The 288,358-nt window shown below is 43.0% G+C and overlaps 3 protein-coding genes across 6 annotated transcripts; 1 reads left to right on the top strand and 2 right to left on the bottom strand.

Moving 5' to 3' along the window:
- Positions 1-55,859: 55,859 nt before the first annotated feature.
- On the bottom strand, positions 55,860-169,196 carry LOC139406743 (KICSTOR complex protein SZT2-like). Its single transcript, XM_071149729.1, has 76 exons — positions 169,004-169,196; positions 168,277-168,402; positions 167,800-167,973; positions 163,657-163,827; positions 163,273-163,416; positions 161,863-162,028; positions 161,507-161,613; positions 155,349-155,559; positions 150,861-151,031; positions 149,993-150,224; positions 149,323-149,452; positions 148,898-149,043; positions 148,484-148,636; positions 148,157-148,271; positions 147,601-147,806; positions 147,179-147,415; positions 146,919-146,997; positions 146,561-146,649; positions 146,107-146,275; positions 138,559-138,781; positions 138,143-138,343; positions 137,820-137,917; positions 137,407-137,545; positions 136,661-136,954; positions 136,267-136,474; positions 135,687-135,734; positions 134,139-134,266; positions 131,446-131,704; positions 130,616-130,790; positions 130,400-130,498; positions 130,171-130,243; positions 129,658-129,978; positions 128,860-128,998; positions 128,418-128,534; positions 128,100-128,169; positions 121,658-121,843; positions 121,176-121,469; positions 120,528-120,960; positions 112,433-112,507; positions 112,060-112,198; positions 111,040-111,172; positions 110,334-110,454; positions 109,266-109,418; positions 108,862-108,964; positions 108,556-108,673; positions 108,210-108,231; positions 108,060-108,167; positions 99,296-99,414; positions 98,834-98,998; positions 98,111-98,195; positions 93,092-93,265; positions 91,758-91,955; positions 91,037-91,275; positions 90,574-90,737; positions 89,502-89,599; positions 89,049-89,181; positions 88,754-88,881; positions 87,718-87,765; positions 86,330-86,451; positions 86,006-86,188; positions 82,775-83,042; positions 82,056-82,135; positions 79,206-79,334; positions 78,579-78,781; positions 77,896-77,989; positions 77,632-77,712; positions 77,274-77,348; positions 74,004-74,072; positions 69,262-69,475; positions 68,781-68,967; positions 68,584-68,706; positions 67,563-67,899; positions 67,066-67,275; positions 60,851-60,961; positions 57,889-57,957; positions 55,860-57,737 (listed from the first exon to the last, which is right to left on the bottom strand). The coding sequence occupies exons 1-76, from the start codon at positions 169,025-169,027 to the stop codon at positions 57,594-57,596; spliced, it is 11,577 nt and encodes a 3,858-aa protein (XP_071005830.1). The 5' UTR covers positions 169,028-169,196; the 3' UTR covers positions 55,860-57,593.
- Positions 169,197-169,223: 27 nt separating this feature from the next.
- Positions 169,224-173,293, top strand: LOC139406744 (mediator of RNA polymerase II transcription subunit 8). The gene is made up of 7 exons (XM_071149730.1): positions 169,224-169,506; positions 169,704-169,825; positions 170,155-170,299; positions 170,484-170,624; positions 171,135-171,222; positions 171,393-171,629; positions 171,896-173,293. The coding sequence occupies exons 1-7, from the start codon at positions 169,501-169,503 to the stop codon at positions 171,961-171,963; spliced, it is 807 nt and encodes a 268-aa protein (XP_071005831.1). The 5' UTR covers positions 169,224-169,500; the 3' UTR covers positions 171,964-173,293.
- Positions 173,294-178,576: 5,283 nt separating this feature from the next.
- Positions 178,577-267,542, bottom strand: LOC139406742 (pre-B-cell leukemia transcription factor 1). Of its 4 annotated transcripts, XM_071149724.1 has the most exons (10): positions 266,878-267,542; positions 265,482-265,555; positions 193,037-193,284; positions 191,275-191,337; positions 189,266-189,456; positions 187,925-188,060; positions 186,585-186,744; positions 185,587-185,699; positions 185,041-185,130; positions 178,577-182,045 (listed from the first exon to the last, which is right to left on the bottom strand). In XM_071149724.1, the coding sequence occupies exons 1-10, from the start codon at positions 267,060-267,062 to the stop codon at positions 181,953-181,955; spliced, it is 1,353 nt and encodes a 450-aa protein (XP_071005825.1). In that variant the 5' UTR covers positions 267,063-267,542; the 3' UTR covers positions 178,577-181,952. The 4 variants fall into 4 exon arrangements, with proteins under 4 accessions (XP_071005825.1, XP_071005827.1, XP_071005826.1 ...); XM_071149726.1 differs by lacking the exon at positions 185,587-185,699; XM_071149725.1 differs by lacking the exon at positions 191,275-191,337 and having other exon boundaries at positions 266,878-267,520.
- Between the last annotated feature and the right edge of the window lie 20,816 nt (positions 267,543-288,358).

The following is a 288,358-nucleotide window of genomic DNA, read 5'->3' as shown; positions in this document are numbered from 1 at the left end:
CATTATATAAGGTAGCATTGTTTAAAGTGGCTAGTGATATATTTACATCATTTCCCATCAATTCCCATTATTAAAGTGGCTGGAGTTGAGTCAGTGTCAGTGTGTTGGCAGCAGCCACTCAATGTTAGTGGTGGCTGTTTAACAGTCTGATGGCCTTGAGATAGAAGCTGTTTTTCAGTCTCTCGGTCCCAGCTTTGATGCACCTGTACTGACCTCGCCTTCTGGATGATAGCGGGGTGAACAGGCAGTGGCTCGGGTGGTTGATGTCCTTGATGATCTTTATGGCCTTCCTGTGACATCGGGTGGTGTAGGTGTCCTGGAGGGCAGGTAATTTGCCCCCGGTGATGCGTTGTGCAGACCTCACTACCCTCTGGAGAGCCTTACGGTTGAGGGCGGAGCAGTTGCCATACCAGGCGGTGATACAGCCCGCCAGGATGCTCTCGATTGTGCATCTGTAGAAGTTTGTGAGTGCTTTTGGTGACAAGCCAAATTTCTTCAGCCTCCTGAGGTTGAAGAGGCGCTGCTGCGCCTTCTTCACAATGCTGTCTGTGTGAGTGGACCAATTCAGTTTGTCTGTGATGTGTATGCCGAGGAACTTAAAACTTGCTACCCTCTCCACTACTGTTCCATCGATGTGGATAGGGGGGTGTTCCCTCTGCTGTTTCCTGAAGTCCACAATCATCTCCTTAGTTTTGTTGACGTTGAGGTTATTTTCCTGACACCACACTCCGAGGGCCCTCACCTCCTCCCTGTAGGCCGTCTCGTCGTTGTTGGTAATCAAGCCTACCACTGTTGTGTCGTCCGCAAACTTGATGATTGAGTTGGAGGCGTGCATGGCCACGCAGTCGTGGGTGAACAGGGAGTACAGGAGAGGGCTCAGAACGCACCCTTGTGGGGCCCCAGTGTTGAGGATCAGCGGGGAGGAGATGTTGTTGCCTACCCTCACCACCTGGGGGCGGCCCGCCAGGAAGTCCAGTACCCAGTTGCACAGGGCGGGGTCGAGACCCAGGGTCTCGAGCTTGATGACGAGCTTGGAGGGTACTATGGTGTTGAATGCCGAGCTGTAGTCAATGAACAGCATTCTCACATAGGTATTCCTCTTGTCCAGATGGGCAGTGTGCAGTGTGGTTGAGATTGCATCGTCTGTGGACCTATTTGGGCGGTAAGCAAATTGGAGTGGGTCTAGGGTGTCAGGTAGGGTGGAGGTGATATGGTCCTTGACTAGTCTCTCAAAGCACTTCATGATGACGGAAGTGAGTGCTACGGGGCGGTAGTCGTTTAGCTCAGTTACCTTAGCTTTCTTGGGAACAGGAACAGTGGTGGCCCTCTTGAAGCATGTGGGAACAGCAGACTGGTATAGGGATTGATTGAATATGTCCGTAAACACACCGGCCAGCTGGTCTGCGCATGCTCTGAGGGCGCGGCTGGGGATGCCGTCTGGGCCTGCAGCCTTGCGAGGGTTAACACGTTTAAATGTCTTACTCACCTCGGCTGCAGTGAAGGAGAGACCGCATGTTTTCGTTGCAGGCCGTGTCAGTGGCACTGTATTGTCCTCAAAGCGGGCAAAAAAGTTATTTAGTCTGCCTGGGAGCAGGACATCCTGGTCCGTGACTGGGCTGGATTTCTTCCTGTAGTCCGTGATTGACTGTAGACCCTGCCACATGCCTCTTGTGTCTGAGCCGTTGAATTGAGATTCTACTTTGTCTCTGTACTGACGCTTAGCTTGTTTGATAGCCTTGCGGAGGGAATAGCTGCACTGTTTGTATTCGGTCATGTTACCAGACACCTTGCCCTGATTAAAAGCAGTGGTTCGCGCTTTCAGTTTCACGCGAATGCTGCCATCAATCCACGGTTTCTGGTTAGGGAATGTTTTAATCGTTGCTATAGGAACGACTTCTTCAACGCACGTTCTAATGAACTCGCACACCGAATCAGCGTATTCGTCAATGTTGTTGTCTGACGCAATACGAAACATGTCCCAGTCCACGTGATGGAGGCAGTCTTGGAGTGTGGAGTCAGCTTGGTCGGACCAGCGTTGGACAGACCTCAGCGTGGGAGCCTCTTGTTTTAGTTTCTGTCTGTAGGCAGGGATCAACAAAATGGAGTCTTGGTCAGCTTTTCCGAGAGGGGGGCGGGGCAGGGCCTTATATGCGTCATGGAAGTTAGAGTAACAATGATCCAAGGTCTTTCCACCCCTGGTTGCGCAATCGATATGCTGATAAAATTTAGGGAGTCTTGTTTTCAGATTAGCCTTGTTAAAATCCCCAGCTACAATGAATGCAGCCTCCGGATAAATGTTTTCCAGTTTGCAAAGAGTTAAATAAAGTTCATTCAGAGCCATCGATGTGTCTGCTTGAGGGGGGATATATACGGCTGTGATTATAATCGAAGAGAATTCTCTTGGTAGATAATGCGGTCTACATTTGATTGTGAGGAATTCTAAATCAGGTGAACAGAAGGATTTGAGTTCCTGTATGTTTCTTTCATCACACCATGTCACGTTAGTCATAAGGCATACGCCTCCGCCCCTCTTCTTACCAGAAAGATGTTTGTTTCTGTCTGCGCGATGCGTGGAGAAACCCGTTGGCTGCACCGCCTCGGATAGCGTCTCTCCAGTGAGCCACGTTTCCGTGAAGCAAAGAACGTTACAGTCTCTGATGTCCCTCTGGAATGCTACCCTTGCTCGGATTTCATCAACCTTGTTGTCAAGAGACTGGACATTGGCAAGAAGAATGCTAGGGAGTGGTGCACGGTGTGCCCGTCTCCGGAGTCTGACCAGAAGACCGCCTCGTTTCCCTCTTTTTCGGAGTCGTTTTTTTGGGTCGCTGCATGGGATCCGCTCCGTTGTCCTGTTTGTAAGGCAGAACACAGGATCCGCGTCGCGAAAAACATATTCTTGGTCGTACTGATGGTGAGTTGACGCTGATCTTATATTCAGTAGTTCTTCTCAACTGTATGTAATGAAACCTAAGATGACCTGGGGTACTAATGTAAGAAATAACACGTAAAAAACAAAAAACTGCATAGTTTCCTAGGAACGCGAAGCGAGGCGGCCATCTCTGTCGGCGCCGGATTTTCATGTGATCACATGTGAAGTTTTCCAAAACTAAATGTATACATGTGAAATACCCCTGCAAGGTAGGATCCGCAGCCCAAAAATCTTCAAGCTCTGTCAGATTGGTTGTTGATAATTGCTACACAACCATTTCCAGGTCTTGCCATTGATTTTCTAGTAGATTGAAGTCATAACTGTAACTTGGTCACTCAGGAACATTCACAGTCTTCTTGGTAAGCAAATCCAGTGTAGATTTGGCCTTGTGTTTTAGGTTATTGTCCTGCTGATGGTTGAATTCATCTCCCAGTGTCTGGTGGAAAGCAGACTGAACCTGGTTTTCATATAGGATTTTGCCTATATTTAGCTCCATTCCGTTTATCTTTTAAAAACTCCTCAGTCCTTAACGATTACAAGCATACCCATAACAAGATGCAGACACCACTATGCTTAAAAATATGGAGAGAGGGCCTCCCGGGTGGCGCAGTGGTTAAGGGTGCTGTACTGCAGCGCCAGCTGTGCCATCAGAGTCCTGGGTTCGCGCCCAGGCTCTGTCGTAACCGGCCGCGACCGGGAGGTCCGTGGGGCGACGCACAATTGGCCTAGCGTCGCCCGGGTTAGGGAGGGCTTGGTCGGTAGGGGTGTCCTTGTCTCATCGCGCACCAGCGACTCCTGTGGCGGGCTGGGCGCAGTGTACGCTAGCCAAGGTGGCCAGGTGCACGGTGTTTCCTCCGGCGCATTGGTGCGGCTGGCTTCCGGGTTGGATGTGCGCTGTGTTAAAGAAGCAGCGGCTTGGTTGGTTGTGTATCGGAGGACGCATGACTTTCAACCTTCGTCTCTCCCGAGCCCGTACGGGAGTTGTAGCGATGAGACAAGATAGTAGCTACTACAACAATTGGATACTACGAAATTGGGGAAAAAAAAGGGGTAAAATTCAAAACAAAAAAAAATAAAATAAAATAAATATGGAGGGTAGTACTCAGTAATGTGTTGTATTAGATTTGCCCCAAACATAAAACGTTTTATTCGGGACAAAAAGTTAATTGCTTGCCACATTTACAGTATTACTTTAGTGCCTTGTTACAAACAGGATGCATGTTTTGGAACATTATTATTCTGTACAAGCTTCCTTCTTTTCACTCTGTCAATTAGGTTAGTATTGTGGAGTAACAACAATGTTGTTGATCCATACTCAGTTTTCTCCTATCACAGCCATTAAACTCTGTAACTATGTTAAAGTTACCATTGGTCTCACAGTGAAGTCCCTTAACGGTTTCCTTCCTCTCTGGCAACTGGGTTACTGGGGATGTATTTATCTTTGTAATGTCTGGGTGTATTGATACACCATCCAAAATGTAATTAATAACTTCACTGTGCTCAAAAGGACATTAAATGTCTGCTTTAATATTTATTTTTACCCATCTACCTATAGGTGCCCTCCTTTGCGAGACATTGGAAAACATCCCTGGTCTTTGTGGTTGTATCTGTTTTTGAAATTCACTGCTCGATTGAGGGACCTTACAGATACTGTAATTGTATGTGTGGGGTACAGTGATGAGATAGTCATTCAAAAATCATGTTAAACACTATTCTAGCACACAGAGTGAGTCCATGCAACTTATTATGTGACATGTTAAGCACATTGTCACTTGATCCTCACCCCTAAAATAGCCTCCCCTCTCTCGCTCCCCTCCCTCCCTTCTCCCTTTACCTCTCAGTATCCAAGAATGGAATGTCTGAGTGGTATAGATAGACTCTTGCCCAAAGAACTATAACAAATGGAGGTTTTGTGATATAAAAATAGTCTTTATTGAACAAAAGGAACATTTATTGTAACTGGGAGTCTCGTGAATTCAAACATCTGAAGATCATCAAAGGTAAGCGATTCATTTTATTGGTTTTCTGACTTTCGTGACCAATCTACGTGGCTGCTAGCTGTTTGTAATGTTTTGTCTACTGAGAGAGATGTCCTTACATAAATGCTTGGCTTGCTTTCGCTGTAAAGCTTTTTTTTAAAATCTGACACACCAGGTGGATTAACAACAAGCTTAGCTGTGTTTTGCTATATTGCACTTGTGATTTCATGAAAATTAAATATTTAATTTGAATTTGGCGCTCTGCAATTCAGCGGATGTTGACAAAAATTATCCCGCTAACGGGATGGGTGCGCCAAGAAGTTAAGAGCTTTCACAATGTATTAGTCAGAATTACATCTAAACGTTGTAAAAATGATATGATTAAATATGGGAAAACTTGTGAAGTTAACTTCTGCCAAGTCAGTAACCACGCCCGCATGAGAAAGACATTAATCGAAACGTGATGGAACCGCCCTCTTAAAAGGACTCGCTGAAGAATTAACATACTAGATCAGAAAGTATGGAGCGGTTAACACAATCGTCAAAATAACATTCGGACCAAGGCGCAGCGCTTTTATTTCGTGAAACACACAAAACAATTTAAAAAAGCAAATGAAACGTGAAGCTATGGAGTGCTCAAAGGCAACTACACATAAACAAGATCCCACAAAAAACTGTGGGGAAATGGCTGCCTAAATATGATCCACAATCAGAGACAACGCTAAACAGCTGCCTCTGATTGGGAACCATACATACATACATACAACATAGAAATAAAACAACCTAGATTACCCAACCTAGTCACACCCCAACCTAGTCACCCCCCCCCCCCGAAGGTGAGGACTCCGGCCGCAAAACCTGACTCTATAGGGGAGGGTCTGGGTGGGCATCTAGCATCGTTGGCAACTCCGGTGCGGGGCGAAGTACGCACTCCGCTCGCGACTCTGGTGCGGGACTTTGCCCCCGCCCAGACCAGGGGTCCGGCCATGGAGCTGGGTAGAACGCCGCACCCGGAATGGGCACCGGCGCCGAAGAAGGCTCTGGCCATGGAGCTGGACTGGACGGCGTGCCTGGAATGGGCACCGGCACATAGGAAGGCTCCTGCAAGGAGCGGGACTGGACGTTGTGCCTGGACTGGGCACCAGGGGTGTGACCATGGTGGGTAATCTCGGTTGTTTCATGTCTATGTTGGCCTGGTATGGTTCCCAATCAGAGGCAGTGGTGCCTAAGCAGTCAGGGGCCAAATCATAAAATGACTTTCTCCTGAGGCCCTCACGCCCCTTTTGGACAAATGCATGGAATGGGTTGTTAATAAGCACCTTACCCTTTCCATAGCAGATCAACTGGAACGTTACAGTTTGCCTATAAGGCACAGAGGGAGACTGAGGATGTTACCCTGACCTTGGTCAACATGGTGTCTAATCACCTTCAACATGAAAAAATCATATGCACACATTTTATTTATTGATTTTAGTTCAGCCTTCAATACAATGCAAATACATACACTGCTGAAATTATTACTGAACCTGAATGTCAACGGCGGCCTCGCAGGTTGGATCAAGGACTTTTTAACTGAGGGTCCTCATAAATGGGGCCCTCTCTGATGAACTGACCCTGAACACAGGGGCGCCCCAGGGGTGTGTCCTTTCACCATTGTTGTTCTCTATTAACACCAATGATATAAAGATGCAAGGAAACATTGTGAGCCTTTTCAAGTACGCGGATGACATGGCTCTGGTAGGACTTTTTTTTAAAGATGTTACGTCAGGTGGGGACAGCTATTTCAAACAGACCAACAACCTTCAAGAATGGTGCCGGTCAAGTTCCCTCCACATCAATGTGGAAGAGACAAAGGAGTGGATCATCAATGGCAACAACTTACCAATGTCCCAACCACTCTCTCTGAACAACCAACCAGTAGAGGTGGGTGAGTGTTTAAAATACCTTAGGACACAAATTGATAACAAGCTGAGTTTTACAGAGAATGCAGACTATATTTTTTTTTAAAGCAAGCCAGCGCCTGATTTTAATCAGGAAATTGAAGGGGTTTGGGGTCAGCCAGGATGTTCTGAAGGGTGTACAGGAGCTTGGTGGAGAGCATCCTCACGTTCAATATGACCGTCTGGTATGGTAATCTTAGCGGGATGACTAGAATAGTAAACACAGCCAGTAAAGCAATTGGTCAACCACAGGCCCATTTGAGCAGTCTGTTCCACAAGGCTACCAAAAAGAAGGCACTGGCTGTCGTTGGCGACCACTCCCACCCTCTGTTTGAGAGGCTTCCCTCTTGCCGGCGCTTCTGAATGCCCATGGTCAAGAAGCACGTGTTCAAACATGAATTTGTTCCTTGTGCTGTTGGACTACTAAATACATAGTGCATTGTATCGGTATACAGTGGCAAGAAAAAGTGTGTGAACCCTTTGGAATTACCTGGATTTCTGCATAAATTGGTAATGAAATTTGATCTGATCTTCATCTAAGTCACAAGAATAGACAAACATAGAGTGCTTAAACTAATAACACACAATTTATTGTATTTTTCTTGTCTATATTGAAAACATGCTTTAAACATTCACAGTGTAGGTTGGAAAACGTATGTGAACCCCTAGACTAATGACTTCTCCAAAAGCTAATTGGAGTCAGGAGTCAACTAACCTGGAGTCCAATCAATGAGACGAGATTGGAGATGTTGGTTAGAGCTGCTTTGCGCTATTAAAAACACTCACAAAATTTGATTTTGCAATTCACAAGAAGCATTGCCTGATGTGAACCATGCCTTGAACAAAAGAGATCTCAGAAGACAAAATATTAAGGATTGTTGACTTGCATGAAGCTGGAAAGGGTTACAAAAGTATCACTAAAAGCCTTGATGTTCATCAGTCCAAGGTAAGACAAATTGTCTATAAATGGAGAAAGTTCAGCATGTTGCTACTCTCCCTAGGCGTGGCCGTCCTGCAAAGATGAATGCAAGAGCACAGCTCAGAATGCTCAGTGAGGTTAAGAAGAATCCTAGAGTCTCAGCTAAAGATTTTCAGAAATCTCTGGAACATGCTAACATGACGAGTCTACGATACGTAAAACACGAAACAAGAATGGTGTTCATGGTAGGACACCACGGAAGAATCCACTGCTGTCCAAAAAAACATTGCAGCACATCTGAAGTTTTCAAAAGTGCACCTGGATGTTCCGCAGCACGACTGGCAAAATATTCTGTGGACAGATGAATCTACAGTTGGGTTGTTTGGAAGGAACACACAACACTATGTGTGGAGAAAAAAAGGCACAGCACACCAACATTAAAACCTCATCCAAACTGTAAAGTATGGTGGAGGGAGCATCATGGTTTGGGGTTGCTTTGCTTCCTCAGGGCCTGGACTGCTTGCTATCATCGACAGAAAAATGAATTCCCAAGTTTACCAAGACATTTTGCAGGAGAATGTTAGGCTATCTGTCCACCAATTGAAGTTCAACAGAAGTTGGGTAATGCAACAGGACAACGACCCAAAACACAGAAGTAAATCAACAACAGAGTGGCTTCAACAGAAGAATATACGCCTTCTAGAGTGGCCCAGTCAGAGTCCTGATCTCAACCCGATTGAGATGCTGTGGCATGACCTCAAGAGAGCAGTTCACACCAGACATCCCAAGAATATTGCTCGACTGAAACAGTTTTGCAAAAAGACCATTGTGCAGGTCTGATCCGCAACTGCAGAAAACGTTTGCCTGAAGTTATTGCTGCCAAAGCAGGGTCAGCCAGTTATTAAATCCAAGGGTTCACATACTTTTTCTTTCCACTGTATGTACTTATCTATCCAGTGCAGTTGGGACAGCAGTCGGTTGTGAGTGAATGTATTAATGTCCTCTATGTTTTTAGTGTATGCAACATGATGGACTGGCTGGTTTAAATGTGTATGATGTGAGAATGTATCTGTATGTGATCCTTTTAATGGAAGGTGATGCCAAAGAAAAGTGTCCATCCTGGATGGACAATAAAGTTTTATTCTATTATATGTTCAGATATCTTGTGGCATTCAAACGTTGCTCCAAATTTATCAAGTGGCCCAGTGTGTGCCATGAAAACACAGCCCACACCACTACCAGCAGCTTGAAATGCTGACATGGGTCATGATGGATGCATGTACTCCTGTGGTTTTCTCCATACCCTAGTTCTCCCATCAGTGTGAAACAGCAGGAACCGGGATTCACCAGGCAATGTAATTTCCAGTGTCCAGGGTTTTCATTCTGTATCCCACTGAAATCCCCGTTTTGGGGTTTTTGCTGAAAGAAGTGGAACTCGGTTAGGTCGTCAGCTGCCATACCCCATTCATGTCAAGGTACATTGAGTCGTGCATTCTTTTATGTGTCTTTGGGCACCAATGTTGTACTAGACTGTCAGTTGACTAACTGTAGTCCATCTGTTGCTCTGCACAATTTGTGTCAGACTCCTTTGTCCTCTTTCATCAATTACCTGTTTTTGACTACTGGCCTGCCGTTGGCTGGATGTCCTTTGGGTGGTGAAACATTCTTGATACACACGGAAAACTGTTGAGTGTGAAAAACGCAGCACCGTTGCAGTTCTTAACACTCCAACCGGTGCACCTGGCACCTATTACCATACCCTGTTCAAAGGCACTGTCGTGTCTTTACTATCATTGAATTGAAGACTTAGTTTTAATCAAAGATTCTCTGTAATTAGTATTACGCGATCAAACTGATTAATCATGTAACTGTAATTAACTAGGAAGTCAGGGCACCAAGGAAAATATTCAGATTACAAAGTTATAATTTCCTAAAATAACTTTTTAGATATTTTATATCTGATCAAATAGTCTTCTGATTAATGAATTATTTACTTTACCTCACGCTAGTCTTATTCCAAACGTTGTAAATTGTTGGTTATCTGCACGAACCCAGTCTTCACTATGAGTCATCCATACATCAATTGTCTTAAATCATTTATTTATTAACTAACTAAACAATCACAGAAATGCATAAACAAACAGTAAAAAGGAATGATAGGAGAATGTGCCCTAGTGGGTTAAACCGGCATCGCGGCTTGGTGGACAAAACGGGGAGTGGGGGTCAGCTGAGAAGTCAATACAGAGTTGATAATTATAACAATTTAAATGGTAATCCTTTGCACATGAACGCTCACTCATTCGGAAACAATTGCAATGAATATATATATTTACGCTCAGTGTGTCATCTTGATTGCTGTTGAAAAGTTTGTTTCTTTTGTAGAATTGTCCATCTCTCTCTCTCTGTCGTGGTTATAGTGGATAGTTCAGAGTGACATTCATTCATGTTGTTGTAGAATGGATGTTTCGGCGGTTGTCGTTCTTCGTGTTCAATGAATTCCTAGCTGCAGACTAGTAATTAATATCAAAGACTTGTTCTTATTCTGTCGGTATCGATAGTGTAAGAGTTTAAGCACGTGGTATGGTTAAACGATTCAGTAGATTCAGTGGTCTGCAACCTTTGTCCCCTCCTAATGGAGAAAAACATGGTCTGGTGATAATTTCTCAAAGTTGTGTTTTATTTGGAATTGCAGAAAGGGGTTGTCCCAGGATGTCTGACTCTAACTGGGCTCAGGGGTAGTCCTCTGATTTAGTTAAACTCAAAGGGGAATTGGAGTTTCCTTCATTAAACAGTCCAAAATCACATCGCACAATTTTACAAACAGTATCATACTCACTCATTCATCTTATACAACAATTAGATGTAAACGTCATATCTGAGGCTATTATATAAACAGCGTTATGGCAATGTGGCCACACCGTCTCCCATGAGCTTCCCCAAAATGTAACAAACGGACCAGTTCGTAGCTGGATTTTTCACCGATCTTTTACACCTTGTCCGGAACATGAAATTTGTTCGGACCTCAAGTTCTGTGAGGTGGAAGAATTTCCTTTTTCCTTTGTTCTCTATGACAATTCACTCTGTCTCTTATACTGTGTGGCCATGAGGCAGGGTGTTCCCAGGAATTTACGACCTCTCTCTGACCACAGCAGCCTAGTTGAAGGAGGCAGGGGGAGGCAGGGAGAGGGGGGTGGGCTTGCTGTACCCAAAGAGGGCAACATCATGACAGCACTTAAATATGCTGTCTTACCCATTCACCCTCTGAATGGCACACTTACACAATCCATGTCTCAGTTGTCTCATGGTTTCTACTGATTGAAGTGGATTTAACAGATGACATCAATAGGGGAGTGTAGCTTTCACCTAGATTCAACTTGTCAGTCTATGGCATGGAAAGAGTAGGTGTTCCTAATGTTTAGTACACTCAGTGTACTGTATGTATAGTCAATCACCAATATGTCCACAGATCTGGTGGCGCAGCAGAAATGTAAGGTACCTAGTGACCAAGAGGCTGTGAGTTCTAATCTGAAGTGAGGTTGGGTCCCAAGTAATCCAGGGGACCATGAAACAATGTCCTGAAAATGTTCTCAACAACAAATGGGTTTTCAAATGTCACGTGTAGTTTCATGGTATCACATGTTGAACTTTTGTGTCACACTAACTTCACATAAAATCACGTGATCTCAGGAGATCCTATGTCAAGGGGCCACGCATTCACAGGGACCGAGAAAGTTGTAACACATATATATGTTTGTCCCAGCTTCACATATGACAGTTTTAATTACATAGGTGTAATGTAGTGTGAGCACATGACAAGCCCAGATGTGGAGCTCCTCGTCCTCATGACTTTTTGCTCTCTCTGGGCTTGCACAGAGAACATGATATATTCCTTTATAAGTGACTGAGCCAGGCTACTTAACAATGACAAAGATGTCAGTTACCTTGCCGACAAAGGGAAAAGGTACAGTATATGCAAGAAAACGTGGAAGCACATTGTGAGAATTCCATTCCATAGAATGCATCTGGTCACAAATGCAATTGATTTAATGTTGTCAATTTTATTTATTGTGGATGATATTATTTTTTTAAACACCTCACTGCTATCCTGTGATACTGGCTGCCACATAACATGCAATACTATACTGTATGAGAGAGACATACAGTGTGTCATTGTTCGCCATTATTTAACTAGGCAAGTCAGTTAAGAACAAATTCTTATTTACAATGACGGCCTACACTGGCCAAACTCAGACGACGCTGGGCCAATTGTGCGCCGCCCTATGGGACTCCCAATCACGGCCGGTTGTGATACAGTCTGGATTCAAACCAGGTTGTCTGTAGTGACGCCTCTAGCTGAGATTCAATGCCTTAGAACACTGCACCACTTGGGAGCGAAACCTTTCACAAGTCTGGTTCCAAACACAAACAACCCATACTAAACTGAAGGAGCATGAGCTCTGGGGTTGTATCTCATCGGCATTCTGTAGTTTTTGTAAGTAGTCTTAGTGTAACAAGCTGTTTTATTAGTAGTGAAAATAGTGCTCAAGTGCATTGGTCTACCCTCTAGGCAAATTATGTAGAACTGCTACCCTCTCCTTACATACACTCACAAATCAAAGTGGTTTGTGATTAAATGCTCTTAGGTATTGGGACAAATGGAGGCTAATTGAAAATAAGTCTTGCCAGGAGCCATGTACTGTAACCACTTTTGAATGATGTCTTTTGTCTGTAAAATGCATGTAAAAGAGCAACTAGGTAGTAATATACACTAGGGTCTGCACACACAAGGATGACAAGGGATGAAGAGAGGACCGCTTCAGAGTTCAAATGCACTTCCTTATTTTCTGCTACTAGTTGGAAAACACAATACAACTCTGTAAGGTCAACCAAGGTCAAATCCATCAAGCACAGTGTTTGTTCTAAGAAAGGCCAAACAATACCCAGGTTTCTCATTCAGCTGCCTGTCTTATCCTTTGCTGTACTGTAACATGTTAGAGAGAGCATCCGTTTATCATTTGACTTTGTATAAAGTGTACTGTCACATGAAAAGAAATCTCCCAGCTCTCACAGTCTCGCATCAGAATTAAATGTCAGGTTTCGAAGTTGTTCCAAACGTCATATTTCAAGGTGTTTAAGGTTAAGTTTAGGCATTAACTCTGAATTTTTAAGGTTAGACCTTAGCTCTGAATGGTTCAGGTAAAGGTTAGGGAAAGGCTTAAAACATAAATATATTTTTAAAAATCTATCTATGGCTGCATTGAAACTTACAACCTTTGGAATCAAATCAAATTGTGTAAAAGTATAAAAGTAAAAGTAACAAATAATTAAAGAACAGCCGTAAATTAACAATAGCGAGGCTATATACAGGGGGTACTGGTACAGAGTCAATGTGGGGAGGCCTTTTAGGGCCTTCCTCTGACACCGCCTGGTATAGAGGTCCTGGATGGCAGGAAGCTTGGCCCGGGTGAAGTACTGGGCCGTATGCACTACCCTCTGTAGTGCCTTGCGGTTGGAGGCCGAGCAGTTGCAATACCAGGCAGTGATACAACCTGTCAGATGCTCTCGATGGTGCAGCAGTAAAACCATTTGAGGACCTGAGGACCCATGTCAAATCTTTTCAGTCTCCTGAGGGGGAAAATGTTTTGTCGTGCCCTCTTCACGACTGTCTTGGTGTGCTTGGACCATGTTAGTTTGTTGGTCATGTGGACGCCAAGGAACATGAAGCTCTCAACCTGCTCCACTACAGGCCCTTCGTTGAGAATGGGGGCGTGCTCGGTCCTCCTTTTCCTGTAGTCCACAGTCATCTCATTTGTCTTGATCACGTTGAGGGAGAAGTTGTTGTCCTTGCACCACACAGTCAGGTCTCTGACCTCCAACCTATAGGCAGTCTCATCGTTGTCAGTGATCAGGCCTACCACTATTGTCTCATCGGCAAACTTAATGATGGTGTTGGAATCATGCCTGGCCATGCAGTCATGAGTGAACAGGGAGTACAGGAGGGCACTGAGCACGCATCCCTGAGGGGCCCCTCTGTGAGGATCAGCGTGGTGGATGTGTTGTTACCTACCCTTACCACCTGGTGGCGGCCCGTCAGGAAGCTCAGGATCCAGTTGCAGAAGGAGGTGTTTAGTCCCAGGGTCCATAGCTAAGTGATGAGCTTTGAGGGCACTTTGGTGTTGAGCTGTGTCCAATGCAAATTGGAGTAAGTATAGGGTTTCTAGGAGAATGGTGTTGATGTGAGCCATGACCAGCCATTCAAAGCACTTCATGGCTACACACGTGAGTGCTACAGGTCAGTGGTAATTTTTTCAGGTTACCTTAGTGTTCATGGGCACAGGAACTATGGCGGTCTGCTTGAAACATGTTGGTATTACAGACTCGGACAGGGAGAGGTTGAAAATGTCAGTGAAGACACTTGCCAGTTGGTCAGCGCATGCTCACAGTACACATCCTGGTAATCAATCTGGCCCGGCGGCCTTGTGAATGTTGACCTGTTTAAAGGTATTACTAACATCGGCTATGGGAGAGCGTGAACACACAGTCTTCCAGAACAGCTGGTGCTCTCATGCATGTTTAGTGATATTTGCCTCGAAGCGAGCATAGAAGTAGTTTAACTATTCTGGTAGGTTTGTGTAACTGGGAGGCTCTCGGCTGTGCTTCCCTTTGTAGTCTGTAATGGTTTGCAAGCCCTGCCACATCCAACAAGCGTCAGAGCCAGTGTAGTACAATTCGATCTGTGTCCTTTATTGATGCTTTGCCTGTTTGATGGTTCGTCGGAGGGCATAGCTGGATTTCTCCCGCTCCTTGAAAGCGGAAGCTCTACCCTTTAGTTCAGTGTGAATGTTGCCTGTAATCCATGGCTTCTGGTTGGGGTAGGTATGTACAGTCACATTTATGAAGCCAGTGACTGATGTGGTTTACTCCTCAATGCCATCGGAAGAATCCCGGAACATATTCCTGTCTATGCTAGCAAAACAGTCCTGTAGTTTAGCATCTGCTTCATCTGACCAATTTTTATAGACCAAGTCACTGGTGCTTCCTGCTTTAATTTTTGCTTGTAAGCAGGAACAAGGAGGATAGAATTATGGTCATATTTGCCAAATGGAGGGCGAGGGAGAGCTTTGTACGCGTCTCTGTGTGTGGAGTAAAGGTGGTCTAGAGTTTTTTTCTCTCTGGTTGCACATTTAACGTGCTGATAGAAATTAGGTTAAACTGATTTAAGTTTCCCGGTATTAAAGTCCCTGGCCACTAGGAGCGCCGCCTCTGGATGAGTGTTTTCCTGTTTGCTTATGGCGGTATACAGTTCATTGAGTGGTCCGTGGTGGTATGTAGACTGCTACAAATAATACAGATGAAAACTCTCTAGGTAAATAGTGTGGTCTACAGCTTGGCATGAGATACTCAACCTCAGGCGAGCAAAACCTCGAGACTTCCTTAGATATCGTGCATCAGCTGTGGTTTACAAATATACATTGGCCGCCACCCCATGTCTCACCAGAGGTTGCTGTTCTGTCCTGCCAATAGAGTATATAACCCTCCAGCTGTATGTTATTAATGTCGTCGTTCAGCCATGACTCGGTGAAACATAAGATACTACAGTTTTTAATGTCCGGTTGGTAGGATATACGCGCTTTTAGTTCGTCCCATTTATTTTCCAGCGATTTAATGTTGGCTAAGACTACGGATGGCGGGCCTCCCAGGTGGCGCAGTGGTTAAGGGCGCTGTACTGCAGCGCCAGCTGTGCCATCAGAGTCCTGGGTTCGCGCCCAGGCTCTGTCGTAACCGGCCGCGACCGGGAGGTCTGTGGGGCGACGCACAATTGGCCTAGCGTCGCCCGGGTTAGGGAGGGCTTGGTCGGTAGGGGTGTCCTTGTCTCATCGCGCACCAGCGACTCCTGTGGCGGGCTGGGCGCAGTGTACGCTAGCCAAGGTGGCCAGGTGCACGGTGTTTCCTCCGGCGCATTGGTGCGGCTGGCTTCCGGGTTGGATGTGCGCTGTGTTAAAGAAGCAGCGGCTTGGTTGGTTGTGTATCGGAGGACGCATGACTTTCAACCTTCGTCTCTCCCGAGCCTGTACGGGAGTTGTAGCGATGAGACAAGATAGTAGCTACTACAACAATTGGATACTACGAAATTGGGGAGAAAAAGGGGTAAAATTAAAAAAAAAAAAAAAAAGACTACGGATGGCAAAGGCAGATTAGTCACTTGTCGCCTGATCCTCACAAGGTATCCTGATCTCCTTCCGCAAAATCTCAGTTTCTTTCTAGTTTTTAATGTCTGGTTGGTAGGATATACACGCCCCTAGTGGTAGGTTTCCACATAATCTCCCAACGTCCTCAGACATACAGTAGAGGGATGTCGAATACTGACTTGCTTCACGTGGCTGGAAGAAATATAGAGCCATAGAGCCATGGGTGGCACACTGCCACACTGACCACCCTCTTCCAATGAGCATAGTGACAGTGACAGTGACCATTTTAATGAGAGTCACATTCACACTGCATGTGAAGTCATGCTAAGTTTCTAATACAGTCTGCCTCCATCCCAAATGGCACTCTATTCCATAATGCACTATTCTGACCTGAGCCCCATTGTCCCTGGTCAAAAGTAGTGCAATATAAAGGGAACAAGGTGTCACTCAGAACAGGGCAGCACAGCTGTCCCTTGGATGTACACAGAAAGCTACCATTAATAATATGCATGTCAATCTCTCCTGGCTCAAAGTGGAAGAGAGATTGACTTCATCACTACTTGTATTTCTGAGAGGTATTGACATGTTGAACACCCATGCATACCCCACAAGACATGCCACCAAAGGTCTCTTCAAATTCCCCAAGTCCTGAACAGACAATGGGACCAGCACAGTACTACATAGGGCCATGACTACATGGAATTCTATTCCACATCAAGTAACTCATGCAAGCAGTAAAAATGTATTTAAAAAAACAGATCAAAAAATACAGCAGGATAGTGAAGCAACACAAACATAGGCACTACACACACATACACATGTATTTTGTGTTGTAGATATGTGGTAGTAGAGTAGAGGCCTGAAGGAACACACTTAATATATAACTGCCCTAATTTTGCTGGACCCTGGCAGCAGCTAATGGGGATCCATAAAAAAAACAAATACAAATCCATCCATCAGTCAACCAATAACTGAATGCCTCATCAGTGAGTAACAGCTTCGACATCAAGCCATTTTCCCCCCAGAAGACAGGCAAAAATGTTTTGTATTGAGGTATAGGACTGAGAGGTGCATGGTAGGAACACCAATTTTAACAGAAAAATATCTAAATTCAGATAGTGAGCAGATGCAACCTTTAATCACAACTGCTCGATGTATCTCTACCTCCCTCCTTTGTTGCTGATGTCAAGTTGCCAACTTCAAACAAAGGTGCTGAACAGAGCTAACTATTGAGTCCTTTGAGATCTATGTGAATGCCCAAACAAAACTTGGTTTTACCTCCCCATTGAATATCTATAGATTACAGTAATGGGTTAATAGAGGAGTTAACTAGTTAACTACACCCTTTGGCTCGAGACCAAACACCAAAGAAATGCTACATGTGTAAAAAAAAAAAAGACCCCAAAACAACTAGATGAGAAAAAAAATCTGCAATGGTCACCGGCACAAACATTTAGAGAGATAGAATATGGTGTAATTTGGGACACACCCAAAGATTTTGGGGGCTTAAAAATTGCACAGTGATGAGAGATTTGTTTAACAGAACACGGCCCTTAATTAAATACAGAATTTAATTTTGTCTAGAATATCATTCAGAATAAAACCTAATCTTCAAGTATTGTGTAACATAAGAACCCATCCAAAACAATGTTGAGAAGTATTCTCCAGCTACAAGGATACTAACACTTCAAAGCCTGTGCATAAGAGCCGCGTCTGATCTTCACTTGTTTCTCAGCCCTGGCTCTGAGTGATCGTTAAAAACTGATAAAACCAACTTCCTCTGCAGACGACTTCAAAGCATCTCTTAGGAAAAAATGTAAACCAATTTACCACATAGGTCAGCAGTCTCGCCTGCATCAAACACGGATGCTCCCTGAGTGACCCTCCCCAGTTTAAAGTCCTCTGACCACTGCTAACCATAATCTTCAAGGCAGGGTGATAGGACTGGCAAGGTACTGGATGTGTACTGTATGTACAGTGTGTACGGGAATGTAGATTCCGATTGTTTCAAAGGAATACTAAGACATGCTAATTCTGTCAACTTTTCTAAATAATACTTATATCTGACATCTAAACAATACAATTCTGGGAACTTTGCCAAAGGGTCAAGTCTACAAAACTTAAGTGCACTCTGTAAATAACAGATTTTAGTTTTGGGAACAGAAATCTGTATTGACATCGAATGTCAATGGTCTACAATGGCTCTGGAGGGGATGGCTGCCGTTTTACGGGCTCCTAACCAACTGTGTAATTTTGTGTGGTTCTTTTGCATTGTTTGTGACTTATTTTGTACATAATGTTGCTGCTACTGTCTCATGACCGAAAAGAGCTTTGGGATATCAGAACATTGATTACTCACCTCGAACTGGGTGAAGATTTTTTCTTTAATGTGTCTGACGCAAAGGATATACTGTTTCTCCGAGAACAGGCCACAATCCCTGTCATTAGTATGTCGAAAGGACAGAGGTACAGGGGGCGGAGATCGGGGTGACTTATGAGAATTAGTCTGCGAGTGGGTACCATCCGTTCAATTGGCTAAATTGCAATCACCAGGGAATAAACTGAATGAGCTCCGTTCGAGACTATCCTACAAACAGGACATTAAAAACTGTAGTATCTTATGTTCCACCCAGGGGCGACCCGCCATTCAGGGCAGGTGCCCCATATTGAGCCCCATATTTTTAGCAACAAAAAAACAGCCTTATTAATAAGTGTCACATATCAGTTTGCAAACAATGTAAAACATTTAGTTAATAAAACCGCATACAAACATGGTCTCTTTTTTTTTCTTGATTAAGGCAGCTCAAGAAAGGCAGTGTTTCAGCGGAGCCGAGTGCTTTCTGTGGTGGTGGGGCAAGCAGCAGAAAATATGGAGTGTTGCGCCGTGATTGGCTCAGTGTTCTGTAACTCATGGGACCACTACGTCACCACCATGTCTAAGGGTAGAGCTAGAAGATTCTAGCCCCTTGGGTGCTGCCATAGAGTTACATTAGAAGTGCCCATCCAAGAAGGTACAAGGTCATTGACCACAGATAAAACGCCAAATCATGATATATCTACAGTAGCTTTGAGTGGACTGATCATGTCAACATCATACATCATCAAAATCTTAGCTAGCAGTCATCATCATGAATCAAGTTGACAACCTACTGGAAAATACATTTTAATCCTTGTCAAATGAAGAGAAATAATGAAGACAAATCATAGATAAAAATGTATCGTGCTATTGGACATAAACATTACGCAACAAGTTGGAAATCGCAAATTCAACAATAAGTGGTTTGGAAGGGATCAGTGACAGTGGCATCAGTGACAATCACAAGCCTGCTAATCTGTGGAGTGTCTGTGTGGTCCCAAATCTTGGATTCAGGGGCTCTTTTCCAAGTTTAAAATGATAAACATTCAACATTGGCCATGCTGTCAATGAAGCATGATTTGTCCCGCACTCAAAACAACTGTTAACTCGGAACTGTGAAAACTTGACTTCGGTGAGTTCAAGACAACTGGGAAGTTGGGATCAAAAACACTCCGACTGGGAAAATATGGTTTGAACGGTCATCCAACTCGGAATTGTAAATCCGAACTCTTTCTGAGCTACGACCTGAAGATCAATGACGTCATCATGACGAGTTCCTACTTGTTCTGAAAGCACAATCAATCCAGAGAATTCCAGACTTTGATGACTAAATTTGCTCACGAAGGACCGCCATGCCACCTTCCTGTTCAAGTGAGCAAAGCACAAGGTGTCCAAAATGTATTGTGCTGCTGCATAAACAATGTAATATGCCAGGGAGATATGTATACTGTAGCTAAGAAAGTAATACTAAGTGTATGCTGTGTAGTAAGATATCAGTAGCCCATGTGCCTTACCCTAATCATTTGGTCTATTTACCCCTCTTAATTTTGCCTACTGTTCTGACTTGGTGGTGCACATGTAGCCTATAATCTCTTACATTTTGTAAGAACTTTCATTGTCTGTTTATATGCCCCCTGACTTGGTGTACAGGGAGAACACTGTAAGAACGTCTCATGTTCTGAATTATGTCGCTGTACATTTCAAAAGTGCTAAACAAATAGTTATATTGACTAAGTTCATCCTAGCTCGCTCTTAACGTCTTAATCAAAATTCCGGATTGCTCACTTAACCCAGAAGCCAGCCACACCAATATGTCAGAGGAAACACCTTACACCTGGTGACCATGTCAGCGTGCATGCGGTCGGCATGTCACAGGAGTCGCTAGAGCGCGATAGGACAAGAACATCCCGGCCGGCCAAACCCTCCCCTAACCCAGACGACGCTGGGCCAGTTGTGCGCCGCCTCATGGGTCTCGTGGTTGTGGCCGGCTGCAACACAGACCGGTATCATACCAGGATCTGTAGTGACGCACTCGGGAGGCCCTGACAAATGTAATTTAAATTTAACGACATCATCAGGTGAGTCTCAATCAATTTCAATGAGGAAATAAATCGCAACAAATTGGACTCGTCCTTGTTGCCAAGCTTCATAAGGTGAATAAGAACATCTGAACTGTGTGTGAGATTTCATGGGGGAAAATATATTAAAACAAAGGCTGTCAGAGTTCATTCGTTAACTCAAGTCGACTTTTTGTAATTTTATAGCAGAAAAAAATAAATATCGTGATTAATCGCATTTGTCTGAATGCGTTCAAAATACACTTAAAACATACACAATACATCATCTAAAAGCAACAACGCAATGTCAAAACAAGTTGACATTGAGGTTAAAGAAAGTGTGCTTTATGAATTGACCTGATTTTGCTGACCATTATTTTGGACCAAATCAAGAAGTGCTTTTTGTATTAAACAAAATCTTAAAATATGTCTCAATTTGAGCAATTTCTTAATTTGCGTTTAATTGTGATTAATCACAGCAAATCCTGCAATTAACTTAATTAAACAATATATATGTTGTTTGACAGCCCTAATAGAAACCCAATGATGTGAAACACAGATTATTCTAGCTCAGTCTCCTGATGACATGAACTCTATCTCCAGGTGGCCTCTGGCAAAAGTAATGCACTATATAAGGGAATAGGGCTTGGGACACAGAGGTAAAGCATACAGATGATGCATGATGTCCCCATTATAAACAGTCTCCTTCTGTACTGCAGCGACAGGAACACTATCTCTCCAGTCTCCACTGACTGAAGATGGGCCAGGAGGATATTTTCATTTAATTTGTCTGCTGCCATTGACTAGACCTTGAGATTTAGCACACAACAATCTTTAATAAAACGTTGAGCCTATTTTAATGACAGGCCTCAGACAGATCTTCCTTCCTTCTGGCTGATAAGGCAGTGATAGAATAGGAGACTGACTTTTTCTCCAGTTTGCACTGACAGGCTCCCAATTAATGTTTTCTCAAGCTCTTCCTGCCATATCTCATGGCAGTGCAGTGCCTTCTATTATAAGAGAGGAGAGCCTGTGAAATAACACAATACCTGCCTAATGTTGCACGGGCACTCTAGCTCCATAACATAGTTGCATCCCAAAATGCCCCCCTATTCCCTAGGGCACTGGTCAAGAGTAGTGCACTATGTAGGGAATAGGGTGCCATTTGGGATGCATCCATGCAGGAGACGATGATGACATTTTAATCCATTGTGCTCATACCCATTAATACTTAGAATTAATTGTTGTGTTCATAAAATAAGTGGACATACAATAACGGCAGGAATGACAATGATGACAGACTTTATCTATAGAACCTTTCATAATAAATATGGTGTCTAGGATTTACGTATAGAATAATATGAAATGCTCTGAGAGCAGGTTGGCATTAGTAACAATAAGAAGCTTCATCTTGAGAGGACACTTAGATGATAACCAGTCGCTTCAGATGAGGCAGGTGAACCTGTAACCACAGCACTTCTACTTAATTTGTCATGAGATCCTCTCTGAGCTTTACAGGAATATGGCTCACATTATATACAGCATTGACATTTGACATTCCTTTATTTAGGGAGAGAGAGAGGAGAGAGAGAGAGAGAAAGATAAAAAAAAATTGTATACGGCCTCCCTTCCTAGGCCGGGCCCCACTACTTTTGACCAGGGCCCATAAAGGCTCTGCATGGTCAAAGAAAGTACACTATGTAGGAAATAGGATTATGACGCAGACCTAACGATCCTCCCTGCTGCAACCTAACCTGAATTATAAAATTGCTATGGAACTCAGCCACCAGCCAAACCAAATAAGTGAATAATAATATTCCAAGCAACAATGAAATTAATCATGGTAGGAAATGGCTTTGGCCTGTAGGGGAGGGAGAGAGGGGGGATGCTAATCCTGGGCCGTATTTTATACATGGCAAATGTCACCAGAAGCTAGAGAACAGGAGAAGCAATAGAATTGTTCCTTATTGCATTCGGTAGGGGAACAATCTGTGCCTTGCCAGTTATGTAAAACACTGTGTTAATATTCATTTTGGTTACTAATGATGATTATTATTGCCCAAGGTCATTCAAGGTGCAGTTTGTTGCATTGTAAGTGTCTGCAAATACCCTATTTTCCTAGGTCACTTGTTCTGCAAAGTGTAGTGCCTTCAGAAACTATTCATACCCCTAGACATATTGCACGTTTTGTTACAGCCTGAAATCAAAATTGATTAAATATATTTTTTCTCTCACCCGTCTACACACAATACTCCATAATGACAAGGTGAAAACATGTTTTTAGAAATGTTAGCAATTTGTTTGAAAATGAAATACAAAAATATCTCATTTACATATACATTCACACCCCTGAGTCAATACTTTGTAATAGCACCTTTGGCAGCAATTACACCTGTAAGTCTTTCTTGGTAAGTCTTTAAGAGCTTTCCAAACCTGGATTGTGCAACATTTTCCATTATTATTTTCAGAATTCTTCAAGCTCTGTCAAATTGATTGTTGATCATTGCTAAACAACCATTTTCAGGTCTTGCCATAGATTTTCAAGCTAATTTAAGTCAAAACTGTAATTCGGCCACTCGGGAACACTCACTGTCTTCTCCCCAGTCCTTAATGATAACAAGCATACACATAACATAATGCAGCATATGGAGAGTGGTTCTCAGTAATGTGTTGTATTGGATTTGTCCCAAACTTAACACTTTGTATTCATGACAAAAAGTATATTTCTTTGCCACATTTTGTTTGCAGTATTATTTTAGTGACTTGTTGCAAACAGGATGCATGGTTAGGAATATTTGTATTCTGTACAGTCTTCATTCTTTTCATTCTGCCAATTAGGGTAGTGTTGTGGAGTAACAACAATGTTGTGGATCCATCCTAAGTTTTCTCCTATCACCGCCATTAAACTCTGTAACTATGTTAAAGTTACCATTGGACTCATGGTGAAATCCCTGAGCAGTTTCCTTCCTCTCTGGCAACTGATTTAGGGGGCGTGCCTGTATCTTTGTAATGACTGGGTGTTTTGATACACCATACAAAGTGTAATTATTAACTTCACCATGCTCGAATTGATATTTTAATGATCTACCAATAGGTGCCCTTCTTTGCGAGACATTGGAAAACCTCCCTGGTCTTTGTGTGTTTGAAATTCACTGCCTGATGAGGGACCTTAAAGATAATTGTGTGTGGGGTACAGAGATGAGGTAGTCATTCAAAAACCATGTTAAACACTATTACTGCACAGTTATTAGTCCATGCAACTTATTATGTGACATGTTAAGCAAATATTTACCCATAAACTTATTTAGGCTTGTCATAACAAAGGGGATGAGTACTTACTGACTCATGACATTTCAGCATTTTTTTAATTAATTTGTAAAAATGTCAAAAAACATAATTCCATTTTGACATTATGGAGTGTTGTGTGTAGGCCAGTGACAAAATAATCTCAATTTAATACATTTTAATTTCAAACTGTAACACAACAAAATGTTTCAAAAGTAATTTACTTTCTGAAGAAACTGTATGTAAGATTACATATATATATTAAAAAAAATACATTTTATACAGCATTATAATACATTTTGTACAATCAGGATTAATTTTGTACAACACAGGCATCTTTTTTTAGTCCTGTTACACGTTACCATCTTTTCACCTTCTCTACCAATTAAAACTTTCTTAACACTGCACTTACCAGATGAAGTAGCCTAAATTATTGATGCTCCACACTGTAAAACCCTCAGATGTAATTGATAGAGTGATGAGGTGACAGAAGGTGGTAATAGCAGGTGAGACACTAGACAAAAGTGCATTAATCAGTGAGTAGCTCGTTTGAAGATCAACCATTTTGGCTCTCATCACAGGCCCCAAAGGGGTTACCGTGAATTTGACAGTAGCTTACAAGCAGCTCGGTGGCAAGTCAAATTCTTTACACCTACTGTAACATAAATACGGTATCAAAGCAAGTACTGTCTAATGCCACATAGTACAATACCGTAAAATGTACTGTATTATATTGTACAAAAGTAAATGCTACCATAATCAGAGTAAATTAATGAATGGATGAATGAATAAAATTAATTGAGGTGAGGGGTTTGTATTTCACAGTATTTTACTGTAATTACAAGGGATTGGTGCAGGCAGAGAGGTCCTACAAAGCAAGGTAGATCTAATCAGAGTTTTCTAAAGCCAACCAGCTTTAGTTGGCTTTACATTCCAACTCAGGCTTCTAGAGGTCAAGGCTTTTAGAAATGCCGTCTTTGTTTTATTACTTATCCTTAATGTCAACTTTGCTGTGCTTTGGTGCACAACCACAATCACCTTTTTCCCCACAATGATTGTAATAAGTCATGCTAAAGTGTTACTGTGTGTGAAGTTTTAAAATGCATTCTGTCATTACTAAATGTGTAATGTAATATATTTAAAGATTTTTTTTTTAAAGTACACAAAAAAACATTTGAATAATACCATTTTTAATCAGTCTCTTCCTCAAATGAAGGGGATGATAACGCAATATTTTCAAGAGGGAGGAAATCTGATTTCATTGGTCCTCAACTTGTGTCTCAGTCATTTCATTCAGGGTTAGTGGAGTTAGCTGTGTGTTAGCCTGCCACAGAGCAGGTATGTTCTGAAGGATTCGTGGCAATAGAATCTTACCTGGGTTAAAAGTGAGACACTTTCGCATGACTGGTTATCCTGAGTTCAACTCAGAGTTGATCAAAGTTACCTGACTCAAACTTGCTTAGTAGGATACCGCCAGGTTGGCTGCTAGGTAACGTGTTTACAAACATTACAACATATTAATGAATATTTGGTGTTTTACATTACATTACTACATTTCTAGAGGTCTCAATTATCAAAGTCTTCCAAACTGGCAGTGATGACAAGGCAAAACAGACTAAAAGGATGTGGCAAAATGCTAAATCATTTAAGGTTTAAGACTTGCAGCCTCATATCCCCTAAACATTTGAGATGAACAGGGCACTATAACCACATATCAGTTAAATTGGTACAGCATTCTCACTCCTGGGTGCAACAAATATGGCCTCACTCCTCAAAACAACAATGCCATGCACTCACTAGAGGTCGAAAGGTTTTTGGTGCTCCAATGATACGGTACATTACTGTGTTCTGTGGGTTGGAATTAAAGTACCATTTGAAATACAGCAATTGTTTCCCCTCCCACAACATCTTCCTACAATGCACCATCATTTACAGTATGCTGAAGCAAAATGTTTGAGTAATTTACTGTTGATAATACAAAAATGTACTTTATAATTTACAGTTTTTACATTATATTGCAGTGGTTCTCAATCCTGGTCCTGGGGACCCAAAGAGGTGCACAATTCTGTTTTGTTGGGTCCCCAGGACCAGGATTGAGAACCACTGTTCTATGCCATAGGGCTCTGTTCAAAATAAGTGTGCTATATACGGAATCACAGTCTCATCTGTGATTCTTCAGTCACAATGACTTGATTCAGAATGGGTAGAGCTGTGGTTGGACCACCACAGGTCCTCCTGGTCTTGTTGGTGTCTCTGAACAACCGGATACGGTAAGGCTGTCTTAGCATAGTGTGTTTCCATTAGTGAGACTAACATAGAAATCCCTGAAGAGAAGGACTGGATGGTTTCACATTATCCAGGATTGTTTATTACAATTTAGAAAGTGAATGGTACAACAATGATTACACTCTAATAACATTACTTGTTTGTTTCTTTAGTATTGAATTAAAACAAGCATAAAAGCGTAGCATAAAACAAAGTACAAACATCATTTGATATTCCTGCCAAAGCATTCTGTTGAAGTAATTTTAGGATTTCACAATGTTAATTCACCATGTTAACAAATGTGAGTTGACAATAGCATGTCTGTCTTCTGTGGCTAGGGTCTTTCTAGGTGACCTATTGTTTAAATTCCAGGAACTGTCAGGTTGGGTAAATGATTGATTCAGGCTGACACTGTTGAATAAGTTGATTGAAGGAAATGTGAGTTTAAAGAGTTAGACTGATGTCAGCAAGGTGACTCATTTCAAGTTTCTTAGAATTCCTGCCCCACCTTTACACACACACACAAACACACACACACACACACAAAACACAAACAAGTATGTTGACGCCACACACACTCACAAACACACAAATCAAATCAAATTTTATTGGTCACACACATGGTTAACAGATGTTAATGTGAGTGTAGCGAAATGCTTGTGCTTCTAGTTCCGACTATGCAGTAATGTCTAGTAAGTGATCGAACAAACTCACAACAACTACCTTATTCACACAAATGTAAAGGGATGAATAAGAATATGTACATTTAAATATATGGATGAGCGATGGCGTTCAGCATAGGCAAGATGCAGTAGATGGTGAGATGAGTAATGTAGGATATGTAAACATTATTAAAGTGCCATTATTTAAAGTGACTAGACATACCTTTATTAAGTTCATTTATTTAAGTGGCCAGAGATTTGAGTCTGTATGTTGGTGTAGCGTGGTTCATTCTGCGTTGTGTACGTTTAATTAGGACGCTGCCACAACTAACGGTCTGCTAGTTGAATAATTTTTATTTGCCCTGCACACGAATAGACAACACACATTATGTTAACCCTTGGCGCGGTCCTAGCTCTCAGGCACCTTGCTAGCCGAAGGTCAGGCAAAAGAGCGCCAAAAGGAAATAACAGGTGCTACGTGCACACATTGAACGCACAACAGCACACCATACAATTACAATTACCATACAATTACCATTCAATTGCAAGTAAAATGATACAGAACACAATTTGGACAAAGTAAAAGACTTACCTGTACACGAAGAGACAACACACATTATGTTTACCCTTGGCTCAGTTCTAGCTCTCAGGCACCTGCGCAAGCACATGGACACTCGCTCAAACACTGTCCCAAGTACTCACAAGTTACAATAGATACCCGAGTTAGCGAGCTTGGTGAAACTTGTTAACATAAATCTTTATCTTATCCACATTGTAACAAACTTATGGTAGCATAACAGCACATTGTGTAACATTATGACGATTTTATATTAAACAATTTCGGAGCCAAGGACAACATACCTTGCTAGCCGAAGGTCAGGCAAAAAAGAACAATAAGGGGGTATGGAAATACAGATAACCTGCGATGGGCCAAACCAAAATCAACAAAACTTTTACAATCACATGTATGTACAATATTGATATGAAAAACATTAGCTATGCAGCTGTAATTAAATTTAAAAAATGCACTGAATTATTATTATTATTATCAAATTATTAACATCCCCTCTTGACCTTCCCTATTTGAATTGGGCCTTGTGTGCAACTTGGGGCATAATCTAGGAGAACAACATCACACTGCTACATTGGCAGCAGCCTCTTTATGTTAGTGATGGCTGTTAAACAGTCTGATGGCCTTGAGATAGAAGCTGTTTTTCAGTCTCTTGGTCCCAGCTTTGATGCACCTGTACTTGCCTGGCCCTCTGGTTGATAGCAGGGTGAACAGGCAGTGGCTCGGGTGGTTGTTGTCCTTGCTGATCTTTTTGACCTTCCTGTGACACCGGGTGCTGTGGGTGCCCTGGAGGGTAGGGAGTTTGCCTCCAGTGATGCGTTGTGCAGACCGCACTACCCTCTGGAGAGCCTTGTGGTTGAGGGCGGTGCAAATGCAGTACCAGGCAGTGATATAGCCCAACAGGATGCTCTCGATTGTGCATCTGTAAAAGTGTGTGAGTGTTTTAGATGACAAATCAAATTTCTTCAGCCTGCTGAGGTTGAAGAGGCGCTGTTGGACCTTCTTCATCATGCTGTGTGGGTGGACCATTTCAGTTTGTCCGTGATGTGTACGCCGAGGAACTTAAAACTTTCCACCTTCTCCACTACTGTCCCGTCGATGTCGATGCTCCCTCTGCTGTTTCCTGAAGTCCACGATCATCATTGTTTTGTTGACGTTGAGTGACAGGTTATTTTGCTGACACCACACTCCAAGGGCCCTCACTTCCTCCCTGTAGGCCGTCTTGTCATTGTTGGTAATCAGGCCTACCACTGTAGTGTCGTCTGCAAACTTGATGATTGAGTTGGAAGCGTGCATGGCCACGCAGTCATGGGTAAACGGGGAATACAGGAGAGGGTTGAGAACGCACCCTTGTGGGGCCCCAGTGTTGAGGACCAGCGGGGTGGAGATGTTGTTTCCTACCCTCACCACCTGGGGGGCGGCCCGTCAGAAAGTCCAGGACCCAGTTGCACAGGATGGGGTCGAGACCCAGGGTCTCGAGCTTAATGACAAGTTTGGAGGGTACTATGGTGTTAAATGCTGAGCTGTAGTCAATGAATAGTCTTCTTACATAGGTATTCCTCTTGTCCAGATGGGATAGGGCAGTGTGCAGTGTGATGGCGATTGCATCGTCTATGGACCTATTGAAGCGGTAAGCAAATTGGAGTGGGTCTAGAGTATCAGGTAGGGTGGAGGTGATATGATCCTTGACTAGTCTCTCAAAGCACTTCATGATGACAGAAGTGAGTGCAATGGGGCGACAGTCACACACACACTTGATAGTCACACACACACTAAATTCCTCCCCCCATCTATACAGGTGCCAATTCAGTCCGATCTCGTGGTCCTTCTGCCTTCGTTATCTCTGAGGAGATGGACAGCTGTGCTGAGGTATTCTAATATATGCTAATACTAACATGGCTAACTCTCTGACAACAGCTGACAATAGCCTTGTCACTGGGTGGTGGCATTTACATGGCAACCTGAACCTGCAGCTGAGGTGGAAATCCCCTGAACTACTTTAGGTATGCCTCTCTCTGCAGACAGACATATAATTGAAGACATCCATATTCTGGACTTGGCCTATATATCTATACATCTTGCATATCCCCTACCTAAGTTAATGTTCTCATTTCTGAACAGTGTATGTAATGTGTGGTAGATTAATGAATGTGTCAAATGGCAGATAGACCCTTTAACCTCTTCTTTGATAGGGCCTGTTTTTCCAACTGTCAAAATCACAGGGAAAAAATATCCATCCTAGGATAAGAGAGGAACCATTCTGCCTGGACTGACACACACACACACACACACACACACACACACACACACACACACACACTTGGATCAGAGGAACCATCCCACCCAGACTGGCTAGGGAGATTAGTATTCTGGCGACACACCAAGTTGTCGTTGTGGCCCCCAAACAACCCCTACATCTCACTCTGTCACCCCCTGGCTTTTACAAGGGAGAGAAATCATATGTGATTCTCAAAGCAAACGTGATCTGAGAAACATGCCTTATCTTACTATCTGATTAGAGAAGTTGTTTCTCGGTTCCAATGCCCATTCTGTTTTTGTGACTATCATGTATTGTATTATATTGCAAAAAAGATCGGAATAAATGAACGAATGGATTAATTAATTCAATTCATTGAGGGAAGGGGTATGTGCTGTATGTATAGGTCCTTGTTAATGTTGAGTGCTTGTAGAAAGTACCGTTTGACTATCTGAGCTGTGGTTCATTGTAGAATCTCTTTATTTTGTTTCTTGTTCGCAAGTATCGAGCATTACTGGGCTCTATTTTATGTTGCTGTTGTTCAAAATCATTATAGCTGTGTTGTTAGCCTATATCAAGGGGCGACAGAAAGGCACGTTAGAAACCATCCAGATCTAATTCCTACCCTTCTGTCTAATTGCAGGTTTATTTGTCCTGAGCAGTCAAGAATGTCTTGAACTATTTATTGTCTCCTATTCAACAACCAAATTCATCATTCATCAAACGATTCACTTCGGAATGTTCATATTACTTTTTGAGCATACAGTGCATTCGGAAAGTATTCAGACCTCTTGACTTTTTCCACATTTTGTTATGTTAGAGCCTTATTCTAAAATTTATTAAATTAAACATTTTCCTCATCAATATACACACAATACCCCCTAATGAAATAGTGAAAACAAGCTTTTAGAATCTGTTAAAAAACAGAGACTCAAAATTGAGCTCAGGTGCATCCTGTTTCCATTGATCATCGTTGAGATGTTTCTACAACTTGATTGGAGGCCACCTCTGGTAAATTAAATTGATTGGACATGATTTGGAAAGGCACACACCTGTCTATATAAGGTCCCAGAGTTGACAGTGCATGTCAGAGCAAAAACCAAGCCATGAGGTCGAAGGAACTGTCCATATAGCTCAGAGACAGGATTGTGTTGAGGCACAGACCTGGATGAAGGGTACCAAAATATTTCTGCAGCATGGAAGGTCCCCAAGAACACAGTGGCCTCCATCCTTCTTAAATGGAAGAAGTTTGGAACCTCCAAGGCTTTTCCCCGAGCTCGCCGCCCAAACAAACTGAGCAATCGAGGGAGAAGGGCCTTGATCAGGAAGGTGACCAAAAACCTGATGGTCATTCTGACAGAGCTCCAGAGTTCCTCTGTGGAGATGGGAGAACCTTCCAGAAGGACAAATATCTCTGCAGCACTCCACCAATCAAGCCTTCATGGTAGAGTTGCCAAACGGAAGCCTCTCCTTAGTAAAAGGCACATGACAGTCCGCTTGGAGTTTGGCAAAAGGCACATAAAGGACTCTCAGACCATTAGAAACAAGATTCTCTGGTCTGATGACACCAAGATTGAACTCTTTGCCCTGAATGCCAAGTGTCACGTGTGGAGGAAACCTGGCACCATTCCTACGTTGAAGCATGGTGGTGGCAGCATCATGCTGTGGGGATGTTTTTCAGTGGCAGGGACTGGGAGACTAGTCAGGATCGAGAAAAGATGAACGGAGCAAAGTACAGAGAGATCCTTGATGAAAACCTGCTCCAGAGCACTCAGGACCTCAGACTGGGGCGAAAGTTCAACTTCCAACAGGATAACGACCCTAAGCACACAGCCAAGACAACGCAGGAATGGCTTCAGGACAAGTCTCTGAATGTCCTTGAGTGGCCCCACCAGAGCCCGGACTTGAACCCGATTGAACATCTCTGTTGAGATCTAAAAATAGCTGTTCAGCGACGCTACCCATGCAACCTGACAGAACTTGAAAAGATCTGGAGAGAAGAATGGGAGAAATTGCCAAGAAGACTCAAAGCTGTAATTGCTGCCAAAGGTGCTTCAACAAAATGTGTTTTAATATACATTTGAAGAAGAAGAAAAAAAAATCTTTGTCATTATGGGGTATTGTGTGGAGATTGATGAGAGAAAGACAACTATTTAATCCATTTTAGAATAAGACTAACTTACAAAATGTGGAAAAAGTCAAGGGGTCTGAATACTTTCTGAGTGCACTGTAGGTGGAAAGAATGGTGTCTTCTGTGTCTGAAAAGAACAGAGTGATGTTTTCATGGGTTGCTTTGAATTTGACTTGATCTTTCAGATCAAGTGTGTGTGTGTGTGTGTGTGTGTGTGTGTGTGTGTGTGTGTGTGTGTGTGTATTGCAGACTGCAGATCAATACTGTAGGTCTAGTGTTAAAGGGAAGCAGCTGCTGTATTCTCATTAGCCACTTAATTTAAGAAACAGTGCACATCTGGCCGGGCGACACACACACACAGACACCCACCCTGGCTGCCAAGACCTCTCTAGTCCAAAGTGAAGGGTAATATGTGTTGTGTTTTCAACAACAAAAAGCAGACTGTCAGACAAAATGTCCAATGTGATTCTGATTTGAGGAGACAACATTACTCTCTTGGTATCGATTATAAGTGCAAAACAAGATGTCGCCTTGTAGCTGATCCCATTTCTATCTGAATCACATCAGATGTGCAGACAGACAGAGGATAGCCTACAAGGAGGGAAACATGTTTACACTGCCACACTTTAGAAGAACACATCCTCTCTTTTACTGAATATAAAATACAGTGCCTTCGGAAAGTATTCAGACCCCTTTACTTTTTGCAAATATTGGTAGACTACAGCCTTATTCTAAAATGTATTAAATAAATAAAACATCCTCATCAATCTACACACAAGACACCATAATGGCAAAGCAAAAACAGGTGTTTTTCAATGTTTGCAAATGTATATTTAAAAAAAACTGATATCACATTTACATAAGTTTTCAGACCCTTTACTCAGTACTTTGTTGAAGCATTTTTGGCAGTGAGTACAACCTTGAGACTTCTTGGGTATGATGCAACAAGCTAAGCACATCTGTATTGGGGGAGTTTCTCCCATTCTTCTCTGCAGATCCTCAAGCTCTGTCTGGTTGGATGGGTAGCGTCGCTGCACAGCTATTTTCAGGTCTCTCCAGAGATGTTCGATCGGGTTCAAGTCCGGGCTCTGGCGGGGCCACTCAAGGACATTCAGAGACTTGTCCTAAAGCCATTCCTGCGTTGTCTTGGCTGTGTGCTTAGGATCATTGTCCTGTTGGAAGGTGAACCTTCACCCCAGTCTGTAACGTAACAAAATGTGGAAAAAGTGAAAGGGTCTGAATACTTTCCAAAGGTACTGTATATAGATACAAATATACAAGTATACACACAGCTACCACCAACACAGAAACCATAGTTAAACACCTCATTCTGTATCTGGCTTGTGTATCAGTAACCTAATCTAACCAGACAGGTATTTGAGATGTTCTGGAGACCAAATCTGTGACAGATCGGCTATTTTCGAGGCTATCTGCAACCTGATAACAATCTGTGTAAATCCACAGAATGATTGGCTTGTGCTGCAGGCCCTTTGGCATGGTGTAATTGTAGTGTATTTAATCAGTTGTGCTGGCCACTGCCCATTGATTACTGAGTTAAAGGTTGTCAAGCAACAAATACGCCCTCTGGTCAATAATGAATTGATTACAACAATTAGTAATGCCATCGATAATGTAAACAGGTTAATGTAAGTTCAAGAAAGATTGTCAGGCTCTTATGAGATGCAAAATATAAAAACAGCCATGAAATATGCATAAAGTATTACGGTGAAACTTACTGGGACCACCTCTGAGAGTAGACGCCCTAACTCTCTCTAGTCCAGGGGTGTCAAACAAATTTTGCACCGGGGGCCGCATTTAGTATTCAACGAGGTCAGAAGGGCCACACTGAAAATGTTATATATTTCCTCGTCAAAATAAAAATATCTATCATTTTTTGAATTTCCAAAGCTCGATGACTGTCTAGCGTTCATTTTGGGGATTATTAGCGAACTGGACACATTCAAGAAACTGTATGAATGTAGGACCATTATTTCTACACAGTTTCAATTTGGTTTTAGTAATTTTAAAGTGTATTGAGTTTGTTTCTACAACCTCAAAGCAAATTCCACCCACACCTGGTATGATGCATTTTGCATTGTACTGAATGGTGCAAACGCAGCATCATATAATGCAAAATGCATCATACCAGCTGTATTTCTATATTTTGAAAGTTATATATCTTGAAAGCTTGAATGCTGACATGCAAAACATTTTGGTAAAAGATCAACAATGGACTAACAAAACAAACACCAAAAGATAGTTTTTGGTGGAGTTTTCCTTTAACTGCCCCAGCATTCTTTTAGACATCCCATAAAACCCCATCCTGTTCCCTTATTTTACACCTGTCATATGACGAGGACACAGTGAAAGGTGAAACTATATAGTCATTCTAACACGGCTTTACTTACACTGTGGCCGTTCCTCTCAGGTTGGGCATCAACAACCCTTCTGTCTGTCCCATGATGGTGTCTAGTGACTGGCGAGGGGGGTGTGGAGCTGGCGAGAAGAGGAGGCCATCTTGACATATCATTTTAATTAAGGCCAGATAACAAGAGCCTCAACAGATACTGTTCTAGTATCATACTAATTTGAGTGTCCCGGATTTACATTTACTATGTTATGTCTAGTCTATGAGACCAGGCTGCTAATGCCTGTAACATGACCAAGGTTATCAGTCAGCCAACTAAAGTGTATACCAATAGCGTTCGATCTGTGACATCCACTTTTATTGATAATATCTTTGCTAATGCTGCAAAGCAATATCAATTCCCATTGGCTGTAGTAACCATAATGGGGCAATAACACAAAATGCTAAAGTACCAAAGGCAGGGCCTAAAGTTATTTATAAGAAATCATTCAAAATGTTTTCTCAGGACTCTTTTTTTTTAGATGTAAAAAATGTATGTTGGTCTGATGTGTATAAGGAGGAGAATCCAGATGCAGATTCAGTAAACATAAATTGATCATGTAATTTCAGATACGTCATGGGTAGCCTATCCATTTGGCATATAGCTAGCTATCTAAGCAAACCACGTGTCTTTTAGCTTCACTAGAGATGAGGCTTTTGGAAATAGCCTGACGTCATTGTCAGTCAGACTATTGTCATCACCACTATAGATGGAAAGAAAATCAATATTTTCTCATATTTGGATTTAGTCATCCAGTTGATCCCCTGTAAGTTAGCGTGTTAACTAGCCATATGGATGTGATCTGTTATTAGCTAGCTAGCCAATTTGGTCCCTCAATCAATGTAGCCTATCATGTCTATGGGGGAAAATTACAAACTTTGTCATGCACATGCACTGTTTGAGCCTTAAACCTGTACATTTCCACTGTCTGTTTCTCTGATGTAAGTAAGAAGTAGCCAGTGTTTTTCCTCTCTTGTTTCTGAGTAACTTAGTTATGCGGCCAAAAACAAAGGGCCATCTGAGAGTGACCAGGTTTTTGGTCCATCCTGTTCTTTTCGTACCGTTAGAGTATACAGCTGTGTGGAGATATGAAGAGAAGAGGCTAGCTTGAGCAGCAGAAACAATTCAGCGACATAAAGGAGTAACAAAACTGCAGTTATCACTTGTTTGAACGCTATGTTCCCATCATGATCTCACACACCTGCTAAACTGCCACGTAGACAAAGGTTATAAAAGCTGAGACCCAACTCTTGTTCATTGGTCTCTTAACTTTGCACCTTTTGAGTGATTGTTAACCAGCTCCAGGTTTGCAAATCTTACAATAAAAAGTTGTTGTTTGAAGAATCTAGTCTCTTCCTTTCTGGTTAGAATTTCCACGACATGTCTGTCGGCAGCAGTTGTGATTAAACACTCTTAATAACAATGTTTAAAAGGGGATGTTAGTTAACTTCGCTAGGTAGGCCTACAGTGGATAGAGAAAAATTTACATTCGGTCTACTTACCAACTGAACAATATTTCTACCGGTAGGATGCAATGTAAACATTACCAGCTAACAGTATAGTATATCGGCAAATACCCCTTCTGGTCCTTAACATGCAAAGCTCATAAAGGATGGGAAATGAACCTAAACCACTCATTCTTGTCATGTATAGTTCTATTTTATTTTTAGCTCACTCAAATATCTAATTAATGGTGACCAATATTGAGATAGCGTAAGTCTACTCTCACATATCTAAAATGACATGATGCTTACTGATCATGAAAAACATGCCGTTACATGCTGTATAACTCTGATGATAGAGCTAAATCTGTGCAATTGTTTTGCATGGAATAATTGGAAATGTGTAGTTCTCTGATCTATGCTCTTCAAGAGGTGATGATATTACAACCAAATAGTTAACATTTATTTAACAAGGGCACGCAGCATTCCACCCTGCTGGCTTGCCTCTGAAGCTAAGCAGGGTTGTTCCTGGATGGGAGACCAGATGCTGCTGGAAGTGGTGTTGGAGGGTGTTACTGTAATTTAATTTTACCAATATGTATTCATTAATTGAATTCCCTTATCTATTTTTCTGAGAATTTGTAAGATTCTTGTTTGCATAAAATAGACGGAGACCAGTCTTTTCAATAATAGGTAACACAATTTATTCTCAGAGCGCGCTCCCACGTTACCACGAGCAACAGTTTATATACAATAACATGATGTCATTTCATTGCTTAACAGAATCCCCTCCTCTCGACCGGGACAAAGTGAGGTTAAAAGTTCATTCTAACTTACTAACACACTCCCAGGTCACACAACATAATTGAATTAACTTTTGACCCCTCAACATTATCGATCACCACTTAGCTGACAGTTCTAATTAACAGAAAACCTAGGAATGCACTCACTTCCTTATCTAAAACACCCCAGAGCTCAGTTTCGTCGGTTCAACCATAGGTTAACTACCTTATCTGTTTACTTAATCCACAAACCATTTCTTTCTTCCTAGTTGGAATGGTGTTCATTAACTTGAATTACTTCTTGTCCGTGTCACACAATCCCTTCTTATGAACTCATATTGTTAATCAGATATAATAAAACAGAGTATAAGTTTACTTAGTTTCAGTTCCATTTAAAATGATTTGTTCAGTCATTTAATCATAATTTTCCTAACAGAGGGCTAGTAGGAGGCTCTTCTTCTTCTGGTCTAAAAAATGATCCCAGGGCAGTGATTGGGGAGAATTTCCCTGTGTAGCATGGGATGTTAAATGGGTGACCTGGCTCTCTGTGGTCACTAAATACCCCATGGCACTTATTGCAAGAGTAGGGGTGTTAACTCAGGTGTCCTGGCTAAATTCCAAATCTGGCCTTCATGGCCACCTACTCCTCCCCAGCTTCCAATTGGCTCATTCATCCCCCTTCCTCTCCCCTGTAACTATTCCACATGTCATTGCTATAAATGAGAATGTGTTCTCAGTCAACTTACCTGGTTAAATAAAAAGTTGTCAATGGTTTTAGCAGAGCTGGGGTCTCCTTGCCCCCCAGCAGCCAAATCGAACACTCTGCACATTATCGTGACGTTTTATTGATAGAGACCTATACCACTACCTAAAAATAGTAAAGCACCATATGCTGGCTCTAACAGCTGACCTATACGTTTGCTGCCTGTTCTTAGTATACTGATGGAGAAAATTGTGTTTGAACAAATACAATGCTATTTTTCAAAGAACAAGTTAACTACTGACTGGTGTGAAGATTTAAATTCCAACAGGACAATGACCCCAAGCATACAGCCAAAGCAATGCTAGAATGGCTTCGGAACAAGAATGAGAAAGCACTTGAGTGGCCCAGCCAAAGCCCAGGTTTCAATCCCATTGAAAATATGTGGAAAGACTTGAAGATTGCTGTTCACCGCCTCTCCCCATCTAACTTCACAGAGCTTGAGAAAATGTGCAGGGAAGAATGGGAGCAAATCCCCAAATCTAGATGTGCAAAGCTGATACAGACATACCCAAGACGACTCAAAAGCTGTGATCGCCGTCAAAGGTGCTTCTACAAAGTATTTGGGGTGTGGGGTGTAAGGGGTGTGAATGTAAATTAGCTATTTCTGTATTTCATTTTTATTTTTTATTTTTTTCAACAGGACAATGACCCACAACACACCTACAGGCTGTGTAACGGCTATTTGACCAAGGAGAGTGATGGAGTGCTGCATCAGATGACCTGGCCTCCACAATCACCAACCCAATTGAGATGGTTTGGGATGAGTTGGAACGCAGAGTGAAGAAAATGCATTTTTTAAAGAACTCCTTCAAGGCTGTTGGAAAAGTATTCCAATTGAAGCTGGTCGAGAGGGTGCAAAGCTGTCATCAAGGCAAAGGGTGGCTACTTTTAAGAATTTCAAATCTAAAATATATTTTGATTTGTTTAATACTCTTTTTTTGGTTATTACATGATTCCATATGAGTTATTTCATAGTTTAATTTAACTGTATGTATAATAAGTAGATAATGTAGAAAATAGTACAAATAAAGAAAAGCCCTTGAATGAGTAGGTATGTCCAAACTTTTGACTGGTACTGTATATCAATGGTGTGTAAATAGTATGTGTATTATAATTTTTTACTTAATGTAATATCTTATTTTTATTTATTTATTTAACTGGGCAAGTCAGTTGAGGACAAATTTACAATGAAGGCGGGATGGCGCTGGGCCAATTGTGCACCGTCCTATGGGACTCGCAATCATGACCGGTTGTGATACAGCCTGGACTCAAACCAGGGTCTGTAGTGACGCCTCTAGCACTGAGATGCAGTGCCTTAGACCGCTGCGGCACAGTCTACAACGGTTCTGTCCTTTGCTGTGTGTTTTATGTGGACCCCAGGAAGAGTAACTGCTGCATGTGGGTTGCCTCATTATGAAATATCAGCTGCTCACTGGGAGCACAATGCACTGTTGCACTACAAACCACAATGCACTGTTGTACTACAAACCACAATGCACTGTTGTACTACAAACCACAGAAGGCGTCCATGGAACAACAATGAATGTGAAACACGAACCCATAACAGGTGTGCTATTGCGAACAGCAGAACCACAGGTGTAATAGCAGTACTATTTTGAATGAAAAAGTCATACAATTCCCTCAACATGTTACAAAGGTTTTATATCTATAAAACCACACATCCATGAATTGACGATGTCTGTGTCGTATCGTAAGATCTTATGGCTAGTAGAAGTACAACTGTAAACTCCTTAAGCATGTGGTGGGCAGGTATATGACCTTGACTTGACATTGATGTAGACACAAAAGAGCCACAAATGTGCAAAAGAAGCTCTGTGGGATTGTCATCCAAGCCGAGGTTGTTTTGAACACTCCCAATAATAACGCAGGTGCATTTAGTCTTACATGTGAACAATAGCCCATGCTGAACATAGGGCCAACGTATAAACGCAAGGGACAAGAGAAGATATTGTGAGCTACATATTGGAACTAAATCAACATGCCACAACTGTACACTCCTCTTTATCTGAACCCTAAAACCTCCCACACTTTCCTCTCTTCCCCCCCTGCAGCAGTAATGTTACATCTGTCACCGTTAGATGGCCCGTCAGTTAACACATCAGCCTGAACAATGAAATCAATAAAAACCCTAGGTTTCTTTTTTGTCACCCCAAAGTAGGCTTGTTAAGTGCTAGGACGTATGAGGTCTGTGTTGTCCGCTTTTCAATTTCCTGCACCAGTGCCCTCCCCTGGGCCCAGGGGCACCGCTAGCCCTCTTCTCTGGGCCTGCATCCCAAATATATACTGCATTACTTTTGACCCGTAGTGCACTACATAGGAAATAGGGTGCCATTTGTACGTAGAAGGAGGTGGTTTCGTTTACACCGTCTTTGGAGGAGGTCTGTCAGTTAGACTACCTACAACTTATGGTGGCAGTGGCCATAGAATGACACTGTCACTGCTGCATATTGGTAAAAAAAATAAAATACTGCTTCAGCTGGTATGTGAGAAATGAATCATATTCTTTAAGGACATGGTATCTGCAAGTCAACAACATCAAATGGTTAGATGGCCTCAAATTTATGAAGTCTTCATTGTACATGCAAAAGGAGAACATTTGCAATGTTCTATCTACCACATTTGACTTGTCATCCAAATGAGCACACACTGGTTGAATCAACATTGTTTCCAAGTAATTTCAATTAAATTAAGTTGAATCAACGTGGAATAGACATCTGTGCCCAGTGGGTAGTAATATGAGCCAGCCAGGACAATAGGAAATGAGTCTACCCTACAAGTTAGACTTCCAGAGCAATCAGGCGGTAGAATACTGCCCAGATTGTCTGCCGGTTAGGCCTGACAGACAATCTGGGGGGGGGAGTATTCATACATAAATATAAAAGTATTCATACCCCTTGATTTATTCCACATTTTGTTGTGTTACAGCCTTAATTCAAAATGTATTAAATATATGTTTTTCTCACCCACGTACACACAATAGCCCATAATGACAAAGTGAAAACATGTTTTTAGAAATGTATGCAAATGTATTAAATTAAATACAGAAATATCTCATTTCCATAAGTATTCACACCCCTGAGTCAATACTTTGTAGATGCACCTTTGACAGCGATTACAGCTGTGAGTCTTTCTGGGTAAGTCTCTAAGAGCTTCCCAAACCTGGATTGTGCAACATTTACCCATTATACTTTTCTAAGATCTGTCAAATTGATTGTTTATCATTGCTAGACAAGCATTTCCAGGTCTTGCCATAGATTTTCAAGTAGATTTAAATCAAAACTGTAATTCGGCCTCAGGAAGATTCACTGTCTTCTTGGTAAGCAACTCCAGTGTATTTTTGTCCTTGTGTTTTAGGTTATTGTTGTGCTGAAAGTTGAATTCATCTCTCAGTGTCTGGTGGAAAGCAGACTGAACCAGGTTTTCCTCCGGATTTTTCCTATGCTTAACTCCATTCTGTTTATTTTTAATCCTGAAAAACAAATTCATACAAATATTATTGGATTTGCCCCAAACATAACACTTTGTATTCAGGAAAAAAAGTAAATAGCTTTGCCACATTTTTTGCAGTATTACTTTAATGCCTTGTTGCAAAAAGGATGCATGTTTTTAAACATGTGTATTCTGTACAGGCTTCCTTTTCATTCTGTCACTTAGGTAGTATTATAGAGTAACTACAATGTTGTTGAGCCATCTTCAGTTCTCTCCCATCACTCTGCAACTGCTTTAAAGTCACCATTGGCCTCATGGTGAAATCCCTGAGCAGTTTCATTCCTCTCTGGCAACTGAGTGAAGAAGGACGGCTGTATCTTTGTAGTGATAGGGTGTATCACACTATCCAAAGTGTAATTAACAACTTCACCATGCTCGAAGGGATTTTCAATGTCTGCTTTTTTGTTATATCCATCTACCAATAGGTGCTGTTTTTTTGCTAGGCATTGGAAAACCTCCCTAGTCTTCGTAGTCGAATCTGTGTTTTAAATTCACTGCTCGACTGAGGGACCTTACAGGAAAATTGAACTGTATGTGTGGGGTACAGTCCATGCAATTTATTTTGTGACTTGTTAAGCGCATATTTACTCCTGAACCTATTTAAGCAAAAATTAACTAAAGACATTTCAGCTCTTCATTTTTTAAATGAATTTGTAAACATTTTGAAAAACATAATTCCACTTTGACGTTATGGGGTAGTGTATGTAGGTGTCACGGGATACTAGGAGTGGTGGGTTGGATTCAGGCGCAGAGAGCAGGGTTCAGTATATCGTGATTTTATTCTCTGGACAAAAAATGGTCACGCCAACATCAAATCAAATCAAATTTTATTTGTCATATACACATGGTTAGCAGATGTTAATGCGAGTGTAGCGAAATGCTAGAACAGACCAGCCCAAAACCAGGAACAAACAGTCCGGAGAATACACACATGAAAACCACAATCCAACAGAGTAACAAAAAAACAATCCCGCACAAAACAAGGGCGGGACAACCTACTACATATAGGGAAGCTAATTAAACTAAACTACACACAGGTGAAACTAATAAGATAAAACTAACAGACAAACGAAAACGGGATCGGTAGCGGCTAGTAGGACTGTGACGACGAACGCCGAGCACGCAGGGGAGCCAACTTCGGCGGAAGTCGTGACAGTAGGCCAGTAACCAAAAAATCTCAATCCATTTTAAATTCAGGCTGTAACACAATTTATTTGGGAAAAAGTGAAGGAGTGTGAATACTTTATGAAGACACTGTATAGTGTCTTCTTTAATTGAGGAAAATAAGAACAATCTGAAATGTATTTTTGAAACTGTCGCATAGCTAACTAAAAAGCAGCATTCCCCAAGAGAGGATGGCTTTCACTTCAGCAGTAATAAATTCATGAGCTTCTTTGAGGAAAAATCATGATCATTAGAAAGCAAATTACGGACTCCTCTTTAAATCTGTGTATTCCTCCAAAGCTCAGTTGTCCTGAGTCTGCACAACTCTGCCAGGACCTAGGATCAAGAGAGACACTCAAGTGGTTTAATACTATATCTCTTGACACAATGATGAAAATAATCATGGCCTCTAAACCTTCAAGCTGCATACTGGACCCTATTCCAACTAAACTACTGAAAGAGCTGCTTCCTGTGCTTGGCCCTCCTATGTTGAACATAATAAACGTCTCTCTATCCACCGGATGTGTACCAAACACACTAAAAGTGGCAGTAATAAAGCCTCTCTTGAAAAAGCCAAACCTTGACCCAGAAAATATAAAAAACTATAGGCCTATATCGAATCTTCCATTCCTCTCAAACATTTTAGAAAAAGCTGTTGCGCAGCAACTCACTGCCTCTCTGAAGACAAACAATGTATACGAAAAGCTTCAGTCTGGTTTTAGACCCCATCATAGCACTGAGACTGCACTTGTGAAGGTGGTAAATTGCCTTTTAATGGTGTCAGACCGAGGCTCTGCATCTGTCCTCGTGCTCCTAGACCTTAGTGCTGCTTTTGATACCATCGATCCCCACATTCTTTTGGAGAGATTGGAAACCCAAATTGGTCGAAGCGGACAAGTTCTGGCCTGGTTTAGATCTTATCTGTCGGAAATATATCAGTTTGTCTCTGTGAATGGTTTGTCCTCTGACACATCAACTGTAAATTTCGGTGTTCCTCAAGGTTCCGTTTTACGACCACTATTGTTTTCACTATAAGTGAAGTGGATGGCTGCAAACGTTCTACTTTTAAACTCGGACAAAACAGAGATGCTTGTTCTAGGTCCCAAGAAACAAAGACATATGCTGTTGAATCTGACAATTCATCTTGATGGTTGTACAGTCGTCTCAAATAAAACTGTGAAGGACCTCGGTGTTATTCTGGACCCTGATCTCTCTTTTGACAAACATATCAAGACTGTTTCAAGGACAGCTTTTTTCCATCTACATAACATTGCAAAAATCTGAAACTTTCTGTCCAAAAATGCTGCAGAAAAATTCATCCATGCTTTTGTTACTTCTAGGTTAGACTACTGCAATGCTCTACTTTCGGCTACCCGAATAAAGCACTAAATAAACTAAACAAATTTGATCATATTACTCCAGTGCTAGCCTCCCTACACTGGCTTCCTGTTAAGGCAAGGGCTGATTTCAAGGTTTTACTGCTAACCTACAAAGCATTACATGGGCATGCTCCTACCTATCTTTCCGTGCAGACATCTCTAGCTTAAAACTCTCTTAAAGAACCATGGATCCAATGAACCATTGTATTTCTGTTCAAAATGTTGTATCAAGACTGCCCAAATGTGCCTAATTTCTTTATTAATAACTTTTCATGTTCAAAATTGTGCACTCTCCTTAAACAATAGCATGGTATTCTTAGCAATAGCATGGCTACAATAGCATGGCGTCTGTAAATTGGACAGTGCAGTTAGATTATCAAGAATTTAAGCTTTCTGCCAATATCAGATATGTCTAATTCCTGGGAAATGTTCTTGTTACTTACAACCTCATGCTAATCGCATTAACCTACATTAGCTCAACCGTCCCGTGGAATTGACACTGATCCAGAAGAAGTTTTAAACTTACGGATTTTGATGGGGATTTTTTAAATGATGTTACTCAGATTGACGCATCAATGAATTGGTGCATCAATGAACTCTTAAGGATTAAACTGTAACTGTTTAAGTTACCATTGGCCTCCTGGTGAAATCTCTGCGCAGTTTCCTTCCTCTCGGGCAACTGAGTTAGGAAGGATGCCTGTATCTTTGTAATGACTGGATATATTGACACGCCATCCTAAGTGTAATTAATAACTTCACCATGCTCAAAGGGATATTCAATGTTTAATTTAAATGATTATTTTCCATGTCAGAAGAAGTCAATTCCAGTAGTGTACCCTTTCGAGAGGAGAAACAAACAAAGGCTCAGTTTATGGAGCACAACAACATCTGCATTTAGGTAAAATATTATTTTGCCTGGCAACACACCCTGCTGCAACTAGAGAGCTAAATAGGATGACAGAGAGAGAATCAAGAACAGTCAGATAGGGACTGACTGATGGAACCACAGGTACCCTGAGAGCAGTGGCGTGTCCAGAACATTTTAAATGGGGTTGCAAAGGTGGGGCACAAACCAAGTTTAGTGGGGCCATAACAATTTGAAACTTAATCGATGCAAGTTTTTATATATATATATATATATATATATATATTCTACATTGTAGAATAATAGTGAAGACATCAAAACTAATAACAGATATGGAATCATGTAGTAACCACAAAAGTGTTAAACAATTCAAAATATATTTTATATTTGAGATTCTTCAAAGTAGCCACCCTTTGCCTTTATGACAGCTTTAAACACTTGGCATTCTCTCAAACAGCTTCATGAGGCAGTCACCTGGAATGCATTTAAATTAATATGTGTGTCTTGTTAAACATTTATTTGTGGAAATTATTTTCTTCTTAAAGCATTTGAGCCAATCAGTGGTGTTGTGACAAGGTAGGGGTGGTATATAGAAGATAGCCCTACTTGGTAAAAGACCAAGTCCATATTATGGTAAGAACAGCTCACATAAGATAAATGACAGTCCATTACTACTTTAAAACAGGAAGGTCAGTCAATCCGAAAAATGTCAAGAACTTTCTTCAAGTGCAGTCAAAAAAACATCAAGCGTTATGATGAAACTGGCTCTCATGAGGACCGCCACGGGAAAGGAAGACCTAGCATTACCTCTGCTGCAGAGGATATGTTCATTAGAGTTACCAGCCTCAGAAATTGCAGCATGTGTGGTTCCCACCATGAAGCATGGAGGAGGATGTGTGATGGTGTGGGGGTGTACTTTGCTGGTGACACTGTCTGTGATTTATTTATAATTCAAGGCACACTTAACCAGCCTGTCTACCACAGAATTCTGCAGCGATACGCCATCCAATCTGGTTTGTGCTTAGTGGGACTATCATTTGTTTTTCAACAGAATGACTCAAAACACACTTCCAGGCTGTGTAAGGGCTATTTGACCAAGAAGGAGAGTGATGGAGTGCTGCATCAGATAACCTGGCCTCCACAATCACCTGACCTCAACCCAATTGAAATGGTTTGTGATTAATTGGACCACAGAGTGAAGGAAAAGCAGCCAACAATTGCTCCGCATATATGGGAGCTCCTTCAAGACTTGGAAAAGCATTTCAGGTGAAGATAGTTGAGAGAATGCCAAGAGTGCGCAAAGCTGTCATCAAGGAAAAGGTTGGCTACTTTGAAGAATCTCAAATATATTTAGATTTGTTTAACCTCACTAGGGTACGTGGGATGCTAGACGCTAACGTCCCACCTGGCCAACATCCAGAGAAATTGCAGAGAGCCAAATTCAAAAACAGAAATACTCATTATAATAATTCATAAAACATACAAGTGTTATACATCGGTTTAAAGGTTAACTTCTTGTTAATCCAACCACAGTGACAGATTTCAAAAAGGCTTTACGGCGAAAGCATACCATGCGATTATCTGAGAACAGCGCCCAGCAGACAAATCATTACAAACAGTAACCAGCCTAGTAGAGGAAATAGTGATACAATTTTAAATAATTGTGATAAAATGAATCACTTACCTTTGATGATCTTCATATGGTTGCACTAACAAGACTCCCATTTACTAATTTACTTAAACGTTAGTTGTGTTCGAAAAAGTCCATGTTTATATCCAAAAACCTCCGTTTTGTTTGCGCGTTTTGTTCAGTAATCCACAGGCTCAAACGCAGTCACAACAGGCAGACGAAAAATTCAAATTATATCCATAAAGTTCGTAGAAACATGTCAAACGATGTTTATAATCAATCCTCAGGTTGTTTTTAGCCTAACTAATCGATAATATTTCAACCGGACAATAACGTTGTCAATATAAAAGGTAAACACAAGGCATGCTCTCAGTCTCGAGCATAAAAAAAGCTCTGGGACACTGTAGGGTCCACTCATTCAGAGTGGTCTTACTCCCTCATTTTTCAATATACAAGCCTGAAACAATTTCTAAAGACTGTTGACATCTAGTGGAAGCCATAGGAACTGCAATTTGAGTCCTAAGTCAATGGATACTGTAATGGCATTCAATAGAAAACTACAAACATAAAAAAATCCCACTTCCTGGATGGATTTTTCTCAGGTTTTTGCCTGCCAAATCAGAAATTTTATAGTGTTTTCTATTATATGCATATCCTAGCTTCTGGGCCTGAGTAGCAGGCAGTTTACTTTGGGCACGCTTTTCATCCGGAAGTGAAAATAGTGCACCCCTACCCTAGTGAAGTTAACACTTTTTTAGTTACTACACAATTCCGAATGTGTTATTTCATAGCTTTCAGGTCTTCACTATTATTCTACAATGTAGAAAATAGTAAGAAAAAAAACTTGAATGAGTAGGTGTGTGTGCAAACGTTTGACTGGTACTGTAATTATGATGGTTCAATGCATTAAATGCTTAAGCTGGTACATTTTCCTGTTCAAATAAATCATAAATCAATTCAAACATTCTTGTTACCGTGTTTGCATTCAAGATCAGGATATTATGTAAGGGTATTAGCATACAGCAGTAAATTCACTTGAAAGTGTCATCCATAGTGCAAATTATACCATGACATTCGAAGGTCGCTACGTTTGTAATGGAACCTCCTATGTGGATTTTTTTTTAATGGGCTTTATAGTAAAGACTTAATTGAACTGCAAAAATGTATTACCTTCTAATGTGTCATGAATAGGGCTGTTACGGTGACCGTATTACCGCCTCACTGGCAGTCACAAGTCATGACCGCAGTCAAATTATATGTGACAGTTGAGTTACGGTAACCAGGCTACTCCAAAAATGCACTCTGACGCCTCTGATGGTCATTAGCAGCCTACCAAACTTGCTAATGGCCATCTCTAATGGCCGGTACTCAGCCCTTTATTGTCCCTCTAAATCACTCTGACATCAGTGCAAGTGTAATAGAAAATCAAATCAAACACTTCATGAGAGCCCTGGTGTTCAGAGTGTGAGCGGAATAGGATCCGCTGTTGCCCAGCAAGAGCCAGCTCCTCATAGCTGGTTGATGCATGGAATTAAATAAATGTTCCTATAAGCCCATGTTGCGGAACATTTCCATAGGCTATGCAATTGTGTAAGAAAACATAGTTTTGATGACACATTAATCTGCTTCACAAACAGTGTAGCCTACATGGTATATTAAAAAGTATCTTCCATTCGCTATTCGAGCACAGGCTACTGATTATGGTTTTCCTGGGCCATTCTAAATAAAAAATGATTCCACATATACAGTATATTATTAGTAGGCTATATGTAAAGGCCAGATGCAATTGAGCATAGTCTGATGGGTGAGAATATTATCAAGGGCTTGTCAAACTGTGAATGAGAGACTGATGAAGTGTGTGTGTGCGCAGCCTGCACAAATCATCACTAGAGTAGCCTCACGCAGCCTTATAACGTATTAGAAATCAAAATATATAGCCTAACGTTTGTATCACAACTAAAGTTGCATAAATAATTAAGTTAAGCATATAGGAGGACCTGTTTCTTTGTTAACCCCTCAACACAGAATAGCCGCATGTGCACACTCCCTCAAATCGTTTGGGGAAAATATCCTGTCTATTTCATTCAGCTATCTTGCCTGCTAAATTAACTAGAGTAGCCCACAGCCATATGGGCCTAGCATAAGGACGACGTGTTACTCACTTTTGCCTACTCCAAAATAAGTCCAGCACCCAATCAGTGCACTGTGCACCCGCCATTTGAAATCTATTACGAACACCGTACCTATAATGACATTCAGCCTACGAGGTGTTGTGTATTCAGGGATGCCAAGGGAAACCAGGCTTCCCCAATCATTAAATCGTGTCTATCCGTTTCATAATTTTCCTTCAATTCGCAAGAGGCTGAATCTATTTCACCATCAGAGAAAGCATCCAAGCGAGGAAACATTGACCCTTTTTCTTAGTATCTGTAGCCTATGTATATGAGGCTGTCTGACCAAAAATAATATGAAATGTCATACTATTTTTTGGCCAAACAGCATCAGATACATGGGCTACATATACTAAGACAGAGGGGCGCTGTTTCACTAGCTCTGGTATTTTCTCCAGTGAGATTGAGTCTTGCTGTCAGTGTGCGTCTTGGTCAAGATTACCAATATATTCAGATCTCCAGAATTTCTTTGGAGACCAATCAGATTAACCCTAACCCATCCCCTGGACATGCCACTGGCTAAGAGGACAATTTGTTACATGACTGAGAAAAGCTGATCAAATATTTTTCCGTCACTGTGTACAGTATAAGAAAAATAATAGGTCAATGCAATGTGTGTTTGAGGCCATATGTATCTTTATTTTTTATTTATTTAACCTTTATTTAATCAGGCAAGTCAGTTAAGAACAAATTCTCATCTACAATGACGGCCAAACCCTAAACCGGACGATGCAGGGACAATTGTGGTCCGCCCGATGGGACTCCCAATCATGGCCAGTTGTGATACAGCCCAGGATCGAACCAGGGTCTGTAGTGACACCTCTAGCACTGAGATGCAGTTCCTTAGACATGGTAATTAACACAAAGCACATCACACAACATAAATTGAAAATAGAGATTTACTCAAGGAACGCTCTACTTCACAGCATCCTTCTAAAAGGCGCTGCATTTTCAATCCGACGTCTGCATTGGCCGTACAGCATTTACGGTGATACGGCCTCTGCAGAAATCAATGCATTCATACTTTGTGCTTCGCTTTGCGGAGCAGAGTAGAGATGTTGGAGTAGAGCTGTTGTGAAGGCACTTGTCAAGGAAGTGAGTCAAGGAAGGCGCATCGCGTTGCGGTGCAGAGCTCGATTTGGCCTCCGCAAGCTTCTGGAGGCTCCGCAATTGCATCACAACCTCCATACGGAGCCTCCGGACAGCATTGCCTGATCAAGCATAAATCTATAAGCATAGCCTACTACAGCATCCCTAGCCACTTCATGAACCACAGTGGATCCCACTATTTGATGAGGAAAAGCGATGCTGATGCAAAATCGATCAAGACTCAAGTACATTTTTGTCACAGTATTTATCATTATACACTATGTAAGTCCTACCTACTTCTTGTTGCAAGACACATACTGTTTTGAATGGGTTTCAGGCTTATATCATCAAATTCATGAAAACCAAGTCATTTACGACAGAGGTTCCCAACCAGGGGTACTAGGAGCCCTGGGTAGTACTGTGGCCCTAAGGGGCAAACCAGCTTTCAAAATAATAGGCTGCAAAGTTTAGTAAAAGGCTTCAAAATTATTTAAAGGCCTAGAAGGTTTGTAATAGGCTGCATAGTTTGGTAAAAGGCTGCATAGTTTGGTAAAAGGCTGCATAATTTGGTAAAAGGCTGCATAGTTTGGTAAAAGGCTGCATAGTTTGGTAAAAGGCTGTGAAATACACTAATCAGTACAAGACAACATACACATGGTAAAGTTCATGTAAAGTGGTGTTGTTTACGTCATTATCTAAGAACGCACTACCACAACTGCTTTTACAACTAATAGTCTCAGCATCTGTAACTCGTCACAATTTTAAAGTTACTTTTGATTTGTTTTATTGACTAACTTTTGAAAATAGTGCCAACAAAAAGGAGAAGGAGATGAAAGAAAGTAAACAAGAAGAAGAACATGTGAACCAGCAACCTGAGCCTAACGTTAACGTTAGACATGACGAAATCAGTAACGTTAGGGCTGCTATTGACGACATAGAAAATGAGAGAAATTAAGAAGCTAGCTACATCAAGACAACCCAACTGGGCAGTGAAGTGCTTTCTGGAATGGCTGCCAGAAAATGGGATAACATAATTCGGGCAACTCATTTGTAATAAAAAAGAACCCAGAACCACAGATATCCAATGGAAAGAGAGAGAGAATCGTCGCGGCTGCATGTATGACAACCTAGGGAACGAGCTCTGCAGTATCATAAATAAATAGCTGTCAATGCTGTGACCATCTGAAAAAAATGTCATTGTGGTTTCTATTCAAATCTGCTGTAGCAATGTCTTTGCTTCAATGTTGAAGCGCTGTTTTTAGATCCATGGACAGCGCCCTTATACAATGTTTCAATCTGGCATTCAATTTTCCGTGCTCTATTTTCAGCACCATGGACAGCGACCCTAGAAACCAAGTTTTCTGGAACTATCAACAAGCGCTTGGGTAGCTTCCATGGCAGCCAATACAAATAGAGCGACCAGAGAATGCCAAAAATGTCACTTAACAACCAGTGTTACAGCATGTAGCATCACATTTAGTTGAAACATGTATGTTTTGGGAAATAATTTTTTTTAATGAGGGTAACCCATTGTATAAAAGCAATAATACACTCCAGTCCATGTGTTATGACATTTTTATCATGACTTTGGTGGTCTATGCCACTCAGCTTCGCCTCATAGCTATGACCACATCACATACATGATAGAAATATCATAACACATGGCCTCATGTTTTATTGCTTAAATAAGACAAATCTGTATTTCTGCTTCAGTCTAGACAGAAGATTATCCGTGCCATACAACTGTGATAAATGCAATGCTGGCTTTGGCTGTTGCCCATTCCACCTGTATGATGTGCCTAGGCTTAGAGCATGCCATTCAGGCTGTGAATTCCCCCTTTAGCTGCATTTATTGTGCTACTCTCGGCCCACGCCCATGTGAAGCATGATTAGCTATGATGGAGACAAATGCTAGAGGCTACGGGGGTGGCCTCAAGCATAAACAGCCCTTCTCAGCAGTGGGCCTGCCCACCAAGCAGTCCAGGAAGAACAGGGGACCTACTCTTCACAGCTCTGCTCTCTCAGCCTGACAGGCTCCATTGAAGACAAGATCGTAATGCCATCTTCCATCTTTGCTGGCAATGACCTAGATGAAGAGACCTCTGAGCCATTTCTGGGTCAGCGAAAGATGGATCAGAGAGGGCTGAGAGGGAAGTGCCCTGTTCATCAGTTGATATGCAGGAGCTCCTCTCTATGGTTCTGAAAACTCTAGATATTGAGCCAGATCTTAACAGCAGCCCGAGCAGAGTGTACATTCCTCAGTGTCCCAAGTTCTCCAATGAACTGTGTCAAACTTGGGCTAAGGTGAACTCAAGGTTCCATGTCTCAAGCCAGTGCAAGCCTTGGACCTTCATGGCTTACCACGAGGAGTTGGGACTGGACCAGTACCCCATCATGGACCCCATTGTTGCGGCCATGGTCTCCCTCTCCCTATAATATGTCATGTGCTAATGGAAAAGCTCTTGTCTACGGTCATCTAGTCACGCAGACAGCCTTGGCTCTCACAGACAAAAGATGTCGCACTCCGTGAAGAGACCCTTTATGGAGCTCCCCATTTCCCCAGGCCCAATTCTTGGTCCTGGTGTGGATGCCATTTTGGTCCAAACAGCAAAGCTGCGGAAGGACAGATAGACCCTGCAGTATTTCATGGGTCCCCCTGCCCTGTATTACCCTACCCAAAGACCATTGCAGTCTAGACTTCAGCTCTCCCCTGTCTTGAAAGGCCACTTGGGCCCTCCCCCCTGAACCAGCTACACCAACAGGCTCCAGGTCAGCAGTGCCACCACCAGAACAGGCAGCGGCATAACAAGCGCCGTCCCCCTGCTGAGGAGGACGGGCCCCTCAGTCATCCTGATGGGTGTTGCCCCGGGGATCGGCCCTCTTCTCTCACGCCCATCGGGTAAAGTGGAAGGAGCTTGTGGAGTCCCTCTGGATGCTGGATACAATACTACAGGGGTACAAACTTCAGTTCCAACGCCGGCCACCACCTTTCAGAAGGGTTTGGTCAACTACAACAGCCGACCCCTTGAAAAGAGAAGCTCTCCAACTGGAGATTGCCTCTCTGCTGGAGAATGCAATCAGACAACTCGAACCATCAGAACAGAACAGTGGGTTCTATGCAGTATATTTACTAGTCCCCAAGAGAGATGGTAGCTTCTGCCCCATCCTGCACTTGAGGCCTCTCAACTGGTTCTTGAAAACCCTCCCCTTCAAGATGTTCTCAGTCAAGCATCCTATAGGCTATCAGCCCAAGCCAGTGATTAACCACTGTCGATCTAAATTATTCTACTTTCATTTACCGATCCACCTGGATCACAGGAAGTTCCCACACTTTGCATTCAACGGCATAGCATACTAGTACCAAGTGTTACCTTTCAACCTCTTGCTGGAACCAAGCGCATTCACAAGATGAATTGGAGCCGCTCTAGCACCACTAACATCACAAGGGATAATAGTACTAAATTACCTAGACAATTGGCTAATCTGTGCTCAGTCAGGAGCTATGCCTCAGGTTGAACATGCAAAAATCGCCCTTGTCTCCACACAAACTGTGATATTCGTCGGCATGCGGATTAACTCGTCTCTAATGAGGGCTCACCTCACATAATAATCTGGCCTCACTAAGACCTGTACACCTCCCAGGGATCCTGAACACTGCAGTGGACAAGCTGTCCAGGGAATTCCCTCCGATCCGCTGATTCCAGCGACTCTGGACAGAATCAGGGAAGCGGGCCAGCAGGTCCTTCGGATTGCCCCAAGATGGCCGAGATGCCACTGGTTCAGCACAATACTGTCACTTCTAGCGGGGACAGCATGGGAACTAGGTCCTGCCCCCAGGTCACGTGAACAGGGAAATGGTGCTCATTATGTTGATGTACGCGTTCTGTGTCCTGTGAGATCCCTAAACGCATACTTGGAGCAGACTCGGGCGATCTGTTGCTTTGATCAGCAGTTTGTGTGCTTTGAAGACGACAGGGTAAGTCCCTCTAAAAATAAGTTGTCATATTGGATTGTAGACACTATGCAAGCGTATAGCCTAGCTGGCCACCCAGCGCCATCCTCTGTGGTAGCGCACTCCACCAGGGGAGTTACCACCTCCTGGGCACTGCTTAAGGGAGTCCCCCTCTCTGACATGCGTGGCTGCCAACTGGGCATCCCACAGTACCTTTGCAAGGTTTTACCCGGTGAATGTGGCTGACCCTCGACTCCCAACAGTAACCTGTGGTTGGGACTAGAACTGCCTCGAACACCTATGGTGATGTGTTGCTCTAGGCTGTGGCCTATGGAAACTTGACTTAAGCAAAATAGAATGAAGGTTACTCACGTAAACACGGTTCTATGAGCTAGGGACTATGCTATTCCAGATGTTGGATCCCTTGTAGCAAGAGTATTGGGGAAGTGAAGCTACGCGCCTATGTATTTATTGGGGGTGGGTGCACGTGCATCACACCTCTGGCACGGAATTACTCTGATATTAATACCTCGACTCATCCTGCCGCCAGGCAGAAAGATACCACATTGAGTGACTAGCATAGTCGCTAGCTCATAGAACCGTCACCTGAGCACGCCAACCTGCTGAGTTGAATACAATGTTGCACTTCACTAGCAATAGCTCAAGCCAAGACAGATAGAAAGTGAGGCATACGGGCCTCCCGAGTGGCGCAGCGGTCTAAGGTACTCCATCACAGTGCTTGAGGCATCCCTACAGACCCGGGTTCGATCCCAGGCTGTGTTACAACCGGCCGTGACCCTAACCCTATAATTCCTCTCGGTTTGAGTCACATTGCTGCTAAGTACGCATTTTTTATTTAGATTTTTAGGATGAACCTTGTGACAATTTTGAGAAATGAAAACGTTATTATTGAAATTAAACTGTTCCATGGAAATCTGCATATAAAATAATCATATGTGGTAGGATAAATTGTAAGCTTCACCCAACGAGCTGCCTATGGTCTTTATTATAACACGCATTACCAAAATTTCTGCACACGCAAGCACATGCACACAGGTGTTCCCATGAAAAAAACTGGCCTGCCTGTAGAAATCAATTGCCCATCCAACTGATTTGTTCTGCCGCTGGCTCTGAGTGGCGGCCTGGCCCGTTCAAGATTAGGGAGGAAAAAACTACAGAGCATGCCTAGTAAGCACATTTGGTTCCTTAGAAGTCGTATGAACGTAAAATGTTGGTTTTCCATTGGTTCTGGGAAAGAAGCCATACATTTCCTGATCTGTAAAACATATATATATATATATTATTTTTTTATTTACATTCTGAGAACGGAAGTGAAAGTTTCGCCGGTTCTTGTAAAGTAAATGTTTAGGTTGCAGGGAGATTCTGAGAAGGTTTTACTGTGGTTCCCTGAACCTTTTTTAATAACACCGCTACCTTAGTTTGAGTTAACTGTTTTGATCTCCAAGCACAGATAGGACACATGGAAATGCATTTGCTGATGCATTAATCTTGCAAAAGGTGATCAGTTAGAGTCGAGCCTATGATGTTCTGTTTGTTATCCATGGAATTAGTCCACCAGCAGGATGGAGCTAGCAAGCCATGTTTTTTTTAACATACAAAGCTGTTTATTTTAGTCTATTCAAACATACGCCATTTCAAAGGAAACAAGCACTCAACATCAGGTGTGGCCAATTAGTAGGAGCGGCCAACACACCTGAACACACTTAACAGGATAGAGGATAGAGTTTTGTGGAGGCTGAGAACATAAAACATTCTTTGAATGTTATTAAGGGTTTCTTTGTCCCCATCCATCCTCTTTCTCCCAAACCGGAAACCATGCCTCCCACCCTGCCTTGCCTTTTTTAAGGGAAGGTATTTTAAGGGAGTATGCGAACACAAATATTCATTTCCCCTAGCCGAGTTCTGCTAGGAGCAAACCGAACCCATGTTTTCGGATGCCTTTAGCCAGGTCGCAAACATGAATATAATTTCTCTCGGTTTGAGTCACATTGTTGCAAAGTACGTGAAAAGTAAAAAATATACAACAAAATAGCTAGCTCTTTTTCTCTGTCCTCCGGCTACACCATGGTGCTACTCTAGAGGGTACTGTAGAGCATTACTAAACAGTGTGTTTTAATCAGATATTTGGTGACATGAATATATTTAGTATAGTTTTATCTAAAAAGGGTAACTTTTTTAATGTTTCACTATTCTAATATTTTTTTTGCTTTGGAGACTTGTAGGCGGAGTGCTGATGACGTCGCCCACCGTATGCTCTTTCGGTAGCCTGATTGCGTCCAGACTAAGGAAAAATCTGTAAACATTGTGTCCCTGACCATCTCTGGACCAGTCTTTTCAATGCGATATTTGTATTCAGATAGCAGAAGTCGCATGTAAGTGTCAAGTGTAGACGTGGCCCCAGACAGTGCAGAAGAGCTGAAATTCCCATACATGTACCTCTTCAGTCTACTGGAGTAGCTGGGTTACCAGGGATAAATTGGCTATGAATACAAACTACTAGGTGAGAACTGAGCTGCATTCCAAATGACAAACTATTCCTCATATAGTGCATTACTTTTAGCCAGAGGCCTCACATTTAATGGGTTTAATGGTGAACTAATAGATGTCTTAACTAAAGTACCTTTAATTGCACTGGACTACAGTTCAACTCACTTATGACATTGTGGATTTAAACGGTTTCCTCACTTCAATCATCATATTTACAATGTTGAGTGTAGTAGTAAGGCTATGATAATGTTAGTGTGTATACTGTATAAAGTAAAACTGTCAACTTTGAATCAAGGTTCTACAAATGAAGGTCTGGGTTGGATGAAAGATTACTGGAAGAGCAGCTACAAGTGATGGACCAAGAGACCGGAATATTATACTTGGTAGAATAGGCAAAATCATGAACTAACAATGTGAAATGTGGGTTTGACGTATGCATGCTGACATGGTTGCCAGGTGTACAGTGTTTCCTCCGACACATTGGTGTGGCTGGCTTCCAGGTTGAGCGGTCATTGTCGCAAGAAGCAGTGCGGCTCCTACAGTATGTCCACCCAACACTCGCTCTTCACTCCACTCTCAGTCCCTAACAGTGCACAACGCACACATGTATACAGTAGGACCATACTTACATCTGTCAAGTTACTGTTAAAACACACTTGAATATACCATAAGGTTTATTGTAGCATATCATACAAATCCATCTGTATATACATAATGTACATGTACAAGGTTCAGATTATAGTACAGTTTCAGAATGCATATACTGTTGCTATAGCTTGCCTCACTGTTAACATCATCTTGAATTATTCAAAATCCAGTGTTCTTACCTTCGAAACATCTCTAAAGACACAATTCACCTTACTCGGAAATCAATTATTATTAACATTCCAATTTCATTCATTCCTTTTTAATAAGGAACTTTAAACAATATTGAAACATTTGGTCTCCTTCCATTGAAACGTGTACAAACGTTAAGGCCATCTTGAAGTCATAAGGTATTGCAATGACATCTCTGAACTGATGTGTGGGTGTGTGGTGTGTGTGTGTGATATTACAATGTTGTACACAAGCTGGCTCCTACAGTATGTCCACCCAACACTCCATATCTTTGTAAACAGAGACCAGCTATACCCTCAAGCCTGTCCGAATGTAGCTAGTTAGCAGTCCAATTGCATTTCCCAGAAATTCCACTTGCACGATTGATGCAATAACAATAAAGCTGCTCTGCTAGCATTGTTAAGAAATAAAACAAAAACTAAGGCACTTCTAGGATGAAAATATGGCAGTAGGGCAAATTGGATAGCAGGTTTGACAGGTAGGATACAATGGGAAGAGGGAAAAAAAATATATTACCCAATATTTCAGACTGAAATGGCAGAAGACTCAAGACTGTGCATTCACTGGATTGTGTGCAGTGGCGATCTTGAGCATCTCGTCCTGTACCTTCGCAAGGCACAGTATCCGAGAGAAATAACTTCATATATTCGTGTTCATAGGATTTGAACACCTACAATGATAAATGGGTTACGAGTTGGAGAATAGAATCTAATTTCCCAACACTTGGTTGCACAATAGTGACTTGTTTACAGTCCAATTCAGTTGGTTGGGGAGTGAGATCCACTTCAGGTTAACTGCACATGTATTGTAGATGATCTCTCATTAGAAGTATAAGTTGAATGGGAACATGACTGAGATTACATACAGAAGTTCGGCTTTAGATCAAACTAGACTGAAAGTCTCACCCCCCTTTCATTCTACCCTACCACCACTGACCTCCAAGTCAATGAGGAATGGGCCCAGAAAGTTGGCATTGAAATGGGGGCAAATTGCATAACTTCCCTGCTTTGATCTGGTGCACTGTTCAGTGCAAAAAGCTAAACCTTCTTCAATCGGATTCTGTCATTGTGAGGTAGTGTTCACCTGAGCCTCAAAGCAAAACGTTTATAAAATGACTTCTGTCTGTGAGGCCCAATGTCCACTGCAGAGGGCATTTCAACACCCACAACTGGCAGAAAAGAGTTCAGCCAAAGCCGGTCTCTGGTTCAACTTACATTTTGTGTTGAGAGGAAAGTAAAAATGTATTTTCAGTCACTATAGGGCACATACACTGTCTGATAAAGAAGAACCTTTGTGTGCAATAGTGTGTATAGTTCCTCCGAATATATTTCCCCCCAGTGGTAGAATTAGTAAACGACTGATTAATTGTACAGGAAGCTTTGACCTGCAAACTATCTCTCCGATTCGCTGGTTCAGCACATTTCAATGATAACATCCTTTATTGGTGTCCCACAAGCCAAGGCGGCCTATAAAGGAAGCCGCCTGTCTGGAACTACACCTCCCAGCAGCTCCGTTTCTCTGAGGCACGCCTGGTCCTGATTGGCCCTCCAGCCCTAGAGCAAACCGGTCCAAAGGTTGTAGCAGGCTGTGTTGATCACAGACTCCAGATGATGGTACATGGACACCAGCTGGGGTGGGGGGCTGCTGCTAGGCTGCGGTTGGGATGGCAACGGCTCCCTAAACACAACCTTGAGGCTCTGGTGGGAGGCAACAAAGATAAATTGAAAATGTCATCTCATGTTATAGCTTATAAGGAATTCATACACAGTATTGGAGAAGCTATATACTAATATAAATGGGATTTTAAGAGTGAGAGCATATCATGGGGCAGGCATCCCAATTACTCACCGTTTTTCCTGCCTTAGTGTCAAGGAAAACCAGAACAAAGCAGTCAGTGAATTTCTGGTTTAGGACAGCCTGAAAGAGAAAATAAGAGAATTGCAGGGCAACTGTTTATTTCAAGCTATAATGACTTACTTAAAATTCCACCCCCTCCCCACAATATAACTTGGAACAAAAATAGGTGACTGCCTACAGTTAATAGATGGATGGGATCTTGTGTTTGCGCTGTTTAAGTCTTTTTCCCTCTGGAACAAAAAAGTTATTGTGTGTGTCGTTTGCTAGGGAGGGAGGGAGAGGTGGAGTTTATGTCACCAACTACAGTACTAGGGCAGAACATCTCCAGAAGAAAAAAAAGTCAGGGGGATGTTCTTTTGATCTCAACTCTCTCAATTACCATATTAAGTAGAGAGTAACCTCTTGACACAGAGGAGGAGATGAAATTTCCCCACAAGACTCCCATAATCCCCCTTGAGAGCCACGCTTCACATTTTTACACAATGTCAAAACCCTTCTTCCAAACTGCAGAGGTCTCACAATTTTACATGTTTGAACAGACCATTTTTTTCTTCTTTCTTCCTTCTTCACACTCAATAGTTATTTTTCTCCCCTGTTACCTATGAGCCTGAGAGAAACAGCTGAGTTTCATTTAGAAAAGTTCAAGGTGACTTGAGGCAGTTCCTTATAACGGATTAGTCCAGTAGAACTGAACAAAAATATAAAACGCAAAAATTTCAACAATTTTACTGAGTTACAGTTCATATAAGGAAATCAGTCCATTGAAATAAATTCATTAGGCCCTAATCTTTGGATTTCACATGACTGTGAATACAGATATGCATCTGTTGGTCACAAATACCCCCCAAAATAAAAAGGTAGGGGCCTGGATCAGAAAACCGGTCAGTTTCTGGTGTGACCACCATTTCCCTCATGTAGCGCGACACATCTCCTTCACATAGAGTTGATCAGGCTGTTGATTTTGGCCTGTGGAATGTTGTCCCACTCCTCTTCGATGGATGTGCGAAGTTGCTGGAAATTGGCGGGAACTGGAACACGCTGTTGTACACCTCAATCCAGAGCATCACAAACATGCTCAATGTCTGGTGAGTATGCAGGGCATGGAAGAACTGGGACATTTTCAGATTCCAGGAATTGTGTACAGATCCTTGCGACATGGAGCCGTGCAGTATTATGCTGAAACATGAGGTGATGGGTGCAGATGAAAGGCACAGCCATGGGCCTTAGGATCTTGCCATCAATAAAATGCAATTGAGTTGGTTGTTCGTAGCTTATGCCTGCCCATACCATAACCCCATCATGAGGCATTCTGTTCACAACATTGACATCAGCAAACCACTCGCCCACACGACGTCATACATGCTGTCTGCCATCGGTACAGTTGAAACCGGGATTCATCAGTGAAGAGCACACTTCTCCAGCATGACAGTGGCCATCGAAGGTGAGCATTTGCCCACTGAAGTCAGTTACAACGCCGAACTGCAGTCAGGTCAAGACCCCAGTGAGGATGACAAGCACGCAGATGAGCTTCCCTGAGACGGGTTCTGGCAGGCTGTGCAGAAATTCTTCATTGTGCAAACCCACAGTTTTATCAGCTGTCCGGGTGGCTGGTCTCAGACGATACCGCAGGTGAAGAATCCAAATGTGGGCTGGCGTGGTTACACGTGGTTGGACGTACTGCCAAATTCTATAAAACGACATTGGAGGCAGCTTATGGTAGAGAAATTAACATTAAATTATCTGGGAAACAGCTCTGGTGGACATTCCTGCAGTCAGCATGCCAAATGCACTCTCCCTTTAAAACTTGAGACATCTGTGGCATTGTGTTGTGTGACAAAACTGCCCATTTTAGAGTGGCCTTTTATTGTCCCCAGCACAAGTTGCACCTGTGTAATGATCATGCTGTTTAATCAGCTTTTTGATATGCCACACCTGTCAAGTGGATGGATTATCTTGGCAAAGGAGAAATGTTCACTAACAGGGATGTAAGCAAATGTGCCCACAAATTTTAAGAGAAGTAAGCTTTTTGTGGAACATGGTATGGAACATTTCTGGGATATTTTATTTCAGCTTATGAAACATGGAACCAACACTTTACATGCTGTGATTATATTTTTGTTCAGTTTAAAAAGTTGACCTTCAAAATCCATTGAAATCAAATAGGGGGAGGGAATTAATGATTGAATATTACACATATAGATTGATATAGTATTTGTCTTGAATGCATTTAATAAACAGTGAAGTCCAATGACTGAGCTATGGGAACTTTGATAGAGGCACCCGGTGGTTTTGATGTTGTTGCATGCAGTGTCACGATACAGTTTGGCTTGAGGCGGATGGAATCATTCGAATGTGGAGTAGAGAACAGGGGATGATTCATTTGCTTAGTGGGGTGCTTTCCCCTGTTAATCTGCATTATATTCTGGGTCACATTTAATCAGCTGGAGGTGCAGTAGCTGGTGGTGCTGTAGTCCAGTGGTTCCCAAACTTTTGGGTGCGGAGAGGTAGGGGGAGATGAACAAATGCAATTGTTTTTGTTCTTTTTGAAAGTCAGGCTTTCAACTTACTCTTGAAAGTTGTAATAGTTGAATGCACAAGGTGCAATTTTGAAATTGGGTATTGCTTCAGTAGGTTTCCTCTTGTCATGTCAGTCATTGCGGAACTTAGAGAGCTATTTATATATGGTCAGAAATAAGGGGAGGCACCTCATAATATACTGGGATGGGATGTGTTCAGTGGGGAGAAAAGTTTTGATACTTTTTCCATTGCAGATTATGCTACGTGTGCCCTACTGAACATGACCCTGATTTAGTGGGGGTTGAGCTCTGAAGGCCACACTCTGGAACCTATTTTGACAAACCATTTGAATTCTACTGCGATTGTGGAGTGGCAGTTTTGACATGTTCTTGTAGTGTTTATATTTTATACGTTATATTAGTTGTTCTGTTCTTACCAGATACTGAATGCCACTGTCATCAAAGTGTCGGCAGCTCTGAGGGAATCGAGTCAGCAGCACTTTGATCAGACTCTGGTACCAGCTGGGACTCATGGTTAGGAAACAGTCCTGGAACCGAGAGAGAGGACACAAAGCTTTAAAAAAAAAGAAGTGTTATTGTTCAACATTTCGACCCGAAAGTATTCATCAGGCTTCTGAACTACAGACAAAGAAATGGCTTGACCCTACATGTTACCACCCACATACAAAACCGCTTCAGCAACATAAGAACTATTGCTAAAACTGGAGGAACAAATAGCCTACACACACGGACAAAAGATGCATTAGGAATTAAGATAAAAAGTTAAGATCTTTCAAAGTCTTCTAGATATTACCTTCCAAATTAAAAATGCAGAAATAGTACACATCCAATTACTAAGCTGGCTTTGAATCTAAAATGTATAAAACATTTCTTGGCTGAGAATCTGTGATTCCCTGGCATACATTATGAATAGCAGCAATTGATGCAGGCAGAGAAGAGGATCGGGAGGGAAGGCGAAGCGGGGGGGGGGGGGGAAGCTGTAGGCAGCTTTTCAACGGCGACCCCTGCAATGCTGTAGAGCCTACTCAGTTCTCAACGTGCATACTTTACTACACACTCTTAATCTGTTCTCTCAGCTCGCTGGCGGTGAAGTTTCCATTCCACTTCTTTTTTCTTTATCACACAGCCATATAAATAGTACGTTTGGGTTTTTAAATTAGGACGTTCCTGTTGATAATTGCTGAGATCCCCGTGGGAAAGACAGAGCGGGTATTATCTTGGAAGAGGGCAGCTCTTTACTGTAGCTATACCTCCACACTAAATTGAAGTGTAGATCTTTTACTACATAATGATATAATAATGTTTTTTATTTTTTTTATTTAAAGGCTGCTCTCCACTGTCCCAAATGGCACCCCATTGCTTATATACTAGGAAATAGGGTTTGGGAAGAATCCCATGCTAACATCCTAGTCAGAATGAATACCTTCTGCACGTCGGGCATCGAGAAGCATCAACCTCATGATGGATTTGATAATAGTTTTAGTTCATCTTTAACGAGACATCATTTAAGTGAAATTTAATTTGTTACTAAAAAAGAGTATCATCAACATTCTATTTTTTTTTTTTTTTTTTTTTTTTGAATTTTTACCCCTTTTTCTCCCCAATTTCGTAGTATCCAATTGTTGTAGTAGCTACTATCTTGTCTCATCGCTACAACTCCCGTACGGGCTCGGGAGAGACGAAGGTTGAAAGTCATGCGTCCTCCGATACACAACCAACCAAGCCGCTGCTTCTTTAACACAGCGCACATCCAACCCGGAAGCCAGCCGCACCAATGCGCCGGAGGAAACACCGTGCACCTGGCCACCTTGGTTAGCGTACACTGCGCCCAGCCCGCCACAGGAGTCGCTGGTGCGCGATGAGACAAGGACACCCCTACCGACCAAGCCCTCCCTAACCCGGGCGACGCTAGGCCAATTGTGCGTCGCCCCACGGACCTCCCGGTCGCGGCCGGTTACGACAGAGCCTGGGCGCGAACCCAGGGACTCTGATGGCACAGTTGGCGCTGCAGTACAGTGCCCTTAACCACTGCGCCACCCGGGAGGCCCTCTCAGACACATTCTATGTGTAGTTCAATTTGGTTTAAAATCTATTTTGAAGCTGGGGATCACATGTAGCCAGAGTAGACCTCTGGTAGCTGAGTGCTATCCCCTAGCTGTGAGCAGCATGTAGACTTCTGACATGCCCAGAGGGGTCAGGGGGTATAAAACAAACACACAGGTTGCATCCCAAATGGTACCCTATTCCCTAAAACGGTGCACTACTGTTGACCAGAGCCCACAGTCCATTGTCAAAAGTAGGTAACTATATAGGGAATAGGGATGTAACTACAGAATAGATCAAATATGACATTGGCACAGTGGAGTAGCTACATGTAATCACAATGCCAATATCTGCGTTCAGCGCATTTACACGTTCTCCAACTGCGCATGACGATACGACGGCAGCACTCTCCTCATGTTGCAGTCACTGTAAAGCTTGTGTGGTTAATATATGGAGGATACGGCCTGGTCTTGGCTCCATTCTCCACCTGCCTCCCCGTCTCAGCTCTGATGGGATGAGCTGCTGCGGTGCACTGTGTGAAGGCTCAAAGACTCGAAGGAACTGTCAGTCACAAAGTGAGGAGCCCAGTAGCCCACAACCACTGGATCAGGAAAAGTATGGGGGCTTTTAGAAGGAGCCTGTGATTATCAGGATTCCTTTCTCCATGGATGTGTTTCTCTCCTGTTTCGACACGCACAAGAAACATGTGTACACACACACACACACACACCTCTCTCTCTGTGTTTATCACTATTCATCCAAGGATGCTGTGGAGTCGTTCCTTGTCATTTCAGCAAGCCATGACACCCACCATCTCAGATTGTTCTGAAATTCTTTCTGTAGTTAGAAACAGCTAAGATTGGCATTTCTGCAATTTAAAAAAAACCATTTTATTTCACCTCAGCAACATTAAACGAATTGATTGCACTCAAATTGGCCACTTTTATTTCTAGGATCCAGATAATATCCAATAAATATAGTACCCAACATCCAATTTGTATCCACCGTTTTTCCTACCAATGAGTAAGACATGAGGAATCCCCTCCCAAAAATGTCAAAAAGCCCCCCACACCCCATACCAATCCTACCCCAACACCCAGTATAAATTCTTTATGTTTGACAATGTAGTATGAAGCTGCGGCAAGGAGCATTGCTTCTCCATACTATGAAATGTATTCCCTGTGAATCTGGTGATGTGTTTTTCCTCTTTTCAGAGAAAATAGTAATTGAAGTCGCTTGCATTATTTACCTTAAAGTACCAGGACGCTTCTGTTCCTATTATACCACCACACTCATCCATTGTGCTGGTCTCTTGTCTTTATTAAATAGGTGACAACATTTCCTTTACAACTTTGGGTAGAAAACCAATTAGGGCTGTCCCCGACTAAAGAAAATCTTGGTCAACCGAGAGTCATCCTGTTCTTTCGACCAATCGATTGGCCCATTTATAGGCAGACACACCCCTATGTGTTTGAATAAAATAAACTGCATATGCAGTGAGCTTGTCTGATGCTTTAACCATACTGTTTGATGACATAATTAAGACACAAAAATGACTCAAGAAAGAGTCCGATGGTCACGCTATGTTAAAAAAAATGACAGCGAGTTCCTGTGTGACTGGCGCACGCCGTCTCGCTCTCCTCCCTACAGCAGCGGAAAGGCACCACAGCACAGCAACTGTTTATTGCGCTGTCCGTGCTGAAGCTTCAACATTATTTCAGCCATTTGGTTTCTTACTTGTTTCTGACTGAAAAATTATGTTACCGAAAACCCAAATTTGTTTAGGAAAAACATTCCCTATTCCCTCAACCCTTGCTCTCTTTACATGAAACATATAAGCATGGCACGCATGTAACCAATAGGGCCTGACCTATAGCCTATCATAATCACATCAATAAATGGGTTATAACAAACTCCAAACACAGTAACACATGACAGCACAATGGATGTGGAAAAATAAACTCGAAACGGGTGAATGTTTACTGGTTGCTCAGAAGGGAAAGGGGAAGTCAGATCTGTGGAAGACATTGAGTTAGTTGTGGAAACTACTGGAGATCAAGAAAAAAGGAGGGTATAGGAGCAAGCGATGCGTGAGTATTGTGTGCCAAACAGTTGATTACAATATATATTTTTTCAAACCCTTTGGAACAGTGTAAACACTAAATAAATAAGTGTACCAGGGAGGCTGTAAAGCCTTTATTACAGCAGACTAAAAACAGTTGCATGCAACTTATTATTACTGCATTGTCGGAACTAGAAGCACAAGCATTTCGCTACACTCGCATTAACATCTGCTAACCATGTGTATGTGACAAATAAAATTTGATTTGATGATTTGATTTGATTTGTGAATTGCGGTTTATTTATTGTTTAGGCAAATTTTTCAAAGCTCCCTTTGTTATTTCATTTTAAAACTAAAATGCTTGATTGAATTTCAAAGCATGAATGTCTCGTGTTCTGTGTGATGGCATGAACGAATGAATGATAGATTGATACAGTAGCCTATATATGGAAATATAGGCCTAAGTAAGTTATGGTATTAACCTCTCTGCGCACGGAACCCGGTAGCGGGATGAAATTCGACAACATACGGTGATCGCTACATAAAAAGTCATATTAAACAAACATTTATGAAAATACAAGTGTCTCACATGTTTCGAAAGCCTAGAATCTTGCTAATCCAACTGCGTTGTCAGATTTAAAAAAGGATTTACTGCGAAATAATACGATGCGACTATCTGAGTATATAGCCCCATAAAAAAACAACTATTTCAACCAGCACAGGCGTAACATAATCACAAACTGCATTAAAATAAATTGTTTACCTTTGACAATCTTCCTCTGTTTGCAATCCCAATGCTCATTGTTACACAATGAATGGTCTATTGTTTGATAAAATAAATTTTTATAGCCTAACACGAAACATTTTGTGAACAGCTTGTGTTGTGAATTCCGTCTCATTCCATTTTCGACGACACACTCGAGGTAAATACACACACAAAACGTGACTTTTCCAGTCATATACAAAGAGCACGAATGATATCGACATTACTTATTATTATAATGATACTTGTAATAACAATAAGAAGGAGATCAAAAAAAGATTATAGCGTTTTGCTATTGTAATGGTATTGGGTTGCATGGGTTTAATGGTAAAATTCCACTAATCACAATACATGCAGTGCTTTCAGAAAGAATTCACACCCCTTGACTTTTTCCACATTTAGTTGTGGGATTAAAATGGATTTGTCATTTTTTTGTCAACAATCTACATAAAATACTCTGTAATGTCAGTGGAAGAAAAAAACATTTTTGATTAGATAACTATTCAATCCCCTGAGTCAATACATGTTAGAATCACCTTTGGCAGTGATTACAGCTGTGAGTCTTTCTAGGTAAGTCTCTAAGAGCTTTGTACACCTGGATTGCACAATATTTGCCCATTATTCTTTAAAAAATTATTCAAGCTGTGTCAAGTTGGTTGATCATTGCTAGACAGCCATTTTCAAGACTTGCCATAGATTTTCAAGCCGATTTAAATCAAAACTGTAACTAGGCCACTCAGGATTACTTCATGTCGTCTTGGTAAGCAACTCAAGTGTGTATTTGGCTTTGTGTTTTAGGTCATTGTCCTGCTGAAAGGTACATTTCTACCTGTCTACCCGTGTCTGTAGTTGCTCAAAACCATTGCCCTAACCATTGTGTAATTGGAGCAGGGTACTTGAAACTCAGGTATAACAAAGAATAATTTGAATTATTGGAGCTCTGAAGAAAGGCCTTTATTTTACAAAGCCAACAGGTGAAGGATGGCTTTATCGCTAACATCAAAAACAAACGTCTGGGTTAAAGTGTTTTTTAAAAAGTTTTTGCAGAAGATAATCTGTTCTCAGTAACTAAATGTATCCATCTAACAAGCACAATAGGCTAACAGGAAACTCTACAACACTGACACAATGCATGCTTATCTAACTCAAGAGGTACATAGCCAAATCAAAATCACCACTGGAACGCAGTGGCCTAATATGGACATGACGTGATACTGGAAATTAGGCTATTGAAAACAATACATATGTACAGCTGACTGGAACCATCCAATCGCTCTGAACGGCTGCACAATCCAATCAGTGACCGGATGCGTTTTAATGATGGGTGTAGATGGCTCTATAATAATTATGCCTCTTGCTGTATGTGTACAGTAGGGTGCTGATGGGCGTTTGAGATGTTTCCTAAACAGGAAGAGCAGCAAACAGATGCTGTCAAATCAACACAGCAGCTACTGCTAAAGCAATAAGCGAATAGAGGCGATACAAACAGGACCTGAGAAAGATACGTTTCATCATACATCAGTGCACATCTGAGTGAGTCAGTGAGGAAGGAGGGTCTGTGTGTAAACAGGAGAGCAAGGTCAGGGTCAATCATTGAAAAGTAAATGAAGAAAATTGAGTATTGGAATTTCAGCTTATTTCCTAAATTGACTGACTAGAAATGGAATGGGCCCCGACCCGGCAGGAAAGACATCAATATGAAGTATGGCGGTGAGGTGAGCTGGTGTGGTCTGTAGTGGAGTGAGGTGCAGTGTGTTCTTTACCAGCTGTGGGTCGATCTCCTCGACAGATCGACTCTGCACGGCGTTGAGGAGCTCCTCCAATTCGCTGAAGGACAGTTTGCTCAGCTTGAGCTTGTCCATGGCCAGGTGATGGTGTTCACCATGGAACAGCCTCCTCCATAGATTATCCCTGCGACAGTGGCCCATGGCCTGCTCCACGCTCGCCTGGATCTGCCTCCGTGCACAGCCCACCTGGATGGATTTATTTGACTCATTTAAAATGCATTCCCTATAAACTCATGTACATGCCACATTGGCAATAACTACGACGTAAATATATCGGTACACTGATTTCTTTAGTTATACTAACATAGTAACCTATTCCTTTTTTTAAAAACAGAAATGAACCTAGTATGAAATAGTAACCTACAGTTTCTTCATCCATGCGAGTACAATGTTACGCATATTAAATAGTTCAAGATTTAAAAACACAATTACACAAAAACACAATTAGTTCTAGCAGTCCTGGAGAACCCTACCTCCTGATTGAGTAGAGGGAACAGAGGAGAGGGGTAGAGGAGTCCCTGGGCCCCAGACCCAGACCTCCGGCGGCCAGTCAGGGGGTAAAACTCGTTCCCATCGCTGGGGGTAGAGATGGCGGTGTCTGGGGCTGAGGTTGCAGGTGGGGTCTCTTCCCAGAGGTCCGGTTCAGGGTCCCGTGCCCCGCCCAGTTCTGTCCCTCTCTCAGGGGGAACCTTTCCTCCCAGGTCGCGGGCCTCTCGGTGTATCTGGGGAAGCTTTTTGAAGCGCCGCATGTCAGCAGTCAGCCGGGGGAACAGCTCTCGCTGACTGGTCATGATCACGTAGTAACGCAGCCTGAACCATTAAACACACACAGATTGAAAAGACAGACAAGTCACTGTCAATGCAGTGCAATAAACCTCTTACATACACAGAGATATTGGTACAATACACTGCTTCATGTTGTATAACCTACTGTACAGAATACTAACCTACTGTTTTCAATAGCAACCTACTGTACGAAATTGTAACCTACAAAATTGTAGCCATTCCCCAATTTTCAAAAGAAACCATTTCCCCACAGCATTTCAGAGGATTGAAGATGGGGAAATGGGATACCTAGTCAGTTGCGCAACTGAATGTTATTCAACCAACACGTCTTCCTCATTTAATTTAAGAGAGGTGCGCGTGGCTGCCTTAAATCGACAACCACGTCATCGGCTCCCATGTTGGGGGTTAACTGCCTTGCTCAAGGACAAAAGAGAGCAACATGGTTTTCACCACATGTATACCCTGGTCTAACCCATCTGACAAGGAGTAATTACTTCCCCCATCCATTGTGTGATATTTATACAACGGGTGGGTCTAATCACGGATGCTGATTGGTTAAAACCGCATTCCAGCCGGTGTCTATTCCACAAGTTAGCACTGGCTAAATCTACAACGTTAAAATGCCCGTTCACTCTGTTCCATCTGACTGCGCAATCCACTGTCTCATCAGCTCAGCCAGGCAATTTATAAACTAGATCTACACTGGACCTCAGCAGATGTCTCTCTCCCTCCGACTGCTCCTCAAATGGAGCGGCATTGTGACACACCAGCAGGGACACGTCAAAATCGTCATGGTGACGCAGGCCTTCCAGGTCCTTGTAAGAGCCCGAGCTGGAGGAGAAGAATAGGTCATGAATAATGTATCTTTTAAAGTCGCAGAGGTGTGTGTGTGTCCATAAACCTACCTGTTCCAAAGCGCCACCAGAGCGTACTCATGCAGGTCGGAGCTGGGTGGAGCTCCCTTCTTGCCTTCGCTGGTCATTGCAACCTTGGACATGCGAAGGGGCTTCATGCCATAGGTGCCAGCGTGGTCAGTGATGTAGTTATACAGCTGGTGGGCTGTGATCATCCCCGTAGAGATAGAGAAACTCCCTGACAGACAGACCGGTAGAGAGCATGAGCTCACTGACAGGACATAGGCCTAGATTCAACCCAACACGGATTAGTAACCTGCGCACAGCGACATACTTTCAAAGGCAATTTCCCAGATGTTCACGGAGACCATGCTCACTGTTTAGGCTCAAGCAGCGATCACATGTGAAAGTGAAATCGCAAAGCACAGGTGGTTTATGTTAAAGCACAGTCTTAACCATGTTCCTACTGCTGGGACTCATCTTCGCAGCAGCATCCGGGTCTACTTGTTTAGGTGGGCTGGCTCAGACTCACCCTGGAAGACGTGATTGCGTCCGAATTTGGGGATGTCAGGGTGATGAGCAATGAAGTCCTCCAGGAAGCCGGTCAGCTGGTATCCCTGCCGCAGGGTCATGTGACAGCCCACCAGGTACTGGTGCACCACCCGCAGGTGGAAGTCATAGCTGAACGAGTGCACGTGCATCAGGTCACGCACCTTATCACACTCCTCTGTGAACAGCATGGAGAGCTGGAGATGAGAGAGAGGGGGGGCGACACAGTGTAGACACTCACTACCGAGTTCATTAAGGGTTGCGGGGATGGGATTGAATGGGATACACCACACAAACACACAGACAGTCAAACGCACACACACGCACGCACACAATGGAACCTAGCAATCACCTAGTCCTGAGGAAGAAGATCCCCATGACCTACCCTACCCAGCATCCTTCGCATCCTCAGATCATGACCTTAAACCCCAAACCCCTTTTTTCAAGTCGATACATTCACAAAATCATCTGAAATCTCTTGGATTAAAATCGAGCCAGCATCGGCAGTATCATATGCACAATTCAATGTTTTATAATAGCGTTTCTAAAGTTAGGCCCAGCGCCTCTCTCGCTCTCTGCATTGCTATCTGTCTAGTGTCTAATAGTTATAGCAGCCCCATTAAACTGTTGTCTACAGCCATTGTCTGTCTGTGTTGTATCCATCCAATCTGTGGCAGCATGCACTTAAAGTGCTTATACTGCAACGCTACTCCCAACCCTCCTTTGTGAGAGCCGTTCGTAAGCAACTGTGATATCAATCAACTTCACAATTGTATATCTTATTTAATTAAATCCAACATCAAAGCGGAGGCTTACAAAAGCATTAAATGGCAAAATGCAAATGATTGCGGTGAGAGGCTGGAGCATGCTGTAATTACGACACAATAACAGGAGCTAGGGTTCCGGGAGGGGTGTTCGGAAGGGGAAGGGGAAGGGGGGGGTAAATGCTATTACTGCTGCTTTCATCTTGACCCTTTGCCCGGAACAGGTCTTGTCAAATCCAAAGTCAGGGGGAAAAATAACAACACTCCGTTTTCATTTAATGCCAGCACTAGTCGTCTAGATGCATATAGTACATTACACATCAAGATAAAGTGATTTTTCTCTCCTTTTTAAGTCAAAGTTAACAGTTGAACATTTCACCAGCTCTCTGATAAAGTGAACACGTTGAACCTGACTTTGCCATGTTATTTTGTGTTCGGGCAGACACCTTCAATAATAATAATAAAAAAAAAAACATTTCTGTACAGACGGTGTAAGAGATTGAAGGGTAGAAGTAGTAGAGTAATGTCAGAAGTTCGGAACGGGACGGTACAGAGCAGTTTAGTAGTTCAATGGTTCTGTTGGTCAGTGTTCCCCAATTGTAGCTGGAGAGATCTGGAGCCTAATTAACTGGAACCTCTGACCCCCGAGTCCACAGGGCAGCGGAAGCTATTAGGAGTGCAAACGTCCCTTTAGCAGTGCAACCACAGGGACACAATATAACACTGTTTAATTCTGTGAGTGGAGCAACACGTTTATTAGGGACCTTTTAACATCAACACCGTGGATTCATTTCTCAGGCATTTCATGCATTAATTGCTCAGCCAATCATATCTAAAAAGTAATTTTGGGTAGATTTTTGAAACTTGCTTGTATCTTTAACTTGCGACACACCTTTCAAACTGTTCAAATGTGCTAGCAAAGAGGTGAAAGTAATATAACTTAGTTGAAAAGTCAATTTTCGGTATATACACTGCTCAAAAACACACTAAAACACTTAAATAACACATCCTAGATCTGAATGAATGAAATATTCTTATTAAATACTTTTTTCTTTACATAGTTGAATGTGCTGACAACAAAATCACACAAAAATTATCAATGAAAATCAAATTTATCAACCAACCCATGGAGGTCTGGATTTGGAGTCACACTCAAAATTAAAGTGGAAAACCACACTACAGTCTGATCCAACTTTGATGTAATGTCCTTAAAACAAGTCAAAATGAGGCTCAGTAGTGTGTGGCCTCCACGTGCCTGTATGACCTCCCTACAACGCCTGGGCATCCTCCTGATGAGGTGGCGGATGGTGTCCTGAGGGATCTCCTCCCAGACCTGGACTAAAGCATCCGCCAACTCCTGGACAGTCTGTGGTGCAACGTGGCGTTGGTGGATGGAGCGAGACATGATGTCCCAATGTGCTCAATTGGATTCAGGTTTGGGGAACCGGCGGGCCAGTCCATAGCATCAATGCCTTCCTCTTGCAGGAACTGCTGACACACTCCAGTCACATGAGGTCTAGCATTGTCTTGCATTAGGAGGAACCCAGGGCCGACCGCACCAGCATATGGTCTCACAAGGGGTCTGAGGATCTCATCTCGGTACCTAATGGCAGTCAGGCTACCTCGGGCAAGCACATGGAGGGCTGTGCGGCCCCCCAAAGAAATGCCACCCCACACCATGACTGACCCACCGCCAAACCGGTCATGCTGGAGGATGTTGCAGGCAGCAGAACGTTCTCCACGGCGTCTCCAGACTCTGTCACGTGCTCAGTGTGAACCTGCTTTCATCTGTGAAGAGCACAGGGCGCCAGTGGCGAATTTGCCAATCTTGGTGTTCTCTGGCAAATGCAAAACTTCCTGCATGGTGTTGGGCTGTAAGCACAACCCCCACCTGTGGATGTCGGGCCCTCATACCACCCTCATGGAGTCTGTTTCTGACCGTTTGAGCAGACACATGCACATTTGTGGCCTGCTGGAGGTCATTTTGCAGGGCTCTGGCAGTGCTCCTCCTTGCACAAAGGCGGAGGTAGCGGTCCTGCTGCTGGGTTGTTGCCCTCCTAAGGCCTCCTCCACCTCTCCTGATGTACTGGCCTGTCTCCTGGTAGTGCCTCCATGCTCTGGACACTACGCTGACAGACACAACAAACCTTCTTGCCACAGCTCGCATTGATGCACCATCCTGGATGAGCTGCACTACCTGAGCCACTTGTGTGGGTTGTAGACTCTGTCTCATGCTACCACTAGAGTGAAAGCACTGCCAGCATTCAAAGTGACCAAAACATCAGCCAGGAAGCATAGGAACTGAGAAGTGGTCTGTGGTTACCACCTGCAGAACCACTCCTTTATTGGGGGTGTCTTGCTAATTGCCTCTAATTACCACCTGTTGTCTATTCCATTTGCACAACAGCATGTGAAATGTATTGTCAATCAGTGTTGCTTCCTAAGTGGACAGTTTGATTTCACAGAAGTGTGATTGACTTGGAGTTACATTGTGTTGTTTAAGTGTTCCCTTTATTTTTTTGAGCAGTGTATATCAAAGCTCTTTTCTAATAGAAAGAGACACTTTACATTACAACGACAGAGGATGACAGTGGATTAGTGATGCAAAAAAAACAGATACCGAGAGGATTCTTAATTATCGGGGCCATCCAGGAAGCAGAGAAATCACATAAGAGTTGATTGGAGCATAGAAAGAGCTAAATGGAAGGCAGGGCCAGACAGGGACATGATTCGAGCCCATCAGAAGGCTGGAAGAAGAAGATCACAGATCCTTGGACCGATGGGTCACCAACCCGCAAGACCCCACACCAGGTGACATGAAGTTTCAACTACTAAATGTGCTAAAAGAAATCACAAACAGATGCTTGAAGACTTCATGGAAGTCAGAAGATTGCTCAGTCCAGATTTCAGCTGCACAAAAAAAGACACAAGGACAGACAGTAACAGTAGGCATTCTGCAGAACAAGCAGCATTTAGGCTAGTTTATTCACCAGCTGCATGACAAACACAGACTGATACAGAAGTAACTCGGAGGGAGGGGCAAAATGACCCACAGAGACAGTGAATCACAGCACAGCATCGCCCAGGCCTGTTTGCCCCAGCAGTGAGATGTAGATTGAGACAGGAGTCAGGCAACCCCAAAGACAACAGGGTCTAGAGGACTGAGATAAACCCAAGAGTCACAACTGAACAGACACGTAGGGAAGTCGAAAGCTCCACCAGGCTGCATTGATGATTGAATCTATTCTATCAGACAGATGAAGCCATCACAAGAGAGAGAGAGAGAGAGAGAGAGAGTGACAGAGAGAGAGAGAGAGAGAGAGAGAGAGAGAGAGAGAGAGAGAGAGAGAGAGAGAGACAGAGAGAGAGAGACAGAGACACAGAGACACACAGAGACAGAGACACACAGAGAGAGAGAGAGAGAGAGAGAGAGAGAGAGCGAGAGAGAGAGAGCGAGAGAGAGAGAGAGAGCGCGAGAGAGAGAGAGCGCGAGAGACAGAGACACAGAGCGAGAGAGAGAGAGAGCGAGAGAGAGAGAGAGAGAGAGAGAGAGAGAGAGAGAGAGAACGAGAGAGCGAGAGAGAGAGAATGGGAGAGCGAGAGAGACAGAATGGGAGAGAGAGAGAGAGAGAGAGAGAGAGAGAGAGAGAGAGAGACAGAGAGAGAGAGAGCAGAGAGACAGAATGAGAGAGAGAGACAGAGAGACAGAGAGCGAGAGAGAGAGAGAGAGAGAGAGAGAGAGAGAGAGAGAGAGAGAGAGTGTCACGGAGAGAAAAATAGCACAACAGGGAAAGGGAAAGAGAGAGGAAGAAAGGGTTAAAGAAAGAGGGATACTGTAGATTCAGAGAGAGGACAGAGACCAGGGACCATGGCAGGGACCATGGCAGCAAGCAGAGGGAAGAGGAGGGGGTGGAGCCTGATTGGTGGAAGACACCCCGCCCCTAAGGGTTCTGGGACATACCGCAGAGTCAGAGACCGGTGTGGCGTCAGGGAACGGCTTGAGACGAAGAGGTTTGGTGAGGAGGGAGCCCTGATGGAGAGAGGATATGAGATGGGACGAGACAGACACAGAAACATACACACACAAAAGGAAAAGAAATGGACAGAGAACAAGACAGACAGAAACACAAACAGAGCAAAATACACATACAAAAGACAACCGTCACAATACTGAGATGTATTACACATGCAAAGACAAATACAAACAAATGTGCTGCTACACACTCACATGAATAAGATTACAGTGACATGGAAGAGAGAGGTGACAAGAGGTGACACATTAGTGGGTGTGTGTGAGCGCCAAGCACGAGCAGGCCAGACAGGCCACAAATACAACGGTCAACACTGATGGGAACTGAGGGTGACTGGTGACAGCGTCCAATTATAAACCACACAGACACATACAAAAGGCAAACACAGCTGCCCAATGAATCTCTCACTCATCCACTCCAGTGCTGAACTCACACGTCGGCCACCCTGCTATGCACCGAGACTCTGGAACCACGACGGCTCTTCACACACCATTTACCCCCCCCTCTCTCTTTGTTTACTCAGACTAACATGCATCACTTTGAGCCATACAGTAACACTAGTCTGGAGAGAGAACGGCGTGGAGGACATTGACACACCATCCTCTGTCTGTATCACATTAAATAACGGTCAACTCACGACCTGAAAACTGATCAGTCACGAGAAGGATAGACAGAGAGAGGGAAGAGAGAAAAAGAGCTTTTCACAAAAGCCTTACACAGGAGATCCAGTCAGTCTGTACTCGGCATACCGTGCCGAGCTGAGCACAGCCAGTAGTCTCGTACATAAAGTCCAGAACAGACCTACCCCTGCTAAGTCCATCTCCATATCTCCCTAGTCCACAGACACGACAGTCCATTAGCTCTGTTTAGAGTAGGCGGGGTGCTGCAGTCGCGAGACACACACTCCACCCTGCCCATTAGTTTACACGGCAAAGCAATTACCAGTCTGAAATATACTGGTTATATTTGAGCACCGGAATATTTCTGAGATCAGAATACCATACACGGCAGGCAATCACGATGAAGAGTTTAATAAAAGAGCAGAAAATTATATTTTGCGAAGTGAGTTCACTAATTTATTTCAGTTTGACTTAAAAAAGGAAATGGAGGACAGGACTGTTTTAAATCCCCTCTCTTGTTAATATAGTTGTAGGTCATTTCAACAACATAAATGCTTCACCGAGTTTCCCACTGTGGTTTTAGTAATACACCAGTCCATCATTTCATAGCTTCCGGGCTTTGAGCACACACATTTAGAAACAAACAAACAAACGTAAAAAAAAAAAAAAATTCAGATGTCTTAATAGTCGTAGATGGCCAGCTGCTGGAGAGAGGCACCTGTTGGGGCTTTCCCTCACTACCAACAGAGAGACATCTGGAGAGGCTCAGCAAACACACAGCAGTCATTTAAACACCTTTACATTGAATTACACCGAGAGCAAAATCTGGATACACTCCAGCTTTATAAACAGAGGGAGGGAGAGCGGGAAAGAGAGAGAGTGGGAGAGAGAGGAAGGAAGAGAGTGAACCAGAGTCAACTGTGAGTCCTAGGAGATAGATAAAAGGAGGGAGGAACAGAGGGGGGAGGGTTGAGCGAGGGAAGGAGGGAGGGCGAGAAAGAGGGGGAGAAAAAGAGGGAGGGAGAGAGAAAGAGGGAGTGAGGGAGGGAGGGAGAGAGAAAAGGACTCACATGAATCACACCATAGCCTGTAGGGGTATAACTGTCCACCAAACCTACGGTTCGGTAAGTATTGGACTTTTGCGTCATGGTTCGGTTCAGTTTTGGTACACTGGAAAAATGTAATGCCATTCACAATGTTCATTCAGCATTCACATTGTCTGTTGTGACCGGATTGTTATGCTGGGCCTCTCAAGTTTCCACTCTGATGCTGCGTTTGTAACCATGTGGGAGGTGGAATTTACCAGTTCTGAAGTCGTAAATACCAGTTGGATTCATTCATGTGATTTGAACTCATTGAGAAATGGCGATTGGCTAATGGCCAACAAGCTGCAAACTATAAATTAAAAGTACAGCTATCATGCTTGTAAAAAACAAAACAAAAAAACAAACACATTAATACATTGCTTTTTATAAATAATGTTTTGTAGTTGCATTTAACTGATGAAAATGCTGTTATAGAGAAGTGGGTGCTAAAGGATGATAAATGAGTTTCCCACTAGTAATTACCAGTTTGAGGGCCGTTCAATTGGGTTTTTCCCAGTCGTATGCTGTAAATCCCCACTTCCCACTTGGATGCGAACGCACCCCAACACTGCTTCGTTCAGTGCCAGATGCGTACTAAGGGGTGTGTGTCTGTAGCAAGGTACATCTCCCACTCTGGGGTAATCTGATGGGCTCTCACTGTGAAATTCATTAAAAACTTTGGCTTGCTTATATAGCGTGTGTAATACTTGTTTGCTGAAATGGGTGCAAAAATAATGTTTAGTAACGTGTCTCGGGCATTCTCACAAGGCGCTGAAACCCCCTATTCTCAACCACAGAGAATGGGCGCATATCCGCGGCTATAAACCAAAAAACGTCAAAAATATTGCTTTTATAATTGATTTGGCCCAGTCAGAATCAGCTGCCGAGGGCTGCTTGAATGCAGAGGGGAGAAGATGTTTCTTGCTCTGGTATACCGGTGTGATGTCGGCATAAACGTGTCAACATATTTGAGGCGTTTGCAGATGCATAGCCTGTTCTCGTTGAGCGCGGCGACATACGGTTAACGTTTTAGCCACAACTCTGTCCATCGCCGCCGTGATCTACCCGGGAAGCCAAAATGTTGCCAAACTGAAGATTGAAACAGTGATGGAGGAGCCCCCCCCACCACTCGCCATCGTACAGATACAGTAGTTCCCGGTTGCCCCTCACAAAAAGACAGTATGAAATGCGCCAATTAAGATATATATATTTTTTTAAAGAGGCAGCCGTACAACACAGTGCAGGCATAGACTATAGGCCTCCTAATAAGTGTACCATTCAACCCCTAATAGGCAGGGGGGGGGGGTATAAAGTCATGACGATGATTCCAGAGATGTGAAATCAAGCCGTTTACAAGATCTCATCTCGCACTCCCTCCCTCTCTATTCATCCCCTTTTACCCAGCCTCAGGCGGACCTAGAGTCTGGCTAATTTGGCCCTGGCTCTGTGGTCTAACTCACAGCACCAGCGATAAGAGACGCCGTCGCGATGTTACCTGAGAGTTGACGGTCTGTCCCATGGGGATGCGGGAACACTCCAGAGCATACTGCTTCACACAGAAGTAGCAACCCTGAGAGAAAGAGAGAAAGACAAGACAATTATAGAGGGAGAGAGCGAAAGACAAGGGGAGAAGGAGAGAGAGATTTTAAAGTGCATATTGTGTGGTGTGGTTACAATGACGACAACAGTTCTAAACTCATCTCCTGACACTGTGAGAAGGGAGGGGGGTGTAATATGGAGTGACAGAGAAAGGGCTAGAGGGAGAGAGAGAGAGAGAGAGAGGTGGAGAGAGAGAGAGGTGGAGGTTTAATATATAGAGAGGGGGGGAGGAGGTCTGTAGGCAGCAGTCTCACCTGGAAGGCCAGCTCCATCAGTACGATGCCCCCTGGGAGCGCCCTCTGGAGGTGGTACGCGGTGGTGCCTGACCCTGTGCTCTGCAGAGAAATACAACAGTATCTCAAGAGTTGATGAGGGTGATGATGGAGGGAATTTTGTATATGTGTGTGTGTGAGTGAGTGAGTGAGTGAGTATATATCCCGGTATGCCTTTCAGTCACGAAAAGTGTGTGTGAGTGTGTGTGTGTGAATAGCCTCATCTCTTGCATCACCACTACTTACCTTTGGGCTGTCCTCACTCCTGGCCTTGTTATAGGAGAAGGACTGCCTCTCTGACGAGAGTGAGCTGAGCATGGCTGCCCGGGCCCTGGCGATGCTGCAGGGAGGAGCGGAGGGAGAGACAAGCAGGGTTAGGGGTGAGGCAGAGCTGGAGAGACCAACGAGAGAGAGTGTGTGTGTGTGTGTGCATTCTCCTTTAAGCAGGGGTCCCAGAGACTGGCAACACAAAAGAGTGAATCACCCAGTCCTGGGCCAGAGGATGACAGAGACCGAGAGAAGCAGAAACAGCATCTGCCCAGTGGCTGCTACAGTTATATCACATCTGTGGCCAGAGGGATGTGGCTATTGGGGCTAGGACGTGATCACAACACATCTGATGACTAATGGATGAATGAACACTGCTCACAGTTCGGCTCACTGTCACAGAGAGGATCGTGGGAGGGAAACTCAGAGGAAGAGGACATTTGCCCTGAGTTTTATTGCGTTTTTATTGTGAGAGATCGGGTGAGTTAGATATCCAATGTATTCATTACACATGGTAAATAAACTTGAAACTTGAGCTAGTATGGTGCAGAAAGATTGTTTGATTATATATATATATATATATATATATATATATATGTGTATATATGTGTATGTGTGTAGCGATTTGAGGACCACTGGGCTCCCACTGAGACAAGACGTACCTGCGTGCGGGGGACTGTGGCCGGACCTGGACCAGGATGAAGCCCATACTCTGAAGGTACTGGACATACTGCTGGAGGAAGGTGTTAGAGATGTCCTGCAGCCAGGGCTCCTCTCTCAGCCGGCTGGGCAGCATATCAGCTGAGTCCGTACTGTAGCTACGGTCCCTGCCAGACGCCGTGGAGTCACTGGAGCAGTGGCGCTTCTGAAGAGGGGGAGGAGAAGAGAGGGGAGAGGGGGAGGAGAAGAGAGGGGAGAGGGGGAGGAGAAGAGAGGGGAGAGGGGGAGGAGAAGAGAGGGGAGAGGGGGTGGAGAAGAGAGGGGAGAGGGGGTGGAGAAGAAGAGGGGAGAGAAGGGGGGAGGGGGGAGGAGAAGAGAGGGGAGAGGGGGAGGAGAAGAGAGGCGAAAATAGAGGTTTCTGGTTGAAAGATTTCAGTGGTTTCTGGTTGAAAGATTGTTGGATGATTGCTGCTTGTTCCCTCCTGTTCTCAGAAATTCCCCAAGTTTGGGATGGTTTCCAAGATGTTATAACTAAAAGGGCATCTTTCAAAAGTAAGAAAGAAGTGAAAAAACACATGAGGAGTGTGTTGGAGTTAGGCCCCAAGGGAAAGCAGCCATGGTTGCTCTACCTTGACCTGTTGAGGTTGGACAATCTGCTCTTCTTGGATCTGCTTCCTGAACACGGGGTCAAAGAGCAGAGGGGTGGCGCAGTAGTGCACTAGCCTGGACGACTGCTTCAGAGTGTCCAAGTCCACCACCTGTGGAAAGTAAGGAAACATCTCTTTGTGGTCCTTTGAGTCGGATGTGAATTCTTCCTAGTATATATACCAAAAGCCCCAGAATGTTAATACACGCACACACACGACAGATCCTGAGTGGCGCAGCGGTCTAGGGGCGCCACTACAGATCCGGGTTCGATCACAACCGGACGTCATCGGGAGTCCCATAGGGCGGCGCAGCGTGGTCCGGGTCAGGGGAGGGTAAGGCCCGGGGGGTAGACAGTCAATGTAAATAAGAATGGGTTCTTATTTATTTGAATGATTTTTTTTTTTTTACAATACACACACAGCCACCTACCCACCGTCACAACCACTGAGATCAACGTCCGTTTTTTCTAATGACACAATAAATACAGTCTTATAAACGTTACGCCAACTATGCGGCTAGTGGGCGTAGTACAGAGGAATCTGACTGGTTAAACGTTACGGCTCATCTTATTCAGTCATATATTTGTTGCCTTCTTATAAATCACTCCCATTGACACGTCTATCATCTATCTTCCCAGTGCAGCCTGAAGATGGAGATGAAGATAGGACTGTGTGTGTGTGTGTGTGTGTGTGTGTGTGCGCAAGCGCGCAAGCTCCTCCATTGTCTTTAGTAAAAGTCCCTTCTGTCCTGCGTGTGTCCTGATGATGTCAGCAACGGGCCAAATAAACAGGGCCATTAACCCTGCCCCAAGGCATTCTGGGAGCTCTATTGTAGTCTGGCCTGAGCAGGTATCAGGAAGGAGACAGGAAGACAGTCACACACATATAGGAGGGAAGGGGAGACAGACAGAAGACAACACCGTCTGTTGAGCTGATGTGATCTCCTCTCATATCTAATCCATCATGTCAGTGATAGAGCTGGGAATCCACGGGCGGGCCGGCAGGCAGATCTGAGGAGACCTAAAGGGCCAGTGAAGGGAGATGGGTCCCCCACTGTGGATGGACCAAGTCAGGCAGCCAGCCAGCCATCTGACTGGGCAGTAATGGATGAGCCTGCTCTGGTGAGAGGTAACTTACTGAGAGAAGGAGTAGGAGCACACACAGGGAACACAGACAATGTCATCACCAGGAACTAGCTCTATAGACAAGAGTCTAATTGGGACTGACTACTGGTGGTGTTTGTGGTGTTGCTGTTTATACTGTAGCCAACAGTTATTCACACTGTTGTTTTCATCCATCTACCTTTCATGATGAAGGTAGCTGGGGGAAACACCTGCACCACATTGCTTTTTTGTGAAATGAGTGTTTCAGAAACATGAATGAATGTCAACACACACTTTATTTTTTTTCCATTGATACGGTACGCTGCGCCGGTGTGTTCCAGAGACGTGCCGTCCGTGACGATGACGTAATGTTGGGTAACAATTAATTGTCACGCAAAATGACCACGGCATTGTCATAATTGTAATGCGTCTTCGAAGATTCGCTGCGATTTACCTAATGAATACAACTAAGCCTCTCTTCCTAGCCGTGCTGTTCTGCTCTTAAAACTTTACCCTATTCATGTCAAAAAACGTAAGTCTATCTAATTGAATATAAAGCTAAATCCCCCCTTCACCTAAAATGTATTAAGACGATTATCACATATTTTTTTTGTTACAGGTAATTGTCCATCATTGTCGTGATTATATGATTATTGCGCCAGCCCTTAGCCGCCTGTCAAGATCTTGCAGTGCCTCTGATGAAAGCACTGGTGGGCTTGTGCTCGGGAGTCCCAGGACACCTACAATCATGCAACAATAATCCTACAACAATGCTTGCTAGAATATCAACCTGAGAGTTACTCGTCTCTCGTTAAGAGCTGCTCAAATGCTCCAGCTTGCAAACTTTGTAAATGAGTTGCACTATTGAAAATGGGGACTACTTCAAAATAATCTCGTATTTATTTCTCCGTGCCAAAGTCCCAGAATACTAAAACATGGCAATGCCGGTAGTTAAATATACATCAATTAGCTACAGTGCATTAAAAAAAAGTTCAGACAACCATTTGCGCCCACATGCAAATGTGTGTAAATGTATTTGAGATGGAGAGCCGCTGTGTGCGTAACCTGCCAGCACCCGTGAACTCAACGCATTTGCAAGACACACTACATGACCGAGAGTATGAGGACATTTCCATTTCGCAATAACAGCACTTACAGTTGACCCTGGGCAGCTCTAGCAGGGCAGACATTTAACACGCTGACCTGTTGGAAAGGTGGTATCGTATGACGGTGCCACAATGAAAGTCACTGAGCCCTTCAGTAAGACCATTCTACAGCCAATGTTTGTCTATGGAGATTGCATGGCTGTGTGCTCGATTGTATACACCAGTCAGCAACGGATGTTGCTGAAGTAGCAGAATCCACTAATTTGAAGGGGTGTCCACATACTTTGGAATATATAGTGTAGATAGCGCCGATTGTCAGACAGAGGGGAGCTGATATTTCTCCTCAGCAGAGTCGTTTACGGTGCTGCGTGTGCGTGTTTGTGTCCATTGGCGTTTCACGGGGAGGGAAATGGCTAAAATGGAGGGTCCTGCGTGGCTCAGTTGGTAAAAGCATGGCGCTTGAGACGCCAGGGTTGTGTGTGCCGACTCCCACGAGACATGAGTAAGAAAAATGAATGAAAATGTACACCCTCACCGCTCTAAGTTACTCTGGATAAGAGCGTCTGCTAAACGACTCAAGTGTCAAATGTGACGTAAAATGGTTGCGGTAGATCGGTACTTACAGAGATGGGCATGTTGGACTGAGCTGACCTCTGCTGCCAAGTCACAAACAGGTTCTCAATCTTCATCTGCTTCTCCATCTCTGTCAACGTGGAGATAAATCCACACAAAACACTCGTTGGTCACACAGCCCCGCGGCGGGTCCAGAATGGCACCCTAAATCCCTTTAGTGCACTACCCATAGAGCTCTGGTCAAATATAGTGTACTATAAAGGGGAATAGGGTGCCATTACTATAGGCAACAGGGCAGCCTTACAGTTCCCAGGGTCATGTAGCCATCCCTCAGAGCTAAAAGCCATCTGCCTGTCTCTGATAGGGCCAAGAACTAACCATCGCCCTCTCCTCAATCAGCCTAGCTGTCTACTTCATCTTTGCTCCTGTCTGCCTGGCTGCTGGATGGACTGGTGTGGCTCACATTGTATCAAACAAACATAACTAGAGAATCCTGTACTCTAAGCCCCCCCCATTAAACCTTTTACAACACATTAACATCGGTTGTGTTATAAAAAAAAATGCTTTAAATATCCACTTCATTCTCAACCTAAGTAATATTGCATTAGTTAAACTGTAGGAAAGTAGATGGCACAGTGTGTATTAGTTATATGGCGAAGGTGGGTGAGGAGCGGAGTGACCATATCTGACCATTAAATCTTAAATATAAACCTTACATTATCTTAGAACATTTACAGTGTTTATACACATCATTGGGCCCATATCTGACCTCTCCTCTCTGCAGCCTTGACCTCTAGTAGCTGGGCCCCGTGCCGAGCCACCACGTCGGCCCCGTCCTGAGCGCTGGCCAGGGGGCGGCCCATCCCGATGTCCCGGAGGGCTTCATCAAAGGGCACCAGCTCTGAGGGGAAGTGGAGGGGGGCCAGGGAGCGGACGGAGCTAGCCAGCTTGCCCTGGTCCTTGCTGGGTACGGGGGGCACTGGGCTCCTCAGCAGGGCATCAGCCTCCAAGGTTGGGTTCAGGAACGGGTTGGGCTCCTGGAGAGAAGAAGAAGATGAGTCAGAGCGAGAGAGACAGAGAGGAAGAGAGGGAGAGAGAGGAAGCAGGGGATGATGAGAGGGGGAGCAAGAGAGATAAAGGGGAGAGAGAAAGTAGATGATAGGAGGGAGCGAGAGAGATGAATCGAGAGAGGGAACAGAGAAAGAGTCAAATAAGGAGGAGAATAGAGGGGGAGCGAGAGAGAGATGGAGAGAGAGAAAGAAGAAGATGAGAGGCAGAATGAGAGCGATGGAGTGAGTGCGAGGGGGGCGTAGAAGCTGTGAGGCGCTCTCCAAGTTATTGAACTTTCTGGTATATGAACATGCCACGACAATGATTATGCTATTAAATACACATGAACGCGGTGCCTGAAACAAGCCTAAACCATGGGTTGTTATCAAAAAAATAAATAAATGCAACTCATATCTGACAAATCTGAATTCCAACTCCAAATTCCACTGTGTAAAAAACAAATGAACAGGACACAAGTTATACACACACATTTTTAGATTAACCTAAAAAGGTAGAAACCTATCCCTTAAACATCAAAATGTACAGAGCAACTCTGGTAGGGCTGAAACCATGATCTAGTTGATATGCCTAACAGAACTAGGACAGAGCCGGGATTGGTGAAGCTCTAGAGATGGCACAGAGACTCATGGACAGCATGTCCTGACTGACACTGCACAGCTAATATGTCCGTACCCCCCCTCTCCCCTCTGCTCAGGGGAACTTTTGCGCAAGTTAGCGCAACGGAGCAGCTTAACGGCTGCTGGGCAGGACCAAGGCAACGGACGAGGAAGAGGAGGGCCCAGATGCCCCCATGTCCAGTGTCTGTCTTGTGCCCGCAGGGCAAGGGGGGGGGGGGGGTTGAACTGGGCACTGGTGCCCACTGTGCTCCTCATCAGGACAGTGACAGATGACAGTCTGCGGGGGCAAATTTTCCGTCGCTCTGATTCTGCCTTCTGTCAGCATTCGTTAGTGGAGAGGCGATTAAGAGTGAGGGCATCAAGGGAGAAACAGGAGAAAGTTTTAATTTGACATTTTTGCACTCCAATCGGTTGTTGCGCGGTGGAAAAATGTTAGAAGGATGTTTAAATCACATGAGCCCCCCCCCCCCCCCCCCCCCCCCCCCCCCAAAAGTGTTGTAAAACAAAATGCAGTGTGTGTATCCTCTTATGTTCCCAGTAAAAAGTGTTGTAAAACAAAATGCAGTGTGTGTATCCTCTTATGTTCCCAGTAAAAAGAAAAGTGTTGTAAAACAAAATGCAGTGTGTGTATCCTCTTATGTTCCAACTAAAAAGAAGTGTTGTAAAACAAAATGCAGTGTGTGTATCCTCTTATGTTCCCAGTAAAAAGAAAAGTGTTGTAAAACAAAATGCAGTGTGTGTATCCTCTTATGTTCCAACTAAAAAGAAGTGTTGTAAAACAAAATGCAGTGTGTGTATCCTCTTATGTTCCCAGTAAAAAGAAAAGTGTTGTAAAACAAAATGCAGTGTGTGTATCCTCTTAGGTTCCCAGTAAAAAGAAAAGTGTTGTAAAACAAAATGCAGTGTGTGTATCCTCTTATGTTCCCAGTAAAAAGAAAAGCGGCAGAGCAAAACTGTTTCCATGACAGATTAAATACAGAATGTTATTTTTGCAAAATCATCTCAAAGCCCTAAAAATACGTCTCGCCTTTCTTCCGTCTCCTGTGTATCGGCACTCGTGCAGACTGCTCAGAAATGATAGGCATTCTTTGTTTTTGACCCCAGAGCTACGGAACTAAAAACACGGGGCTGTGAAGTCAGAGAGCTGAGTGATTCTCTTCACTGCGGTCCCAAATGGCATCCCATTCCCTACAGAGCACCGTGGGCCCTGGTCAAAAGCAGTGCACTAACAAGGGGAATAGGGTGAGAATTAGCACACAGCCATTCTCTCTGCTCCTCTCCTCGCGCATATCAAAAGGAGTGAGAGATACAAGGACGCTGACGGGAACGTTGACTGAAAAGGAGAAGCAAAAGAAGAGGAACAGGAGGAATGAGGAAGGGAGGCCTCGGTGCCGACATGTCATACCAAGGTAGGGAGGAAGAGGGAGGGATGATCAGAGAGGGGGAAGAAAACTAGGTCATGTTGATGTTCCGTATTAAAAGACCAAGGAGAATCTACTGAGTACACCAAATGGGGGCGTGTGCCAAATGTCGTGCTCTACTCTTGACCAGGGCCCAATAGGGCTCCGATCAAAACAAGCGCAATAGGAATATTAAAACTGCTGCCATTTAAAACTCTGATGGGAAAAGAGACGTGGGAGGGGATTTAGTGACAAGACCCCCCTCCCAGCTTTCGCTAAGAAGAGAAGCAAGAAAGCAGAGGAGAGAGTGGGAAATCAAAGAAAGGCAATAGCAGGTAGCCTACCCACTAGAGGGAAAAAGGGCAGTGTGTCTGTGTGTGTGTGTATATACACAGTACCTGCTAGTGTGAAAGGAATCTCAGTCCCCACCCTCAGGAGTTGACAGCGGTGTGTACCCTACTGTACCACCAGACACTGCCGTTACACTAACCAACAGACTGATTCCACCTGACTGAACCCCCATTTAAACCACCAGGACATTGTTCCCAATCCTAACATTGCACCATCTGTATATTGTGTGTGGGCATATGTTTCATACTTATAGGCCACAGTTATGCTGCACGAAGGAGTGGTAGACCGTGACGAATTCAAGCAGATGGCTGTGCCGTGCGTGAGATTGTGAGCGTTTACCTGATCAGGTCTTGGTGGGCAGGTGTGTCTGATTTAGATACGGTACCTCGCTGATGGCGTTGGTGTGCGCGTGAGCGTTCGACTGTGGTTACTGGAAGTATGCCGGCTCCGTGTGAGATTGGCAGTGTCGTAAGGCGACGGTCAGCGCCACTTCACCAGGTCAAATTCGTGGTACACGTAAATGTACTCGGCGAGTGAAGGTGATTCTGAGAAACGGTTTACCTGTTTGAGGTCTGCATGGGCCGGTGTGTCTGAGAAGCAGTAGTGGTGGAAGAGGCCCATCTTCTGGTTGAGGAGACAGTGGACAACGTGGGACCTGGCATTCTGCCACTGGACCAGCCTGACCAGTCCCCGGTTCAGAGACACACCAAGATCCACCGACCAGTTATAGGTGTACAGGGTCACCTGGAGAGGGAGAGACATAGATCAACACTGAAATTGAGATCAACCCACCTCACATAGCCTACGGGTGGAAATAAATGGGCCAAATTGTGTCATACATACCCCCACCCACCCACAACTCACTCCCCCACCTCCTCTCCTCACCTTCTTTTCCAGGATGTGTATGAGGAGGAACCTCTGTCTTGGGGCCACGCCCCTCGAGGCCTGCCCTGGGCTGAAACAATCAGACTGCTCCAAGGCCTCGAAGCGCTGGAAGCCCTTATGAGCTGGCCCAATAGGGAGAGAGAAGACAGTGAGAGTGGGACGCAGGGGAAGGATGCAGACCAGGTTTGGGGTCAATGCCATTTATTTCAGTCAATACCGAAAGTAAACTGAAATTCCAATTCCATTTTGTCTTTATCGACAAGCAATGAGGCGCATTGGAATTGTAGTTCCTGGATTGACTGAAATGTAATGGAATCGACCCCAACCTGACACAGCAGACAGAGGACAGACAGGAGAGAACCGGAGCTGAACCAGACTCTAGCGCAGTCTCCAAGATAAGGATGGTACGGTAGGATGGACTCAGGCCGACAATCAGTTTAACAAGGGGACCTTAATAATGTCACAGACTGAGAATCTTGCATCTCTTATGATCATCAAGTATATTACCATCTGACCATCAAGTATATGACTAAACGGACAGTAAGACACCCTATGGTGGGAAAGTGATTTCTGAACACGGTGCTATTAAGATGAAATAATAGACGGTTCTCATTACGTCCTATCAGACAGAGAACATCTCAGCAGGGTATTGTAAGGCCCCCCAAGACCAGTTGCATACAATTATTCACAGATCCATTCTTTGAGAGGCATGCAGGGGGCTACTCCGCTGCTGCCTTTAGAGCAGGCAGAGAAGAAGGGGAAAAAAAAACATTTCCTTTCTAAGAAATTGACTATTATTTTGCCAGACAGCCAGAGAGTTAAGCTTGAAGATAAATTGTAGCCCTTTATGAGAGTAGAAATTGTGAGATTTGAGTTGACATTTGGAATTGAAATATAAAAGTTTGGAGGGAGACGAGACAGAAGAAACTGTGCGAACTCTTCATATTCCACAGGTATAAGGTCATCCGTATGAAGCCAGGTAAGCAACATGAGTATATGATGCACAGCTCACAACATGCATTCAGTGAAGCATTCAGTGAAGCATTCAGTACAAATCCTGTTTTTTTTACTGTTCTTTTTTTGGGACACATTCTTTGAGGCTTAAATGGGTAAATAGAACCATCAATAATGTCTTAGAAAATTCTACATGAATTTAAAACATACACATAAAACCAGAATAGCCCAGAGCCAGCGTTGCTTGGTTGGGGCTGGCTGGGGGTGAACTTACGTGTGAACCTACTATGAGGAGGGGGCAGAGTGAGACTTACGTGTGAACCTACTATGAGGAGGGGGAAGAGTGAGACTTACGTGTGAACCTACTATGAGGAGGGGGCAGAGTGAGACTTACGTGTGAACATACTATGAGGAGGGGGCAGAGTGAGACTTACGTGTAAACCTACTAATCTCAGGGATGTTTTCATCATCTGAACTGTCTTCTGTGGGCAAACGGAGATGAGCACAAACAAACAGCATGATATTGGCAGGGTGCAGGCACAGACAACAAGACAGTTCTACAGTAGCTACACAGAGATACTCCGCTAACACTACAGACAGACATGCTTGCAAAAGAAAGAAAGAAGAAATAACAGCAACAGCGGTGATTGTCAGAGAGGGACAGAGGAGAGAGACGAGAATCCAAAGCGCAGTAGCAGACAGAGCATGTCGTGACAGGGTAAGGTTAGAAATAACGCCTTCATGTACATCATGCACTTTGGTCTCCTACACCCATCTCCAGTTGATAATTAGTAATAGCTAATAGTAACATGCCATTGGAGTGTTGTTTTTGAAGTGAGAGAATATATCTAACTGATTTGATGCAATGAGTAATTTAGAAGTAAATTAGCTGCAAAATGTTCCAGGTTGGGTTAGGATAGAGTATTTGGGTTCGGGCCCAGTTCTGCTATGGTGTGCCTGCTTGCTGGGTGGCTGAGCATCGTAATAATATCTCTCAGTATATGCTGATGTAGTATTTCCCACTTTTTCATTTCTCAATTTGCTGCTGCCATAAAGTCAGTTAGTAAAGCATGGTTGACCACAGAATCCCAAAGTTACAGAGGAGAAAAAGGTACCACATCATTTTTTTTTATTTCCCAAAACTAAATAAGGAAATGAGGCATAATTTGAGGTATAAAATAATCATCAAATACTAGCAAAGGGCAATGACTATGTTTAACTCCATGAATCTAAAATGTCAAAAAATCAAGGGTCGAACAAACGGCACCCTTAGCAGAATTGCTAAGAGCCGGATGCATCCGGTTTTCAGGGATACAATTAATTCAGCCGGACTTCCTTTTCCCCTGAAAACCGGATGCGGGACCTCTGCTCAGGCGTCTTTTTACACCTGCTACATTAGCTTAAGCAAACAGTGAACAGTGACTACTTTCAAAAGCACAGGGATAATAGAACTCTGGCTTATGCAGGTACCTTGCTCTGTGCTGCAATGCCATTGGTGGAAGTTCCGTCCAATGAGGATGAAGGTTCTAGAGGTGGTAGGCGGTTGGCTGAGGTGGTGGATCAAAGGCAGGGGAGCAAACATGTCTCCTTGGGGACAACTAGGGGACCAAACAAAAAAACATGATAAAGTAAGTTCATATCGAAACAATATCCGTACAACACTCGCTTGAAAAATGTGTTAATGGTCCTAGAAAAGTGTATATAGATGCTTTCCTGATAATAATGTATACATATTTGTATGCGTGATCATTTCAAAATGACCCACCTTGTCCTCTCAAACACCTTGACTGCGGTGTCACTGGCCAGGGAGCTGACCAGATTGACAATCTCTGTAAGGATGGGCGGGAGTAGAAACTGGGAGGCAATCTCAGCTGTGCACTGCTGAATCGACGGGCATCCTGTTTACACCAGAAGAAAGAACGAGAGAAAAGGAGAAGAAATAAGAGAAAATTAGAGTTAACCTTCAAATTGAACGCCTCTCGCAGAAAATAGATAGGAGACAATGGTATCGTCCCAAATAGCACCATCGTCTCTGTATAGTGCACTACTTTGATCAGAGAGGTTATACAGAGGGAATAGAGTGCAATTTGGGATAAAAAACAATATTTTCTATAACCCCTCCATCCCATCTTCTCCCTCTACACCCCAGCAGAAATAAGGACAGGGGTAAGGGAAGTGCAAAGAGGAGGGCAGAGGAGAGGGCAGAGGAGCCACTCACCAAGTTTAGCCATGAAGGTGATCCAGGGCTGACAGGTGACCTGGTATAGAGGGTGCAGGGTCCCAATGTCACCCTCCTCTAGCTGGGACACATGTCTCCTGTTGGAAAATACACACACCCATTTAACAGTGCAATACTACTGACGGAAACTTCACATTTGTGACTGAATTCAGGAAGGAGCTTATGTCCTCAAAAAACATCTATATCATACACTGCAGTTGGGGGGAAACGTGGAAAGTTATATTTTTTTAATTGTGTAAACGTATCCTTTATCCTAGACAAGTAGGATAAAAAGAAATGCCCTTGAATGATTTCCACACTTTCTAAAGAGCTCTTCTTCGTTTACACCCATTCAGCATCAGTCACAACCCTCTTAAGCCTTAGCCCCACCCATCTCTTTAAGAATGAACACCTAAACGCACGAGTCAGCATGGCATTGTCCTCCAGAAAGTAGTCTATTTTTTATCCCTCTCCATTATCTCAGCCAATCATGGATCCTGCCTTTCTCCATACACTCACCGACCAGTTTATTAGGTACAGGGAGTTCAGTTTACTTGAGTGGCATGCACAGTCCCCAGACCTCAACCCAATAGAGCATATTTGGTATGAGATGGAAAAGGCTGTTCGCAGCATGAATGTACCGGTGTCCAATCTGCAGCAACTGCGTGATGCCATCGAGTCAGCATGGACCAACATCCCTGTGGAACATTTCCGACACTTTGTAGAATGCCCCGAATAACTCAGGTTGTTCTGGAGGCACAGGGGTGTCCGACCAAGGACTAGATGGGTGTGCTTAATAAACTGTCCAGTGAGTGTAGCTCAATGCCTTCTCCTTGGCTTAATGAGATATTGAATCCGGCCACATTAAACAGCGGAGACCAGACCTAGGTTCAAGTGGTATTTTCTCTGTGTACTTCACTGAAAAGTACCTGCTTGAGTTTGCCTGTCACGATGAAACCAATGAAATAGTTCTAACTCCGCCCATCTGTAAATGCAGACAGGAAAAAAAGAGGGGAAAAAAAACAGATAGGGTTTGAACCCAGATCTAAATCCAGCCTGTGTATCTTCTAACCTCTGGGCCTGCTCCAGTTCTACAGCCATGGCCTTCTCCTGGCTCCACTGCTGCTTCACGTTCTCCGTCTTGTGTCTCCTGCGTGTCCGACCCTCCTCCCCCTTCTCCTGCACGATGTCGTCTGTCGTCTTCGGGCTCCCCAGCTCAGAGGAGTCTGGCTTGCTCTGTAGGGAGGATAATCATTTCCTCACTGAATGAAACGGCAACATGGTGGTTCATAATCCAAATGTAGATATAAATGTTGATCTCGGGTGGATGTAGCACTGACAGAACTAAACTCAGAGGAGACCCACAGAAATGTTTTATGAAAAATACTGAAATGGCACTCTACTCCCTAATCAAGTAAACTAGTTTTGGCCACTCTAACTGAAATAGAGTATTGCATTAGGGAAAAGGGTGCCATGTTGGACAAAATCCTCTCTTACAACACATCACAAATCCAATGAAAGAGAACTTCACTCACCAGTATTTCCCAGAAGCTTCGGCGAGTGGTCTTGCCGGTGGGTGTAGTGGACTCAGGGGTGCTTGGTCCGGTGTTGGGGGTGGTCCCAAGGGGGGCAGGAATCAGGGTGATAGGGGAGGGGCTGTTCTTAACCCTCCTAGAGCCACTACGAGGCCGGAAGCTGTCCTTAAATTCCTTCACTTCCCTAACCTCCAGGTCATTCCCCTCCTTTGCTTCCAATGGAGAAGGACTTATAAGACCTATGGAAAAGATGTGGAGATAGACAAGGGATGAACCTGATAACATTAGACAATTTACTTTCCAAGAAGACCAATAAAGCATTTGCATTCGTTGTGCGGGCCAAAGGAAACAATATGTACTAAGCAGTAGAGCTGGGCGATATGGACAAAAATCCGTATCGCGATAAATTGCCTGAATTGATGCGATAACGATAAATAGAATGACACATTTATAACAATCTGCATAATTTCTCTCTTCTTACCCTTTAAACTACTACTGATAGTTTGATGGTTGTAGCCATCAATTGTCCCATTAACAACCACCCATGTTAGCAAAACTTTCATTTCTAACTTCACATTTCTCTAGAGGCTAGTTATTGCAAATTAATGATATCAGCAAAATGCCTGTGATAAGTGATAGGTATGGTCAGTGTCGATCCTTTTTCTGTTGATTGTCCCAGCTTTACCAAGCAGGTACTGTAAAGGTAGTTCTAGTTCCTCACCGTTAGTGGAGTCCTCTCTCTGCCCTCTCCCCGGTGTAGTGCAGAACGTCTCCAGACACAGGGGATTCGGCAGGACCCGGAGTTCCATGATGACGTCACAGAGGGCGTGGCGCAGGGCCCCTCGCAGCTTGTCAGTCAGCTGGAGTGGGGAGACGTTACCTTGCTCCCAGATGTCAAAACGCACCCTCATCTCTGACCCTGTCAGGAAGAAGGAAGGGCAGATTCATGACTAATGAAAATTGCACTGAGCATGAGCAGAACTACTGTAGCCTGGTCCCAGGTCTGTTTGTGCGGTCTTGCCAACTCCTATGGTCATTGAAGTAGCCTGGTCCCAATTCTGTTTGTGCTGTCTTGGCAATGATCACATTGTGACTATGAGCATAGGAGTTGGGGACACACGGACACACACACACACACACACACACACACACACACACACACACGATCAGGCTACTGCAGAGCACACCTGATTAATGATGGTGTTATAGACAGCCCAGTAGAGCAGAGCCCAGCAGAGTTTAAGCAGCTCAGGTAGTAGGCTTCTAATTAATAATCTTACACAAACACATGGCAACGCAGTAGATTACCACATGAGAGGAGGTCATTTTTACTCGCATTTTCTCAAACAAACTAGGAAGCATAAATCATATTTGCCAATTAAAGATGTTAGCTATATGCGAATAATATATATATATATGTTTTTATGCATGTCATTATTTGGATGAGGTTTTGGAGTAAAAAAAATATAATTTTTAAACAAAAACATAAAAGTTCATCCTAATTTTATTCAATTTAACTCAATGTCACATTGACAAATACAATCCCCGTATCTAAGAAAGAGAGAATAAAAACTCATTGTAAAATTATGCAATGACCATCATTATGCAAGCAGCTTTAGCAGTCCTACTCAAGGTGACTTGGCATTTAATTCCAGAGTGAGACCACTATGGACGACTTATTGCTCTGTTTATAAATGAATCTATCTTGTGAAACGGTACTGCAAGGAGATAGAACTTTACGATTCTCAAACACTTCCCCAGTGCAAAAAATGATACATATAATTCAATCACTTAATACAAATAGCCAACGCAGCACATAACAGAAAACATATTTCATGACACTCGTTAAGAAGAAAAAGACACAGCAACACCTCCGCCAACGGTTGTCCTGGCTACTCAGGCTTTGTCATGTTCATCACGCACTAAATGGATGGGTACCATCTGAACCGGTCCAATAAGAATGATTCGTTTTTTGTTTTCCGAAGCCAAAAAGGGCTACTAGGTGCCCTAATAAACAGGACACTGATCTCTAAAAGAAACCCTACCAGGCTTTACCTGAGCTGAGGTTGTTGGAGTCCACCTTGATGACAGTTGTCAGGGTGTCAAACTGGTCTGGCTGTAGGAGGATGGTGGATGCATCCCCTCTGGGTGGTGTGGTGCAGTACTGGGCTGGAACCTGCAAGGGGCAGCCTTGAGCATCAACGAACGACAGGGCGATACAGGCGATACCTGAAGGGAACAGGTGAAATGTGGAGGACAGGGTGACCTAGAGTTACACTGATAGACTAATTAAAGGATGAATAAAGGTGGTGCTCTTTTTAAAAAGTCAAAAAGTCCTTTGAGCCGGATAGTGTTTTTTTGTACATTATTAACAATAGCCTTGACTATTGTGCATGTTGTTCACATCGAAACGCTAACCGTATTTTTCAAGTGAAATGAAGTGCAGTTTGAATGCAATAAACAACGACTTTGTGGGCCATTATAAGCTACAGAGATTCACCATTGATTCGGTCTGACATTCTCCTGCTGTAACATCAGAGGAACAACAGCATCAATGGATAAACCATGACCTTTCTACTACAACACAGTTGATGTTCCATCCCAACACAAACCCAGACAGCGTCGTCTTCGGATTCTCACCCCCATCGCCATGCATCTTCTATCCACCTCATAAAACCCTGCATCATACAGGGATTCCTCACCCATACAGGACACCTGCGCTAAATAACATTACTGCCGATCTGCCCGGGCCCATGTTTGGTTTGATACGACTATGGCTATTAGCTTGCACCGTTAGTGGGTAGAGGCAGGCGTGGAGTAGTGATTGATGGGCTGATGTACCTGGCAGGCTGGCGGGAGACATAGATGCATTACATTCATCACCTGGAATAAAACAGCAACACACACATGGGCTTTACACACGACTGCAGACGGTCATGCTACACCGCGTGCATGTTGTACGTGCGTATCTGCCTATTGCAGCCAGCTAGTCAGCAAAGCAGCCACTTGTCATTCTCAAACCACTAAACCCACTTATCAAGTGAGAAGATTTTACTACTACTACTACTGCTACTACTACTGCTACTACTACTACTACTACTACTACTACTACTACTACTACTACTGCTGCTACTACTACTACTACTACTACTACTACTACTACTACTACTGCTACTACTACTGCTGCTACAACTACTACTACTACTACTGCTGCTACAACTACTACTACTACTACTACATGCCTGCGCATTCTGATGACTGAACAGGTCAGCCGGAGCAAGTGACTTGATTTCTTTTGTACTTTGAGTTTTGCGGGGACTCCGGTCCATTTTTCTTTGGCTACTTTAACAGGGTGGTTTATGAGGTCTGACGGAGTGACCGGGCCGTCACCTGTGAGTCGCAAACGCGCACAGAAACACAATGCAACAGGTGTCCTTTTGTGTTCAGCAGTCCCTCCATAGTGGCTTTAACGTGAGAGGGTTTATCCCAAACAAATGGTACCCTATTCCCTATTTAGTGCACTACTTTTGACCAGGGCCCTTATGGTTCTGGTCAAAAGGAGTGCACTATACAGGGAATAAGGTGCTACAGAATTTGGGATGCAGCCTCTGACAGGCTGTCCGGGTTCTGTGACGGCTGCCCGTGTCAGCCAGGGCAATGAGCCAATGGATTGCTACAGCACATCAGTAATGGTGGCAGCCAGAAAACAGGATTTAGAGCTGATCGGCCTCTATCTATCTACAAGACAAGGCCACGCCGTTATCCTGTAAGGCCCTGAGCCAGACAGTCATTCAGTCAATTACACTACAGTTAGTCTGGACTGCGGATCCTTTCCACAGCCTTTGAAGAAGTCACACTGACATCCACTAGACAGACAAGACAGGACCGGGATGACATTTTCAAACTGTCTCAGCCTTAATTCAATTTCTTTTTTTTAAAGAACACCGAAAAATGCACATTTTAGGCTACATAGCATAGCCTTTCTTGGAATGAAAAGAGCTCTACAGATCCAAAGATAACATTTCTATAGGAAAGACGGTGAATAAAATACTACAACATTGTTTCATTCTGCTCAAAATAATTATTCCAGTATGAATGAGTAGCATTGCAGTGGCCCTGTGTTTAACCAGCCTATATATCTCAATAGCTGTAAATATCATTGCCTAATTGGAAGAAAAAAAAAACATTCAATTTCGTTTAAAAGCTGGATACTATTAAACATAAAAACACACACATATTCCTATGCCTGATTATTTTCCATTCAATTTCTCATTGAGCAGTATCTCTTGATAGACTGCAGAAGCCATTATAACCAAGACCAAAGCCAATCAAGAACACATTGAAGCTTTAAAAAGGTGGCAAAAGTGCCACCCGACTACATTAAAAGAACGAAAGAACAGTCAGGTCACTCTGCATGCCACTTAAAAAGTAATGCAGAGAGCAATGGGCAACTCAAATAAGCAATCCGGTCCACATTAAACACTACTGTTGTTGAAGTGCAGCCAATTTACTTCCAAAGAGCCAATCTCCCTTAAAGAGTAAAACACAGCCAAATAAAGCCATATGGAAAATGAGGCAAGAGCAGGAGCACCCCCAGCCAGCCAGGCCAGTAGAGCCAAGGTAGCTAGGGGTTCATCAAACATGATACCTTGGAACTGAGAGGGTGGGAAGAGGTGTTGAACGAGGTCCGACATGGTACCTGAGTCAACAGACAGACAGACAGACAGACAGGCAGACATACCCTCAATACATTACCTTCTAGTATCATCAGATATGATATGAGAGGTGTCTCTTTTCAGCTCCTGTCTGAAGGCCAGATGGTGCATCAGTTGCTAATGTAACGTATGGTATGTTGCAAACTGTGTACTAAGTAGTGCAAACTGATGAGGAATCGGCGGAGTCAGTGGAACAAGCATCTTCAGATCATCTCTAATTAGGGTCGCCAAGGGTTCCCGCTAACTTTCCCAAAATCCACAGGTTTTCCAGAAATCCTGGTCGGAGAATTACGGATTTCCTGCTTATTCCCTCCTGGTTCTGCGAACTTCCAACCCGGGATTTCTAGAAAATCTGTACATTTGTGGATAGCTTCCGGAATTTAGCAACCCCATCTCTGATTGATCTACCAATTGAATGCAAATGTCCAGGAGACCTGGGCCTGGGCCTCTACTAGCTCTGGTCCAGGGCATCAGTGCAGCTCAAGTCTCAGTGTTAACAAGCCACACTAATGCCCTGGACCAGAGCTAGGCCTCCACTAGCCTGGCACTACACTCTTTCACTTCCTTTATGCACAGACATTGCTACTATTTTATCACACGTACAATAAACAGACATGAATTATTATAGGAGTTATTTGTTGCAGGGCCTTCGTACACAGTTATCAGTAAGAGGAAAATATCTCCGTCTGAATTCTGCAATAAAACGAGGTCTATAAGCTCACTGAGATGGAATCGCTGAAGCAGCGGCCCATGTTAAAATGCCTTCCGTGGTATGCAAGCACAGTAGGCGTGTAGTTTAGGTTGTGACTTTTCTACAAGATTAAATGTGGTAACCATCGGAAAACAGTTTCTTAATAAGCTGGCCGTGGAACACAACAGTGCAAGGCTAAACCTTCCATCTCTGGCAGAGTGGCAGTCTGCACCGGACATATTCTCACGGCAGGCAGGGATCAAGTCAAATCAAATCACTCAAGCACCTTGTTGTGCAATACTTCAAATGAATAAGATGCTGTCAGAGCTTCCCTTCACAGCAAATAAAAAGCAGTGAGACTGCATGGGGAATGAATGCAAAAGCCTGGGTTGTGTGTGCATCTAAAATGGCACCCTATTCCCTTTATAGTGCACTCGGGCCAATAGGGCTCGGGTTAAAACTAGTGTACTATATGAGGAATAGGGTGCCATTTGGGAAGCAACCTGGAGGGAACCCCGTCCCGAATAAACATCACCCTTGCTACTTTGAGTAGGACACTGCAGAGAAGTCAGTTTAAGTGAGATATCAGCCTGTTTTGAAACAATATTTATGACGACAGGCAGTGGGGATAATATAGGAGCCGTGTGTTTAATCATTATAGCTGTCAACACACTATATAATCAACAGGATAGGTGGATAAATGTCTTACTATAGGCTAATCCCAACTGACAGGAGGCCATATCACACACGTGCACGCTCGCACCCGGGCGCACGGCAATAGCATGTGCTGTCCCCAAAGAAAGATGATCTGATCCTCAAACAGGGGAATACACAACAAAACAGGCCATTATTCAGTCTCGTTTCATTTTTTGGCAAGTTATCCACCAAAGCACACTTCACATATGGAAGTTGGCGAGTCTGATGGGCCAGTCACCTTGGGAGAACGAGTGTAACACTAACCAGAGAAACAAACATTCTATACCAGAAGTGCCTAAGCAGAACAAAAGTCAGCTTAGTGCGTATTAGCTATGCAAGGCAGTGCTGTGATAATTTTCCGTGCGATTATTTAATGTGGTGAAAAGTATAAATAGGGAAAGAGGCTGTCAGCACAACCTGTGATATCACTCCCTCGAAGTCAGCAGCTTATAAACACACACACACACACACACACACACACACACACACACACACACACACACACACACACACACACACACACACACACACACACACACACACACACACACACACACACACACACACACACACACACACACACACACACACACACACACACACACACACACACACACACACACGACTCCGCTGAGCAAAAAACGTCAAGTAGAGGAGAGAAAATACAGCCTCCGCTAAATAATTTGAGAAAACAAGTGAAGGCTACCTAATTATAAAGAAACACAATATCAGCTGGTGAATTAGGTGTAGGGTGAGCTATGCCAACTGCAATGGGATACGTGTATGTGCACGCGAGAGAGAGAGAGAGAGGAGAGAGAGAGAGAGAGAGAGAGAAAGAGGGACAGTGCAAGACCGCAAGAAAGCAAGACAGAGAGAGAGACAGACAGAGAGATAGACATTGTGCAGGGACAGAGTGAGAGGACACTGTGTGTACAGGGACAGCTGAGAGAAGAGAGAAAATAACTTCATTACCTTTCCCTCCAGTCCCCTGGCCCCCAGGCTTATTGTAGAGGTAGACATCAGAGTCAGGTAGTTCACTGCTCTGATGGAAGTAGTGCTGAGAGAGAGAGAGAGCGAGAGATAGAGAGAGAGAAGAGATGTGTGATTTAACACACAAAATTCAAACTTGTCAAAATAAATGTAGTCACTACTCTATCCATCAGTGGATTGGTCCTCTTTTTGAATTCATCTAGCCTACACCCCTTCATAGGGAACTGTATACACCACACGTGCATCAATTGAATGGTCCCCTTCTATCATCCTCTCAAACTGACAAATACGTCGCTGAAAAAAACGCTTTGACCAATTAGATCAGCTCTGAAAAAGATCTGATGAGATGGGTCAAAAGAGAGTGGAAAAGAGATCTGAATTGGGCAGCCCTAGTGCTGGGAGTAATGTTACCCGGCATTTTTGACACTTGGGACAAAAATCGCTTATTAAAGCGGCATCACACCAGAAAATGTTGGTGGGACAGAGGTCGGTTAATATATTGGTTTAAATTCTCCCAAAGTTGAGAGGGAGAGAGGTGGGACATGATATACACGCTTTCACTTGCAGAAGCAGATTTTGCCCCTGATGTCGGTATGCAGGATGAGGCTGGGCTGTAGTCTACCTCGAAGTGGTGCTCGCTGTACTGTAGCCGTCTGTGGACTCAGTGTAGTGGTACCAGTGTAGTGTACAAGTAGTGTTGCATACCTTGAAGTGGTGTTCTACGTAGCTGTCTGTGTACTTGGGGATGTGGAGGAAGATGAGCAGGTTCTGCCTGAGGTAGTGGGCCACAGCAGGGGTCCAGGGCATGAAGCACTGCGGCAGAGTAAACTCCATCACCTCAGTGGCTGGAGAGCCTGACGGCTGGATAAACTGAGGGGAGAACATCAACACGTAATCAAGCAACACATCAATGTCTCTCCCATTCCTACTAAATTCTAAGTAATATCTGAAACCCATAACTGAATATTTTGTCTTTTCCACAAGAGATTCAGAAGCAAATCTCAACACTACTTCTGGGGGTGAAAGAAGCTACATTTGAACTGGCGAAAATAGCATATTTAGCCCCTTCCCGCCACAGAACAAACCGAACGGTTCGGCTAAAATCTCTGCCTCCATTAAATCACGATTCATCAAAAGAATGTGACACTAGTGCACCAAATAATTTACCTCCACGTCAGCAGGGGTGAGTTTGCAGTTCCTGCCCAGCATGATGGTGATGATGTCCAGGGTGGTCTCATCCAGACGCTTCCTCAGAACCTTCACCAGCTCATCTGTGATCTCTGGACCTGTGTTGGAGACCAGGCAGAGACAAGGGTCAGGAGAAGACCTCAAACCATAGCTTTTTATTGTAAAAAAAAATAAAATCTGTCATCTCCTCACCTCTCTATCGCTTTGACCAGAAAGAAATGACCAGGTGAAAGCCAGGCTAATGATGAGTGTCCACCATATTGTTTTAAATTATGTATTTTTCTCATCAGTGCATATGAAGGGGAGATGACAGATTAAGCAATTAAAATCGAGACCATGTCAAAATGACCCTTGCCTCAGACCTGACTTGGCTTTGCCTTTCAGTTCTTCAATGAACAAAGACATAAGAAAACATTACTTTGAGAAGGTCCACAGCTCATGGAGGTGGTGCGTTAATCCAAATCAGGAATCTTATCAGATCTCCAAATGTGCACATTTATATACCTACACTACCTTTCAAAAGTTTGGGGTCACTTAGAAATGTCCTTGTTTTTGAAAGAAAAGCACATTTTTTGTCCATTAAAATAACATCAAACTGATCAGAAATACAGTGTAGACATTGTTAATGTTGTAAATGACTATTGTAGCTGGAAACGGCTGATTTTTTTATGGAATATCTACATAGGCGTACAGAGGCCCATTATCAGCAACCATCACTCCTGTATTCCAATGGCACGTTGTGTTAGCTAATCCAAGTTGATAATTTTAAAAGGCTAATTGATCATTAGAAAACATTCTTGCAATTATGTTAGCACAGCTGAAAACTGTTATTCTGATTAAAGAAGCAATAAAACTGGCCTTCTTTAGACTAGTTGAGTATCTCGAGCATCAGCATTTGTGGGTTTGATTACAGGCTCAAAATGGCCAGAAACAAAGAACTTTCTCCTGAAACTCGTCAGTCTATTCTTGTTCTGAGAAATGAAGGCTATTCCTTGCAAGAAATTGCCAAGAAACTGAAGTTCTCGTACAACGCTGTGTACTACTCCCTTCACAGAACAGCGCAAATTGGCTCTAACCAGAATAGAAAGAGGAGTGGGAGGCCCCTGTGCACACCGGACAAGTACATTAGTGTGTCTAGTTAGAGAAACAGACACCTCATAAGTCCTCAACTGGCAGCTTCATTAAATAGTACCTGCATAACACCAGTCTCAACGTCAACAGTGAAGAGGCGACTCCGGGATGCTGGCCTTCTTTGTGTCTGTGTTCTTTTGCCCATCTTAATCTTTTATTTTTGTTGGCCAGTCAGATATGGCTTTTTTTTTTGCAACTCTGCTTAGGAAGGCCAGCATCTCGGAGTTGGCGCTTCACTGTTGACGTTGAAACTGGTGTTTTGCGGGTACTATTTAATGAAGCTGCCAGTTGTACATAGTAGTGTACATCTGTGTGCAGGCCAGGTGGCCTATAGGCCTACTTCTATGCGTAATCAGGTGCCCGTCCTTACTCAACATTGACAGGAGCGCTCTGAACAAAATACAATTACTAAATTGACCAAACTCATAAACGGAATGAAATAAACATAGGTTGTGCTCTCTGCAAATAACATGTCCACTCCGATAATGAGAATGGTAAAAGACTGGAATAATAATACATTGAATCCATTAACAGAAATGACCGTAACCAAACAAACATTATAGATTAGAAATTCTAGGAATGTACTACTGGTGACATATGTAATGGGGAATTCATATACAGTAACTATCAAATGCAAACAATTCACACAATTAAGTTATGAAAAAATGAATGTACATAAATTGGCAGGAGAGATTGTATCCTGGAGAGAGACATGCATTGTGCATTTTAGCCACACTCCCCTTCTTCTTGGACAGTGTCATCCCTGCTGCCTCTGTACTGGATTAGTTCACTGAGATGGGCAGGAATAAGAAGTCTCTTGTGCCATAAAAAAAAAAAATATATATATATATATATATATCTCTTCGCTACTGCTCAAAAAAAAAAAAATCTTGGTCGACCAACATCCTATCGACCAAAGAATCGGACAGTCAACTAATTGGAGTCAGCCCTAATCCAGAGCATCCCAAACATGCTCGATGGGTGACATGTCTGGTGAGTACGCAGGCCATGAAAGACATTTTCAGCTTCCAGGAATTGTGTAGAGATCCTTGCGACATGGGGCCGTGCATTATCATGCTGAAACATGAGGTGATGGCGGCAGATGAATGGCATGACAATGGGCCTCAGGATCTCGTCACGGTATCTCTGTGCATTCAAATTGTCATTGATAAAATACAATTCTGTTCGTTGTCCATAGATTATGCCTGCCGTACCATAACCCCACAGCCACCGTCGGGCACTCTGTTCACAACGTTGACATCAGCAAACTGCTCGCCCACTGAACACCTTACACGCTGTCTGCCATCTGCCTTGGTAAAGCTGAAACTGGGATTCATAAGTGAAAAGCACACTTCTCCAGCATGTCAGTGGGCATCAAAGGTGAGCATTTGCCAACAAGTCAGTTACGACGCCGAACTGCAGTCAGGTCAAGACCCTGATGAGGACAACGAGCACGCAGATGAGCGGAGACTGTTTGAGAGTTTGTGCAGAAATTCTTCAGTTGTGTAAACCCACAGTTTCATCAACTGTCTGGGTGACTGGCGTGGTTACACGTGGTCTGTGGATGTGAGGCCAGTTGGACGTACTGCCAACATCTCTAAAACGACATTGGAGGCGGGCTATGGTAAAAAAAAAATTACATTACATTCTCTGCCAACAGCTCTAGTGGACATTCCTGCAGTCTGCATGCCAATTGCACGCACCCTCAAAACTTCACATATGTGGCATTGTGTTGTGTGACAAAATTGCACATTTTAGAGTAGCCTTTTATTGTCCCCTGCACAAGGTGCAGCTGAGTAATGATCATGCTGTCAGCTTCTTCATATGCCCCACCTGTCAGGTCGATGGATTATCTTGGCAAAAGAGAAAGGCTCACTAACAGGGATGTAAAAAAAAAAGTGTGCACAACATTAGAGATAAGTTTTTGTGCGTATGGAACATTTCTGAGATCTTTCATTTCAGCTCGTGAAACATGGGACCAACACTTTAAATGATGCGTTTATATTTTTGTTACGTGTATAACGGCTGCTTCTCTACTTCAAATGGTGTATTGCTGACTTCCTTTACTGTTGAGAGGATACCTTAGAGGTGTTTCTCTCTGACATATTTATGCAAATCAATGCTCAGTAAGGAGTCTGGAGCAATGACTGTATTTATGAACGGACAAAGCCATCAATCACGTGACACCATTCATTCCTATGTGAAGACTGAACAGCGCATTGAAGCCAAATGAAGTCGGTTAAGATGGCATGACATAACATGCACAGTTTGAGCTACTCCAGGAAATGACATTTCAGGCTAACTCATGCTGCCCTCTCTCATGGATTAACTCAAGTTGAAGGCCGACCAGGGTACTGCAGGCTGCCATTAGCAACTTAATTATCTTTATAACTTCCAAGGTTCTCCCCAGGATTTTTTAACAAGGTGGTGCTCGTCGTCGTGTTGCAACCGTGGACAGACCATTTTTATGCGATACGCTCTTCAGCACTTGGCGGTCCCGTTCTGTGAGCTTGTGTGGCCTACCATTTTGCATCTGAGTGATCGAATCCCTGAGCTGACAAGGTAAAATATCTGCCCATGTGCAAGGCAGTTAACCCACTGTTCCCCGGGCGCTAATGACATGGATGTCGTTTATGGCAGCCTCCCGCATCTCTCTGATTCAGAGGGGTTGGGTTAAATGAGGAAGACACATTTCAGTTGAATGCATTCAGTTGTACAACTGACTAGGTGTCCCCCTTTCCCTTTGTTGCTCCTATATGTTTACACTTCACAATAACAACACTTACAGTTGACCGGGGGAGTTCTAGCAGGGCAGACATTTGACGAACTGACTTGTTGGAAAGGTGGCACCCTATGACAGTGCCACGTTGAAAGTAACTGAGCTTTTCAGTGAGGCCATTCTACTGCCAGCGTTTGTCTATGGAGATTGCATGGCGGTGTGCTTTATACACCTGTCAGCAACGGGTGTGGCTGAAATAGCTGAATCCACAAATTTAAAAAAGGGGTGTTCACACACTTTTGTATATATAGTGTATATACACTGCTCAAAAAAATAAAGGGAACACTAAAATAACACATCCTAGATCTGAATGAATTAAATATTCTTATTAAATACTTTTTTCTTTACATAGTTGAATGTGCTGACAACAAAATCACAAAAAATGATCAATGGAAATCAAATTTATCAACCTATGGAGGTCTGGATTGGGAGTCACACTCAAAATGAAAGTGAAAAACCACACTACAGGCTGATCCAACTTTGATGTAATGTCCTTAAAACAAGTCAAAATGAGGCTCAGTAGTGTGTGTGGCCTCCACGTGCCTGTATGACCTCCCTACAACGCCTGGGCATGCTCCTGATGAGGTGGCGGATGATTTCCTGAGGTATCTCCTCCCAGACCTGGACTAAAGCATCCGCCAACTCCTGGACAGTCTGTGGTGCAACGTGGCGTTGGTGGATGGAGCGAGACATGATGTCCCAGATGTGCTCAATTGGATTCAGGTCTGGGGAACAGGCGGGCCAGTCCATAGCATCAATGCCCTCCTCTTGCAGGAACTGCTGACACACTCCAGTCACATGAGGTCTAGAATTGTCTTGCATTAGGAGGAACCCAGGGCTAACCGCACCAGCATATGGTCTCACAAGGGGTCTGAGGATCTCATCTCGGTACCTAATGGCAGTCAGGCTACCTTTGGCAAGCACATGGAGGGCTGTGCGACCCCCAAAAGAAATGCTACCCCACACCATGACTGACCCACCGCCAAACCGGTCATGATGGAGGATGTTGCAGGCAGCAGAACGTTCTTCACGGCGTCTCCAGACTCTGTCACGTCTGTCACATGTGCTCAGTGTGAAGCTGCTTTCATCTGTGAATAGCACAGGGCGCCAGTGGCGAATTTGCCAATCTTGGTGTTCTCTGGCAAAGGCCAAACGTCCTGCACGGTTTTGGGCTGTAAGCACAACCCCCACCTGTGGACGTCGGGCCCTCATACCACCCTCATGGAGTCTGTTTCTGACCGTTTGAGCAGACACATGCACATTTGTGGCCTGCTGGAGGTCATTTTGCAGGGCTCTGGCAGTGCTCCTCCTGCTCCTCCTTGCACAAAGGCGGAGGTAGCGGTCCTGCTGCTGGGTTGTTGCCCTCCTACGGCCTCCTCCACGTCTCCTGATGTACTGGCCTGTCTCCTGGTAGCGCCTCCATTCTCTGGACACTACGCTGACAGACACAGCAAACCTTCTTGCCACAGCTCGCATTGATGTGCCATCCTGGATGAGCTGCACTACCTGAGCCACTTGTGTGGGTTGTAGTCTCATGCTACCACTAGAGTGAAAGCACCGCCAGCATTCAAACGTGACCAAAACATCAGCCAGGAAGCATAGGAACTGAGAAGTGGTCTGTGGTCACCACCTGCAGAACCACTCCTTTATTGGGGGTGTCTTGCTAATTGCCTATAATTTCCACCTGTTATCTATTCCATTTGCACAACAGCATGTGAAATTTATTGTCAATCAGTGTTGCGTCCTAAGTGGACAGTTTGATTTTACAGAAGTGTGATTGACTTGGAGTTACATTGTGTTGTTTAAGTGTTCCCTTTATTTTTTTGAGCAGTGTATTATGTTTATAAATGAAATATGGTCTAGGCTACTCAAGAAATTTGACATTACAGTATTCAGACGTAGCCTACAAATGTCAATGGAAAAGGTGAACTGTCTGTTCTACCGTTAAACTGTGCTTCGGATCAGATCGCATAGAGCAAAATACCGCTGCTTATCAACAGTATTTACTACTGTGAAGTGGGTCCAATTAAATGAGAGATGGGACAAATGGTAGCCTACAGTGCCTTGCAAAAGTATTCATTCCCCTTGGTGTTTTTCCTGTTTTGTTGCCTTACAATCTGCAATTTAAATTGATTTTATTTTGATTTCATGCAATGGACATACACAAAATAGTCCAAATGGCAAAGAGGTGCGTGCATATGTTTTCACCCCCTTTGCTATGAAGCTCCTAAATAAGATCTGGTGCAACCAAGTACCTTCAGAAATGGAAGAGTGGTCAGAAAAAAGTAATTACTTTAAGAAAAAAATAAGTAAACACGTTTGGTGTTCGCCAAAAGGCATGTGGGAGACTCCCCAAACATATGGAAGAAGGTACTCTGGTCAGATGAGACTAAAATGGATCAAGGAAAACGCTATGTCTGGCGTAAATTGAAAGAAAAATGGATGGTGCTAAATACAGGGAAATTCTTGAGGGAAACCTGTTTCAGTCTTACAGAGATTTGAGACTGCAACGGAGGTTCCCCTTCCAGCAGAACAATGACCCTAAGCATACTGCTAAAGCAACACTTGAGTGGTTTAAGAGGAAACATTTAAATGTCTTGGCCTAGTCAAAGCCCAGACCTCAATCCAATTGAGAATCTGTGGTATGATTTCAAGATTGCAGTACACCAGCGGAACCCATCCAACTTGAAGGAGCTGGAGCAGTTTTTAGTCAAATCCCAGTGGCTAGATTTGCCAAGTTTATAGAGACATACCCCAAGAGACTTGCAGCTGTAATTGCTGCAAAAGGGGGCTCTACAAAGTATTGACTTTGGGGGGTGAATAGTTATACAAGCTCAAGTTCAGTTTTTTTTTGTCTTATTTCTTTTTCTTCTTTTTTTATTGGTAGGCATGTTGTGTAAATCAAATGATACAACCTCCCCCCAAGATACATTTTTATTCCAGGTTGTAAGGCAACAAAATAGGAAAAATGCCAAGGGGGTGAATACTTTCGCAACCCACTGTACCCTACCTTGTTGTAGGCTAATTTGCAAGAATGAAACCATCAGTCAGGAATTTATTTTGCAATGATCATGGAAATGAAATAAATAATCAGATTTCTAATTATTTTACAATGTAACTATCAAATGAATAGATTTTCTTCTCACTAACAGCCAACGATTGCACCTGTTGTTTTCATGAATAAATCATCATACATTCCCTGTGAGAAAGCAAACTCTGTGCCTCCTCACTAGACCCATTTCACAGTATACATAGAGATAGAGCTGCTAGGGCACATTACCTGTGTTTGATCTGTTCTAAAATCATTTCTAAACATTAAATATAAATTACAGAAGACATGAGAAGTAAATCAGAAAGTTTGTTAGTTGTGTTGCTAGTCTAAATCTGTACTATTTGCCAGTCTAAAGCAGTACGAACTAAATGTTTGTGTGAGATTGGTCTTGTGGCATGTGGAGGGGCATTGTGACCATGCATGCAGGCGACAATTAATTAAGGGACTCTATGTTACTAATTGGGGGGAAAGAGTTTCTGCTCTAGTCCAGCTCTTTAAAAGTATTCTGTATCTTTCTGTATCGTACAGGTTACAGTATTGTAGAGTTGTAGAACACTTGTAGAAGTGTTTATAGGCTTAGTTTGACAAAGTGTATTCAAATAGAAGTGCTTCCTGCTTCCTGTCACCTGGTCTCTGCCAGGGTATATATGCTCAGGTGTAGAGCTTTATGGTAGTTGAAGATGGCCGTCTGGCTTGGCAGGGCCATCTGTTCTGAGCCCTAGGGGCTAGTCAGACTGCTCTTCAGTTTTTCTATTCATTTGACTAGTTTTGAAAATAAATTGGTTTATTACACACTGAGCCTGGTCCAGCATCTTGTTGGATGATTTGTATATTTTAGAAATACCTGCTCCAAGAGCCTTATAATAAAAACCACGCACTAGATCTTCTGCATCCTCCCTTTCCTTGCTCACCAACACCAGCCAGATAGCGCCAACCAACCAGGGCAAGTAAGGGGCCTACCAACCACCCTTACATTCCCTATTTGCACAAGGTTACTAGGCTACTTTTGCCTTGTGGCAATGCAATACTTCAACCACTGGAAACTATGCGTACGCATGGTCTAAAGTTTGCAGGAGAATAAGCACATTCACAGGTCAAGGGGCAGTTTTTATGAATGCCAAGCTTTGCGTGAAAACTGGAGCATACATATTTTGTGCAGACACAAGGTTTATAAATGAGGCCCCTGGTCTGGAGCCTTAGAAACAAACGCTGCATTGAAACAAATGCACACACTTCAAGAAAATGTAACCTCTCTGTAAACAAAGGAATTTATCAATAAAGAAGTTGAACAGTTGTGGGGGAGAGAAAAAAACATGTACGAATTTAATATGTCCCTCTTGTTAAAGCTCAGAAAAACTTTGAGAGGAAAGAGCTGACGTCATGGATGAAGCTTGGAAAGAGCTAGATGGAGCCAGAGCAACAGTGCCATCTAGCAGGCCATTAGAAGATACTGCAACACAGACTACAGAATGAATCAGCAGTTTCATGTCTCATCTGTTTGCCAGGAGGACAGTATACAGGGACACATTTAACTCAGAGGAAATGCACCGAGAGGAGACAAACCGGTCGTGTCTTATTCCTAACTCCTGCATCAGCCCTTTACATATGCAGTTAATCTCTCATTAGGATAACTCTTCTCACAACCCATACAATGTAGGATTCTCTGCTATCAGTACCAAAAGTATGCCGTCATAATCACTGTCAATTACAGTCTTTGCTAGAATCATCCACTAGCCATGTGAGCCCCTTTCTTCCCCTTGCTCTTCAAAACCCTGTCTTACCAGCACTTCCCACTCCATGCACCAGCAACAGGATGTGTTTGTCCACCTGTCCCACTGGCCGAGCACCTTCCAGAGACGGCCGAGCACCTTCCAGAGACGGCCGAGCACCTTCCAGAGACGGCCGAGCACCTTCCAGAGACGGCCGAGCACCTTCCAGAGATGACCGGGAGCCCTGGGGATAGGAGTAACACACAGACACACGCACAACATGCAGACACACAAACCCACGTCAGACCACTGTAGATATGTGACATCGCACAATCCTCTCTAACCCAAGAGCAGGATACCACAGTTCTGGGAACAGCAGATCAATCATCTAGCGGTGACACCATCTCAGAGTCCTAATGGTTTCTCAGGGCCAAAGCTGACTGCTCTTCAGAGAGAAATCCACTATGAGTGTGGTATGGGTTTACTATGAGACGACAAGAGTAGAGCGCTAATGGCTTTTCAGGACCAAAGTTGCTTGCTGTTCATATGAGAAAGTGTGCTAATGTACCGTGAGGTCCTCAGAGTAGAGCGGCTCCTGGCTCCGGGCGAGGCCGACGCAGCGAGACATGGGGTGCAGGTTGCCATCCAGGTCAGAGTATTTCCCTGTTTGGGACGTCTCAGAAAGTCTGGGAAGAACACAGATCATGGGAATATTCATGAGCCAGAATTGGCCTGCTCCATTCCATTCCTTCAATAAAAGTATTTGGGTGCAGGGTTGGATGCAGGAGGAGAGGAGAGCCTATGAAGAGGAGGGACTGTTCTACAAAGAGAGGGCAGGCAGCGGAGTTAGAACGAGGGGGGCATCAGGGCTAACCTGAGGTAGAAGACTGATTTAGTGGAGCGCTCCTGATAGACAAACATGCTCTTCCTGTTGACCACACACATGGCGTTGAGCACTGACCGCAGAGCCTGGATAGCTGGAATATGGAGAAGAGAGTCTTTCAACACAAATAAAGATACTGAGAAAATTCTCTCAATTATACCGACACTGATTGTACTGAATCCATCATATTAAAATGTATTTTAAGTAAAGGAAGGAGAGTGACATTCATGATCATTTTCATATGTATATTCATACTGGCATATTCAAAAGTACATTTCAGGATCTAGGGGTTATTGTTAATGAAGATATGAAGTCCTGCTCTGTGGGTGGTCTTTATTTTCCTGCATGCCCAAACACATTGTTGTTCTGTATTTTGCGAGTGTCACCGGACTCACCCCTGGACACCCCCATGTTAGGCCCCATCTTGAGGCGAGGGTGGATGTGGATGACGGTGCTCCACACCACCTCACAGGCAAAGTGACCTGGGATGAACTGCATTGTGGCCGCTAGGTAGTCCCGTGGCTGGTAGCTCTCCTCTGCATTGTAATCTGTTGTGTGTACGTGTGTGTGTGTGTGTGTACGTGTGTGTGTGTGTGTGAGTGAGTGAGCGAGTGAGCAAGGTGAGTGAGCGAGACAAGAAAGAAAGAGAGACACGAGAAGATTAAAAAAATAAAATAAAATAATTTACGAATACATTTACCAACAGTTGCTGAGAGGAAAGAGGAGGGGGGGGGGGGGGGGGGTTGGGGGCATTTCAGCATGACGCCAGCAGAGAAAAGACACACAATTTGCTCTGGGAGCCCCTTCCCTTCCACACTAGCATTATGTTACTGCACTGCAGTCGCAAACAACAAGCCTTCTCTCTGATGCCGATCCCCTCTACAGGATCCAATTCATTTACACACACCGGAACGGGAAAAACCTGCGATATTAGAAAATAACAGTTGGTAATTCTGGCTTAACGGCTGCCATAAAATAGAAAATGAATCTAATGAGCGTTTCACACTGCTCCCGTCTCCGAGCATACTTCACTGGCCTGTCACTAATGCTCCTACCTGTAACCTTGAATACATTAGAGAGAGTGGGTGTGTTTGTGTGCCTTTCCTTCTCCATGGACCTGTATTGGATTGAGCTCTACGATCACTATGACAGTTGGGAGCTTGTGGTGCCAAGAAAGCGCAATGCATTACTACCTTGTGGACTGTACAACAACAAACCTGGTGCCACCAAAGGCGTGCATATGATACTTGCAAAAATATCTTAAAATAGCCTTAGGTATTAGAATAGGGATGTTCCACACAAACTACGACTGTATATCCTTTGACCTTGGCTGTAGTCGATACCCCAAAACCTTTGTTGGATATTTATGTAAGCAGGTTAAGAAAGTCGTTGAGTCTACATAAAAGCATGCATCATGTCTGTTTGTATTAGTGTGTGCTTGTGAGCGTCGCTGACTGACTGACCATCGGAGTTGGCCAGTCTCTGTCTGTACAGGGACTCATTCTTCCAGATGTCCTCTTCGCTCTCTGCCACCAGGAGCGAGTTACACACATGGCTGTCGTGGAGGTCCTGGAGTAGCAGACGCTGTGGAGAGACAGAAGAGGGGAGCGAGACAGAAGAGAGGAGCGAGACAGAAGAGAGGAGCGAGACAGAAGAGAGGAGCGAGACAGAAGAGAGGAGCGAGACAGAAGAGAGGAGCGAGACAGAAGAGAGGAGCGAGACAGAAGAGAGGAGCGAGACAGAAGAGAGGAGCGAGACAGAGGAGAGGAGCGTGACAGAAGAGGAGAGTGACAGAAGAGAGGAGAGTGACAGAAGAGAGGAGAGTGACAGAAGAGAGGAGAGGAGAGTTAGTGCCTGTTCCAATATCCACACTAGCACACTACTTAGAATGCAAGCATAATACGCTGCTTAGTTATAAGAGGTATGCTACTGTGGACATTTGAATGTAGCCTTAAGAGGTTGAACAGCACCAACCAGACCGACAGAGGGAAGGAGGGTTAAAGGCTAGGACTGCACTTTAATGTTGCTACTTGCTATACAAGCAATAAAGTGGCAGATGTGTCTTGAAGAGCGAGAGCGTAACCTACCTTTTACAAACAATTTCTTCAGGGATTTCTTTTTTTTTATTAAGGTCAGAGGATCACAGTCACATAAAGGAGTGTAACCTACCTGATTGACTATACGGCAGATCTCCCCAATCTTCCTCACCACCATCTGATGCAGCCGTAAGTACTCTGGAACCTCCTCTTCTTCTTCCTCCTCCTTCTCCTCTACTCTGCCCTCCTTAGCTTCATTGAAGCTCCTGTACACAATATGCCATGATGGATTTGTATCTTACAGGTCTGTCTTGCTAAATAGATTTTATCTCCGTAGCTAGGTTTCCATCCAATTTGCGACAGATTTCCATGCGAATATTATCAGCATAAATAAAAATGTGCAAGATGTGTGAAGAGGTAGCGCACATAAAAATACAAATAAATTGCGCTAAAGTTCTTAATGTACCGGAAAAATAAATAAATAAGTTCACTGTTTCTCCATGGCATTTTCCACTCTCTCGATGATTTTGTCACATAAACGGTTGCGATAAATGGCAAACTTGCCCAATCTGGTTTTCGCGCATGTTCTCTAGACAACAGTTTGCTCATAAAGTGGACAGGTTAGGTTATATGATGAGATGGATAAGAGCAAGATCATTCTTATTTGTTAATTGGCAGCTTTTTCAAGTCATAATAGGAGGACCACACAACATAGCAGCAGAGAGTGACTGCAAATTGACTTTGACAGACATGGTTATTCTGTCAACAATTGCGCAAGGAATCGTTGGAGCCGCAATTTGTCGCATAATTCATTAAACCGACATAAAAAGATCCCGCCATGTCGAACAAACACATTATCTGTTGACATTTCTGAAAGTTAAACGACACTTCCTGTTTCAGTCAGAGCTGTTGTGATTTTTTTTTTTATATACCATATGACTTTACTCACATAAAAACGGTGGACGGAAACGTGGTTAGTAAAATAATATTGTATTTATGAAATGTATTTCCAAAAGGGGTTCTCAGGAGATAAATAATGGAAACATTATGGAACAATTATGTCATGTCAGATGGCATTCTGAAAAGTTCAAATAGATGAAGATGAGAACCAGTTATGAGCTGGATAAGTGTCCTGCCTAAGCCCCTCCCTCACCTAGACTGAGAGTACACCTCCACTCTGTCCTGGTGGATCTTAACAATGAGCCAGAAGTCAGGCATCAGAGGGGCCTGGGACTCCTGCTCATCCACAGTGGGGCTCTCACACTCAGAGTCACTGCTGCCACCGTCATAACCTGAAAATATACAGGTAGATATGTTTTTTTTTTATGTCCCAGAGATCAGTTATCATTAGAATTGGTATCATAATCATTATTATCATCATGGGCATTACCAGCAGCATTATCATCATCATTATCATCATTGTGATGAAGATCATAATCCTTATCATCATCATCATCATTGTCATTGTGATAATCAACACTTTAATCATCATCTTTGTCATCATCATTATAATGTCCATCTCTTACCCAGCATGTCAGAGTCCAGGCTGCCTTGACTGGAGACCACACTCTGGACTCGACTGGGCCTCAGCTTCCCGCTGCCTGAGGAAAGAAGGAGATGGGTTCTATAGTCTCACGCCACAACACATTCACCGGAGTCAGCACAGCCCAAGGGCATGTTCGCTAGGGCACATATAAAATGAAAAAAAAATATTTTTGAATGTACAGACAGTACCCAGCTGTTTCACGGAAAATTCTTCAGGTTCGTGCCTACTGAACACAACCCAGGCCCAATCTAAACAACCCTCCCTAGCACTGACCAATCTCAAGAGCTCTACTATCCTAGACTCTCCGAGGCATGACTGAGACCCTCAGGGCTTTTTCCTCCTCCCTTATCCTGGCAGAGCCTATGAGTCTCCCCAAATCAGTGTTGGAACAAGTACCCCAGAGAAGAGAGTACGGGGAGGGGTCATCACATGTATTATTCTGTCTGTCTGTCAGCTCTGAGCTGAGCTGTGTGCTGCTCCCTGTTGATTTGGTGAGGAGAGGGAGAAAACAGCCTGGAGGTAGACACTCGGTAAAGCTGCAAGCTAAGCCAAGAGACTTGTGCTGTTAGTGCTGCAGATGATTCACTCACTCACACAACACTCGCTCACTTCTCAATGGTTTATCATCGGTTTGTCAGTATCTGCTACACACAGCTAGCCTTGCAAGAGACACTCCACACAGAGGGTAGACAACGACACATCCACCACACTGGCACCCAAGTCCCCTCCTGTACTTCCAGTTCACCCACAACTCTGTGGCCGTGCACGACTAACACCATCATTCATTTTGCAGGCGACACAACGGTGGTAGGCCTGATCACCGGCGACGATGAGACAGCCTATAGGTAGGAGGTCAGAGACCTGGTAGTGTGGTGTGAGGACAACAAGCTCTCCTCAACGTCAGCAAGACAAAGGAGCTGATCGTGGACTACAGGAAACCCCATTCACTTCCTAGAGCTGTCCGCCTGGCCAAACTAAGCAATTGGGGGAGAAGGGCCTTGGTCAGGGAGGTGAGCAAGAACTCGATGGTCACTCTTGACAGAGCTCTAGAGTTGCTATGTGGAGATGGGAAAACTTTCCAGAAGGAAAACCATCCCTGCAGCACTCCACCAATCAGGCCTTTATGGTGGAGTGGCCGGACGGAAGCCAATAATCAGTAAAAAGCACATGAAAGCCCGCTTGGAGTTTGCCAAAAGGCACCTAGGACTCTCAGACCATGAGAAACAAGATTATTTGGTCTAATGAAACAAAGACTGAACTCTTTGGCCTTAATACCAAGCGTCACGTCTGGAGGAAACCTGGCACCATCCCCACAGTGAAGCATGGTGGTGACAGCATCATGCTGTGGGGATGTTTTTCAGGGACTGGGAGACGAGTTAGGATCGAAGGAAAGATGAACGGAGCAAAGTACAGAGAGATCCTTGATGAAAACCTGCTCCAGAGCGCTCAGGACCTCAGACTGGGGTGAAGGTTCACCTTCCAACAGGACAAGGACCCTAAGCACACGGCCAAGAAAATGCAGAAGTGGCCCAGCCAGAGCCCAGACTTGAACCCGATCTAACATCTCTGGAGAGACCAACCTGACATCCAATCCATACACGCATGTCTACATATACACATACCTATATAGATGTATACTTTTTTAAAGAATATACCTTTATTATTATTCCCCGCAAACCCTACCACCGATCCCACAATTGGAGTAAACTAATAAACACTTCTGCTTTTCCCTTCAATTTATACATCTTATACACATTCTACAGACAGTCTATTTTACAATAGTTATTTTTTGTTTGTTTTTAGTCCTTCCTCTATTTCTGATGTCTATCCAGTTTGATTTCTATTTGTAACTGTGCTATTTCACAAAAGTTCTGAACCTATATACATTTTACAGACCACGTATGTTTTACATGTTTCATCTTGCTATTAGTCCCACCCTTCAGCTCCATTCAACCTCTCCCATCGATCTCTCAACATCATCCATTTTGGATTTCTATTTGCCATATATTTTTCAACTGTGCTGTGATGCTTCACAAACGAATTGAACCTTTCTATTTTCATAGCTTCTACAGATTGTAAATTAAAAATAAACATTTTTGCTAAAAATAATTATTATATTATTGATTGATTGACTATGGCTTTTCAAATCAAACAGTATTGCTATCTACAGCGTTAGTTCTAGGCAAATGTTGCAATTCTTCAGCCATTCCTGGACCTGTGACCAAAAACGAGCTACATATGGACAATATCAAAATAAATGATCTAATGACTCTGCCTCCTCACAACAGAATCTGCAGAGCTGGGAAGATTGTATCCCTCCATATACAGTGAGGGAAAAAGTATTTGATCCCCTGCTGATTTTGTACGTTTGCCCACTGACAAAGAAATGATCCGTCTATAATTTTAATGGTAGGTTTATTAGAATAAGACAGAATAACAAAAAAATCCAGAAAACGCACATCTAAAATGTTATAAATTGATTTGCATTTTAATGAGGGAAATAGGTATTTGATCCCCTCTCAATCAGAAAGATTTCTGGCTCCCAGGTGTCTTTTAAACAGGTAACGAGCTGAGATTAGAAGCACACTCTTAAAGGGAGTGCACCTAATCTCAAAAGACACCTGTCCACAGAAGCAATCAATCAATCAGATTCCAAACTCTCCACCATGGCCAAGACCAAAGAGCTCTCCAAGGATGTCAGGGACAAGATTCTAGACCTACATAAGGCTGGAATGGGCTACAAGACCATCGCCAAGCAGCTTGGTGAGAAGGTGACAACAGTTGGAAGAAACACAAAATAACTGTTAATCTCCCTCGGGCCTGGGGCTCCATGCAAGATCTCACCTCGTGGAGTTGTAATGATCATGAGAACGGTGAGGAATCAGCCCAGAACTACACGGGAGGATCTTGTCAATGATCTCAAGGCAGCTGGGACCATAGTCACCAAGAAAACAATTGGTAACACACTACGCCGTGAAGGACTGAAATCCTGCAGCGCCCGCAAGGTCCCCCTGCTCAAGAAAGCACATATACATGCCTGTCTGAAGTTTGCCGATGAACATCTGAATGATTCTGGGTGAAAGTTTTGTGGTCAGATGAGACCAAAATGGAGCTCTTTGGCATCAACTCAACTCGCCATGTTTGGAGGAGGAGGAATGCTGCCTATGACCCCAAGAACACCATCCCCACCGTCAAACATGGAGGTGGAAACATTATGCTTTTGGGGTGTTTTTCTGCTAAGGGGACAGGACAACTTCACCGCATCAAAGGGACGATGGACGGGGCCATGTACTGTCAAATCTTGGGTGAGAACCTCCTTCCCTCAGCCAGGGCATTGAAAATGGGTCGTGGATGGGTATTCCAGCATGACAATGACCCAAAACACACGGCCAAGGCAACAAAGGAGTGGCCTAGCCTTAAGCACATTAAGGTCCTGGAGTGGCCTAGCCAGTCTCCAGACCTTAATTCCATAGAAAATCTGCGGAGGGAGTTGAAGGTTCGAGTTGCCAAACGTCAACTTTGAAACCTTAATGACTTGGAGAAGATCTGCAAAGAGGAGTGGGACAAAATCCCTCCTGAGATGTGTGGAAACCTGGTGGCCAACTACAAGAAACATCTGACCTCTGTGATTGCCAACAAGTACTAAGTCATGTTTTGCAGAGGGGTCAAATGCTTATTTCCCTCATTAAAATGCAAATCAATTCATAACATTTTTGATGTGCATTTTCAGGATTTTTTTGTTGTTATTCTGTCTCTCACTGTTCAAATAAACCTACCATTAAAATTATAGACTGATCATTTCTTAGTCAGTGAGCAAACATACAAAATCAGCAGGGGATCAAATACTTTTTCCCCTCACTGTATATAACATTCTATTAGTTGCAAGAATTTTGTATAGTAATTTAAATTGAAAAATTCTAAGTTTTGCTTCCGGCGTTGTTTTGCGTATCAATTCATAAACCATGTGCCATGGAATGGGTACATTGAAAATCTCTTCCCAACTATTTTGCAATTTAAAATGGCACAGCTGCCAGTTTTTTGGTCCTTTTTTGGTCCTTAAATGAAATTGGTATATGTTTTTATTTATCACACTTTTATTTAACCATTTATGTTCTTTAATACAGGGCCGACATAAAAGTTCCTTACTTTTTTCCCCTTCTACTTGCCTCTTCCATTGTTGTGGTAATGCTGCAATTTATTGGTTGTTATTTTGGGTAGAGTAGACATTTCCATATGTCTGTGTTAGCTGCATGTGTGACATAACTCCAGTCCTATTTATGATATAATTCACTGAAATTATACCTTTTTAATACATTTATTTAAAAAATACAGGTTTTTATCTTATTTAGTATATTTGAATTTAACCACAATATTTGCTGTATTATTTGTTCTGTCTTTTCAGGTGGATTAAACTGAAATTGCAACTAACTTTCTAAGGCTTGTTTAAGAAATAAAGATATTTTGGAGATTATTTCCTTTTAAAACAATCGAAAGTGGGCCGGTGTAATCTGAATAAAGGGAAAAAGGCCCTTCTTGAACATAGGATGAGACATTCGTACCAATTTACTAGAGAACCAGTTTGGATTTAAGTATAACTTTTGTATGACTGATGCCTTTCGTGAGAGGTCTAAGTCTTTAATATTTAATCATTTCTGCCCTCCGAATTCATATTCTTTATATAAATAGGCCCTTTTAATTTTATCTGGCTTGCCGTTCCAAATAAAATTGAATATTTTATGTTCATATAATTTAAAAAGCAGGTCACTAGGCGTAGGCAAAACCATAAGCAAATAGGTAAACTGTGATATAACTAAGGAGTTAATCAGGGTGAATTTTCCACCAATAGACAGGTATTTTCCTTCCCATGGTAGCAAGATCTTATCTATTTTTGCTAACTTTCTATAAAAAATGTATTGGCGTAAGATCATTTCTTTCTTTTGGGATTTGTATACCGAGTATTTCCACATCTCCGTCAGACCATTTAATTGGTAAACTACATGGTAATGTAAAATGTGCATTTTTTTAGTGATCCAATATGTAATATTGTACACTTATTATAATTTGGTTTTAATCCAGAGAGAATATCAAAAGTATCTAGATCCTCTATGAGGCCGTGGAAAGACTAATTGTGGTTTTAAAATAAAACATTAATCATCAGCGTACAATGACACCTTAGTTTTTAAGCCACGGATTTCTAATCCCTTAATATTGTTTGATCTAATCTTAACAGCTAACATTTCGATGGCAATAATAAATAGATATGCCGATAGTGGACAACCTTGTTTTACTCCTCTAGAGAGAGTTTAAAACTTTCTGAGATGTAGCCATTATTTACTATTTTACACCTAGGGTTACTATACATAACTTTAACCCATTTTATAAGAGATTCCCCAAAATTGAAATATTCTAGGCATGTATATATAAACTCCAGTCGTACTTTATCAAAAGCCTTTTCAAAATCACCTATGAAAACCAGGCCGGGTGTCCCCAATATTTCATAGTATTCTATTGTTTCCAATAATGGTCCTTTGAGTATATCAAAAAAAGTTTTGTATACTTCCACTGGTATGCCATCCAGCCCTGGAGTTTCCCCATTTTTAAAGGTACAAATTGCATCAAGCAGTTCCTCCTCTGTAATTGGGCCTTCACATGAGTCTTTCTGTACACATGTTAATTTTATTATATTATTAGGAAAAAAAATCCATACAATTAGTTTCAGTTAGTGGAGATGGAGGAGCCTGAAATGAAAACATATTCTTAAGGTACTTTACTTCCTCTTTCAAAATATAATTTGGTGAATCATGCGTGACTCCATCATTTGTAACAAGCTTTAATACATTTTTTTGGTAGCATTTCTATATTGAAGATTGCATTTTTCCCCATATTCCATCCAGTTCTTTATTTTTATAATCTATTACACTGGATCTTTCTTGAATACGTTCCTCCATTTATTTTTGTTTTTCCTCTAACTTATTCTGTGTCTCTATGGTACCGTTTTTATTGCTATGTAACTGTACTGTTAGTCCTTCAATTTCCTTTGTTAATATGGACTCTTTTGATCTAAATTGCTTTTGTTTTATTGATGAGTACTGAATTGCATGGCCTCTAAAGGCACACTTAAAAGTGTCCCATACAATAAGGGGATCTGCTGTACCTATGTTATGTCTGAAAAAGTCCTTTATAAATTATTCTGTCCTAGATCTAAACAATTTATCATCTAATGGCATAAGAAGTTTGTACAACTGTGTGAAGTCTGACAGAAACACAAACCAGACATTGGCAGACCTGCTGAGAAACTGCAGCAGACCGTGGTGAACCATGCCAATGAAATGCTGGGAATTGACCTCAATGAACATTTTCCTCCCAGCCGGGGGACCCGGAATGAATTTTTACTGGTGATAGTGGACAACTACACACACTGGGTGGAGTCTTTTCCACTTCGCAAAGCCACTGCATCAGCCATTGCTCTAATTCTGCAAAGGGAGGTCTTTACCAGATTCGGGATTCCAGACCAAATTCTCTCTGACCGAGGTCTGCAGTTCATATCAGAAATCTACAAAAAGCTCTGTACCTAATGGGGTGTAGTTGCCAAGCTGACCACGGCCTACCATCCTCAGACCAATCTCACCGAGAGGGTAAACCGAACCCTGAAGGGGATGATTTCTTAATTTGTGGGGGATCAGCACACAATGTGGGATCAGCATCTTCCTGAGTTTAGCTTTGCACTGAATTCTGCGGTCCAGGAGACTTCTGGTGTCACTCCTGCCGAACTCCACCTGGGAAGACCACTAAAAGGTCAGATGGACAGAGTCTTACAAAGTTCCAATGTTTCACTTGAATGCCCAGCATTTGATGCAGTCCAACACCACCACACCTTACTAGCTAGAGTGGTTGGGCCCAGCAGAAACAAAGCCAACGACAGCTCAGCAACTATGACAAACATAGACGAGACGTGTTTCCCACCCAAGTCTTGTGTCTGAGTACATTCACATCATCTGTCAAAGGCATCTAAGAAGTTCACTGCCAAGCTAGCTTCGAGATGGAAAGGTCCATACCGTGTAGCGCAGCAGCTGGGGCCGGTGAACTACTTGGTCTGTTTTTGAAGACACTGGGGAAGATGTCAGGACGGTGCAGGTTGTTGACCTAAAGCCTGCTAACCTACGGCAAAGAGCTGGATCGCAGGCAAAAGCAACACCTGCAGGACCTCTTCTTGGAGGACTGATGATGAGGACTTCCCTGGTTTTGTGTAGCAGGAACATGAACCTGCCAAAGCCTGCATCCTCTCTGTTTCTACAGGCTTTGTTAATTCATGGCAGGAGGAGTGTGACAAAATCCTGCATGGAGCCTTCACCATGCGCTGCCACTTTAAGAGCACATCAGCAGTCAGAAAGGAAGAAATAAAAGATAGCTCTTCCGAATCTCTGGGAGGGAGCTCTTGGTTGGCGCGACAGTTTGATTGGGGTGTGCAATGCTGCAGAAGTCTTGTTTATTTTCAGCGTGCTTAGTTTGTAAAGTGTTTAACTCGATCGTCGGTTGTACCACTCTAGAACGTGGTTATCTTTTGGGAACGCACCAGTTATTGATCGCATTGATTAGTAGCAACATTGTTGCGAAGCTTTGACATACAAACAAACAAACCACCAGACGGACAGACAGCGGTTGACTTCAGGCTTGCAGTTGCACTAAGACCCTCTCTTTCTTCCCGCTATCGCTCCAGTGCTTTTCACTGCAGCAGACTCTTTTTTTCAATGCGCCTCCCTTTGATGTTCATTGTCGCTGGACTACTATTGCCCTGCTAGACGTATTTGGGTTGACATTTTAGTTAAAGGGAGGTTGCTTGCAAGTTTATAGTGTATTGCCATTTGAACTGTATTGATGTGGGCTGGTACTATTGACATGTGGCCAAGAAGACTTTGGACATTTTAAGGCCTTTGTTTTGTCTATGAACACCCCCGCTGTTGCACTTTGTAAAAAAAAAAAAAAACTGTATCCCTACTTAACACCACCCAACAATGCAGCTGTAACTAAAAGGTACTTGATATAGTCTGGGTCTAGAGAGAGAAAGGGACACTCACTGTGGGTGGTGGACTGCACCGACTCGGCCAGGCTGACTGTGGAGGGGGTCTTGGGGGGCGAGGTGTATTCTGAGGAACGGTCGGTGCTAGTGCTGGGCTGGAGCTGTGGGGTGCTGATCTGGCCGCTGTCCCCTGTAGCAGTAGAGGTAGAGGTGGAGGCGGAGCCCACGGAGCTCAGCCGAGGTCTTATCTCCTCTCCTCCTCTGCCCACAGAGCTCAGTCGGGGTCGACTGGTGGAGGCACCAACAAAACTCAACCGGGGGCTGTCACCCGCAGCAGTGGCGGTAGCACCAACTGAACTCAAGCGGGGTCTAGGGCCCTCCTCTGAGTCAACTCGGGATGGTTTGATTGGGGTGTAGCTGGGCTCCTGGGCTGGGTAACTCGCAGATTCACTAACAGCCCCGACAGTAGACTTCTTCTCTTCTCCCTGAACCTTAAGGTACATAAAATAATTAATTCAGTTTAAATTAATACACATTCCTCCATTTATGAATCCATTCATTTATTCATACATATTTAATTTATTCATAAAAATAAATTAAAATATAAGAGACCTTATTCCGTCTGGAATAACCATGAAAGAGGATGCTTGGAAATAAACGAGTTGGTCAGGTTGAAACTCCCCCTCCCCCCAAAGGTTTGACAAACCTCACTGTCTGGCTCCACCCTCGCCACCTCTGCTTCGTGGTCAGGTCTTCTCCCTGGTGTGCCATGATTGGACGGAGCCCTGGCGCTGTCGTCCACATCAGGACAGTGATTGGTTGGCTGTGAGTTCCGTCCAATCATAGAGTTCCATCCCGCCTCCCCAGGGTTGACAGTGCTCTCAGACAGCCTCTTAGCAGCCTGGATCCTCTGGGGGTGGAGTCTACTCAGAGACATGTAGTAGAAGTTGTCTTGCTCTCCATTCAGAAGATAACCTGAGAATGACATCCTACGGAACTCCTGTGGATGGGAAGAATCAAGGATGAGGGTCAGTACCAATTTTCCTAATTGAAAAGCAAATCGTCAGAGTAGCACTTGGGTATGCAACATGTAAGGTTCCTGACAATGTGAAAAACGAATTGACCCCACTAGAAAAAAGGGCCAAAACTCATCTTTGCTATGAAAGAAAAACAGTTCTCCCACCATACCTCTTTGAACTTCTCCAGGGACTGCTCAGGGCCGAAGACAAACTGCAGAGGAACGACCTCACAGTGGCACCGTGGTCGCCCGCCTGAGCGAAACACGTGATCCGCCACCTTCTGTAGCGTGGACGAGCGGATAACCCGGGAGAGACGCAGCGCTGACACAATCTCGTCCTCCAAGAGCCAACGGATCTACAACGAGAGGCAACAGGGAGAGGAGAGGGAGAGGTGAGTGAAGGGGCCTGAAATCTGTAACGCTATTTAGTGGTCAACTAGCTCAAAGTCAAATCAATATCAATATGAAGTTCAAAGATCGAGATCAAGTTCAAAAGTAATTCACACATGTGAGCGCTCACATTTTTCAACATGTTTTTTACAAAAGGATGGATAAATTTGGATTTTTCGGCAGGTAAATATGCATGATGCTACCCTCCACCGCATGGCCTTCGCTCCAGATCCAAACTTCCAAGCTAAAACCTAATTTTGACAAATTAACCAGAGATTACTTCTAGCAAACAAACAGCAGAAACCAGAGGACACCATTCCAACCTGGAACTGAGTGAGTAGTGTTTGGTATGATGCTATTTTGAAAACCAAGAAGAGGAAAAAAAAGAAATATAAAGCACATTACAAGGATATATTTTACTTTATGGGGACTGAATGCTGAGGCTCCCAAGCTTGGAAGGACAGACCAGATACAAATTCAATTAGCACTACGGTGTGAAGTAAAAGGTGTCGAGGCCTTTGAGTCTTTGAAGCGTCCTCTGAAGCCCCCTCCTGCTGTTCAAAGGCCATTCACTGGCATTTTCTACAAGAAATCTGCCTCCAGAAATAAACAAAAGCGTGTGACATCTACTCCCGTTGCCTGCTGCACTGCTGCTTGGATTCCACCTGGTGATCTGTTCATCATCTGCCCTGGCCCGTATCCCCCTGTCTGGTACAGGTACCTCCACCACACTCTCCCCTCTCTCCCTGGCCCGTATCCCCCTGTCTGGTACAGGTACCCCCACCACACTCCCCCCTCTCTCCCAAGCTTTCGCTCGCCTCCAGCACACATGCACTGTTGGGGCGAGTGACTCTGAACTTACAATGACTAGCTCCAAGTCGTTATATATTACATTTTTTTATTGTGCATTTTGCTATTTGCCTCATGACTACTGCATACTTTGTTGACTAAACATTCTTTACCCAAGCAGGGGACAGACTGTTTGTTCCCACACTCTGGACTCTGACTCTCTATTGGTTACAGACTTTTGGCCTCCCATCCTATTCTAACCACCTCTCACCGACTTTATTTTCATGTTACCTGATGAAATTGCTGTACAATATGATCTTGTTGCCATCTGATGCACATTCAGATTACATAAATCAGCACCTCAAAGCTCTCCCTGTCCTATGCTGTGCCTTGACTGTATTACTGTTGATGATATCTGAAAATGTGCCTGCTCACCCTGGCCCACCTACTGTTGCTAGGCCCAATTCTGACTCTGTCAAAGATGCTTGGACCTTCTTTTTTGATATTTTCAGTGGTATTGTTAACAAACACGCCCCCATAAAGAAAATTATAATTAAAAACAGGTTCAGCCCCTGGTTCGACTGTGATCTTGCAGAGTTACTCCACCTCAAGAATTGTATTTGGTGAAAGGCTTGGCACACACATACTCAGGCTGGCCGGCTATCGCTCAGGCAAATTAGAAATAAGTGCACTCAGGCTATTCGGAAGGCCAAAGTTAGTTACTTTAAGGAGCAGACTCTGTGGGTCTAACCCCAAGAAGTTCTGGAAAATGGTTAAAGACCTGGAGAATAAAACCTTCTCCTCACAGCTGCCCATGTCCCTTAATGTTGATGATGTGGTTGTTACTGACAAGAAGCACATGGCTGAGCTCTTTAAAATCACCACTTCATTAAGTCAGGATTCCTATTCCTATTTGACTCAGCCATGCCTCCTTGCCCGTCCAACATTTCCTCATCTGTGACTATCCCCGATACTTCTCCCTCTTTTTCCCTTGCCCCGCGACAAAGTTTCTCCCTGCAGGCAGTCACTGAGTTCGAGGTGCTAAAGGAGCTCCTTAAACTTGCTCGGAAGGCAGCCAAGGGGAGAAATCAAGCTGATCCTAACTGTTATAGGCCTATTTCTATTTTTGCCCTGCTTATCAAAAGTGTTGGAAAAACTGACTGGCTTTCTTGATGTCTATAGTATTCTCTCTGGCACGCAATCTGGTTTCCACTCAGGTTATGGGTGTGTCACTGCAACCTTAAAGGTCCTCAATGATGTCACCATTGCCCTTGATTCGAAGTAATATTGTACTGCTATTTTTATTGACTTGGCCAAAACTTTTGATACCATTCCATTGATACCATTCCATTCTTGTGGGCCGGCTAAGGAGTATTGGTGTCTTTGAGGTGTCTTTGGCCTGGTTTGCTAACTACCTCTCTCAAAGAGTGCAGTGTATAAAGTCAGAACATCTGCTGTCTCAGCCACTGCCTGTCACCAAGGGAGTACCCAAGGCTCGATCCTAGGCCCCACGCTCTTCTCAATTTACATCAACCGCATAGCTCAGGCAGTAGGAAGCTCTCTCATTCATGTACAGTGCCTTGCGAAAGTATTCGGCCCCCTTGAACTTTGCGACCTTTTGCCACATTTCAGGCTTCAAACATAAAGATATAAAACTGTATTTTTTTGTGAAGAATCAACAACAAGTGGGACACAATCATGAAGTGGAACGACATTTATTGGATATTTCAAACTTTTTTAACAAATCAAAAACTGAAAAAATTGGGCGTGCAAAATTATTCAGCCCCCTTAACTTCTTGCTCCTACTTGAGACGCAGATGTCTCAAGTAGACACCTGGAAATGCAAATGCGCTACGCTAAATGCTAAATGTACTCGTTAAAACTCAAACCTTCATCAAAATTCACATGCAGGGTATTGAATTAAAGCTACACTCGTTGTGAACCTAGCCAACAAGTCAGATTTTTAAAATGCTTTTCGGCGAAAGCATGAGAAGCTATTATCTGATAGCATGCAACACCCCAAAATGCCTGAATGCGATGTAAACAAAGATTTAGCTTAGCCGGCGCTACACAAAACGCAGAAATAAAATAAAAAACATTCATTACCTTTGACGAGCTTCTTTCTTGGCACTCCTATATGCCCCATAAACATCACTATTGGGTCTTTTTTTCGTTTAAATCGGTCCATATATACCCAAAATAGCTTTCTATGGAAGCTGTGTCATTCAGAAAAAAACATTGTTTTTAAACGCTGCGTCATTTTTTAAAATAAAAAAAGTTGACGATCCAACTTTAGGTATTAGTAAACGTTTATAATCTATCAAAATGATTACAGGGCGATGTATATTCAATAGCTCCTAGTCTTCAAATCAATGGCTGCCAATGTGCACATTCAAAACATCCTGGTGGAGACCGGAAGAAATTGAATCCAGTTAGTTGGATTTACCAAGAAAAAAGTCCCTGGAAAATGACGACAATGGCGACATCGTGTGGAATCTGTAGGAATTGCATGCAGGTCGATAATTAAAATTAAACCTATTAATTTTGTGCCCTTTTAACAACCCATGAAAGTGACGCATGGAAATAATTTTTAGCTTTCAGAGAGCAGTTTTTCTTGCGCTTTTCGATGAAACACACAATCTGTTATAGTCACAGCCGTGATTTAACCAGTTTTAGAAACTTCAGAGTGTTTTCTATCCACACATACTAATCATATGCATATACTATATTCCTGGCATGAGTAGCAGGACGCTGAAAAGTTGCGCAATTTTTAGCAGAATGTTCAAAAAAGGAAGGGGTAGACTTAACTTAAGTTAATTTTTGTAGCGCCACCTTTTGCTGCGATTACAGCTGTAAGTCGCTGGGGGAAGTCTCTATCAGTTTTGCACATCGAGAGACTGAATTTTTTTCCCATTCCTCCTTGCAAAACAGCTCGAGCTCAGTGAGGTTGGATGGAGAGCATTTGTGAACAGCAGTTTTCAGTTCTTTCCACAGATTCTCGATTGGATTCAGGTCTGGACTTTGACTTGGCCATTCTAACACCTGGATATGTTTATTTTTGAACCATTCCATTGTAGATTTTGCTTTATGTTTTGGATCATTGTCTTGTTGGAAGACAAATCTCCGTCCCAGTCTCAGGTCTTTTGCAGACTCCATCAGGTTTTCTTCCAGAATGGTCCTGTATTTGGCTCCATCCATCTTCCCATCAATTTTAACCATCTTCCCTGTCCCTGCTGAAGAAAAGCAGGCCCAAACCATGATGCTGCCACCACCATGTTTGACAGTGGGGATGGTGTGTTCAGCTGTGTTGCTTTTACGCCAAACATAACGTTTTGCATTGTTGCCAAAAAGTTCAATTTTGGTTTCATCTGACCAGAGCACCTTCTTCCACATGTTTGGTGTGTCTCCCAGGTGGCTTGTGGCAAACTTTAAACAACACTTTTTATGGATATCTTTAAGAAATGACTTTCTTCTTGCCACTCTTCCATAAAGGCCAGATTTGTGCAATATACGACTGATTGTTGTCCTATGGACAGAGTCTCCCACCTCAGCTGTAGATCTCTGCAGTTCATCCAGAGTGATCATGGGCCTCTTGGCTGCATCTCTGATCAGTCTTCTCCTTGTATGAGCTGAAAGTTTAGAGGGACGGCCAGGTCTTGGTAGATTTGCAGTGGTCTGATACTCCTTCCATTTCAATATTATCGCTTGCACAGTGCTCCTTGGGATGTTTAAAGCTTGGGAAATCTTTTTGTATCCAAATCCGGCTTTAAACTTCTTCACAACAGTATCTCGGACCTGCCTGGTGTGTTCCTTGTTCTTCATGATGCTCTCTGCGCTTTTAACGGACCTCTGAGACTATCACAGTGCAGGTGCATTTATACGGAGACTTGATTACACACAGGTGGATTGTATTTATCATCATTAGTCATTTAGGTCAACATTGGATCATTCAGAGATCCTCACTGAACTTCTGGAGAGAGTTTGCTGCACTGAAAGTAAAGGGGCTGAATAATTTTGCACGCCCAATTTTTCAGTTTTTGATTTGTTAAAAAAGTTTGAAATATCCAATAAATGTCGTTCCACTTAATGATTGTGTCCCACTTGTTGTTGATTCTTCACAAAAAAATACAGTTTTATATCTTTATGTTTGAAGCCTGAAATGTGGCAAAAGGTCGCAAAGTTCAAGGGGGCCGAATACTTTCGCAAGGCACTGTATATGCAGATGATATAGTCTTATACTCAGCTGGCCCCTCCCTGGATGTTGTGTTAAATGCTCTACAACAAAGCTTTCTTAGTGTCTAACAAGCTTTCTCTACCCTTAACCTTGTTCTGAACACCTCCAAAGCAAAGGTCATGTGGTCTGGTAAGAAGAACGCCACTCTTCCTACAGGTGTTATTACTACCTCTGAGGGTTTAGAGCTTGAGGTAGTCACCTCATACAAGTACTTGGAAGTATGGCTAGACGGTACACTGTCCTTCTCTCAGCACATATCAAAGCTGCAGGCTGAAGTTAAATCTAGAATTGGTTTCCTCTATCGAAATCGCTCCTCTTTCACTCCAGCTGCCAAATTTACCCTGATTCAGATGACCATCCTACCCATGCTAGATTACGGAGACATCATTTATAGATCGGCAGGTAAGGGTGCATTCGAGCGGCTAGATGTTCTTCACCATTCGGCCATCAGATATGCCACCAATTCTCCTTATAGGACACATCACTGCACTCTGTACTCCTCTGTAAACTGGTCATCTCTGTATACCCGTCACAAGACCCATTAGTTGGTGCGTATTAATAAAACCCTCTTAGGCCTCACTCCCCCCTATCTGAGATATCTACTGGAGCCCTCATCCTCCACATACAACACCCGTTCTGCCAGTCACATTCTGTTAAAGGTCCCCAAAGCATACACATTCCTGGGTCGCTCCTCTTTTCAGTTTGCTGCAGCTAGCGACTGGAACGAGCTGCAACAAACACTCAAACTGGACAGTTTTATCTCAATTCAAAGAGTCAATCATGGACACTCTTACTGACAGTTGTGGCTGCTTGTGTGATGTATTGTTGTCTTTACCTTCTTGCCCTTTGTGCTGTTGTCTGTGCCCAATAATGTGTGTACCATGTTGTGTTGCTACCATGCTGTGTTGTCATGTGTTGCTGCCTTGCTATGTTGTTGTCTTAGGTCTCTCTTTATGTAGTGTTGTGTTGTCTCTCTTGTTGTGATGTGTGTTTGTCCTATATTTATATATATATATATATATATATATATATATATATATATATTTTTTTTTTTTTTAATCCCAGGCCCCCTTCCCTGCAGGAGGCATTTTGCCTTTTGGTAGGCTGTCATTGTAAATAAGGATTTGTTCTTAATTAACTGACTTGCCTAGTTAAATAAAGGTTAAATATAACTTTTATAAAAAAAAGACTGAACTTACCTCATCCATGGTGGCTAACACAGCTAGTTTGTGGGGAATTGGGAGTTTGGCCAAAGGGTCTCCTCCAACCCTGTTGAAATAAAGAAGTAGTGAACTACTGTAGCCTCCGTGAAATGATCATCCCAGGCAGCGAAGGCCTGCTCAACATGCTTTCCTTAGCCCGATGTATCCCTACCCTTCAGACCACTCACCTGTCAACCGCTACTCCTCTAGCCTGGTCCCAGATGTGTGTGCTGTATAGCCAAAAGACAACGGCTATACAGCACAAACAGACATAGAACCAGGCTACTCTTTTCTCCACCCTTCCTAATGACTCACCCGTCGACCCCTACTCCTCTCAGGCTGTCCAAGTTGCCCATCAGCTCCTCATCAGAGCGGTAGGAGGAGGGCTGACCTGGAGAACGGTTCAGAGACACACTGCTCTCTGACGTGTACCTGGAGAGAGTGCAGCCCGTTAGTTAACATGATCATCGTCTAGTGAAAGATCCTACTGTATGTGGAAATGCAGTTTGACGAAAGTATACAGCACAGGGTTATGCTCTTGCACATTATCATTCCAATGACAATGTATCTGGTAAGAGTGCCTATCCTAATGACTGATATCCTAGTTTAAGCTCCAAGTTCTTTCAATGTTTTTACAAACCTGGTTTACCAAAGGGCACCTTACCATATGAACACTAATGAATCCAAGAACAAACAGATGCATTTTTTTATTTTATTTTGTTCCACATATTTCTCAAGTAGGATCTAAAATTCTCACCTGTTGTGCCTCAAGTCAGACTGCATGCCCTCGATCTCTAGGGGTAAGGTGAGGACAAAGATGTCCAGTGTGACAGAGAGATCATTCAGATCAAGAGCCTGCAGGGCCTCTGCATTCTCCAGACATGTGATCACCTCACCTGTAACAAAACAGTACACGTCAACACAAACAGCAGGGCATTTAATAGCATTGTGAAAATTCACAGCAGAACTGGGGTCAAATAGTATTCGTTGTCGTTCAAATACTTTGACTGTAGGAGTTAGCCTGCTTGGAGTGCCAGATGGGAAAGTTTAGCACTTTTGGAACTAGTCCACTGGTTCCATTGTGCCAGACAAACTCAATAAAGTGAAGCTATCAAATAACATTTTATTGGTCACATACATATATTTAGCGGGTGTAGCGAAATGCTTGTGTTCCTAGCGCCAACAGTGCAGTAGTGTCTAACAATTCACAACAACACACAAATCTAAAAGTAAAAGAATGAAATTAAGAAACGTATACATTTTAGGATGAACTATGTCAGAATGGCATTGACTAAAATACTGTAGAATACAGTAAACACACATATGAAATGAGTAAAGCAGTATGTAAACATGATAAAAGTGACCAGTGATTCCATTTCTATGTACATAGGGCAGCAGCCTCTAAGGTGCAAGGTTGAGTAACCGGGTGGTAGCCGGTTAGTGATGGCTATTTAACAGTCTGATGGCCTTGAGATAGAATACCAGGTCTGAGTCACACACTGTCTATTGGCTTGTGTCTCTTCTGTGACGGTTGTCAGGTACCGCGTGTACTCACCCAGGCAGGTGGGTAGCGTGGTTATGGGCATGGATCCGTGGCAGCTCTTCATGTTAACAGAGCAGGTGAGGTGGACGAACAGTGGAGGCATCTCAGGCTGAGGCCCCTCTGGCTCCAACAGGCTGTCTCCCTCTAGAATGCTGAAGGAGTCCTCATCCTGGTTCACCGTGTTGGAGTCAGACAGGGACTCATCCTCCCCCTCTCCCCCTGCTTCTCCCTCTCCGTCTGCCCCTAGGGATCTCCGGCCCCCGGCCCTCTCCTGGTACTCCACCTCCAGGTCTGTGTCGCTCTCCATCATGATGCAACAGCCCGACATGTTCTCTGAGGTGCACATTAGGATGACATAGTACACAGCATTATGACATAGTACACAGGATTTATGACGTATTCTTAACTACATGTCCTCTGTGGTGCACAGGATGAGTATAGAGTATCTGATGTACTATTATCTAGAAGATCTTAGGCAGGGGTTACACCAAGCAATCCAAGCAACTAAAATACAAGGATCCCCACCGTCCTCTGTAGCAGGCTCAGCCTCGGAGACAACCTCTTCACTAAGTCGTCTCTCCTCTTCCCTATCAGAGTCCTTAGGAGGAGAACAAAAAATTAAAATCATCAAAAGAACGCCATATTATTCAGAGTCCCAGTTAGTTAATATTGAACCAATGTTTTGGAAACAGGGCCTTCTTCAGTGTCCTGGGGGTGGATACCAACCGAGAACAATGGATAGGAAATAACATACACATATCTCTTTCTTAGATGATGGTGGGCAGTAGTAGAAGTAGTGAGGATTGGAAGGCACGGTCTTGAAGAACTGAGCACCAATGTCCATGAATTTGTCCTGTTGAATGCAGGCATTAGCTAGCTTTAAAACGGTTCTTTAACAAGAGCATCAAATTGTAACATAATCCATCTCATTTCTTTCCATTCTACCATTATCTATCCTTCAGTTGTTTACCTGTATGATTTTGTGCAGGTCAGGGTAGACCTCGCACTTCTGCTGAAGGCGGAGGAGGGACAGAGGGAACTCTGGTATTCTGATGGTCCCGGGGGGTTCGTCCAGGCCGAGGGGGGAGTTAGGGGCTGAGGCCTTCCCCCTGTTCTCTGCCTCACTCACGTCCTCCATCTCAATACTTGCAGACACAAGGTTGTCATGTTTACTCATAGAGCACCATTCAGCACCGTCAATCAATAGTCTGAACCAAACAAGTACGAAAACAAACCAAACACATGTACTGTATGTACCACTCTTTGCAAATTAAGTTCTGAACCAAGGTCAGATAACATTCTGAGGGTCATTCTGTAGCCGACCTGGGTCAAATACGTATAGAAAATATGTAATATACTTTAGGTGCCCTTGATTTAGTTTGTCAGGGACATGGGACAGTCGCTAAAGTGCAAACTCCAGATTGCTAGATTGTATTTATTTGATCATTTAAAGTAGAAGGCTGCTCCAGCCAGAGACAACACACCAGTCCAAACACACCAGTCCCAACACACCAGTCCCAACACACCAGTCCCAACACACCAGTCCCAACACACCAGTCCCAACACACCAGTCCCAACACACCAGTCCCAACACACCAGTCCCAACACACCAGTCCAACACACCAGTCCAACACACCAGTCCAACACACCAGTCCAACACACCAGTCCAACACACCAGTCCAACACACCAGTCCAACACACCAGTCCAAAACACCAGTCCAAAACACCAGTCAAAGACACCCTGAGTACTTCAAATCAACAAAAAAAAATGGGTAACTGCTCTGTAGGTCTCAGTAGTACCTGGATGAGGAGGCCATGGGTCCTCTCTTGACCAGCCCGTCTTCCTCTGCCTCTCCGATGGTGAAGGTGGCGGGGGTGATGCTGTGACCCCTGACCCCTCCATCTCCATGGCGCTCTCGGAACACCCGGATGTGTCCACAGAGCGTCTGGAGGAAGGAAGTGATGTCTATCTCCTGGAGAGACTCCTCACAGTAGTCCATGGCTGTCAGCAAGTCCTGGGAACTGATGCTGTGGGACTGCTGCAGGCTGCGGTACACACCTAGGGGGAAAGAACACGATCATGCACACGCACACACTTCAGATCCATGCCTGCTCTGTCTTAATTCATCTTTCCACGATTCCTCAATACGATTTCTCCTCGCGTCCTTCTCAACTGCATTAAAAGGAGAACGTAAAAGTGGACCTTCTCCAATGTCATCTGAAATTGAGGGGAGGAGAGAGGATGCAAGGAATATCTTAGCTACATCAAAAACCTTCCACTATACTCTCAAATACAAATCTGTCCAACTATTCCATGTTAAGTTCAGTCAAGGTCAGCACATAAATCCACAAAAAAACAGTGCCTTCAGAAAGCACTCACACCCCATGAGCATTTTCCAAATGTTGTTGTTACAGCCTGAATTTAAAATGGATTACATTGAGATTTTGTGTCACTGGCCTACAATACCCAATAATGACAAAGTGGAATAATGTTTTTAGAAATGTTTACAAACAATGCTGAAATGTCTTGAGTCAATAAGTATAAAACCTCTGTTATGGCAAGCCTAAATACGTTCAGGAGTAACAATTAGCTTAACAAGTCACATAAAAATGTACATGATTGTTTAATGACTACCACATCTCTGTACACCACACAAACGAGTATCTGTAAGGTCCCTCAGTCGAGCAGTGAATTTCAAAAACAGTTTCAACCACAATGCCTCAAAGAAGCAGACATTGAATATCCCTTTGAGCATGGTGAAGTTATTAATTACACTTTGGGTGGTGTATTAATACACCCAGTCACTAAAAAGATACAGGCGTCGGAGGGAAAGGAAACCGCTCAGGGATTTCACCATGAGGTCAATGGGGACTTAAAACAGTTACAGAGTTTAATTGCTGTGACAGGATGGATCAACATTGTAGTTACTCCACAATACTAACCTAAATGACAAAGTGAAAAGAAGGAAGCCTGTACAGAATAAAAATATTCCAAAACACGCACCCTGTTTGCAATAAAGCACTAAAGTAAAACTGCAAAAGATTTGGCAAAGAAATTCCCTTTATGTCCTGAATACAAAGCATTATGTTTGAGGAAAATCCTCATATGTTATGGGTATGCTTGTCATCGGCAAGGACAAGGACGTTTTGATTGTTCCTGAGTGGCCAAGTTACAGTTTGGACTTAAATGTACTTGAAAATATATGGCAGGACTTGAAAATGTCTTGCAACGATCAACAACCAACTTGAGAGAGCTTGACATTTTTCAAAATAATAATGTGCAAATATTGTACAATCCAGGTGTGCAAAGCTCTTAGAGACTTACCCAGAAAGACTCAGCTGTAATCACTGCCAAAGCTGATTATAACATGTAGTGACTCAGAGGTGTGAATACTTATGCAAATGAGATATGTCTGAGTTTAATTTTCAATACATTGGCAAACAACTCTAAAAGCATTTTTTTCACTTTGTCAGTAAGGGTATTGTGTGTAGATGGGTGAGATTGTTTTTGTTTTTTAAAATCCATTTTCACACGGTAACACAACAAAAGTAAGACTTTCTGAAGCACTGTAATATACCCTAAAAAAAAAAGGTTAATACTTTTATCTGGATGTTGTTTATATCAAATTCATATTGAGAAAACAGCTTTTAAATGTGGCTTTTTTTCAGTACCACAGGGTATACATTTTGTGTTAACCTCTTGACTCAGTGAGCAGGGAGAGAAAAGATGCTGCCATGGTGTGAATATATTTATATTTAAATTGGCATGCCAGACCAATTTAAATCCATCAGGCTTGTCAGAGAGAAGCGGATATTTCGCCTAAGCAGAGTTGTGTCTAGTGTGTGTGAGTGTGCGTGCGTTGTCTAGTCGCTCTCCTCCTGATTGAGGTTTACAGATGCTGCAAAGGAGCATAAAAACAAATCCTGAGATGACAGCTTAAAACACTCTAATAGATTTCTCCGTCACTAGGATGATGCAGGTGACGGCTTTGCCCTGTGCTTGCTTCTGTAGTATTGGAGGCGCTATCTTCGGGTACGTGTGTGTGTGTGTGTGTGTGTGTGTGTGTGTGTGTGTGTGTGTGTGTGTGTGTATGGCGAGTCACAGGCCTAAATTACTATGTTCAACAGTAGTGCACTAAATAGGGAATAGGGTGCAATGCCCAGATTAAAAGTAGTGTACTATATAGGGAATAGGAAGAGAATCAGCTACTAGCCGATACTCTGGTCAATAATAAACTTCTTCTCCCATCTGCTTTCCCCAGCACCAGTAGCCCATCCCCTGTCCCTTTAGTGCCATAAAGCAGGGTACATTACCATTGGGCTCCTCTCTGCGTCAGTCATTTGCGAGTCAGTTTATTTAAGGGGTGTTTTATGACGTCTGGCTGTCGCAGTGGTCAAATGCAAGCTACACAGACAGATTAAACAGTCAGACTGGACTGGTCACCTTGACAGGCCGTTACCGGAAATGTTCACGTCTGTCAGCAGTGTATTACCTGTGACGTAACACTGGTGGTAGTGCTCCTGTAGCAGGCTGCAGTAGTTGGCCAGCTCCTTGTGTTTATGAGGCTGCGACATCAGGTCTGTCCAGGAGGAGGTGCTGCTGCGTTCCTGAGATAGAGACCTGCAGGAGGAAGAGGACAGACAAACACAAACACCCCAAACACCATTAGAGAAGAAGAGGAGGAAGTGCATAATCAGGAAGCCCAATAGTAGATCTGTGGGAGAAACATACAAGCCATAGAAAAGGAGGGAGCATAGCTTCATCATCAGATATATAACACGGTTATTTTACACACCCCTTTTGAAAACACACAATCTCATCTCACCCCCCAATTAACATGCCGCATGTCTCCTTTGCAAACGCACAGTCTCTAATCTCACGCCACAATAACACACAAATCTCTGATGACATTTCATCTCCGTTAGAAAAGAAACACACTGTCCAGCTCCATGTAATGTTGCATTATGCATTGAGGAGGATGCTGTTAAAAGTCTATTAGCTTGAGCGGTCACTGAACAACAGAGCTCCGAAGCGTGCTTTTAAACAAGGGGTGGGGGGGGGGAGGGGGGATAATCACTCCGAAAATGTATCCGATATGTCAATACTATGTGTCGTATGTTAATCTGGAGATCAACACATGGCCAGTCCTGTACCATGATACACAAGTGTATAATTCCCATATTTGACTTGGAACTTGCAGGTGAAAAGGAAAAAGAGTACAAAGGAACTTTACTCATTAAAAAAACATGAATTGTTTAATCACAGGCTTAGAGGAGAGATTTCCAAAGCACCACGCCCATGTCATCAAGTAGGGTCTGTAAAAAGTCACCACACCCCCCAGAGAAGCTTGAAAAAAAAGTACTGCAACTGCATGAACCAAATTAGATTTTCTGTGAACATGCAATAAGTTAGATATTGTCAGTTAACACATCAGACATGTTGATTTTGGACAGTTTCACCCATTAGTATCTGACTGCAGACAGAGAGAGACAGCCTCCTACAAGAAGTTTGAGCTCCAGCAAACATAAGTGGCTTGCGTTGTGAAGTCAAGCCTTCAGTTATGTAAATGAATATAAAGTCAAAATATATAGAGGCAACAGTCTTATCTGGAGGCAGATACCAACCTCCCAATAGCAACACAGGCCTGGAATGAGTGTGAGAGCGATGGCCTCAGCCTCACCCACTTAGAGAGTACCTCTCCCTGGTATGAAAAAGGAGGAGCATATGGCCAGGCGTAAGTCCCTCCTAACCCCATCAATTCATCTTTCCATGATCCGTTGCATCCTTTCTCCTCACCTCCTCAACCGTATTGGAGGAGAAGGTCCAAGGTCCCTTCCTTCAGACCTTCTTCTCCGCTGTCTTTTGAGAAGGATGCAAGGAGATAAGACGCAAGGAATTGAGGAAAGATTCACTGAGACTGATCTCACCACAGCTCTACACCAGGAAGGGACGGAGGGGAGGAGGAAGAGGAGAATGGGGGGGGGGGGGGGGTGCGCGGCAGGATGATGGAAGCAGCAGTAAGCTAGCTGTGCTGTGCTACCTGAACTTCATCTGCTGATGCATCTCCCAGGAGTCAGCGTCTTGAGGTCTATTTATCAACGTAGTACAGGGAAACAATCAGAGGTGCACAACGTTAACATGGGACTCAACCAACAACAATGAGCTTGCTGGCAGCCAATGTTGAGTGAAGGGTAGACTTATGAAGGGTATAATCGGGTATGGCATGGTAGGACTTCTGACTGAGAGCGTTTCAAGTGTCAGTCACATATGATGGGTGGTAAGGTGATTAAACTGATGAAAAGTAAAGTGCTGAATACATGAAGCCTTGGATCTGCTGTATTCCCCTCCCAAGACCTGGGTTCAAATTGAAATTATTTCCTCCTCAATACTCCTCAGTCCCAGACGGCTGGATTTTCCACTTCTGAGAATATTCAAGTGATAACATTGCATCGGGAACGATTCATCCTCAATCAAGTGCAGCTAAAGTATTTGAAAGAAAACAAATCCTATTTGAACCCAGATGTGCTCCCCATCAGTAGCTCCAGTGTGTGTGTGTGTGTGTGTGTGTGTGTGTGTGTGTGTGTGTGTGTGTGTGTGTATGTGAGTGTGTTACTGGGTACCTGAAGAAGATGTCCCTTGGCTGCCTGTTAGAGTGGGGATTGAGTAGCTGATCCTTCAGAGAGTCCAGGGAACAGTTATAGACATATACAGGGCAGCGCGGACGGGACAGATCCCCTGAGCTCTGCTGGGACGCCTGGCGACTGAACGTGATGTGGAAGTCTCTCTTCTGGGGCTCAGCGAACTGCACCCCGTCCCTCTCCTCCACACCTGAGAGAGAGAGAGAGAGAGTAATTTCCAATTTGCTCAGGGAGCTCCATCTCTTCCTTTTCACAACAGTAACATGATGTTATTGCAGAGAGAAATAGGGATAGAAAGAGAGAGGGTTGGGTTAGTGAGAAGGAACAGTATGTTGGTAGCAAAGGACTAATGATGCAATAACCCTACAGTACTTACTGGCACCTTTGGTGCAATTTTCAGGCTCAGAGAAACGGCTATCCCAGTTGTCCTGCTCCAACGTGGAGCTCCCAGATTCAGGGGAGAGCAGGGGTGACCTGGGTCCCACAGGACCACCACCACCAGGGGAGAGCATGGGGGACCTCAACCCGCTACTCAACCCACCATTCAGCCCATTGGTGGAGCCAGAGTGAGAATCAGCCTGTGATTTGTTGCCGGTAGTCAGGGTGTCGTCATCATCTCCGTTATCCTGGGGCTCGGTCTCCAGCCCAGACGACATCAACATCTGGACATCTGCAGAGAAAACACAACAATGTTGAACTCAAACATTTCGCAGAGGGACTTGCATTCGTCTTAAGATAGCTCGGTGCTACAACCACATGTGACAGGCATAGAACAATATTTTTCCTCAAAAAACATAGCTATCAGTGGAATCCGAGCAGGAAGGTTGGGGGGGTGGGTAGGTCAAGTGCTGGTTAATTATTAGACATTTGGGGGGGTTACCAACATCTACGAACACACAGCACTGTTGCTGCACCACTTTATGATGATAAGCATGTCGATTACAATCAGTTAAAACTAGCACGATGCCAGGCTGGTGGCTAGCCCAAATACATAGGATTCCTATAACTAGAGTGGAGCCCCCACTTGAATAATGAGTAGAAAAGATCTGTAGCTCTGTCCTATTCGTACACGCACATCACACAACTACAGCAGAGCACAGGGAACAGTAGCGGGGTGCCTACCTGTGAAGGTGGCGGGGAGGAAGGTCAGTAGGATCTGCTGAGGGCTGATGTACTTGGCGTAACACTTCCACTGAGGGGTAGACCCATCCCTCTCCACTGGGACTGGCTCCTCATCCACCAGGTCTGCATTGCTGAAACTCTGAGAGAAAGAGGGGATAAACTCACCGGGCATAACAGACAGGACAAGTGCTACAAAATAAACTAAACATAATGTTTTGCCCAAGGTGGACAGAGTTCCAATGAGAGGAAGAAGAGGGTAGTGTAAACTATGTCTGGACATCCAAAACGGAACTTCGGGCCCACTGGTGGTTTTCCATTGTTTTTACACTGCATAAAACCGATATCAATGCCAAGGAGGAACCTTCTGGATTTATTTCCCTGAAGAGAGAATGCAGACTGTTTAAAAGGTTTACCTGAAGGGTACTGGTTGATCCTGTCACCTCCTTACTGCTCCCTGTAGTGTGGAAGGACATCATTGTGTCCTGTCTCTCTGGAGGTTTCAGGCACTCTTCTGTCAAGGGAAAGTAACCACATGGCAAGGTCAAAAAAAAAAAAAAAAATGTGTGCAGGAGTATAGGATGTTGTTACATAATGAATACAATCATTAGCAGGATTCTGTTCTTTTCAGTCAGTCAACATGTGTTCATAAAGCCTACATCAACACTTTACATTCACCTAGCCTAGACCCCAAATAGCAAGCAGATGCATAGCAGAGGCACACATTCACAAAGCCTACCTCTGATGACCGGTAGAGAGAAGGGTGCAACATGTCCGTCTCGTTCCCTGTCTAGGATGTGATGCATGAAGGTGATGTTGTCCTGGTCAGCCAATGGGATCTCCCGGTCACTGAGTTCCTGTTGCAAGCTGCTGTGGAACAGGCTCAGCAGGAGCTCGTTGGGAATATAGGGGGTGCTCTGGGACACCTCCTCGTTCTCCACTGCAATACACACAAATAAGCATTCATTAATTTATCCACCATCTTCATATTGCAGCAACACCTAGTGACCATGTCAAGGGGTTTGGACTTTTTTGGGGTAATGGCTAAGGTGTTGGACTAACAGTCGCAGGGAATCCTTGATTTAGCAAAAATGTATAAATTCATGTTTGATAACAATAAGATACTTGAGGACATAATAACATGATAAAATTCACCTCTGCTGAGAGTGAGGAAGAATATTTCTATCTGTTGGCACTTGGGCAGCAGCTCGATGAGGTCAAACTGGAAGGGAACAGTGTGGATGCAGTCCTCAGAGGCAGGGGGTTCTCCTGCAGAGGTCCCAATGGGAGGGTACACCTGCTCCTTGTTCTGGCACAGCTGGCTAAGGTACTCAAACGTCATAATGGTGGACATACAGGTCAGATCCCGGGGGAAGATCTGTGGATAACGTAAATTCACTATTGTTTAAAAAATATATATATATTAGCCCATCCACCACCCACTCTCTTCGGAGGACACACCAGTTTTACAGCTTTTCTGCTACATATTTTACACAGATTGAACTATTATATACAGCAATCACATAACAATAAAACATTACTGAACATAAGCTCTTTAATCCCGCCCCTCAGCCCATCCCACTTATCACCATAGACCACCCTCATTTGGTTTCCATGTGCAATATATTTTTCAATTGTGCTGTGATGTTTACATTAATGGTTTACCTTCCTAATTGCATTTCATCCACAGATTGTGAGCAAAAGATGAAAATCTTTCCTACAAGTAGTATTATATTGCTGATTCATTGACTATGGCTTTCCAAATCGCCCAACACTGCATTTTTGTAAGGTTCATTTTAAGTTAATGTTGAGATTTTTGTAACAATTCCTCATCTTGTGACCAGAAACAAGCTAGATAGGGGCAATATCAGAATAAATTATCTAGTGATTCTGTATCTTTGCAGGCAAAATCTACAGAGTTGAGATTGTTGTGTGCCCCATATACTGTATATAACATTTTGTTGGTGGCAATAATTTTGGATAAAAATGTCAATTGAAATGTGTTGAATCAAGTGTTGCTTTTTTGTATCCATTCATATACTGTACCACGTGCCATGGAATCTGTACATTGAAAATCTCTTCCCATTTATTTTGCAACCTGTATGGCACAGCTGTCAACATGTTTGTCCTCAAATGAAACTGGTATATTATTCAAATTAATTACTTAAAAATCATACAATGTGATTTTCTAGATTTTTGTTTTAGATTCCATCTCTCACGGTTGAAGTGTACCTATGATAAAAATGACAGACCTCTACATGCTTCGTAAGTAGGAAAACCTGCAAAATCGGCAGTGTATTAAATACTTTCTCCCCACTGTAGATAGACAAAATTAAAATGTGCCTGTCTTCGCATTCAAAATAAAGTAAATTTTTTGCCATATGATTTAAAGAACGAGTCATCTAGAGTAGGCAGCACCATTAGTAAGTAAACTTTGATAGGACTTAAGAGTTAAATCAATGTGATTTTTCCATAATATACAAGTATTTCCCTCTCAATGGTTGCAGTATCTAATCTATTTTTACAAACCTTCTTTGGAATTGTTTGTGGTAAGTTTGTGGTAAGTTTTGAGATGTAAATACAAAGTATGTCTACTTCACCATCCACCCATTTTATTAGTAAACTACAAGGTAGTATTAACATTGTGATTTAACAATCCAATACATAATATGGTACACTTGTCATAATTAGCTTTTAGTCCAGAGAAGTTAGAAAAGGGATCAAGATCTTCAATATGACTGTGCAGGGATGCAGATTGCGGACTTAAGTTGTTAGGGATAGGGGGCAGCATTTTCACTTTTGGATGAATAGCGTGCCCAGAGTGAACTGCCTACTACTGAGTCCCAGATGCTAATATATGCATATTATTATTAGTATTAGATAGAAAACACACTAAAGTTTCTAAAACTGTTTGAATTATGTCTGTGAGTATAACAGAACTCATATGGCAGGCAAAAACATGAGAAAAAATCCAAACAGGAAGTGGGAAATCTGAGGTTTGTAGTTTCTGAACTCACCCCTATCGAATACACAGTGGGATATGGGATATTTTGCAATTCCTAAGGCTTCCACTAGATGTCAACCGTCTTTAGAACATTGTTTCAGGCTGCTCATGTGAAGGGGGGCCGGATGGGAGCTGTTTGACTAAGGGGTCTGCCTATAGCCTCGATCTCATGCTTTTCTAAAGACAATGGAATTCTCCGGTTGGAACATTATTGAACTTTTATGATAAAAACAAACTAAAGATTGATTCTATACTTAGTTTGACAAGTTTCTTCGACATGTAATAACCTTTTGAACATTTTGTCCAAATGGACCAGATCGCACTTTTGGATTTGTTTACTAAACGCCCTAACAAAAGAAGCTATTGGACATAAATGGACATAAATGATGGACATTATTGAACAAAACAAGCATTCATTGTGGAACTGCGATTCCTGGGAGTGCATTCTGATGAAGATCAAAGGTAAGTGAATATTTAGAATGCTATTTATGAATAATGTTGACTACCCAACATGGAGAATATTTCTCTGGCTGGTTTGGGTTCTGAGCGCTGTTCTCAGATTATGCTTTTTCCGCAAAGTTTTTTTAAAATCTGACACAGCGGTTGCATTAACTTCTTGGATATAGGGGGCGCTCTTTTAATTATTTTTGGATAAAACAACGTTCCCGTTTTAAACAAGATATTTTGTCACGAAAAGATGCTCGACTGTGCCTATAATTGACAGCTTTGGAAAGAAAACTCTGACGTTTCCAAAACTGCAAAGATATTGTCTGTGAGTGCCACAGAACTGATGCTACAGGCGAAACCAAGATGACATTTCAAACAGGAAGTGCCCCAGATTTGGAAGGCGCTGTGTTCCAATGTCTGCTTATATGGCTGTGAATGGGCCAGGAATGAGCTTACACTTTCTGTCGTTTCCCCAAGGTGTCTGCAGCATTGTGACGTATTTGTAGGCATATCATTGGAAGATTGACCATTTTACACTACATCTACCAGGTGCTCGCTTGGTGTCCTCCGTCGCAATTATTGCGTAATCTCCAGCTGCGTGTATTTTTCCATTTGCTTCCGAGGAGAAACCCAACTGCCACGAATGATTTATCATCGAATAGATATGTGAAAAACACCTTGATGATTGAACAACGTTTGCCATGTTTCTGTCGATATTATGGAGTTAAATTTGGAAAAAAGTTTGGTGTTGTAATGACTGAATAATCTTTTTGGAAAAAATGAACATTTGCTATCTAACTGAGAGTCTCCTCATTGAAAACATCCGAAGTTCTTCAAAGGTAAATGATTTTATTTGAATGCTTTTCTTGTTTTTGTGAAAATGTTGCCTGCTGAATGCTATGCTTAATGCTATGCTAGCTATCAATACTCTTACACAAATGCTTGTGTAGCTATGGTTGAAAAGCAGAGATGACAGTGTTGTTAACAAAAGGCTAAGCTTGTGAGTGAATATATTTCTTTAATTTCATTTGCGATTTTCATGAATAGTTAACGTTGCGTTATGGTAATGAGCTTGAGGCTATGATTACGCTCCCGGATACGGGATTGCTCGACGCAAGAAGTTAAGGAGAAGTGTATCTAAAGCTCCATGTATAATAGTTGTATTTTCATCAACATTTATTATGAGTATTTCTGTGAATTCATGTGGCTCTCTGCAATATTACTGCATGTTTTGGAACTACTGAACGTAACATGCCAATGTAAAATACGATTTTTGGATATAAATATGAACTTTACCAAACAAAACATACATGTATTGTGTAACATGAAGTCCTATGAATGTCATCTGATGAAGATCATCAAAGGTTAATTTAATCTCTATTTGTGCTTTTTGTGACTCCTCTCTTTGGCTGGAAAAATGGCTGGGTTGGTGGTGACCTAACATAATCGTATGTTGAGCTTTCGCTGTAAAGCATTTTTGAAAATCAGACACTGTGGCTGGATTAACGAGACTTTTATCTTTAAAATGGTGCCTAACAGTTGAAATTTTGAGAAATTTGATTTATGATATTTCTGTTGATTTGTATTTGGCGCATATCAATTTCATTGGCTGTTGGCGAGTGGTTCCGCTAGCGCAACGGGGTAAAAACTAGAGAAATCAGCTTACAGTTGACACTTGTTTTTATCCCCGGGATTTCTAACCCCTTGATGTTCTTGTTGGATCTAATTTTAATAGCTAGCATTCAATGGCCATAATAAATAAATAAGGAGACAATGTACAGCCTTGTCATACTCCTGTTAAAAGCTCAATACTTTCTGAGAAGTAACCATTATTTACTATTTTACACCTGGGGTTGCTTACATAACCATAACCCACTGTATAAAAGATTCACCAAAATTAAAGTAGTCAAGGCATTTATATCTAAATTCTAGTCGTACTTTATCAAACGCCTTTTCAAAATCTGCTATGAAGACCAGGCCTGGTATCTTTGACGTTTCATAATGTTCCACTGTTTCAAGTAATTGTTGTATATTATCTCCAATACATCATCCTTGTAAAAAAAAAACTGTCTGATCAGGATGAACAATATCTGGTAAAAACCTTTTTTTATTCTATGTGCTATGCATTTCGCCAGGATTTTTGCATCACAACATTGAAGTGTAAGAGGCCTCCAGTTTTTTTTAAATGGACTGGATAAGGGGATCTGCTGTACCTATGTTGTGCAAAAAAAAGTAAATAATGAATTATCTTCTCTTAGTTAAGAACAAATTGTCATCCAGTAGGCTTTGATAAAATTGCCAATATCCACGTGGAAATTCTGTAAGAGTTATGTGGAGGCCAATTAGATGAAGGTTCAATCGCATTCTGTCACCTATTAATACTTTTTAAACGTTTGATGCCAGCAAGAATGAGACCAGGAAGTAGTCAAGTCAGCTAGCTTGATTAAGCCTCCTCCATGTATATCTCACTAGGTCAGCCTCCATATCTCAACTAGTTCTAATGCATCCATGATATTTGTGATCTCTTTAAGTGGATGAGGGTGATAGTTTGTAGTGTGATTTCCTTTACGATCCATTGAGGTACTTAAAATCCTATTGTAATCTTTCACCATAATAACAGATTCATTCGTTACTTGTGGGCTCAATAGATTATTATATACAGTGCCTTGCGAAAGTATTCGGCCCCCTTGAACTTTGCGACCTTTTGCCACATTTCAGGCTTCAAACATAAAGATATAAAACTGTATTTTTTTGTGAAGAATCAACAACAAGTGGGACACAATCATGAAGTGGAACGACATTTATTGGATATTTCAAACTTTTTTAACAAATCAAAAACTGAAGAATTGGGCGTGTAAAATTATTCAGCCCCCTTAAGTTAATACTTTGTAGCGCCACCTTTTGCTGCGATTACAGCTGTAAGTTGCTTGGGGTATGTCTCTATCAGTTTTGCACATCGAGAGACTGACATTTTTTCCCATTCCTCCTTGCAAAACAGCTCGAGCTCAGTGAGGTTGGATGGAGAGCATTTGTGAACAGCAGTTTTCAGTTCTTTCCACAGATTCTCGATTGGATTCAGGTCTGGACTTTGACTTGGCCATTCTAACACCTGGATATGTTTATTTTTGAACCATTCCATTGTAGATTTTGCTTTATGTTTTGGATCATTGTCTTGTTGGAAGACAAATCTCCGTCCCAGTCTCAGGTCTTTTGCAGACTCCATCAGGTTTTCTTCCAGAATGGTCCTGTATTTGGCTCCATCCATCTTCCCATCAATTTTAACCATCTTCCCTGTCCCTACTGAAGAAAAGCAGGCCCAAACCATGATGCTGCCACCACCATGTTTGACAGTGGGGATGGTGTGTTCAGCTGTGTTGCTTTTACGCCAAACATAACGTTTTGCATTGTTGCCAGAAAGTTCAATTTTGGTTTCATCTGACCAGAGCACCTTCTTCCACATGTTTGGTGTGTCTCCCAGGTGGCTTGTGGCAAACTTTAAACAACACTTTTTATGGATATCTTTAAGAAATGGCTTTCTTCTTGCCACTCTTCCATAAAGGCCAGATTTGTGCAATATACGACTGATTGTTGTCCTATGGACAGAGTCTCCCACCTCAGCTGTAGATCTCTGCAGTTCATCCAGAGTGATCATGGGCCTCTTGGCTGCATCTCTGATCAGTCTTCTCCTTGTATGAGCTGAAAGTTTAGAGGGACGGCCAGGTCTTGGTAGATTTGCAGTGGTCTGATACTCCTTCCATTTCAATATTATCGCTTGCACAGTGCTCCTTGGGATGTTTAAAGCTTGGGAAATCTTTTTGTATCCAAATCCGGCTTTAAACTTCTTCACATCAGTATCTCGGACCTGCCTGGTGTGTTCCTTGTTCTTCATGATGCTCTCTGCGCTTTTAACGGACCTCTGAGACTATCACAGTGCAGGTGCATTTATACGGAGACTTGATTACACACAGGTGGATTGTATTTATCATCATTAGTCATTTAGGTCAACATTGGATCATTCAGAGATCCTCACTGAACTTCTGGAGAGAGTTTGCTGCACTGAAAGTAAAGGGGCTGAATAATTTTGCACGCCCAATTTTTCAGTTTTTGATTTGTTAAAAAAGTTTGAAATATCCAATAAATGTCGTTCCACTTCATGATTGTGTCCCACTTGTTGTTGATTCTTCACAAAAAAAAACTGTTTTATATCTTTATGTTTGAAGCCTGAAATGTGGCAAAAGGTCGCAAAGTTCAAGGGGGCCGAATACTTTCGCAAGGCACTGTATATTTTCGAAGAAGTGTGGATTGTCATTATTTGGTCCATATACAGTGCCTTCAGAAAGTATTCAGACCCATTGACTTTTTCCAAATGAATAAGAGCACAATAATATAGATGCATGCGCATATTAAGAAAGTCATAGAAAGGGATATAAGCATGTCAGCCCAGCACGCTCAGTTCATTGGATCCAGTTGTTAGAAAAAGAAAACGAAAATAAAAATACCTAGAAATATCACAAGACCAGTTCTTTATGCCCATTACATGCACGCAGCCTATCGGCAGAGAGACACATTTCATGTACTCCTTATTATATCCTGTTATATTCCAACAAGAAGGAAGAAAGAAAAATTAACTTTCATTTTAACAGCCGCTAATGACTGTCTGTAAAAATGTGTCTTACGCATCACACTACCCATGAAGGGATACATAAGTTTAACTTACAATCGACTCTGACACAGCCATGGCACGACAGCAAACAAGACATGCAGTACTGACAATCTAGAACGAGTAGACCTGTAAAACCAACCTGCTCTCCACCCACATACATTTGGTTTTTACTCCAGGGCTGTTGCCCCATCACCTCGTCCATTTTACACTTAGGTCTATATCATTAGGATCAAGAATATAAACGGTAGCGTATGTAGCTCACGTAAACATGTAATACACTTCTCACTAAGAGAAGTGCTTCCATAGGCCAGTTATTAAAGTAAACTCACTATTACAAATCAATCCAATGAAAAGAGAGGAATCAGACTTAAAGAAACCAGACTTAGTCCATCCAGACTTAGTCCATCCTCTGGCTACATATGTACACACGCTTCAACTTCATCTCATCTCGATCAGTATTTTAATAATATACAAATTGGTGAATTGGAATTATCAGTGATTGTACTACTGAATAGCTACAGTACCTTTGACAACAGCTGAGAATGTAAGAAGATCCATTTGATTAATCGATTAAGCGATTGATACTGACCGCCTGTGGAATCTCCTGGTAGGTGAGCTCCTGGAAGTGCCTATGCTGGTCTCTAGGGCTCCATACTGTCCCACTCTGAGGCTCTACCCAACACTCTGTCACCAGGTTGAGCTCTGTGTCCACATCAATGGCCTCCACCTCTGTGTCGTTGTCATCGTCTGTGGAGAAACTGGAGACCCATGATGGAAGACAAGGGGTCAGGACAGGAGGAGACAAACAGATACTTATTCAGCAATAGCACCATTTACTGACTAAATAACCAGCAAAATATACCAAAGAGTTCAAAGGGTAAAAAAAAAAAAATGTGTTAAGTTCTTAGAAACGTAACTGTTCTTCTAAATAAAATGATTTGATAATATTTGAAGATACGGTTGGAGAATGTGTAAAATTTGTGGAACTGGTGGACTAAAGCAATAGAAACAATGGCCAAATATTCAATGGAATTCAGTCTCACCTGTCCTTAGTAGAGGTGGAGTGAGGTGGAAACAGGATATACTGGACGATACAGGTGTGACTTTCTCTGTCCACCGCCTCTGGCATCCCCTACGAGCACACCATCACAAGTCATCATTACAATGGGATTTTTATAGGAATTCAATGCAAACACTATACAGCAATAAACTGTCTGGCCTCAATATGTCCAGATTAGAACATAGGTATGTGTATATTGTGTAGCCTAATCTTCCTTTCAGTGTTAATGTAGACAACGCTACATTAGTACTCAAAGGATTAGTGGGAGGGTTTTTCTATTGAGTTCATATGGGTTTAGTAAATATTTGCTGTCCCTAGATGCCCCAGCATGCTCCTCTCACCTTCATTGGCAGTTCAGTCACCATGTTGACTATGCCCTCTCCACTGGCAGCAAAATGAAAGCCCTCAGAGAGGCGAATCCTTGGGAAACATCCAAAAACATTTTCAGGCAACAAGTCAGAAGATGTTAGTACTCCTAAGACCTCCCTAACAACTCTCTGATATGATAAAGACTTTATTTATATTCGTAAGGAGAGTCTTCACAAATATTACATAGATAGTGCACGAGTCAGGTACCATTAGACATGCCAGTGGGACTCACTCAGACAGCATGGACAGTATATGAACCACAGCTTGCAGAGGTACGGTAGCACCCAGGCCGCTCTGCACCGTCCACACCCAGCGCTGATGGAGGAAGTAGCGTGACAGCGACGCCAGCGTGGATGAGGCCGTCCGATTGGCTGCCATGCTAAGGGGCACGGTCATGTTAGTGGGCTGGGTGAAGTTCTCCATGTTCAGAATAAACGGGGTCCGGAAGTCTGACGGGAGCTTCTCGTACCTACAGGAGAAGATTGGACACCATTAGAGTATTCATGTTTATAATTGAGTAAAATGTCTTCAGAATCCAACCTTACGTCTGATACTTTGTGCTATGACCTCAATAATTGTAATCTACAGTAATAAGCCACATAGCTGAAAAGAACGGTCATGTCCAAGGCACAAATCTGACAACATTCCACTGACCTGATGAGTAGTTTCTCCAGAGGTTTGTTGAGGACCACCACACATGGCCGGTCAGACAGCGCAGGTTTGGGAGCAGGGAGAGGAGGAGACTTGGAGGGGGATGCGTGCCCCAGAATCTTCCTCTTGGTCTTGGGCGTAGCCTCCTTGTTCTGGACGCGGTGAGGGAAGCGAAGCCTCAGGATCTGCTCCCGCAGCTCATCCACTATCTGGAAGTGGGGCAGAGAAAAGGTTAAGTTGAAGAATAGGATGTGTTGGTTCCCTCACAAACAGTTCAGTTTAGTTCACTTGCCTTTTTCGGCCTTGTTCAGGATTTTTTGTTTTTGCATCTTCAGCAATGAGTTAAGAATCAACATTTACATAAACGACAACAAAAGGTCACACCAACAGAGGGTTGCAACATTCTGAGGGGAAAAAAAAGTGATGTTTCACCTAGCGACTGACTTCTTTCTGCTTGCTAGATCCATTTAGTGAGGAGAAATAGGCACAGCTCGAGATCCAAAATCTATATTTTTTTCAAAAATTGTTAAGTGTTTTCAGTGTGGACCATGTCCCATACCTTGTTCCTGGTGTGGGCCAGGGTGCCGATAGGAAAGCCCAGCCTCAGCACCATGCAGGGAGCCTTGGAGATCAGACGCACCAGATAGAATGAGTTGGGGGGCTGGTCAGAGGCACTGGGGACAGAACAGGACATTCATTAAAACCTTACTCCAGTCATTTACTGTAGCCAGTCATTTACTGTAGTTTTAGTATATTTTGAGACTATTCCATTGGTTCATTGAATAACAGCTTAAGTATTTGAAAGAAAAAACTAACATTATTTTAACACAGTTCTATCTCACTCCACAATGTGAACAACATTTCCCATGAGTCTCTCTGCCTCTACCTGTATATGAGCTTGACATACGAGTATCCCTCCACCAGTACAAAGCTGCTCCAGTCCCTTAGTAAAGAGGTGAGGGCTGAGTGGGAGATACGACACTGGATGGTGCTGAAACGCCCGTTACTACCAGCAGTGTGGAGGTGCTTGGGCACAGGCCTGCAGAGAAGAGAAGACAGGAGATCACCATTACAATGACTGGGAAAATACTTTTAAAATGAAACCTGCAAACTTGTAGATTATACTTAGATTTGACTAATTATACTAAATGACTGGGAGAGGACTATCAACACTGCTCTCAGTGATGCATCACTTTACATTACATCTAAAAGGAGAAATGAAATCAATATGAATTGACAACATTGTAATTTAAGAAATTGACACCAGAAGTTGGTGTCGTATCTATAAACCATCTCTCACATGTCGTGCTCCAGGATGATAGCAATGCGGTGCATGTGAAGCCATCTCTGCCAGAAGTTGGCGTCCATGGACAGGATGGGCTTCCAGTAGAAGGCAAACTGGGACTGGGAGGAGTCCTTAGAGCCACTGTGCTGGAGGGAGAGAACCTGAAGGAAACAGCAGAGGAACACTGTGACTACCTGTCCTTAGGTCAATAGGACCAATGGCCCATATTCATAGTGTCTCTCAGAACAGTAGAATATATAGGATCAGTTTTGCCTTTGTGATTATAAGATCAGTTTTGTCTAGACCATCATGAATACAACTACAGAAAGTGGGGACCTGATCCTAGATCAGCTTTATGAATATAGGTCAATGTAATAATGAATTTGAAAAATCAGTGTTGGTAAGTGTAAAGGAGTAACCAGAGCAGACAAAGTACATACAGGCGTGGTGGATCCAGGTGGGATGTAGAAGAGAGGAACTCCGTTCTTGGTGCTCTCAGGGATTGTGTAGTTCTCTGGGAGAGAGTTAAAGGACTGCAGGTGGACCAGCATCTGATCTGTCTGGTTTATACTGTGAGGACAAAGAGCATAATAACATGTGTCTTATCAGGAGAAATGCACAGTATACACTTTCAAAATCTTGTACTTCGAATTCAATTCAGTGTTTCCCCTATATTTACTGACGCCACTCCAAATTATTATTATTATTATTGTTATAATTATTTGTTTTAATAATTTCCAGTACAATAAAATGTTTTCAGTGTAAACTTAAATGAATAAAAACAGAGACAAAGTATATACAATTGATAATGTAGCTACAGTATATGTTTAAATAAGATCATCTTTGAGAACTAACAATCACCAAAATAAAAACTAGACAGAGAGAATCTAACATAAAAAATGGTATGGGGACCCCATTGATTTTGATAAGACATGGCAAAATGTGTAAATTGCTTTAAAACAATTTTAAAGTAGGTCCTATGATTACCCATTATAGGAGTAAAACTAAAATATATATTTTTAAAAAGAATAGTATCCTTGACAATGAGCTGTATCAGTGATTCCCTAGCAGTTTCCCTAGCCAGGTAGATACAGGTGAGTCAAAGGTCACCTCTGCAGTGTGTTCCAGAATCGCCTGATGACGGAGGTGCGGTAGGTTGAGGTGATGGGTTTCCTCATGGTACAGCTGATATCATGGAGGATGTCGTAGCTTCCCTCCATGGTGACCTCTACCCAGGTGGTCCTCTTGGCAGGATCCAGGGGCCACTGGGCAACTGCCAGGTACTCTATACGCATGTTGTGTTTCCACAGCAACACCAGCTTCACCTCCAGCTGGGTGCCACCTACGGGAGGGACCAAAACACAAATTGAAACATGTAAAACATGTGTAGTTTGGTTTATTTAATACTGTATACAGTCTGGACAAAAGGAAGAAAGTTGGCCTTGTGGATGCACTTGCAGTAAAACAGATGTTCGATATCGTGGGTCTTCTGTGGATAGTAGAAAGTCACTTTAAAATTTTTGACTTGAGGCTAATCCCACCATCCTGCTCTCTCTCTCTCTCTGTCGAGACGTCTGGTTTCCGAGCGCCTAAACACAGGACTTGAATAGAAGTCTATGGCAGGAGCGGACAAATTGGCTGATCTCTCAGCCAATCACCACCTAGCACAACCCTTAGAACCTCCTCTCTACATTGTGGACTTTCAAAGTGTGAGCAGTGCAACTGGATCGGAACGAATCAGAATCAAGTGAGCATCCCAAAAATAAATATGGTCGCTGTGATAGAACATTTCTTTATTTTTTGTGATTTTCTGCAAGTCCCATCTAACAGAGCTGTAGTAGGCTCTCTTTCTCTCCCATCTCAATTTGAACCCACACCCCTTTCATTGCCACTTTGTTGCAAAGTGTTTCCATGCTCTATCTGTGTTAGCAATTTAGCCAGGGACGAGGTTAGGCTCGAGGCTGGTGTGAGCCGGTACCTTTAGTGAGGTTGATCTCCCTGATGGTGTATCCCTCTCTCAGTCTGACCGACACCACACTGACCAGGTGGGCGTGCACTTCCTTCTCTGTGTGCTTCTTCCTCCTCATCACCAGCGCAGGGTTCCCACTGGCTGACACCAGGTGCTCGTTGAACAGCTTGTGCTGAGACACTGGAAAACAGAATTTGGAACATGCCAACAAAGATGTTCAACGTTTACAACAGCGTATAATTAGGCAATTAGTCTGCCTTTTAACCAAAATCATGTCTCCTGAACTGCCTGGCAGCACTGGGTCATTGCTCTACCTCAACGCATTCTGGGCTGTCACAGAGAGCACTAACGAGTACAATCAAGAACACCATGTTTAAAACCAACTTGTTTCGACCAAAATTGCACTCTGATGGGATCGGGGACACAGCAGCAAAAAGACAACTTTATTTTCAACATATTGATACAGCCTAACTGCTACAACTGTACAGTTTTGATTTGTAAAGTTCAAATAGAGTATAGTCTTTCACATCATGATATTTTGTCTTGCACGTCACATCTCGGGCATCTTGCACCTGTATGGAGCTTCATCAGGAAATGCATCGCTGACGTTGTCCCCACAGTGAAGTTTCGCTGCTTCCCCAATCAAAAGCCCTAGATTAACACTGAGGTATACACTAAAGCAGAGAGATACTGCACACAGGGCTATCGCAGCCAACCCCGAGGCTATGGATGAGGCAACTAATACGTACAAGATGTCCCGCTACGACCGCCCCAGAGCCGTCAAACAGGCAAAATGACAAAATAGGAACCGATGGTCTACGCATGTGGAAGGGGACACAGTCCATTATGGATTAGAAAAAAAGGTAGACAAAGTCTGCATATTGCACCTTTAATTAGAATGTCAATACTAGCTACAGTGGTTAGCTAGCTTGGAAGAAGTATTTAGTGTTGTCTGCATTGCATCTGTGCACTTAGCTAGCTACCATCCCATTGCCTACATTGCATTTTGTTGTCACTCCTGTTGGCTCCCCCACGAACGTGCTCTCCGATTGGCTCCAAGTTGTGGGCTACTGACGATCATTGCAATTCTACAAGTAGAAACGGTAGGTTTGTCGCTACCGGGTCGGCAAGCAGCAGGTACCCCTTTGTTCTAACAAGAGAAGGAACAGCCTCCTACTGTGATAAGCACCGATAGGAAGACTATCGGCAATTAAGATTCTCTGTGCCTTTCATGCTTTAGGCTACAATGACTGCCGCCCCGCAGCACTAACATCTGTAATCATGAAGTACTCTGAAAGGCTGGTCATGGCACACATCACCTCCATCATCCCAGACCCACTCTAATTTGCATACCGCCCCAACAGATCCTCAGGCAATGCACTCCACACTGCCTTCTCCCACCTGGACAAAAGGAATACCTACGTGAGGATGCTGTTCATCGACTACAGCTCAGCATTCAAAACCATAGTGCCCTCCAAACTTGTCACCAAGCAAGGGATCCTGGGACTGAACACCTCCCTCTACAACTGGATCCTGGACTTCCTGACGGGCCGACCCCAGGTGGTGAGAGTAGGCAACAACACCTCTGCCACAGTGACACTCAACAAGGGGACCCCCAGGGGTGTGTGCTCAGCTCCCTCATGTACTCCCTGTTTACCAACACTGTGACACCATCATCAAGTTTGCTAATGACACAACGGTGGAAGGCCTGATCACCAATGGTGATAAGACAGCCTGCAGGTCAGATAACTGGCAGTGTGGTACCAGGACAACAACCTATCCCTCCGCAAGACCAAGAAGCTGATCGTGGGCTACAGGAAACAGGGGGGGTGCACACCCCCATTCACATCAATGAGCACGGTAGAGAGGATCAAGTTCCTCAGTGTCCACATCACCGAGGACTTAGTGTGGTCCTCTCACACCAGAGCTGTTGCGAAGAAGGCCAGACAATGCCTCTTCTCCCTCAGGAGGATGAAATTACTTGGCATGGCCCCTCAGATCCTCAGGAACATTTACTGCTGCATCATTGAGAGCACCCTGACTGGATGCATCCCCGTCTGGTATGGCAACTGCACTGTACGCGACCGGAAGGCTCTACAGAGGGTGGTGAGGATGGCCCAGTGCATCACTGACAAAAATAATCCTAAACAGCTTCTATCCCCTGGCCATAAGACTGTGAATGGCTCACAACCTCTCCCACAGACTATCCACCCACACAGACACAACATATGCTGCTGCTAAAATCATTATTGATTAGATGTATTATTCCATTAATATGCTGTTGATTGATTATTGATTGCCATCTCTGCAGCACCAAATCAGGCCTTTATGGTAGAGTGGCCAGACAGAAGCCACTCTTCAGTAAAAGGCATATGACAGCATGGTTGGAGTTTGCCAAAAGGCACCTAAAGGACTCTCAGACCATGAGAAACAACATTCTATGGTCTGATGAAACCAAGATTGAACTCTTTTGCCTGAATACCAAGCATCACGTCTGGGGGAAACCTGGCAACATCCCTACGGCGAAGCATGGTGGTGGCAGCATCATGCTGTGAGGATTATTTTCAGCGGCAGGGATCCCGATCAAACATCTCTGGAGAGACCTGAAAATAGCTTTGCAGTAACGCTCCCCATCCAACCTGACAGAGGTTGAGAGGATCTGCAGAGAAGAATGGGAGAGACTCCCCAAATACAGGTGTGCAAAGCTTGCAGTGTCATACCCAAGAAGACCCGAGGCTGAAGTCGCAGCCAAAGGTGCTTCAACAAAGTACTGAGTAAAGGGTCTGAATAGGGAGAAGGTCAGAGAACTGAAATTTCTTTCCTTCTTAATGAGTTTGAGTCAATCAGTTGTGTTGTGACAAGGAACTGGTGGTATACAGAAGATAGCCCTATTTGGTAAATGACCAAGTCCATATTATGGCAACAGCAGCTAAAATAAGCAAAGAGAAATGACAGGCCATCATTACATTAAGACATGAAGGTCAGTCAATCTGGAAAACTTCAAGAACTTTGAAGGTTTCTTCAGGTGCAGTCTCAAAAACCATCAAGCGCTATGATGAAACTGTCTCTCATGAGGACCGCCACAGGAAAGGAAGACCCAGAGTTACCTCTGCTGCAGAGAATAAGTTCATTAGAGTTAACAGCACCTCAGATTGCAGCCCAAATAAATGATTCACCGAGTTCAAGTAACAGACACATCTTAACATCAACGGAGAAAAAAAAAAAAAAAAAAAGAAACCACCCACAACTAAAGGACACCACACAACCACACAACACAAGCAATGGACATTAGACCAGTGTCCAAATTTGAGATTTTTGGTTCCAACCGCTGTCTTTGTGAGACGCAGAGTAGGTGAACGGATAATCTCTGCATGTATGGTTCCCACCGTGGAGCATGGAGGAGGTGTGATGGTGTGGAGGTGCTTTGCTGGTGACACTATGTGATTTATTTAGAATTTAAGGAACACTTAACCAGCATGGCTACCACAGCATTCTGCAGCAATACGCAATCCCCTCTGGTTTGTGCTTAGTGGGACTATCATTTGTTTTTCAACAGGACAATGACCCCAAAACAACTCCAGGCTGTGTAAGAAGAGTGATGAAGTGCTGCATCAGATGACCTGGCCTCCACAATCACCCAACCTCAAACCAATGAGTTGAGTTTGGGATGAGTTGGACCACAGAGTGAAGGAAAAACAGCAAATGCCCAGCATATGTGCAAACTCCTTCAAGACTGTTGGAAAAGCATTCCAGATGAAGCTGGTTGAGAGAATGCCAAGAGTGTGCAAAGCTGCCATCAAGGCAAAGGGTGGCTACTTTAAAGAATCTCAAATATAAAATACATGTTGATTTGTTTAACACTTTTTTGCTCTCTACATGATGTGCTATATGTGTTATTTCATAGTTTTGATGTGTTCACCATTATTCTACAATGTAGAAAATAGTACAAATACAGAAAAACCTTGGAATGAGTAGGTGTGTTCAACATTTTGACTGGTACTGTATATTTTGGAGTAAGGTGACTAGGCATCAGGATATATTATAAACCGTTTAGCAGCAGTGTATATATGATGATGGTATGTGAGTGTGTGAAGTCAGTGTAAATGTGTGTGCATATTGTGTGTGCGTAAGCAAATAAAGTGAGTCGGTGACTGAGTGAGTGTTGGAGTGTGTGAGTGTGTGTTGGAGTGTCAGTGTGCGTGAGTGTGTAGAGTCCTGTGAGTGTGATTAGCTATTGTTAGCTATTTAGCCATGTTAGCTATTGTTAGCTATTTAGCCATCTTATGGCTTGGGGATAGAAACTGTTCTATTTTCTATTATTAACTGTTGGAAAGAGCTCTCGAGTTAAGAATTTCACTGTACTGTTTTACACCTGTTGTATCCTAGGCTCGTGGCGAATACACATTAAAACTTGAAATATTGTCAATGTCAAATATCACAATATTCAACTTAATCATATGTCGGCCCAACCCTAACGAATGCCATGCTCTTTCTTACCACAGTAGTACTCAGGGTTCATGGATTCGCTGGTCTTGAGGAAGGAGTATGTGAGGAAGGCCTTGTGGTAGGTGTTCATATCCTGACTGGCCAGATCAGGCTCAGGGCAGCTGGACAGGTAGGAGCCAAAGGTCGCCAGGGAGATAAACTTCATCAACTCAACATTAGGGATGTACCCAAAACTACAATTGTAGGAGTAGGCCCCACCCACCTAAACAGACAGACACAGAGAATAGCAACAAAATATGAAACAAATCACAAATCATAACTACAGACTCTCCACAATATTTAAATTACAGCAGGTATCATAAATATTCACACCACTATTTTTCTCATTTTGTTGCGTTACAAAGTGGGATTGAAATGCATTTACTTGTACATTTGTCATTGATCTACAGAAGATATTCCATATTGTCAAAGCGAAAAGAAAATTCTACAAACGGTTATAAATTAATACAAATTAAATAACTAAAATATAGTTTTTGCATAAGTATTCACCACCCTTTGTTGACGCAAGCCTGACCTAGTTCAGGAGTAATTTAGGCTTGCGTGTGTGTGGACCATGAAAGTTTGTGGGTGATGTAGACATCAAGGAACTTGAAACTAAAATGTAGGTTTACACATGGGAATTAGCCAAATTAGGGCTAAATTGAAATATTTGTGACAGAATAAATATGAAAAGCATAAGCATGGTAGCAATTGAAAGGGAATGGGAAAATTATTAGACCAAAGTTGAGGACACAACAGTTCACCTGATAAAACTGAATCCAAACATTATACTTGATTTTACGTTACATTTACCGTACTTGTTGATAACGAAATCTGAAAATACTCTGGATACATTCAGTAACATAAGAATATTCCAAACAAATGTGGGGTAGGACAGGAATGAGTTAGTCTTGCTAACACTAGCCTCTCTGCATCCCTGCTGTGTAGTCATGTGGGTCGCGTGTCAGCCACGCTAGGTTACGAGCTACCAAATCATGTACGTCCAACAGAAGACATCACTGAGTAAGTGCTTGCTTATTTTCAAGCGTGATGGTAGCTGCATCAAGAAATGAGATGGAGTTAAGCACAGGCAAAATCCAAACGGAAAACCTGCTTCAGTCTGCTTTTAACCAGACACTGGGAGAGGAATTAACCTTTTAGCAGGACAATAAACTAAACTCGGCAAAAAAAGAAACGTCCTCTCACTGTCAACTGCATTTATTTTCAGCAAACTTAACATGTGTAAATATTTGTATGAGCATAACAAGATTCAACAACTGAGACAAACTGAACAAGTTCCACAGACATGTGACTAACAGAAATGGAATAATGTGTCCCTGAACAAAGGGGGGGGGTCAAAAGTAACAGTCAGAAGTAACAGTCAGTATCTGGTGTGGCCACCAGCTGCATTAATACGTACTGCAGTGCATCTCCTCCTCGTGGACTGCACCAGATTTGCCAGTTCTTGCTGTGAGATGTTACCCACTCTTCCACCAAGGCACCTGCAAGTTCCTGGACATTTTGGGGGGGGAATGGCCCTAGCCCTCCGATCCAACAGGTCCCAGACGTGCTCAATGCACAGAACGAGCATTATGGCTAGTGGAATCATCATGCTGGAGGGTCATGTCAGGATGAGCCTGCAGGAAGGGTACCACATGAGGGAAGAGGATGTCTTCCCTGTAACGCACAGCGTTGAGATTGCCTGCAAGGATAACAAGCTCTGTTTGATGATGCTGTGACACACCGCCCCAGACCATGACGGACACTCCACCTCCAAATCGATCCCGCTCCCGATTACAGGCCTCGGTGTAACGCTCATTCCTTCGACGATAAACGCGAATCCGGGGAGACAAAACCAAGACTCGTCAGAGAAGAGCACTTTTTGCCTGTCCTCTCTGGTCCAGCGACTGTGGGTTTGTGCCCATAGGCAACGTTGTTTCTGGTGATGTCTGGTGAGGATCTGCCTTACAACAGGCCTACAAGCCCTCAGTCCAGCCACTCTCAGCCTATTGTGGACAGTCTGAGCACTGATGGAGGGATTGTGCATTCCTGGTGTAACTCGGCAGTTGTTGTTGTTGTCATCCTGTACCTGTCCCGCAGGTGTGATATTCAGATGTACCGATCCTGTGCAGGTGTTGTTACACGTGGTCTGCCACTGCGAGGAGGATCAGCTGTCCATCCTGTCTCACAGTACAGACATGGCAATTTATTGCCCTGGCCACATTTGTAGTCCTCATGAATCCTTGCAGCATGCCTAAGGCACGTTCACGCAGATGAGCAGGGACCCTGGGCATCTTTCTTTTGGTGATTTTCAGAGTCAGTAGAAAGACCTCTTCAGTGTCCTAAGTTTTCATAACTGTGAACTTAATTTCCTACTGTCTGTAAGCTGTTAGTCTTAACAACCGTTCCACAGGTGCGTGTTCATTAATTGTTTATGGTTCATTGAACAAGCATGGGAAACAAATTATCTTTGAAAGACAGGGTCCTGAAAAAAAATGTTTCTTTTTTTGCTTGTTGTTGATTAAGAAAATATTTACTAAATATATATATATATATATATATTTTTTTTTAATAAAAAAAATTACATGAAAATTACATAACAATAAAGAGGTTATATACAAGGGGTACGGGTACCAATATCAATGTGCGTCATCGTACAGGTTAGTCAAGGTAATTTGTAAACGAACTATGCATAGATAATAAAGAGCGAGTAGCAGCAGTGTAAATACAAAGGGGTGGTGGGGTGTCAATGTAAATAGTCCGGGTGGCCATTTGATTAATTGTTTAGTAGTCTTATGGCTTCGGGGTAGCTGTTGTTAAGGAGCCTTTTGGTCCTAGACTTGGCGCTCCGGTACCACTTGCCGTTCGGTAGCAGAGAAAACAGTCTAGGACTGGACTGGAGTCTCAGACAATTTTTTGGGCCTTCCTCCGACACCGCCTAGTATAAAGGTCCTGGATGTCAGGAAGCTTGGCCCCAGTGATGTACTGGGCCATATGCACTACCCTCTGTAACACCTTATGGTCAGATGCCGAGCAGTTGCCATACCAGACATACCACACCAAGACCGTTGCTCTCTTCACAACAGTCTTGGTGTGATTGGACCATGATAGTTCGTTGGTGATGTGGACATCAAGGAACTTGAAACTCTCGACCCGCTCCACTTCAGCATCTTTGATGTTAATGGGAGCCAGCATGGCTCTCCTTTTCCTATAGTCCATGATCAGCTCCTTTGTCTTGCTCACATTGAGGGAGAAGTTGTTGTCTTGTCTCTGACCTCCTCCCTATAGACTGCCTCATCGTTGTCAGTGATCAGACCTACCACCGTGTCGTCAGCAACATGATGATGGTGTTGGAGTCGTGTTTGGCCACGCAGTCATGAGTGAACAGTGAGTACATGAGGGAAATAAGCACACACTCCTGAGGATCCCCAGTGTTGAGGATCAGCAAGGCAGATGTGTTGTTACCTACCCTTACCACCTGGGGCCAGCCTGTCAGGAAGTCCAGGATCCAGTTAGAGGGAGGTGTTTAGTCCCAGGGTCGTTAGCTTAGTGATGAGCTTTGTGGGTACGATGGTGTTGAACGCTAAGCTGTAGTCAATGATCAGCATTCTCACATAGGTGTTCCTTTTGTCCAGGTGGGAAAGGGCAGTGTGGAATGCGATTGAGATTGCGTCATCTGTGCATCTGTTGTTGGCGGTATGCAAATTGGAGTGGGTCTAGGGTTTCCGACATGATGGTGTTGATTAGAGCCATGACCAGCCTTTCAAAGCACTTCATGGCTACCGACGTGAGTGCTACGGGGGAGGTAATCATTTAGCCAGGTTATCTTCGCTTTCTTGGGCACAGGGACTATGGTGGTCTGCTTGAAACATGTGGGTATTACAGACTCGGTCAGGGAGAGGTTGAAAATGTCAGTGAAGACACTTGCCAGTTGTTCCGCGCATGCTTTGAGTACATGTCCTGGTTATCCGTCTGGCCCCGCAGCATGGTGAATGTTGACCTGTTTAAAGTTCTTGCTCACATTGGGCTCCCGAGAGGCGCAGTGGTCTAAATCAAATCAAAGTTTATTTGTCACTTGCCCCGAAAACAACAGTGACTATGCATATATGATAAACAGAGAGTAGCAGCAGCGTAAAAAGAGGGGTTGGGGGGGCACTCAAATAGTCCGGGTAGTCATACCTGTTCAGGAGTCTTATGGATTGGGGATAAAAAAACTGTTGAGAAGCCTTTTTGTCCTAGACTTGGCACTCCGGTACCGCTTGCCATGCGGTAGTAGAGAGAACAGTCTATGACTGGGGTGGCTGTGGTCTTTGACAATTTTTAGGGCCTTCCTCTGACACCGCCTGGTGTAGAGGTCCTCGATGGCAGGCAGCTTAGCCCCAGTGATGTACTGGGCCATACGCACTACCCTCTGTAGTGTCTTGCGGTCAGAGGCCGAGCAACTGCCGTACCAGGCAGTGATGCAACCAGCTCTCGATGTTGGCACAGCATCTCAGTGCAAGAGGCGTCACTACAGTCCCTGGTTCGATTCCAGGCTGTATCACATCCTGCCGTGATTGGGAGTCCCATATGGCGGCGCACAATTGGCCCAGCGTCGTCAGGGTTTGGCCGTCATTGTAAATAAGATTTTTTTTCTTAACTGACTTGCCTAGTTAAATAAAATACAAGTTTTAAAAATCACAGTTGTCCGGAACAGCTGGCTCTCATGCATGCTTCAGTGTTGCTTGCCTCCAAGTGAGCATAAAAGGCATTTAGCTCGTCTGGTAGGCTCGCATCACTGGACAGCTCGTGGCTGGGTTTCCCTTTGTAGTCTATAATAGTTTTCAAGCCCTGTCACATCTGACGAGCATCAGAGCCAGAGTAGTAGGATTCAATCGTAGTCCTGTATTGACACTTTAGCTGTTTGATGGTTCGTCTGAGGGCATAGCCGGATTTCTTATAAGCGTACAGTTTAGTGTCCGGCTCCTTGAAAGCGGCAGTTTTAACCTTTAGCTCAGTGCGGATGTTGCCTGTAATCCACGGCTTCTGGTTGGGATACGTACATGCGGTTATTGTGGGTACGATGTCGTCAATGCACTTATTGATGAAGCGGGTGACTGATGTGGTGTACTCCTCAATGCCATCGGAAGAATCCCAGAACATATTCCAGTCTGTGCTAGTAAAACAGTCCTGTAGCATAGCATCATCTGACCACTTCCGTATTGAGCGAGTCACTGGTACTTCCTGCTTTAGTTGTTGCTTGTAAGCAGGAATCAGGAGGATAGAATTATGGTCAGATTTGCCAAATGGAAGGCGAGGGAGAGCTTTGTATGCATCTCTGTGTGTGGAGTAAATGTGGTCGAATGTTTTTTTCCTCTGGTTGCACATGTGACATGCTGGTAAAAATGAGGTAAAACGGATTTCGGTTCGCCTGCGGTTCCCCGGCCACTAGCTGCGCCGCTTCTGGATGAGCATTTTCAAGTTACCGTTCTGACTTAAATCTGCTTGAATATCTATGGCAAGATATGAAAATTGCTGTGTAGCCATGACCCCCAACTACTTTTTTTTTTAAGAATAATGGGCAAACATTGCACAATCCAGGTGTGCAAAGCTCTTAGAGACTAATCCAAGAAGACTCACAGCTATAATCACTGCCAAAGTTCTTTCTGACATGTATTGACTAAGGTAAATACTTATCTAATCAAGGTATATTCGTGTTTTCATACAGTTGTATTACTTTTTAAGAATTTTTAGAAAGGAAAACCCCTTTGACATTAGAATATTTTGTGAACACCAAAAATTCAATTAAATCCATTTTATTCCCACTTTGTAACACAAAATGGGGGTGAATACTTACGATACCCACATAAAAATATATTCAGAACGAACTTGATTACAAAATGATAGATATTAGACCGTAATTAGTAAATGGACTTTTGTAAAGGGCAGTTGCCTGCTAGTCTGGAATCCAAACTGAATCCATGCTGCGTTTCACTTTGTTTCACTTAGTTAAACAGAGCATGGATTCAGTTTGGATTCCAGGCTAGTTGCCTGCCTTTGCTGAGAAGATACAACAATCTATGCAGTAGATGACAGACAGCAGTTCTCATGGTGTGTCAGCATGTTGTAATGTAGACTGAATACAAATAGCAGTTTGACCCACTGGGCTATGTTGTGGCATGTTTCAGTACCTGGACGAAGGAGCAGGCGATGGTTCCACTCCTGAGCTGGTTCAGAAGGGTCTCACACACAGCCACATCAGGCACACTGGTCACCCCGTCTGTGATGATGATTATACCTGGGAGAGGTGACAGGAACTGTGTCATAGGCCTAAAATAATCAATCATGTATAAATAAATCAGATCTCCCTTCGATGGTGCCTTTAGACAATTACTTTGATAGTGCCCTTTCAGACCAGGCTAGATCCCTCAAAGGGTTGCAGTAAAGGAGGACCTTAACATAAGTCAAACAAGTGTCATTTCTCCCTATGGAACCAGCCTTGAGAAGCTCAACTTTAACAGTGAAGGTATTGACAGACTTAACCAACCTGCGGAGGAGTTGGGGGGCAGCAGCTGTAGAGCTAGGATGCCCTGTCGCACCATGCTGACCAGCCCGACGTCTGCAGTCACCATGGAAACACCATGTTTCCTCACAGGCACCTCCTCCATGGTGATGTCACTGCCAAGCCCGGAGCACGGGATTGGCCCATCAGACTATCAGAGACAAATTGAATAATAATCAACTGAGATCAACCTGGAAATGATATCAAACATCTTCTAACAACATTTTCACAGTCATACTCTACTCCAGAGACATATACTGTACAGTCAGGTACAAAATTATTGGCACCCATGATAAAGATTAGCAAAAACACAATATAAAAGAAATAATGCAAATACTGTACTACTGTATATTTTTGCTCCCAAAAATGGTGTAATTATATTATTTTGTACTAATACAATTCCTCAGAGAAATATATTTTGTTTAACAAGTAATAATAATAAAAAGAAATAAAAGATAAGGTAAAAATTATTGTACCTGTTATCAATACTCCGCAAAACAACCCTTGTGATGATAACGACACTGAGCCTTTTTCTAAAATGTTTTATGTGTTGGAGACCACATTGGGAGGGACCTTACACCATTACTCCATACAGAACCTTCCCAGATGCTTGATATCCTTCGTCTGCACTTAAGGACTGCCCTCTTCAAATTCAAACCACAGGTTTTCAATGGGGTTCTAGTCCGGAGAATAATATGGCCATTGCAAAATGTTGATTTAGTGGTCAATTAAACCATTTCTTTGTGAATTTTGATATGTGCTATGTTTTACAGTAGGCATGACGTCATTTTCTGAAGGTCAACAACCATTTGTCTCTTTTCAATTGTGAGTTCTTTGCCTTTTCCCATGGTGATGACTATCAAAGTGATTTTACATGTATATTACCTCATTTTTATACCCCAGTGAAACAGAAAGACATAATACAGTTCCTTAAAATACGACTATTAAAAATAAAAAAGTAGAATCTTAATGCAGATGTAATTTTGTTTGTTTATATTTATAAGAATCTTTAGGGTTGGCAATCATTTTGACCCCTATCTTTTTGAGATAATTGTTTTTTTAAACCAAATCTCTTTCTCTTAGCATATATATATATATATATATATATATATATATATACACACACACACATATATATACACATATATATATGCTAATATAAAATAATATAATTTCCCCCCTCTTTTTGAGCATACAACATAGCTCTGCATTTGAATAATTTCTTTTATACACTCTTTTTTTCCTCATCTTTATCAAGGGTGCCAATAATTTTGGACCTGACTGTACTATACATATGTAATTATATGGTTCTGTTCTAGAGTAAAAAGATTGACGGATGACCTAAAAGGTATTGTAATAACCATATAGTATTGTTATGACCATGTGTCCTCTTGCCTGGTCGTACTGCTGTTGAAGATGGCGGTGCTGCTGTTGAAGGACCTCTGCAATGTTGTTCTCCACTGATCGCAGCTGCTGGTAGACCTGGTGTAGGAACTGAACCAGGTCTGTACGATTCAGCTGACAACCCTGCACCAACACCTACAGTCAAAGCAGACACAACACAGTTTCTTTATAGGTGTGATGGAGTGGAAAGTGCTTCTAGTTTTCAGTAGTGATACACTTAACAATCACCTACATTAGCTCACATGACTAGAGTGTATTACTATAGTTCCCATCCCCTTTAAAATCCATCTCCATCATGCGTAGCACATCTACCTGCACCTGTCTCTGGTTCAATCACCAAGTAGTATATCATTTTGATATGAATAATATGATCACCTGGTGTGTATTGAGCCCAATAATGGAGGAATAAGCCAGGATAGTGACAAAGATTTCCGGCTGGAAAACAAGATCTGTGCCTGGAACATTGAAGGGTCGGACCAGTCCAGCTAAGCATCGTGACAAGGCATGGAATACCTCATCAAATATCATCTCCCCCGTGCTGTCATCCTGTGAACAGAAGGCAAAACTAACATGATGTACCTAACACACCAAACAACACATCATGAGGAGGATCTGCTCTTGGTAGTCAACTAAAATAGCCATAGCAAAAAAGTGTGATATGTTTCACGATTTTCATAAGGGACTATAAACTTCCTCCTGCCGTCAAAAAGAAAAGCATCCCTTCATAGATTCCCATAGATGCTTGTAAAATAGTCATATTGCACACATTGTCCAACAAACGGGGTTCAAATCCAGGTCTCCTGCATGCCATTGCTTATAACGGCGTGCTTGTTTTCTAATGGAGCTCAGCGGTTCAGAGAACCACCTTCATTATAGGTTTTCCGTTAGGAAATTGTAGCGCCGGACAACAGGACCAAGAATATTTTAATTTACTGGCCATTTGAGAAATTGACCAGAACCATATGCATTAGCTGCGTAACCAATTAGGGCATCCACCTACGACGCTCAGAAATCACATTTAGATTATGGTAATTAAAATTTGCAATGTGGGCAGAGCGCGTGGCCATGGGCCTAGCTGATTATTGGGTTGCGGCTGTCAGTGAAAAGTAATTAAAATATGTGTGAACATAATAACATAACATGTTGAGACAAGAAGAAGGGGAGGGGTGTGGAAAAGATTTTGGCTAGTCTCTCTCCAGAATGGCTCAGCCGTCACCCGCCAATTCATTGTTTATTTGTGTGAACGGTTTGCCCTTTGACTGTTCATTTTGATCAATTCCCCATTACATACAGTACCAGTCAAAAGTTGACACACCTTTTCATTCAAGGGTTTTTATTTTATTTTGACTATTTAATACATTGAAGAATAATAGTGAAGACGTCAAAACTATGAAATAACACATATGGAATCATGTAGTGAGTAAAAAAAGTGTTCAACAAATTTAAATATATTTTATATTTGAGATTCTTCAAAATAGCCACCCTTTGCCTTGATGACAGCTTTTACACAACTCTTTCAACCAGCTTCACCTGGTATGCTTTTCCAACAGTCTTGAAGGAGTTCCCACATATGCTGAGCACTTGTTGGCTTCTTTTCCTTAACTCAATTGAGATGGTTTGGGACGAGTTGGACCATCTCAATTGGGTTGAGGTTGGGTGATTGTAGATGCCAGGTCATCTGATGGAGCACTCAATCACTCTCCGTCATGGTCAAATAGCCCTTACACAGCCTGGAGGTGTGTTTTGGGTCAGATGGGATTGCTTATCGCTGCAGAATGCTGTGGTAGCGATACTGGTTAAGTGTGCCTTGAATTATAAATAAATCACAGACAGTGTCACCAGCAAAGCACCCCCACACCATCACACCTCCTCCTCCATGCTTCACGGTGGGAACCACACATGCAGCGATCATCCGTTCACCTACTCTGGGTCTCACAAAGACACAGCGGTTGGAACCAAAAATCTCAAATTTGGAATCATCAGACCAAAGGACAGATTTCCACCAGTCTAATGTCCATCGCTCAGGTTTCTTGGCCCACGCAAGTCTATTCTTGTTATTGGTGCCCTTTAGTAGTGGGTGATTTCTTTGCAGCAATTCGACCATGTAGGCCTGATTCATACAGTCTCCTCTGAAAAGTTGATGTTGAGATGGGTTTGCTCTTGAACTCGATGACGCATTTATTTGGTCTGAAATCTGAGGTGCAGTTAACTCTAATGAACTTATCCTCTGTAGCAGAGGTAATCCTGGGTCTTCCTTTCCTGTGGTGGTCCTCATGAGAGCCAGTTTCATCATAGCGCTTGATGGTTTTTGAGACTGCACCTGAAGAAACCTTCAAAGTTCTTGAAATTTTCCAGATGGACTGACCTTCATGTCTTAATGTAATGATGGACTGTTGTTTCTCTTTGCTTATTTGAGCTGTTCTTGCCATAATATGGACTTGGTCTTTTACCAAATAGGGCTATCTTCTGTATACCACCACTACCTTGTCACAACACAACTGATTGGCTCAAACTCATAAAGGAAAGAAATTCCACATATTAACAAGGCACACCTGTTAACTGAAATACATTCATGAAGCTGGTTGAGAGAATGCCAAGAGTGTGCAAAGCTGTCGTCAAGGCAAAGGGTGGCTACTTTGAAGAATCTCAAATAAATAAAAAAAATTGATTTGTTTAACACTTTTTTGGTTACTACATAATTCCATTTGTGTTATTTCATAGTTTTACTGTATTAACTATTATTCTACAAATGTAAAAAATAGTAAAAAGACAAACCCTGGAATGAGTAGCTGTGTCCAAACTTTTGACTGGTACTGTATGTCACCAGCAGTACATATGTAATTGGGAATTGATAAATAGAGTAGCTCAACACCTACAGAAAGGGAGGCAGACAGACTGAGTAGAGAAGAATTTTCTACCATTTCTATTTGTCAGCTTTATGTACTTGGACTTAATTGACAATTAAGTTACATGCCTACTGCTGCATTAGCCTATGAGTTCCACGCGCTAATTTCTTTAGCCGCCAATGGATCACGGTGTGTCAGAGGCAGAGGCTGGTGCTCTCGCAATAGTTGAATTTTAACTTTTAGATCTATACCATTTTTATTTTTACGTGACAATGATTTTAAGAAACAAAAAGGTTTTTTTATTTATTTTTACCCCTTTTTCTCCCCAATTTCGTGGTATCCAATTGTTGTAGTAGCTACTATCTTGTCTCATTGCTACAACTCCCGTACGGGCTCGGGAGAGACGAAGGCTGAATGTCATGCGTCCTCCGATACACAACCCAACCAGCCGTACTGCTTCTTAACACAGCGCGCATCCAACCCGGAAGCCAGCCGCACCAATGTGTCGGAGGCTACACCGTGCACCTGGCGCACTGCGCCCGGCCCGCCACAGTAGTCGCTGGTGCGCGATGAGACAAGGAGATCCCTACCGACCAATCCCTCCCTAACCCGGACGACGCTAGGCCAATTGTGCGTCGCCCCACGGACCACCCGGTCGCGGCCGGTTACGACAGAGCCTGGGCGCGAACCCAGGGACTCTGATGGCACAGCTGGCGCTGCAGTACAGCGCCCTTAACCACTGCGCCACCCGGGAGGCCCAACAAAAATGTTTTTATTAAAATGAAAAACTCTTCCATGGAAATGCACATATGAAAATCATTACTGGCACACAGATGGGTACAAATGGTTGGATAAATTGTAAGCTACCACAAACTTGAAACTCACGCACCTATGAAGTCTTTATAAAATAATTGCCTCCACGTTTCCATGGTTGGATTTGTCTGTAGGCTACTTTGAAGCAAGGTAAGACACGCCTCATAATATGATGTAAAACATTCAGGTTGGAAACAATTAAGTAGGTCTATGTTTTCTAAATGCATACTGCCTACAGCTCATATTGTAAAGTGGTTGTGACGCACTGATAGTCTGTTGCCTGTACTTGAATGTGAGTCGCGCTTCAATTAGGCTAAAGATAGTAGGCCTAGCTCTTTTTAATCGTGCACAAACCGATTTTACCACACGATGGCATTTAGAATTGTTGCGCAATGAATGGGCTTACAAAAGCCAGCTGAGGAGCTGCAGGAGAAATCCCGCTCAAAATAGGCTCTGTATGTTGTATGTTTGTGATAGTTGTGTTGGATAATTAAGATGGGCTACATGATGATTAACGAAAATATACACAGCAATTTAATTCCACTATATTATGCAAATTAACCCAGACAGATAAGAATGACGGTATTGATGCATTTCCATCAACTGGTATTTCCAACTATGAACAAAAAGTATTATTTTACAATGGGATGTTTTTTCTCCTGGTCATTTTGGCCAACCACCGTTTTATAAATCTGCTTTTCATTTTTTTTTTTGGGGGGGGGGGTACAAAAGCCGGCAATTGTGGACTAATGGAAAACCTGCTCCATTAGCTCCATTTAGGTATCCGTTTTAACCCAAGTAGCCTAGATTGTGTTTAGTAGCCTAGTTTGTAACTTGTTGAAGAAGCCTCTTTACTCACCACGATCCCAGTGGAGGGGCTGAGGTCCAGCTCGATGATGAAGCGGTACCTGCGGGCCAGGAAGGTGACCCGAGTGGAAGGTACCAGCAGGTAGGGTATGGTGGAGGGGGGAAAGTCTGGCTGCCATCCCTTCGGCAAGATGCTGAGCAGGTCCAGCTCATTCTCAGAGTTCAGCTGCACAGTAGGTGGAACCACAACAATCCTCATCAACAACAACCCAACGGACATATGGTCATTGAGCAGATGCTAAGTTTCATCAAAAGCAACTTGAAGTGACACATTGATTCAGTATATATGGACCATGCGGGAACATTAGTACATCATAACCATAAAAATAGTGATTCAACCATCTCCTCTGGGCTGGTCCCAGATCTATTTATGCTGTTTTTCCAACCCCTATGGTCGTGGTCATTGACGAGACAGCACAACAGATCTAGGAGCAGGCTACATCTCCTCCAGTAGAGCTAATTAACCCACCAGTTCAGACTTTGGGGCTGGCCAGATGACCTGGTTGAGCTTGCCCAGGAACCAGGCCAGACGTACATTCCGTGAGATACGGTACTCCTCCTTCATCAACAGGTACACCTGGTCTGCCTCCTCCACCTGAAGAAAGAGAATATTCAAACATATAGTATTCTCCTGATAGGAATGTCAGAGCCTGATCACCCATGCAGGTTTCTGAAAATATCTTGATTAACTTTTCTAATGGGTACTGAGGTCGCAGACTGCATCTGCAAAGGAAGGACTATCCTGTCACTGTACCTTTTGTTCAATATTGTCTTAGCAAGAAGATACACTTTATTTATGTCCGTAAGCAAGGCTTTACCACAATACATTGACAACATTAAACATTTAGCATATTCTGGGTGTAAAGTATCATATGCCGCCATTACGCTGTGTGACATCATTGCAAAGCTTAATGAGCAGCATTCTGATCCCAATTTGACTCATGGGATAAACGGCATGACACTGGCAAAACAACTTGGCTATAGCTAAATATGGCCTGTATTTTACAGCATATGTAACGTTGCAGTATCTTTGGTATGCTCAGTTCAGACGCGAGCGCTTTGCTACACGCCAACTAAAATTAGCGTTGCTCTGCTAGCTGTTTTACTTGGAGAAGTTAGCTATAGCTAGCATAACAAGCTATAGCTAGCGCTAGTGACAGGTCAGGGCTACAAAACCATGAACCTCAGTAAATTACCTCATTGTCCTGTCTCTCTGCCATGCCTTGTATGGCATAACTAGCAGGTTCTGTGAAAGCTCCGATGATATTTTCAGGCCCTGGCTGACATAAAACGACTTGTTTAGTTCGTTTTCATGCACGATTGCTGGCTAACGTTGTATTTTGTTTATTTGGTTAAGAAGCACGTGACCTGGATGCTCGCACCCTAGTCTTTCCGCCGGAACAACACAGCTAGGCTTCGAAGGTTTTGTAGTTCTATTTTATTTTGATTCCGATATGACCAGCTTTCTGAAAATAATGCGTGCAGATAAGCGTTATAGCATATATTATTGAATATTTCACGGCATGATGACTCAAAGACAGGATTATGTGGCGACTTCAGTATAAAGGTGTGGAACATACAGCAAAATGATTCTCAACGGAACAAGCACTGTTGCGCTCATTGTTTACTTCCGGTTAAGATTATTTCTTTTTTTTAGCTGGCTAGCCAGTTACCATAACGAGAGGCGGATAAAATGCAGGTAAGATGCGTTTTCTGCAAATGTTAAATTCCCAAGCAGTCAGTTGTTTGAAATTAAATCCATTGAATAAAAATCACCATCGCAGGTTAAATATTTCGTTGGATTCAGCTCACATTATCCAAAGTCAGTCTGCTACTTTAGCTAAAAAGCTAACGTTAGTTAGCTAATCAAATGTCTCTTTAATTGTTTATATCAAGCAACGGGAAGAAAAATTACTGGAAGCATCCGTGGAATCCCTTATTTCCCGCGTGGCACATCTCAAAAACGCTCTTCACAGTTTCATCTACAAGTTGGAAAACGAGTATGAACGACTGACATGGTAACTTAAGTGACGAGCTAACTTTAGACAGCATTGCGCATGCAACACTTTCAAATGATGAGTTAGTTAGCCAACTCTCGAGAACCCAAGCCCATACACCCATTGGGTTCTCGTTCAAACAAATTTCCACCGCGTAGCGTGTATAAATGCTGAGTTTGGAGAAAGCGAACTAAGGTCCTAGTGTTGCTTTTGGAATTACATCACTTAAACCAATATGTAAGACTTGGCTAGCTAACGAGCTATTTGGATAAATACATATCATTGAAAGTGAATATACTCTAGCTAATTCATGAAGTTGTGTCTCTGTAATTGAACAACTTGGACAACAGGCCCTCAGTGTTGGACAACTTTGCCCTCCTGTCCGGTCAGTTGAATACCATCAATAAACTGTTGCGGAATGAGAAGACACCATCTTTCCGTCAGCAGGTCATCATCCCCCTTCTGCTGTCTCCAGACAGGGATGAGGAACTAGCTGTGAGTATATTTTCTGTGGATACGGATTAGCCTGATTAAACCAAACTGAATACTGTGAAACAATGGTGAAACAATGGTGAGAATAGCATTGATTCTGGTTTAACCAGGCTAGAGGAGGATGACTTTACAGATACCGTTACCCTAGTCTTTGCTTACATCCATACACACTGCGCCCACTCTCCAGAAACTGACAGAGCAGCGTGTGCCCGTGTTCAGCCATGAGATTGTGCCAGATCACCTGCGCACCAAGCCTGATCCTGAGGTGGAGGAGCAGGAGAAACAGCTGAGTGCAGAAGCTGCCCGGATAGGACCTGAGGTGGCACAGGTAAACAGATATAGTCTTTATCTAAACACACAAGTTCTTTATGGCAGCTGTGTGAGGAGAGTAGGTCCCTGGTTCACATAAGGCAACCTGTATCCTTTTCTTACTACTGAGTGAAGTTGTACCTCCACCATTTGTTGGAAAGGACAATACGACAAGAAAATATTGAGGCCACTTCAAGCAAGCCTCAATATGCTTGCTTAGCAGCTTCACTTCGTCTCGGTACAGTGCCGTACAACAGCTCACACCAGAGTCATCTGCCCGCTTGACAACGCTGTTAGTCAGTTGTACCACTGAAAATTTACCAATTTGGCGAAGCAAGTGGATACATTTCAAGCTGTGGAGTGAGCTTACAGTACAATACATGTATTACATAATGAACATGACCATGGTGTGTGGTGGGAAGACGGTGAAATGGTGCTTGTCATGTAATGCACATTGTAACCTTTTTATCCCACAACTATATTTGGAAGCAATGAGTAACAAAATAATCCCTTGTTTCTCCCACAACAGAAACAAATCCAGACACTGAATAAACTATGCTCAAATCTACTGGAGAAACTGAACAATCCTCGCGATGACAGGGATGCAGAAAGTGCAGGTACACTGATTGAACCAAGTTAACTTTTTTTTACCTGAACATTTAAACAAGCTAACCTAAGAACTGTGTTATGGAGTTGCTATTGATGCTAATGTACTCAATGTACACACTGTCTAACCAAAGATCCATGTTATGGAGTTGATACTTATGCACTCTACTCTCTGTTTCAGCTATACGGCAAAACAAACCATCATTCAACACTGCTGACACCAATGCACTAGTGGCAGCGGTGGGCTTTGGCAAGGGGCTTTCAAAGTGCAGGCCCCCTGGGCCCGTTGCCCCTGGTCACCCAGGACAAGGACCCATGATGAGTGGAGGTCCCACCTTACAGCAAGTTACCATTGGTGGGGGTTCAGGCCAGCAGCAAGGCATGGGGCCTGGTGCTCCTCAGCAACAGGGACAGGCAGGTATGATGCGCCTGAATATCATCATCTGGCTTTGCTATACTTTAAAGTCTTGTATTCATTTGAAGGCCCTTAATCAAGGTTATATAGACTTGTATATTAAAGGCAGTTGGTTGCTCAGACACAGATTATATCTAGTCCTGGACTAAAAATAACTAAATAGAGATCTTGGCTTAACGTGTATCTGGGGACCCGGCCCTAAAGGCATTGATCAAAGGACTGCTCTGTAACTGACCTTTTTATTATTATTAAATTTTTTTGATTTTCAGGGAAAATGCCAAGCAACATCAAGACGAACATCAAGGCTGCCTCCTCAATGCATCCTTACAACCGATAAGATTCTCTCTATCCCATACTGATAAAGTATTCAGGATGATGAGAGAGTGACGTAAAGCAATGACAATTTTCATATTGATATATGCTGTGTTTTATCTTTTGATTAAATAAATCCATTTGAAAAGAAGGCATCATACAGTGTCGGTGAATGTAGTGAAACGGATATATGTGCTTCAATTTGTGAACACTAGATGGCATGGTCTTCCCATTTATATTCGAGGGACAAGACATTTTGAGAACTTGGTAATTGTCGCAGGAGAATCTAAAAGAAGATTTTTATATTAATAATGAATAAAGGGAATATTAGCTCTTTATTTTCCGATTTACCTTTATCCAGAAAACCCACAATGTTAATTTATCAAAAAAAAAAAATGTGTTATCACAGACATGTTGAGCGATGTCTTTCAAAATATATAACACAAGTGTGGAGTTTAGTGTCAGTCAGAGAACAGGCATTATATTTCAGACCTTATATTTGAACTGCTTCACCATGTTGTCTGTCCAGTCTTTTGAACCCTCACACCGCTTCCTATCCCTCCCTACACTCTACCTACATTGTGGCCGTTATGAATAATGTAGGGCCGGTGAGAGTAATGCAGCTGGACATTGCACTGCCTGGCCTGATAACGTCAAAGTCGTTAAGGGAGGAGATGAGAAAGTTGACGCTGACGTGTGGGGGAGGCCTCTGTGCCCCACCGTGGTCTGTCCACTCTAATCCCTATCCCACCTCCCGCTGGGCGGGCGACACCACGGCACAGGCACAATGACCGCTGTGGCTGTCACCAGATACGACACAGGTCGCTGGGTGACCTACATACAAACACACAATGACATACACACACATACACCCTCTGTCCTACACACACATACGCCTTCTGTCCTCTGCCGGGCCGCCGTCTCGCTGTGTCATCCACCATGCCCTGGTATAAGAGGAGCGTCTGCTGAGACAGCTAGAAGCTGCACAGGTTCAGACTGTCTATAGATGTCTTAAAAACAATAGACTTCATAGCCAGTAGAATGTCCATCTGCCTATGTCCTATTGACCTACCTCTGAGAAAGACCTGAACAGGCTTATTTTGCTACTCTATATTAAGGGAAATTAGTGCTGCAATTCTTGATTCAATAAAGAAAATGTTTCTGGTTGACGTGAGGCTATTGTAAAATGACACAGTGCCTTCAGAAAGTATTCACACCCCTTTCTCACAGAATTTGTGTTACAGCTTCAATTGATTAAATTGTAATGTGTCACTGGCCTACCCCATAATGTCAAAGTGGAATTATGTTTTTAGAAATGTTTACAAATTAATAAAAATGAAAAGCTGAAATTTTGAGTCAATAGATATTCAACCCCTTTGTTATGGCAAGCTTACATAAGTTCTTGAGTAACAAAAAAAAATATGTGATTAACAAGTCACATACGTTGCATGGACTCACTCTGTGTTCAATAATCGTGTTTAACATGATTTTTGAATAACTACCTCATCTCGTACACATACAATTATATTTAAGCTTCCTCAGTCAAGCAGTGAATTTCAAACACAGATTCAACCACAAAGAACAGTGAGGTTTTGCAATGCCTCGGAAAGAAGGGCAGCTATTGGTAGATGGGTAAATTTTGAAAAATAACAGACATTGAATATCCCTTTAAGCATGGTGAATTTTTTTGTTTAAATGGTGAAGTTATTAATTACACTTTGGGTGGTGTATCAATACACCAGTCACTACAAATATGTAGGCATCCTTCCTAACTCATGTGCTGGAGAGGAAGGAAACCACTCAGGGATTTCACCATGAGGCCAATGATGACTATGGGTATGCCTGTCATTGGCAAGGACTAGGGAGTCTTTTATCGTAAAAAAAAAGTAACTGAATAAAGCTAAGCACCTGCAAAATCCTAGAGGAAAACATGGTTCAGTCTGCTTTCCAACAGACACTGGGAGACAAATTCACTTTTTAACAGGACAATAACCCAAAACACAAGGCCAAATATACACTAAAGTTGCTTACCAAGGCGACGTTGAATGTTCCTGAGTGGCCTAGTTACCGTTACCGAGTTAAATCAGCTTGAAAATCTATGGCATGACTTAAAAATGGCTTTATAGCATTGTACATCAACCAACTTGACAAAGGTATGAATACTTTCTGAAGGCACTGTAGGTTGCACTTTCTCTTCTTTTCTTTATCCCTCCCCCTTTTTTTAAATCCTTGGGAAGCGTGGTGATAAAGAAGCAGGTTGGGGGTTGGGCTGACCTCTACGCACATTCAATTAGCACTTACTGGAAGATAATATGTGAATAGATTAATTGTCCTACTAAATATTTAGTTAATAATGTGTATAGAACATTTGTCACGAGATGAATTGCAAGGTGTACCAGAAGTGCCTTCCTTTGATAAATAAGCAGTGAACTGGTCTTGTGGTGAATTTAGAGAGAGGCTGCATTGTTCTTATCATTCTCCTATTAATTGGTTGGGGATTCATAATTGTCTTATGTTTCCTCTCATTCACATACTCCATGTGATTCAGAATCATCATCAGAACACGTTTTACAGCTTGATTCTTATCTAAAATGATCAGGTGAGATCTGGAAATTCTGTTTAAGTGTTTTACCTTTTCTAGGATACAATGACCTTCAGGACATCACTGAATGGCACTTAACAGTAGCTTGTTCTCTCTAGTACTGTAGAGCTTATGTTAATCAGTCAGGCCATATCCCTTTGGAGTAGTCTGCCCTAACTGACCATAAGGGGTCAGCAGTGTTTCACAACAGAATCGGGCAACGTTCTACAACCTACAGTAGTTCCTTCAGTCTTTAGAGTGCAAGTTCATGGTCCAGATGTTCACTCTCTGATAGAGATATTTTAGAGTTTGTGTTGCCTTTTCTCTGACAAATATCATGACACTTACATATTTTAATTTGGTGATAATTGCATATTTTTCTCCTTGAGTTTTGTGCATAAATATATACAGACACAAATAGAGCATCTCTCCTACAGACTAAATGAGGAGTAGGAGACATTCTGTGGTATGATACTTGGGACGGCAGGGAAACTCAATGTGACAGCTTCCTACCCATCCAAGTTCCTCTCTAAAAATCACAGTTTCCCCCGAAAACACCTTTGTAGATACGAAGGCATTTTTGTTGCCTTACAACCTGTAATTAAAATGGATTTTGGGGGTTTGTATCATTTGATTTACACAACATGCCTACCACTTTGAAGATGCAAAATATTTTTTATTGTGAAACAAACAAGAAATAAGACAAAAACAAAAAGAACTTGAGTGTGCATAACTTTTCATCCCCCCAAAGTCAATACTTTGTACAGCACCTTTTGCAGCAATTACAGATGCAAGTCTCTTGGGGTATGTCTCTATAAGATTGGTACATCCAGCCACTGGGATTTTTGCCCATTCTTCAAGGCAAAACTGTTCCAGCTCCTTCAAGTTGGATGGGTTCCGCTGGTGTACAGCAATCTTTAAGTAATACCACAGATTCTCAATTGGATTGAGGTCTGGGCTTTGACTAGGCCATTCCAAGACATTTAAATGTTTCCCCTTAAACCACTCAAGTGTTGCTTTAGCAGCAATCTTTAAGTAATACCACAGATTCTCAATTGGATTGAGGTCTGGGCTTTGACTAGGCCATTCCAAGACATTTAAATGTTTCCCCTTAAACCACTCAAGTGTTGCTTTAGCAGTATGCTTAGGGTCATTGTCCTACTGGAAGGTGAACCTCCGTCCTGGTCTCAAATCTCTGAGACTGAAACAGGTTTCCATCAAGAATTTCCCTGTATTTAGCGCCATCCTTCATTCCTTCAATTCTGACCAGTTTCCCAGTCCCTGCCGATGAAAAACATGCCCACTGCATGATGCTGCCACTATCGTGCTTCACTGTGGGGATGGTGTTCTCAGGGTGATGAGAGGTGTTGGGTTTACGCCAGACATAGCATTTTCCTTGATGGTCAAAAAGCTCATTTTAGTCTCATCTGAACCGAGTACCTTCTTCCATATATTTGGGGAGTCTCCCACATGCTTTTTGGCAAACACCAAACATGTTTGCTTATTTTTTTATTTTTTCTGGCCACTCATTTTGTGTATGTCCATTGCATGAAATCCAAATCAAATCAATTTAAACTACAGGTTGTAAAGCTGCAAAATAGGAAAAATGCCAAGGGGGGTGAATACTTTTGCAAGGCACTGTATATAGCCCAGCAAGAGAGTCTTGGTTCTGGATTTGAATGCAAGGTGATTGTAATACCAGTATATATATATATATATATGTCCCGGATCATCTAGAGAGGATCATGTTTAGCATTTCTCAGTTTGTTTTGGATTTATATTCCAAGATGGCTTGTCTTTGGCTTTGAATTCTCTTGAAATAATGTCTTTGGGCACAGTTTGAGGGAAATATAGGCTCTACATTTTTTGGAAGAAGATGATAAGGTCCATATCTGGCTCATTAAGAAAGCTTTAGGCTAACATTATAAAGCAACATTATAGCCTACAACATCAAACTCCCACACTAGGAAATGGACCATATCTCCCAAATGTAAAATTATTACACGGTTTAAGACATGAAAGACCATGATGACACAGTGATTTGTAAAATCGTTTCGAACATGTCTCCTTTATGAAACTTCCAGCACCAGAGGATCAGAATAATTAATTACAGATCTGTGGGTGGCAATGCAAAGGTAAGAAGAAACGCAAGCATTCCTTCCAACAACATTTTGCTCAAGTGACTTTGCCAAACTGAAAACCAATACAAATAGACACACACTTAGACCAGAGTTCCATCCATTTCAGTCCATGAGGGACCTCCATAATCTCCTGCCCCCCAGGACCACAACCCTTCAGCCCCTGCAATCAGACCACAGCCCCTCAGACCCTGCCATGTCTCTGCTTCCATAGCCATTCCCTCAGGCTTGCATTGCAGCCCTTCATACGGTGTATGATGGTTATTGTATTCCTACAGTGTATGTGTAATGTGCTGGCAGGCATTGGTTTTCTTTACGCACACTGTGAATAACACTAAACTTGATATAGGGTACATAGGGTACATTATGCATTGTGTTGCCATTGATACAGTGTGGGCATTGGCAAGGGATTTGTGTGCGACATGCATTAGGTTGAAAGTATAGATATGACATAAGCTATGTATTAGCACTGAGACAGCTTATGCTCAACAAATGTGTGTTATTGGATACTATAGCAGAAAACAAACACAAAATCAAGCACAAATGAAAAATATGGATTGTGAGGGACTACAAACAGTGGCCAGCAATAAACACCACCACTTTGGTTGGCATCGGTCTTCTTCCTAACTTAATTTGTTTCTCAGACACCGGTCCCTTGGCTGCTGACCTTTCAAAAAGACGCATCTAAAACAGCCAATATGGCAAAAACAATTTATGTTTGAGAAGTAATTTATTCATGAAGTGCAGCTGGAAAAAGGAGTGTGTATTGATAGAACTAGAGAAATGCCAGAGCTTTTTAAAATACAAGTCCCTTTAATTTGCCCAAGTACAAGACATAGAACAAGCGGCTTCCCCTTGTAGATCAATATTGACATACTAAATACCACCTAAAAACCAAAGCATGTTAAAGGGATTATGCGTATTGCATATTTATAAGAAAAATATAACCCATTACCACAGAATATATAATATTGCTACATGCACTGTGTAGAGTGCTGTGCATCCCCAATTGCTCTGTGCATTCAGTAGGATAGCTTACAGTACAGTGAATTCACGACAAGTGTTTGAATGGGCAGCAAGGTACAGGTGAAACTCATTAACCAGGTTGTTTTGCTGATGATTAAAGCACTTGAATAGTAAGTGCAACTGATTTTCTACTCAGTATGGGATTTATGCCTTTTCAAGAGAGCAACGTACAGTAATTAAACTCACAATACCTTTTCGGTTTGTAAAGCCATGGTGAATATATTAAAGCATACAGTACACATCCAACAGTTCCTCGCTTTCATCCTCCTAACAGAGCCGACAAGAAACCCTTTGAAAGAAACAAGGAGACATCCCCATGTAATTATATTTGATCATGTTTGCATATGTCACTCCCACAGTCTCCGTCACGCTCTGTGATTTGGCTGCTCTCTGATCGTTTTGGAAACCTTTCCTAGTTCCTTATCCCCCCCTCCTCCCCTCTGCTATGTGTAGGATGTAGGAGGGGGAACCGGGGGCGTCTGTCTGCTTGCTGTAAGCACACAGCTTTCACTCACTTAGAAAACTGAGAAAATGTCCCCTTCACACCCTCTCCAGCTCACCCCAGCTCTGGCGTTATGTCAACAGTGAGAAAATGCCCCCAATGCTTAAGCATGTTTTTGAAGTGTGATGTGCGATCCTATCCAGAGGTGAAGGACTGACAAGTCTGAGACGTGTAAACTTGTGTCCTACAGTAACTTATGACCCTGACCCTGTTACTGAAGTCTTATATGTCTTAAATTCACAATCCTTGATTTGTTTTTCAGTCAGCTGCATCCCACCTACTTGGTTTTGTTATAAAGCTATGGGACGGGGCTGAATAAATTCATTTCATGTATGGAAATCTCCATAGTATGTGTGTGACAAGAAAAACCAATGAGGACAATACAAAAGTATGCAACAAAAGAAACAATTTATTTGGAATATGCATTAACAGTACAAAGAAAGAGACCATAAAACCTACACCTTGTTAGCTATTTATTTCTCCACAGAAAACGGGTTTTAAATCGGAGTAGTTTTGCAGTTTCCAATGTTATACTTTTTTTTTTTTTTACATATGCAGAGAGATCTTAAAATGTCAAACCTGTCAAGAAAAGGATCCATGATTTCACTCTGAAATCTTTATAAAAAATAAGTTCAACATTCAAAAACACTGCAGTACGGTATTTTATTAAAGAACAAAAGACATGCCACAAAGAAAACATTTGATGTTTTACAAATTGTTCAGTTTCTTCTTTCTTTTTTATAGTTATTTTTTTCTCTCCCTTTTATATCCAAAAACTAAAAGCATCATTACATGAAGCTTTCAATAATAATGATGATACTGGAAAGGCAATGTGAAAAGTAGAGTAACTTTTACTTATTTTACGGGCAACGCATCACAAAAGCTACTGTTCTGCTTGCCACATGGCTAAAATCTGTATCGAAAGACCACTCAAACATACTCCACTCATAGTGTCCACTCAACCTATGTGTTGTCCGTCAACTGGACTATCAGATGTGGGAGCAAATTAAGCCATTTGTAGTTATCAAAAAAAGAACAAGATTTTGCTTCACTCATCATAGTACACGTCCACGTCTCCAATAAGTACATCAAATATAAAATGTAGTTTGTGAAGGAAGAGCTAAGTTCTGTGATATGCAGTCTATGGTGGATTCAGCTGTGTGGTACTGTAGTTATCTATACAGATGTTGGTTATGATTTGAAATACTATATAATGTATATAGCTATTACCATGGATTTAGTTGGGCTAAAAACACTGTCACGAGATAGTGTTCACACAAACCTTTCACATCACCTTTAATTAACAAGACAGTACCCATTTTTAGAAGCATGCTTTTGTGTCAATGCTTTAGAAAGTACAAAGTGAACCAGTGAGCGGATTATATCCGTAATGTGAAAGGAACTGTGTCCTACTGTCTGTCTGTCTGTCTCTGTCAAACATTTACTCTAGCTGCTTTGTTTTGAAAATGGATACTGTCCAATTCCCCCCCCAAAACGAAAAACACGAATAAAGGTGCACATCTACATACATAGAGCATTCTTGGGCTAATTCACATTATGCTAGTAAGAAAAGAAAATAGAGCGTACTGTAACTCCTGTAACCAAGCGAAAGAAAAGTAAAACAGTAGCCAAATGTATTTATTCACAACGTGAGAACATATATCCAACCGTCTGTATCTGTCTGTGTGCCATCAGGGTTAGTCTTTTCCATTTAATTTCTATAAACAAACACTACTGTTTTCGGACTGCATTTTGGTGTTCTGAGTACAGAAAGAGTAGCTGAACATTCCCATGAGATGCACGTGGAGTACTTCAGTTAATACACTATTTTACAAATCAAACAAAGTCGAGTTGGTCAAGCTGATCCCAATGTATAGAGCTGAAGCTTTTGTAGTTATTTTTTGGTATCTACGTAATAGTATGGTGGATATGTTAAAATGCCCAAGAAGGCAATATGTATTTGTGTGTAAATAAATACTGTAGCTAAAATCAAATACAACAAAATTAATAAATCTAATTTTTGTATTTTTTATTTGCGTAATTTAGACTGGCGCCATATGCTAGGAGGATGCTGAAACATAAGAGTGAATAGAGACCAACCTTGATAACCAAAATGTAAAAACAGGATGATATGAGTGATGATATTGAATGGAGAAATTCAAACCGGGTGACAATAATAAATGGACAGAAATATACTACTGAGAAATAGGAAATAAAAGGGCTAACTAGCACCAAAAACACCAAACAAAGACGGTAATTTTGAGAGATATTTCATCATGTGTAGTCGTGTCTTCAATTACTACAACATCATACCACAAAATCAGAATTAAAATCTACATTAAAAATGCCTTTTTTTTGTTGCACTTAAACAAGTGATTTTGGTTACCAGCAGTATTTGGCTATTACGATAACACTGATGTACATTGATGGTGATAATGGTAGTGTATGTGTGTGTACAGTGTGTATACACACCATATGTTCCGTATATGTAGACTGTATAGAATAGAGTACAACTATCATTAATGTGTGTTCTCTGTACTGTTTTCTTCTCTTTGACAAATATAAGTGTTACCCATGGTAATCACTGTAAGTGACTGTGCTCAAAGACATATTGGCTTATTATAATTGATGCTAATGTACTCATTGATTAAGTGTTCTGGGTAGATTTTAAACTCTGCAGGTCAATGGTCTCTGGATGCAGTGCACACTACAAACAATATTTCAAGAGCAGTGAATTTATTAGAATTCCAGTAGCTAGAATCACCACGATCCAGTCCCTTCTGACCTTCCAAACAGTCTCTTCCATTTATTCTGGAGCATACTGTTACTCTCATAATGTTTGCTTGGGCATTGTTCATCACTCATGCTATGCTGCATTCAGTATGAGCAGAAAACATAGGCTACCATTCTTGCAGTAAAAAATGTTTAATGTCTTATTGGCCAATGTAGAAGCTCTGAAACGGAATGCTTAGAATGAGTAGGAAAGGTTGAATCTCCTTTTCAAAGCACCCTGTTGATACTCTACTAACATGAAATGTAATTAAATACAGTAATGAACAATTTTTCATATGAAATGTCAGAGGGATGTTTTATTTACAAGCACAATTCATATTACACAAATTCATCTCCTGTGTTGAACTTTGGCACTGGACAATTTTAATAGAATTTGTTTTATGTTGTGAATTAAGTAATTATATAGGGTGAAACTTGTCACAAAGGCAAAACTGTCCTTAAAAACAAGCCTTGAGACAGGACAAGAGGAGATTGAGAGCTACTGTCTATACCAGTAATTACAACAACAAAAAACAAAGCTTATTTAGAAGATGTCCCGTTGTTGTTGTTGTTTTCTTGTTATTTTCAATAGAGGTAGTGTGAAAAGCATTTAAATCTACAAGATACGGGCCATACTGTATACACGTGTTGTAACTGTTTTCCTACTGTGTTTATAAGTCAGATGATCACACAATGAGGCAACATGGATATATGGCGAAGAAAACTGTACAAACAGACAGTGAGGGGATTGTAGATAGGTGGAAGAAAAGAGCCCTACTCAGGCTACTGACTGACTGACTGTGTCATGGTTGGTTGTAAAGAACTGTCTGGTGGTGGTGATGGTGTTTCATTCTGTAGTCCCCACCCATAGAGAGAGGTCTCCTGCCCTGTGACGAGTCTAGTGTGTCACCTCCAGTCCTGATGGGGGGGGGCTGGATGATCGAGGGTGGAGGTTGGGGCTGTCTGGACGGCGGTGGAGGAGAAGGGTGGAGGGATCAGTTGGACGTGTCCGAGTGAACACTTCCGGGTCCTTCTGTGGGGGATGTCACTGATGAGGGGGTGGTAGCATCCTGCCAGCCTACGTTTGCCTGAGAGAGAGACAGGAGAGACAGAATGGAGGGAGGAATTATGAGCCCAGGCATAGGACACTAATTATACCCTATGTCTTTGCTTCTTTTTTTCACTTCTCAATCAGAGTACATATTCATTATACAGTTCAATTCGTTTATAATATCATCTTATCTGCAGTACTGAATGCCATATCTGTGAAGTCCTGGGGACACGTGTAGTAGGTACAGTATGAGCTTTACTAATGCTAGAACAACCCCAACACAACAAAACCAACATTCCACTAAAGCCTCAAGCCAAATCTGTATTGGACGAAGATCTGATTCACTCAATTTACAGTAACCTAGACCTCATATTTCAGAACAGAATTGTCACAAAAATTGTTACTTGTTTAAAGCAACTGAAAATTCTGTAAATCACATATATGTACCTCTCAGATCACATGCAATGTTCTCAAATTTCTATAATGAAGACAATTTTGTCTTCACTTCAAAAACAATACTGCATTCTTGTATCACTGGGGTTGAGATAAATGCAACACACATAATAATAACAGTGACAATGTCTGACAAGGACCTTAAAACAAAAGTCCCCAAACAGTCATAAGAGGAATCAATGGTCGCCAATTGTGACGTTGAATGAAAACACAATGAGGGATGCGTAAGCCATTTCCAATCCCGGAGACAGGCCTGCTAAAGAGCATTGAGATATTAATAGCAAATTTCATGCGATCAGAAAAACTGGAAATGGTCCTTGACAGCCTTTCATTTCAAAGCCTGTTATTTTAGCCAGAAGAAAGTCTGTAATCAAAAATGGAGGAAAAAGAAATGTCTTCAAATGTCTGACTTTGGTGACACTCTCTCTGTCTATTTCCAAACTGTAATTACTGCTCTTGTCTACCACAAAACCCATTATGTAACTGCTCAGTCATTATCAACACAGAGAGAGGGGAGTCTTTTCCTCGTTTCACAGATAGGACGTACTGCCGACCTCTCTCTGTCTCTCTGTCTCTGTCTCTGTCTCTGTCTCTCTCTCTCTCTCTCTCTCTCTCTCTCTCTCTCTCTCTCTCTCTCTCTCTCTCTCTCTCTCTCTCTCTCTCTCTCTCTCTCTCTCTCTCTCTCTCTCTCTCTCTCTCTCTCTCTCTCTCTCTCTCTCTCTCATCCATCTGTAAAGCTGGACGAGCATAAAGGTTGATACACTGTTTCTAAGGTGACAGCTTTCCTGGGCTTTGCTTTGTGAATAGGTTCGACGCTGAGGTAAATGTGTCATTTTCAACTTCATATTCATCTATTCATCTCCAGCACCACCCCAACATCAACATATGTGAAAATGGCGCGTTTCTATGTTTTGTATAGATAGCGGAAGATAAGTGTTTTCAATGACACCATTGGTGTGCATCGTGTGATTTTAGCCAATTATGAGTAGGCATTGCCTACTAATTGCCTACCAATTGGTTGATGATATCATTGGAAACACTTACCTTCCTCTCTCTTTTACTACAAAACATAGAAACGCGTCATTTTCACATACTGTATGTTGACGTTGGGGTGGTGCTGGAGATGATGAACATGAAGTAAGCTAATTGTGAAATTTCCCTTTGACACAAATAGTATTGCAGTAAAATGCTGCAGAGAGGCAAGGAAATAAGCTAGTCAACCCCACTCCAAAATTCTAAAATGTATAAATGATTTCCGTAAGATATGATTACAGTTATTATATCTCCCCAAATCCTACATTAAGAATGGAGAACCATATTGGTATGGAAGGAAAGGATAACAACGTAGGCCTAGTCTGCTGTTGTCTCTCAAAAATCAGATAACACGATATCCTTCTCGTATTACGCAGTAAGAAGGTTCTTAAAAAGCTATGAAAGTGTGTGGAGAAAAAAAGAGAATATTGTGGCATTTTAGGACGTGGTACGGGGTCCAAGGATAACGACTATCCATAAGGTCAGGGTGTTGTCTGAGAACAGGGCTTGAACACGTCCGTAGTGCTCTCTCAGGGTTATCACAGCCTGTTCTGTGGGAGGGAGATGAGCGTAGAGTGGAGAGCAAGCCAGGAAAGGAGGGGGGATTTGAATACACACTGCATACCCCACTTTTGTTTTACAGGAGGCATTTCATCTCATTATCATATGGCCATTGAGGCACGACGGGAGAGGGAGCCAGAAGCCTAGCCGCGTGGCTGTGTGTGCCTGTGACCATCCTCTCTCTCTCTCGTCGTAGCTCTCACCGACCCACACTGCCGCGGCTCGCTGTCAGGGCCATTAGTGTGGCGGGAGCATGATCTGAGCAATGCGCTTGGATTGCTGTCCCAAGTCCACACTCCGCTCTCCTTGTGTCTGTCTTATTGATTTTCCCTTCTACGACACGGCTTGTCGCTGTGAATTTCCCTGCTGTTTGCAGCCGCCAGCTAACCTCCCCCTCCCTCCCCTCCTCTCCTCTGCCCTCACCCAAAACACACACACACTTCCCCCAAATCCAAACCCCCCCATCCTCTAAAAAAGAAGAAAAAAATATAACATGGTGGAAATACGCCCCCATGTTATGCCCCTCAGTGCTCTGTCGAGGGGCTAGCAGTTTGGCTAGTTTTATTTTTAGTGTGACTCTACTCTGGGGTTGTTCTGATAGGGTTTTAACGGGGCCTCTGGATCCGCAGTGATGATTAGGATCAGGTGGTCGGTGAGGGCGTTAGGGGGGCGACCGATCCACGCGTCAAAGGATGTGTCACCTGTTTGTGCCATTCCTGCACGGCCGCGATTGGCTGCAGGTGCTAAGGGAGAGCTGATTGGACGTGACAGGCTCAGGCGGCCGCTCCGTGTGTGTGTGTGTGGCCGGCCCCACGCCGTTCTGGCGTTCTGCCCGTGGCGTGACCGATACAGAAGCAATCAACTAGGTGACTGTGGTGGAGCTGAGACAAGTCCTACTAAGTGGCATTCTGAGCCCTATGGCTTTGAAATAATTGGTTGGGGGAAAAGAAAGCGGGAAGAAACGTGTGTTTTTTTTTTCTCCTTACATTGATGCCCTGCGGACTGTACATCTGGCTGGCTGTGAGGCCCTCACTGTATCCGCCTGTCTGACTGATAACATGGCGAAGGGTATCCACCTGAAACACAACAGAGGAACACAGACAAAGCAAGGTCAGAGCACAGAAGATAAACAAGACTAACACTGTAAGACAACGACAAGAAGGAGCGTGATACAGAGTACAGGCAGAGAAAACACACAGGAAATACATCCAGCCATGGACAATAGGAAGAAAGATAACCAAAACATGTCATTACGTGTTTAGAAGACTGTCGAAAGGATGAAATTAGTGAGAGCTGCAGAGAGCACTGAATTATTTTCATCCTTACACTCGCTGTAATGTTTTAGTATGGTGGAAGACGATACCTTGAAAACCCTATGGTGTGGCGCTATTAGGAGCCCATAGTTATGTAGACACTGGGGGAGTACTGAGATGCCTGTAGTGCGTTTAGGATAGATTACAAGGCCTTTTCTTAGGGAGGTGGATCTGTTCCTATAGTAGTATCTTCTGCACTGCTTAGTTATAGGGCCCTACCTGTGACTGCACGTTGGCTCCCACCTGAGCCCCTTGGTACGAGTCCCCATTGAGAGACTGCACGCTCATGAACAAGTCGCCGGAGTTTGACATGTTAAAAGATCCAGCAGAACCTGGAAGAGGAGAGAGGGAGCACTGGAATCACAGAGCAGCGAGAAAGAGGAGCAAGCAGAGCAGGATTCAGCCACTTGGCCCCGTCCAGGGTTAGACCCGGAGAAGCACCATGCAAAGTGTCAGCAGGCAAACAAATGCAGTTAGCGCTGGACGCAGGGGTGGAAAATTCCAGTCCTCAAGGGCCTGCTTGGTGTCCCAGTTTTGCCCCTAGCCCCAGCTAACACACCTGACTCCAATAATCACCCAATCATGAGCTTCAGTTTCGAATGCAATTTGATTAAATCAGCGGTGTTTGCTAGGGATGGAGGAAAAGTGTGACACCAATCTGGCCCTCGAGGACTGGAGTTGCCCACCCCTGCGAGAGACAAAAGTTAGAAGTAGCGCTAGTGTTAGGGCTAGGGCCAGAGCGAGCGGACAGGTTAGAGAGTGGCAGCATAAAGCTGAGGGAACGGTGAGTCGAGTACAGTCGTCAGATGTGTTGTTGTTGTGACTATTTGTCAACATGAAAGTAGAATGGTAGGATGTCTCTACAGTCAAAGTATCATGAATGATATGTTATTGTGTGATATTATTATGTTATTGTGTTTCTGTAAAACTGTAATTCGTGGTCAACAAGATCAATGAATTCAGTAAATTCAATTGGTACAACAAAATGTAAATGTTCTATCTTGAGATAAAGTACAATAAAAGGTGTGTTAATTGAAAAGAAGACAACAGCGAAGGAAGTATTGGGAGACTTGACATGGGGTCCTGGTATCCTACTCTTGGACAAAGCCATTTTTCCTTTTGTTCTTTTGACTTGAGCATATAAAAATGCCCTTGACTGATATAGAGTGCATTCAGAGCCTTCCAAATAACCCATTGGTATTATTCTTTAGTCTCACCTGCAGAATTTGGAGTGGAGGGCGAGTTAGCCTGGCTCCCATGTGAGGATACGTTGGTCGCGTTCACAGCAGTTTTGGCAGCGTACATGTTGGCTTCTTCCTGGAACTTTCCAATGTTTTTCTTGTATCTGATTCTTTTATTTCCGAACCAGTTGGAAACCTGTACAAACAACGTGCAACTTGTAAATGCTTACACAATGTTAATGTTACACAAATACATTTCCCACTTTTTTACTGAGCAAATGTGTGAAATCAGAATCCGAATGAGCTCTGCATGCATGGCCCTCCACTGTCTGGCATATCCTATCCGACACTGAAGAAAGACTTTGCCTGAGTCCCAAATGGTATCCTACACCCTTTATAGTGCACTACTTTTAACCAGAGGCCAATGGGCCCTGGTCAAAGGTAGTGCAGTATATAGGGAATAGGGTGCCGTTTGGAACAGAGCCCTTTGAGGTAGTAGTGAGTACTACCACTCGCTACGTAGACCAGTCCTGTGAATCAACATTAGTGGCAGAAGGGAATGATTGCCAGTAACAGTCTCATTATGTCAGTATGACTGCAGCTATCATCAGAGCTCACGCTAGCATCAATCAGTCAACATCCACTATCTAACACCCATTACAGCTAATGGACTCCCCGATCAAGCTACCAGGATAAGCCAGGTAGCGCTAATGATAAATAACATTAAAATAAAAAACTAAATCAATCCGGTTGCTGAGTTTGAACGAATGCAGAGAGAAGGTAGGTAAACATATTATTTTATCATAGACCCAGGAACACAGAGGTCGAGTCCCAAATGGAACTCTATTCTCTATGGGACCTGGTCAAAAAGGGCTCTGGTCAAAAATAGTGGACTACATAAGGAAAAGGGTGCCATTTGGGGCACAGACAGATGCTCAACTAATCATTCAGACCCTGAAGCACGTTGTTATCATCAAACAACGCCCAGATGCATCCTCAAAATAATTTTGCATAAACTTAATGAAACCGTTTGAGGAGATGATGGACGAGAAACACATAACATGACAGCTGTTTACCTTGGTATTGTTGGTGCATTCTTAATTACATGATCAATCATCATATTACACTATCAATTTAGTCCCTGTGATGTAGCCTATGAATTAAGAAAATAATGTAATGCTCACATCTTAAAGGCTCAGCGCAGTCAAAAAACAGATTTTCCAGTTTTGTATGTATATTTCCACACAAGGAGGTTGGAATAGTACTGTGAAATTGTGAAAATGATTATAATGGCCTTCCACATTATCCACTACTGCCTCTAGTCCTGTTCTACGTGTACTGTGGCCTTCCAGAAGACAGGTGGCACTGTACTGTACCTGTGAAACTGTGATGGAGCACTTCTTGGCCAGCTCCTCCTTGGCCTCTTCACTAGGGTAGGGGTTAGACAGGTGCGAGTAGAAGTACTCATTCAGGATCTCTGTCGCCTGTTTGTTGAAGTTCCGTCTTTTCCGTCTACAAGGAGAATGATAGAAATTGGTTAGTTAGGACCGGAATAAACACTATGTAAAATAGGAAATGAGAGGAAATGTGTCAAAGCCACTTGTGGTAATACAGGCAAAACTGGGGCACCTCATACAGTAACAACACAACTACCACCCAATTTGATCCAATACCTTCCATACAACTGCCACCCCATTTCAATACAGCTGCCTAAGCTGGTACGAAATATGTTTTCTTTGCGGAGGTTCACTAATAGAAATGAACAACGCCTGCAAATCCTGACAAACAACAGAACACTGGCCTTCCTTATTAAAGGCTAGAAAACGTGCCGTAAGCACGCGCTGATGCTAGTTCAGTTCACTGACCCCTCCATCTCTTCCTCCTTCTCCATCTCCACCCTCTATCAGGTTATGTCTGCATGTGCCACATCTCATGAGAGGGCTTTACATAAGCTAGGTCGGGAACCCTGTAAAATGCTTGCCTCCATGCATCGCATCGATTGACTGGTGAAAGAGATTTGTGCTGAAATCTTCGTCCCGCACTCCAAAAGCCTGCTTGAGAATATGTAAATGTGCACAGCATGGTGCTAGGGCAGGCTGCAGATTAATCAGTAAAGCTGAGACTGGTAGGGAGGCAGTGCCTCTCTCTCTCTCTCTCTCTCTCTCACTCACTCTCTAACTGAAAGCCCGTCCCTTCTTCCCCTGTCTCCCTCCCTGCACCACAGCCACAATCATTTGCAGAAGAATAGGGGGGGGCAGGGGGGGGGGAGCTTTGTAAGAAGAGCCCAAGCCTAATTTAAATGTTATGCTTCCGACTCCGACTCAGAGTGAGATTTATCCTCGGAGAAATGTATGCAAATCCAAAACATGCATCAAAAGGAACAAGGGATTATATTAAAAAAGGGAAATATTTAGCGTTATGGAGCCTGGAGAGAGGAGATAATTGTCAGCGGCCAAGAAGCAAGGCTGTATGTGCTGGTTCAAATGGCACCAATAGATGATCAGCGAAGATCAGTTGTGATGATGTTGTATAGAGTGGTGGTAAGCTGTAGAATAACACGCTGTCAACGTGGCTGTAAAAGCACCTGATGTGAATAATGCAGTTACAGGTATGGAAATACTGTAGCTAGCTGTGCGAGTCAACAAAAACATTGCAGTGGCACAGTGACTTTGCACACGGTCATTTGCACAGCTGTAGGCACACACACAGACACACACCTGGCGTCGAGGAAGCGGGAGCGCAGGATCATGACGGCCTCGCAGGTGCTCTGTTTGAGCTGCATCTGGATGGAGCTGAACTTGCGGTGGATGATCCCCACCATGCGCTCGATCTCCTTGGGAGAGATGGGCCGCGTGCGACTCTGCTCCCTCAGCAGGTTCATCACATGGGTGGTGAACTCGTTACAAGCCTGCAGAGGGGTGGGGGGGGAACAGACAGAGAGAGAGAGAGAGAGAGAGGTGATCAGATAGATAGAGCAATCTGGTTTGTTACATTTACATTTGAGTCATTTAGCAGACACTCTTGTCCCGAGTGACATCAGTTTCTTCTATCTAGACTGTCAAAAGAAATGTTGTTGGTGAGAGTTTTCATAGCAGCCTCACCATGATGATGGTTATATACTATATGTCTATTGACGGGCTGGGAGGTGTCCTCTAGCATTGGATTAATGCAGTGTTTGTATACAGTGCAAAAATATACTGTATGGTATTCTACATCAGTCAAGGTCATGCACAAAGACAGAAAGGAAAAATTTGATGCAAATTAAGAGGTGTTTAATGTATGTAGTTCATGGGAATGCTTCCATGTTGTGAAGTCAAGGGGGAATATAAGTGGTGATATTTTTCATATTAAACAGAAGTGGCAATGGCAACTGTAAGTGTCGTTTTTCAGAAAGGAGACATGGAGAAATGACAGCTGCTAGTCCCTGCTGACGAGCAGCAAACCTTCTCTTCTTACCGCAGTCGAGTCGCAGCTGAGCGGGTTGAGAGATTAACATGCCATGATGATACACTCACCCTCCTGTGTGGCACTAGGCGTGAACCTGACATGATATTACAGTATGCCTCTGTCTCTCTCCCTCTGTCTCTCTCCCTCTGTCTCTCTCCCTGTCTTTTTCTCTTTCTCTAGAACTCTTTATTGTTCTCCCTCTCCCTCTTTCTCTGTCGTGTCTTGTTCTCTTTCTCCTTCTAATTCTCCCCCTCACTTTCTCTCTCTCTCTCTCTCTCTCTCTCTCTCTCCATCACTCTACAATATGTCTGTCATAGTCACACTCATCTCAAAGGGCCCTTATTGACATGAAAGCAATAGTTATCAAAGCAGAAGTATGTGAATGAAGAGAGACAGTAACAAGACAAAGTACAACAATACCAAAATGTCTGTACAACGAATGTAAATGACAGTGAATAGGTGGTGATGATATGAGAGGGAAGGTGCAGAGTAGTCATGCGGTTGGTGTCATACAGTGATGCATGGGGATGACAGTGAAGCCATCTGGCACAGCCCCAGATAGACTATAGACATAATGTCATCGTAACAACACACACACACACACACACACACACACACACACACACACACACACACACAAATGTATATCCTGGATCATGTGTATGTGGGCCTTGTCTGAAACAAAATACATGCAAACATGGTATAGTGCAATGTACTGATTATGATGCTACTGGAAGCATCTAAAGCAAGCAGACATAGCATCGATTACAAATAAACATATAGAAAGAAAGAAATATATAGAAAAATAATAAAGAAAAAAAAAACTGTTAAACCACAAATAAATTGTGGTGATAAATGATAAGTGAGTTATAGTATTTATTTTTCTCCGTAAGCAACACTACGGCTTTAAAAGACTGGGTTGCCATCCAGTTCCTAATCCTGATCCTGACAGTGAAGGTCTGTTCCCTATCACTGAGATTGTAAGGGAGGGAAGCGTGGTATAAAATGCTGGGTTTAGAAAGCTCTGGGTTGTAAATAAAAACACTGGAGCCAAGGTTCACATTTGATTCGCGAATAGATTTAGTTACTAACCCAGTTCATAAAAAACTAGTCAGATGTGGAAAAATGTATTTGATTCAACACCTCCCGAAGGGTGTCTATTTGGTAAACCACCTAACCAAAGTAAAATAATGTTATTAACTAATGATATTATGACTATAAAATACATTATCTCTCTACATAGTGTATGGTTGGGCAGTGGTCTGCAGTGGAGGAGTACCTTGTTTCCGTTGCCATGACTCCCTGTGTAACTGTCCCCCCTCCATCCGCACTGGGATACCATCTTAAATACAGTATATTACAGATATATTACATATTATATATAATTATATAGCACATTGTCAGCATGTAATGGTGGCATAGTCGCAGGACTGTTTTCCACACTACTTCCGACTGCTACAGTTCTGCCTATTGTATGTGGCTCCGGGGTGAAGTTTCCCCTAGGTACAGATCTAGGATCAGCTTCCCCTTCTCCAATCCTCAACTTAACCATTAGCGGGGACAATGCAAAACCGATCCAAGATCAGCGTCTAGAGGCAACTTTACCCTACTCCACTGTGTGCGTGTTTCAGGATGGCAACCCTGTCTACAGACTAGACTAACATCACAACACTGAATCCTGTTTACAGACTAGACTAACATCACAACACTAAACCCTGTCTCTAGACTAGATTAACATCACAACACTGAATCCTGTTTACAGACTAGACTAACATCACAACACTAAACCCTGTCTCTAGACTAGATTAACATCACAACACTGAATCCTGTTTACAGACTAGACTAACATCACAACACTAAACCCTGTCTCTAGACTAGATTAACATCACAACACTGACTTAGCTTTTTTATATAAATGTAAGCAGTGTCTGGGACTATACGGAAAATACATCTGCATTTCATCAAACAGGGCATTCATTCCAGCCAGTCAGGGCCTTAACATTTGACTGTGTGTATATTGGTTAGGAAGTAGACAACGTTATGCAGTAAAATCCACTCTGATTTATTGGCATGGTAGATAATGACATGGAGGAGAAGAGAAGGAAACTGCACATTACATAGGGATGCAATGGAGATGAGAGAAAATCTGTCACATCTTTAGATGGATGCCATAAATGTAGAAAGTCTCCTTAAATTGGGATGTAAATATAAAAAGATGTATGGCACAGTTGGTAGAGCATGATGCTTGCATGCCAGGATTGTGGGTTTGATTCCCGGGACCACCCATATGTAAAATGTATGCATACAGTCGCTTTGGATAAAAACATCTGCTAAATGGCCTATACAGTGAGCTCCAAAACTATTGGGACAGTGACACTTCATTTTAGTTTTTGGCTCTGTATTCCAGCACTTTGCACTTTAACCTCTTAGCCCATTGTATAATTTCAAAACCAGACTGTCAGCTTTAATTTGAGGGTATTTTCATCCATATCGGGTGAACCGTACATAAGCCCCCCCCCCCCCCCCATCAAGCTTGTGACTCTACACATTTGTTGGATGCTTTTGTTGTTTGTCTTGGTTGTTTCAGATTATTTTGAGCCCAATAGAAATGAAATGGTAAATAATGTATTGTGTCATTTTGGAGTCCCTTTTATTGTAAATAAGAATATAACATGTTTCTAAACACTTCTACATGAATGTGGATGCTACCATGATTACAGATCAATTCTGAATAAATCGTGAATAATGATGAGTGAGAAAGTTACAGGGGCACAAACATCATAATGCTGACCTCCCCTGTTATTGTAATTCTCCAAATGCTGAGAGGTTTAACATGTCTTGGTGGTATGATATTTGTGCGTCTGTAACTTTATCACTCATCATTCTTCAGGTAGTCATAGGTTAACAAACAATCACTGTGATGGGAATGGTGATGGGTGGAGCTGGTGCGTTTGGGTTACATGGTTAGAGTATGTGATTATGGTAAAAGACACCTAAGACAGTAGTTCTCTGAGGGGTGAGTGTATCCTGTCCATCCTTACCTGTTCGTATTTCTCCAGCTCTGTGTGGTAGATCTGTCTGATCTGAGAGAGCTTGGCTCTGTAGTCCGAGTGTTCCGCTGAGTTATCCGCTCCTGCCCCGCCTCCTGAGGCTGCAGCTGCAGCCGCAGCCGCTGCAGAACCGCCCCCTTTCTCAGGTCCAGACACGCCCTCCGCCAGCAACATGTTGTCCAATCGCATGAGCTGGGCATCTGGAGGCTCCTCCTCCTGAGCGCCACGGATACTCAGCACTGCAAACGACAGGAAGGGTCAGAGGTCAGTCACACAGGTCACCAATCACAGCGTCGTGACACCATAGGTCACTCACACACAGCGCTGTGACAGCATAACAAGCTGTCGGCTGTAGGCAGCACTCCACACCCTGCCTGACTCCACGCCCTGCCTGACTCCACGCCTGACACACAGAACACACACACCATGCCTGACACATCCTCCTCCTTTGGTCTGGAGAGCAACGGCGTGGCAGAATTGTTTATTTTCTCCGCGGTAACGCTTGGTGGTGCATCCATGTGGACTGTAAAAGCCAGCAGGCTCAGACTGAGACTACTCGAGTACAGTGTGTAGTGTAAATGGCAGTAGAAGTACATAGTGTAGTGTTGCTGGCAGTAGGACATCCCTGTCAAGACAGGGTTCATCCAGTTGATAAATCACCTTCCTCTTTATGGTTCATCTCCGTGCCAGAATAAAGGCTACGGCGCTAGACTCTGGCAAGACTACACTATAACAAAACTCAATTTATATAATTTCATTAACTTAAAATGCAACTTCAATAATAACTACCAGAGCATTGGCCAGGACTGCTTGGTATTCAATACATATGTCATAAAGCAATTTGTGATATTGGAGGAATAAATAAACAAATACTATAAATGGGGTTTACGCTCTGATAATGAATGAGATATCGTCTCTGAGGACTCAGTTTTGGCATCCCAAATGGCACCCTATTCACTTTATAGTGCACTACTTTTGTCTAGGGCCCACAGGGTTTTGGTTGAAAGTAGTGCACTATACAGGGATTAGGGTGCCATGTGGGGACATCACCTCGGTGACATCACTGGTGTCTTAGGTGCCTTATATCAGTATTGGGACACATTGAACTGTGGATAATGGTGGTTTTGTACTTCACTGATTACCAGTTCAGTGTGTAAATGTGACCTCCATGCATTCACACAGAAAACACACTGATTGATGCTCTTACCGTGGTGCTTGTTTACTATTCTTACAATGCCCTAACATTGCTGGTTCTTAAAGCGTAAGGATCTGGGCGACAACTGAAGTCTGTCATTGAGCGATAGTGCACATTGTGAGGCCAAGCACTGGACTTGGCAGTGCGTGTGGAGTGGCAGAGCGAAGGTATTCATGCTGTTCCCTTTCCTGCCTCTAGAGGTCTCCCTCGCTGTTCATTAGGGTAGACAAGGCCGACCTTCCACTTTCTGAAATAACACACACTCACAGATCTATCCATTCCAACTACAAACACCTTCTCCCACTGTCTATGAATTCAAACTGATAACAGGGAAGGCAAGTGCATCAAATGTAGCATACACCATGTCATTACTTTAAAGGCTACAGCCACTTATCCAGGCTGCATCACATCCTGCCGTGATTGGGCCCCGCGTCACTCGGGTTTGGCCGGGGTAGGCCGTCATTGTAAATAAGAATTTGATCTTAGCTGTCTTGCTTAGTTAATTAAAGGTTCAATTTAAAATGTAAAATATGCAGCATGTATATACGGTGCCTTCGGGAAAGTATTCAGACCCCTTGACTTTTTCCACATTTTGTTACGTTACAGCCTTATTCTAAAATGGATTAAATCTGTTTTTTTCTCATCAATCTACACACAATACCCCTTAATGACAAAGAAAAAACACGTTTTTAGAAATGATTGCTAATTTATAAAATAAAATCAACTGAAATATCACATTTACATAAGGATTCAGACCCTTTACTCAGTACTTTGTTGAAGCACCTTTGGCAGCGATTACAGCATAGAGTCTTCTTGGGTGTGATGCCACAAGTTTGGCACACCTGTATTTGGGGAGTTTCTTCCATTCTTCTCTGCAGTTTCTCTCAAGCTCTGTCAGGTTGGATGGGGAGCGTCACTGCACAGCTATTTTCAGGTCTCTCCAGAGATGTTTGATCGGGTTCAAGTCCGGGGTCTGGCTGGGCCACTCAAGGACATTCAGAGACTTGTCCCAAAGCCACTCCTGCGTTGTCTTGGCTGTGTGCTTAGGGTCGTTGTCCTGTTGGAAGGTGAACCTTCGCCCCCAGTCTGAGCGCTCTCGAGCAGGTTTTCATCAAGGATCTCTGTACTTGGTTCCATTCATCTTTCCCTCGATCCTAACTAGTCTCCCAGTCCCTGCATCTGAAAAACATCCCCACAACATGATGCTGCGACCACCATGCTTCAACGTAGGGATGGTGCCAGGTTTCCTCCAGATGTGACGCTTGGCATTCAGGCCAAAGAGTTCAATCTTGGTTTCATCAGACCAGAGAATCTTGTGGTCTGAGAGTCTTCAGGTCCCTTTTGGCAAACTCCAAGCGGGCTGTCATGTGCCTTTTACTGAGGAGTGGCTTCCATCTGGCCACTCTACCATAGAGGCCTGAATAGTGGAGTGCTGCAGAGATGGTAGTCCTTCTAGAAGATTCTCCCATCTCCACAGAGGAACTCTATAGCTCTGTCAGTGACCATCAGGTTCTTGGTCACCTCCCTGACCAAGGCACTTCTCCCCTATTGCTCAGTTTGGCAGGGTGGCCAGCTCTAGAAAGAGTCTTGGTGGTTCCAAACTTCTTCCATTGAAGAATGATGGAGGCCACTGTGTTCTTGGGGACCTTCAATGCTGCAGAAATGTTTTGGTACCCTTTCCCAGATCTGTGCCTCGACACAATCCAGTCTCAGAGATCTACGGACAATTCCTTCAACCTCATGGTTTGGTTTTTGCTCTGACATGCACTGTCAACTGCAGGACCTTATAAAGACAGGTGTGTGCCTTTCCAAATCATGTCAAATAAATGTAATTTACCACAGTTGGCCTCCAATCAAGTTGTAGAAACATCTCAAGGATGATCAATGGAAATAGGATGCACCTGAGCTTAATTTTGAGTCTCATAGCAAAGGGTCTGAATACTTATGTAAATAAGGTATTATACATTTGCAAACATTTCTAAAAACCTGTTTGCGCTTTTTCCTTATGAAGTATTGTGTATTAGATGGCTGAGAATTATATATCTTTTTTTTTTTTTAATCAATTTTAAAATAAGGCTGTAACGTAACAACATGTGGAAAAAGTCAAGGAGTCTGAATGCTTTCCGAAGGCACTGTATGACTTACTGACTTTAAGGCCAATGTTTGAGAATTGCTATTTAAAACATTAACCCTCCTCACATGTCTCATTGTCTCTGAACAAAATGGAACAGGCAGGGAATACTTCATTAATCCAGAAACAATGGGAGTAGTGTGTAGCATTAAACCCAGATTAAATCGCTGCCCCAGCCATAGGATGGGATGGCTGGGGTGGGGTGGTTAGGGTGGGGGTGTCTGGGCTGGGTGGGGGTTTAGCGGGATGAGAAAGGGGCCGGCTGTACAGCCAGAGGGAGGCTACCCCCGCTGCTCTCCCCTGTGTCGTTAGAAAATGTCCTTCATCACACTGAAAAGGTGGGGATAAGGTGGAGAGAGGGGAATCCCCCTGGGTGTGTGCGTGTCTGGAATGACACCCTATTCCCTATATCGTGTACTCCTTGCCCTGGTCAAAAACAGTGCACTATATAGGGAATATGGTACCATTTTGGACGCTGAACTTGTCTTTTACAGCCACTCCGACTCTACAAACTTGTTGGATGCATTTGCAGTTTGTTTTGGATGTGTTTCGGATTATGTCGTGTCCAATAGAAATGAATGGTAAATAATGTATTGTGATGTTTTGGAGTCACTTTTATTGTAAATATGAATAGAATATGTTTCTAGAGACATAAAGTGCTTTAATTTCTAAACAGTACAACATATACAGTGCTGTGAAAATGTATTTGTCCCCTGTCTAATTGTATTTACTTTTGCACATTTTTGATACTAAATGCTATCAGATCTTCAACCAAAACCTAGTATTAGATCAAGGGAACCTGAGTGAACAAGTAACGCAACAGTCCTGCAACACCCAATGCCTCTGTGTGTGAAAAATGCATTGCCCCCCTTTCACTCAATAACTGATTGTGTCACCTTTAGTTGCAAAGACTCCAACGAAATGCTTCACTCACGTCGCCGTGGAGGAATTTTGGCCCACTATTCCATGCAGAGCTGCTTTAACTCAGCGCCATTTGTGGGTTTTCAAGCATGAACTGCTCGTTTCAAGTTCGCAAAAACATCTACATTTGGATTAGGTCTGGACTTTGACGAGGCCATTCCAAAACTTTTCATGTCGACTTGATTGTGTGTTTTTGATCATCATCGTCTGGCTGCATGACCCAGCTGCGCTCCAGCTTCAGCTCACAGACAGATGGCCTGACATTCTCCTGTAGAATTATCTGATACAGAGCAGAATTCATGGTTCCTTCTATTTAGGGAAGTCATTCAGGTCATGAGGCGGCAAAGCATCCCCAAACTATCACACAACCACCACCGTGCTTAACTGTTGGTATGAGGTTCTTAAATGTGAAATGCAGTGTTTGGTTTTTGCCAGGCATATTGGGACCCTTAATGGGACTTACTATATATTGTACTCTAGTCGTGGCTCATACTATATTATGTCTGTATTGTTATTTTATTGCTAGGTCTTACACTGTAATGTTGGAGCTAGAAACACAAGCACTTCGCTGCATCTGCGATAACATCTGCAAATCTGTGTGCCCGACCAATAAACTTTGATTTGAAAGTAGTATAACCCTGTGTAAAAATTTGTTGAACAATATTGTTATCACCTTTAATTCCTCATAGAATAATACCACAGGAATACATTTCTAGAATAGTGGGAATTAAATATTTACTGATACTGTATGCAAGTTAAATTACATTTTGGACTTTGAGTAAACCTAGATGACTAAACCAAGTATATTGTTTACTGCAAGTTCACACGATCTTTCCTGTCCATTGGTTAAAGGGCAGGGATAAAGGCTCCCAACTAAGTCGCACAGTTAACATAATTTTGGGACTCAAAGAGCACACAAAAGCTAGGGAGGATGCTCTTCTCCTCTTCACAGCTGTTTGCAGCTGAAAACTGAGTCTCTCAGATTTCTTCCCAAAGTCATAAAATGTCTAGACTGTCAAATGAAAACGGAACATAAAGGATATGTCCCAAATGGCAGTCTATTCCCTTTACAATGCGGTACTTTTGTAGTGCAAAAGTTGTGTACTAGATACGGACTAGGGCGCCATTTGGGATGCTCCCAAAAACCCCTCCTGCATTCAGGCAATGATTTGATTCTCGTCTGCCAAGTCTTGGAAAAGGAAAAAATAAAAGGAAAAAAATAGCTGGAGTATGTCTTTAACATTCACAAAGTGTTTATTTTACTTGGCCTGAAGTACCTCCCCCATCAGTCTTATAAGAGAGGGACCGTTCTACTGCAGGTCAGAGTTTATAGGATCTTCCTCGTAGACAAAAACAGAGAAGGAAAATATTTGATCCACATTTAAATAGTGAACTAAGAACAAAGTTCAGCAACAAAATGCGCCAGAAAAAAATGAAAGATTTATGTGATACTGTAGTTAGTAGAAAGTCGTTATTTGTGGAAGGCTATAGGCTAGGGACATGAATAATACTATCATTTAGTTAGCATAATCTGAACATTCCCAGCGTTTTCCTGCGTTTTCAAACATGTGATGCAAAGACAGAATTGTTTTCTGAGCAATACAATAGCTACAAGAAACTGTCACTGTTCAATCCCTTCATCCTCCCTGTATCCTGGTTTCACCCTGGAGTTATTTGGGCATTTGGTTTACACAGATGGGACCCCCAGAGGATAATCATCAGGTCTTATGAGAGACAGACAGGACCCCCAGAGGAGAATTATCAGGTCGTATGAGACAGACGAGACCCCAAAGGAGCATTGTCAGGTCGTATGAGAGACAGAACCAAAGAAACTGCTGCAGTGTGTGTTTGCCTCCAAGGATATTGGAGTATATTATTTAGGTATGTATATAGTATAATATAATTGATATGTAAAATATTGGAGTTATTTGGGTATATGGTTTCCGTAGACAGGAACCCCATAGAAACAGTCGGCTGAACCAGGGATCTGGGACCTGTAGTGTGTCTGGCTGCCTCTGCCTGGTCTGGAGGCGATTCTGCCCTGATGGAGGCAAATTATGATTGATTTATTCCGCCCTGAACCTAATGCACATAATTAAAACCACGGAACGGATTATCTTAAACAAATACAATAAATAAAGAAAAGAAAGAAAGGGGGGAACAATGTGCCTCAGTAAAACAGTCTTTGCTGTGGGTCATAATTACACGAGTCATTGAGGGCCACTTTAGTGGCTAATGGCAGGCTAATTGATTCAGCCTAATGTTTCCCAGCCTTGGGTTTGTGCTGTGCTGCTCCAGACCTGGGTTCAAACACTATTTGAAATCATTCCAAATACTTTAGCTGGGCTTGATTGAGCTTGCCTGTCGCAATGGACCAATAGAATAGACACAAAACTCTTCCCATATGGCACTCCAGGCAGGCTAAAGCAAACACTTAAAGTATTTGACAGACTTCAAATAGCGTTTGAACCCAGGTCTGCTCTGCTCTGCTCTCCCTGTCCAATAGTGCTGCTGAACTTACTTAGCCACCCTCAGACAAACATTGAGGGTTCTCCCAGGGATAAACAATTATCCGTGTGGGATCTTAACTCCTTCCCCTCCTATCTCCCCCTTCTCCCATCTCCCTTCCTCCTCCTCCTGTCTCCCCTCCCTCCTCCTCCTGTCTCCTCCTCTTCCTTTTATCTCCCCCGTCTCCTCCTCCTCTCCCCTCACCAGAGAACATCACGTTTGCCATAAGTCTCTAATGGACTCCCTTTCCCTTTCATTGATGGCTTGTTGTCTGTGTGTGTGTGTGTGTGTGTGTGTGTGTGTGTGTGTGTGTGTGTGTGTGTGTGTGTGTGTGTGTGTGTGTGTCTGTCTGTGTCTGTGTGTGTGCGTAATGCCTTATTCTACAACTCCCCAGGCGTCCCTGACATGTTATTCCCACTAGGTATAGGCGCGAAGCCAAACTTTATTCCTGCACAATACTGTATATTATTGTGCCATAGCAGGCTGATACGTTTATTGATACCCCCCAGCATCTCTCTCGCTCTCTTTCTGGAGAGATCGAAAGGTGTCTTTGAAAACAGTGAGGGCATTGTTTAGGCCTAATCGACTCCCTCTTGGCAGGTAGTCTCTTTGTTTGCCTATATAGACAGTGAGCAGGCAGGCATCAGTGTGGATGGATGCATACTGTTCGCAGTGGAGGGTCAATGGATCGAGCAACAAAGGACAGACTGATGACAATCATTGGTCAGTTTCGTCGTCACTGCAAACACACAGTCCAGGCATCCAGGAAAAATGTCAACCACTGAAAATAAATTCTAACTAAACCAATGGGAGACCATGACATTAATTCAACTCTGGCCTTTTACAAATCAAATCTATATTAAATAAAATAAAAACCCTGGGGGCACATGGCTTTTGGATAGCTGAATTTCTGACTGTCTGGTCGTTTATAGGAGAATATTTATTTCCTTTCCAAGAAGCCGCTCAGGAAACAGCCGTGTTCTTTGAGGATAAACTGGGAATATTAGGCATGGTGATGATTTACACCTCTATTTGGAGAGAGCTCTCTCTCTCTCTCTCTCTCTCTCTCTCTCTCTCTCTCTCTCTCTCTCTCTCTCTCTCTCTCTCTCTCTCTCTCTCTCTCTCTCTCTCTCTCTCTCTCTCTCTCTCTCTCTCTCTCTCTCTCTCTCTCTCTCTCTCTCTCTCTCTCTCTCTCTCTCTCTCTCTCTCTCTCTCTCTCTCTCTCGAAGTGTAACATTCTCTCCATCTGTATTTTCCATTTACCAATCACCCAGCTACAGGCTAGGCTCGTGGCTTTCTGTGAGGGGAACATCAATGGATGTTGAAATATGAATTGAACTGCTAGAACCGAGCGGTAGATCATTTCAGCTTAACCCTGAGTTTGGAGCGAGCCTTAATTGAACAAGGTCAAGGGACAAATCTCACTCCTCTCTCTGAGAGAGACTGAAGCATGTCAGAGAGGAGGAGAAGAGGAGAGGAGGGGATCGGCTGTGGGAGACACCTTATGCAGACAGATGCGGGTTATAACCAGCTAATATAGGAAGGGAAATATTCACTTGACTCTATAGACCACGGTAGCAAATTACAAAATAAAGGAATATCCTCCACAGGCACTGGAATACCAGTAGCAAGCTGGTTTGATTGAAAAACATAAACAGTGGGGGAATATAATAAACAATACAACACCATAAGAGGATCTGTCTCCCACCCTCCCAAAATATACAAGCTTTGTGTCTGTATGTCAGTGTTTGGACAGCAGTGACAATATTTGGTAGTATATCAAATCAAATTTTATTTGTCACATGCGCCGAATACAACAGGTGTACATTACCGTGAAATGTTTACTTACAAGCCCTTAACCAATATAATAACAATAACGAGGTTATATACTGGATGTACCGGTACCCGAGTCAATCTGTGGGGGTACAGTTTAGTCGAGGGAATACATTCACATTTAGATGTACATTTACATAGGGGTAAAGTGACTGTGCATAGATAATAAACAGCAAGTAGCAGCAGCGTAAAAAAGACGGCGAGGAGGTAGGGGGAGTTCAATGTAAATTGTCTGGGTAGCCATTTGATTAACTGCTCAGCAGTCTTATGGCTTGTGGTAGAAGTTGTTAAGGAGCCTTTTGGACCTAGACTTCGTGCTCTGGTACCGCTTGCCGTGCAGTAGAAGAGAGAATAGTCTATAACTTGGGTGGCTGGAATCTTTGACAATTTTTAGGGCCTTTCTCTGACACCGCCTGGTATAAAGGCCCTGGATGGCAGGAAGCTTGGCCCCAGTGAAGTACTGGGCTGCAGTACTCTTTGTAGTGCCTTGCGGTCAGATGATGAGCAGTTGCCATACCAGGTGGTGATTCAACTCTCGATGGTGCAGCTGTAGAACTTTTTGAGGATCTGAGGACCCTTGCCAGATCTTTTCAGTCTCCTGAGGGGGAAAAAGCGTTGTCGTGCCCTCTTCACAACAGTCTTGGTGTATTTGGAAAATGATAGTTTCTTGGTGATGTAGACACCAAGGAACTTGAAGCTCTCGACCTGCTCCACTACAGCCCCGTCGATGGGAATAGGGGCGTGCTCGGCCCTCCTTTTCCTGTAGTCCACGATCGTTGAGGGAGAGTTTGTTGTCCTGGCACCACACTGCCAGGTCTCTGACTTCCTCCCTAATTGCTGTCTCATCATAGTCTGTGATCAGGCCTACGAACGTTGTGTCATCGGCAAACTTAATGATAGTGTAGTAGTTGTGCTTGGCCACGCAGTCGTGGATCAAGAGGGAGTAAAGGAGGGGACTAAGCACGCAACCCTATGTGATGTGTTGTTGCCTACCCTTACCACCTGGGGGCGGCATGTCAGGAAGTCCAGGTTCCAATTGCAGATGTAGGTGTTCAGTCCCAGGGTTCTTAGCTTAGTGATGAGCTTTGAGGGCACTGTGGTGTTGAATGATGAGCTGTAGTCAATGAACAGCATTATCATGTAGCTGTTCCTTTTGTCCAGGTCAGAAAGGCCAGTGTGGAGTGCAATAGAGATTGCATCATCTGTGGATCTGTTGGGGCTGTATGAAAATTGGAGTGGGTCTAGGGTTTCTGGGATGATGGTGTTGATGCGAGCCATGAGCAGCCTTTCAAAGCACTTCATAGCTACAGAAGAGAGCGCTATGGGTCAGTAGTCATTTAGGCAGGTTACCTTGCCGCTTTTGGGCACAGGGACTATGGTGGTCTGCTTGGAACATGTAGGTATTACAGACTCAGTCAGGAACAGGTTGAAAATGCCAGTGAAGACATGTGCCAGTTGGTCAGCGCATACTCTGAGTACATGTCCTGGTAATCCATATGGCCCTGGGGCCTTGTGAATGTTGACCTATTTAAAGGTCTTACTCACATCGGCTATGGAGAGCATGATCACACAGTCGTCCGGAACATCTGGTGCTGTCATGCATGCTTCAGTGTTGCTTGCCTCGAAGCGCACATAGAAGTCGTTTAGCTCGCCTGGTAGGCTTATGTCATTGGGCAGCTCGTGGCTGGGTTTCCCTTTGTAGTCCGTAATAGTTTGCAAGCTCTGCCACATCCGACGAGCGTCAGAGCCGGTGTAGTAGGATTCAATCTTAGTCCTGTATTGACACGTTGCCTGTTTGATGGTTCATCGAAGGGATTTCTTATAAGTGTCAGTGTCCCTCTCCTTGAAAGCAGCAGCTCTATCCTTTAGCTCAGTGTGGATGTTGCCTGTAATCCATGACTTCTGGTTGGGGTATGTACGTACGGTCACTGTGGGGGCGATGTCATCGATGCATTTATTGATGAAGCCGATGACTGATATGGTATACTCCTCAATGCCATCAGATGAATCCTAGAACATATTCCAGTCTGTGCTAGCAAAACAGTTCTGTAGCTTAGTATCTGCATCATCTGACCACTTCCGTATTGAGCTAGTCACGGGTTCTTCCTGCATTAGTTTTAGCTTGTAAGCAGGAATGAGGAGGACAGAATTATGGTCAGATTTGCAAAATGAAGGGCGAGGGAGAGCTTTGTACATGTCTCTGTGTGTGGAGTGAAGGTGGTCTAGAGTTGCTTTTTCTCTGGTTGCACATGACATGCTGGTCGACATTTGGTAAAAAAATATTTAAGATTTCCTGCATCAAAGTCCCCAGCCACTAGGAGCGCATTTTCGCATTTTCTTGTTTGCAAATGGCCTTATACAGCTCGTTGAGTTCGGTCTTAGTGCCTGCATCAGTTTGTGGTGGTAAAAAGACAGCTACAATAAAAAACTATCTTGGTATATAGTGTGGTCTACAGTTTATCATGAGGTACTCTACCTCAGGCAAGCAAAACCTTGAGACTTCTTTAAAACCTGTTGCGTCTACCAAACCCGGATCCGGGATTCTATTTACAGACCTAAGCTCATTACCATAACGCAACGTTAACTATTCATGAAAATCGCAAATGAAATGAAATAAATATGCCATCTCTCAAGCTTAGCCTTTTGTAAACAACACTGTCATCTCAGATTTTCAAAATATGCTTCTCAACCATAGGAAAACAATAATTTGTGTAAAAGTGGCTAGCTAGCGTAGCTAGCTAGCGTTAGCATTAGCGTTAGCATCCAGCACGCAAGATTTCAACAAAAACATAAAAGCCTTCAAATAAAATCATTTACCTTTGAAGAACTTCAGATGTTTTCAATGAGGAGACTCTCAGTTAGATAGCAGATGCTCAGTTTTTCCCAAAAAGATTATTTGTGTATTAGAAATAGCTCCGTTTTGCACATCACATTTGGCTACCAAAAAAAAAACGAAAATTCAGTCCTCAAAACGCGAACTTTTTTCCAAATTAACTCCATAATATCGACTGAAAACATGGCAAACGTTGTTTAGAATCAATCCTCAAGGTGTTTTTCACATATCTCTTCAATGATATATCGTTCGTGGAAGCATGGTTTCTCCCCTCAATCAAATGGAAAATTACAAGCAGCTGGCGTTTGCGCACCGAATTCCACGCAGGACACCAGGCGGACACTTGGAAAATGTAGTCTCTTATGGTCAATCTTCCAATGATATGCCTACAAATACGTCACAATGCTGCTAACACCTTGGGGGAACGACAGAAAGTGTAGGCTCATTCCTTGCGCAATCACAGCCATATAAGGAGACAATGGAAAACAGAGCTTCAGAGAAACCACATGTTTGACTCCATTCCAGATATTCCATTCCAGCCATTACAATGAGCCCGTCCTCCTATAGCTCTTTTTATATTTTAGTTATTTTACCTTTATTTAACCAGGTAGGCAAGTTGAGAACAAGTTCTCATTTACAATTGCGACCTGGCCAAGATAAAGCAAAGCAGTTCGACAGATACAACAACACAGAGTTACACATAGAGTAAAACAAACATACAGTCAATAATAAAGTATAAACAAGTCTATATACAATGTGAGCAAATGAGGTGAGAAGGGAGGTAAAGGCAAAAAAGGCCTTGGTGGCAAGGTAAATACAATATAGCAAGTAAAACACTGGAATGATAGTTTTGCAATGGAAGAATGTGCAAAGTAGAAATACAAATAATGGGGTGCAAAGGAGCAAAATAAATAAATAAATTAAATACAGTTGGGAAAGAGGTAGTTGATAGGGCTAAATTATAGGTGGGCTATGTACAGGTGCAGTAATCTGTGAGCTGCTCTGACAGTTGGTGCTTAAAGCTAGTGAGGGAGATAAGTGTTTCCAGTTTCAGAGATTTTTGTAGTTCGTTCCAGTCATTGGCAGCAGAGAACTGGAAAGAGAGGCGGCCAAAGAAATAATTGGTTTTGGGGGTGACTAGAGAGATATACCTGCTGGAGCGTGTGCTACAGGTGGGAGATGCTATGGTGACCAGCGAGCTGAGATAAGGGGGGACTTTACCTAGCAGGGTCTTGTAGATGACATGGAGCCAGTGGGTTTGGCGACGAGTATGAAGCGAGGGCCAGCCAACGAGAGCATACAGGTCGCAATGGTGGGTAGTATATGGGGCTTTGGTGACAAAACGGATTGCACTGTGATAGACTGCATCCAATTTGTTGAGTAGGGTATTGGAGGCTATTTTGTAAATTACATCGCCAAAGTCGAGGATTGGTAGGATGGTCAGTTTTACAAGGGTATGTTTGGCAGCATGAGTGAAGGATGCTTTGTTGCGAAATAGGAAGCCAATTCTAGATTTAACTTTGGATTGGAGATGTTTGATATGGGTCTGGAAGGAGAGTTTACAGTCTAACCAGACACCTAAGTATTTGTAGTTGTCCACGTATTCTAAGTCAGAGCCGTCCAGAGTAGTGATGTTGGACAGGCGGGTAGGTGCAGGTAGCGATCGGTTGAAGAGCATGCATTTAGTTTTACTTGTATTTAAGAGCAATTGGTGGCCACGGAAGGAGAGTTGTATGGCATTGAAGCTTGCCTGGAGGGTTGTTAACACAGTGTCCAAAGAAGGGCCGGAAGTATACAGAATGGTGTCGTCTGCGTAGAGGTGGATCAGAGACTCACCAGCAGCAAGAGCGACCTCATTGATGTATACAGAGAAGAGAGTCGGTCCAAGAATTGAACCCTGTGGCACCCCCATAGAGACTGCCAGAGGTCCGGACAACAGACCCTCCGATTTGACACACTGAACTCTATCAGAGAAGTAGTTGGTGAACCAGGCGAGGCAATCATTTGAGAAACCAAGGCTGTTGAGTCTGCCGATGAGGATGTGGTGATTGACAGAGTCGAAAGCCTTGGCCAGATCAATGAATACGGCTGCACAGTAATGTTTCTTATCGATGGCGGTTAAGATATCGTTTAGGACCTTGAGCGTGGCTGAGGTGCACCCATGACCAGCTCTGAAACCAGATTGCATAGCAGAGAAGGTATGGTGAGATTCAAAATAGTCGGTAATCTGTTTGTTGACTTGGCTTTCGAAGACCTTAGAAAGGCATGGTAGGATAGATATAGGTCTGTAGCAGTTTGGGTCAAGAGTCTTCTTCAAGAGTTTCTCTTCACACCAGCGTACAGTGGTTCCTCTTCTAAAAGTTGTGAGCTTACACCGCGGGACTTCGAGGTACCCAGCGTCACGGCTTGACTGCTCCAGACCCCCGCAAGGGGGAGTTAGAGCACTCGTCATGCATTTGGGTCCCAAGGTTTTTATAGGACCAATCATATCGAGTGGTTCCAATGGCGAATTTGACGCGAGCCACCCGTCTCTGGGGACTTTCTTCAGCAAAGATGGCTGACAAAACATTACGGTGGATGCAAATGTAAATAATTATAACGTCATAACGAGTCAAGCAAAAAATGTACAATCGATAGGAATATGTTAGTTAACGTAGAGACAAACAAAGGTTTTTTTCAGTCATATCCAATACCAGGTGTATCAAACTCCATTCCTTGAATGATGTATTACAATTATAAACTTCAACAGTGTTTACCACTCCTGCTCCTGGGACATCAATGATTACACATTGTAACTATGCAATAGACTAGAAACATGATTTAAGGAAAGACTGATTTGTAATTCATATATACAGAATAAAAAACAGGACATCCTGCCAGCACGCCCACAAGCGAGCCCCTCAGGCAGATAATGACGCGTGGAAGAGAGCGAGGAATGAGACGGGAATAACAATCCAGGCTATTTGCTCTGAGACCTGCATAATAATGTAATGAAACAAGCAGGGAGCAGGTTTCGAACCCTCAACATTCTAGCCTGAAGTCCAGCACGCTATCGACTGTGCCCAAATGTATTAATTGGGGTTGGGGCCGATTGTGGCTAAAAACACTTTATCACGTGGAATCTTTAACGTGGAAAGGGGAAAAAGTAATATTATTAGTTTTTCACAAGCGTAGCAGGATGGGCTATTAGCTGAACAATAGACTATTCAACCTTTACTAAAGAATTGTCTAATAGCCGAGTTAGGTGTGACCCCCCCCCCCCCCTTCGTTTTTCTCTGAATAGAAACACCATAATATTAATAAAATGAATTAAGCCACATTTCTTAAAATCAATCCCATATACTATGTTATTACAAACAAGGTTTTCAATTCTCTGTTAATGCCAATATGGAAGGCTATGAAATGCTTCTCAAAGATGCCCTCTGGTGGTCAAACTAGCTAAACTTGCATTAACAGAAAACATTTCTGACAAAAAAAATGCCACAGAATGCTGCAGCAGCACGCAAGGTGTGCCGCAGTATGACGCAACTTTTAAAGGAGGAACCACTGTACACTGGTGTGTGTGTGTGTGTGTGTGTGTGTGTGTGTGTGTGTGTGTGTGTGTGTGTGTGTGTGTGTGTGTGTGTGTGTGTGTGTGTGCGCGTGTGCATGTGACAGCCCAGGGTGCCTCTGACAGAGATGACGGGTCACTGTGCTGCGTTCTCAAACTGCGTGGGCTGACAGACAGACAACAGACACCTTTGGAGCCTCTCCATTTTGCATAGCGATGCTGTAACGTGATCTGCTGTGTTACGTCAGGGTCAGCAGGGCCGGGCCAGTCACCTACTAGACACCATGCACAGAACACACACACTAGTCTGGTCTGAATATTGATTAGGACTGAGTAGGGCACAGGGTCTGGCATTATAGTTAGCATACTTACTGTAGTGCTAAGAGTAGCATTATGAAAACAGGGTGAAGTTAGTTGTGTTCAACTAGCAGTTAGGGAAAAGTGACGGTGGTCATGCTCACTAGAGTAATACACAATGTGATTGAGTAAATATTTGTTAAAGTGGAAAAAAGAGAAGATGAAAAATATTAAATATCAAATAATAATTCAAATAACTCTATTGAAAGGAATAATGTATATGGTTTCTAATGGTGTTCTCCCACCTGAAGAAAACTCCAACATCAACCCAGCTAACACATAATGTTCTGAGAACCATGTTTCTTAGAGCTTCGGGAAAGCGTAGTTGTCCTATTGTTATTTTGCATACAACCTTCCAACATCTTTCTGGAATGATGCAGGATAGTTTCTTGACTTTGAAACATTCTCAACACAATTAAGGAACTTTATTTCATTACTTTAATAACAGAACGTTTCCTTGAAGTTCGAAGATGGTTACATTTAATTAAAATGTTAATATTTTAGGAATGTTCTCCAAATGGTTTGACATTGGGAATGTTATCAAATAGTTCAGAGAACATTAAGAAACAACATTCGTGTGGAAATTTCAGCACTTCAGCATAACGTTTCCTTACAGGTTTCCATAGTTCTATTGAAATTCATGTTCTCAAATTGTTCTGTGAACGTTAACGTCTTTGATATAGGGGGCGTACTTTTAATTTTTGGATAAAAAAACGTTCCCGTTTTAAACAAGATATTTTGTCACGAAAAGATGCTCGACTATGCATATAATTGACAGCGTTGGAAAGAAAACACTCTGACGTTTCCAAATCTGCAAAGATATTGTCTGTGAGTGCCACAGAACTGATGCTACAGGCGAAACCAAGATTACATTTCAAACAGGAAGTGCCCCCAGATTTTGAAGGCGCTGTGTTTCAATGAGTCCTTATATGGCTGTGTATGGGTCACGAATGAGTTTCCCCATAGTGTCGACAGCATTGTGACGTATTTGTAGGCATATCATTGGAAGACATTTTACACTACATATACCAGGTGGTCGCATGGTGTCCTCCGTCGCAATTATTGCGTAATCTCCAGCTGCATGTATTTTTCTGTTTGCTTCCGAGGAGAAACCCAACTGCCACAAATGATTTATCATCGAATAGATATGTGAAAACCCCTTGAGGATTGATTCTAAACAACGTTTGCCATGTTTCTGTCGATATTATGGAGATTATTTGGAAAAAAGTTTGCCGTTGTAATGACTGAATTTTCGGGGTTTTTTCTTAGCCAAACGTGATGAACAAAACGGAGCGATTTCTCCTACACAAATAATCTTTTTGGAAAAACTGAACATTTGCTATCTAACTGAGAGTCTCCTCATTGAAAACATCCTAAGTTCTTCAAAGGTAAATTATTTTATTTGAATGCTTTTCTTGTTTTTGTGAAAATGTTGCCTGCTGAATGCTAGGCTTAATGCTATGCTAGCTATCAATACTCTTACACAAATGCTTGTGTAGCTATGGTTGAAAAGCACATTTTGAAAATCTGAGATGACAGTGTTGTTAACAAAAGGCTAAGCTTGTGAGTGAATATATTTCTTTCATTTCATTTGCGATTTTCATGAATAGTTAACGTTGCGTTATGGTAATGAGCTTGAGGCTATGATTACGCTCCCGGCTACAGGTTTGCTCGACGCAAGAAAACTTTCCATAAAAACCACTAGAAAACTTTAGTTTTCAGAGAATGTTTCTCCCAAATGTTATTTAAAAAAATACATTACTTTCTCAGAATATTAAGAAAACTTTTCATAAAAACCACAAGAAAACTGTGGTAATGTTCAGAGAACATTCTAAGAATGTTATTTGACAACAAATGCATTCCGTTCTCAGAATCAACAAAACTCTCTAGCCTCCATCTTGTTTGTTAAGTGTGTTCAGGTGTGTTGGCCGTGCCCACTAATTGGCCACACCTGATCTTAATGAGTGCTTGTTTCCTTTGAAATGGGGTCTGTTTTGAATAAACAAAAATGAACAATATGAGCTAAAAAAATCATGGCATGCTAGCTCCATCCTGGTGGTGCAGTGGACTAATTCCATGGAAAGAGAGTCATGCAGTGTGATCGAATCTCACTGATGCCGTACCACAATAAAACAGAATGTTTTTGCATGATTAACGCCGAAGCAAATTCATTTCCATGTGTTCTTATAACAATGTGCGCTGACAGTCGGGAAGCAAGTTCAGTGAATGAGTGTTTTAATAAATAAACGCAACATAATACAAAACAAGAAACACGAACAACGCACAGACATGAAACAGAAACAATGACGCCTGGGGATGGAACCAAAGGGAGTGACATATATAGGGCAGGTAATCAAGGAGGTGATGGAGTCCATGTGAGTCTGATGACGCGCAGGTGCGTGTCATGATGGTGACAGGTGTGGACCATAACGAGCAGCCTGGTGACCTAGAAGCCGGGGAGGGAGCACATGTGACAATACCCCCTCCCCGACAGGCGGCTCCAGACCAAAGGGACGATCCCGGGGATCCGGAGTGGACTGGTCGCCTCTGCTGAGGCACGGGAAACCTGTCAATCCGGCTTAGACGCAGGAGCATGGCAACATAGAGCGCCGGAGAGAGACCATACGTGACGGTAACCCCTCCCCGGTGCGTACGGCTCCAGCCACAGGACGCCAACCAAAGGGACGATCCCGGGGATCCGGAGCAGACCGGTCGCCTCCGCTAAGGCGCAGAAACCTGACGAACGGGCTAAGGCGTGAGAGCCTGATGCACTGGCTTAGACCTCCCCAGTTGCCTCGGTCGAGGCATGGGAACCTGTTCACCAGCTGAGGCATGAGAGCCTATCGAACCCGCTGAGGCATGAAAGTCTATCGATCCCGTTGAGGTATGGAAACCCGTCGATCCAGCTGAGGCAGGGGAACCCGACAAACCGTCTGAGGCCACCCGGACCCATCATCACCTCCAACACAAAAATAAAAATCCCCCCCTGATGCTTCCCTTTGGTGAAACGTCATTCTATAACGATATGCGCTGAGAGTCGGGAAGCAAGTTCAGGGAGTGAGTGTTTTAATAAATAAATGCAACATAATAAGAAACATTTTCAGAGCACCGACATGGAACAGGAATAATGACGACTGGGGAAGAAACCAAAGGGAGTGACATATAGGGCAGGTAATCAAGGAGGTGATGGAGTCCAGGTAAGTGTCATTATGCGCGTAATGCTGGTGACAGGTGTGCGCACTAACGAGCAGACTGGTGACCTAGAGGCCAGAGAGGAAGCACACGTGACATTTCTATCTGTGCTTGGAGTTCAAAACAGTTAACCTAAGCGAGCAGTGTTATTAAGTCTTATTGGATGGACCATGTTCTCAGAACATTATTTAATTACCTTCAAATAACCAACATTTCCGTTCTCAGAACGTTAATAAACCTCCCAAGAAAACATTCAGGGAACCATAGTAAAACGTTCTCAGAACACCCCTGCAACCTTTAAACTAAAGTTCCCAGAACAGGGGAAAGTTCACTTCCGTTCTCAGAACACAAAAGGAAACTTATGGCTTTATTCCCAGAACCGATGGGAAAACAAAAACGTACATTCCCACAACTTCCAAGAAATCCAATGTGCTTGCTGGGAACATTATGGTGTGTGTGTGGCTAAGCCAAAGTCCTTTGCATAATTAACCCTTTCTGGTTGGGGGATTGTGGTGGGCTTGTCTAGATTAATTTACAGTGACAGCACTGGCCCTATTTGTTTGCATTGGTGATTCAGTGGGCACACTTCATTGTGGCTTTAGAAGTTAATAAATCACAGCGGCCCCCTCTCTCCCAACGCCAGTGAGGAGCGTGTGCCGAGGTGGTCCTGTCACAAGGCAGGCAGCAGAGCTGAAGCGACAGCTACATGCTAATTCAACATCGGCATAATTCATTATACAGTCACGAGGGTAGTGGAACGGAAAGGGAACCAACACACACCGGGAGGATAACGACAGGCATCAAATTGTTAAAGCCAGGCCAGGTCAGTCTTTTAGTAGTGTTGTCTGTTCCCGCTCTGTGCCTTTATAAACTCTGAAGCATGTAAACTGAGCCAGTTATCAGAGGTGAAGCTGCAGCTCATGGGTAATATTGAAAATAATTAAGACAGAATATAAATGTACAGACATATAAATCCTTTATGATTGTGGTCAATTATGTTTACAGTCAATAGCATTTTGTTTTTACTGGTCCAATATTTTATTTCCTAAGGATGATTTCAAATTGATAAAGGCCTACCATTTAAAAAAAATGTAAATACTGTAGAATAGGCCAAGTGTAAGTGAGAGAGGGAGCCTACTCATACCATTTAAATGCCCATTAGTCACATCGAGGAAGATACTAGAGCAGACACACGAAAGGCACAATAGATGAAGGCTATTAAGCTAAAGGAGATATAAGCAATAAGATAAAATGTCAATTAAGAGAATAATCCCCCGTGCTCTTCAGAAGGTGACAGGGGGCGGGAGAGGAGCTGACATGCTTTGCATTAAACATTAGCTTGCTTTGGTGGCTTCTTGTCGTTTACGCCGTCCCACGAGTTTGTGACCAGCAGTTCCAAAGTGAGCAGATCGCAGCGAGTGCTAGCTACCCTTTGGGGTGCGTCCCAAATGGTACCAGAGGGCTCTGGACAAAAGTCAGGCACTACATAGGGAATAGGGTGCCATTTGGGACGAAGGCCTACATTTTTGTTTGCTGTGTCCTCTCACCCTCTTTCACTGCAGCCACCTCTAACAATGGCAATTATAATCAGTACAAGCCGTAGCCAGGCCTAGGGGCGGGTAGTTATGATGCTGTCCCTGCTGCAGTGGAGAGACGCCTGTCCCATCACTCCTACGAGCTGGGATCTTAAGTGAACGGTATTCATAAGAAAGATCCTGCTCATTATTCAAGGTAGAGACAATATATTGGGCCTCGGGTCAAATACATTTTCTCAAATACATTTCTTCTGTCAAATTCCTCTGTCTTTTATGAAGAAGCTTTAAATATGTGATTTGAGATGCTTGATCGGATCCCATTTGAGTTCATGGTGTAGGATACCATTAATACAATAAAAAAGAAGCCTGAGGCTTCGTGGAATGTCGTGCTATATTAACATCTATGAAGCAACGTTAAAGAGTGACAATGTTTTCCAGGAAACAACGGAATAGCAACTCTATTCCATCCATCCGAATTGACAGATTTTGAATGAGTAAAAAATCAAGTCTGATCAGTAGACTTTAATAAGGGCTGTTTAAAACATCAAGGAAAATATCTTTCATTAGTCACTCGAGCTGATATCGACTGTTGGTGAGCTGAACTATGACGACGCTGACTGCTGATATGATACAGTTGCTGCAAATCTCTTCTATATGTGAACATAACCCATTGCCAGTCAATAGTTAAATAAAGTTGAAATAAAAACATATATAAAAAAAAATAGAGGAGCCAGTCACTCAACTGTAGTGTTGTCTAAGTTATCCAGGCAGCAGGCACCAGACTGGGGTGCCTGTCCTGATCTAAGTGCCTGAGGGGTTGTGTTGACTGGGACTGGGCCATGTCATCAACGTTGGCCTCCCACTCCTCCCTACCTCCTCCCCTTATTAAAGCCATTCCTTCAGGAGATCAGATGAACATGTCACTGATGCCTCAAACCAGACCAGAGAGCTAAAGGTGACTGTCCACACTGCAATCATGAGCGCCGTGACCAAGCAGAGAGATGAGCACTCACTCAGCCAATGTTTGGTCACGACCAGATCTCTGTGGTTCTCTTGTCAGTGTGAGTTAACGGCGTTCAAGTGGTTCTTTGTCCTCTCTGTCCTTCTGAAGGGTGAGTGGACGGTCAAACAACCGCGCCCACCATGGGCCACCCAGAATGACAGACTGAAGGGCAGAGACAAACATGCCTATGAGATCAGCATATATATTGTTACGTACACCCGATAGGTGCAGTGAAATGTGTTATTCTACAGAGTCAGCCATAGTAGTACTGCACCCCTGGAGAAAACAAGGGTTAAGTGCCTTGCTCAAGGGCATATCGGCAGATTTTTCATCTCGTCAGCTCAGTTATTCAAACCAGCAAACTTTCAGTTACTTGCCCAACGTTCTAACTGCTAGGCTACCTACCTCCCTGAATAGGAAGGACACCATAGATGGATTAAAGGCAAATTCATGCTTCAGAATTAATAACCAATATTTTACAGACGGACAGTGCAACTGCATAAAGTGGAGGGGGGGGGGGGTGTTCTTATGAAGTTTACAATGGTATTGTGTGGTGTTAGAGCGAGTGTAGGGTAGGGTCTTTTAGATGTCACTGGAGTGTGAGAGGAGTGCTCATTGGTCAAGTGGATAGTCGATATCCCAAGCTGACTCTCTGTAAACCCCAGCAGCATGGAGAGCACGGCTGCCTCTGTTCCTCCCTTTCCACTCCATCCCCCAATCTATCTAACTGTTTTAACTTGGGGGTTATCTCTCATTCAGCACAGCTCTCCTACTGCCAACCAGCTTATGTAAAAGTGATTAACAGTAATTAATCCTTAATCACCATGATTAGCCAAGTCGCAGTAAATTAGTCCACATCTGGAGTAGATGAGGGCCTGTGATTGAAGTTGACTGAAAGAGTAGAGGCTGGGATAGTGTCTGAGTTCGGCTAGCCTGCAGCCTTTACTGAACTGAAGCCTACCTGGTACTGGAAGTGTTGCTGTGTTTGGATGAACTACTGTGCATAGTTGTGTGCATATAATGGAGTTTTTACTGTAAATGGGGGGTGTAATGTCTTTACTCACTTAGCCGGAGAAAAGTCCTTTAAGCTATGTGCTCAAACACAAACAGATCACACATTGCTTTGGCGTTAGGTCATCTCCTCGTCTTGCTAGCTATATAAAGGCTGTACATACGTACATCACATGATAAAATGGTATGCTGAGCGAGCATTTCTCTAGAGATTCAAAAGTGAGAACACTCCAGAGATTTCGTCATCTTTTCTCAACCTTACCCAACAAGTTAAACCTTCTTTTAAAGTGGAACTGACAGCATTGTAGCAACATAACATCTTATTAAAATCTGTTAGTATACAGCCCTGAAAGAATGACACCTTTTAACATTTTCTGACAAGCGAGAATCTTTTCACATTTTACGTATACTATACGTATACTATATATGTATACTAATTCTATAGCAATATAGTGGTAACGTGGCCGAGTGTTTGGACAATTAATAGACACTGCAGTAAATAAAACCTAATAAAAACACCTGTCTTGTCCAGTACCAGAGTCTACCCAGACCAGTGAGCCATAGCCAATCAGAGCTACAGTAGGCCTTTATGCAAATAAGCCATTTGCCAAACTGGCCTGCCATCATTCACTTTAAACTGGACTATGTGTTTGTTTACAGACAGTTGCAACAGAGTGACTTTAGATCATTAGAACGCATCGGAAAAAGCCACAAAATACACTTGTATTTTGGATTTCTGCAAATATGTAGCTAAATACCACGGGAGTCTAGCTAACCAAATAACACGTTCATCTCTAGCTGTGTAGCCACCGAAAAACAATATGAGGGGAAATCCAATCTCATCCACTCCTCCAATGACATGACATCCCCCCCCCCCCCCAGCAGCTAGCTAGCTATCTAGTTAACGTTAGGCTCTGTGTTTGTAGCTTGCTACATAAATAGATACGCTAGCATATCATCCACATTATTACTGACGTAATGATCATTGCCCTTGCTAGTTTGATTGTGTTGACATTCCCAGACTTAGTTACATTCGTTAGTTTTGTCCAAAATATTGAGTAAATGAAACTGAAACAGTGCATCCCCAAGGGAAGCTACATATCAATCATGCATTGTACTGCATCCATCTATTCTGCTAATAATGCCTTATTGTACGTCATGGAATGTTAAGTCAAATATAACCTATTTTTAAAACCTCTTATGAAGTTGATTTTGTAGCATAAACTGGGAATTTGATATTTTTGACTGATATGATTTTCTGTTTGTTTCATATCTGCAAAGTAGTAAAATCGCTGTCACTTCCAGGTTAAATCCATATCCACAATAGAAATATTATCCAAGATATACTGACCTCAGCATGTATTACAAACAGACACATCAAAGCATGTTCCCCCACATTCATTATTGAACAAGCACAAGCACACACACACACACACACACACACACACACACACACACACCTGTGCATGCACACGCATGCATTCACACACATAGACTTTCAAACACACCCCTCACCCTCTGCACTCTAGTACACATGCTGCATTCTTGATTTTCTTTGATGCCTGAAGATGTCTCTGTGCATGCCGCACCAAAGTCCCCAAAAGAACACCATGGGAGCTATAGTTATTAATATGCATGTGTGTGTATTTGCCTCTCCCTCTGTTTCTCTCCCTCTGTTTCTCTGTTTCTCACTCACTCAATCACTCACTCACTCACTCACTCACGCACGCACGCACGCACTTACGCACTCACTCACTCTCACACACACGCACACACTATCTCATTCTATCTATCTTCTTCCATTGAGACATTAATGATGCACCAGGCATCCTGTGTTGCTGTGGAGGCTGGCTCCCTCATAGTGGGGGTGTTGTATTGCTCTCCCCCCTTTCCTCTCCTCCTGCTCCCCTTATGGTGCGCCCCAGTCTATCCCTGTTACACACAAGGGGCCAGGGTTCCGGTCTAGAAGCATGGTTTCGACTGCTCCTACAGTTTTGCTTCGGTACTGCAATTTAACTGATGCCCGGCCCAGAAAGACAAGTGCCATAGACGGCCACATAGAGAAGTCAGATTTGAAAATTCCTAATAAGACACTTTACTCATCACATTTGTGCACAAAATGTCCACTGAATTATTCAAATAATTGTCACTGAGGCCAAATTTTGTTTTTCATCACTCACAGCCAAAGATATGAACATTTTATATTCACCCAATGTCTGCCATGTTTTTGGAAGACGTGATGACGTCGACACTGCTCACATTGCTTCCTGTGCGCACTGAGTGCTAAAGCGCATGTGAAGTTGTGCCGTGTAAACCGGAAGCAACCTGGTTATAGATGGTCCATGAATTGGCATATGCGAACGTGAGTAGATAATGTTATTTTATACCATAGTGGTTACACAGCTCCCCCTTCCTCCTCCTGTTCCCCCTCCTCCTCTTCCTCCCTCTCCAGCTCCCCTGGAGAGCACAACTCCAGCTCCCTCCCCAGCCTCCTGTCCCCTGGTGAGCCTCCCTCCTTGTTTCATCCCTGGTGTGCCCCAGTCTCTCCCTGTTTCATCCCTGGTGAGCCTCCCTCCCTGTTTCATCCCTGGTGTGCCCCAGTCTCTCCCTGTTACATGGCCACGGATTAATTACACACTTTAATGAGCTGCATTATTAATGGGGCTCTTACTCTGCAGTTTAAGGAAACGCAGCAGAGAGAGAAGTCAGTGTTGAGCATCACATCGGCACGGCATTAGGGCCTTCCAGACAGCTCTCTCTCTTCTCTCTCTTTCTCCGTCTCTCGTTTAAACATTACAGTGCCGCTGGGAATCCTACCTGTTCTTTAGCCAGAGAAATAATAGGTTTTGTGGTACTTTACATCACAGTGAATATATAGTACAATATATACTGTAAACTGTAATGTATCCAATACAGTCCACTGCAGGGGACTGTTCATGACATGGCCTGCGTCCCAAATGGCAATCTCTTCCTTATATAGGGCACTACTTTTGACCAGAGCCCAGTGCAGTATAGAGGGAATAAGGAGCCATGTGGAATGCAGACAATGTCATTATGATTGCAGGCCTATTCAGTCTGGGAAAATGAAAGCGCATTCAGTATAGCCGCTGGAAAAGGCTCCCCAGGTGATGGTTCATAGCAGATAGGAACATATCGTATGAAATGGAGTGGACTAGAAAATGGATGAATGAAAATAAGCAATCATTTCAAGGAGAATGTGGCAGTGTTAAAAAAAACAATTATTTGCAGTGTTACAGTGTATTATTATTAGTTTAAAGCTTATGATAAAAGTGCAGAAGTTAGCCATATGCAGTGCACAGGTTGTCTGCATTTGTTTAAATGAGAGCGAGAGAGAGAGAGAGAGAGAGAGAGAGAGAGAGAGAGAGAGAGAGAGAGAGAGAGAGAGAAGTATGAGTAGTATGTGTGTGTGAGTGAGTTCACATGTATAATGTTAGCATGTTAGAGTTTAATGATTAAAGTTATAGGGTTTTGTACACTTGGTGACACTAGTACTTTCCAGCTCTAAGACACCAGCCCCACCCTGTATTATAAGATGAAACACAAGTAGTGAAGATTTACTGTGAGTGACTGAGTGGACTGGCTCATTACAGGAGGGTAGAAAAAGGGAGAGGAGGGGAGGGCAGGGAAGGGGTAAGGGAGACGAGGACAGGAGAGCCCTATCTGGGTCACGGAGCAGATGCAAATTTAGGTCTAGACGAACCCCTGTTGTCAATCAAGAGACAAAAAAGAACGGAGTGGAAGAGAGGAGTAGCAGAGGGGTGGGGGGTGGAGGAGAAAGTTAGATAGCGGGGGAGGGAGGGGGGAGGGTTTGTGGCAGGGCGGGAGGGGGGTCAGAGGAGTGAGAAAAGAGAGTGAGAAAGAAAGAAAGAGACTCCCTGGAAAGGGTGAGAGATCAGGCCTGCTGCACATCACAGCCCGTCCCTCCCAGAGGAGAGGTGTACAAAAGAATATTAAATGATGAAGCAGAGTGAGAGGTGGGTTAGGAGGGTAGTGGTGGTACTGATAGGGACGGTTCACCAGGTTGAATGAGGAAGCCTAACACAGCATGTGACTTGTGCTTTGTGGGGCTTTGACTTCCATTACCCTTTAGTGAGTGAAAATATTTGTTTCAATTATTATTATTATTATAGTAAGAGCTAAAACTATGATTTCAAATAATATTTTTATATTTTCAGTAATTATTGGCTAATATTGGGTAAACATGTATAAAACACCCTGATGGGTTTTGAAGAGGAGATATTTTGTTTACTTTCTGTGACCCTAAGCTCTCAGAATCTAACATGGTTCAGAATAATGTCCAGCTAATGCTGGTATTTTGAGATATGCTTTATCATACTGTTTTCACAATCAAGTTTGCTTTTCACTTTTGGTTTGTTGAGTCCTTTCCTCTCCTCGGCATACTGTAGTGTGCTGGCTGGATGATAAAAGCAGTAGTCTGACCTAGATGCTACATACCCTCCTGCCTGCATCCAGATCCTCTCTCTCGGCTCCCTCTCTCTCTGCTCATCTCTATCTGCTCCTCTCTCTCTCTGCTCCTCTCTCTCTGCTCCTCTCTCTCTGCTCCTCTCTCTCTCCGCTCCTCTCTCTCTCCGCTCCTCTCTCTCTCTCGTCTCCTCTCTCTCTCCGCTCCGCTCCTCTCTCTCTCTCCACTCCTCTCTCTCTCTGCTCCTCTCTCTCTCCGCTCCTCTCTCTCATCTCCTCTCTCTCTCCACTCCTCTCTCTCTCCGCTCCTCTCTCTCCGCTCCTCTCTCTCTCCGCTCCTCTCTCTCTCCGCTCCTCTCTCTCTCCGCTCCTCTCTCTCTCCGCTCCTCTCTTTCTCCGCTCCTCTCTCTCTCTCCACTCCTTTCTCTCTCCGCTCCTCTCTCTCCGCTCCTCTCTCTCTCCGCTCCTCTCTTTCTCCGCTCCTCTCTCTCTCTCCACTCCTTTCTCTCTCCGCTCCTCTCTCTCCGCTCCTCTCTCTCTCCGCTCCTCTCTCTCTCTCCGCTCCTCTCTCTCTCCGCTCCTCTCTCTCCGCTCCTCTCTCTCTCCGCTCCTCTCTCTCATCTCCTCTCTCTCGTCTCCTCTCTACTCCTCTTTGTCATCATCTCCTCTATGCTGCACTACACAGGCCTGTCTTGGACACCACATCTAGCTGAGAATGACTTCACCCTGAAAAAGGAGCAGCTGTTGTCATGTGCACTTACCAATAGTTGGAATCATCTTGAATTATTCATATATTTCTGAAGAATGAGGCACCTAATTGTTTATTTCAATTGACTAGATCTAAAAAACATAAATAAATAAATTACAGGCTCATATGTTTAGCAGTTCAGCATTTTTAGACAATTCAAACTCTTCACCAACTTCCCAGTCTTGACTGAAGTCACAGTCTTTATCCCCCTTGTCCCCCCACTCCTGATAACCCTGCTAGCTCACACTGTGCTCTGATGCAGAGGGAACTGCTAAAGGCTTGACACTTACCTGAATAATGGTATGCTAATGCTTCAGGCTACCTGTATTTACCCCTAAGTGCAGAAAAAACTCTGTTGATTGCGGGAAAGCAATTTTCCTGAAAGAGGGAAAGCGGAGAGAGAGAGCAGACAGGAAAGAGCAATTGAACGAGAGCGGAACGAACGAAAGGTCTTCTTTAAGCTACAGGAAAAGTACAGGCAATTTATAGAGGATGACAATTTTCCTTCCCTGCCTCTGAAAGGAGGGCTTTATAATTGTGCTGAGGCAGAGCCGTCATGCCGGGGATGGGGGTAGAGTTGGGTTTTGGGTGGAGGGGACGAGTATACCAGGCAGATACACTTTACCCATAATACCTAGCAGCCTCAGAAGAAGTACAAACACAAAGACTCACATGAAAATGATAGTATGATCAAGTTAACCAAGGGAAATAATCTCTACTCTCTGTTAAAGTTAACGAAGGAAAATAATCTCCACTGCATCTCAATAATTTTATTTTTTATTTTATTTCACCTTTATTTAACCAGGTAAGATAGTTGAGAACAATATCTCATTTACAACTGCGACCTGGCCAAGATAAAGCAAAGCAGTGGGGACACAAACAACAACACAGTTACACATGGAGTAAAACAAACATACAGTCAATGACACAATAGAAAAAAAAGAAAGTCTATATACAGTGTGTGCAAATGGTGTGAGGAGGTAGACAATAAATAGGCCATAGAAGCGAAGTAATTACAATCTAGCAAATGAACACTTGAGTGATAGATGAGCAGATAGTGATGTGCAAGTAGTAATACTGGTGTGCAAAAGAGCAGAACAATAAATAAAAACAATATGGGGATGAGGTAGGTAGATTGGGTGGGCTATTTACAGATGGGCTATGTACAGTTGCAGCGATCAGTTAGCTGCTCAGATAGCTGATGTTTAAAGTTAGTGAGGGAAATATAAGTCTCCAGCTTCAGCGATTTTTGCAATTCGTTCCAGTCATTGGCAGCAGAGAACTGGAAGGAAAGGCGGCCAAAAGAGGTGTTGGCTTTGGGATATGAGATATGCTAACTCAATAGTTTTGTATCGCCCAGTAAGTATTAATAAGTCACATTGCTTAAAAGCATACTTAAAGGCCTAATGCAGATGTTTTTATATCAATATCCCCCAAAAATTGGGGAACAATTAAGTACTGTACTTTTTAATTTCTCAGGCAAGAATTTTGCTAGGGCTGACTGGGAGTGGTCTGAGTGGGGAGGGGGAAACTGAAAACGAGAGTTTGGAACTCTCTTTGTTATTGGTCTATTAACCAATTTGTGATGTCACCATGGGAAGCCGAAACTCCATCCCATGTAAACCTGCTGATTAGAAGGTCCTGTGTAGATCGTATTTTCAAGAAGAAACTATCAGAAAATAACAATGAACACACATTTTCACACGTTTGCAGTGTTAGGTTCATCAGCTGTTGTACAATATGATACAAAACACAGAAACATTTGTATTTTGACTGCACTGGGCCTTTAAATATGGCACAGTAACCATTTAATTGTTCTTCACTGCCGGTCTTATATAACCTCAAACTTCCTAGTCTTTAGTTTCAGACAAACCTGTACTGCTGCACTCCCACCATTCATTATTTACCAACTTGTAAACAAAAGCCCCAATGACGAATGAGGACATGGTCCTTTTAATTTAGTCTGCTGGTCTCCATGTTGCCTCTAAAGGCAGATGTAGAAATTGATTGCTCTTTCCGGCAGTGTATCTAAGGGGGACAGGGCTTCTAAAAATAACCGTGCAGTAGAACCGTGTGTGTATACATGTGTGTGTGTGTGTGTGTGTGTGCATGCATGAGTGTGTGTGCAGTGCCAGATTGGGGCTCTGTGTTGTACTCTGCCCTGCTCGTCTCGCTCTGGCTCTGCCTTTATCTGGCCGTGTGATAAAGCTGCTAACAGGCCTTTATCAGGGAGCTGAGGGGAAATATGCTGCTGCCAGATTAGGCCCCAGACTCTGCCAAGGTTATAAACAGCCTGTTATCTCAGGCCCTAACACAGTAATCCACGCTCTATCAGCAGCCAAACATATGGGCCACACAGAGCACAGATAGCCCTCTGACGGACACACACACACACACACCCACACACACAGCACAGATAGCCCCTGGCGGACACTTCCCTTTAATTGCAACAAGAGCCACCAGAGCAAAGCATCCTGGGTAAAAAATAAAGAAAAACACCCTCCAAAAGAGAGAGGGAATGCAGCCCTGGTTCAAACCATCCCAGGCTCACAATGCTCAACTTTCAGCTGTCCTCCACCTGCTCCTTTTAGATTATCATGACTGAGCAGAGCAGAACCACTTCAACGTTACACCTCCTCCTGGCACCAATTATAGTACCATGGGTTCTTTAGTTCTTGTCTGCATTTCATCTGGTGTCAGTTTCATGTCTGCCTGTTTGTTTTGTTATCTGCATGGTCAATTAGATGGGGAGGCCACTGTGAGTAGGCATGGCTTACATCATGCTGGTGATGATGTGACGGGAGATGTTTGGCTGTTAGCAGGGCTGCGTCTAGACAGATGCCTCTTACTCAGATGCCTCACTTCACCGAAACAACAGCTAGGATTCTCTCTCAGACGCGCTCTCTGTCTCGCTAATCAATACCAACTCTAACATCCGCAGAGCCAGGCTGGGTAAACAACAGTAACTCAGACACACTCCCAGACACACTCTCAAAACAAAAACGACTTTGGGATTCTTAGACAGACGCATTAAAAATCTTGCTGAAGTGAGAGGTAGACAGGTAGAGAGGTACAGGGCTCCCATAAAATGAACAGGTTCAGACTCTTGCATGCATAAACAATGTCTGCGTAGCATAGCAGGTGACTTGACAACACTCCCAAGGGTGAGCATAGCAAAGAGGCACAAAAACTATGTTGTCAAGATGTACAGTATTCATTCATGTAAGGTCTGCAAAATACCAAACATCTGTGAAAGGATTTGGAGAAAATGAATCTGTAATTCACATCTGGGAGATGCATCAGTGAAAAAACACACATACTGCATCTTGTCGGAAACCTATTTCCGAGCCTGTGAAAACACTGTGGAAAACCTTGATCAAAGATGTCTTTGACAGAACCGGAGGTGAGTGTAGCTGTGGTTGCAACTGCCCTGCACTAGATTCATGGCCTGGTGTAGGCAGTGGGCTTCAATAGGATCCTGTAATAAAAGCCTCTCCCCAAAGATTCATGAAAAAAGGCTTTACCTGAGAGCAGCACATTACACACAAGACTAGAGGTCAGCTGCACACAAATGTAATATACTTTGACAGCGAGACAGTCAAGTTTAAGCATTATCATTCTGGTTTCTAAAAACGTAAAATAATGCTAATAAAAAAATTATGAATATGTTATGTGTCATAGTCGGCATAAGTCACGTGTTTAATGAGCCGCCTGATTTATACTTTTTGCGAACCCTCAGAAAGGTATTAAGGAATCATCAGAAATTCACATGGACTCAAGACGAGCTAGGCAGTAGAAAGGGACTGGTACGTTAATGAGTCCTGAGGTAAATCTGAGGTAGATATAGACCCTCACCCAATCTCCTTATATACCTGTAATCAGCCGGCCTCTGTCTCTCTCTCTCTCACCTTATTGACTTCCTCCTACCTTGCTTTCCCCACAGAGCAAAGCCTCAGCCTACCTACCTTATATACCAAGCTCTTTTGAAATTCTCCTCTCGACCGCGGCTGAGGCAGATGCACACATGCCTCACGATCACACAGCCGTCTTAGCAAAGGGATTCTATACCTGATCCTCCCAGCTGCCAACGCAATATGTGCTGAAGAACTAGGGAGCATTCGGGAAGTATTCAGACCACTTTACTTTTTCCACATTTTGTTACCTGACATTCATATTCTAAAATTGACTATAATTGTTTTTCTTCCCATCATCAATCTACACACAATACCCCATTATGACTACGCAAAAACAGGTTTTTTGAAAACCAAGCCATTCCTGCGTTGTCTTGGCTGTGTGCTTAGGGTCGTTGTCCTGTTGGAAGTTGAACCTTCGCCCCAAACTGAGGTCCTGAGCGCTCTGGAGCAGGTGTTTATCAAGGATCTCTCTGTACTTTGCGCCGTTCATCTTTCCCCTGATCCTGACTAGTCTCCCAGAACCTGCCACAGAAAAATATTCCCACAGCATGATGTTGCCACCACCATACTTCACTGTAGGGATGGTGCCAGGTTTCCTCCAGATGTGACGCTTGGCATTCAGGCCAAAGAGTTCAATCTTGGTTTCATCAGACCTGAGAATCTTGTTTTTCATGGTCTGAGAGTCTGGTCTGAGGTGCCTTTTGGCAAACTCCAAGCGGGCTGTCATGTGCCTTTTACTGAGGAGTGGCTTCCGTCTGGCCACTTTGCCATAAAGGCCTGATTGGTGGAGTGCTGCAGAGATGGTTGTCCTTCTGGAAGGTTCTCCCATCTCCACAGAGGAACCCTGGAGCTCTGTCAGAGTGACCATCAGGGTCTTGGTCACCACCCTGACCAAGGCCCTTTTCCCCAGATTGCTCAGTTTTAGGCAGCTCTTGGAAGAGTCTTGGTGGTTCCAAAATTCTTCTATTTAAGAATGATGGAGTCCACAGTGTTGTTGGGGACCTTCAATACTGCAGAATTGTTTTGGTACCCTTCCCCAGATCTGTATCTTGACACAACCCTGTCTCAGAGCTCTATGGACAATTCCTTCAACCTCATGGCTTGGTTTTTGCTCTGACATGTGCTGTCAACTGTAGGATCTTATATACAGAGGTGTGTGCCTTTCCAAATCATGTCTAATCAATTGAATTTACCACAGGTGGACTCCAATCAAGTCCACCTCAAAGATGATCAATGGAAACAGGATGCACCTGAGCTCAATTTAGAGTCTCATAGCAAAGGGTCTGGATACTTATGTAAATAAGGTATTTCAGTTTGTTATTTTTAAGACATTTGCAAACATTTCTAAAAAACACTTTTTGGCTTTGTCATTATGGGGTATTGTGTGTAGATTGATGAGGGATACATTTTTTAAACCTTTATTTAACTAGGCAAGTCAGTTAAGAACACATTCTTATTTACAATGATGGTCTACCCCGGCCAAACCTGGGCCGAGGTAGACGCTGGACCAACTGTGCGCCGCTTTTCCACATTTAGTGCACTACCCTATGGGTCTTGGTCAAAACTAGTGCACTATGTAGGGAATAGGGTACCATTTGGGATGCAAACTGAGTTCAGCTGGTTGCGTCTACAACGCAATGTTTCAATCACCATGCCGTCTACACATACAGGGCACAAAATCAAATAAATTCCTCACTTCATATACTTCCTCCAGATTTCAAAGTATTGTCCAATAAAGTTTTAAATGTCACAGAGGGGTTGTAACATAGACAGTGTAAACCTGCGCCTGGAAAACCACACTGCACACTGTCACCTGTCCCTCCTCCTTTTACCCAATAAAGTTTTATATCTTTGAATCAACTATGAAATTGTTTGAAAACGGTCGACTGAGGAATAATTGGGGCTGTTTTACTGTTATCATTATAGGTCTCAGGAGACTGTTCTCTATGCTCCGATCTGGCTCAGTCTGACATTCTGACATTTACCTTCGAGGAAACCCCGAAAATGTAGTGTCACTATCTAAATAAGATACATTGTGATATATTACTGATCTACACTTTTTCCTCAGAATCTACACTGCAATTCACACTGTGGGAACTGGGAGCACAATTTATCCTTATAACATAGATTTCGGATAAAGCTGATGTTTCTGACATTTACCAAGCAATACCTTAAAGAAAGGTTATTGATTTTTGATCAATGACAAATGGAGACTAGGGTTCAGTCAGGTGCAGTCAAGAAAAGGCTGGTTTAATATGAACAAGGCATGACAAAAAAACGTTCCGCCATGGTTATCCTTGACCCTAAAAAGCAGCACAGTCCCTCTGTCCAGGATTTACATGTTGCGACACTCTGATGGAACAAACAAAAGCAGACCAGCATCTCTAAGGCGCTGCATTTCACACTTGGGTAGAGGCAGAGGACGGCCCTTTAATGACACACTGTCCCCCCAGTCACCTAGAATGAGAAGCAGAGCTGGAAATAGACCAGAAACTCTGCCAGCCTCCTCACTGCCTCCCTCAGCCCAGAAACCAATCCAGCAACAACTACCTCCCTCCCTCCCTCCCTGCCTGCCTGCCTGCCTGCCTGCCTGCCTGCCTGCCTGCCTGCCTGCCTGCCTGCCTGCCTGCCTGCCTGCCTGCCTGCCTCCTCTCAGCCCAGAAACCAATCCAGCAACAACTACCTCCCTCCCTGCCTGCCTGCCTGCCTGCCTGCCTGCCTGCCTGCCTGCCTGCCTGCCTGCCTGCCTGCCTGCCTGCCTGCCTGCCTGCCTGCATCCTCTCAGCCCAGAAACCAATCCAGCAACAACTACCTCCCTCCCTGCCTGCCTCCCTGCCTGCCTGCCTGCCTCCCTGCCTGCCTGCCTGCCTGCCTGCCTCCCTGCCTGCCTGCCTCCCTGCCTGCCTGCCTCCCTGCCTGCCCCTCACAAAGGGATAGTAGAGAGATACTAAGCCAATAGACATCACATGAACAAAATGCTATCATAACATAGTGTATCATACTTATATATTGTAAATATCACCTCATCTACAGTACTATACTTTATTTGTGCATGGTTACATAGAGTGAGATTGTAAGCCAACTACATTAAGCTTAGTGGCCAGCGATGTGAGAGCACAGTACATGGCAAAATGCCCATTCCAGGCTTTTCCACTCAGTAAAATCTATACATTTAGAGAGTTCAGTCTACTCTCACATATGCGACCAGATTACATTGGGGCTCACAGGATTCATAGATATACTGTATGTATAACAAACACTGACTCCTACACATATATATCAACAGTACTGTCACTCACCCATGCCTCCCTCATGTACACACCACCTCATTCCTATAAGTTGTGCGTAGGCAGTGACCTTTCTAGTGCCCTTGGCAAACCAAGACAGGTACCAGGGAGAGAGTCACAGGATTCATACTAACGCAGCAGCTAGCACAGTGGGCGCTATACACAGGGGTAAACACAGACAGGTTGCATGTGGAGTAATAACTACAGACTATTCTCATTGCAAATATTTAATATGACAACTTGGTCACTGGCACAATATACTCTAATCATTTCATGTTTGCATATTGATTACATTTCCCCATGAATGTATAAAACATGTACAGTGCAGATATACTGGTAACTATAATTTGTCTGACGTGAACTACACAACTGTACTTTAATGTACTTATCCGACACAAATTGAAAACACTGACTTCCCATTTTTTCCATCCTAAATCCCATGCCTTATATTCGCCTGCAGTGGCAAAGGAAGCAGTACAGTGAATGTGACCCCTGGAGAAACTGAACCCACAACCTTGGTGTTGCTAGCGCCACACACTTACCAACTGAGCCACAGAGGACCACAGTCATCCCAGTCTATGGCTGTGCGCCAAATGGTACCCTATGCCCTACATAGTGCACTACTTTTGACCAGGGCCCTTAGGGGTATCCGCGGTATCTAATGAGCTCCTCTGTTCCAGTATGTTGCATAAACCCATTACCTCCCTGCACATTACCTCCCTGCACATTACCTCATTCATTTCGTATATGTGGATGGCTCCCCCTCTCCCAGGACAGAGGCTGTTATGGAAGCTTCAAGACACGGCTCATGGTACACACACGCACAAATACACGCAGGTGGGCAGGCACACACACACGCACACACAGATACGCACACACAGAAACACACACACACACACCTCCCCTCCCCCCCAGTTGTTCTATAGATCACAGTTAACACTCTGACAGTAAGAGTCTATAATGTTTCTATTCCACAAAGCCATCGAGTCAACCCTGAAATATCACGCAAAGATAGAGGAAAAAACAACCCTGGCTGCTGGTGGGAGATATATAATTCAGAGAGAGAGAGTGAGAGAGAGAGAACGAGAGAGAGAGAGAGAGAGAGAGAGAGAGAGCGAGAGAGACACACAGAGACAGAGAGAGAGAGAGAGCGAGAGCGAGAGCGAGAGAGAGAGAGACACACAGAGACAGAGAGAGAGAGAGAGCGAGAGAGAGACAGAGAGAGAGAGAGAGAGAGAGAGAGAGAGAGAGAGAGAGAGAGAGAGAGAGAGCGAGCGAGAGAGACACACAGAGACAGAGAGAGAGAGCGAGACAGAGACAGAGACACAGAGAGAGAGAGAGAGAGAGAGAGAGAGAGAGAGACAGAGAGACATAGAGACAGAGAGACACACAGAGACAGAGAGAGAGAGAGAGAGCCAGAGAGAGAGAGAGAGAGAGAGACAGAGAGACACACAGAGACAGAGAGAGAGAGACAGCGAGAGAGAGACAGAGAGAGAGAGAGAGAGAGAGAGAGAGAGAGAGAGAGAGAGAGAGAGAGAGAGAGAGAGAGAGAGAGAGAGAAGGAAAAAAAAATAGACGCCTTTCCTTTTGAGCAAAGAATTTCCTCTGAAATTCCTTCATCTATTTTAGCATGCAGCTACTGACTGTCAATGCTCCATGTGGCAGATGTTCACGCATTCTTGAGGGATCTCACAAGCCGAGGACTATGCAACAACAATACATTGAACAAAGAGAATAGCCATTCTCATAAAACTAATGGAGGCAAGACAGATAAAGAATACTGGACTCACAGACAGCACATAGAATCTTATTGCAGAATTCCAGAACTCTGGAATCAGAATCTAGAACATATTATTTTGGATGACACCCATGTGGACAATGTATGACAATCAAAGACATATGTTTCTTTCAAACAACAAAACCTCTTCAGAGTCCTGTGTTGATTGATTGTGGATGAAGCTGAATAAATCTAACTGTGTCTGTGAATCAATTATCCACTGCTAATCCTGTGTCTGTCTTTTGCCTGAACGAGGGAAATATTATTTATGTCTGTTGGGATGAGGAAATTACTCCCACTTTCACGGCACGGAACAATTGATTCCTATATGCATCTCCAAACATCCACATGCATGTTCGCTCTTACTTATAGAAGGATTCAAATTTATTGACAGCTTGGCGGGACAACGAAGGAACATGAATTTCAATTTGCCGTTTGAACACTTTGGTTTGTCACCGTAAATGACAAGTCAAGAGAAAACTATGGGACTATTATTCAAGCTAATAGCCACCTATTCCTTTCTGACTCCAGCTCAGGATGCATCCTAAATGTAGTCCATTCCCTATAGTGCACTACTTTTGACCAGAACCCTATGGGCTAACCCTGAGCACTGGTCAAAAGTAGTGCCCTATAGGAAATAGGGTGCCATTTGGGAGTGTGATAGCTGTGACTCAGAATGCTGTGGCAGAATATGGGATGTGTGTTTACATGGATATCAATATTTAATTGTAGTTTTGAGACAGCAACAATTCAGACAGACAATGGATGGAGTTTATATAAAATAATATTGTTGCCTAAAGCCAGAAGACTTTTCCATCAGGTCTGCTTCAATGCTTGAATGAAAAAGTAAACGATCACATCAAGGCTCTAACACAGCCAAGAAATAACTGAATCCTCCTCCTATTACAAATGATGACTGGAATAATGTAGAATCCTGTCTCATGTTTTGTTTGTTTACTGTTCATTTTTCTCATTTCTCTCACTACCATAGTCTGTATCCTAAATGACTCATATTCCCTATATAGTGCACTACTTTAACCTGAGCCCCAAGAGGGAATAGGGTGCCGTTTGTACTGAGGATACAATGAGGTCTGTTATTAGTGTTTGTCAGAGAGAAGTCAATAACAAACGTTGTTATCTCGACCATTTGGACTTCATTAGGGTTAAAACCACAGCCCTCACACATCAATCACAGAACCAGTCCTGACCAAATGTGTCCCTGCTATAATTGTTTGCATACAGCCCTTTTGCCATTGACAGTGACACTGCATGCAGTGATGGAAAATTGCAACACAAGCCACAATACATAATTCTGTTTGAAGAGGGAAACGTCTGAAATATGAAATCCCTATGAATGTTGCACTATCCGCTCCAAGTTTCCAACAAAAATAGGATTTCCTAATAGACAGAAACTGAGTGAATGTAAAACTGTCACCATTTCTCTCTTTGTCTTTTCTCTCAGGTTCTGGGGAGAGGGGGATAAAACTGAGGCTTGGCTGGGGATACTATCCTCTGCCTGTGTCTCCTTTCTCCTCTGCCCTCTAATTCAGGGCAAAGTTAAAACAGAGTGTCAGAACCCAGGCTTTCTTTAATAATTGAGGGAGTGACTGCTGCAGAGAGGAGAGCAAGGTTCTCTGCTTAGGCCGTGTTGATGCAATGTGGAGTAAACCTTTAATAGATGCATGGATGTTTCCCTGAGGGGGGGACGTGTGGAGGGCTGCACAACGCTCAGAGCTAAAGGCTCTGCTCTGTACTCTCTAAAGGAAGATGACCTGAAAAAGGCTCTGAGGACCATTATTCCACCACAGAGGACGCTTGAGTTGGCCATGATTGTGATCGTCTACAGATCGTCAATATTACTTTTCCCATCGTCAATTAGATTTACTTCTAATGCACATCATTTGGCTGCACGATGGTCTTATTCAGAGTGATTTCCAAGACTGGCATAGCCTCGCGCAATCTACTGAGTGCAGGCCATAGAAAGAGGATAGGTAAACAAGAACATACACTGACTATACAAAACATTAGGAGCACCTTCATAATATTGAGTTGCGCCCCCTTTTGCCCTCAGGACAGCTTTCAATCGTGGGGGCATGGACTCTACAAGGTGTCGTAAGCGTTCCACAGGGACGCTGGCCCATGTTGACTCCAATTCTTCCCACAGTTGTGTCAAGTTGGCTGGATGTCCTTTGAGTGGTGGACCATTCCTGATACACACGGGAAACTGTTGAGCGTGAAAAACCCAGCAGCATTGCAGTTCTTAACAGTCAAACCGATCATAGCTTTCACCTGGATTCACCTGGTCAGTCTATGTCATGGAAAGAGCAGTGTATATAGATACCGACTCAGCATTTACTGTGATAGGAGTTCCCGCAAACACTAAATGTGCCCGGCACATTTAAGGGAAAACATAGTAAGACGCTTCCCTTTGCAGTTAACTATCCTTTCAGCCTCCTGTTAGTGTTTCACTTGATCTTGGCTGCAAGGCTGTGCCTTTCAAATGTAATCTCTGACTCAGATGTATCGGTTTTCCTCACCCCACCATTAAGGCTCGGGCCTAAATTATTGATTCCGCGCCTTCATCAGCATAGCAGTCACGTCCGAGCGAAGGGGGAGGAGGGAGCACTAGGGATCCAGCTCCACACACACAGACACGCACACAGACACACGCCCACAAACACACGCACGCAACGCACGCACTAATGCCCCGCACACACACAGCCAGGATCGTTCTGGTCAGAGCCTGAGGCCGGGTCTACAGACGACAGGCCTTACAAACCGCAGGAACACACACAGTGTGTTGCACATAAACACACACAGAGCGCTGCTGACACACACACACCACAAACACAGACACAGATACACACACACGTTGGCCATGGACAACCCTGCTATGCACAAATAATACATCCAAACCGAGAGAGGGAGAGACGGAGAGAAAGCGAGAGAGGGAGAGAGAGTAGACGATGCATAAACAAAGATGTAGTTCGGCTCCAGCAGATTAGTAATGAATTGTGAAGGTTGGGATCAATAACATCAGCACATAGCCTTGGAGAGTATTAATATGATGGGAGAAAAGGAGCTCCTACAAATATATCAAAAATAAACATAGCAGCGTGAATTAGAGCGTTCCCTGCTCATCTCCCTTTTACTTCTGCCAGGCAGGCATCTGCATGGGGCCTCATAGTCCCAGGGTGATACCAGTCAGATGCACAATGCTTTGTGGATGTATCAGCTGGATCAGATATATACCTGGAATTCAGAGGTGGGATTGAAGAGGAACATCACTGCAGCACCATGGGAGCTATAGTTATTAATATGCATGTGTGTATTTATGTCTCTCCCTCTGTCTCTCTCTCTCTCTCTCTCGCTACTCTCTTTCTCTGTTTCTCTCACCCTCTTTTTGTCTCTCTCTCTTTCTCCTCCCTCTGTCTCGCTCTCTGACTCTCTCTCTGTCTGACTCTCTCTCTCTGTCTGACCCCTCTCTCTGTCTGACCCTCTCTCGTTGAGAAGACTTTTAACATAGGAGGCCCCAATGCAAGTGTGAGTGAGAGGTGTCAAAACCTATGACTGGATACTTCACAAATGTGTCCTGTATATCCCAAAAACAAATGAGATGTGTGGGGGTACCAACTGAATAATTATACAGTTGTAATGAAGATTTGATGCTTCACGATGCATCTTGTTTGTCACGTTGTGCTTCCTCAGTTCCTCTAGTGTCCTCGCCTCACGCTGTTACGAGACTCCTGAGTTTCCTGACGAGCTTGTGGCTGCTGCTGCCGCTAAAGCCACACCCCTCGTTAGTGGGGAGGGTTCATTATGCAAATGATGCTGCTGGAGCGGTATCAACGAGGCGCACGCTCTGTTATCGCTTTCTGCCGGCGGGGCTCTTCCTCTCCCCGATCGCTCACACGGAATCATGGCCTAATAGCAACCCATTAACATAATTGCCAGCACAACTAGTGTTCCGTGTCTCAGAGCCACTCTGCTGCTCCACCAGGCGAACGAGAATGTGGAGAGTGGGAAGGGGGGGATGAGGAGAGAGGGAGGAGGGAGAGAGAAAATTTAATTAAGCCAAAGCATTGGGAGAGACCCTCCCACCACCCGTAAAACTGTCCCTTTTTTCCCGTTCGGAGTGGGAGAGAGGGACTGGGAGAGCTTTTGTATTTAGGGAGACCTTGAGATGCTCCCCCAGCTCCTGTCAAAGTGAAGCAGCATGCATCAAGCAAAAATCCACGGTGCTCAAAATGTCTCTGATGAGCTCACAGCAGACACTAGGCAGCATCCCATCTCCTGCTCTACACACCCGGCCCAGTACGCCAGCCAGGCAAACTGAAATCCCCATTATTTTTTAATTAATCCTTAATTAAAATGTATTATGCCGCTGATTCCGCAAATCTCTCTTAATGTGCAAATGCAGCTCATTGAAGGATATTTACATATCTTTAATTAAAGCTGCACATTCTTTCAGTCTAACAAGCTGATGGGAGGGCCAAGGTGATCCACCATGGCACCAATGTACTCTGGGTAATATGGGGAGGGGATCGCCGTCAGAGACACTGGACTTTCAGAATCACTCCCACCTATACTGGAGCCTCATTCTGGAAAGCTCAGCAGGTGTGTAGCCAATGGCTTCTGTGGGTCAGTGCTACTGACTGTGCTTCTTGAGTATCAAGTGTTGCAGTGCAGAGGGATACCTCATTGAGGACAGGGGCGGGACCTACTCATATAGGGGGAGAACAATATAATGGTCAGGTCATCTAAGCTCTGTGTTTTATCTTCCCCTCAAAGACATGGCCGACCCATCTTCAGATCAGATGCAACTGGTGAAGTCACAACAGTGATGATCACAGTCACAACACCGCAATGAATCACTCTAAATCTGGGCTCTCCAACCCTGTTCCTGGAGAGCTACCCTCCTGTCGGTTTTCACTCCAACCCTAATCTAGCGCACCTGATTCTAATAATTAGCTGGTTGATAAGCTGAGTCAGGTTAGTTACAACGGAGGTTGGAGCGAAAACCTGCAGGAGGGTGTCTCTCCAGAAACAGGGTTGGATAGCCTTACTCTAAATCATTATCACTTACATGGGAAAACAGTTATTTCCCCAGTCCCCCATTTATCATCAGTCTTAGATAGAGGTCGACCGATTAATCGGAATTGCCGATTAATTAGGGCCGATTTCAAGTTTTCATAACAATCGGAAATCGGTGTTTCTGGGCGCCGATTTTGCCATTTTTTATTTATTATTTATTTTATACCTTTATTTAACTAGGCAAGTCAGTTAAGAACACATTCTTATTTTCAATGACGGCCTAGGAACGGTGGGTTAACTGCCTTGTTCAGGGGCAGAACGACAGATTTTCACCTTGTCAGCTCGGGGGATCCAATCTTGCAACCTTACAGTTAACTCGTCCAACGCTCTAACCACCTGCCTCTCATTGCACTCCATGAGGAGCCTGCCTGTTATGCGAATGCAGTAGAAGCCAAGGTAAGTTGCTAGCTAGCATTAAACTTATCTTATAAAAAACAATCAATCAATCATAATCACTAGTTATAACTACACATGGTTGATGATATTACTCGTTTATCTAGCGTGTCCTGGATTGCATATAATCAATGCAACGCTGGGGGATGATTTAACAAAAGCGCATATGCGAAAAAAGCACAATCGTTGCATGACTGTACCTAACCATAAACACCACTGCCTTTCTTAAAATCAATACACAGAGGTATATATTTTTACATCTGAATATTTAGCTAAAGGAAATCCAGGTTAGCAGGCAATATTAACCATGTGAAATTGTGTCACTTCTCTTGCGTTCATTGCACGCAGAGTCAGGGTATATGCAACAGTTTGGGCAGCCTGGCTCATTGCGAACTAATTTGCCAGAATTTTACGTAATTATGACATAACATTGAAGGTTGTGCAATGTAACAAGAATATTTAGACTTAGGGATGCCATCCGTTAGATAAAATACCGAACGGTTCCGTATTTCACTGAAATAATAAACATTTTTTTCTTCTTCGAAATGATAGTTTCCGGTATCGGTATCGGCGTTGAAAAATCATAATCGGCCGACCTCTAGTCTTCGATGATGGATTGGTCTTTGAGGTGATATTTGGGGTGGACTTTCCCATGTTCTAGTCTGCAGACCAGGCAGTCTCCATCGCCACCTCCTATGACCACCTACACACAGCACAGATACGTTATCCTCACCACACCCCCAGCTCACCTCCCAGTCCCAGTCCCAGTAGAGACAGAGACAGAGACAGAGAGACACGCTGCTATGGTGAATTGATAGACACCATTTTCCATCTGCTGACACTGTCAAAGAGAGAGAAAGACACATAGGGATGCCTCCTCCTCCTCAGATGGCCCAGTAGCGGTCATTTCTGATTTTTACTTAGTCCACTGGGAAATGCACATAAGTGGACGTCACAGAGCTAGCCTCACTTAGCTGCCAGATATGTTTATAGAGTAGCACAAGCCTGGTGCACGCCGAACACTACTGATATCGTGACTAGCAAGCGCTACCTGGTATTGTAACAATAGCTAGCCCTCTCCCAAACAGACTACCCTCATGTACTGCCCAAAAGCACTTGCAACCTTCCAGTATGTAACCCTGTTCTGTAGTCAGTCCCAGTCAGAGAAGCAATGCTACTGCTATGCCTGTCCCAGGCACCTCGCAGCTCAATAGCCCGTCTGCTCTCGTTACCCTTATAACATTGACAACTTAAGCACAATTAGCAGATCACCAAGACGCTCTCGATGCCTCTGACGACAGACTCATGCTTTCATTGATGTAGATGAATTCACTCACGTCGTTCAACTTCTGCTGTGAGGTTTTTTGTCTTGGTCTAAGTACACAGCTATAATCTTTCATTTCAGTTGTCTTCCTGACCACTGTACACATACTGTATATTTGAATCTCTCAGGCTTCAACCATTCATTCATTAGTCCAAATCCTAACCCCTGGACAAGAGTTGGTTCAACAAATGTGGGTGTATACACATGCTAACATTATACATGTGAACTCACTCACACACACATACTACTCATACTCTCTCTCTCTCCCTCTCTCTCTCTCTCCCTCTCTCCCTCTCTCCCTCTCTCCCTCTCTCCCTCTCTCTCTCCCTCTCTCTCTCCCTCTCTCTCTCCCTCTCTCTCTCCCTCTCTCTCTCCCTCTCTCTCTCTCCCTCTCTCTCTCCCTCTCTCCCTCCCTCCCTCTCTCCCTCCCTCCCTCCCTCCCTCCCTCCCTCCCTCCCTCCCTCCCTCCCTATGGTTGAGGGGAGAATTGGAATTCCACAGTGGAATTCATTAGGAGCAGCCACTACAGGGTACATGCTCCTCCTCACTCCCCCTCCCACCGCTCCTCCTCGCTCCCCACGTTAATGACATGGGAGAATATGGAAACGAGACAGCCCAGGAAGACGCAGGATGAAATAAACATGAGGTCTGTCAGTCCCTGACAGCAGCAGCTAAGGGGACAGAGTCATCTGGGCCGAAGACCTTCAGACCTTAGGTCCCAAAGATCAAAGCAAACGGCATTAGGACCGAAACAATACATTCTTGGTCTGTCAGCCCTTAAAAATTTATGACGGGGGAAAAATTTGGGACAATTTTATATGAATTCTTTGACTCCAAGTATCGATTTGTAAAATACATATATCTAGATCGCATTAGCTAGCGCTTGTCAGCAATACCAGCACCAAAATTCCTGCATTTTCCATCCTATAGCTTGTTATATATCTTCTTTTTGAATAGTGAGCCAACATGTTTTCAGCACTTTTATTTCCATGACTGATCAAAACTCATTTTCTCATGGCTCTCTCTTTTCTCTCTACAGCAGACATAGCTGAGCAATATGTTTGGAACATCAAAATCTCAATAAAATCGCAGTATCTAATTGCAATACATATAGAATCCTGAGAATCGCAATACATATCGTATCGGCACCTAAGTATTGTGATAATATCGTATCGTGAGGTACCTAGCAATTCCCAGACCTAAACTTTGAGTGGTTCTGGAACGGCTCCAACCTATATTTCTGTGTAGAGCACGCTCTGTGAACGGCGCAACTGGGAGGTTCACAAATTATTATTTGCACAGAGAGAGACACGTCACATTTTCTGGCCTATCCAGACAAAGGGACGATTTCCTGAGCCTGTGAACCTAGCATATGTGATACATGAGAGTCTAGCGGATGCAACAATAGCAGTTTCATCTCACTGTGATGTTCACAGATGGATTTATAGCTCTCAACAGGAAAAAATACAACATTATTTTGTAGAATTGAAAGAAGACCACTTTCTCTTGGTCACATACGTAGCTTAAAGCTGAAGTTGTGATGAGTCTGCACACATTTGAATGGTGTTTCTGAGTCGCTCAGAGGACACTTGGCAGTGAAGTCTCTGCTGTCAATTATATGAAATGGTGTCAATATCGTACTGTCACTAAGTATGATTGTATTTTACAGTTTTAGGACGGTAAAATCTTACAGTAAGTAATTTATAATTGAATTGTTACTATATTTAGAAAAGCATTTCAATCATTTCAAGCCCCAATGGCCGGGTCATTGTCCATTTGCGACCAAGCAAGTTAATACTTATTTTCCACCATAATTTGCAAATAAATTCATAAAAAATCCTACGATGTGATTTTCTGGATTTTTTTTCTCATTTTGTCTGTCATAGTTGAAGTGTACCTATGATGAACATCACAGGCCTCGCTCATCTTTTTTAGTGGGAGAACTTGCACAATTGGTGGCTGACTAAATACTTTTTTGCCCCACTGTCTATGGAGTGCTTGAAAAATGAGTTTTAATGACTCCAATCTAAGTTTATTTAAACTTCCAACTTCAACTGTAAGTATTCAGACCCTGTGCTGTGAGATCTGAAACTGAGCTCAGGTGCATTCTATTTCCATTGATCCTCCTTGATATGTTTTTACAACTTGATTGGAGTCCACCTGTGGTAAATTAATTTGATTGGACATGATTTGTAAGGCACACACCTGCCTATATAAAGTCCCACAGTTGACAGTGCATGTCAGAGCAAAAACCAAGCAATGGGGTCGAAGGAATTGTCCGTAGAGCTCAGAGACAGGATTGTGACAAGGCACAGATCTGGGGAAGGGTACCAAAAAAGGGAGGTGACCAAGAACCCAATGGTCACTCTGACAGAAATCCAGAGTTCCTCTGGGGAGATGGGAGAACCTTCCAGAAGGACCACCATCTCTGCAGCACTCCACCAATCGGGCCTTTATGGTAGAGTGGCCAGACGGAAGCTACTCCTCAGTAAAAAGCACGACAGCCCGCTTGGAGTTTGCAAAAAGGCACCTAAAGGATTCTGAGACCATGAGAATCAAGATTCTCTGGTCTGATGAAACCAAGATTAAACTTTTTGGCGTGAATGCCAAGTGTCACATCTGGAAGAGAACTGGCACAATCCCTACGGTGAAGCATGGTGGTGGCAAGATCATGCTACAGGGAAGTTTTTCAGAGGCAGGATCTGGGAGACTAGTCAGGATCGAGGGAAAGATGAATGGAGCAAAGTACAGAGAGATCCTTGATGAAAACCTGCTCCAGAGTGCTCAGGACCTCAGACTGGGGCGAAGGTTCACCTTCCAACAGGACCACAACCCATGAGCACACAGCCAAGACAATGCAGGAGTGGCTTCGGGACAAGTCTCTGAACGTTCTTGAGTGGCCCAGCCAGAGATTGAACTTGACCCGATCTAACATCACTGGAGAGACCTGAAAATAGCTTAGCAGCGACACTCCCCATCTAACCTGACAGAGCTAGAGAGAATCTGCAGAGAAGAATGGGAGAAACTCCCAAAATTCAGGTGTGCCAAGCTTGTAGCGTCATACCCAAGAAGACTCGAGGCTGTAATCGCAGCCAAAGGCAGATTGATGCCTTGATGCGAAATTATTCAATTTTGGAAAACGGCTGTAACGTAACAAAACGTGGAAAAAATCAGGGGTCTGAATACTTTCCAAATTCACTAAACTCAGCAAAAAAAGAAACGGCCCCTATAGAGGACCTTGTCTTTCAAAGATAATTCGTAAAAATCCAAATGACTTCACAGATCTTCATTGTAAAGGCTTTAAACACGGTTTCCCATGCTTGTTCAATGAACCATGAACAATTCATGAACATGCACCTGTGGAACGGTCATTAAGACACTAACAGCTTACAGACAGTAGGCAATTACGGTCAAGGTTATGAAAACTTAGGACACTAAAGAGGCCTTTCTACTGATGCTGCAAAGAAGCATGAGGACTACAGATGTGGCCAGGGCAATAAATTGCAATGGCTGTACTGTGAGACACCTAAGACAGCGCTACAGGGAGACAGGGCAGACAGCTGATCATCCTCGCAGTGGCAGACCACGTGTAACAACACCTGCACAGAATCGGTACATCGGAACATCACACCTGCGGGACAGGTACACGATGGCAACAACAACTGCCTGAGTTACACCAGGAATGCACAATCCCTCCATCAGTGCTCAGACTGTCCACAATAGGCTGAGAGAGGCTGGACTGAGGGCTTGTAGGCCTGTTAAAAGGCAGGTCCTCAACAGACATCACCGGCAACAACGTCGCCTAGGGGCACAAACCCAACGTCGCTGGACCAGACGGGACTGGCAAAAAGTGCTCTTCACTGACGAGTCGCGGTGTTGTCGGATTCGCGTTTATGGTCAAAGGAATGAGCGTTACACCGAGTCCTGTACTCTGGAGCAAGATCGATTTGGAGGTGGGGGGTCCGTCATGGTCTGGGGCGGTGTGTCACAGCATCATCGGACTGAGCTTGCTGTGCGTTACAGGGAACACATCCTCCTCCCTCATGTAGTACCCTTCCTGCAGGCTCATCCTGACATGACTCTCCAGCATGACAATGCCACCAATGCCACAGCTCGTTCTGTGCGTGATTTCCTGCAAGACAGGAATGTCATTGTTCTGCCATGGCCAACGAGGAGCCCGGATCGAAATCCCATTGAGCACGTCTGGGACCTGTTGGATCGGAGGGTGAGGGCTAGGGCCATTCCCCCCAGAAATGTCATGGAAATTGCAGGTGCCTTGGTGGAAGAGTGGGGTAACATCTCACAGCAAGAACTGGCAAATCTGGTGCAGTCCATGAGGAGGAGATGCACTGCAGTACTTAATGCATCTGGTGGCCACACCAGAGACTGACTGTTACTTTTGATTTTGACCCCCCCCCCCCCCCCCCCCCTTTTCAGGGACACATTATTCCATTTCATTTAGTCACATGTCTGTGGAACTTGTTCAGTTTATGACTCAGTTTTTGAATCTTGTTATGTTCATACAAATATTTACACATGTTATGTTTGCTGAAAATAAACGCAGTTGACAGTGAGAGGACGTTTCTTTTTTGCTTGAGAGGACGTTTCTATTTTATAGTGTCTATTTGTTTGTGTGTGTGTGCGTGCGTGCGTGCGTGCGTGTGTGTTTGTGTTGACACGCCGTCGTTGATCCACCTAGCCTTCACTCTTCATTAACATCATAAAAAAAATATCACTTTGAACTCCACACTATAAAAATAGAAAGACTCAAAACACCACGTTGTGTAATGAAACCATGAAAAGTAGTGCACCTAGCCTGAGATCTGGAGGGTGTTTGACTGTAAACCCAATATAAACCCAGTGTTCTGATACATAGAACGTGTTTTAAACCAGAATAGAAGTACTCTGAAACACCCGAAGTGGTTCTTCCATCTGAATATTGGTGTTTTTTAAGAGAGTGTTGTGAAAACACTTTTGGGGCTTTCAGTGCATGTAAAAGGCAGCATCAAAACACACGTACAAAAAAACTATATGTTTTTGTATCTCTCATGCAATCAGTGGTTTAGAAATGGAAATGGTTTATAGCCTAAATATTGATTGATGATAAGGGCCTATGGAGAATATTTTTTGTGGAATCTCACTTATTTCAGTTATTTATTTATACAGATTAGAAAAACAAAAGGGGACAATTGAGGGTAAGTTGAAACTGATTAAAAAATATAAATGAATGCAAGTCATTTCAATTATCATTATTTCATTTTACCAAAACATTTAAGAAAAATCTAATTTATTATGTTTCTCAAAATGTAAGTATCTTTTATGAGGATAACCAAAGATAGAGAAGATTGAGTGATTGAACTCATTGGACAACTGGCTTTAATCTCCTTGCATTTCCTATTTTGCCACATGGCTCTGTTTTCAGAGGATTGTGGGTATTCAAAGATTTTTGACTTCCTTATACACAATGTTGTATGCATGTTTAAAGAAAGAAAATTATATTTCTTTATTAGTATTAATCAGCTTGTTGTGACATGAGGTGTAATGGATCATGACGAACGGATATCAAAACTTTAGACAAAATTACGTTCAATGATGTACATTTCCAAGTACAGTATCCTGCACTGCTTGCTGTAAAATCTCTAGTTACTGCTGGTGGATTGAGCCCTGTGCTCAACAATGTCTGCCAAAATGCGTTAAACTGGCAAATGATCATACAGATAAATCTATGTTAAACATCAAAATACTCCAGAAGAAGTGATCTAATTCTGCAATAGACAGGATTTGAAACACCATAATAGTGTTTTGACGCTATAGAGAGAGGAAACGACACCAAAAGAGAAGGTATCTAATTCTGCACTAAATGGAACCCGGAACACACAAATAGTGTTTTCAACCATTTTCGATAGTGCAAGGTATTGCACAACACTTGATTAAGTGGTGTTACAACACACCATGTAGTGTTTCAAAACATCTCAGGATGATGTGTTTCAATACTCCAGAAAAGTTAAGGTTTTGTCTCCTTCAAGTTGGTGGCAGCTCAGTTGCCACTAGTTTTGGTGTTGCAAAGCACTTCATTTTAACAGTGCAGCAGCATTCAGATACACGGCTGCAATTAATTGATTAATGTCACAGCATTCCTATTCAACCGACAGCCTCAACGTGCCTACCTGGTGAAAGACATTAAATATGTAGCAATCTTTGTCTGGCTTCACCGCAGATCAATTCAAATGACTACAAAAATAATCCGTGGAGAGGTAATGGGACCGCTAGCCACAAAATAAGGAGATGTGATGCTGCATCCTAAATGGCACCCTTTTCCCATACAGAGTACTACTTTTGACCAGGACCAATGGGGCTCTGGTAAATGATGCGCTATATATGGAATAGGGTGCAATTTGGGACGCAGTTCGTGAGAAAGCGGTGGAGGAGGGGAATAGCATTAGTCGTTTTGGCTTCCAGTATTTCATGTCACTTCTTTGAATAAATGTGTCAGGTACTGGCAGGTGGAACAGCAGGAAGATGTGGATGAAATTGCCTCTAAAATGCTGGACCCTTTTTGGGGTGTTTTTTCCATTCCTCGCAAAAAGGCAGGTCGCAGGCAAAGTAAATAAATAAAATAATCTACATCTAAGCACTAGGTCTAGAAGTTCATCGGATTCTGCAATCTATTACCGAATAGTTTCTAAACCCAGAGGTGCAACGTTGCGAAACTTCCGGGAATGCTTGCAAAGCAAACCAAGCAGACCAGGAAGTGGTTTGGGGTTTGAGAAATCAATGAGAGAAGAGAACAATTCTTCTTTAGCTGTTAATTTTCTAGAAATCTAAAGGCACAACCTAGATTCAAAACAATATCTTAAGTAGTTGAACATGTTATTACTACAACCTCGTGAAAGTGACAAACTGACACGTTTTCATTTTCGTCAAAACCAACTTCATATTGAAGGAGTGCCTTTGATTTGACAGCCTGCACAAGCGAAGTTCGGCGCGAGACGACCGTCAGACCCGATGATGTTTTCTGTAAATGAGCATAGCTAGCCAACGTCGCCATGACGTCGCCTGAAAGCGTGATTGGGTATTTCTATTGGAGAAGCAGTTTCTGCATATCTTCATCTTTGCTACTACTGCCTCCTGAGCCTCCGGTGTCATTCGTTGGCCCTTTCCCACAGTGCTGATCTCCACTGGCAGTCTCTGAATATGTCCCTAATTGCACCCAATTCCCTATTTAGTGCACTAGTTTTGACCAGGACCCATAGTGGTGTAGTGCACTATGTAGAAAATTGGGTGTCGATTCTATGTCTGGGAGAAGGCAACAGCTTCAGACTGTTCCAAGGAAATATTGTATGTGGGATGACTGTGTTGCTGTAAAATAATAAATAAAGCCAATAAACGGAGGAAGAAAAATGAGTTAACGAGGTGTATCCTCCTCTCTTATCGTTAATGTGTGGACGGGTCTTCCTCCCTCTCCTCTCTGCTAATGATGATGTGTAGCACAGGTAGCTGTCAGCAAGCTAGGATTAATTAAAAGGAAAACTGAGCCACTTTGTCATCTTCCTGTGACTCCGGTCAGAGAGTAAAACAAGTGGCAGCGCCTCCCCTCTGCACCGCGCTGCCGATATCTCTACGCCACCCAAACATATTCCCTATATTGTGCACTACTTTTGAAGAAGTCTATTCCCATTGCAATACTGTGTGCGATAATCAAATGTCCTCTATGCAATCCATTCAAGTGTTAACAGGCATCCCATTCACTAGGAGTGGCTACATAATTCATACCATTTTACGGCACAAACACAACTTGTGGATTACCAAGCATCGAGCGTTATTATGAATTTTTAACCACACCTTTGCTAAAAACAAAACATCATTCCTTTTCCTCTGTCAAAACGCATCAATGAAAAACCAAGTGGATGGCATTACATCTGAATGTATTGACTGAAACTGCATCACTATATCACCTTCATCCATGGAACTGTATCTCTCCACCTTTGTGCCTGTCTTTGTGCTATTATGTATATTCAAATTGAAATTATACATTCATGGGATTAGTATGGCAACCTCTGGTTTGGCCATATAGCCAGGCCAGCAGACAGATACAGATATGCACTTGATGCAACAAAAGTCATTATTCTGCTCCAGTCCCTGCTCTAATAGCAGAACAGCCTCAGAACAAACCAACGCTCCTCTTTAGGGCAGAGTCCCAAATGGCACCCTATTCCCGACAAAGTGCACTACAGGCCCTGGTCAAAATTAGCGTACTATATAGGGAATAGGGTGCCATTTTGGACGTACATTAGGATTTGGGAGGCCCATCATTTGATTGACAGCTCCCTCTTTATAGGAAGCCATCATCCAACCAAACAGTAGACACCATCCCCTAAACCTGCCCACAAGGCCCAAAGTGCTCCGGGAGGCCAGTTATGAACCAGAGAGATAAAATAGAGGCACTGAATCAATCATCAGCATGAGCAGATACTGTAAATCTCCAAAAGTCCAACCTCCCTCACAGACACTCAGGATACGTCCCAAATGGCACCCTATTCCCTATTTGGGCCCAGAGGGCCCATAAGGAGCTCTAGTCAGAAGTAGTGCACTATATAAATAGGGTGTCTGGGAATAGGGTGTCATTTGGGACGCACACTCAGTTTAAACTGACGCTTAGTACAATACAATTCTTAATCCACAAGCACTGAGCACCACCATCTTTTATTTTGTGATGTAATATCTTCCTCGTTATAAGCTGGTTGCCTATCGAGCACGCTCAAATTTTAATTGGACCTATATATTTGTTTATCTTGGCTATTAAAAGTTATGTGTATATTAATAATCTGTCAAATACCATCTGTTAAACACTATCGCAAATGTGAGCATCCCAAATGTGGTGTTTCTAAAAGGGTCTGGTCCTCTCTCATAAAAGCATAAAAACTGAGATGATAAAAGTCCCAATAAACACCTATCCTAAATCACAAAAGGATACATAATATGCAACGTCTTAACACTGAACAGATAGTATGTAGAAAAAGATGCCTTCAGGGTGCCTTCAGAAAGTATTCACACCCCTTGACTTTTTCCCACATTTTGTTGTGTTACAAAGTGGGATTCAAATGGATTTAATACACAAAATACTCTCTAACGTCAAACTGGATAACATTTTTTTACATACTGTATAAAAAAACACTACAGTACTATAGTTGAAGTCGGAAGTTTACATACACTTAGGTTGGAGTCATTAAAACTCGTTTTTCAACCACAAACTATAGTTTTGGCAAGTCGGTTAGGACATCTACTTTATGCATGACACAAGTGCTCATTCCTCATGAAGCTGGTTGAGAGAATGCCAAGCGTGTGCAAAGCTATCATCAATGCAAAGGAGGGCGACTTTGAAGAATCTAAAATATAAAATATTTTTTGATTTGTTTAACACTTTTTTGGTTCCATATGTGTTATTTTATAGTTTTGATGTCTTCACTATTATTCTACAATGTATAAAATAGTAAAAAAATAAAGAAAAACCCTTGAATGAGTAGGTGTGTCCAAACTTTTGACTGGGACTGTAGTTAAAAATGAAAAGCAATGTTTCGATATAAAATTCTCTACATGCTGTTAATATTTTATAAGTAGCCACTCTGACACTGTGCAGTATATCTGTAATGTGTAAGGCAAGGCAGGATAGAAAGAGAAAGGGGGCAAGGGAAGAGAAAGACAGAGTGGGGGAGGAGGGAGAAAAAAGGGGAAAGAAGACACGACCAAATCTAGAGAGATGGAGGGAGCGAGAGAGAGAGCGGGAGATAAATGATAAAAGAGAGTGAAGTGTAGGAGATAGAGAGAGATAGAGAGAGAGAGAGAGCGGGAAAAACACTTGAGCATGCACTGAATTGGATGGTGGTAAATTTGGAAGTCAGCATGGTACACAGAACATTTGAAATGGCCCATTTAACAGCACTGTATTGTACTCCCATCCGTTCCCATCCCACAGTTCCATTTGCATATTTCATAATGGATGAAGATAGATGGAGAAAATCAGTGTCATTGAGATGAACGTTTTATCAAGGTTATCCTATCCTCCAAACTCCTAAACCCCTCTTTATCTTGCCTCTGTTGACAGAATATAAAGCTATCAACACAATCTCTTCATAGCAGAGGGAAATAAGAAAACACTGGAGCGGTGATGCGCATTTCAGAGGAGCAAGCAACCAACGACAATGTTATCAATGGACACTTGCATACAATTGAGTAAAGCAACATTGATACGAACAGGACAGGGGCGATTGTAGCACACAATCAAATTCCAATGATCCTACCTCTAACAGCAAAATCTGCAACATCTTACACACAATAACTATAAAAACATCACTCACCAGCACCAAATCTCCATTCTTGACCTGCTCTAGTTCACATGTATGTAAAATGAAATGTTTAGTGTGCACACTTCACATTCTGTCATATTTTCTGCAGTATATAGACAGTCCACACTGTCCCCAAGGACAGAGAGCAGTATTTTCCATTGTGTGTGTGATTAGACCTTCTGCCATTGCATGTGGCATAGTTATAGCTATAGCGTACACTTCCTCCATTTCAGAGTAGACCCTCTGCCTGCACTTCCACCTTTAGTTCAGGCAGCACTACAGTACCAGTCATAAAAATGCCATGCCAGCTATAGCTCTGGAACAAAGGAGCGAGGGCCACAGGAGTGACACTCAGAATAGATCCCAAATTGCAACCTATTCCCTATATAGTGCACTCCGGATGAACAGGGCCCTTAGGGAATAATGTTCTATTTGTGACGCAGCCTGAGTTCTAACAGGAATCACACGCTCAAGGGCACATGCCCGGGGAAAAGAGGTGAGGCCGAGAAGGTCGCAATTTGGAGATGTGCCAATTGTCTGTATATAAACCCGTCTATCGTCACAGTCACACCATCCCAACTCTTCCCACAAGAAAGTCCTAGTGTGTTTCCCAAATGGCACCCTATTCCCTACATTGCACTATTTTTATCCAAGGCCTATAGAGAAAAACACTGAATGTCACATCAGTCATCAGTCGAATCGTACATCCGCTTTTTTTCTTTCTCCTTCCAAGCCAAAGGTGCTGGTGTGTATTACTGCACAGCATCACCGAATGGAAACGATAGCCATTTATAGAACACAAACTGGACTTCAGTAAGAATAACTATTTACTGTACAAGGCCCTCGATGGATAACAAAGACCTGTCAACTAATCTAACAGGGCCAAGGTTGGCTTATAATAACATCTCATGCTCAGAGAAATGCAACACGACAAAAGCTTCCCTACACAAAGCAGAGTTTACACCAACCCTAATCACAGCCCTAAGTAAACATTTAAAATTCTATATTAGCAGAAAATTGCTTTGCTATTGTTTGTTTTGTCTTTAAATGTTTAGGGACTCTGACATAAAATTCAATATCGGTTTAGCAAGCAATCATTACCTCTCCACACTGGGAGAAATGTACTTTAGAAAGGTACAGTAAACAAAGCATTGGATGGGTTTTAATGTAGCTAATGTAAGAGTCTCTTAAAAGGTTTTAGGATCAAATCCATACGCAGAATTCATATTTAGTACAATTCTGCATGTTGGTATATATTTGCATGACATGCATAAGTTATTCAAAATAAAATTGTTAAGCTATCTGAAATACCCAAAACACTTCCACTCATCAGTGAGCTTTTGATTACATTATTGTTACATTAGCTACATATCATAACACACTCCTAACTCACCAACCTCCTTTACCACACTGCCCTGTCCTCCACTGATACAGCAGCATTCCCCCTCCCCTCTCTTCCTCCCCCCTCCTCCCTTCCTCCTCCTCCCCCTCTTCCCGTGCTAAAAGTTACCCGAAATGTCACTTGTGTCTGTGTACCGGGAAACTGTCCAAAACCACCACAGCGCTGCGTTTCTGCTACGGAACATTTGTTTCCTTTCAGGGGGCACGAGGCCCAACACACTCCTTCTACATTTACACACACACAGACACAGACACACACACTCCCCTGCCAAGCGGCCGTGCCATGAAGCTGGCTGATCTATTCCGATTGGCACCTGAGATAGTGCCTGTCCCAATTGGTACCCTATTCCCTATATACAGTAGTGCACCACATCTGACCAGGGCTCATAAGGTGCTGGTCAAAAGTAATGCACTATATAGCAAATAGGGTTGCCATTTGTTACGTTAGTCATGGAGAGCTGACAAAGCTCTTGGTTGGTGTCGCTTCGAGGATGCCAGTTGGTGGCACAACAATGACTATGGTTGTATTCCATCCTTATAAAGACAGTTGTTGTATTGGGAATCCAGCATATTTAGAGACTAAAAGGTAGAGATAAAATGTTCCTCCAGAGCATGTTTCCCAGTGACACAGTGGGGAGACAGGAAGATATAATGAGCACCAGCAGCTGATTACTGCCATGCATTAGACTGTCTAATTATAAAAGATTTGCATAACGTTAGACGGGTGGTTTCTACCAAGGATATTTAGGCTGTTCTGTGAAACAGAGGAATCTTTTCATCTTTGCGCTGCATTAGGGGTGTGAACGTTTAAACGTTTATACTAAATTGGTAGTGTTAACGTTAAGAAAAAATCCCTGACTGAAAAACAATGTTTTTTTTCCCACAAAATTTAAACCACAGTGCAGTTATCACAAAACTACCACTAACAGGTCCCGGTCATCATCGTAAAGGGAACATTTTAAAATAAACAAATACCTAACGCAACAATGCATTACTGTATGCACTGTATGCATCCTTCAAATGATTTGCCATGGATATAAAGCACTCCACACGTTATCGTCGTTAACAGTTGGAGAAATGGAAGGCAAGCAATAGCAGTGAAGTCCTGTATGACAACACTTTTGAGAAGTTAAATGAGAAGGTGGTGAAATGCAAACGTTGTGAGGTGGAATTGAGGTACAGTAATGGTAGTACAGGCGCAATGCTTAACCATCTGAGAAGGACGTAACGTGAGACCCAAACGGATTCTGTCCCCGCCACTTCTCAGAATGGTGCTCGTTTAATAAAGTTTAGATTAAAGTTTCATCAATATGTCTTACAAGATCACTTACTGATTAATCAGTATTCTACATAACAAACCAAATAGAATAAATAGCCTAGTATAATGTTAAGCTCTATTGTTAAACCAAAAACACCACACAATTAGGCTACATTTTTTTCTCATGTGGCCATAACTCAACAGCCACTAGGCTAAATACTGTGGGGGGTAACTAACCTCCTGGGGTAACTGCCCCGCCCCCTCCCCACCCCCCACCTGTAATTACATTAAGACCACTAGATGTCACCAAATTTCACTGGCTGACACTGCTGCCAAATGTCCTCTACCTCATCACAATTTTTTGAGATATTTCAACAAAACAATTTTGTGGTAAGTTAAATTCAGAAAAAGTTGAAGATATATTTAAATGAAGTTATATCTATAATTGTTTTTTAGATATACAAATAGGAAAGCCTTAAGATTTTAAAAAATCCACTTGTTATATATTCTTCCTGCCATTAAGACAATGGCTAGCCCAGTTAGCTCTAGTTTATTATGCTAACTTGCTAGCTAGCAACGGCACTAGCAGTAAATGCTAGCTAGCTATCTAGTTAGCATAAGCTGCTAGGAGTGCTAGCTAGCAACCTTACTATCAGATCGTCTGAGGTAAAATACAGAAAAAAAGTTAACATAACTTAAATGCAGTTGTAAATGTTTCTACTAGTGACTGATAGCTTTACAGTTAATGTTACTTTATAGCCTTTTAGCTATTTTTACACAGCATTTTATGTCATACAGCTCAATAGCTGGCTACGTTTTTAAGAGAGAGCTTTTCAATTGGCATCCCTCCCTCTGTTTTCATTCACAGGTGGGGACTGGATTAGGTGTGAGCAGTGCAGGAGCTGGGCTCAAGAGTTGTGCTCCAATTTTACTGGGGATAGCTTTATTTGTAACCTATGTACAAATTAGAATCATGCAATATCAGCGCTTAAGAGAGTTACCACATCAATATTACACTGAAGTAAATAGTTAAGTTATTGTTATTAAATGTTATATTCCAATGTTATTTAATGTTATTAGTTATATTCCATTCCAATATATATTCCAATTAATATGTTTTTAATCCATTGAAAACAACTATTGAAAACATTTTGCCCCTGATTGTCATTTTAAAGACTGCTGGGATTTAAAATGATGCATTTTTCAAAAAATATTTAGTGCAATTGTACATAATGTATTGTATGGAAAAGAACAACAAAGAAAGAACAAATCAAATGTATGTGCAGGTTAGTTAAGAAGAGGGACTTTACATCAAATCTCCTCATAGTGCGGATATTAATGGTGACATGTGCAACACCATTTCCTCTCCATATTTTATTTAAATAATTAAAATAAGACAACTAGACTTAGCTTTTAAGTATTAGTTACTAAAGAATTTCTAAATAAAACTGATTAAATGGATTTTAACACACTTGTGTGAAACCCTATGCCTCGCCGATCCCATCACGACGGGTCTGCTGTTCTGCTGACATAATTCGGCCGATGTGCTCTCAACCGGCCTCTGCGTCGTGGATGTTGGCGATGATCCATCTGCTAGCCCCAGCCCGCTAGCTTCCTGAACGCCGTGTCTCCCGCTCGCCTATCATAGTAATCGACTACCGAACGGCTCCCTGTTTCATCTATTGCTGCTCATTGGACCCTATGATCACTCGGCTACACAGCTGATGCAAGCTGGACTGTTCATTAACACGGTAATTCATTTAGTTTATCTGTCGGCCCCAGCCTCGAACTCAGGCCCTGTGTGTAGCAAACTGACCCTCTCTGCCCATTCATCGCCATTTACCCGTTGTTGTTGTCCTAGCTGTTTACCCGTTGCTGTCTCACCCGTTGTTGTCTTAGCTCTCTCAATCGATTGCTTTATGCCTCTCTCTATGTCAATATGCCTTGAATACTGTTGTTTAGGGCAGCTCTCATTGTTTAATTTTACTGCGGAGCCCCTAGTCCTGCTCAACATGCCTCAGATAGCCCCCTTGTCCCACCCCCACACATGCGGAGACTGCACCTAGCTTAACTGGCGCCTCCAGAAATGCAACCTCTCTCATCGTCACTCAATGCCTAGGTTTACTTGCACCCTACCATACCCTTGTCTGTATACTATACTCTGAATCTATCCTACCACGCCCAGAAATCTGCTCCTTTTATTCTCTGTTCCCAAAGCACTAGACGACGACCAGTTCTTATAGCCTTTAGCCGTAGCCTCATCCTAGTCCTCCTTTATTCCTGCCCTGTGTGTCCCAAGGCGCTCTCATTTGTTGACTTCTGCAACTGTAAAAGCCTTGGGTTCATGCATGTTAACATCAGGAGCCTCTTCCCTAAGTTTGCTTTATTCACTGCTGTAGCACACTCTGCCAACACTGATGTCCTAGCTGTGTCTGAATCCTGGCTTAGGAAGGCCACCAAAAGTACAGAAATTTCCATCCCAAATTACAACATTTTTGGTCAAGACAGAACTGCTAAAGGGGGCGGAATTGCAATCTACTGTTGAGATAGCCTGCAGAGATCTGTCATACTATCCAGGTCTATGCCCAAGCTGTTTGAGCTTCTACTTTTAAAGATCCATCTCTCCAGAAATAAGTCCCTCACTGTTGCTGTTTGTTATAGACGCCCCTCAGCTCCCAGCTGTGCCCTGGACACAATATGTGAATTGATTTTCCCCCCATCTATTTTCAGAGTTCGTACAGTTAGGTGACCTAAACTAGGATATGCTTAAAACCGCGGCCGTTCTACAATCTAAGCTAGATGCCCTCAATCTCACACAAATTATCAAGGAACATACCAGGTACAACCCCAAATCCGTAAACATGGGCACTCTCATAGATATCATCCTGACCAACTTGCCCTTTAAATACACCTCTGCTGTTTTCAACCAGGATCTCCGTTATGGGTCCGCGGTCAAACGACCACTCCTCATCACTGTCAAATGCCCCGAAAACACTTCTGCGAGCAGGCCTTTCTAATCGACCTGGCCAGGTATCCTGGAAGGATATTGACCTCATCCCATCAGTAGAGGATGCCTGGTTGTTCTTTAAAAGTGCTTTCCTCATCATTTTAAATAAGCATGCCCCTTTCAGCACAAAAACACCCTGTGGCTTACTGCACTAGCATCAAATAGTCCCCGTGAATGCAACTTTTCAGGGAAGTCAGGAACTAATACACAGAGTCAGTTAGAAAGCAAAGGTTAGCTTTTTCAAACAGAAATTTGCATCCTGCAGCACTAATTCCAAAAGGTTTTGGGACACTGTAAAGTCCATGGAGAATAAGAGTACCTCCTCCCAGTTGCCCACTGCACTGAGTAGGAAACATTGTCACCACTGATAAATAGACGATAATCGAGAATTTCAATAAGCATTTCTCTACGGCTGGCCATGCTTTCCACCTGGCTATCCAAACCCCGGTCAACAGCTCTGCACCGCCCGCAGCAACTGGCCCAAGCCCCTCCCGCTTCTCCTTCACCCAATTTCAGACAGCTGATGTTCTGAAAGAGCTGCAGAATATGGATCCCTACAAATCAGCTGGGCTTGACAATCTGGATCCTCACTTCCTAAAATTATCCGCCGCCATTGTTGCAACCCCTATTACTAGTCTGTTCAACTTCTCTTTCGTATTGTCTGAGATTCCCAAAGATTGGAAAGCGGCCGCGGTCATCCCCCTCTTCAAAGGGGGAGACACTCTACACCCAAACTGTTACAGACCTATATCCACCCTGCCCTGCCTTTCTAAAGTCATCAAACGCCAAGTGAACAAACAGATCACTGACCATTTCGAATCCCACTGTACCTTCTCCGCTATGCAATCTGGTTTCTGTGCTGGTCACAGGTTCACCTCAACCACGCTCAAGGTCCTAAACGATATCATAACCGCCATCGATAAAAGACAGTACTGTGCAGCCGCCTTCATCGAACTGGCCAAGGCTTTCGGCTCTGTCGATCACCGTATTTTTACCGGCAGACTCAACAGCCTTGGTTTCTCTAATGACTGCCTCGCCTGGTTCACTAACTACTTCTCAGATAGAGTTCAGTGTGTCAAATCGGAGGGCCTGTTGTCCGGACCTCCGGCAGTCTCTATGGGGGTGCCACAGGGTTCAATTCTCGGGCCGACTCATTTCTCTGTGTATATCACTGATGTCATCTTGCTGCGGATGATTCTTTGATCCATCTCTACGCAGACGACACTATTCTGTATACATCTGGCCCTTCTTTGGACACTGTGCTAACAAACCTCCAAACGAGCTTCAACGCCATACAACACTCTTTCCGTGGCCTCCAACTGCTCTTAAATGCTAGTAGATCGAAATGCATGCTCTTCAACCGATCGCTGCCTGCACCCGCCCGCCCGACTAGTATCACTACTCTGGATGGTTCTGACTTGACTGAATATGTGGACAACTATAAATACCTAGGTGTCTGGCTATACTTTAAACTCTCCTTCCAGACTCACATTAAGCATCTCCAATTCAAAGTTAAATATAGAATCGGCTTCCTATTTTGCAACAAAGCCTCCTTCACTCATTCTGCCAAACATACCCTCGTAAAACTGACTATCCTACCAATCCTTGACTTCGGCGATGCCATTTACAAAATAGCCTCCAACACTCTACTCAGCAAATTGTTTATCCCACGTATAACTCTGTGTTGTTGTTTTTGTCGCACTGCTTTGCTTTATCTTGGCCAGGTCACAGTTGTAAATGAGAACTTGTTTTCAACTGGCCTACCTGGTTAAATAAATGTGAAATAAATAAAAATATTTGTAACTGGCACCCCCGGGGGGTAAAAAAAACCTCTCCTTTTCTAAAAAACAACATTTAATGAAATAACTAAAAAAGTGTAAACTGTAACCATTTATTTCCCTTTATAGATTTTTCACCTAAGCATGACCTTCATCCACATACCATTTTTTTTTCAAATGTATATTTTTTGTTTCAGCAATTAGACATTGTCCTTAGGGGGGGCTAGATACCCCCTAGCACCCTATGATTTGATTGAAACAAAATACAGGTGGAAGAGTATCTTCTTAACTCCCTCTGCTTTAAACGTTGATTATACAATAGTTAGGCTACTTACATCATTCAAGCAGAATAAGATCGAAATGCATATTCCCATGAAATTGATTGGGATCAAATGGTTGGCATGCAGATGCATGGATGTTTCACACGTAAAACGTGAAGAATTATCATTCACGCTTGGCAGTGATGATGGCCTAATTTATAATTATGTAGGCCTAGTTTGGTGTTTTAGGATTTAAAAAATGGAGCCACTATGTGTAGGCCTATGTTACTTTTTAGACGATGCATTGTAGGCTGTGTGCAATAAGAGACGGCGTAAGAAAATCACAGCGCTGGTTACAGAAAGCCCAATGTGCCCAGCTCTATGACTATCTAGAACTGCGGTATATATCTGTGATTGCGCAATGGGACTTTTTTATGCATTGTGAAATTGTGGAATTTTATCAATATTTTGTATCGTTTTAACAGAAAACCCCAAAATCTTTAAAACATTAAGAAAATGTTCGATTTGTCACATCCCTACTCTGCATGAACACAGATGAAACAGTAGCAATGTTATCTGTACAATGATCAATGTCACAAGTGATGTGAAAGGTAGTCTGTTTAATCTAATGAATGCTGAAAAAAATCCATATCCTTACAGTAATTACATTTTAGTCAAACACAGATAGATAGTTGGTCTAGGTCTGCATAGTGTATATACAATATGTAGTACAACAAAATTGGGGGCAACACCAGAATGAAAGACAGCAACGCAATCTGATAACTTCACAGAAATGGATATTATGTTTCTTTGAAATGAGGACACAAATATACACGTGAGATTGCCTTGTCTTTCACTCTGAAGGAAATACAAGCCCTATTGGGAGAGAAAGAGGTGCTCAGTTTCCTAGTCATGGGACATACACATACATAATGTTACTTTCAGAAAAACACACTAAAATATGTACATAATGCATACACACATCTTGCTAGTGATTATTCAATGTGAGATTGAGGACAGATAATGTCACAGATCACTCTGATTACAAAATATACTCAGAAGCGCACGCGCGCACGCACGCGCACACGCACACACACACACACACACAGTCCACACACACCTCCTGTAATGTAAAGTGCCAGAGCAACTGCTTTAAAGTGTTAAATATCAGAGGCAAATGAAAAGAAAAAATCTATCATGACTGTAATGTGTCCTGATGGGAGGGGGCGATCTCCCCTGCGAGGAGCCAGGCCGGGGGGCGGGAAGGAGGGAGGGAGCAGGGTGATGTATGAAGGAGCTGGATTGGAGGTGAAAAGCGTAGCAAGACGGACGGGGGAAGGCGAGGGGGGGAGAGGGGTAACACAGTCCTGCCGCCTGCAAGACTCCTGAGGGCCCAGGGCAAAAGTGGAATAAATGTTGATTAGTGTTGATTTTGTCCAACGAGCACTCTGCAACTGACAGTGGGACTAAGCTGCCGCGAAAGGCAACCATTAATCTTAGTCTGGTTTAAGTAGTGTATATTAATTTGTGTCATTTCCACTACGTGGAGAGAGACATCTTCCTCTCTCTCTCTCTCTCGCTCTCTTTGCTCTCTCTCTCTGCTCTCCCTCTCCCTTGCTCTCTCTCTCCCTCTCTCACCCCCCCTCTCTCACCATCTCTCTCTATAACAGCTCCAGTGTTTGAAGGCTGTGATAGTAGACCGGGGCTCTGTCAGTGGTACCGTGGAAGCCTTGAGGTAGCGCCTGCTCGGCGCAGCTCCTAGCAGCAGGGGAGAGTGTAAGAAATGAGATTCCGAGCCCTGCATTAAGAAAAATGAACTCCTGGGGGGTTGGTATGGCAACCGCATTCGAAAGTGCAATTGCATGTTCAATTTAATGTACATAACAAATTTGCAGATTTGATTAAATTCAGAACATATTAAAGGAAGCTATGGCAGACCAAACCTTATTGCAAACAGAGCTCTTTTGAAAGCAAGCAGAATCCGATTTAAGCTACCATATCCCCATCTTAAAAGCAGTGGATACTGTGGTCTGTTAATTCAGTCTGGTGAGGCATGAGGGCTAAATCCAACCAAACAGCTATCCATTTGATCAATTTCATTCACCACCCTGACTGGAACATGCTTTATTTTGGAGATCACAAGCACATAATCTGCATTTTTAATGAATAGCATTTAGCATTGCCGCTGATGCTATAATAGGAACAAATTACAGTGCTTTTAGTAGCTAGGTCACCAGCCTATGAAATAGGAGTTTGACTTATGTTAGTCATTCCACTTGTGTTTATTTTTTCTCAGGCCTCTCTGTCTTTCTGTCTTCGCTACTCACGTTCACACACAACATAGAAGGTTGCTCCCTGTTATCATCACTGGGATAATATCACACAAAAATAATGAGGGGAAAAACAACAAATCAACGCGAAACAGCTCGATCAATTTCACAGTCACCACCATTGCGATGCCATTGTTAATTACCCAATCACATCACACTAATAATTCTATGATTAAACCCCTTAATGTGGTTAACATGTATCAGTTAGGCCTTCTGATCATTTCCATAATTGATAAGGTGATCCTGTAAGATTGGAGGGAAAAAACACAAACCTAACAGCATGGGACTCAATAATACGATGAATCCCTTCATACTGTATTCATAATAATGCTGCTAATAAAAAGAGGTGAAGAGCAAAGCTTTTTGAAGGCTTCTCAACAACAAAAAAACGCACATTGTCACATTTTCCCACTTTGCCACTGCCTGTGTTTCTGTGACTCTGTGAGCAGTAGAATTAGAGCTTCAGCTGGATGGATGATTAAACAGAGAGATAGGAGGGAAACAGCTGTGGAGGAGAGTACAGCTTTGTGTTTCTGTTTCTCCTGTGAGTGCTGCAAGCACACACACACACACACACACACACACACACACACACACACACACACACACACACTGAATGCTGCAGCATCAGCATAGAAGAGTGGGCTGGATAAAAGGAAAGACAAAAGCTGCTGCACGTATTAGCAACACGCCCAGCTAGTCCGTAAACAGACAGGGATGGGAGGGGGATGCATATCACCGTGACACAACACTCTGAGTAGACATTTACATCATCCTGCATTGATAGGATGAAAAATAAACTGTTACAGGCTGCTAGTTTACATTACCTCTGAACAGGCCCCGGCCTAGCCTATGTCAGCATCCCAAATGCTGGGGCCCTGGTCAAAAAGTAGTGCACTATAGAAGGAACAGGGTGCGTTTGGGAAACACACTTTACATCACATACCAAAGTGACACCAGGGGGATTTATATAGAGAGAGAACTGATATGTCAACATTAATCTTTCGACTACCATCAGTTTGGCATTGGCAATAAACTTAGATACACACTCAAAATACACCATTGTGCTAATCTTTAAAAAACACAAAATACTGTATATACAGTCAAATTGTTCATTCCTATGAGTTTCTATACCAAACTGGTTTACGAAGGTAAAATTAATATTATATTTTCTGTGGATCATGACGGCTGACATAAATGGTTTATGTGACAATGGTGTGCTATAGTGTGTAGGGTTCTGAATAGACTCTACATTCTCTAGTAAAAGTAGGCAGATGCCAAGCCATCTGAATGGACTGACAACTCAATGTAATGTACTGTACAATACACCTATCTATAATCAGATCTCTGGCTCATTTCACCCGCGTCAAATATTACTCCGCTGCCCTCTGTAAAACACCCCATTTTCACCCTTCAAAAAATAACATTACATCATTCCACTAGTCATTTTTATAAATGGAGCATCCCCCAGGCGTGAAACCTTACACTATTCAAACACGGGCCACCAGAAAACTAGCCTTTTGTTGAGGTTGAGAGGGGAAAAAAACGAAACAGCCAGTCAGAGCAGTAGGGATGCGTCTCAAATGGCACCCTACGCCATATATAGTGCACTACTTTTAGTAGTCGGGAAGAAATGTTTGGCGTTCCATTTGGGACACACACCAAGATTTAGTGAGCGAGCATCTCAGTCCCAGAGAGGTTGTTTGACACTGGTGGAGATTTATGACGTTGATGAGGTGTTTACAGAAGTCAATTCGTTTTCGAACTTGTTCTAAAGCACAATTTTGGATGTCAACAGTTTGCTTCTCAAAAAGGAGAAGGACAGTTCTTTAGAACAGTTCCAAAAAACAAACTGTGGAAATGTTTTTAAAACACGATAGAAACATATATTTTTGCAATCCTCTACATTCAGGTTTTGTGATGAATTCATTTTGTGTTTAAGATAGGAAATGAATGACACTTAAAACATGTTATTTATTTGAAAAACCCTGATGTTAGATTGAGTTTGTATATGTTATAATGCGTTGAGTTTGCAGAAGGTTAAGGTTTCATGGCACAATAGCATTGGAGTCAAATTGTTTGGGTATATTCGTGGAATGTACCCTGTGCCAAAACCTCTTATTACATGGTTCTGGGTGGGTATTGCTGGGACATGTAGCCTACTGTCATAGACAAGACCCTAAGGCTAATTTTAACTTATCTTCCTTACTCTGACTGTACTCCAACGTGACCTAAGGGGTAAGTGGTCAAACAATGTTTAGTTCTAAGAATCTATGAAAGTAAATTAGACATTTTCTTGTCTCTTTTTATTACGTATTACAGACAGAGAAACACACACACACACACAGACACACACATGCACACACGGTAGGCCTTTTAGTGAACAGCAGCATTCCTTTCAGTAGAGAAAGACAACCAAAATATGCAGTCAAGGAGGGAAAAATAAACCAGTGTCTGTGAGAATAAAAAAAAATAAAAATAAAAGAAAGATGCCTGGCAGGGGGGAAAAAATCAACTGTTCGTTCTTCTTCTCCTTTCCTGTGGGGTGTGAGCTGAGCACAGCATTGTGCTTGTTTATAGTGAGCAGTCATTCTGCTAGGCACCGTTCGCTCACCACACCACACCGCTTTATCCCAGTACAAATACACAGAGTGGGTCAAGAGTTCAGGCACTGGGTTACACAGCGCTGCCTGCCTGTCCTGCCTCCCTGAGCATGGCATTATGTTCTGTCCTGACTCCTGCAGGTGATGTCAGTTGCTCTGGTACTGTGGACAGTCAGAGAAGTAAAACGCGTCGTGGAGATTGAGGGGAAAGACAATTCCATTTGCTAAAACCAAATTCCACAAATAATGATATATTCACAAAATCAAAAAACTGTGAATGAAGGTTCTGACTAAAAACTAGGCCACTTTTCATTTAATAAAAAAGTATATAATGTAATGTGCTATATGCACTTATATAAATTCTTAGACCTCAATTTTGCTATGACAAAATTATACAAATAAATAAATGTTACAATAAGATGTTAACAACACAATTATTCTAAGTGAAAATCAGGTGGTGTAAAAACCAGACTACAAAATAGCCTTTCTAATGCATCTGGTGCATTCATACATATTTAATGGTTAAAAACAAGACAGATTCCAGAGTTGCAGCAGCAGAGGTCTGTGCAGTCAGTAGGTTCTGCGCTGAGCTTTATTTACTTTAAGACCTAACAGTAACCGTGCTCACCGACAAACCGGCTCAACCCTACATAGCCTCACTAGGGCTAGTCTGTAGTCTGTGCTGTGGCAGGTAGAGTCGTAATAATGTTTTTTTTGTTTTAACAGGTAAGCTCTTTTTACATGGAGAATCATCATAACGTTTGTAATACTTTGGTACCCAGCCAAGAGGACCCAGTCAAGGTTTACTTGACAGAGATATACTCCAGGGTTCAGCAGCAGACATTTTCCAAAAATATTTTCAAAACTACTGGTGACAATTTAATTCTAACACCTTATACAGCAACACTAGGGAGCAGATGAAACAATGTCTCACACAGTATATAAAAGAGTAGAGATGTACAAAACCATCTATCTTGTACATCCATATATCTATATTCACTTGATGCAATGAACCCTAATGTCCTCCACCCACAGTGGGTATGTGTAACTAAACCTCCTCTGAGAAGAGGAGGGGGTCAGAGTCAGAGTATTCTCCTTCAGGAGAAACAGAAACCTGGGCTATTGGGTTGTTGGGGTCGTAGCCGGCTTAGAGCGAGACTGAGAGAAAATAAGCATAGGGTGCACAGCACTCCCAGCCAGGGCCAGATCCAAGTTACTTTCTGCTCCATGCAGAGACGAACTTTGGATGAACTCAGAGAAACGACAGGGAGTAAAACACTATGCATAACTGTGCCACTCACTCCCCCTCCAAAACCCTACCGAGAGAACAGAGAAAGGAGAGAGAGCCAGCAGGCCTCAAAAGGCCCCCTGCTCTCCTGAGACACTGGCCAGATTGAGAGTGAGCTACATGGGGCAGGAGGACTAGGTTGGTGGGAGGGTGGAGGTGGAAGGTGGTGGCCTCTATCTATCTACCTATCTACCTATCTATCCAATTGTACTTAATGCACCAATGACAATGAAACACAGTGGACATGCTTCCATATTAAACGCACACAGCGATAGAATCTCAATACATCTAAGTGCACATTTAAACGAGTCCCTATTCCACGCCATGTCTTAGAAAGGGCAAATAATGGACAAGACACAGTGCCTATAGAAAGTCTACAGCCCCCTTGGATTCCTTAACATTGTATTGTGTTACAAAGTGGAATTCAAATGGATTTAATTGTCATTTTTTGTCAACGATTTACACAAAATGTCATGTCAAAGTGGATTTCTTGTTGTTGGTACGATGAATGAAAAATAAAACCCCAATATACCTTTATTAGATAAGTATTCAACCCCCTGAGTCAGTACATGTTAGAAACACCTCTGGCAGCAATTACAGCTGTGAATCTTCTGGGGTAAGTCTCATACGAGCCTTGCACACCTGGAATGTGCAATATTTGCCCATTATTCTTTTCAGAATTCTTCATGCTCTGTCAAGGTGTTGGGGATTATGGCTAGACAGCAATTTTCAAGTCTTGCTGTAGATTTTCAAGTAGATTTAAGTAAAAACTTTAACTTGGCCACTCAGAAACATTCACTGCCTTCTTGGTAAGCAACTCCAGTGTAGATCTGGCTTTGTGTTGTAGGTTATTGTCCTGCTGAAAAGGTAAAATCCTCTCCCAGTGTCTGGTATAGAGCACACTGAAGCAGGGTTTCCTCCAGGATTTTGCCTGTGCTTAGCTCCATCCTGTCCGAAAAACTCCCCAGACTTTGCCGATGTCAAGCATAACCATAACATGATGCAGCCACCACCATGCTTCAACATAAGGAGGCAGTTACTCAGTGATGTGTTGTGTTGGGTTTGCCCCAAAGATAAGCCTTTGCATATAGGCCAAAAAGTGCACTATTTTGCCATGTTTTTTTTGCAGTATTACTTTAGTGCCTTGTTGCACACATACAGTATAAGCAATTTTTTGGGAATATTCTGTATATTTGTATTATTATTTTCCCTCTGTCATTTAGGTCATTATTGTGGAGACACTACAATGTCATTTTTCTTCCATCACATTGAACTCTGTAGCTGTTTTAAAATCACCAATGGCCTCATGGTGATATCCCTAAGCAGTTTCCTTCCTGTCCTGCAGCTCAGTTCAGAAGTACGACTGCATCTTTGATGTGTCTTGGTGGTTTAATACACCATCCACAGCATAATTATTAACTTGACCATGCTTAAATATATATTCAATGTCAGATTTTTTATTGTTACCATCTACCAATCATAGCCCTTATTTGAGGCTTTTGAAAAGCTCCCTGGTCTTTGTAGTTGACTGTGTTTGAATTTCAATACTTGACTGAGGGACCTTACAGATGCTATATATATATTGGGAACAGAGGAAGGGGTAGTCATTCAAAAATCAGATCAACCAGGGGTGGCTCCTCATAGGAGGAAGTGGTGGACCATCCTACTCAGTGAATTTTATAAAAATATAAATAGTGAAACATTTTAAAAGTTATCCTTTTTAGATAAAACTATACAAAATATATTCACGTCACCAAATAACTGATGAAAACACACTAGCAGTGCGCTCCCGGAGCGCACACTAGATGCCCGGGCCTACGAGTAGGGTTGATTCGAGCATTCTGGCCTTACAATTACAGTCAAGCACCCAAGCTAATGTTGGCTAGCTTTCTAACTACTTCCAGACACAAATGACCTCACTCTGACCATTTTACTCGCCCTAGCAGAGCTGGTAAGGCAGTTTTCATGTTATCCAGAGCAGTGGTAGAAAAAGTACTAAATTGTCATACTTGAGTAAAAGTAAATATATCTTAATAGAAAATGACTCAAGTAAAAGTGAAAGTCATCCAGTAAAATCCTACTTGAGTAAAAGTCTAAAAGTATTTGGTTGTAAATATACTTAAGTATCAAAAGTAAATGAAATTGCTAAAATGTACTTATCTATCAAAAGTTCATGTAAAAGTATAAATAATTTCCAATTCCTTATATAAAGCAAACCAGATGGCACAATTTTCTAGTTATTTTTTTTTTTAATTGACGGATAGCCAGGGGCACACTCCAACACTCAGACATAATTTACAAACGAAGCATTTGTGTTTAGTGAGTCTGCCAGATCAGAGGCAGTAAGGATGACCAGGGATGTTCTCTTGATAAGTGTGTGAATTGGACCATTTTCCTGCCAAAATGTAACTAATACTTTTGGGTGTCAGGGAAAATGTATGTATGGAGTAAAAAGTACATTATTTTCTTTAGGAATGTAGTGGAGTAAAAGTAAAAGTTGCCAAAAATATAAATAGTAAAGTACAGATACACCAAAAAACTAAATAAGTAGTACTTTAAAGTATTTTTGTGCTTTACACCACTGATCCACTGATCCAGAGTGTTGGTGACTGTAACTGTGCTGCTGGCAACAATTGAATTACGCTTTTTTGCCGACGTTTACTGACACCGGGCATGTTCAACGGGTGTTGAGCGCTCGTAAAATCATCATCAGTTATTCTGCGCTCTGGCACACTCAGACGAGAGTGCTCTGAAATCAGAGTAGATAGTCAGAGTGAATATACGAAAGCACCCGAATGTCCATTGAGAACACACAACGACTATACCACACAGCTAAGCTAAGAATGACGGGAATAATCACGTCAATAAACATTGGGTAGTTAGTTAGATAGCATATAGTTAATATGCTGGTAAGTTGATGTATTAGTAGCCAACTAACGTTAGGTAGCTAGCTAACATATCGGTACATACTGCTGTAATGATATGTTATGTGGTTTGTGAGGATAGAGTAGCAAACAAATTGTCAGCCAACATAACGTGTAAGGTAACTTATTTGAAAAGGCATTACTTTATTATATTGCTCAACATTTTTTAAAACTTTTCTCATAATTAGTTAAAGCAATTCATTTGTATATGCTCTCGTTGTACTTCGGCTGCATATTTTCTGCCATTTCCTTCAAATTTGAAAACAATGTGAAGCCACGCCCATTTTCTGAAGAATTGCATTATGGGCCCTAAAAGCACTGAAATAGTGTCCACTGTTGGTATACTTCGTATTTTGGAGAATGTAGTACGACATCCGGGAATTTTTGGCAGACAAACTATATCCATACTATGACCAATAAGAATACTATATACTCAATTTACATCACAAATAGTCAGTGCAGTTTTTTTACCCCTTTTTCACCCCAATTGGTAGTTACAGTCTTGTCGCATCGCTACAACTCCCATACGGACTCGGGAGAAGCGAAGGTCGAGAGCCATGCGTCCTCCGAAACACTACCCTGCCAAGCTGCACTGCTTCTTGACCCACTGCTCGCTTAACTCGGAAGCCAGCCGCACCAATGTGTCAGAGGAAACACCGTACAACTGGCGATGGTGTCAGCATGCATGCGCACGACCCGCCACAGGAGTTGCTAGAGCGTGATGGGACAAGGCTATCTCTTCCGGCCAAACCCTCCCCTAACCCGGACGAAGCTGGGCAGATTGTGCACCGGCTCATGGGTCCCCCGGTCACCGCCGGCTGCGTCACAGCCCGGGATCGGACCCGGGTCTGTAGTGACACCTCAAGCACTGCGATGCATTGCCTTAGACTGCTGCGCCACTCAGAAGGCCCCATTGTCTGTCACCTTGATTCATCCAATTTGGTTCGGGACCTGTGCACCTACGTTATAAACTTTCATTTGTAGGCTAGGTTGTAGCAACCACATGATGGGTATAGGGCAAACTCGAGTATCATATAGTAACCTAAACCTGTCAGTGTTACATTGAGCTGGGTGAATGGAATATGAATGACTGTGATCCAATATGATGTAATAGAAATAAGACTATGCTCGTAAGAAAATTGGCCTCTCTAATCTAAAACGGCACTGACTGCCACTGGTGTCAACCCTTATTATTTCACACAGAGTGAGTCCATCTACCTTATTATGTAATTTGTTAAGCCAAATTTGACTTTTGAACTAATTTCAGCTTGCCTAAACAAAGGGGGTGAATACTTATGCAACAACTATATTTTAGTCATTACTTGTTTATAAATGTGTGAACATTTGTAGAATTTTATTTTCACTTCGACATTATGGAGTATTCTGTGCAGATCAATGACAGAAATGTACAATTAAATATATTTCAATCCCACTTTGTAACACAACAAAATGTGAAAAAAGTTCAAGAGAGTGTACACTTTCTATAGGCACAGTACTTTATATACACACCAAACAAAGCTGAATTCTATCTGTGCCAATTTCAGAAATGTCAAGGGAAAAGGGGTTTGTATTCTGGAAAGAGGACGTATGTTATGCCTCTCCCTAAGCCTAATGTCACTGCATCTGCTCTTGGTGAAATTGTTCTGGCGACAATGTCTCTCACAACAGCACAGACAAATGAAAAAACAGACACAAGTGAATTAAATGAGACACACTCAGCAGAGAGACTTGACAGCTAACACACAAGGGGGAAAAATGATGATGCAGATGGTAATTTAGCGCTCAGATGTTTGACACAATAATTGATAAGGATTTCCAATGTAGTAGCACTGACTGTTGGCCTACATAGTGTGTAACAGCACAAAATGGATCACACGACAACACAAGGCAAACACACAAGTATAATAAACCATTTGTATACCTTATATGTAATTCAAAGCACATCGAAAAACAATCATGCATGTCCTGCAACAAGTTTGTGGATAGGAATGGCTGTGAATTGTAAAACGCGCTTTCAGTGAAGACATTTATGAGTCCTATGCGCGCATCAGAGCGCATAGAATATATCCCCTTTACGCGGGCTTCTGTAGCCAATAGTATAAATAGTTTCCCCTTCAAATTGTGCAGGCTAGGTCTATATTTGATGTGCAATCAATACCTTACCAGTAGATAACTTTATGAAACATTGGGCCTACCTGTCTTTTCTTTGATTTCACACAAGACGTTGAAGAGAGCAGGCTTCATCCTGTGGCAATTCAAGGCGTGTTTCCTAAAACAAAACAAAGTAAATAAAAAAAAAATGATCGTAAATCACAAAAGTGTTATATCTTAAAAACATATGTATGCTATAACGGGTTTATTGAAACATGGGCCGCAAATTATTGAGACTGGCAATTGTGTGATACAATTGCGCATCACGTCAACATTTTTTTGAGAGCCTGCTGGTGTTTTTTATATGCATGCTTAATTTCAAAAGTAAAATAGCATATGTACTATTTAAAAATGAAAAGTTAATATGTATAGGCCTATTATTATTATAAATAATAGTATTATTATTACTGGACGGAAGTAAAGAAAGTAAACTAGAATATATGGCTACTTGTTACTGCCTAAAAATATCATGCAAAAAAATCATGCTGAGTTATGGACTTATACCAACAACAATTTATATCTTTGAAGATGTATTTTTGTTGTTTAGAAAGGTTTGTCAACAATTATCATATGTCTTGTTGGTTGTTGACTTTGTATAAATTACAATCATGTATATTGCAGTGAAACAGGCGACAGCGGAAAATGTTGTCCAAAGAGTTTCATGGCATTTTAACAGATTCCTCTCTGCTCCTCGTCCTCGCCGATGTAGGCTAAACACATACAATACGCGCACCGTGCCCGTCTGAGCACTTCTCTTTAGCGTCTGAGTCAACAAAATATCTAATAACAGGATGCAAATAATTTTCTGCAATTACTATCAATAGCCCATTGTATTTCCCATGTAAATAACAAATGATAACCTAATAGTTTAGTATCGATTTATATTAGATTAAGGCTATGCCTTATCAGTTATATTGTGCCTGGCGTGACAGAGAGAGGTGTTTGCACAAAAGTTCATCAAAATGATGATGTTGTCAATCAACGTGATGCTTGTTATTTTGATGACAAATCGCATGCACAAACTTGAGATGTCAAATTTGCGAGTCTTTATCGATTTGTCAGTAGTGTGAAAACACTTTGAATCTATAGTTGCAGCCTGTAGGCTAAACTGCTGCAATTTTACTGTGTATAATTTCTGGAAGTCAGGAGAAAAAGTATCTGTTTTCTAAATATTAATAATAATAGAACTTCAAAGTGTACATTTAGTAACTGGTGCACTTTGGATGTCATCATTTTTCCAAATGCCCGCTTGCCCGCTTATCATTATTGTAGGCTGTTGGGCGCGAAAACCGAATTATTTTCAATTCATCAATATAATATTTTTCACTACAAATCTGACTTTCTTGAAATGTCTTATTATCCATCGTTATTGAATGCATAGAGTAGTTTGCCGTAACGAATCGCTGTCCATTCTGACTAGGTAGGTCCCGAGCACCTTACCTAGCTTGAGCTTCGTCCAGACTTTGATCTGTGATGGTCATTATTTGCTGTAAAATGTCTCCAATGTCCTGTTTTCTCCCATCGCCGTCCGTTCCTCCGGTGCCTTCCATGTGTTGAGACAGGCCGGGATGCCCTGCCATCCCTACTCCGGCATGAGAGTGCATCAACCGCGGCTGCTCGTCCATCTCTTACGATCTATTTGTTCTCACCTCTGTGTCAATCTCGCAAAAGAGAATCCTTAACAATTTCTGACGGACGTTTTATCTTGCCTACACAGGTTTAGGGTTCCACGTCGTGGTTCGCTTTCCTGCGCTCCTGAGTTCCAAGACCCAGAGTCGGAGGGGAAGAGAAACAAGCCCTCTCTCTCCCTCTCTCTGCTCTCCCAGCTGGTCAGAACTGAACGTGAAATCTGATATGAAATACTCCCTTTAGCAGATCAGACTGTGCGTGGAAAAGATAAACTGTCTTCAACTACAACATTGGAATCTGTATGCGTTTTCCATTCATGTGTCAGAGCCTGTGTCTTCCCGAAACACAATCACTTTTTCTCCGAGAGACAGGGCGGTATCGAAGGAGGGTTTTGGAAACCTGAAGTGCAAGCTATTTCGACTTATCCCATCCGCTTGCTTTTGCTGAGTAGGCTACAGTACCGCACGGTAGTCACTGAAAGGCAGCACATAGCTAGAGTATGAAAGTGAGACTCCGCCTACGCGAAATTATTGGGAATAGAGACCATTTAGCCCCACCTTGAGGTGCCTCTCGTGAAACTTCAATCATAGCGCTGTGTGAAGGAGGGATGCAGGAGATGTTGCCACAGATGTTGCCACATGCAAGCACTGGGAGCAACCTGGTTTCAGAGCATTTCGTATTATTATGTACGTTAACCCAATATATGCTTTTCGTATGTTTTGTTATGCATTGCAAATCCTACAAAGTGTTGTGAATTTCCAAAACGTATGATATGTTATGATCTCCAATTTGTTGTGTCTAACATTAGCTAGGTGGCTAGGTGGAACACGTTAGCTAGCCGGCTAATGTTAGCTGGGTTATGGTTAAGGTTAGGAGTTAGGTTAAAAGGTTAAGGTTAGGGGAAGGGTTAACCTTTTCACATGTACCAACAAACGGGTGTGATCATTCTACAGTGGTCCCTGCAGCTTACGCTCAAACCGGGTATGATTAAAATGCTTATTTAGAACGTTCAGTTTCGATTGACGCAACAGTGAGCATTTGAGCTAGCCACACTGTTTTTTCACAGAAGCATTTTGCACAATCACAGTCCTTACAAAGTTATGTCCTGAATGTGACCAGTTTATTTTTGGATGCAACCCAGCTAACAATGAGGAATCGGCCTAGAAGCGACTCTATTCCTTCTTTGGACACTGTGTTAACAAACCTCCAGACGAGCTTCAATGCCATACAACTCTCCTTCCGTGGCCTCCAATTGCTCTTAAATACAAGTAAAACTAAATGCATGCTCTTCAACCAATCGCTGTCTGCACCTGCCCGCCCGTCCAACATCACTACTCTGGACGGTTCTGACTTAGAATATGTGGACAACTACAAACACCTAGGTGTCTGGTTAGACTGTAAACTCTCCTTCCAGACTCACATCAAATATCTCCAATCCAAAGTTAAATCTAGAATTGGCTTCCTATTTCGCAAAAAAAGCATCCTTCACTCATGCTGCCAAACATACCCTTGTAAAACACATGAGGTCGGCTGAGTCTGACTCCCAGCCAAGTGCCCCGACTCTCAGCCGGAATCGCCCCAGATCCACTGTGCTAGCTGGGAATGTTCAGACATTCACATAAGTAGCCACAGCATACACAATCATCCAAACCGGAAAATGTAGGCTACATTAGTCCTAGCGCTAACTAAAGAAAGATTGACGTAACATAAGCGGTCATATTTAGAGAACTCTGGTCTGACAGAAACCACAAAATGACTTAGCTAATAGCAATTCATGTTTATAATTCATCACATCACGGGTGAGCTCAACATTGATCGAAACAAGCACTTTCTAAAAGATCTAAAGTAATCTGACAATGGTAGTTTGTGCGCACCGCCACGTTTTTTTCCTCTTCAACCAAAGACAATAATTGGAGACAAGATGAGTTTGGTCAGTTTGCAGTATGCATGTTGAAGGGGGTGTGTCGTCTACGATCCTTCACATCCCATCATTCACTTCCGGAAGTTTACTCAAAAGGTAAGTGAACCATTCCCTCACCTCATTATAACATCTTTGGTCTGACATATATGACACCCAGAATGCATTGTATAATGTCAATAAACATGGCGCTACACAAAGCCTGCAAATAGCTTAGCGTTAGCTCATTATAATCAGTGCAACAAAATACCCCAAAAAGTATTTTACACACATCATAGGTGTCCAATCCAATCTATGCAATATGCCTTATTTGTCAACAGTACTTGAAAACGTGAATAAAACTATAAATACATTTTTCTCCATACATACATACATGCATACATACATACATACATACATACATACATACATACTGTATGCTACAGTACAAATGACAACACGATATACAGAAAATAAGGCACTTATTTTGATAGGAACGCACGCATGTCCAAAGTTTTGATTTGTAAAGAAAACAACAATGTAACAATGCGAGCGCCAGCCAGAAAATGTGCCAGTTCGTGCAAGACTGTGCAAATGTCTGCATACTTGATGTGCAGAAAAAACGGGAAAGGGCTCTTCTAGAAGAGGGAAGTTTGTCTGACTCAGTAAGCCTCAAACATAAACTGCCCTCAACACTGAAATGGGCTACTTCTATGTGAATTAATGAGGAGGCGGAACACACCTCATTTCAAACTGTTGTTAGAAAATACAACTTGTTAGAAAATAATTGTAAATTGACAAGTTGAAACATAGCCTATAGATAATTAGTAGGTAGCCTGTGTTAACTGTCTTGTTGCGTAACAATCAAATTTTGGACGGTGAGTGCATTCTTACTTCACGTGCATGAAACAACTCACGCTAGGGCGACCGTTAGAGATATTTGGACAAACGTGTAAAAAGTTTAAGGTTAGGGGAAGCTAACATAGCTAACATGCTATGTAGTTGCAAATTAGCTAAAAAAGTAGTAAGTAGTTACGAAGTTTCTAAAATGCTAAAGTTCTCCGTGATGAGATTTGAACACCCAACCTTTCGGTTACTAGACTTTCTCGTTATACACCCGACCAACCAAACTCCTTTAGTTTTTGACTTAGGTAATCTTCTGTCTTATGTAACCATACCAAATGTAACATATCATGCTAATTCGAGTGTCCTGGATATACTTTTGCTATGTTACGTCTAGTCTATGAGACTAGGCTGTTCAGTGGCAGCCATGTGATGGATAGAACCTGAACTACAAATAAATAATAGTGGTTGACACAAGAGGTCTGCTGTATTTTTCCCCTCTGACCACAGACGTGTCTCCATTTTCTCTCCACACCAGTCCATTTCATTTCCCCTGCCTGTTGCCTAGGTAGCCTACATGAATCAAAACAATTGACAATCCCCTTCATTTAGGAAAATTATTAGATAGATAAGGTAGGCCTACTTATTTAAAGATTAACACCAGAGAAGAAGAATCCACCTACTAAGTAGAATGATCCCACTGAAGTACATTGAAGGCAACCTTTTAATAACAACATTGCCATATGTTATTCATATTTAATTGGATACAATGTCACATTTTATTTAGAATAGCCTATAACCATGCTTGTATCTGTGCAAATTTACATTTGCATTTTGATGCACTGAGACTACACACTGCTCTCACATTGTTTGTTAGTATTTCAGGTAGGTAGGTCTACAGTGCTGTCTGTATGTTGGAGGGCCCCGCATGGCTGGGTTTGGCTGGGTGCTCCTAATGTAAGCCGGTGACCCATGGTGCGCAGCCAAGCAGTAAGGCCCGCGTGCGTCTGGCCAGGCTGAAAAGTGCCCTTAAGGCCCAGGCTGCACAGCACAGGGCGTTGTCCCAAATGACACCCTTTTCCCTATATAGTACACTACTTTTGACCAGAGCCCTATGGGGAATGGGGGGGGGGGGGGGCATTTGGGACACAACCCACAGCACAGCCCTCAGTCCTTTAGTACCACTCCTCCTGCTGCTGTAGTGGGCATATACAGCTAAGGGAGGATGCTATGGGGAGAGCCAAGCTCTCTAGTGTGGAAGTAAAGTATGAACATTGCTGTACTATTCAGAAAGCTAGATTTGCACTCAGGTTAAAAAGGGAGATTTTTAGGAATTGAATAGAATGGAATAGAATACTCATGTAGGCAAAAATTGTCTAGAGTAACAAACCACTTCATTTTTCAATCAAATCGGACATGTTCCCTAGAACCCAACAGTGTTCTAAGCTGAATGTGCTGTATCATATATTTTTCTTGACTATAACAAGAATAACATTTACAGTACAATCAAAAATATACAAATGAGCTGAGCCCATTGGAATACAGCTGTTTAGCATATCAAGTTTGAGCTGTACTGACAGTGACATGTCAGACTCTCTTCTCCCACAGTCCCAGGTGAAGCCAGCAAGCTGCAGTTGTATCCTTGAGCTTGGTACTATCTCTTGCTGTGTGCACACACACACACAACAAACGCATGCACACACACACACACACACACACACACACACACACACACACACACACACACACACACACACACACACACACACACACACACACACACACACACACACACATACACACACACACACACACACACACACACACACTCTCTCTCTCTCTTACTCGCCTCAGCTGCCTGTGAGTCAGTGGCTATGTAAATAGAAGTCAGAATATGTATGATGTAGAAGGGGTAAGTGTAGCAAGTTTTCCTGCCATCTGCTAAGTGGGAGAATAATGAGAATACCTGAGGGGGTGTATGTTGTTGCAGCACCAGACATCCTTACACTAAGTAACATCTGCTGAGCTCTCTTATCAGCCAGGATATTTAGCTAGCTAAACATATGCTGATGTTATTCTATTCTGTTCTATGCCACAAGACACATTAACCAATAATACATTCTTATTTACAGTCATTTCTGAGTGCTTAGGCACTATCTTTGAAACAATAGGCTATTTCTGCAAAACTCTACACACTAACACCAGCAAATTATTATACATCTCTTGCAAAAGCAAACAATTCTTGAAAAACTCTTCAAACTCTTTAAATAAATGGTGTAGTTGCGTCAATACAGTACACACAAACCATCATTTCAATAAGCACAGAAAGCACCAACTACGCACTGATAGTATACATTAAAAACTTGTGGCTTTTGCTTTTTCTGTGTGCAGGGAATAGCCGTTTGCAATAAAGTTTTGTCATACATGTAGTAAACACACATACACAAAGGTACCCAAATGTGTAAAGTACGGATGTGTATTACGAACGTAACACACTGTCAATACAAATAAAGAAAAAAAAGTTAAATATTTTTCTCTCTCAAAATGTCCTAACACTCCTCAAACAACAGTGCAATAGAAGAAAACAAAAACATTTGGACTAGAAAAAAAAGAACAGAAAAAAATGAGGCTACATCCTACCTTCTTTGTGGGTCTGGCCATAAGACTTCATCTACATCACTTGCTATGTTGTCTTGAGCTAGGCAGCGTGGGAAGTATTGCCTGGAGTGCCTTATCCAGGCCTGGCATGACCCCTGACCGATGTCTCTACAAGCCTCCTCTATTGCCTGTAGAAGGAGCATGCGTTCGTGGGGCTGGAGATCATACACCTTCCAACGCCATGCAGAGAAGAATTCTTCAATAGGATTCAAGAACGGAGAGTATGGGGGGAGATTGAGTGTCGATGAAAAGTGGGTGACCTGTGAACCAATTGAGAACCACAGCAGCACGGTGGAAACTAACATTGTCCCAGATGATAAAGTACCTGGGATGCTCTGGCCCCTGGTCATTAGGGATTAGTCTGTTGTGGAGGGTGTCCAGAAATTTGATAATGTGTGCAGTGTTGTATGGGTCTAGGATTGCATGATGGTGAAGGACGTTGTTTTTACTAATAGCCGCACACATTGTTATGTTGCCACCATGTTGTCCCGGGACGTTGATGATGGCATGGTGTCTGATGATATTTCTGCTGTTTTTGCAGGGTTGAAACCTGCCTCGTCCACATATATTAGCTTATGATGCACTGCATCTGCTTCTAGCTCCCTGACTCTCTGAAAGAGACAAGACAAAACAATGTAACACAGTATGAAATGACAGGGATCAGGCAATATGATGTAGCACCATACACTTCCAGATCCAGTACCAATGACAGGATAGTATAGCTTACCTGCACATATTCATATCTCAGTTGTTTTACACGGTCTGAGTTTCTTTTGAAAGGGAAACTGTACAGCCTCTTCATCCTAATTATTTTGCGTTTCAGTAGACGAGACAGTGCAGAGAGACTCACTCTGTTGGCGTTTTGGAATATGGTGTTATCTGCCATAATCTGCAGAGGAGTCTGGACTCAGAGGAGTCTGATGAAGTTGTTTGCAATGACCATATTTACAATGTGGGTCTCCTGCTCTGGGGTGAACAGTCGACCTCTTCCACCAATTCTGTAAAAACATTTGAATGGTTTCAGTGATCCTTCTCATTATGAAAGTACAGTACATATGACTGTACCAGTAAGACTACAGCATTTACAGTTACTTACCGGTTCTCATTTAGAAATATCCGGATGATACCTGCAACAGTATAGCGGTTCAGATTTGGTTGAAACCGTTGCCCAGCCTCCCTCATGCTCATCCCATTGTTGACAACATGGTCAACCACAGGAGCTCTGATTTCATCAGTTATTGTGTTCCTGACTCCCTTTCCCCTTCCTCTTCCTCATCCTCTCCTTCTCCCCCATCCTACTTCACCTCTTCCTCCTCTTACTTCTTCACCTCCTCGTCCTCCTCTTCCTCCTCCTCGTCCTCCTCTAGTTCTCACCCCTCTTACTCTCTGTTCAATTTTGGCCTCCATTGTTGTCCAAACCAAAGGCCCATTATCAGCAACCATCACTGATGTGTTCCAATGGAACGTTGTGTTAGCTAATCCAAGTTTATAATTTTTGCAATTATGTTAGCACAGCTGAAAACCATTGTTCTGATAAAGAAGCAATAAAACTGGCCTTCTTTAGACTAGTTGAGTATCTGGAGCATCAGCATTTGTGGGTTTGATTACAAGCTCAAAATGGCCAGAAACAAATACCTTTCTTCTGAAACTCAGCAATCTATTCTTGTTCTGAGAAATGAAGGCTATTCCATGCGAGTACATTAAAGTGTCTAGATCGAGAAACAGGCCTCACAAGTCCTCAACTGGTAGCTCACAAGTCCTCAAATAGTACCGCAAAACACCAGTCTCAACGTCAACAGTGAAGAGGCTACTCCGGGATGCTGGCCTTCTAGGCAGAGTTCCTCTGTCCAGTGTCTGTGTTCTTTTGCACATTGTCATCTTTTATTTTTATTGGCCAGTCTGAGATATGGCTTTTTCTTTGCAACTCTGCCTGGAAGGCCAGCATCCCAGAGTCGCCTCTTCACTGTTGACGTTGAAACTGGTGTTGTAATGTTATTTTAATGGCCCCAAAAAATTAGCTTATCTTTAAAAAACAAGGACATTTCTGAGTGACCCCAAACTTTTTTGAACGGTAGTGTAGGTAAAACCACACTCTCGAAACCATAAGGAAGAACACGTGATCATTCATGCACAAACCAATTGAAATACAATTTTAAAAAATGCTAATATACCAAAATGGCGACATTAACTGCAGCAGTGATCAGTTGTATAATAAGGATTGTCTTTGCAATGTATTTGTTCATTTCATATGAGACAATATTGCCCTGGCTAATATGACTCTCTGTAATATAATCCCAGTTATTATAAGTTACGACGGCAGCAGCTTCTAACAGTCCTGTCAAATATAACACTATGGGGGGAGCAGTAGCCCGAGCCCCTCACACGTACATATAGAACTAGGGTGGCTTTGCTTTGCTTCTTCTGTCGATAACGTAACATTTTTTTCAATCTCTTTTGCAAGAGAGATGACTTTTTATCTCAAGGTTGTGTTTAGAAGAACATAACATAATGTATTTTCTATGTAGAAAGTGTAATCCAAAGACTCTATCAAATTAATTCGCATTCTGTAGATTTATTTGACTTGTACCATTACCTATAGTGTATCACTCTCATGACTACTTAAAAAAATGCACTTCGGGATAATAAGCACAAGAAATTCGAACACAAAAAAACAGGGACCCATTTATGCTCGTGACCACCACTTTTTAAACTACTGGCTGAAATTATACAAAAGTAATGAAATTATACAAATGTGGTATCAGTTCTCTCTGATACAACATGAAGAGAGACACCTGACAGGTAGCATTTGAAAAAGATGGACTTTAACAGTACTATCGCTGCATTTCAGTAGACATTGATTCATGACATGCCTTATATCACGTTTCTCATCTATGAAAGAGCCTCAATGTTAATCACGCCAGGGAGACAACACAATGCAACAGCAAACACACGCTCTACCATTATCAGCCACATATCGTGTGTGTGTGCAGTGCTCACCCCTGTTTGTTAGGCTCAGATATGGCTGAAGCAAATGAGAGCTGACAGTGGTGCAGTGTAAGTTTTATTATTTTATTGTCACATATAACGTATAGGTGCAGTGAAATGTGTTTTTTTTACAGGGTCAGCCATAGCAGTACAGTGCTCCTGGAGCAAATTAGGGTTGCTCAAGAGCACATCGACAGATTTTTCACTTTGTCAGCTCAGGCATTCGAACCAGCAACCTTTCGGTTACTAGCCCAATGCCCTAAACACCTGCTGCCCTAGTTCCCCTAGCTAGTGTAGTGTAGTTCCCCAAGCTAGTGTAGTGTAGTTCCCCAAGCTAGTGTAGTGTAGGTCCCCATCTAGTGCCTATTGCAGGGCTCATCAACTAGATTCTGAAGCAGATGGTCGAGGGGCTAAAACATAATTACAAATCATTTGTAGACTACAAATTGATCGTAATAATAATATTTGACTAAAACATAATAATTTTAAACCTGGCTTACATTCGTATATGATCACTTGTCTCTCTATTATGCGTGGGGCAAATAAAACCACCCACGGACCGCCAGTTGGGAAACCCTGGCCCGGTGTATAGTAGCTGAGACACAGTGCTGCTCTTTCCCCTCTACTCTTGGCTTCAGATCAACTCTTGGCTTCAGGTCAACTTTTGGCTTCAGGTCAACTCAACATCTCTCTGTCTCACTCCGAATGGCTTTAGGACTTCCCTTCCCTGCATTTTTGTGTCTGTCTTTGATTCTTGTGGCTAAAGCCATGTAGGATATTGTCAGGGGGAAAAGGAAATAAAAGGATTGAGATCTCACCCAAAGTATGGAAGAACATTTAATCAGAAAAGCACTGCAGAACAGTCACTTTACAATTCTTCAGACTGATCGGTCCCTCCATTGGCGTGGGATAGGAGAGAGAGAGTCCGTGGGACACAGTGTGAGAATGAGGCCTCATCTATTCACTGCTTCTATGTTTACTAAGACGACGGACGGCTGACTCTCAAAGTCATCTTCTTTCTGACTTTTCTTGTCTGGAGTTGTGTACAGAAAAACATAACATACTGTCCTTATTTCTAAAAACAATAGATGGTGAGGTGAACACATTGATGTCTGCCCTCCCCTGAGACAGTAACAGATATATATATATATACACATTGGTACATTCTTTTACAAGACAGGGATGGGGCTGAGCCTATCAATCGAAGAGCAAATAATGGAGTAATTCATCCATCAATGATAACAAGAAATAGGAACAGTGTCATCTACAGTCAGTATCGGGGAGACAGATCTATATCCCTGCAGCTATTGCAACTACTGTATGTTCACGATAGAACTATAGATATCGGACAAAAATTGGAACCCAGAAACAAATCTAACAGTCTGTCACCAGAGACGAATATTGGACAAACGATATCACATCACACAAAGCAAATATATAAAACTGTAGCCTATGAGTGATCAGGACAACTAGATTCACCTTCATGTTATGTAATAGTTTTTGTTTATTAATTGCTTTTGATAAAAGCAAGAAGACCCACCGTTCCACAACCCTTACATACTGCCAGGAGTCTTGGGACATACAGCCCATCAGTCACATAGTGGAGCATAAAAACAAAGGAAGCAGGGGATCTCCCGTTGAGGAGGTTATGCCACGGGGGGGGGGGGGGGGGGGGGGGGGGGGTCTGTTTTGTGGGGAAGGCTTCTGAGGTGTGAACTGTGAATGAAAATGAATAAAAACTGGTTGGAACGGAGTGAGAGAACAAGAGAGAGAACGAGAGAGAACGAGAGGAGTACATTGGGGAAGGGAGGTCTGAAATGGGAGACACGACAGAAGCTGGTATTGGAGCAGAGTGAGAGAATGAGCGAGAGAGAGAGAACCAGAGTGTGGAGTACATTGGGGAAGGGAGGTCTGAAAGGATCGATACATCATGGAACAAAAAGGAACTGTACTTGGACAGGGGCTCCAGAACACGACAGGCCCCATTGCTCAACCAGCTCAACCACTGTCACAGTAGTGTATCACAGGCATCTCACATGTACCGTTCACAGCTTAGAGGCCCCTGTTACACACCATCTGCGTCCCAAATGGCACCCTATTCCCTATAAAGTGCACTTTATGGTGCCATTTGGGACTCAGTAAATAGTCTAGGGTGAAGACAGACAACTGTATGAGTGAATGAGCAGTGGAACACACCAGGAAGCCTGGGGATGGAGTATTGATGCTGTGGCTTGGTGGTTAAAGCTTGATAACGTAGCTGAAATGCTGCATCATTGTGACTTCTAATAGCTTAACCATTGAGAGACATTCTCTGTCAGATACTGTATGTGTTGTTATGTACCATTAGAAACCAGTTATACACAGGGAGAGCCTTTACTTTCTTTCATTTAGCCATTGAAGTCTGAGGGTGTCTGTACAAGCTGCCTGTCACATACATCATGACGTTGTTTATTTGCAGTATTGATAGTGTTTCCCTAGTTGCAGAGAAGGTTATGTACAAAGTGTGTGTGACATAGCGTCCATTCACATTCTGTAGCTTCCAGCAACACATAGCATTCATGTTGCTGATAGACACAAAGGATATTTTTTTTGTATGGTAGCTATTATTATTTTTTTTACTTAAGCAATAGAAAGTAATCTACCACCAGAGACTCTGGGTTCGCGCCCAGGCTCTGTCGTAACAGGGCGCGACCGGGAGGTCCGTGGGGCGACGCACAATTGGCCTAGCGTCGTCCGGGTTAGGGAGGGGTTGGACGGTAGGGATATCCTTGTCTCATCGCGCACCAGCGACTCCTGTGGCGGGCCGGGCGCAGTGCGCGCTAACCAAGGTTGCCAGGTGCACGGTGTTTCCTCCGACACATTGGTGCGGCTGGCTTCCGGGTTGGCTGCACGCTGTGTTAAGAAGCAGTGCGGCTGGTTGGGTTGTGTATCGGAGGACGCATGACTTTCAACCTTCGTCTCTCCCGAGCCCGTACGGGAGTTGTAGCAATGAGACAAGATAATAGCTACTAAAACAATTGGATACCACAAAATTGGGGAGAAAATAAATAAATAAAAAAAATTAAAATATATATATATAAAAAAGAAAGTAATCTATATCACAAAAGGGTTGGGTTAAATGCGGAAGACACATTTCAGTTGAATGTATTCACTTGTACAACTGACTAGGTATCTCCCCTTTCCCTTTCCCCGTAGAAAGACCTTTAATAAAATAAGATGTCGACTTGAGCTCCATTTGATGCACATGTTAACGCTGCCTGCATGGATCCCAAACTTTGCAAAATGTCTCTTAGTTCAAAGAAAATCTCCCTTAATTTCCCGCCTGTGGTGGTAGTGGAGTGGTGGAGCCTTAAATGAAGCTCTAATCTAACCCGGAGATAAATTAAGAGGCAACAGAACAGTACAGCTGACTCAGCCTTTCGTCTCCCCAGCGATCCATTGACCCTGAGGGGTGGCAGGGAGAAAATTGAGAAATGCTGGTTTTAATGCCTATCCAATATATACGGCATCTACCTCGAGATGGGGCCGGGCAATCAACCACCAATCCATTAGACAGAGATGTTTTTCAAAGATTGACGCATTATTGTACCGCTGCCTGCACTGGCTCACGTTCAAGGTTAACCTTTTAGAGACGCCTGATTGTTGCGAGAAGGTTAAACAACACATTAACATGCGTTAAAAAATATTAAATTATGGCACCATTTACTATACGAGAGGAAAAACAACAACATAAAAAAGGCTTTTAAAATTATTGAAGGCAATTGATGAAGTAAGTGGCCGGTGGAGTCATTTGCTCAATCGGAGAATGTGTAAGGAGGAGGAGGGGTGTCAGATGGTTTTTGAATGGGCAGACTGGATGCCGTTTTGGAAGCATGAGAACTTATTTTATTGTCAGGTTAACGAACTGATGGGGAGGGTCAAGTGTTGAAGCCTTTGCTATTAAGATTACTTTTCAAGGTAGCGACGTTCAAATCACAATGAAAACAGAGTGAAACACACCCTGTTGGAAAATATGTTTAATTTCAGGTGTTTTAATCATGTTGATACATTATGTACAGGATGTTCATACGGCCGCTGTATTGAAAAAGGTATCTGAACCAAATGTTGACACACCGTAAAACTTCAATTAATAGCCTGCCGTTTATTTACTTCGATCACTGAACACAGCCGGCGCTAATTAGGAACAGGCTTCAATTTGAGCCAGTGTCTATTTCTAACAGTGGTGTGCCATCATACTGAAAAGCCATTGCGCTCGAGGATTTTGTCACGCCAGCCTGCGCTAGCTGAAAAATCAGAGGCCCCACTGTCACTCACGGTGGAGTAGATCTCCTTCGCTTTCAGCCTGATCATCTTGCGGGACACCCAGACACATCAAAGATACAGTCATCCTTCTGAACGGAGCTGCGGGACAGGAATGAAACTGCTCAAGGATGTCACCATAAGGCCATTGGTGATGTTAAATTCAAGGGCTGTGATGGGAGAAAACTGAGGATGGATAAACACAACTGTGGTGATTCCACAATAAATGACATAGAAAAAACAAGAATACAAATATACAGAATAACATTTTGCCAAAACATGCAACAAGGCACTATAGTAATACTGCAAAAAAAGACAGCAAAGAAATACACCTATACACAGCCTCATGTTTGGGGCAAATCCAACACAACACTGTTGTAACTGCCTCCTTATTTTAAAGCATGGTGGTGGCTGCATCATGTTATGGGTATGATTGACATTGGCAAAGACTGGGAAGTTTTTAGGATAAAAATAAATGGGATGGAGCTAAGCACAGCCAAAATCCTAGAGGAAAACTTGCTTCAGTCTGCTTTACATCAGAAACTGGGAGAGGAATTCACCTTTCAGAGGGACAATAACCTACAAAGCCTGACAGGCGGGAGGCTCCGGCAGCGCTGGACTGAGGGGCTCTGTAGGGATGAGACGGAGAGACAGCCTGGTGCGGGGGGCTGCCACTGGAGGGCTGGTGCGTGGAGGTGGTACTGGATAGGCCGGACTGTGCAGGCGCACTGGAGCTCTTGAGCACCGAGCCTGCCCAACCTTACCTGGTTGAATGCTCCCAGTCGCCCAGCCAGTGCGGCGAGGTGGAATAGCCCGCACTGGGCTGTGCTGGCGAACCAGGGACACCATGCGTAAGGCTGGTGCCATGTACGCCGGCCCAAGGAGACGCACTGGAGACCAGATGCGTAGAGCCGGCTTCATGGCACCTGGCTCGATGCCCACTCTAGCCCGGCCGATGCGAGGAGCTGGTATGTACCGCACCGGGCTATGCACCCGCACTGGGGACACCGTGCGCTCCACAGCATAACACGGTGCCTGCCTGGTCTCTCTCGCCCTCCGGTAAGCACAGGAAGTTGGCGCAGGTCTCCTACCTGGCTTCGCCACGCTTCCTGTGTGCCACCCCCCAATACATTTTTGGGGCTGCCTCTCGGGCTTCCTTGCCAGCCGTGTTCCCTCGTATCGCCAGTTCCTCTCTCCGGCTGCCTCTGCTCTCATAGCTGCCTCCACCTGTTCCCATGGGAGGCAATCTCTTCCCGCCAGGAGCTCCTCCCAAAACGTCCTCCCATGTCCAGTCCTCCTTGCGCTGCTCCTGCTGCCGCTGCCTGTCACCACGCCGCTTGGTCCTGTTGTGGTGGGTGATTCTGTCACGATCGTCGTAAGGAGCGGACCAAAATGCAGCGTGGTATGTGTTCATGATGATTTATTAATTAAAGAAAGCACTGAACACTGACTACAAAACAATAAACGAATAAGACGCTATAATGAGAACTGTGCTGACACAAACAACTAACATAGACAATCACCCACAAACAAACAGTGAAACCCAGGCTACCTAAGTATGATTATCAATCAGAGACAACTAATGACACCTGCCTCTGATTGAGAACCATACTAGGCCGAAACATAGAAATCCCCAAATCATAGAAAAACAAACATAGACTGCCCACCTCAACTTACGCCCTGACCATACTAAATAACGACAAAACAAAGGAAATAAAGGTCAGAGCGTGACAAAATTTGTATAATTTTATTTTCACTCTGACATTATGGAGTATTTTGTGTAGATCAATGACAAAAAAACATAACCTTTAAATCTATTTCAATCCCACTTTTTAATGCAACAACAGGTAAAAACAAATCAGATTGTGGTGAATACTTATGATACCGACTGTACATACAGGTCACCCAGAGATACAGAGAGATTGTGTTGAGAGGCCCCCTGCACTCTCCTCCTGTCTGTGTTATTGACAAGGAGAGGCCTCTGAGTGAAATACTGCTGCTACCTCTATTGTGCCCCAAATGGCACCCTATTCCATATGTAGTGCACTACTTTTGACCAAGCTCTCTGGTCAAAAGTAGTGCGCTATATAGGGAATAGGGTGCCATTTGGGACTCAACTCCTTGTTTCAGCAGATAACCAATTAACCAATCTGAGCATTATAGGATAGCTACAGTGGCAAGGCCTGCTCTATCCCCATCTCCTCCATTTAGATAATTGAAGGATTGGAAAAGCTATCCCACTTTAAACCTTAGGAATGGAGAGGAGCAAGCAATCCCATCACGCATGTCTTCGCCATGACCATCCCCAACTTTCTCTGAGTCTTCGTCCTAAATGTCACACTATTCCTTATAAAGTCCACTACTTTTGACCTAAAGTAGTGCACTACATAGGGAATAGAATGCCGTTCGGGATGCAGACTTTCTCTTTCTCCTGTCACATGATATTTGATTGACAGCTATTTATTTTTAACTATCCTCCCACGTCCCCACTGGGTTATATTTATGTTATTGTGATTTGAGTGGCTAGTTGGAGTGGAGGGGGCATGAGGGGGTTGAGAGGTACAAACTACCTGAGCCATGGGGGGCGGGGGGTAGAGAACAAGTGATGCGGAAGAGGGGCAATGAGAGATACTGAAGACAGGGAGGACAAGCAGAGGATGGAGAGAAAAAGAGAGCGAGAGAATGAAAGACAGAGATGATAGAGAGAAAGACAGTAAGAGAGGGCGAGAGAGGATGGATGTATGGAGAGAAACAGAGAGGAAGAGAGACAGCAGGACAGAGAGACAGAGAGGATGGAGAGAAAGACAGAGAGGGTGAGAAAGGAGAGCCTGTCACTTGGAATCAGCGTCATAGAGCAGGTGGAGAGAGATAAATGTCAAAGGACTCTCGGCAAAATAAAATACAACTCGTTCTGCTCTCTGCTCATCCAGCCCTTTACAGCGAGGCACCACGCAACCACAGCCTCTGAGTCCCCTGCCCTTTGGTTAAAATGGAGACACAGTCACAGTAACATGAAAACCCTTGACATGTTACACAATATATGATATTCAATCACAGTGTAAACAAGGATCAAGAGGAAACAGTCAATTGAAATGGGCCTGTAGTATCCAGTTAGGGAGAATGGGGAGACATGAGAACATGTGTGCACACTCTTAGGTTTTATATTGTGGAGTTGGCATGTCTCTGTGATTTTTTTCTAATATTCTTTTTTTAAATCTCAAGAAAGAACAGAGGTTTCGCGTGTCATATTTTCCTCAATACGCAAACAACACTAGCCTACCTGGAAAGGACTAGTAAAAGTGAAGTAAGAGATCCAGAAGTTTGTCCTGATGTCCATTTCTGTGTTTGAGTGTCACAGCTGCAGAGTGTTTGAGTGTCACAGCTCTAGGCCCTTACATACCCAGAGCCACTCTCCATACCCACCCAAAATAACAGAGACGGATCCAGGAGGGTGCAGCCAAGTAGCTGTTGCAGGAGCTGGAGTAGCCAGCATTTTTCTGGTCTCATTTGCATTAATGAAGAGGCTGTTCCTTGTCGGAATGTGTTTTATCCGGCTCGCACAATCCCTGGGCGATCCCTCTCCTCGGACCGCCGGGAGAATCCGACTGTCAGAGCCGACAAGACAAATGAATCCCGGTGTCAGTGCCGAGTGGCTCCACGATGACAGATTGAGAAGAACTGTCCCTCCGTCGACAGGCATGCTTTATTTTCAAATTAATAAATCTGAATAAAATATTTTCTCCTTCGTTATAAGCGCTGCCTGTCTGACAGCTCTGCTGACTGGGGGAGGGGGAGGGAGTGGAGGAGGAGGGGGAGGGAGGGGAGGAGGAGGGGAAGGATGCTGGTGTAAACAGCTTGTTCCCCAATCCACCTGGGCTTCAGCTGTGTGTTTGTGATGTGCTGTAGAGGCCCGTGCGTTTGTGTGTGTGTGTGTGTGTGTGTGTGTGTGTGTGTGTGTGTGTGTGTGTGTGTGTGTGTGTGTGTGTGTGTGTGTGTGTGTGTGTGTGTGGCCTACACATTTGAAAATGGGCTTGCATAAACAGAATCGGCAATTTAGTGCTATACTAAAATAAAAAATGGTTAAAATTGTAATGACTGCAGTTATGATTCTACGACTACTAAGATTACCACAATAAAAATGTACAATACACAGTGGCAGATATAAGCTGTATTACATATTTATATAATCAAATCAATTTGTATTAGTCTCATGCGCCGAATACGCCTTACAGTGAAATGCTTACAGTACTTACGAGCCCCTAACCAAAAATGCAGTTGAAAAAAAAATATGAATAAGAAATAAAAGTAACAAGTAATTAAAGAGCAGCAGCAAAATAACAACAGCGATACTATACAGGGGGGTACACAGGGGGGTACTCTGTACCGGTACAGGGGGGTAGGGTGGGGTACTCTGTACAGTCTGGGTAGCCATTTGATTAGATGTTCAGGAGTCTTATGACTTCGGGGTAGAAGCTGTTTAGAAGTCTTTTGGACCTAGACTTGGCGCTCCGGTAATGAGAGCTTATAAGAAAATGAACATACATTAATACCTTGTCAAATGTGTTGCATCACATTGTCATATACCTCGACGTCAATATAATCACCACTCAGATCTCATATCAGATTCTAACATGATCTATTGTATCTAAAATGCTAAACGGCATTGTATGAAATAAAAATGAATTGATTAAAAGTCAAGTGTTTAGCAATGGATCGATAGACAGTCTCCAAACAAACTCTTACCCACCGCAGACAGCTAATAAAAAACATGTCAATACATGTACACTGTTTCATTAGAATGTGTTGAAGGACAGACTGAAAATAAATGTGCAAGTTGGAAGCAAATAAGGTTATTGAGAGCGATGCCATAGGGGAACCCTTTGTGGGATGGTTCTTCAGGACTGGAATTGTACAGCCCTGTTGTAGGGTTTTAAGCCTTATTTGCATATTTCCCAGGGTCCTTTTCAAGTAAATGTCTTAGTTACCAGTACCAGCCATTACTGTGTTTTCTGGTGACAGAGACATGCTTGTGAAAATGTTGTCATTATATTATGTTCTTTACAACAATACTTACTCAATAAATTCTTATTTTTTGAAGTTTTGTTTTTATCCCAATACAGTTTTAAACTCTTGATTTAAATGGCACATTCTGCGTGCTTGCAAAATGATGTGTATTTCTCAACCTGCATTAAGAATGACTACCAGTGTAAAGAAGTCTATGATGCAGTATGAGACCCACCTTAACCATGTTAACAACTATTTCAGTAACGTGTGCAAAATGTCCAAGTAACAGATTGGAATAGTTTAGAAAAATTGTATGTTATTTATATTTGAGTAGCATAAGATTAATGAATCAATCAATGTACATGCAAAAACATAGATATTGAAACAAACAATTCTAAAAATCAACCAGCAATAGAGCATGCTGGGAAATATGATAATGGTGGGCATCGTTTCGGTTCAACTCAGGTTATTAATACTAATAATGGGGTTATTTTATACCACTGAGTGTTAATTTAAAGGGCACTTCATTGAATATAACAGGCTTTTAAAATATCTACAAAAAATATCAGCACTCATTTCGTGGAACAACCCAAATATCAGTAGTCGTTATAAAAGTTTCCCTTATACACTGCATTCGGAAAGTAAACAGAATTTTTCCATACTTTGTTACGTTAAAGCCTTAGTCTAAAATTGAATAAATTGTCCCCCCCCCCCCCCCCCTCATCAATCTACACACAATACCCCAAAATGACAAAGCAAAAACAGGTTTTAAGAATATTTTGCAAATGTATAAAATACAAAAACTGAAATAGGACATTTACATAAGTATTCAGAACCTTTACTCAGTACTTTGTTAAAGCACCTTTGGCAGCGATGATGCTACAAGCTAGCCACATAGGTATTTGGGGAGTGTCTCACATTCTCCTCTGCAGATCCTCTCAAGCTCTGTCAGGTTGGATGGGAGGGTCAATGCACAGCTATTTTGAGGTCTATACAGAGATGTTAGATAGGATTCAAGTCTGGGCTTTGGCTGGGCCGCTCAATAACATTCAGAGACTTGTACCGAAGCCACTCCTGTGTTATCCTGGCTGTGTGCTTAGGGTCGTTGTCCTGTTGGAAGGTGAACCTTCACCCCAGTCTGAGGTCCTGAGCACTGGAACAGGTTTTCATCAAAGATCTCTCTGTACTTTTCTCTGTTCATCCATCCCTCGATCCTAACCAGTCTCCCAGTCCATGACTCTGAAAAAGATCCCCACAGCATGTTGGTACTTGGTATTCACGCCAAAGAGTTCAGTCTTGGTTTCATCAAACAAGAGAATCTTGTTTCTCATGGTCCGAGAGTCCTTTAGATGCCATTTGGCAAACTCCAAGCGGGCTGTCATGTGCCTTTTACTGAGGAGTGGCTTTCGTCTGGCCACTCTACCATAAAGGCCTGATTGGTGGAGTGCTGCAGAGATGGTTGTCCTTCTGGAAGGTTCTCCCATCTCCACAGAGGAACTCTGGAGCTCTGTCAGAGTGACCATTGGGTTCTTGGTCACCTCCCTGACCAAGGCCCTTCTTCCCCGATTGCTCAGTTTGGTCGTGTGGCCAGCTCTAGGAAGAGTCTTGGTGGTTCCAATCTTTTTCCATTTAAGGATGATAGAGGCCACTGTGTTCTTGTGTACCTTCAATGCTGCAGAAATTTTTTGGTACCCTTCCCCAGATCTGTGCCTCGACACAATCCTTTCTCGGAGCTCTATGGACAATCTCTTCAACCTCATGGCTTGGCTTTTGCTCTGACATGCACTGTCAACTGTGGGACCTTATATTGACAGGTGAATGCCTTTCCAAATGAAGTCTAATCAGTTGAATTTACCACATGTGGACTCTAATCAAGTTGTAGAAACATCTCAAGGATGATCAATGCAAACAGGATGCACCTGAGTTCAATTTCAAGTTTTTTAAATTTTTAATAAATGTGCAAAGAGTTCTAAAAACCTATTTTTGCTTTGTCATTTTGGTGTATGGTGTGTAGATTGATGAGGATTTTTTATTTTATTTAATCCATTTTAGAATAAGGCTGTAACGTAACAAAACGTGGAAAAAGAGAAGGGGTCTCAGTACTTTCCTGAATGCACTGTAAAGAGCACAAAAAAGGGGTAGAAAGAGACAAGGAAAGATGGGAACATAGAAATATAGAAATATAGCAAGCAGGATTAGCCCTCTGTCGTTTACATACTATCATGTAGAAATGATCAAGAAAATGAGATTTCTCAGGATTATAAAGGATTCTATCTTATACATTTAGGCCCCTCATAATCACCCCTCTGAGGCAGGAGTAAAGGCATGATGAGGGGGAGGGTGAAGTGTGTCCAGTCTGAATCATTGTAGATGCTCATACACTTTATGAGCTTTACTTAGACATATCTTTGTTCGATTGTGCGTAATAGTATCCGGTTTTTGTCTTGTCATTCGTCAATACAATGGCTGTGCAGGTGCCTTATATTGCGCGGAGGGAGCTCCCAACTCACTTTGTTCATGGTGCCGGCCAGACTTGTTTTATTTGCAAGCTACTTGTTCGCCAATGACCGTGGCCTCGGAGGTGTAGGTTCAGGCTGAGGCTCAGAATCAGAAGAATAAACATCAGCGATGTCATGATTCATTTCTTCCCCAACATCTGAGCCATTTTCCTTCAGATCTTGTAGCATCTAGTGTGCATCCATAAGTCTTGGTCTTCTTGCCATTGTAAACGATGCACACTCTCACTGTGTCCTCCAAGGACGCCAGAGTAGACTGATTTGGTGGACTGATATAGGGTACATACCATTTTGACGTTATAATTAGAATATATCAATACAATAGAATGGCCTGCCCTGTTCTTCATTCATAATCGATGATTACATAATAATGCATCGTGTGCTTCCCCTCACTCATCAACTCATCAACCCATTCTCCCCCTTTCTCTTTCATCATACTTTACTTCATTTATGTAACCTGTGGTTACAATATACGCTACCGTTCAAAAGTTTGGAGTCACTTAGAAATGTCCTTGATTTTGAAAGAAAAGCAAAACATTTGACCATTACAATAACATCAAATTGATCAGAAATACAGTGTAGACATTGTTAATGTTGTAAATGACTATTGAGCTGGAAACGGATGATTTTTTATGGAATATTTACATAGGCGTACAGAGGCCCATTATCAGCAACCATCACTCCTGTGTTCCAATGGCACGTTGTGTCAGCTAATCCAAGTTCATAATTTTAAAAGGATAATTTACAATTAGAAATCACTTTTGCAATTATGTTAGCACAGCTGAAAACAGTTGTTCTGGTTAAAGAAGCAATACAACTTAACAATGTCTACACTGTATTTCTGATCAATTTGATGTTATTTTAATGGACAAAAGTATTAATTTTCTTTCAAAAACAAGGACAGTTCTAAGTGACCCCAAACTTTTGAACGATAGCGCATGTGTGAAATTAGTTTCTGTACTGTTTAGGTTCCGTTTCGAGGCAATTATCACAGTGATTATCAACTGGGCACTGCACCTTCCAATGTTGTGAGAATGAGCGGAGCAGGCCCTACTGTCAGGAGAAGGAGGGGCAGGCTGCTGCTGTGTGT

This window comes from Oncorhynchus clarkii, chromosome 4 (genome assembly GCF_045791955.1).
Source record: "Oncorhynchus clarkii lewisi isolate Uvic-CL-2024 chromosome 4, UVic_Ocla_1.0, whole genome shotgun sequence".
Classification (NCBI taxonomy): Eukaryota; Metazoa; Chordata; class Actinopteri; order Salmoniformes; family Salmonidae; genus Oncorhynchus; species Oncorhynchus clarkii.
The sequence above is the reverse complement of the archived record's forward strand: the minus strand, read 5'-3'. Positions and strand labels throughout refer to the sequence as shown.

What these genes read in the sequence shown, in the direction of transcription:
- LOC139406743 (XM_071149729.1), bottom strand. Translation starts at nt 169,027, where the DNA reads ATGGCAGAGAGACAGGACAATGAG. An exon ending in CCCATGGCCTCCTCATCCAG is followed by an intron (nt 130,791 to 131,445) that starts GTACTACTGAGA and finishes TGTGTCTGCAAG; the next exon opens with TATTGAGATGGAGGACGTGA. An exon ending in ACGTAGAACACCACTTCAAG is followed by an intron (nt 98,196 to 98,833) that starts GTATGCAACACT and finishes TCTCTCTCTCAG; the next exon opens with CACTACTTCCATCAGAGCAG.
- LOC139406744 (XM_071149730.1), top strand. An exon ending in ACAGGGATGAGGAACTAGCT is followed by an intron (nt 170,300 to 170,483) that starts GTGAGTATATTT and finishes CCCACTCTCCAG; the next exon opens with AAACTGACAGAGCAGCGTGT. An exon ending in TCAGCAACAGGGACAGGCAG is followed by an intron (nt 171,630 to 171,895) that starts GTATGATGCGCC and finishes TTTGATTTTCAG; the next exon opens with GGAAAATGCCAAGCAACATC.
- LOC139406742 (XM_071149724.1), bottom strand. Translation starts at nt 267,062, where the DNA reads ATGGACGAGCAGCCGCGGTTGATGCACTCTCATGCCGGAGTAGGGATG. An exon ending in TGAAATCAAAGAAAAGACAG is followed by an intron (nt 193,285 to 265,481) that starts GTAGGCCCAATG and finishes TGTCGTTTGCAG; the next exon opens with TGCTGAGTATCCGTGGCGCT. An exon ending in ACAGTCCGCAGGGCATCAAT is followed by an intron (nt 182,046 to 185,040) that starts GTAAGGAGAAAA and finishes TCTCTCTCTCAG; the next exon opens with GCAAACGTAGGCTGGCAGGA.